The sequence below is a fragment of the Mytilus galloprovincialis genome, chromosome 1, assembly GCF_965363235.1.
Source record: "Mytilus galloprovincialis chromosome 1, xbMytGall1.hap1.1, whole genome shotgun sequence".
NCBI classification, from domain to species: Eukaryota; Metazoa; Mollusca; class Bivalvia; order Mytilida; family Mytilidae; genus Mytilus; species Mytilus galloprovincialis.
The window spans coordinates 22697682-22986039 of NC_134838.1; the positions used below are offsets into that span (position 1 = coordinate 22697682).

General features: G+C 32.2%; 12 protein-coding genes and 2 long non-coding RNA genes across 36 annotated transcripts; 5 read left to right on the forward strand and 9 right to left on the reverse strand.

The window, feature by feature from the left end:
* Nucleotides 1-687: 687 nt before the first annotated feature.
* On the forward strand, nucleotides 688-69224 carry LOC143069457 (dystroglycan 1-like). Of its 10 annotated transcripts, XM_076244118.1 has the most exons (5): nucleotides 688-736; nucleotides 7064-7122; nucleotides 29829-29879; nucleotides 58331-58767; nucleotides 63351-69224. In XM_076244118.1, exons 4-5 carry the CDS (start codon nucleotides 58438-58440, stop codon nucleotides 65622-65624), a joined length of 2604 nt encoding a protein of 867 aa, XP_076100233.1. In that variant the 5' UTR covers nucleotides 688-736; nucleotides 7064-7122; nucleotides 29829-29879; nucleotides 58331-58437; the 3' UTR covers nucleotides 65625-69224. The 10 variants fall into 10 exon arrangements, with proteins under 10 accessions (XP_076100233.1, XP_076100266.1, XP_076100217.1 ...); XM_076244151.1 differs by lacking the exons at nucleotides 688-736; nucleotides 7064-7122; nucleotides 29829-29879 and adding an exon at nucleotides 37860-37942; XM_076244102.1 differs by lacking the exons at nucleotides 688-736; nucleotides 7064-7122; nucleotides 29829-29879 and adding an exon at nucleotides 37931-38065.
* LOC143069511 (uncharacterized) lies at nucleotides 54615-55447 on the reverse strand. The gene is made up of 2 exons (XR_012976428.1): nucleotides 55363-55447; nucleotides 54615-54774 (listed from the first exon to the last, which is right to left on the reverse strand). It is a non-coding gene; the product is annotated as an uncharacterized LOC143069511 (long non-coding RNA).
* Nucleotides 69225-81986: 12762 nt separating the features above from the next.
* On the reverse strand, nucleotides 81987-123038 carry LOC143069519 (uncharacterized). Of its 5 annotated transcripts, none has more exons than XM_076244200.1 (11): nucleotides 122839-123038; nucleotides 121123-121299; nucleotides 97286-97864; nucleotides 96578-96656; nucleotides 95428-95569; nucleotides 94594-94706; nucleotides 91733-91835; nucleotides 88258-88365; nucleotides 86561-86706; nucleotides 86113-86253; nucleotides 81987-85537 (listed from the first exon to the last, which is right to left on the reverse strand). In XM_076244200.1, exons 1-11 carry the CDS (start codon nucleotides 123018-123020, stop codon nucleotides 85406-85408), a joined length of 1902 nt encoding a protein of 633 aa, XP_076100315.1. In that variant the 5' UTR covers nucleotides 123021-123038; the 3' UTR covers nucleotides 81987-85405. The 5 variants fall into 5 exon arrangements, with proteins under 5 accessions (XP_076100315.1, XP_076100338.1, XP_076100322.1 ...); XM_076244223.1 differs by lacking the exons at nucleotides 121123-121299; nucleotides 122839-123038 and adding exons at nucleotides 100149-100292; nucleotides 107881-108027; XM_076244207.1 differs by lacking the exon at nucleotides 122839-123038 and having other exon boundaries at nucleotides 121123-121537.
* An 11594-nt stretch (nucleotides 123039-134632) lies between these two features.
* LOC143069550 (tubulin alpha-1 chain-like) lies at nucleotides 134633-154806 on the reverse strand. Its single transcript, XM_076244242.1, has 3 exons — nucleotides 154714-154806; nucleotides 150352-150574; nucleotides 134633-136019 (listed from the first exon to the last, which is right to left on the reverse strand). The coding sequence occupies exons 1-3, from the start codon at nucleotides 154714-154716 to the stop codon at nucleotides 134890-134892; spliced, it is 1356 nt and encodes a 451-aa protein (XP_076100357.1). The 5' UTR covers nucleotides 154717-154806; the 3' UTR covers nucleotides 134633-134889.
* A 2211-nt stretch (nucleotides 154807-157017) lies between these two features.
* On the reverse strand, nucleotides 157018-160250 carry LOC143069559 (uncharacterized). The gene is made up of 3 exons (XM_076244255.1): nucleotides 160041-160250; nucleotides 159649-159832; nucleotides 157018-157648 (listed from the first exon to the last, which is right to left on the reverse strand). The coding sequence occupies exons 1-3, from the start codon at nucleotides 160160-160162 to the stop codon at nucleotides 157097-157099; spliced, it is 858 nt and encodes a 285-aa protein (XP_076100370.1). The 5' UTR covers nucleotides 160163-160250; the 3' UTR covers nucleotides 157018-157096.
* Nucleotides 160251-163780: 3530 nt separating this feature from the next.
* LOC143069564 (coadhesin-like) lies at nucleotides 163781-175244 on the forward strand. 2 transcript variants are annotated; one of them, XM_076244273.1, is made up of 14 exons: nucleotides 163781-163868; nucleotides 165450-165542; nucleotides 166337-166377; nucleotides 166938-167132; nucleotides 167666-167857; nucleotides 168107-168298; nucleotides 168729-168920; nucleotides 169731-169922; nucleotides 170038-170229; nucleotides 170514-170705; nucleotides 170894-171085; nucleotides 171936-172172; nucleotides 172947-173106; nucleotides 175080-175244. In XM_076244273.1, the coding sequence occupies exons 1-13, from the start codon at nucleotides 163813-163815 to the stop codon at nucleotides 173096-173098; spliced, it is 2118 nt and encodes a 705-aa protein (XP_076100388.1). In that variant the 5' UTR covers nucleotides 163781-163812; the 3' UTR covers nucleotides 173099-173106; nucleotides 175080-175244. The 2 variants fall into 2 exon arrangements, with proteins under 2 accessions (XP_076100388.1, XP_076100380.1); XM_076244265.1 differs by having other exon boundaries at nucleotides 172947-173101.
* Nucleotides 175245-178215: 2971 nt separating this feature from the next.
* Nucleotides 178216-184795, reverse strand: LOC143069579 (uncharacterized). Its single transcript, XR_012976442.1, has 3 exons — nucleotides 184575-184795; nucleotides 180993-181191; nucleotides 178216-178763 (listed from the first exon to the last, which is right to left on the reverse strand). It is a non-coding gene; the product is annotated as an uncharacterized LOC143069579 (long non-coding RNA).
* An 825-nt stretch (nucleotides 184796-185620) lies between these two features.
* On the forward strand, nucleotides 185621-193892 carry LOC143069585 (protein rolling stone-like). The gene is made up of 2 exons (XM_076244289.1): nucleotides 185621-185763; nucleotides 191364-193892. Exons 1-2 carry the CDS (start codon nucleotides 185680-185682, stop codon nucleotides 192132-192134), a joined length of 855 nt encoding a protein of 284 aa, XP_076100404.1. The 5' UTR covers nucleotides 185621-185679; the 3' UTR covers nucleotides 192135-193892.
* Nucleotides 193893-197201: 3309 nt separating this feature from the next.
* Nucleotides 197202-203484, reverse strand: LOC143069590 (kelch-like protein 26). The gene is made up of 7 exons (XM_076244304.1): nucleotides 202385-203484; nucleotides 201688-201832; nucleotides 200846-201299; nucleotides 200311-200497; nucleotides 199912-200106; nucleotides 198305-198522; nucleotides 197202-197698 (listed from the first exon to the last, which is right to left on the reverse strand). Exons 1-7 carry the CDS (start codon nucleotides 203446-203448, stop codon nucleotides 197532-197534), a joined length of 2430 nt encoding a protein of 809 aa, XP_076100419.1. The 5' UTR covers nucleotides 203449-203484; the 3' UTR covers nucleotides 197202-197531.
* An 11533-nt stretch (nucleotides 203485-215017) lies between these two features.
* Nucleotides 215018-219874, reverse strand: LOC143069606 (peptidyl-prolyl cis-trans isomerase-like 1). 2 transcript variants are annotated; one of them, XM_076244334.1, is made up of 4 exons: nucleotides 219739-219874; nucleotides 216536-216690; nucleotides 215763-215831; nucleotides 215018-215260 (listed from the first exon to the last, which is right to left on the reverse strand). In XM_076244334.1, exons 1-4 carry the CDS (start codon nucleotides 219762-219764, stop codon nucleotides 215037-215039), a joined length of 474 nt encoding a protein of 157 aa, XP_076100449.1. In that variant the 5' UTR covers nucleotides 219765-219874; the 3' UTR covers nucleotides 215018-215036. The 2 variants fall into 2 exon arrangements, with proteins under 2 accessions (XP_076100449.1, XP_076100441.1); XM_076244326.1 differs by lacking the exon at nucleotides 219739-219874 and adding an exon at nucleotides 218903-219030.
* LOC143069597 (phosducin-like protein) lies at nucleotides 219187-238145 on the forward strand. Its single transcript, XM_076244314.1, has 9 exons — nucleotides 219187-219359; nucleotides 224864-225046; nucleotides 227366-227491; nucleotides 230177-230316; nucleotides 230987-231089; nucleotides 233501-233614; nucleotides 234148-234272; nucleotides 234757-235907; nucleotides 236074-238145. Exons 2-8 carry the CDS (start codon nucleotides 224873-224875, stop codon nucleotides 234875-234877), a joined length of 903 nt encoding a protein of 300 aa, XP_076100429.1. The 5' UTR covers nucleotides 219187-219359; nucleotides 224864-224872; the 3' UTR covers nucleotides 234878-235907; nucleotides 236074-238145.
* A 3545-nt stretch (nucleotides 238146-241690) lies between these two features.
* Nucleotides 241691-273472, forward strand: LOC143069619 (nuclear protein MDM1-like). Of its 5 annotated transcripts, none has more exons than XM_076244347.1 (17): nucleotides 241691-241798; nucleotides 242473-242596; nucleotides 246166-246380; nucleotides 246837-247166; nucleotides 247513-247641; nucleotides 248153-248350; nucleotides 249066-249093; nucleotides 249554-249674; nucleotides 250048-250150; nucleotides 250379-250617; nucleotides 252721-252747; nucleotides 267821-268075; nucleotides 268315-268547; nucleotides 268992-269077; nucleotides 269495-269681; nucleotides 270333-270458; nucleotides 271929-273472. In XM_076244347.1, the coding sequence occupies exons 1-17, from the start codon at nucleotides 241781-241783 to the stop codon at nucleotides 272081-272083; spliced, it is 2574 nt and encodes an 857-aa protein (XP_076100462.1). In that variant the 5' UTR covers nucleotides 241691-241780; the 3' UTR covers nucleotides 272084-273472. The 5 variants fall into 5 exon arrangements, with proteins under 5 accessions (XP_076100462.1, XP_076100487.1, XP_076100479.1 ...); XM_076244372.1 differs by lacking the exon at nucleotides 242473-242596 and adding an exon at nucleotides 243096-243183; XM_076244381.1 differs by lacking the exons at nucleotides 241691-241798; nucleotides 242473-242596 and adding exons at nucleotides 242025-242171; nucleotides 243096-243183.
* LOC143069646 (uncharacterized) lies at nucleotides 256477-260152 on the reverse strand. 4 transcript variants are annotated; one of them, XM_076244417.1, is made up of 2 exons: nucleotides 260092-260152; nucleotides 256477-257588 (listed from the first exon to the last, which is right to left on the reverse strand). In XM_076244417.1, the coding sequence occupies exon 2, from the start codon at nucleotides 257416-257418 to the stop codon at nucleotides 256492-256494; it is 927 nt and encodes a 308-aa protein (XP_076100532.1). In that variant the 5' UTR covers nucleotides 257419-257588; nucleotides 260092-260152; the 3' UTR covers nucleotides 256477-256491. The 4 variants fall into 4 exon arrangements, with proteins under 4 accessions (XP_076100532.1, XP_076100507.1, XP_076100513.1 ...); XM_076244392.1 differs by having other exon boundaries at nucleotides 260034-260115; XM_076244398.1 differs by lacking the exon at nucleotides 260092-260152 and adding an exon at nucleotides 258764-259263.
* Nucleotides 273473-276800: 3328 nt separating the features above from the next.
* Nucleotides 276801-280312, reverse strand: LOC143069681 (uncharacterized). Its single transcript, XM_076244438.1, has 5 exons — nucleotides 280170-280312; nucleotides 278860-278889; nucleotides 278271-278449; nucleotides 277785-278034; nucleotides 276801-277082 (listed from the first exon to the last, which is right to left on the reverse strand). The coding sequence occupies exons 1-5, from the start codon at nucleotides 280234-280236 to the stop codon at nucleotides 276898-276900; spliced, it is 711 nt and encodes a 236-aa protein (XP_076100553.1). The 5' UTR covers nucleotides 280237-280312; the 3' UTR covers nucleotides 276801-276897.
* Between the last annotated feature and the right edge of the window lie 8046 nt (nucleotides 280313-288358).

The following is a 288358-nucleotide window of genomic DNA, read 5'->3' on the forward strand; positions in this document are numbered from 1 at the left end:
AGTATATGTGAACTATTTATGAGTTGGCTTTGTGAAGAATTGTAAAACCTTGTTTTGGTTAATTTGTAAAAGTTGTTCAGCAGTTGGAAATATTATACATGCATTATGTGAATGATATATTCTATATTCAGTTATACATAATTATGGTTATTATTAAATGTATTTTTACACACAAGAACATTACTATATAGTATAATGTTTAAGAAATCGTCTGGCTCATTGATTGTACTGTCATAGCTAGGAATATCCATTGCTTAAGCAGGTACAATAACTGTTACCGATATCAGATCTTTCCTTTTTAGAAAGAACAAAATGTGGATAAGGATTTATAAAACTCTTGCTGGAATGGCAGAGCTACTGGTTAAAAATAAAATTTCTATGTGCCTTTTAAAAATCTCCAATTCCTCTTTTTCTTCATCAAAAATTTGGATTGCGTCTCAAATGTTTAATAAATATATATTCATTTGCATACATTGGAAAATTGTTGAGCATTAATTTTCGACCTTGAAGTAATGAAAAATATAAGCTATGGTGAGAGGGTTCAAGTACAATACATATATATACTCTATTGTTGACAGTGTATAAATTATTTTCTGTTTATCACAGATTCTCAATCTATTTGATGGTCAGTAGAGCTTGAAACAATTATTATATTACAGGTTTCCTGTTTCTGATCTTGTGTGATTATAAACTTAAGATTACCTAAGTAAAGGTTCATATAGACAAAGATTTTCAGGTGAGTTTCACTTTTCCTGATTTAAAGATTAAAGGATGGGTAAAAAAAAACTTGCCAGTAGCTAAAACATTATATTTTTGTATAAAAATTGCAAAGAAGATTTATATTTATATGGTTTGTGGTCTGAAGTTATGGCAAATACAATTGCCTTAAGTGAAGGAAGGATGTGGGTTTGTAACCCATCCAGTCAAACCAGAGTCTTTGATATTGATATTTTTTACTTCTCCTTTGGACATACAGCATTGATGAGTCATTTCAAGGCCTTTTATAACTGACTGTGCGGTATGGGTTTTGCTCATTGTTAAAGACCATAAGGTGACCATATAATATGGTGACCTATAGTTAATTTATGTGTCATTTTGGTCTCTTTTAGAGAGTTGTCTCATTGGCAATCATACTGCATCTGCTTTTTTATAAGACCTAAGACTGGTGAACTCTAAAATTTAAGTCAGGATTTTGTAACCTGGATAGGGTGTCATGTCTTACTTCAGATTGTTTATCCTTGTGAATCATATTTAAATTACATAAACATGTTTTAGTCATTATATATGTGTAATCTTTGTCACTGGATATTAAACAACAATTTATCTATCTTCATCATTAGCATTTGTCAGTGGTAATAAAGATGGAACTATTTTCAATAAAAAAAAAAGATAAAAGTTTCAGTAGGTCAGCTTTTTATTAGTCAAGTGTGCATATCCATTCATCTGAATAAAGTTTGATGTGCTCCTATTTTCCCAACATATATACTTCATAAGTACTGACATAACATAAACCTTGGTACAGTTCATTAAACTAAATTTTATGGTAGAAACTTTATGCTGTCAATATGAATTATATATGGTAGCTAAGCCATAAATGATCATAAAACACCATACCTGATAGCTACAGATAGCATTACAACTGCACAACAATACACAAATGAGCAATAAATAGTTGACTCATAAGTTTTGTTATGTACTACAAATAGAAAATGAAAAGAATTTAATATACTTCTGGACATACCTTATTGGGACAGTTGATAAAATCTGTTGTGTGGAGAATCTATGCTGATCCATTATTTTTACAGGAGGAGTTATGTTCCTTGGAGATATAAATTCTATGTAAAATTGCTGTCAACCCTCACATATCATGTCCATTTTTTTATGAAATTTATGTGAAACTATTATTTTAGTGATGCCTTCTACAAAAAAAAAATTGTGAGGGTTCCGCAGAAACCAGTGTCTCGCCTTCTTTTCCTGTTAATTGCAGGCTCAACAAAAATGAGGAAAAAAATCAATATAAACATTCTTCTTGATACTATATTTTGATTCAAAGAAGCAAGAAACTTTTGTCCAAGTTTGGTAAAAATCCAGGATAGTTTATGAATCTTATAAATGTTTTTAAAACTTTAACTGCTGACTGTATATAATGTATACTGGAAGAAAAGCTAAGTCCATTTATAAGTTAAATACATTCTTTTTATTTTACAAAATTCATTTCTGGATACAATCTTATGATCATAAACAAGCTTCTGTCCAAGTTTGGTAGAATTCCAGCATTGCTTAAGAAAGTTATTAAAATTTCAAAAACTTTAACCACAGAGTGAATATTTGTGGACGCCAATGACACTGACACTGACAAAAGTTGAAGGCTTGACAAAAACCAGTCAAAATCTTGAACATTCATTTTATATCAAAAGTCCTTTGAAGACTCAACCATCTTGTTTTTGCATGTGTCTGAAAAGAGAAAAATGGATAGAATGCACAAACTTTGATGTTTTTTAGAGACTGCTAAAGATAAACCTGGTCTTCTTCAAACTTGAAAGGAAAAACACTGATTTGTAATTTCTTTCCCCTTACTCTGATGGTTCTGTACATAAGGATGTTGACATTGTTATTGGCTAAAACAGACTTCTTACCCTACTGATATATAAAATTTGCTGAGATTTGATTGATATTTGGATTAACTGTTTTCTTTCTAAGGTTTGCATGTTATTTTAACCTTTAGTATAATATCATGTAATGAAAAATCTGTAGATAGAAATAATTAATTTATCGTTTACAGCTTGGTCATTAATAGAACCTTTACTATATTAACTAAAACATTTATCTATAGTGCTAAAAATCTTTTTTTATAAAATATTAATTACATAGATAAGTGATCATGGTGATTGAAATATAGATAAAATCTTGGTTGAAGCGAAAAACAATTTCTAATGTGGCAAATTTGGTCTGCATTATTTACTTGGACTTAATTAGAAACATTAAAGTTGTATATGAACAAAGCTTCAAAAAATTATTAATGTATGATAAAGAAATTATTAGAAAATGATTTAATATACAATACAATAATCAAATATTTTTGTAGATTAAGTTCAATTTTAAATATCAGAGTGTTATTGTCCAATGTACTCATGCCCATGGAGAGGAGGGTTGGTAATAGTGTCCATATGACCCTGCACCCGACTATTCTGACAGAATTCAGCCTTGCAATTCTTGTTTCTGTTTAACTTGTAAAATTACCATTTAAAATTAAGATGATAGCACAGGCTACGTATGGAATGAAGCTAACTTCCAATGTTGCCTTTCGATACAATATTTTATGAATAGCTATATTTCTTTCAAATATAGTAGTACTGTTCTCCAGACTTGGGACAGACACATACAGAATGTGGCCATATAAAACTAGCTTGTTGTTGCCAAACCCTCCGCCTAACCTGTGACAGTAATGTTACTTCACAACATTAGAACAAACAAACAAAATCAATAAAAGAAAAACAAAAATTAGAAACAACAAAAATAACAACCACTCAATTACAAGCTCCTGACTTGTATCTATACTATTAAACGAGAAGACCTCATTTTGTGTGTCGCTTCTCTTCCTTCCACAATAAATTAATCATCACGCTTTTGTATCCTATAGGTACCATGTATTGTCTCATTTGTCATCCATTCTTATGATTATTCAGTTTGTGTTATTTTGGGAGAAAAACGAAAAAAACTGTGTCCCGATATTTTTCCGTCATTGGACAAAATTTTAAGTCAGACTAGACATCCGGTTTGCGTTTTTTATGTACATTGTATATACAAAAGACTGAATAACGTGCATTTGCTATCTGCTATCATTTTCAAGTTTACTATCCACGGCGGTCACTGAATTTCGTAAATAGAGAGGGTCTATAGGGAAAACGGTAGTATTACATTTTCCCAGCATTAGGTTGGCCTTTTGTGTACCCAAGACAGGTGAAGGAAGTCAAATTAGGAGCGCTGTGATTGGATATAAGGGTACAATATACTTTTTTAATTATCTATGAATAACTGCAGTGTGTAAATTTACAATATAAATTTTAAAACCTATTGAAATATTTTCTAGAGAATTATTCGAAAAGGCTTCCAAAATTTCAAAAATTTGTTGTAAAATGACGGTGGGCATGGATAACATAAACAAACTCCGTTGGAAATTGGTCATGATACTATTTGGCTTTAATTTTTAAAATAGATTAATAAAGTACTAACACCACACATAACTGTTTTATCCAGGTTTTTATTATAAAAAGTGGTAAATTTAGGAATTGTTAGTATTGTCGCCTATGGCAGAATAAATAGTACCGTTTTCCCTATATAATATATCAATGGCCGCCGTGGATTGATTAGTTAACTGAGAACTGATAGTAAAAAGCCAACACACTTTATTTATAGTAATGTATGTTCATAACATACTAAACGTATGTTCATTGGAAATTTTGGGAAAAAGGAGAAGGGGTTGAAAATAATTGTCCTATCCCCAAGTACCTATAACTTTTATTACATTTCCTGAAATTTTCCACTCAGTCATTATTTTTTTTACAAAAATTCATCCTACAACACTTTACATACTTTCAATCACGTACGCTCTGGATGCCCGCGATTTAGTGGGTGTGTTCTAGCATTTATCATCCTTGCTTAAAGTATTTCAATTTGGGTTATGTTGAGAGGAAAACGAAAATAAAGGCGTCCATATATTTTTTCCGTCATCGGAATGACTTTTTGAGAAAAATAAAAGACTTCCGCTGCCCTTTTGGCCTGTTTTGAAATTAAACATAATTTGCATAAGTACTTGGGACAGAACAATTATTTTTTTGCGTTTTTCTGTATACTATGATCATACGCATACTATAAATAAAGTGTATTTGCTATTTATATATATTATCAATTCCAATACTTTTCTATCCACGGCGGTCACTGAAATATTTCTGTATACATACATATATACATGTACTATAAATTTGCTATAATTTACTATAAATTCCAATAGTTTACTGGGGTGACTTTTAATATATCAGTGACAGTTTTATATAGTAATTATAGTATATATAAATAATATATGTATGTTCATAGTATACAGAAAAACAGAAAGAATAAAAATCGGTATTTGGAAAAAAGGGTGAGGGCAAAAAAAAAAATGTGCCCAGTCACCAAGTACCTTTGACTTTTGATACCTCTCTTGGAATTCTCCAGTTATATTTTTTTACAGTTAACATACGCTCTATTTCCCCGCGATTTCGCGGGTGTGTTCTAGTATCTAATAATAATTATGAAAATGAAACTCAAGATCAATGTGAGTGTTGGAAGGTAACTTCACTACTTCGTAATATAGCCACAAACGTCACAAGTGTCCCAAATGAATGTATAATGTGACTTTATAGTATACTGTACAAAGAATACAAATGTTTTGAACGTGGAGACAAGTTCACAAGTATCCCATTTGAATGCATTCTGTGACTTTATAGTAGAAAGACTACAATGTACAATGTAGTGACAAGTGTCCTGTCTAAATGCATTCTGTTATAATCCAAAGAATACAATGTATAAGATAATTTGTCATATAAGGTTATGAATAGGTCATCTGTTACCTACACCTTTATTGTTTGATATCAAGTAATCAAAATATGTTAATATTTCATTGGTCAACCCTTTTGTATACATGGCTTAAATTTCAGTATAATGAACCCTGGACAGTTTATAAAGAGTTTTCAGTGATATATGAGGTCTTTTATAGTAAAAATTTACATTAAATAGTAAACAGAACAAAACTGGAGTGTAAAATTGGATCTTTGAAGCTCCAGTATAGGATGATTGAACTTTTAGATTAAAGTTTCACATGTTTTTGAGGAGTCTTTGTCAGTCATGGTCTGAAATCTAACAACCCTATTCAGTTTGTTTATATCTCATTTAATGTTCTTTCAATTACTTTGTGGTGTTTTTATAGAGATAAAATTATAGTAGTTCATCAAAATAGATTTAGTGTTACTTAAACCTTTAATTTAATGTCAGTAATTCATGAACTCGCTGATTCAGTAAATAATATTAAGTGTCAGCTATCTGTACACAATTCACTTAAGTTTAAAAAATTTGTGATTTTCAATTAAAAAGTTTAATATTTTTATGCCTGACACTAATTTCGTCAATTTAACCTTATTCGGGTACAATTAGGACCACTAATTTGAGAAATTCAAGACGCATCTTCAAACATAATATCATTTATTGATATTGATAAGGTCATCCCACCCCCTAGTCATATTTAGTAGGACAATTTAAATGAAATCCTAGTTTTTTAATGACAAAGATTCACCTTTTCTTTGAAAGAAAAAAAAGATATCAAGGGCGAAAAAGGCTGTCACATGTGAGGCAGGATCAGCTGACTCATTCAGAGCAATTAAGATCACCCTGTTTTTTTTGTGGAGTTCATTTTCTAATGTTTTGTCTTTTTTTGTCCTATACTTTTAAGATGTGTTGTGGGAATGGATGCAGTTCTAGTTTCTTTAATGGTATCCATGATGTTACCGAATCTGATATAAAAAATTGAATAATGGTAGCTTAAAAACAAGGATTGTATGGGGTTTATATTTTTTTCTCTGATGCACACTTTTCTCTCTTTTGACACACTTCAAGAGTATGAATGTTGACTGCTGTGATTATTTCATTTGCCCTTAGATAATTTTACAGTCTGACTTTGGCACCTGCATGATATGACATCATTAATCTCATAATACAAGAACACATTAGACACTTTTTTTAATGCACATTTAATTGCTGTTGACTACAGGGCTATGAAAAGAGTTGACCTTTACTGTATTTTACGTACCATTGCATAAATAGCATCTGACAAGTTAAACACATAATGTTTTCTTTGGATTAAATTTAGGCCAGACAGACTATTAAAATATATTTTAATTTATTTAGAAGTCAGACTATATTATTACAGTCCATTTTTCTTGTGTAAATATTAATAACAACAAGTTTACGGTTAATTTATTATAAGTCATTATAATGAATGTACTCAATGCAATGTGTGATATATCTTCAGAATAGCAAGGCAAAGATTTTGATTGCATATTACCAGGACCATTGCTCTTTAGAACAAAGGTAAGAAAATAGGTTAATTAATTAAGCTTTTTCTGCATTTTGGAATTTTGCAATGATAAAAATCAAATTTTAAAAAATGTAGAAATTTTGAATGTAAATTGTTTAAGAAAAATATGTTCTTGATTCCAGATGTTATTACATTCTGGGTTTCTATTTTGAGATGTTTAAAATATTTGAAATGTTTATACCCATTTTATAACACATAATGAATACATGGCCACAGGGCTTTTGTCATCTTAAGTATCAGAAAAGTAGTAAAATTATGTTTACAATAAAAATAACCATTATCTATTATATTTAATATGACAGAAATGTTTTGCCTCACATCACATGTGTGAAATGGTTTTGAGTGTAGCCTTTTGATATTGTTATTTAAAAAAAAAAAGATTTATTAGAAAATTGACCTTTTGTAACTAAATTTTTTTATGTTGTTGACCAATATTTGGTAGTCTTATTTGAATCATTTACAATTTATTTAGACTACACTAGTGGATACTTAAGCATGGAATACAGAAATGGTCTATCATTTGAAGTATACATTGAACTCAAGTTGACCTCATGGTTTTATTATGTTTTTGGGTTGTTGCCTTTAATTTCTACCTCACTATTAGTACAAGATTGATGAACTGTATGATAATTTTGAAATGAGCTTTGATCTAAGCTCTGGGTAATTGTGAGTACTCTTAAATCGGTACCTCTTTGTCTTTCTGTTGGTCGTTTTTGTACTTAGGACCAATCTGATGAGTCCAACCTTTTCCAATTGGTTTTTGGAGCTTGTGCTGTTCCATCACTGTTCAAGGTCAGGGGGTTAGAGTGCTCAGAAACATGTTTCACCCAGACACATTATCTATGTGTTTAACCCAATTCATCCTCCCTGTATTTCATTGGTTACAGTTGTTTGCTGTCTTCTCAAGGCTGTCTGAAATTTCTTTTATCATTCATTTTCATAAGCATATTAAGTATGACTCAGTCTCTCCTTTCAACTGTTTCTCACATTTTGTCATCTTGGGACCATTTATAGCTTGTTCTATACTGTTTAGGTTTTGCTCATTGTTGAATGCACTACCGTGTCATATTGTTGACTTTTATTTTAGAATTTATAGAGAATAAGGCATGTTGTCCTGTAGAGACCATTACAAGTTTTAGTTTAAGGTGGTTTACCATAAATTTGTGTTCGTATCAGCTTGAAATTAAGTACATATGGTCATTAGGTGAAGTTTTCAAAATATATGCCAAATTAGACTTTCGTGACAAATTAGCTGATAATTTCATTTTTATGAGGTTTTAATACTGGTACTTAGAAAAATATCTTTTGAAGTTTCTGAGATTAATGACTTGAGAAACAATTGATGTACATTTTTCTGCTACAGGTACACGTTGATGAGACACTTTTTATATAGCAGGACAATGATATGGATTTAATATAATCACTGGAAAGTAGATAAAAACATACTATCTGAGGTCAAATCCAGTAAGTCATGACCTAAACCTAAAGACTTTTTGACAGTAATGATATATGAAAGTTTTTTTGTATTTTTGTCCAGGTGTACAAAATGTATATTTATCCTCAGTCAGTAAGCACAATTCCTATTAAATACTAAATTATAAGCAAACATATTTTGTTTGCATTGTTGATAGATAAATAAGAAATATATCTAGATGTAGGATGTAGATGATTATTTTACCCAGTGTAAGATACAGCTCACATACTGTACTGACCCTTTCAAAATATTGTTTTAAAAAAGATCCAAGCATCAAAATATAGCAGCTCACCTTTTAGCCTTATATAATCAGATAAATGATGTTGAAATATTTTATCCTCATTACAAGGTCACAGAAGCATGATCATTGTTTACATTTGTCATCTTTTTGCCCCAAGATGTTACACAGAGTAAAAATCTTGTACATTACTTTGAGTGAACATTATACAGGTTTAGAGTTATTTCTAATCGAAAAGCTCACTCATACATTCATATAGATTTAAAAATTTCAGAAAATCTTAAATTTATAGTTGGTAGGCTGTCAGCTGAAATTACATCATTTAATGTATCTTATTCTTTTTAATAGGAACTGTTTTTGATTTGTAATTAATTTGAAAGAAGCCATTAGCAAAACAAATCAAATTTGAATCTTGAGTCTTCTAAAAACAGTAATTTGAGAATGAGTTGTTTTTGGACAAGAATGGGGAAAATAATGAGGAATCTGAAGTATGATTGATTGATTGACTGATGGCTATTTAATGACCAATTATTACCTTCATATTCGGATAACAACTTGTTATTATATTAGATATGTGTATACCCTGCTTAGTTAGACTGACATGCTGCAGTCACATTTTTGACTTGCTTGTTCTCGAGATAATAGTCTACAAGATGACAAATGGTCTATGCTCTGGGTCCTTAATGCTGTAAGCTTGAAGTAGAAGCAGAAAGGAAGATAATTAATAAAATCTTAGGTCTGACCCAGAAGGGACAACTTGCCGATGAAAAGGCATCCTAACACAATACCACTTAGAGCTATTTTCCTAATGTGTGTAGTTTAAAGTTTTGGTTGCCTTGCTTGCTTTGTTTGCATAAGTCTGCTCAAGCATCCAGTAACATTGCACAAGCCGAAATCACGCCTATCTTTTGATTGCAGATGATAATCAGATGTCAATATTAATGACAATGCTTGAGCAAACTTTTATATAAACAAAGCAAGCAAGCCAAACAAACCTTTAAACTACATGCATTAGGAAATTAGCTCTAAATTGAGATAGAAAAAAATTCAATTGACTCTTCTTACTTATTAAACCTCCTACATAAGGAATTACCGGAGTAATCATATTTTATTTTTAGTAAGTTCATTGAAAAGGAAACCAGTCACAGCTATTAATAACCCATTAATATCCTATCAGCCTCATTCACCGGTATTTCTCACTTTACATTTGCTACTATATATGGGGAATATTATCTGGAAGTATAGATAACATTGATTAAAAGAAAATTCTGGTGTTGTCACTCAGTCTGGTATTACTGAAACTTATCGCAGGATTAAGCACAACAAATTATATATTTGTATATCGATAACAAAGAGGTCAAATTACTGTATGTCAAGAGCTTTGACTTAAAGGTACTACTATGGGACAACTTTTATTTTAATTTTGTGCGATATTAAAAGTAGTAAAGCAATTTTTTAATGGTTGAATATCTGTTTCACAAGAGTTTTACTTTTGAAAGACTGTCTTCACTTTACCCACCTTAATTTACCTTCAATCAGCAACTCAGCGTTAGCCTGTCTATGATGTTAAAAATCAAGATGACAAAATTAACATGATGCTTGTTTTTTCTCTCTCCATAGGCGGATCCGGAGGGGGGGTGGGGGGCCCAGGCCCCCCTTTTGTGGAAAAAATTTGGTTGATTATATAGGGAATCATTGAAGCATGACTAGAGCGGGCCCTCCTTAGGTCAGTCAGCAGGTCCCCCTTAGGAAAAGTTCTGGATCTGCCACTGCTATCGATATTTTCAGTGATATCTTATACATATCTACTTTTAAAAACAAGTAACCCAAAGCAAAAGTAGGACACTATGACCTACTTTTTACCATTCGTGTATGTAACTTTGTCTAACTATTTCAAACAAGGTAGACAAAATACTTTACAATATATAATGATCAGAGATAAACAATTCCAAGGGGATAGATAGTTTGGCATGAAATCTGATGCATTAGATGTAAAGAAGGTAAATTTCTTAATGATTTTTTAGTGAAATCATGAAGATAAGAGAAATATGTATCAACACCTCCCACCAAAGTCAATCTGTATTAAAGATTGTAATGTTAAAACTTAGAGATTACATCAGAATGAGTCTATAAAATAAACATAGATAATACTTCAACCATGACATCATTTCCAGTCAACGGAAAAAAAGACAAATTAACAGATCATTATCATATTTAGATGATTTTAGGCTTGAATACCATTCTAACTGTGATCTTGAATAAGTAGCAGGATCCAGGATTTCATATTTAAGGGCCTGGGGCACTTAGAAAAACTAAAAAAGTATTAGACGAAACTTTACCAGTACTAAATACCGGACTGGTGAAGGCATAGACCTGAAAACATAATACCCCTATGCAATCATAGTTTATGCAAGAACTGTACCTCCAACAGTCTGTTTGTCTGGTTAAAATTTTGGTTAATAGTTTGAGGTCACATCAACCTGAAACTTAAAACTCATAAGTGAGCCAAATTTTAGTTTTGACCAAGATTTCAAGGGAATGTTATAACTAGTGCAAGCAAGACACATTTTCTTGTCATTAGAACAAGTGCTTATGATGCTCTTCTCGTACCTGGTCTCTCTAACTTCCTGAAATTCTCACCTGGTACCAGCTGCTATCCTTGAATTTTGGAGGAATTCATGAAGTTTTAAAAACCATTATAATTAACAATAAAATAAAGTTCTAAGGATGCAGTAATGTGTTCATTTAAGTTTTATGATAAGACGGTAAATTTTATGAATAAGATATCAAATTTTATTGATTGAGCAAGTGTTTAATGTAATTTGTAAATATCATTGAAAAATTTATTTTCCAGTACCGAAAAGTATGTAGGAAAACATACTATTGACCTTATACATTTACAGTGACCGACAGAAATGTTAAGCAACTGCTCCAGAAGAACATCAATGAAGTCATCAAAGTACAAAGTGATAAAATAAAACATACTTACAATCCTAACTCCTCTTCATAGTTACTATGGTTAAAATTTCACACATATATTTTGTAATTTAGTCATTTGAAAAGTGGTAATTTCTGACCTCTTGAAGTTTTTTGTTTACAAATGGGTCTGACTTTTAATGAGCTGCAATAGGTCCAGAGAAAATTTAATTCAAGTCACTGATAAAACTCCTTGATGGAATTGTGGTACTGTCCTCAGCTTGAGATCTGTAGGTCATTAGAGGTCAAACCAAAGACAACAAAGTTGGTATTTACTGCTTCTCTACCAAGTATGGGACATGTAAAGGTTTAGACTTGCTACAATTCCTGTTACAATTCCCTTTTTTTATTTCTTTCTTACTAAGGTATATGTTTACTGAAAACAGTATACTGATTGCCCTTGGAGAAAGGGGCCTAAGCTCCTCTGCAAATGTCAGTATAATGGTAATCTTTTAGTTACAGGGGAAAAATTGAAAGAAAAAAATGACATTTAGAAAGTCTAGTTGGGGTATTATCACAAGCAATTTGTTTTTATTTTACAAAACATTTGTTTTACTTTACAAAACATATATGATGCATGTTACACTTGATGATGGATGTTAAGCAGCCATGAATCTATCAATCAAGTCTATCAAAAAAATTCTGTCCCTGTGGTAATAATTGAGGATATTTGAAACAGGAACTTTACATCTAACCAACTATTCCTTTCTATTCTTTATTAGCATATAAGATATTGTTTTGACTGTTTCAAGAGAGGATTGTGTTCCATATGACTGCTTTGTATTTTGAATTAAATCGAAATGAGAGGTTAGAAGTTTTATTTAACGAATGACTCAAACATTATTCAACAACATGCAATTTTTAGTCAATAATTGTCTCATGCCAAATTTTGACTTTTGCTTCATAAATACATTTCTTTCTACTTTCAATACACATTAAGGTAGATATTCAGCTGTCAAAGTTATCAAATTACCTCTTTTTATGTAAGATGAAACTTACAATCTTACAAGAACATGTAATTTTCACAGTATCCATGTTATTAGTGACAGAAACTGACACCTTTCTTAATCACCAGTAGGCATTTTATAAAGTGTTTTACTAAATTTACTGTCATGCCGTTTGTCAAAATGCTGATGTCATACAAAAGATATATACATTCTTTTTCTGAAAATTCAAATGGTCACGGTATTAAAATATGACATAAATATTCATTTACATGAAATGTTTTGTTCTTTCTTTTAGAAGAATATATAATGGCAGGTTGGGGGGTGATTTGGAGACCTGGAACATTTTTTGCGTCCTTGATGGGTGATGAAATTTGGAATGTGAGATATAATTCTCAATTGGTGTTATTTGAGTGGCAGAGTGTTGGTTTGTAAAAATGATGATTGCATGTTGATTTTGTTGATGCCATAGAAAAGAGAAAACTTGGGATGTGTCAAAGAGACAACATTTTGACCAGAGAGCAGAAAACAGCTCAAGGCCATCAATGGTCTTCAACACAGTAAGAAAATCCTACTCCCTGAGGTAGGCGTCAGCTGTTCAAATTAGTTCAGTAAAATGGGCACCACACTAAACTAAGAAAAATACCTTCATATTTGGAATGGACAAAGATGATCCATTTAAAAAAAAAAGTGAAAATACCTTGAGGTAACACGGACAATACCTTCCCTAAAAGTCAACATGGAATTAACAATAAATACGAAAAAGAGGGGATTCTTATTTCACAACTCAATACATGTACTGAAATAAGCTGTATTTGCCAAAATCTTTGGGAATTGTGGGTCTCAAATGCTCAACTTTTTTTTGCATTTTTTATTCAAGCGTCATTGATGAGTCTTTTGTTGACAAAATGTATTTCTGGTGTATCAAATTAAGTCCTGGTATCTGATGAGTTTATTAATTGTTATCTCATCATTGCAGACTGAGTATAGAAAACACATTCATCTTCTATTCACATAAAACACTTCTCAAGGCATCTTAAGACATCCTAAAAGTTATTACATAAATAGTTTTCAAATGATGCATGTTTCTCATCTGTTATATTGTTATAATACAAACATCTTTAGTTTTGTATAAAACTTTCTTCATAAATGTAAAGTTATACCACACCCACCTATAAAAACAGAGGAATTAGTTGATAATACCTCAGTTTATCCCCCTGTCTCCTTAAATCATCTAACACATACAGTCAGAACTTATCTAGTCATTGTAGGTGTAAAATGCATCATTATAAGTAAAATTAATTTGCAGAGAAGAACAGGTGCACTTTAATGATCATAGTTTTTTGTCTTTAAAATATATGACTAATAATAACTGCATAATTTAGGAATAAGGAAATTGAAACATTGATTGATTGATATTAGCTTTCATCTTGTGTATATTGCAGGATAATTAAACAATGAATTTGATAAGTTTGGTTTTGTAGAATTGTGCTCATCTTGAACATTCTTGAAATATTTGCCACTGGACATTAATAAAAAAACAGGAAATAGGTCTTCAAAGTTATTTTATCAGGATAGAGGACAGAAAATATTAGATTGCTATAGGTCTCCTCTAACAATGGTACTTTAATATGCAGAGAGTATGGCACTCTCAGCTTGAAGGCGAGACATCTCAGCTTGAAAGTCCTTATATGTCCTGCTAGTTGATTGATTGATTAATTGATGGTTGTTTATTGTCCAGTGGCAAATATATAATGCACCTCAGGATGAGAAGTAACAATTCGATGTCTAACTGAGTTGAAGTTTATCAGGTAACATATAATATTCAAAGAGGTGTCACCCTTCCTTGTCAATCAGTTTTTCACTTACTTTAAAGCAGCTTGCTTTGTGGAGAAACAGTGGTTACAAATTATGAAGTCTTCAGTTTCAGATGAATTTGATAAATTCATGAATTGGAAATTGTAATAAAAGTATTTACAAATTCCTGCTTTGATATTTTGACAATATCTTTTCAATTAATAAGATATTTTGAATTGGTTGAGGTCTCATTTGAGAAATTGTAGTAAATATTAAGGCGTTTTAAGAGGCGGATCTAGTTATTTTCAAAAAGGGGTTCCCAACCAGTGAAGCTTAATATTTAGAACTATCAACATAATATCAATGATTAGTAAAGAAGGCGAGACATTTCAGCGTTTGCACTCTTGCAGAAGTAAAAAAAGGGGAGGGGGTTCCAAGAATATATCCCTAGTCAAATGCATTTATCACCCTAAAAAAAGTTTGGGTCCAACCCTTGGACTCACCCCCACCCCTCCTGGATCGGCCACTGGTTTAGACAAACAGAGGCTTGTAAGGAAACCCTTATAATAAACTTAAAGAGGATTGTTTTTTGTTGTATTTGATTCATGATAAAAAGCCAGCTTGTCTTTGAAATTTTTATAATGGCAAGTTTCAAAGAATCATTAAATGCCATATTTATTTTAATAACAAATGAAGGAAACTTGCACGGTATTTTTCAACTGATTGTAAATATTTCAGTGTGATAAAATGCATAGGATTTCAATCACAGCTTTTTATCTATAAAATGTATATATATAATATGCAACATGATTACAGTTCATACACTGCAGCCAACACCCAGTAATAACTTGTAACAAATGCTCTACATCTGTTAGAAATAACCTCAAAAATCCCATTTCATTAAAAAATGTTCTTTGATTCCAAATTGCTACTTATTCTAATAGTAGTAATACAAAAAATCCATTTGTTCTGTGAAATTACAAGTATTTAGACCTCTTTAACATTTATTAGATTTTGATGGTTTTTGTGGGTGTAATATTTGATATTTGTAGTTTTATTCAGTGAAATACAAGTATCAATTAACACATAAGAGTACTTGTTATTTTTTAAATCAAAGTACGAAATGAAGTTACCAGTATATTTTTTGTTACAAAAACATGGTAGAATCTGAAATATGTTTGTAATAAAAATTATTTGTATTATAACTTCAGTTTCTCTTTAAGTCGTAACAAATAAATAGTTGTTGGATAATTTGAGTACTGACACTCATTACACTAAACTTTGTATGAAATAAATGCAACACATTAGAGAATGGTAAAGAAATGTAATAAATACCCCCAGAGAAGTGCCAGTCAATTTTACTGTAATAACTTTAGGAACAGTACCTTATGTCCCATTTGAAATGTCATGCATTTAGTTATATGAAGAACGCTTTTCTATTATGTCCTTATATGGTACAAATAATGAAAAAGAAGCAATGGGAATTTGTTATAAATATCAAGGTTCTCTGTATTCAATGGAAAAAACAAACTCAAACATAACATATACCAATGACACAAAACAGTACTCTTCCCACACAAAAAAAAATCTTCTGAAGGCAATATCTACACTGTGCAACAGGTTTATACAATGCCAAAATATCCAATTTTTATTAGTTGTTGAATATTACAAATAAAGTTACAAACATAGTTGAAAACATGAATATTGGTTTGTATAATACTAACCCAGTGTGACCCAATTTCATCTGAAAAATTAAAAACTCAGTGCAAAAATTATGGTCTAAGATTTTATATTATGGCCAAGATAAGATAGTACAAGTGCCTTAATGGTCAATATTTTAGTTAATTATTAGCCCATCTTTTTGACAGTAATGATCCCAGTATCTAATAAAATTATGTTGATGAATTCTACAATTCCTTTTGATACAGATTTTGTTTCTCTTGCTGTAGAAAAATGCATATATAAATCACCAGTAGACTTTTATTACTTTTTATTTTCAAATGAACAGATATTTGTGCCAAAAAATCTGAATTTTTCTGAAATGATAAAATATTTGTTTGCCTTGCCAATATTTGGTAATTTTGTTTACCAATAGAATTCATAACATTCCAGTTATGTTTGCTCAGATCAATACTATATTGACTATATTCTCAGCAGTAGTATGTGTAAGTTATTAACATAATGTGTTTGATCGGCTAATTTAATAACAGGCTGAATACATGTACCTGTAGGCCCTACTTGATACAGGTATGTCTCTGTCATGTTTGTTTTCATTGTTTGAAGATTTATTTTGTCTGGGTTTGTCTATTTTGTTTGATATATTTTGCCTACTAGATACATTTTTAATGATTTTTGTCAATTTGATTAAGTTTACTCAAATTAGAAATATATCAATTGACATTCACCTTTTTAAATGTGAGAAAATTGATTGAGCAGCATTTAGCAATAACTTGTCGAATTAATAATTACATTAGATGTATGTTTCATTATTATACTTTATTCTGATTGGCTAACTGCACATTACGTGTTATTCCGTAAGCAATTGCATTGCTCAATAAAACTTTTCATTCATAATAACATGTGGTCCCGCAATAAAGTGCACAGGTGAATTAAATAAAACAATAATAAAATTCGTGTTTTCATGATCATTGCTAAAAAATGTAATTATAAGTATTGAATGTTTCTTTTTGTAACTTCATAGGGTTGTAAAAGCGTTGACCGTGCGCACATTTTTAGTATGAAGCGCTTCCGTGCTTCATACAAAATGTACTTCGGTCAACGCTTTTACACCCCAATGAAGTTACAAAAAGAAGCATTCAATTCTTAAATAATAGTGTAGTCATTTATCATTGTACAAGACAGTTTTCTTTGAAATGTAACTTTATAGTTTGAAAAGACGAATGGGGCTTGATAATTTTCAGTAATTTGGAGAGAGAAAAATATATTTTTAAGGCATTGCCGCATAATTTTTACTTTTAATTTGCATTTAAAATTGTTTGCAGTATAATTTTGTAGGTCATGTTATATATTTTGAATATGATTTTTGACAAATTGTTTGCCTGAAGTTCTATTTGGGTCAAGTTGCAATGAAATTTTGTCCATATAAATAGTCTAAATGTATGCTAATATTTAACAAACAAAATCTTGGCCAATGTTTCTTTTCTCTATTTCCCATTTTGATACATAACATTTATCCTGTTGAGCTTTCAATGTCTGCTTGCTTGATTGATAACCGTTTATTTTCTGTGTAAACATAGATGATTATTGTTACTGAATGGTCCCCAAAATCTACAGGTCATGAAATAGTGTTTAAATACAATTTACAGTGCCAAAATAAATATTTGACTATATTCTAACTGAAGGGTGTGTAAGTACTGGTCAGTTTACTTTAGAGATTTATTAGTTCCAGTCCAAAGAATGACCATCACTTGACTTTAAATAAATGGGGGTGGGTTGGAAATTCTGGGAATCAATATTGTTTTAAGATTATATTTATGATACCTGTTAATGAGGTCAAGGAGCAGAAGAGATCCAGTCTTAGAAATTGTTACGATAGATTACATAAAAAATATTTATTTATTAGGTGAACATTTTATATTATTGAAGTAAAAATAAATGTTGGCAATATCCTCCTTTGGAAGCACCTTGTAACTCAGGCTTCAAAATTCGAGTTGCTGTAGTGTACTATTGGGTTCTTTGAAACATCTGTCTCAATGGTTAAAATTACTTCATTGGTGCCCAATGGTTAATGCAGACACCAATGAAGTAAACAAATGGATAAATGGTACATTGTCAGTGTTTTCCTTTGATCGACAAATTAATTTTGTTGTTGTTTTTTAAGGAAAACGTAAACAAAGAGTTACCTGCACAAATCTTTACAGGTGATACATCAAAGAGTAATTTGTACCTATATGATGCATCGTTCTTTTCTATACAGTTATTCATCACAATGTCCAAACTTTTTGTTATGACACATGTAAGGGATATTAAATTACACCATTTTAGACAGATTTATAATTATAAAGTCATTTGTTTGAGAGTTTTTTTTTTCTCCTTTATTTGTCAGTATTTCTATCTATAGTTGGGCATGTATACTAACACTGACAAAGTACATATATGATAGACCTACCACAATCTACCAGTTCTATTAATTCCAGAAACTCAAAAAGTGTTGAAGAATAAATTATATAGTGAAAAGTTGTAAGAAACACTTTATTTTGTTGACAGCTTTACTATTTTGTTTGTTTTGAAGAATGAGGGTAAGGGATCAAGAACACACTCATGTCTTCTTTTAGTAATTGACTTCTTGAGTTTTATCAAAGACATATCTGGTGTTATGGATCTTCATATGACAAGTTTCGTTAGAAGGACCCTTTTTAGTGTTCATGTTTCTGTAATAAACATCATTCTAAAAGAACAGACCAAAAGTTGGAAAGGTAACGAAAAGAAAAATTAAGACCGTGAAACTTTCACTTCAAACACTTGAACTTAAATTATTAAGTTTAAAGTAAAAAACATTAAAGAGATGGTTTTTGACAAAGTTCTTAAAAGTCCAAACTGCTACAGATCTGTTAACTGTTTCTAACTTAATTTTTTTTATACACCTTCTATACTACTGTACATGTACATGTACTTTCATTTTTCAGAAAAGTACCAGTAGTAATTTTTCAGCCCATTAGTACTCGTATAGCTATGACTTATTTCATTTGTTCATAGTTAAATATGAAAGTTTTGGCAGGCAAAAGTAAAAGTTACACATTTTAAAAATTGAATTTGAAGATTCTGGCTAGTCATGTTTTTTGGTCAGCTGTTAGGAATTTTAATACTAAATAAGATTGTTTGTTCAGTGAATCATTTTGTATCTATAGGTAGTTTATTTACCTATATAGAATAGGTTGTTGACGATTTCATAGTCCTGAGTAATGATACCGATAAGATTTCAAAAAAATGTACTTAAGACAAAGACTGTTACATGTACTTTTTTTTTACTGTACATTCAGAAATTATTGCAAAATTTATATTATCGCCAGATATGGAACAGGGCTATAATTGCAAAAATTTAAACTTACATTTTCAAATTTTCTATATGAATTAAACAGGATTTTTCAAATTTTCTATATGAATTAAACAGGATTTTTCAAAATATTGCAACAATTAAAATCGCATATTAATACAGAATGACAAAATCCCAATTACATATCCATGCAATAATTTCTGAATTTACAGTGGTATAATATATAAAAGTATAGCAATGTGAAGACAAAACAATACATTTTTTTTACTTTGAAGTATGTTTAACATCATTGCTTTTGAAATCTAGTCAAAATAAACAATTCCTCCTTCTTGAGTTGAAATAAAAAATAAGCTTTCAATCAATGATGTTTTTTTTCTGCAGATGTTACTGTTACACTAACACTTGCATCTTAAGATGCCTTTTCAATCAGTCAAACAATATTGAAAAGATTTATAAAGTTCATGTTGGTAAAGTTGACTATATATTTCCTTTGAAGTTAGTACTTTGAATCCTATTAATGTTATTGTTTTTTTGTCGAGCCTGTGACTTTTGTCGCAGAAAGCTCGACATAGGGATAGTGATCCGGCGGCAGCGGCATTAGCTAACTTCTTTAAATCTTTATTATTTAGAAGGTTGAAGACCTGAATGCTTCATGTTACAAAGTTTCTGTCAGATACATGTCCAATGTCCTTGACCTGAGTCCTCATTTTCATGGTTCAGTGACTATTTGAAAAATAAGTTAAGATTTTTTGAAATGTTAAATTCTTTTTTATTATATTTAATAGTATAAGTATATTTGTTATGTGCCTACCTTCAAGGTCCTCATACCTGTCAGACAGTTTTCACTCGACTTCGACCTCATTTCATGAGTTAGTGAGCAAGGTTAAGTTTTGGTGGTCAAGTCCATATCTCAGACACGATAAGCAGAAGGTCTAGTATATTCAAAGTATAGAAGGACTGTAAGGTGGAAATGTCCAACTGGAAGGTGTCATCTGACCTTGACCTCATTTTCATGGTTCTGTGGTCAAAGTTAAGTTTTTGAGTTTTGGTCTTTTTATTTAATACACTATATGCAATAAGTCAATTATATTTGGTGTATGGAATTATTTTATGATCTTTATGTCAGTCGCTGAGATTTAATTTGACCTTGACCTCATTTTCACGTTTCATTGCTCAGTGTTAAGTTTTTTGTTTTGGTCTGTTTTTCTTAGACTATAAGCAATAGGTCAACTTTATTTGTTGTATGGAAGAATTGTTAGCTGTACATGTCTGTCTGGCATAGTTCATCTAACCTTGACCTCATTTTCATGGTTCATATGGTCATTTTTAGCTCACCTGGCCCAAAGGGCCAAGTGAGCTTTTCTCATCACTTTGCGTCCGTCGTCGTCGTCCGTCGTTGTCGTCGTCGTCCGTCGTCGTTAACTTTTACAAAAATCTTCTCCTCTGAAACTACTGGGCCAAATTTAATCAAACTTGGCCACAATCATCATTGGGGTATCTAGTTTAAAAATTGTGTCCGGTGACCCGGTCAACCAACCAAGATGGCCGCCATGGCTAAAAATAGAACATAGGGGTAAAATGCAGTTTTTGGCTTATAACTCAAAAACCGAAGCATTTAGAGCAAATCTGACATGGGGTTAAATTGTTTATCAGGTCAAGATCTATCTGCCCTGAAAATTCCAGATGAATTGAACAACCCGTTGTTGGGTTGCTGCCCCTGAATTAGTAATATTAAGGAAATTTTGCTGTTTTTGGTTATTATCTTGAATAATATTATAGATAGAGATAAACTGTAAACAGCAATAATGTTCAGCAAAGTAAGATTTACAAATAAGTCAACACGACCGAAATGGTCAGTTGACCACTTTAGGAGTTATTGCCCTTTATAGTCAATTTTTAACCATTTTACGTAAATCTTAGTAATATTTTACAAAAATCTTCTCCTCTGAAACTACTGGGCCAAATTAAACCAAACTTGGCCACAATCATCATTGGGGTATCTTGTTTAAAAATTGTGTTTGTTGACCCGGTCAACTATTCAAGATGGCCACCATGGCTAAAAATAGAACATAGGGGTAAAATGCAGTTTTTGGCTTATAACTCAAAAACCAAAGCATTAAGAGCAAATCTGACAGGAATTAAATTGTTTATCAGGTCAAGATCTATCCGCCCTGAACATTTCAGATGAATCGAACAACTGTTGTTGGGTTGCTGCCCCTGAATTGGTAATATTAAGGAAATTTTGCTGTTTTTGGTTATTATCTTGAATAATATTATAGATACAAATAAACAGTAAACAGCAATAATGTTCAGCAAAGTAAGATTTACAAATAAGTAAACACGACCGATATGGTCAGTTGACCCCTTTAGGAGTTACTGCCCTTTATAGTCAATTTTTAATATTTTTCATAAATTTTTGTAGATTTTTCGAAAATATTTTCCACTGTAATTACTGGGCCAAGTTCATTATAGATAGAGATAATTGTAGCAACAAGAATTTTCAGTAAAGTAAGATGTACAAACACATCACCATCATCAAAACACAATTTTGTTATGAATTTATCTGTGTCCATTGTTTAATATGCACATAGACCAAGGTGAGCGACACAGGCTCTTGAGAGCCTCTAGTTTTAGTTTTCATGGTTAATGTTAAGTTTATGTGACAGTTGTAATAAAGCTTTATATTTAGCACTATCAACATATTATCAATGATCAGTAAAGAAGGCGAGACATTTTAGTGTGTGCACTCTTGTGTACTTTGAATAATTAACAAGCTTAGTTAGCAACTTTTTTGCTCTGCCTACACTAGTACTTCCATCAGTCCAGTATCCACCATTTTGAACATGCAAATGAGATTGTTTAAAGTTTAGTTTTTATTTAAAAACTTCCATTGAAACACATCAAAGAAGTTCTAGGCAGATTAGATTCCTATGGACTAAACTATTTTTTTGATATCAAAATAGTTATGTCAATATTGTATTTTTATATATTCATCCTTAACGTGCATTAAATATTTTCCACTGGACATTAAGCAAACAGCAATTATGATGATGCTTGTTCTGTCTACACTGGAATATTATTGCATTCTGCAGAATAAATGATCATTATTTTGATATTTGATGTATATTATTTACACATTTGTGAACAATTCCAGGTATGACAATATTTTCCTTCATCTGTTGGCTCATAATAACTTAGTGGGGAACCAGATGTTTTACAAATATGTTTACTAACAGAAAGTGTAAATTGAGGTACATTGTATATACTTTTTATGACCTGGCCTGTATCCAAATGTCTCTTTATTTGTTATGGCTAATAGAAACAAGGAACAAATAGACAAGATGAAAGTTTGCTACAAAGATGTATGTATGTTTGTCATAATGTTTCGGTTGAGAACTCCAGTAATGTTTACTGTGGCTATTAGCTGGATACATAATCCATTATATTCACATTCCACTCGGATTATGATTTATCTCTGTGCTTGCACAAAACATAATTCATAGGTAATAATGAGAATATTATTTATGGGGGCAATTGGACATAGTTCAATCAGGGCAACCTATAGATTATATAGTAATAAATTTTACTGCATTGTACTCTGTTTTTCAAATTACAATTTCTAGTGATGGAGGATTTCCTATTTTAGAAAACAAATGAATTTTGCTTTAATATTGGCCTCATCTAACAGATGTCTGCAGAAAGATAAAATCTGGTGAACACCCCTGAAATTGTCTTGAACTATATGGTGTTAAACCTGATCATTAAGGTGGTACCTAACACTACACGGAGATAACTCTGTGAAGTCAGCTAAACGTTTTAATTACATTGTGTTGTAAAAGTAATATTAAGCTTCTTAATGATCAAAATTAGTGTTTGTCAAACTGCTATATAACCAGTGTAATTTTTCTGACAAAACGGTTGGTTCAAAGTTTTTGAAATTTTTATATTTTTGTCAAAGGGTCAAAGTAAATACTTTGTCAAAATTTTAAGAAAATTAAACGAGCCAAATTAATTTTAGTTAAAGTGTTGGGTACCACCTTAAAATGTCCAGTTTATCAATAATCTGATTTAAGTACAGATCCTTTCCAAACACAGAAAAGGTGTGTATGTTTTCACATTTTTGCAAACGGAAGTAACAAACAAAGAAGAACAAACTGTATCCCTGCCATAATAAAGTAAGTGGAGTAAGCATGGTGAATTATGCAGGATCTGAATATTTTACCAATCTGAACAGAATCTCCAGTCCCAAATGGATAGCTTTGAACAGCTAGTTTTAGTGTACTAGTAATATTTTGAGAACAGTAAAGGGGAAAACAATCAATAAAAGCACTGGTTCCTTGATATATTGTTGTGGATTGACCATATAATTTAGGAATTTTTCTCATAAACTTTCACTATGTATCCCTTTATACTGGGCTATCATCAGATTAAGTTTTGATTTAAGGTAATTAACTATAAAGTTGCGGTCATAGGTCACATCAACTTGAAACTATATAAGTTGCATGTCATTTTGATGTGAACTTTTTAAAAAAATATGACCCATATTTCTCGGTTGACTGAACATGGAAATGTTAGCATCATAAATGAAGCATGATGTCATATAGAGACAATCTTGTTCTATTTGAAATTCCATACTTGCAGATTATTTTAAGGGATTTATGTAGGGTTGACATTTTTAAAGATAAATGGATATTTCAAGACTGAAGACTTTTTGAGAAAAGGATGTGGAATCTTTTAAGCTTACCTGTAAAACCACAAAGTACAAAGGTAAAAGTTTACCTTTTAAATACATTTATGATACTATTTCAAAGTACACTGTGATACTCCATACATGAAAAATAGCTTTTAAATTTAAATTTATCTAATTGAACAACTGAGTGTTGATTTATTTGCCAAGGTTTGAAGTGACAGGAACTTATAACCAAGAGGTTCTTGAAATGATGATTTCCGGAGCATACCTTTGAAGTGATCTGAGTCACAGTGACTTAGTTGTAATATCTATAAGACTTTTGTTTAACATTATCGATAACGGTTCCAATTCAGTATTTTGAGCGAACTATTCTCTTTATTACACATTTAACTGGTTTGTCGCTTGGTCATTTAGCCATTTAATTACACTAGTATTAATAATAAATTAATTTCAGATTGATAATCGATATGATTCACAAAGATATTAATTGCTTTTCAATATTTCTTTTGTTTACCCCTCTGTACCTAGCTCTGGTTTAACTTTACAATCAGCAATACATTATTAGTGGGTGTCCATTTAAAGGTCTAAATATTAAAATTGATTTTTTATAGCAATACTATTATTTCAATGCATAATATATATATTAAAGAGTCCATTTTCAGATACAAAGATATAAAAACCAATGATTTATTATTATCAATTTCAACATTCAATTAAACAAAGAATAAATATATATTTGATACAATGATTTATTTTTATGGCCATGAAGAATCGGATTGGTCCAAAAACACACATTTGTTAAATACATAGAGAATATGATTTATTCTGTTAATATTGGTTCAAACATATTGATTGAGTGATATCTACATGTTTGATTTGAATGAACCCTCATCAAAGGTAACTTTAATGGGACTTTTGTTTTAGAAGAAAACTATAATAACAAACAGCTTGTAAGGTTATTATAATAATGGATTGTACTTTTAGATAAAAGGTTACAGCAAGGAGTTATATCTTTTTGTCACACTTTTTCATTCTGAATTCAACGACATGAGTCAATGATTTGTAACAGATTTAAGGGGTTTGGGGATTTTGGGTTTTACCAACTTCAACAGCAAGAATATCAAGACAGCTAAATCCAACTTTGCAAAGATATCAAATACTTAAACTCTCAGCAGTTATTTTGTCCGAATAGATTTACACTTGTCTAACTGCTACATGTAATGCAATGACTTAGCAAGTAACATAGGAAAAGTTGTGAATGTTTTGAAAATTACACAAAAAAAGAATTCAAGTTTAACCTACGCATTGAGATATAAAATTTTTTAAATTAAAGAAAAAAGTACTCTGTACATTGTGCAATGTATTGAATATTATAGTCATGAGCTGGTCTCCATAAATTAAAACTTATTTAACCCTGATCTGCTAGCCAATATTCTGTTTATGTAAAAGGAATAAATTCAAAAACCAAATTATGTATTTCTTTGAAGCTGTCTTATTTGCTATGAATAGAAGCAGGTTTATAAATTCTCTTTGTTGGTGTCTTATTTGCTATGAATAGAAGCAGGTTTATGAATTCTCTTTGTTGGTGTCTTATTTGCTATGAATAGAAGCAGGTTTATAAATTCTCTTTGTTGGTGTCTTATTTGCTATGAATAGAAGCAGTTTTATGAATTTTCTTTGTTGGTGTCTTATTTGCTATGAATAGAAGCAGGTTACTGTCCCAAGTCAGGAGCCTCTGGCCTTTGTTAGTCTTGTATTATTTTAATTTTAGTTTCTTGTGTACAATTTGGAAATTAGTATGGCGTTCATTATCACTGGACTAGTATATAATTGTTTAGGGGCCAGCTGAGGGACGCCTCCGGGTGCGGGAATTTCTCGCTAAATTGAAGACCTGTTGGTGACCCTCTGCTGTTGTTTTTTATTTGGTCGGGTTGTTGTCTCTTTGACACATTCTCCATTTCCATTCTCAATTTTATTATAAATTCTCTTCGTTGGTGTCTTATTTGCTATGAATAGAAGCAGGTTTATGAATTCTCTTTGTTGGTGTCTTATTTGCTATGAATAGAAGCAGGTTGATGAATCCTCTTTGTTGGTGTCTTATTTGCTATGAGTAGAAGCAGGTTTATGAATTATCTTTGTTGGTGTCTTATTTGCTATGAATAGAAGCAGGTTTATGAATTCTCTTTGTTGGTGTCTTATTTGCTATGAATAGAAGCAGGTTTATGAATTCTCTTTGTTGGTGTCTTATTTGCTATGAATAGAAGCAGGTTTATAAATTCTCTTTGTTGGTGTCTTATTTGCTATGAATAGAAGCAGGTTTATAAATTCTCTTTGTTGGTGTCTTATTTGCTATGAATAGAAGCAGGTTTATGAATTCTCTTTGTTGGTGTCTTATTTGCTATGAGTAGAAGCAGGTTTATAAATTCTCTTTGTTGGTGTCTTATTTGCTATGAATAGAAGCAGTTTTATTGTCGAGCCTGCAACTTTTGTTGCAGAAAGCTCGACATAGGGATAGTGATCCGGCGGCGGCGGCGGTGTTAGCTAACTTCTTAAAAGCTTTAGATTTTAGAAGGTGGAAGACCTGGATGCTTCATACTTTGTATATATATGCCTCATGTTACGAAGTTTCCGTCAGTAACATGTCCAATGTCCTTGACCTCATTTTCATGGTTCAGTGACCACTTGAAAAAAAAGTTCAAATTTTTTGTAATGTTGAATTCTCTCTTATTATAAGTAATAGGATAACTATATTTGGTATATGCGTACCTTGCAATGTCCTCATGTCTGTCAGACAGTTTTCACTTGACCTCGACCTCATTTCATGGATCAATGAACAAGGTTAAGTTTTGGTGGTCAAGTCCATATCTCAGATACTATAAGCAATAGGGCTAGTATATTCAGTGTATGGAAGGACTGTAAGGTGTACATGTCCAACTGGCAGTTGTCATCTGACCTTGACCTCATTTTCATGGTTCAGTGGTTATAGTTAAATTTTTGTGTTTTGGTCTGTTTTTCTCATACTATATGCAATAGGTCTACTATATCTGTTGTATGGAATGATTGTAAGGTGTACATGTCTAGCGGGCAGATTTCATGTGACCTTGACCTCATTTTCATGGTTCAGTGGTCAAAGTTAAATTTTTGTGTTTTGGTCTGTTTTTCTCATACTATATGCAATAGGTCTACTATATTTGTTGTATGGAACGATTGTAAGGTGTACATGTCTTGCGGGTAGATGTCATGTGACCTTGACCTCATTTTCATGGTTCAGTGGTCAAAGTTAAGTTTTTGAGTTTTGGTCTTTTTATCTAATACTATATGCCATAGGTCAACTATATTTGGTGTATGGAAATATTTTATGATCCTTATGTCAGTCGCACAGGTTTTATTTGACCGTGACCTCATTTTCACGGTTCATTGCACAGTGTTAAGTTTTTGTGTTTTGGTCTATTTTTCTTAAACTATAAGTAAAAGGTCAACTATATATGTTGTATAAAAGCATTGTTAGCTGTACATGTCTGCCTGGCATGGTTCATCTGACCTTGACCTCATTTTCAAGGTTCATTGGTCTATGTTTAGTTATCTTGGTTAATGTTAAGTTTATGTGACAGTTGTTATAAAGCTTAGCTTTATACTAAGGACTATCAACATAATATCAATGATTAGTATAGAAGGCGAGACATTTCAGCGTGTGCAGTCTTGTGAATTCTCTTTGTTGGTGTCTTATTTGCTATGAATAGAAGCAGGTTTATAAATTCTCTTCGTTGGTGTCTTATTTGCTATGAATAGAAGCAGTTTTATGAATTCTCTTTGTTGGTGTCGTATTTGCTATGAATAGAAGCAGGTTTATAAATTCTCTTCGTTGGTGTCTTATTTGCTATGAATAGAAGCAGGTTTATGAATTCTCTTCGTTGGTGTCTTATTTGCTATGAGTAGAAGCAGGTTTATAAATTCTCTTTGTTGGTGTCTTATTTGCTATGAATAGAAGCAGTTTTATGAATTCTCTTTGTTGGTGTCTTATTTGCTATGAATAGAAGCAGGTTTATGAATTCTCTTTGTTCACTTTTCATGGTTTATGATTCATATTTTAATCTTGTGTGCAGTGATCTGCAACAGTGAATTTTCAGATAAAGATTTCTTTGTGTTCCCTGTTTCATCTCCAAGTCAGATTAATAATGCATATAATTTTTACTAAATTGTCGATATTTAAATGAACCATCAAGAGAAAAATGTTAAATGAATATTTAAATATTCACTGATTTTGAAATTTGAGACAATTTTGCATTGTCTATAATATTGTTGTAAACAAATAAGTTTCTTTTTCCCTGAATTTGAGTAAACATATGAGACAAATTGTTTATATCTATCAAGGAATTACTGCCTCCTTTAAGTGGATCAATAGGGTACTTATTATAGGGATTCCATAAGTAGACTTACTTTTTGTCATGTCCAGTGCCAAATATTACATTATTATTAGGAAGTCATTAAGCAGATTACATTTTTGTATCATTGTCTAGTGGCTAATATTACATGTACCTTTAGGATTTATGAACTTACATATTGAAATGATAACCCAGAAAAATTTAAACAATACAATTCATTAGAATAATAAGCAAGAAATTAAAGAAGCTTATACGGTATGTCATTCTATGATGAATTATGGTACTCAAAGTTAAAGGCTCTTCAGAAGTTCAGTAGAAAGTCCACATGACAAGACCAATGTAATTTTTCACTATTCTGACTATGTTGTTTTCTTTTCAAAATATCTAGCAAAAATGAGGTTTCCTGTATCCCATCATTTTACAGTTTATCAATTAAAGAGAGTTAATAACAGACAGTTTAACAGTATAACAGAGTTAACAGACAGTATAACATTATGCATCTTAAGATTCATCTTTCTAGTGTTGATTTTCTTCCCACTCAGTTTTACAGTCTGTTATGATTATTACTTCACATAAGTGTAAATTAAGCAATTGTTGTAAGCTTCCTCTTGGTATCCTTGGCGATAGTCTTCTGCCCTGGCTGTTCTCCAGTGTTCAGTACTCAAATTGTTATGTCATCTGCATTTTGTTTATTACAGCTGTGATGCAACAATGTGTAAATAAAATTTTGAATCATTGTCTGTTGGATGTTTGCCGCTTTCATTTTTTTTTCTCCGCTGCAGGCATTTTTAGTAATATCTCATATTTAAACCTGTTTGATTTTATTTTGCCTTCAGTTTCTTAGTCAGAGGCCTTTGTAATTCTGGATTTTGTAAATTAATCATGCTTGTAATTCTTCAGGTGAAATTTAGCAATATTTGCATGACAATTCACACAAACTTTGTCATATTATTACTGCTGGAGGTTGAAGAGGATTAGATAATATAAATGAGACGGAAGTAATGCTTAAAACTTTTAGTTTTCGTTAATATTTTGTTTATGTTTTCGTTACATTTGTAAGAGGAATCGGTATGTATTTTCTTCATGAAACCGACAGATATAAGATTGATTTGTTTTTTTTTAATTTTAATTTTTTCTGTGATGTTATTTCAAGTTTTATTACAATTATTTATTTATTTTAACAGGAAACTGATGAAGAAAAGTCCTTTTAGAAAGAAAACAGTAATAGAAATCAGGTAATTACAATAGTGCGATATAGCGTTGAATAAAGCATTAAACAAGTGGAACATTTATTTTGATGTGTGTGATGTGGACTATATTGAAGAGCAAGTGCTTTTTCTGATCAGATTTTTATAGGAATGCTGAGCGCCAATGAACATAAATAGGGTAAAGAAGGGGAAAGGGGGGGTCTCTACTGTGGATAGTCAACTTGAAATTGATAGTAAATAGCAAATGCAAGTTCTTTGTAGTATATTTCTGTTCTTATGATACAGAAAAATGCAAAAATAATAAAAACTAATAGAAAAGGAAAATATAACAGATTTTGGAAAAAAGGGTGAAGGCAAAAAAAACACCTTAAGTGCATAGGAACATGTAATGCAATGAAATATAAACTTTAAAATTGATAATAGAAATGTTGAATGTGTCAAAGAGACAATGACCCGATAAAAGAACTGTAACATGTAAATATATTTAGAGTATGTTAATGTGTCATTAAACCAGAAATGGTTGGTAAATTTTGAATTTTTTTGCTATCAATCTCTCTAAAACATATTCTTTGTCGCAATCTTATTTAAACACAAAAATTATGAACATTTCCTGTACTTTTGACACTTAAAATGTATGACAAATTAACATGTAGCTTAAAGATATTGTCAGAGGTTGAAATAGTTCTGGTGGGAGTTGACCCTTGGACAGTAAATCAACAACCATTATTATGTTAACTGTTAATTATTACCTGTCTACCTGTAATTAATATCAATTAATCTGGCAGCATTACACAATAAAATGTTATAGAGTGTGTTTTATGTCCATTATGTGAACAAATGACATAAAAATGACCAATTTGTAAGTCATAAAGAATGTCCTGATACTTTGGCCAAGAGCTATAACAGTATATTGTATTGTGTAATTAATTTTTATGGACTTCTGAAAATGAGACTACTTGAATTATTGTTTTTTTTCAATTCCAACACTGCTAATAATTTGTATACCTTAACAGCTACCAACTTATTCTTTTTAGCGTGCCAAAGGTTTAAGCAAGTACTGATGTTCAATCACTTTTACTTTTGAAAATAGAATTTGAATTCATTTGATGACATTTTAAAATCACTTGTACGACATAGAAATCCATGTATTGTAACCCTATTTATTTTTGCTTTTTTGCATTATTTCAGTACTTTTACTGTGGTTTTGATTTATATATTTATGAAATCAACAAGATTAAATAATCTTTGAAGTTTTTCGGTGTCACAAAGATGCCTTAGCCTGAACAATGGTTGAACATGCTATCTTAACACTATTGTACTTTCTAACCACAATCTAACAACTTAGGACACCTAGGTTTAAATGGCTACTGAGCAGGATGCATTGTCTTTTTAATGGGTCTTTTATTGGTGGAAAATAAGGCCATTAATCATGCTACAATAGATTCTGACACCAGCTATTGGTATTTCCTTTGAGGGAAAGTTAATCCATGTTTGATTTTTCACACAGTGGTGGCTATTTGATGTCCCTGTCTTGATATGAGGGGAATTGACAGATATTTCATGGGATAAAAGCAAAGTAATCTCAATTTCTGATGGGACATCAATATTTTTACACTTGGACATCACATTCATGTTTTTTTTAGTTTTATATTCCCTGTTTATTTAGTAATTTAACTACAAGGGTTTACTTGTGCTGCAGATTATTTTTGTTAACACTTATACAATGCCTATTTGTTGGATTAAAATGTATGTAGCCTATTATCTTGACCTACATATATATATAATAGTACATTGTTAGATATCATCTAACTACCTGGAGGAAGAACTTAAGTAAGATATTCAGAGAGGATCCGGGGATAAAATCAGTGGAGATGTAAAAGATACCTTGATAACATACATGTACTTACATTGTGATTTTTATTTTTATGCCCCGCTGTAGTGAGGGGCATTAAGTTTTACCCTTGTTTTGATTTTTCTTAGGTTGCCCTTGAAACGCCACTCTTTTTAGCTCACCTGGCCTAAAAGGCCATGTGAGCTTTTCTCATCACTTGGCGTCCGTCGTCGTCGTCGTCGTCGTCGTTAACAATTTTTCAAACATCTTCTCCTCTGAAACTACTGAATGGATTTGAATGAAACTTAACATGATTGTTCCTTAGTATATCCTGCACAAAATGTGCTCTTCGATTTTTGATCCGTCAAAAAACATGGCCGCCGTTACTTAAAATAGAACATAGGGGTCAAATGCAGTTTTTGGCTTATATCTCAAAAACGAAAGCATTTAGAGCAAATCTGACAAGGGGTAAACATGTTCATTAGGTCAAGATCTATCAGCCCTGAAATTTTCAGATGAATCAAACAAACCATTGTTGGGTTGCTGCCACTTAATTGGTAATTTTAAGGAAATTTTGCAGTTTTTGGTCATTATCTTGAATATTATTATAGATAAAGATAAACTGTAAACAGCAAAAAAGATCAGCAAAGTAAGATCTACAAATAAGTTAATATGACCAAAATTGTCAATTGACCCCTTAAGGGGTTATTGTCCTTTAATGACAATTTTTCACAATTTGTTCATCATATTTGCTAACTTTAAAAAATCTTCTCCTCTGAAACTACTGAATGGATTTGGTTAAAACTTAGCATGATTGTTCCTTAGATTATCCTGCACAATGTGTGTGCTTTGATTTTTGATCCGTCAAAAAACATGGCCGCCGTTACTTAAAATAGAACATAGGGGTCAAATGCAGTTTTTGGCTTATATCTCAAAAACGAAAGCATTAAGAGCAAATCTGACATGGAGTAAAAATGTTCATTAGGTCAATATCTATCAGCCCTGAAATTTTCAGATGAATCAAACATCCAATTGTTGGGTTGCTGCCACTTAATTGGTAATTTTTTAGGAAATTTTGCAGTTTTTGGTCATTATCTTGAATATTATTATAGATAAAGATAAACTATAAACAGCAAAAATGATCAGCAAAGTAAGATCTACAAATAAATCAATTTGACCAAAATTGTCAATTGACCTCTTTAGGAGTTATTGCCCTTTAAAGACTTTTTTCACAATTTGTTCATCATGTTGACTTACTTTAAAAAATCTTCTCTTTTGAAACTGCTGTATCAATTTCAGCCAAACTTAGGCTAAATGAGTTTCAGAGTTTCAGAGTATCTAGTATAAATTTTATATTTCATTTCCTTGTATGTCAAGAAACATAGCTCCTATGGCTAAAATAGAACATAGGAGAAAATTATTTTTTTTTGCTTTTGAAGAAAATAGGACAATTCAAAGAACATTTAAATAAATTGAAAAGCCAAAATAATCATTGATGAGAGATTAAACCAAAAAAATTCAGGTGAGCGATTCAGGCTCTTGAGAGCCTCTTGTTTTTCTTTAAATTAATTTTCTCATTTTTGGTTTAAAGAATTCAAGTCAGTTATAAAGTCTGAATTAAAAAGGGGAAGAATTAGATACAAAAGGGGCAAACAAAAAAACAATACTGTGGATTCATCGATATTCGTTGGATACCAATTTTCATGGATTTCGTGGGTACAGGAGAACCACGAAGTTAAATGTTTAGTATGAAATTCATTATTTATTTGGTGGTTAAATAGAATCCCAAAACTTCCAAAACAATACTGCTGGAAAAGTACATCTTTAACATGCTTGATAGTATAAATACTGTCAAATTTATTGAAGAAAAAATGAATTTGGACAAGAACTCAAATTATGATCATTTCTTTAATTCTTGTGTTGAATGACAGCTATTTTCCCTGAGTCCTCTTTGGTTGGGTTGTTGTCTCTTTGACACATTCTCCAATTCCATTCTATATTTTATCTGGTTTCTCTAACAGACACAAACATATCTCCTACAATCTATTGTTGCCAAGGTCTGGCTATGGATATTATAAATAAAACTAATGGACGTCAATGGAATATGTTAGGATAATCCAGCCACATGTTCAGTTCTATTAACTTGGATTTCCACTCTCTGTTAATGATTTATAGTAATGAAGCCTAATAGAGATGTTTTACATTATTGTCCCACAGTTGATATACTTCAGTGTCCTCGAAATTAAAAAACGGCCATTGTGAGAAGTTCTGCTGTATTAGTCATTGAAATCCATTTATGACCTTTAGAATTTTATATGTATGTGATTTTATTCTAATTGGGTGATTTATATCAATTTCACAGTGATTTGATTGAAGTTAAAATGTCGGAGAAGCTTTGAAAAAGCCTGAAATCTTTAATCTGTCACTGATTACTCCAGATAACTCCTGTTAGTAGATGTCCTAAAGAAAATACGCTTTAAACAACATTTTGCATGATTTATATAGATGAAAAATTTGCCATTATGTTAATTATTGTTATCAAACAACAATGAGAGATTTAATATTAGGAATGAAGAAACTTTTCATGAAATTTATCTCTCTATCATGATTTATCAGAAATAACATGTACTTTAGGTTTGTTGAATTTCAATTTTCTCTGACTTAAAGTGGAGTTATTCTTGCTTTTTTTAGCCAAATCAATATCTGACATATCTGTTTTTACAGTTTCGATGTCAATTCAAATTGACAAATTGTAAACATGACCATGATATTGATCCTGCATCCTTACAACATTAGCTTTAATTCATTTTCCGTAATGGATCTTTTCTATCCATAAAACTGGAGAGTACATGATTCTTGAGGGTTTGCATATTTTATGGAAGGTTTTAGCTTATCTGGTCTGTTACAAAGCCATGTTGATTATATTTATTGTTCTAGTTTATTGTGGTCAGATATTAGCTCCATATGGTTTGTCAATAACAACTTCTGTAGTTTTATATTGCCTTTGACAGATAATGTCTAGGTCATGGATTTTCTTTTCATGCATATTTATTCTCTGTAGAATTGTTATTTAAAAGGTTACTTGACTAATTATGCTTTAGATATGTGGTATTGTAGATTCCTTAGGAAATGTCATGTTTTGTATATATGTTCCAGATTTGCCGTTACTGTCAATATTTGCTGGGGATTTCCGCCATGGAGGCTCCCAATTGGAAATTTTGTCCACAATTTAAAACAAAACAATCAATTTCACCAATGGTATAGCATTGTAAAAGTATGGAGAAGCAAACAAACAACACAAAAATTAATTTGAAGGCCCCTTTAAAGGTTTTTTAGGACTATGACAGCCATCGTGCATGTAAAACCCCCATGGGCATTTTGAATTTGGCTGGTACAATGTACATGTATATAAATATTGAATGGTTTCTGAGGTGCTATATGTCAACCCATCTGTTCACTTACATTACTGTTGTAGACACAATAGAAATTTACACAACTTTCAGCAAAATTTTACATTCCTCATGTATATACAGTTAAGACTTCATAGACATATTTACTTTAGTAATTCCATGCATAACTTTTACCTAAAACCAAAAATAACAACGGCAACAAGGCATAGAGTTCTTGTATATTAATTACTGATAGTAAATCAGTTTTGGAAATAATTATATTTTGATGTATAAAAGTTTTAATGATTGAATGTCAGTTCATACAGCTTTTGTTCTACCAGGGTGTCTAAATGTCAAATCTTGCAGCTATTGTTTTACTGGGTGTCTTTTGCTGTCGTGAATTTAAGATTAAACCGTTAATCAATAACATGGTCATATGCAGATATGCAAATTAGATGCATTCATCATTAGAAAAGCGACAAAAAACTTTGATAAGAAATTTTATTAGCTATGAAGATATTGAGTTTAGTTCAGAAATAATCAGCTTTCCCTTGTACCATTGTCTTTAATAGCCAAAAGCTTTCAAGATTGTTTTTGAAACGCATTCTATTTAAAAGACTTTCCGTTCCATGACTTCCTTTAGAGTAAAAGCTTTTGACATCATTTTAAGTTCATCTTAGTTGACATTTGAATGTTTTTCATGTAAAATCGGTTGGAAAACTGTAATAATTGTATTTTTTCTATGTTTATACAAGTTAATCAATGTATGTAGTAAGATATATATCATACCAACAGTGTATTATTGATGTTGTCTAAGAAAAATGCTGACTATAGTATTGACTGTTTATTAAGACTATGCTATGTTTTGTCATATTTATAAAGTAATTGGTTGCATCTATAAAACTAAGGTAAGAACTCCTCTTTCTTGTCTTCAGAATTAAGTTAAAGATAGCTAAAACAGAATACTGTGGTTTCATTTATTTTCATTGGTACCAATGTTTTTATGGTTAAATAATTGTTGTCATGGTTTTTTCAAAGAATTCATTAGCAAGCCCTTAAAAGATTTGTTCTTTGTTAAATTTGTGGTTCACACAACCTATATAACACACCTGAAACCAATGAAATTGGTCTCCACTAATAATACTAAATCTATAGTATTTATACAAAATCAAGCTAAGTAACAGGAAATGGCTACCCAGTTTGAGAAAAAGTATAACACTCATGATACAGTGACATCAATCCATATGTGTAGCTTCTTAATGCTGTAAAAATTATGTTTCTATATTGAACTTTTGAAATAATAAGATGTCTGTGAAAGATCTCAGGTTGAGTAGAAACAAATGGATTGATATTTATTTAGCTTTACTATAAATCTAGACATTTACACATGAACTATGATTTTTAGGATTCTAATCTTTTTGATTGCAAGGCTTAAGTCCAAGTACCATGCAGTAATTGTTGGTGTAAAGTACAAGTATTTTGTTTTTAATTTTCTGTAAAGATATTTTTATTTAATTGAAAAGACACTCCTAGACTTTGGCTACATTTAAAATATATATGAAAACCTCAGCTTAACAAGATTATTTTGAAATGAGTAAGTAAATTTGTTGTTTCCATGTTATAATTTGAGAACTGTTTTTATTAATTTCGAAGTCAAGTTCATCCTGTATAGGTATACGGCTTCAATTCCTTGAACGGAAAAATATTTCAATGCTTTGAAATTGCAACATTTTTTTTAATTTCGCAGTCCAAGATTTGATTTTGACAATAACTATTCAGGAGTCATTATTACAGAACTTTAAAACTTTACTTTATTTTTTGTGTGGTATGGATCTTTTAAATTAAGCTTTGTACTTGGAATGAATAAAAAAGATTAGAATTGATTTCAAAGATTACTTGCAAATGCCTTATTATGTCTTAGTCTCTTGCATATTAAACCAATTGGAACAGCTTTAACAAATCTTTTGATACTACATAAAGTTGGGGAAATAGTAATTTAATTTGATTTTTGTCAATAACGTAGGAGATATGCCTATTATTTCAATGTGAAATCATTCTTTACAGTAGCGTCAGAGATTTTAAAGTTTGAAATTTTAACATTATACATGTATATACCAATTTGTTATGACAATTAAAGTTAAGTTCAGTTTGGGCTTTTGCAGCTTTCTCAGTTGCAATATATTCTTCAAGTCTGTGAAAAATGCTTTTATTAATTGCTGGTGAAATTAAATATTTCTTCAGTTATTTTTAAAATGTTTATAATGAAGGAAATAAATGTCAGTAATATTTTAAAAAAGTTTTCCCTTTTGAAGATTTCCATTTTTTCCACTCCTTTTGAGATTTAACATTCTGATTGCTTACAGTGTTTGATAGTTTTCTTCAAATATGAAATAATTTACTTGCAGTTGATAAATTGAAGACCGGTTTTCGCTCCAATAACCAACTTTATATGGCCTGAAGCTAAGATTGAAGCAGGTTCATCTTAAGCTCATTGGCAATTTATGCTTATAATTTATGAGGTTGCATAAATTTAGTTGTATGATATGCCGGACACATAAGGTTCATATCTGGTTAAAGTAAATTTTATCCCTTGTAGTGAATACTGTTGATACTATTAAAATAAAGCGGTGGCTTTATTCACGTAAATCTTAATCCCTCAGTAGGCGGGTTTTATTTACCATTTTATTATCATTTATCTTATAAGGAGAATTTATGATTATATCTTGGTCGGTCACCGTATGACTTAAGTATCGTCCCTATCTTTAACTGAACTGTGTCGAATGTTAAGGTCGTCATTTACCTGGGCCAATAGAGGGAGTTGTAGTCTCAAATGCATGTTCATATGTGATTCATCCGACAAATTCACAAAGGTAAGATCAAAGTTACATTACACCTGGATTTTACCTGTTGTTTTTGTCTTTGATGATCAATTCATTTGCACCATGCTATTATAATAAAGGGATTTTGTTGCTGTTTTGAATTTAATTCAACAGGTGAGACATAATTTCTTTTTTTACTTTATTATTAACAAAGACAGGCTATATATGTAATTTAATGGTCTATTTAGAGTAACAAAACATAGATGTTTAAAGATTCGCTCAATCAATAAGAAACTTTTCCCTTAAGACATATATATAACTTCTATTTGCACAAAACCTGTCTCGAGGGGAAGTTCTCTAATGGAAGCCTACCATTCTTGTTCGATAATACAAATAAGACTTGGATTCCAATTAAAGGATTTATATCATGAAATTCTTCATGCTGCGATTGTTAAATGAAATGTGCATGCCTTACAAAAGAACACATTGTCTGTGTTTGAAGGAAAACATTTCAACATTACTAAAGAATATCTCTTTGTTTAGTTGCCTGATTTTATTACATTAGCTAGATTAAACTTCTAAGGGGGTAACAGGTTTTATAACAATTCAGGAGACAAAAGTTGATATTTCTAATACCAAGTGTGTAATATCAAGTTACTCTCGACAAAAATTGAATAGAGCTTCAGAAGTAAGTTGAATGTGTTGCTTGATGCCATTGTAGTCGTTTCTTACCTGACTGAGTTAAAATTGAGATTGAAAATGGGGAATGTGTCAGGGACAACAACTGGACCAAAGGGCAGAAAAGAGCCAAAGGCCACCAATGGTTCTTCAACACTGCAACAAAATCCTGCACCAGAGGAAGGCTTCAGCTATATAACATATTCTGTATAACACATTCTGAACGTCATCAGATCAAAGCTTGTTGATAACTACCATCCAAATGTTACTTCTGCTGAGTATCTTGTCATCAGCTTTTGATGTAGAAAAAACTGCTGATATAACATAGAACATGCTTTTGTGATGTATATTTTATGGCTAAGTGTGATGTAACTCAACTTTTATGCAATAATCTTAACAGCCTGCTTGGTAATAAATAAAATTATGATAAAACTTGTCTTACAGAAAAAATCTTTGTATTCTGAAACTTGCTTACGTTGGTTTTTAATCATACAATCTGATGGTTTTCATGGACACACAGTTCTGAAGTATTTGCCTTCAACATTCCAACCTATGAAAAATAAACTTAATATACACTCAGTATTTACATTGTAAAATAATAGGTCTCTAAAATAGTCATGAAATACGGATTTTTTGTGTTATTTAAATTTGCTGTTACAAAGTATTAGAAATTATTATAAATTAAGGAATGTATCTCCCTCGTGCAAAGCTCTGATTCCTTTCACGGATTTGGCTATACTTTTTGGAACTTTTGGATTATAGCTCTTCATCTTTTATATAAGCTTTGGATTTCAAATATTTTGGCCACGAGCATCACTGAAGAGACATGTATTGTCGAAATGCGCATCTGGTGCAAGAAAATTGGTACCGTTAATTTTATTACTTCCACATATAAAGTAAAGATCATTGACCAACCAGATATTTAAATTTCACTTTTATTGACCTGTTCAGTATTTGAGAAACCAAAATGACACAGGTGAAATATTTCGGTTGAGGTGTAATAATTAGTTTCTCTCAGCAACATCTGGCACAGTAGGTAAATATACTTTAATTAGTCAAAATTGACCACAGGTAGATGCTTTGTCATAGGACAGGTAAAGATCAAAAGAATTTCACCTGTATGGTGTGGGTCAGATGGATAATGTCCCCAGCAGGGACTGTGTGATCTAGACTTTAGAGGTGACCCTGTGTTTTGTGGAGAGTCTTAATGACATGCCATATAATTGGGAAATTGTTTATTTTCATCCTATGATTTTATCAAGGTAAATGTATTTCATTCTATAAATGAGCCAGCAATATTTTTCATCATTGTGGATGTGTAACGTTTTTCAGTTTTAAAAGTGTGGGAACAGCACAATTGTGCTTAAATAATTTATGAAATATTGTCGTGCTTCGCTGCTAAAAAGAATTGACTTCACCTGAATGTCTTGAAAAAGTAGTTATAAAGCATTGTGCAAGTAGAAATACATATTTTTCGTTATTTGTTGATAAAAAAAGTACCAGTATGTGGTCATATACATGTAGTACTTGACCAAAAGGTGTGTGTGGGGGGGGGGGGGGGGAGGGGAGGGATGCACTCCTGAGTCATGCTTCAATGATTCCCTATATAATCAACCAAATGTTTCCCACAAAAGGGGGCCCAGGACCTGGATCCGCCTATGACTGTACATAAGTTAGTTAATTACTATGAAAACTTTGTACATTAAGTCATTTTTTTCAGAAGCTTTTTTAAAAATATTTAGCATTGTGGGAAGGTTAAAAATAGATATGAGCAATCTATCCTTGAGTTTCTTTGAGAGTCTGACATGATTGACATCAAGGTTATTGTACACTTCTTCAACAATGAACATTGACATTTCAAAGCAATCCTAATACTAAATATTTAATGTAGAGAAACAGGGCAACAGTTGCATAGCAATATCTTTATGAATAAACCATGTACTGTACATGTAAGATGTTGACAACATCTGTTGTTTGTCTATGTAAGCACGTGTTTTACATATATATTTGATAAAACCGAGTAGTAGGAGTGAGTAATGTTTAATTATAGGACTTTTAATTAATGTCTATTATTCTTTGGAATTTTTAGATGTATTTATAACTGATTGTAATATTATGTTCTTCTTTCACTTTGTTAACAAATTCATGTTTTAATTCAAATAGATAATGGGGCGCAGGTGTGTTGACATCACATGAAAACTGTACAGTCAGCTATATTTTGAACAACGGAAGTGATCACAATGCATATTTTTACTGATGTTGCATTCTTATATAGCGGAAGGAGTTCTATAATGTTTTGGCTTCATTAAATCAAAATGGTTGCCTTTTGATGGATCTTATATGTCTGCTTCCAAGTACAAATGTTCTCTAAACCATTGAGAATGGAAAAAATGATTATTTCATAAATGGTGATTGAAACTAAGGCTTTAAGTTTGACCTTGACTTTATGACCTTACAGAAAAGGGTCTACATATTTCAGTTAAGGCATTAGGTCCTATAATTGATCAAGAATTATAAATGTCATTGAATCAACAGGCACTGTATTTGATTTCAAAATTTACAACAAATAAATATTGTTGCTTTTTAAGATTTTTATCTCCCTTTGACAATTTGCTTGATAGAAGTCTTCCTATGGTCAGGTAGACAGGTTAATTACTTGGTGTTGTTAATGGACATGGTCATCTGTCGATCCTATCATCTTGTTACTTTTGTTTCTAACCAAGATTGTGTTGATACCTTGTTGTTAGGCATGTCCTTCCTGGCTAAATAAATAAATTATTCTCACTTTTTCTACCAAGAATCAAATGCAACAGTGATAGATAGATTGATGGACAGAGATATAACATGAAATATGTCCAGAAAAATTAGTCTTACCTGGCAGGTAACATTTCTTATGATGGGGGAGTTTCTCTGATAAGAGGAGATGATTAAGATGCAGAGTCAAGGCTGGATGAGGAGCTGAACGCATTCCTGTTAAAGACAATCTTGAAGCTGAACATATTTCTGCAGTATCACTGGCTTGGTGCCTAAAAACCTATAGCCAATACATTCTGTAAACATGTTATACTAATTAAAAATTACGTAACATTGTCTTTTTTTAAAACTTAAGCTTTAATAGACAGAAATTAAAATTTGTAAAGTTTCAACATCAATAAAAGTTTCGAGCAATTGCATAATCAAAGTTGATCAGTATTTAATTTCATTGCTCATTAATTTTATTTCGTTCTGTAAATGTTTGTTCTCTGAGTTGGCTTGATGCAACTATTTAAAAGGTGTTTATTTTGAATTAAAAAAATCTCGAAGCTTATTCATGATCTAAATAATTGCAAGAACAATTTGTTATCAAGTCTAATTAGTGTCTGAGCATCTCAAAACGCATACTTTGAATTTAAAAAGTTTTTTTTCTACAGAATTTCTACAGCAAGCAACAAATCTTGAAATACTTGACTTTGCTGTTGTTTAGTGTTGGCCAAGCCTTCTTGTCCAGTCTTGTCAAGTTTTATATTTTCACTTCAGAAATTGATTAGATATGATAGACCACCTAGTCTCTCATTAGAATACTTCATTGGCTTATTTATGTTTTATATTGGTCAATCTTGTTAGTCCAGTCTGGTCAAGTTTTTTTTTATAATTTTCTTGTTACAACTGTCATCTCAATCCTTGACTAGATATGATATACCACCTGGTCTGTCTCATTAGAATACTTCATTGACTTTTTGTATGTGATCTGTTTTGTCTTTCACTCTCTACTTGATTTACACAGGACTAAACATTAGATATAAGTTGATTGACCCTGTACTACAGAATTTACAAGATAGTTCAGTGACACTCACCCAGTCCTGTTTAAATATGTCACTATCTATGGTAAGGTATTTGTTCAAATCATTGAACTTATTGATAAATCTCATTCAGTTCATTTGATTATTTTGTACCAGAATTTTTTCATTTCATCAATCCGTCTTACAAGATATTTCTTGGCTAACTTGCACAATATACATAGTATGGGTCTTCTGCTTGTACCATGAGAACACCTGAGGATTTCATGTTATGTGAAACTTTATAACTTTAGTATTTGTGATATTATTTCCTTGTGTGAGTCAAATATTTTTTGCAGTGATTAGTGGAATTAAAGATTATCCTGTGACTTGTTACATGAAGTGTTCTTGGAATTAGGAGAGACATTTTGAATAAGAAAATAACACTTTATAGATTAGTTAGAAACCAACCAATAGCTGTGGCACCCTTAGATAGCTTATGCTTTCAAGACTTTGCTTTCCAAATTATGTGCAGTCTTATATGGAGGTTTGTGTGCAAGTAAACTTTATTAACCCCAAGTCGTCTTGTGTTGACCGTGTTCCTTGTTGTTTGCTGTTGTCTACAACTCTACTTCTGATTAGGGTTGGAGTATCAGGCGTTAGTGTCTGGTTACTTCTTTGATTGTTGTGTGGAATTGCAGATAACTACTAGTGTACCAGTCTACAATCTAGAATGTTCTGTTACAGAAATCACAGAAATTTAAGGAAAAATTGAAAAAAAAAGATCTTTTTGATGTTGCTAGAAAGTGTAGAAGTTTTACTTATGGTCTATCGGTTATTTAATATCTTTGAGGGATTTTTGTCGAGCCTGCACTCTTGTTTAATATACACTATACATTCTATTATATATCTGCACCCATGTCTTTTATTCTTGTTGTGCAGATAAGCTAAATATTTGAAACTTACAAATGACAAGTTTCATTTAGAACAAGCCTCTTATCACTTGAAAACATCTTCATGAAACATTCATTACAAATGTTCTGTTTATCATAATTAGCAATCAAGGTTCCTTATATTATGTCCTGATTCTAATTGCGTCTTGGCAGCATATTCAGTGAATGGTAGAATAAATTGTGCTTACTACATTGACTAACTTGACATAAGTTTTGGCGGAATGTTGTTCTTCGTACTAAACTGTACATCACCACAGTGTTAATTACAATAGACAACACAAATTGCTAGAGATTCCATGTACAGATGGTACAGATAATTAGACAATTAGGTGAACCCAGTGACCTTTGGCTTGGGACTTTCACAACTAATTCATTCTTTACTATGTCATTTTTAACTAACTACATATTCTTATCTTCAGGTATTATCTGTCACTTTGAAACAGGAAGATGTTTTTTGGAGAATCAGCTCTGAAATCAATTATCTTTTCAATTGTCTTAGACAAAGATAGCTTTAATTGATCTATTGCAAAAAAAATTGCAATGACTAATTTCACCATCATTAACATATTGCCTTTTTTGTCTTAATCTATGAAGATTTGTTGTGTCTTAAAACTTTTTACTTCATAAATTTACTTCAGATACAATTACATAAGATGATTAAGCAATATATTTCTTTATGCACCACAAAAAGGTAAACATTTGCATATCTTTTTATAAAAAAAATGAAAGTTTAAATCCGAAGTTATTTATGGTTCAAACGTATTGAAAACCTCATTTTCTTTTGTACTCAGTTCATTTTGTAATCCAAATTTTCACTTTCTCACCTTTCTCAAACAAGATTGGCTTTCGGACTAATCTAATTGGGACTTTAATAAAACTCCAAAAGGAGATATTTTATTACCTTTTGTAATATAAGGATGTAGTACTAGTTTTGGATTTAATTACAAAGGTATTTTTAGTAGCTTACAATGTATATAGGGGAACACTGCTGTGAAAACAAATTAAAAATTCATGCTTAAAACTTTTATTAAAGAAGATACTGTTTTTTAAACTGGGAGAATTTAAGTTGAAAGTTATCATTTGAAATGTATTTAGGCGATTGCAGTCAGATATGATGCAAAAATGTCTGATTGTGTCCATAAAATACTTGTACCGCTCGAAGAATGCATTTTTGATAGCTGCTGGTTAAAAAATCTTTTTGGGTGCCTTTATCCAACTTATTTAGATTTAAAGTTTGAATGACTCGTGGGTATCTTTCACCAATCTTTTTTAAATTTTTTTGCAAGTATTTAAGTGCTATTGCGTAATCAATGTACTATAGTACATTGTCCTTGGCCATCAGATACAGGTTGACTTTTAGTTGATTACACATACAAGAGTTATGCCCTTTCTTATCTGAAAAATGTGGATGTTCAGAATTTTATCAGTGAGCTTTTAAAAATTGCATAGTCAACTCTTACCAGTATTGACAAAAGGTATGGAACATCCCTAAAATTCAAGTTTTTGGTTACATTTTGTCTGTTAAGGACATTTCCATTTAAAATTTTCAATGCTAAAACTGTGAGTACTAGTGATGCTGTTTTTACATGGCTAGAGGTAAGGAGAAGGTTTGGCATCTCACAAGTCAGGAGCCTCTGGCCTGTATTAGTCTTTTTATGATATTTAATTTTAGTTCATATATATGTTTTGGAGTTTAGTATAGCCTCCATTATCACAACTAGTACACATTTTTGCTAAGGGGCCAGCTGATTAAAGTCAGCCTCCTGTTGAGGGACTTTCTCGATCTGTTGAGGACCCATTAGTGGCTTTTGGCTGTTTTCTGCTCTTTGACACATTCCCCATTTCCATTCTCAATTTTATCCATACTCTACAGAACCTGCAGAGTCTCAGGTGTTATTTTTTTTTATCTAGTTCACCGAATTCTAGTTGGATTTATGTAGGGCTATATATACATATATGGATGGCTTATCAATTTTAGGACTCTCTATCATGTGTCTGGAACAGTATGGAAAATTTGTCTTCTCTTTACAGCCATATCTCTTGGGTTTTTACCACTTGACAGAAGCTCAACATGTCCTTTTGAAACAATTATATTGGTGATAAATTATTGATTGATTGAAATGAGCATTTTAGGATTAATTGTAGGAAACTTATTGATTTCAGTGGTCATAAGAATTAATGTAAATTAATGTTTACTGGTGTATTCCTGATTACAGATTTTTCCTATTGACATCAGTCAAACATTTTAATGAATACATAAAAAACATCTCAAAATGATAGATGTTTTGTTTATGTAACTTTTTTTTAGACCATAACAGGCTCTGTTTTCTTTATAATTTAGTTTATTGGAAAAAAAAATAGATAAATGTCCATTTTTGAGAAACGATTAACATTCCATTTCAAATAATGTAACCTTTCACTTTGAATCCATCACCTTTAGAAATTTAACAAAAAAACTTTAGGAACAATCAGAATCTGAAAAATAGTGGAAATTTAATCAGATACAGGCTAGAAACTTCATGAAGTCATCCCTGGTTTTTGTAGGGTTTGTGTTACTCACAATTCTTTTCGTGTTACCTATACGAAAAGTTTTGGTGACAGTTATTAATTGTTTTCTTTTGGTTTTGGACATGACATTAACTTTGTCTTTCTTCAACATGTTGTTTGATTGGCTCCTTTCTGTCTTCTAACCTAGAGTTGAAACATAAATTAGTTCCACTCACTTTTACATCAGACACATTGGGACATAAGACATAAGACATCAATTCTTTAAATTTTAAAACATTTGGGTTTTTACATATATTTAAAGGTAAAAATTTAGCTCTTACATTGTTGAAAAAGGTACATTTGAATAAGTAATGAAACTCATCACCAAGTTCATTAGCATTACAAAGATTACAATGTCTTTCAGATCTATCAATATTAAAAAATCTGCCCGTTTCAATGGGCAATTTATTACTAAGGCAACGGAATTTACATAAATACATTCTTAGATCAGATGGTAACACCGATAAATATTTCTCAAAACAAAAATCAGACTTGTATATTCTGTAATTTTGAGAGTCATATGATGTTTGAATTTGTTCTCTACAGGAATAACTTTATTCTATGAAATATAAAACATATTTAGATGTGGTATGATTGCCAATGAGAGAACTTAAAAGACCAAAGGACAAAGATGTAAAAGATTACAATTCACTGTACATCCTTCAACAATGAATAAACCCCATACTCTGTAGTACCATTAGTAAGCTTGATGAGGATTATGTCCCATTAAAAATTAGTAATATTGGGAACAAATGTCCCATATAACACCAGAAGAATTTTTACATCACTCCAATGCACAATGAATATTCAAAATGGAATTATCAATCAATTTTCCAGGGATTATAATTAACAAAATTTAATCAGTCTGATAGAGTTTCAATTTCTGTGTTATGCCTGAAAAGCATAACGCGATGATAAAAAGTTTGAAATAATTCGCTGTTTTAAAAGATATGATCCTGATCAATATCGCCAGGGAATTTATGGTGTGGAAGTAATGTTTAAAATAATGTTATTACATGACAAACTACATGCCAAATGTGTGGGTTTTTATAATAAAAAGTATGAAATTATATAACTTTTATTGGCGCAGTCAGCTGGATTTCCACCATTCACTTTTTTTCAATAGTATTGAATATTTGTCAGTCATAATTCATGAATGAATCAGTGATAAAAACAGCTGTCTCTGGAGAAAAGGTAAATTTTCTTATGGAAAAAAAAAATTCCAGTTCATTTTTTTTCCACAATCAGATGTCAACTTTTGAGTGTTTGTATCATGTGACCTGGTATTGATTACCATAGAAACAATGGTGATTCTGAACAGTCCTCCATTGTCTCCCCTAATCTTATCATTGGTAGGATAACAAACTAGAACAGATGGTTCAAATGACATTTTTACACCAGCTTCATGATTCATTCATTATGAATTCAGGTAATAGAACTTTTACATGGAATTCTCCATTACTCAATGCTCAGCATGTGTTTCCAATTTTAGCTAAAGGACATCTAAGTTTTTTGTTGACATATTTTACAATATTGGCACTTCAGGACATTTTCTTTTTACATTGCAAGGACCTTGTGTGAATTTTTATCTGGAGGTATAAAATTGACAGTTCTTTTATCATTTTGCCTGATTATTCAGGTAGGATTAGTGAAAATATTGATATATTATCTAATATGTTTACAATTTATCATTATAAATACCTTAGATATTAGTCTACGTAACTTTTGGGAATGCTATATTGGGAGAAAATAATTTAATAGATTTGCCAAAGAAACTATATGTCAGAATAAAATATCAAAATAATATAACCAGGATCTCAAAATTGTATCTTGCAAAAATTTGAAGCTTTTTATGGGAAAACATCAAAACATTAAGGTTCGGTTTGATTTTTGACAATTTCAATTGAACCAGTTACCGTTCTTTGTTTTTTTTTATTGTTTTTTTTACAGAAACAATTGTTTCTAGCACAAAGTTGCTGCCAACAAAATGTTTACGATATCTACTAACTAGTTTATAATAATGATACTGATTTTTACCAAAGTAGACAAAAGTTGCTTTAAATACAAATAGGATGACAGGGTTATCATTATTCAAAGTTTCCTATTTGTTTTAAAATTGGCTAGAGGAAGAGATATAACTTGGATGCCTCTGATTTGACATTGGGTAAAATGGCTAAAGGATTTATAAAGTATAATAAATTATTCAAGATATCATACAAAATATGCAGATTTATCAGTGAGGTGAAAGTGAATGAATAAATTACAAGATATTTTATTGATAGATTAATTCTGCATGAAAGTTTATCTCTGTTATTGGTCCATAAACCGTTGATATGAATCCCAATAAATATTACACTATCTCCGGAACCTAGGGGGCACTAGTTTGTCATTTTTATACCTTTTAGTTAGCAAGTATGTGTTGCCTATTAGTTGGGTACTGAACTCAAACTAAAAAGGTATTAATATTAATGATTTGGGACATAATTTGAGAGTTGTGAACTTGAGACGGTTAACATTGATGAAATATAAAAGGTAGGCATTTATTTACAAATTTGGCTAGGGTATCTGAGGATTAGATTTTATTTGATTGCAAATGCGTCATTTGGTGGGTTTTTTTTATAGGAAACTCAATATAAGTAGAATAAGAGTCATTTTGATATCATTTGAGTATCATATCCAGTTGTAAGTTATCCTTGACAGATATAATGGATACCCTCTGACCCAGTTGTTTTATAATTAATACAAAATTTGCAGTTGTCTAGAATTCTGAGTGGTAGGCATTGTTTGCAGACTTTAAAGTCTTATTTGGTATTTGGTTGGCTGATATTTTTACTTGACATCCTTAAAAAGGAATTATAAGCTTTTACAAAATGAGTATTTTTTTAGTTTCTAATTACTAGTAATTGTTTTGATACATTTGCATGTCCAATTGCATTTTTTGTTTGAACTAAACAATCCGTCAACATTACATTTTTTTTCAGATCAGTCCTATCATGCTATGATATTAAATAAATCTTTGTAACATACAATATATAAGTGTGGACATCTGAACATGGATTATCTTGGGTTAATTTCCTACTAATATTATTTTATAACCACTATCAACACCAGTTACTCAATAGTTCAAACGGTCAGTTGACTGTTCTCCTTTTATTACCAAAGTCTCCATTGTATTTACCCAGACATATAATTGGACCTTATAATGACAAAATTGAAAGTCTTTGATCTGTGAAGATTTTGGCCTTTTATTACCAGGTTTGACCTAACATGTTCACCCAGTTATCATATTTATGTCCCCAATAGAAGTGGTGTAATCATGGTAATAGTATTGATCTGTTTTAGTAGTTTGAAAGTTTGATTTTCTGTTGAGAAAAGGAACATACACAACATATTCATAGAATAGCAGAATTATCTTTGAACTAATAACATATATTTATTTGTCAAACGAAATATATGGATTCATAAGTCATAAGTGTAGTTTAGATGTGTTATTAAATACCATTGTAATAATATTGGGTTTATTTCTACACATCTTCAGTTGTTCTTATGTTCAAGAAGGAAGGCCTTACAGAAATGAAATATTGAAACAATAACTAAATGGTTTTCTTGACCTTCTTCACAGATTCATTAAGTTTGGCCTCAGTTATTGGTAAGGTGTGTTTGACAATGATTGATAGTTTGTCTGCCAAAGGTCAGAGGTTCTAGCAGACTAGTACACTTTTCTCCAGCTTCACAGATTAATTAAGTTTGACCCCTGTTATTGGTAAGGTGTGTTTGACAATGATTGATAGTTTGTCTGCCAAAGGTCAGAGGTTCTAGCAGACTAGTACACTTTTCTCCAGCTTCACAGATTCATTAAGTTTGACCCCTGTTATTGGTAAGGTGTGTTTGACAATGATTGATAGTTTGTCTGCCAAAGGTCAGAGGTTCTAGCAGACTAGTACACTTTTCTCCAGCTTCACAGATTCATTAAGTTTGACCCCTGTTATTGGTAAGGTGTGTTTGACAATGATTGACAGTTTGTCTGCCAAAGGACAGAGGTTCTAGCAGACTAGTACACTTTTCTCCAGCTTCACAGATTCATTAAGTTTGGCCCCAGTTATTGGTAAGGTGTGTTTGACAAGGATTGATAGTTTGTCTGCCAAAGGTCAGAGGTTCTAGCAGTGTAGTACACTGTACTCCAGCTTCACATATTAATATAAGGAAAATAAAAGTGGCGTAAAACACCAATAGTCAATTCAAATATTTACATGTTCTGTTTGTTCTGCTTACTTCAAATATTGTTTTTGATAAAGCATCTAGCTGAATAAAGTTAAGAAAATGATAAAATAGATTTGAAAATGACAATGTTTAAAGAAAAATAGCTTCCTCTTGATTTAAGATGTCAACAAAGTTTGTGCTGACTCCAACTGTTACATTTGAAACCTGAGAACAGAAAACGGTTCTTAAAAAAACAATTGCAGTCAGTGTCGTGCTATTAATAAGTGGATAAATGTAGGAAAAGTTAATGGTACAGTACAATTCATACTACAGTACATTTAGAATAAAAAAAATCTGTTAATCAGAGATAATGAGACATGCAGTTAATGAAATGTTCAATGCCACATATTTATATATCTGTCAAGTACATTTTACATATATACTAACCATTATGAATGGGTAACATGCGTGATGTAAATGTAGACTCTGTTTAGAATGGGTATAGTATTTTGTCTGCACCATATGACTCTCAAATGATTTGTGGTTTTAATTCTTTCTTGAAGGATTAGTTAGGATTAAAATACGCTTTAAAATAATTGAATGAAATTATTCGTCTGAACAATACAGTGAATATATATTTTTATTCAAAATTTGTTTATGCTGGTTAGGCCACTCCAAATTGTTTGTCTCTTAGCTATTAGTTCAAGGAGTTCTTTGTTGAATACATTTTGTGAAATTTATCTTGTCTTTCTTCATTTGAGGCAGATGGTTGGAGTATCATTATTTTTCAGAAAATCAATAGTTGGAAGATTTTGTAGAGCCTTTCATGTAAGATTAAAGTATTTGCAAATAATGAATGACAATGCTTATCTCTCAAGTCTCTCATCCTTTTTTTGCGCATGATAAGAAAACTGACCTAATGTCTGTATTTCCACATTTTAAAAAAAATGAAAAATTAAGATACCCCATCACATTAAAAAAAGACCAACTTTAGTTCATGTCTAAAAAAGGGATCCTGAATTAAAAGTACTTAATAAACCAAAAGTTTGAGTAGATGGTGTTAAAAAAAACATTAAAAGACCTATGAACAATGACCTGATATTAAAGGGCAGGTAGAATGACTTCTATGTTTGTAAATTGATACTTGTATAACATGGTTAATTTGCTGTCATTGTTCCCAGCTTAACAACTTTCCCTTTATTACCTCCCCTGATGGTTATCACAAGGATCATCAGTCTTGTCAGTGACAACAAGGTGTGTGTTCCTTTAGGGCACCTGTTTCACAAAGGATAGCTCAGCTGTGCACCTCTTGTCCACACAGTTTTCTTGAAAAAATACACATATTTGTGGTTCTTTTGTGATTAGAAATAGGACTGAAGAAAAATATTGTGGTTTGGTATCTGTGTGAAGCATTTTAATTTGCAGGAAATATTTTGTGTGGGTTTTGGCAGTTGGAACTTTGTTTTTGTGCACTAAGATATACCTTGGATCATGTTAACAGGATCAACCACAAGGGTAAGGTTATTTACATGTGATACATGAAAGTGTTAACCATAAAATTTAACCAAATTTCAACACTTTTATGCTTGACGGACTTTCAAATATGGCTATGGTCCAGATAGTGATATATGTTTTTTGTACATGTAAATTTTTGTCATTATATGACCCATAATTTTCTTTCAAAATATAATGTGCATGTATCTTAAATTTGCATAAATTTGCACAAAAATTTCCTTAATGTGGTTTTAAATATAAAATGAATCAGTTTGAAATGATATTTAAAATGATTTACAAAATAATATGTGGTAGGAAAAATTCTTTTTTGAAAAATGATTTATTTCTATAGGAAGATTCATATGAGTGTTTTTAATTTGAAATCTTGTACATGAACATGATTGACTTGACATTCCTTTATATAGGTTTTATGTATGAATTAACTTCCTTCAGAAAATCTACTTCCCAAAAAAATCAAAGGGTCAACACACATTCATTTGGATGATCAAAATTGAAAGAGTAAAAAAATACATGCATGGCAAATAATTCTGATATCCTCAAGACTTTATAAACAAAGCACTGGTCAATATTTCTTGTTTATTCATGAATATTATACAATCTTTTGATTTCGTCATCTTGTCCCGTCAATGGCCATGCATAAATGATAAAGTTAAGGTATGCTAATCAAATAGTTAATAGAACAAACATGATCTGTTACGTAAGGTGGAGATAATGTTAAGTAAGGTAAACAATCGTCCCTAGATCACAGAGAGGCCTCGGTTACCTGTATACGTACCTGTATAGGTAACGTTTGAACAAGATTTAAGATACAGGGTAACGTCATTGTGGTCAGGTAGGTTTTTTACTTCCCAAGTTTCATATTCAGTTTTTACAATACATACTATTATATTGCTTAGTCAGAAGTAAATTTGTAAGCTTAGTCAGAGGTTCAATTGTAATGGTTGGTTAATATTGAGCTTTAACAATACATACTGTTTTATTTCCTTAAAAGCAGCTTTGACAGTAACTTACTGCTATATGCCATAGTCAGTAGTACTTGTTTGTATATATAGTAAGATTGAAGCTTCAAATACATGCAAAGAGCAATCAAAATGTATGTAACTTTATACTAACTTGTAATGACCGGAGTTCATTCTTTTTCTCTATTTTGTGAGTTCAGCAAAATGTGTTTTTTACTATCTGACTATTGTATTTAACTTTACATGTAATTCAGCACAATTTGAGGTGTCTGTAGGTGGCCTGTTTCAGGTTAAAACTTTTACCTTCTATTCAACTGGCACTTTATTTAAAGAGAAAGTCAATATTCTTTGCCTCTTGTGCGTAAGCTTTTGGATTAATTTTCAATATTTATTCTATTTCTGAATATGTGGAATTGTTGCAACTGGTCATTGAAAGCAAACAAAATTTAATTCCGTTTAAACCCAAGTTTGTGGTGACTCACCGACTTAAGTGTCAAGGAGTTTGTTGTTTTAAATGCATGTTTTTTTAGTTTTTTTTTGCAAGTGATTCTGAATGAAGGTGGTGTTTCAATATAAAAACAAGAGAATGGGTGTTTCAGCACAACACATCAGTCATAAGATAATAACCTCAATTCTACAGGATCAGTTACTATTTTGGCAAAGGTCTCTTGGTTTAAGGGTGAGGCATGAGAATGTCTGCCAGTATGGCTAAGGTTGAATATCTGTCATTTATCACAAAAAAATGATATAACAGAAAATGGTTTCATAGATATCAAGGAGTCAAAGGTCAAAAATGTTCAGTAAATTACAGGATATTATTTTTGTCTCAAATGTGTGATGAGATTTTGGAGATAAAACTTAAGAGATGAAAGGCAAATCCCAAACAATGATGGACAATAGTTTATTGTTCTGCTGTTATCATAAATCCTTGGGAGGTGAGAGTAAAGTGTTGAAATATGATATCATTGTTGACCATATAGTGTTGATGTATGGTCTGCTGCTTTGCCCCTATCTGTCAGTCATCCAGACAGCTGAGATAATAGAATACTTTTTCAAGGAAAAAATTATAGGGGTTGATGCTTTTGAATGCTAAGAAATAAAAGAGAAAGGAAGAAATGTTTTACCATTGTACCTGTATCTTTTTTGACATAGAGGTATTATCATTTGTCACCATTGTACCTGTATCTTTTTTGACATAGAGGTATTATCATTTGTCACCATTGTACCTGTATCTTTTTTGACATAGAGGTATTATCATTTGTCACCATTGTACCTGTATCTTTTTTGACATAGAGGTATTATCATTTGTCACCATTGTACCTGTATCTTTTTTGACATAGAGGTATTATCCTGTATCAATCAACCATTTAACCATTCATAAGGTATCATTTAAAAATAAGAAGGTTCTTCTATAGTACAGCTAACAATGATACTATATTGATATTGTATTAACAGTAGAGTACAAATTGTGAACGTTTCTTTTCTAACTGTTTTTAAAAGATTGAAACTATCTCTGGTTTGTATCTGTTTGTAACATTGTATGTTTAGAAGTTTATTTACCAAATTATTGCCTAATGAATGTTGTGCACATTCTTTTGTAATAAAACTAATGTTAATGTTGACTCAAACGCACCAGGAAGTATGTCAGTTGTAACTAGTTATCTGCAGTCGCAGACAGGCACCAAGAGTCAGTGCTTCAAAATTTCTACTGGTAAATAATGCAGATTACTGTCAAACACATATTTAATAATGAGGAATGTATGTCTGGTAACAGCAAGAAAAGGGGTATTACTTTCTGAGTAAATTTAATTAATTGGTCCTTTAATAGACTAGGTAGATCTTGGTCACATGAAATAGATGAGGGACCAATTCTGTTCATTCTTCTGTACTGACCAAGCACCTGTTGATGAGGGATAGATAACTCTTGTTTACCACCAGTTACAGACAGACTTGTCATGCTTCTGATCTGATAGCCATAACATATAAAACAAATGTTTTGACAAATTAGTTTGGATGTATCAGTTATTGATACATTTATAAACTAAAACATACATCTGGATTCTATTTTAGAATTGATTCAATGGAACATGTATTAATAATAGTACTTACTACAGACTGAAATTTTGGTTGTTATATTTTCTCAGAATAGAAAAACAAAGGATATGGGGTATACATCCATTACACAATGCAGTTCATGCACAGCAAAATACAATCAAAAAGCAAAGAAGCATCACTTGTGTTGCTGTTCTTCATTTCAAAGTCACAATGAGGCCTTCCTGTTAATATAGAATTTATAAGTTCAATTTTTTTTTAAAGAAAAACTGTGTTTCAATCTGGGACTATTATACTCATAGTCTCAAGTTTCAATTTAAGGTGGTACCTAACACTACAGGGAGATAACTCTGTAAAATCAGCTAAACGTTTTAATTACGTTGTGTTGTTACGGGAATATTAAGCTTTTCAATGATCAAAATAAGTGTTTGTCAAACTGCTATATAACCAGTGTAATTTTTCTGATAAAACGCTTGGTTCAAATTTTTTGAATTTTTTATATTTTTGTTAAAGGGTCAAAGTAAATACTTTGTCAAAATTTTATGAAAATTAAACGAGCCAAATTAATTTTAGTGAAAGTGATGGGTACCACCTTAAGCTTGAACTCTTACACATTTTCCCCTCAAAAGTGGACTAAGTATCAGAATTTAGGTCTGATCAGTATTTGACTTCTGTATTCTTGATACACAATTCCATTTAGTTTTCCAAATTGCATAATGTTTATTGAAATAAAGTAAAACAATAAATATGATTTTAATGAATATTTAAACTAGAAATTATAGATAAACCTTTAGTCATGTAATTTTAATTACCTTGGGGTTAGATTTCAGCAGTTCAATGTTGAATTTGCCTGGGCAGTGGTGACACTAGAATTGTCAATATTGTTATTATGTAGTCATCATGAATTATGTCATATTTTAATCTAATTAAATAATTTGGACTTAGTCATGTGAACTCAGGTGAGAAAACCAATCAGTCATGAAAACCTGTGATAATTACACCACTGTCAAGTAATAATTAGCATAATTAGTATTAGCTGTTCTAGTTTTACTTTCCTGAGTGAAATGATTGGTGAATATAGAGTAGTTGTCAACTATTAACTGTATATGTATAGACTGTTGTACTGATCTGCATACACCTATTTCAAACCCCAAGAAGAAATTGTAATCAAAACTTGACAAGGTAGGAAATGTAGGAAGTGCACCATTTTATAAACAGAGGTCACATGCACTTTTATATTGATTTCAACAGAACCAAAAGGATAGGTGGTGACAGGCAAATATTAAAATTTGTGGTTTGAATCTCATAATTTGGAATAAATAATTGAAAACATTATGTATGAGTAATTTACCACTTATTTTGTTGAAATAATTGGTTGTTATTTTATTTATATGTTATTTATCATGACTCAAGGACTTGGTAATTTTGAAGTACAAATTAAATGAATAAAAAAATGCAGATCAATAATTATCAAAAAAAATCACATTACAAATGACTGTTATAAATGATAATTAAAAGTATAGGAAAATTGATATTATATTTCAACATTAATTTTCAAGTGATTAAAAATCAATGTATATTCTTTCAAAAATTTACTAGAAAATCAGAACAAATGGGCTTTTTATGTTAAATATAATTGAAATTGGGCAACATGTGCACATCTGCATCTAAGTATTCTTAACATTGAATAAAGAGTGTAGCAGCTGTATTAAACTGGCAATAAAAAATAATGTCTTCACTCTTGAATATTTGGCAGATTACAATTTTCATTTATAATTTTGCACTGATTTAACTATACTGTTGAACTATAAATAAATTGACAAATCATATTCAACAAGTCCAATTAAAGTGAAATTAGACCAGGCTCAAAACAGACTTATGAAAAAAGACATTGTCACATAAACTTCAGCCTAGGCAAAATTTTATTATACTTGGTTACAGTAGATTCTAAGATAATATATCCCCAATGATGTAAGAAAATAATAATTTTCAAATAAAATGAGTTATTGAAGAAGAAAAAATAGCAACCACACCCTCACTGCTTAGTTTAACAGTGTGAAACTATTTGATACATAGCATTCAAGAACAGTGATAAAATCCTATTTCTTACTCTCGATTAGTTTTCTCTTTTGACATGATATAAATTTCGGTTATCAGTATCATGTTTGCTATATATTTTTTAAGTTTTCGAATAAAGCTTATGAAAATGTTTGTTCAGTGATATAATAAAATGCGTAAAATTAATCAGATCTTTACAACTGCACGTTTTTTCTCTCTGTTGAATGTCTGCAGATTCCTGATGATGCAGAATTTTATGTAATTTGTTATTTTTCTCTCAAGATATTGATTGCCACGGTAACATATTACACATTACCATTTTTGTAGCAGTTTTTGTGACACCTTGTTATTCTGAGAAAATCATCCTGACCACAAATATTTGAAGTAGGATTAGCTTGATCAAGTTTGTTGTTTCATTTTAAAATACTGTTTCAAATGGACAAAACTAACATTTAATGAAGTATTAGTATATATAACGACAGACCTTAGCTAATATTTAAGCAGGACAATACAATGTATAGGAAATTGTGTTGTAAAGTAACAGGTCCATTATGATTAATAATAAATAATCAAGAAACATACAACTGAAAATTGTTTTTGACAAATTGTCATCCATGTGATGAAAATTACATTGACATTTACCCTGAAATGGATCACACCTCTCTTAATGGCAGAAAATAGATTGTAAATCACTCCATGTTTGTCACCAATGTAATGAAATGTCAGGTTTATAGAGAAGTAGGGCCTTTATTTAAAACAAGGAGATGGTAGAGTTAGAGTCTAGGACTTTTGTTAAAACAAGGAGATGGTAGAGTTAGAGGCTTGATGCATTTCAATTTTTTTCATCAGTTTTATCCTAAGTCTTGAATTTATATTACATTGTAAGCATGTCTAAAAGTCAGTGTCATAAATGATAGATGAGGATTTTCTATGGGAAAGTAGTTACATTTTCCATTGACCAGAAATGTAAAATGACCCTAATGGACATGAGTGGACATCAAATGAAAACTTCTGTTCACTGGAATGTAGAACTGTCATAAGCATCAGTGTAGGTGGCACAGAAATGATTCTCAACAAAGTGATAATTACAAAACAAGACCTTTAGCATTGATGTGTCCTGACCCGAAATGATTAGCCAACTGATTAGCCAGGGGTGTGAAGATCTATTACAATTGCTTTTAATTGCTTTTATCACTTATATCTTTTTTCTCATTGATAAAAAACATATACTTTTACACTGGCTCCTATGTCATTGAGAGATTTAGGAAAGTTGAGTAATCCAAACAATGTGTAATGGGATTATGAGATTAGGATTAGATTAGTAGTATTTTGGAAAGTGTTATCTGCTTTAACTCCCTTTGTCTTGGGACATTTGGCGAACAAGTAAATAAAATACCACAGCACTGTGGGATTGGAAATTACACATGTCATGTGAATTCAAAAATTGATTTATTTAACGAGAGATGAATTACTCAGATATGTAAATTGTGTACTTCCATTCTAAGGTATAGCATGTTTTATAACCTTGGGCAGAAAAAATTATTTGAGTATTTTACATTAGACATATTAGCATGTATATTATTCCATTACAGCCTTCTCACTTATTATACAGTGACTGAAGAAGTAGGTTGTAAAAACGGTGAAATCATATTATTTTTCGTCTAGGCCATCATAATGATGATATAGATTGTGTTATAATGCAGTTATCGTTTTCTATTGCAGGTGATCTGAGACTCAGTTTATCAGTATTGTGACTGTGGATAATTATTTGTTTGGAAAGCAAACATTCCTCTCGAGACGTTTTATGCAGCAACGCTGAATAGTGAGTTATGAAGGATTTGGATAGATGCGACAACTGCAGTTCTAATTTGGATTGTACTAAAACACAGAAATTTGTCAAGAGGAAGCAGACATATTCTATAAAAATGAATTCTTTAACATTTTTATCCCTAGGATTTTTACTGGTTTCACAATGTGTAGCACAGGATTTTAAGTTAGATGTAGAAAGTTTAGTTAATTCTTTGGATTTTAAAAAGCCAGGAAAGACAGAACCAGTAGCTTTACATTGGGGAATAGCCGATACTTCAGCTGTAGTTGGAAAAATGTTTAATTATGTCATACCTAGTGATGCCTTTAAAGGAGATATAATCAGTTATAAGGTTAGTATATATAATTATTTAGCATGAAATTTATAGGAAAATGTGCAAGGAACAAAAAGTCAATTATTTAAAAAAAATAAAAATACAACACAACACAACACAAACACAACAATGAGAGCACTAGAAAAAAGATTCACTGAGATGTGATTCAGCTGTCAATGAGATAGTTACATGTGAAAATAGAAAGCAAATGGGCATTCCCAACAAACCAAAAAAAGCAAGGACTGATAGATTATATACCGGTAAATGTTTTTTAAAAAAGAAATGCAATTGATTACACTCTAAATTTATGTACCAATCAAAAAAAAAAGAAGAGAAATCATAATATGAGAACTAAAATAGTACTGTTATCTTCCTACATCTAGTTTCAAAAGAACGAAAATTACTGTTAAGTTCTTCACCTGCAACAGGCATTATTCCATAAAACATTCTTTAACTCCCAATTAGAAAGTTTAGAAAAATAAGGACCCATTCAGACCCAAATATACATATCTTAATTTGAATTTGAAAAGTTACATATTGTATTTGATATTTGGAAAGTCATTAACATTTAATGTGTTGGATGAAAGATGTGACAAATGTGTTTCATTGTATGATGTCAGCTGGAAAAATTGAATATTTGATAGTTACACACAATTTCATCATATTATGATTTAAAAAAGGTGTTGAGTGCTAGCCATGGGCCAAATTGGACACTATCTGATCTGTAAGCATGATGAATGACCAATAAATTTGTTACCATGCTGGCCTCAAGTGAAAATATCACACATAATTTACAACATTACAAAACTTCCTGTTAATTAAAGCCAAGGTCAGGTCCCTAAAGAGTGACAACATGGACAATGACAGGCTAATCAGCCCTTCACCCCAGTTAGGTAAGAGGATCAATCTTGGGTGAAATAAAGGGAAGTCAATCCATGTCATGCTAGGTTGCAATTGTTAATAAATGAGCATAGGGGTTAATTGTGATGTTGCATGACAAGCAATGTATCATCTCTCTAATCAAGCACACTTCCTTCTCAAACCTTTGATCTTCATATAAGGAACCCACAAGAGATTAAGCTTAACTTCTGGGTCAATCAGTTACATTTAATGGATCTGCTCAAGTAAAAAAAAATGCAAGCAAGTTTATAAAATTTAAAACTGATGATGGCCAATAAATAAATAAATGGTACAAACTACCAATGGAATAATTATTAATATAGTTGATATATTTGTAGAAGTTGATTGATTTTAATCCCATTTTTATTCAATCAATAAGAAAGAGTTTTGCTCTGAGTTCAACCTTTTCTCTAAGGACCATTTTAGCTAATTACACTCATATAGAATTACTTAATAACAAACAAAATTGGATATTCAACAACTGATGCTTCATAATCATCTCATAAAGTAGATAATAAAGATCTATTTCTGAATCAACTCAATTGGTATTTTTATATCAATTTCATGATCATAACATTTATCATTTTTAAGAGGTTAAAAAAATGTAACATTCTGTCCATAAAACGCAATTTGTTGTCCTTCAACCCACACATGGTAACACATTTCTCTAATAAAACGCCTTTCCATGATAACACTACAATAATCATAATGAAAGAAATAAAAATATGTGTAAAGAAAAATCAAAATAATATGGTCCAATATAAACCATCAAAGAGAAAAGATGAGCAGTTATTATCAAGTTATTGAGCAATATAATAGTCTTCCAACATCTGGTTTACATATTGTATTTCTGGCAGATATAATAGATTTTCTAAATTTATTACCTCCCCTTAGCTCTGACAAATAATTGTATGGGTCATTGGTAACAGTATGCAGATATAGGGATGATTAGGATTGTTTATTGCAAGTGTCAGGGACTTTCAGAAATAAAACAGAAAGCTGTAGTCACATATTTAACATTGTTAATTTCTAATGATTTACATGTATGTCTGCTTCAACAATGGAGTGCATGTGTCCCAAACTGAAACATGTCCAAATGTTATTAGAAAGTCCAATACGTTTAAATCATTGGGAGAACGAAAAAAGATAATATTAACAAAGCAGTAAATATCATCTTTTATTCAAATCCTTGTTTTAAGTCGTGACAAGAAACTCTATCAGATAAACAATAATCTGACTTGTTCAGCCTAATGCAGTAACCAATATTGATCACGTTCATTAAAAAACAAGAATGTCTGTTTTATTTTTATTTTCCAACATTTCTTAAATGTCAATTGTATCAGTTGGTGATAAAAATAATCTGGTTAACCAATATGACAGTTTGTCCCTCTTGTGTTGGATTTTAGATTATCTTCCAGACACAATTTTGATGTTTTTGTCATCTGTGAAAATTACTCCAATGCATAGGAGCTCCTCCAGGGACCTATTAACCAAGTTTTCTTGTCTACAACTAAACTTACAGGAATTTGCTTTATCTTAAAGCTGTCAATTCCCAAGCATTTCTTGACGTTGATGGTTATTTTATAGATCTAATACAATTTTGCTATTATTGTTTTTGGTTTACCAGGTGCAGTATATGTTAAAAAATGTCAGTTTCTGTTTTTGCTCAATAATTTCTACATTTAGCATTTCCAGTCAGGAGTTATAATTATAGGGTTAAATATTTCTTTCAAATTGTTACTTAGGAATGAGAAAAGTGCACTGAAGGGTAAAATCTTCAATCTGTTTTTTGTCTAAGTACTGGTAAATTTAATACTAGATTATATATTTGGAAATAAATATCTTATCTTTAAATATATAATAAAGACTTCAAAATGAGGATAGCAATGGACTATTTAAATCATCATACTGAGTATAAAGCTGATATATACTTTTTTTGTCATAATTACACGTAGTTGATAACATTTCCAGTACCCCTGTAAATGTGATGTTAGGAAGACTGACAAATTTAAAGCAGATTTAACTATTAAATTATAGCTTATATCACATAAATATTAATCTGATCTTCTCTGTAATACTAAGTGGGACTATGCAGATGTCACCGTTCTCAGTCTATCACATTCTCCTATCTAGTTTCTTATTAAGGTGTGCACATGTACCATGTGTACTAAAAAACATCGCAGAAACTTTTAACATTACATAATAACGCTATTAAATTAAAGTTTCAAACCAGTCTGTAAATTCATTGACCAAATTATTCCTAGAGTTATATTTTATGTCTATGACTGCAAGTGCTCTCAAACTCTGTGACAACATTAGAAAAGTGTATAAAAAAATCAAACATTAGGCTTGATTTAACTGATAATGTTGTTTGTAGAATAAAAATGGAAAACAATGTGTCCCATTATTTTACCATTGAAAAAGCTTTGAACATGCACACATAAATGCTTATACACCCAGAAAAAGTTGCCAAAAGATTCTTTCTGAAACATTTTTAGAAATAAAAAAATGAATCAATTTCCAAACAAAGAGAGATAACTCTAAGGGACCTGAGGACAGTCCTGTTACCTGTGATAATATAGCCTTTTAGACAATCATTTTAAAATGAGTAAATCTTTTTATTTAATCATTTGTTTGCTATAACCACATGTTTAAAAGTACTGTTATATAATTTCGGATATCAGCTCAAACATGAACTTCTAAATTGTACAACTGTTTTATGACAAATTTATCCAAATCAGAATTATTTACCATTTTGCACTATTATGGCCCTTTTCCTAGAACTCAGAATCTGATCCCAATTAGGATTAAAAGAAGTGGAAAAGACTAATGTTCTGAATGTTATGAAAGTCTAATACAGTTCTTCATTGTTGTCAGACATGTAAGATAAAGAATCAACACAATAATATCATGTTTTTTAGTTATTAATGTTAAAATTAGTATTTGTTGGTTTGACCTATTAAGGGGATGTTATCTTGTCTAGCCTACAACATATGCTCTGACTGAACTTGATGTTGATGAAGTGATTTGAGCTCCACTTGCTGCTGAGAAACAGCATTTCACCGAATTTTTAGCATTGCATCACACTTTTCAAATTAGCAATCATAGATATAGCATAGGATTTCTTTCATCCTAGTCTGGAGAATAAGTCATTATTGCATTCTCATCTCTGCAGGCATTTTTTCATTCAAGTGCAAATAGTAAAGTAAAGAATTTCCTTTAGTTTGTGGCTTTTTTTTTCACTACTCCAGTCTATTTTTCTTTTTAAAATGACATTACTGAAGGAAAGCAGACAATGTACAAATAAATAATGATGCAGCAGTGCTAATTTTTGACCAGGGCCAGGGTGTTGTTGTCTGAATAAATATTATAAAACATATGTTTTGTATAAACTTCAATGCTGCATAAGTAGAAAAAAAAACTGTCAAGAGTTCTATTAACCACCAACCATAACAAAATTATATAACTTTAAGCATGTCACAAGTTATACAAGGCTGATGACTTATTTAGTTATAAAAACCATTTAGTATCAGACATGTAAGAGAAACTTGTTTACAATGTCACCCTAAGTACAAGTTCATATGTACTTATAAAAGTTAGGAAAAAGAATTCAAAACACATTAGTCATGTTAGTATTAATGTTAGTATCAGGAGTGAGAATCGAGTTGTACTGACCTAATTTTTTTTCTTCTATTTCACAGATTATGGAAGTTGGCAAAGATGGATTACCAGTATGGTTACATTTTGATAGTAAAAATCACCAATTGAAAGGCATTCCAAGTCCAGGAGATCTTGGACAACATTACCTCGAAGTTGTAGTCAAAGGATTTCAGAATTCTGTAGCCAAAGATGTTTTCTCTGTAACTGTAACAGGAGAATCCCCAGTCCTTAGATATACACCATCAAACTCACAGAACGGGAAACCACAGGTCGTCAGATGTAGACGAGAAGTTCCAGAAACAGCCGTCACAATTGTTGTTGATGCTGATTTAGAATCTTTACCAGCTTTAAATAGATTAGACTTGGTCAATTCTGCCGCATCCTACCTCGGTCTAGCCAATGATATGATGAAACTGCTTCCAAAGGGAGATAAACCAATGATTGACAGCTCAACTTTAGTGGCTGGATCTGGTAATATTAAAGAACCTAAACATACTGGTGTACAAGTATCATGGTTGGTTGGTTGTGGACAGGTAGAGAAAGATCACATGCCAGTTCTTCATCATGTTGAAAAGACGGCTCTCAATGGTAGCTTGGCTCATGCAGTTGGTTACCAGATAAGTGGTTGGCAAGTAACTAATACTCTGTTTCAGGAAGCTCCTCATAGGAGGAGGAGAGCAATAAGAGCAACTGCTACCCCAGCCGTGACTAGAGGTCCACCAACGGTTTCAGAAGTAGTAACTGTCACTGATCCAATCAAACCAACGGATGTAGAGGAACCAATGACTAGAAGTATTCCTATTATGGTCTCACCATCATTAGATATCCAAGCTACAAAGTCTGTTGTAGTGCCACCAGCAACTCCAGAACCAACAGAAATGATGACCAAAGTTGTCACCAAATCTACTCCAATCATGCCTCCAACAACACCAAAAGGTACACCAAAACCAGTCCCAACCAAAACAGAGATCTTACCAACTAAAACACATGTGATGACAGCAGCCCCACCTACTAAAACTACTACCGAATCTTCCATGATTGATAACACACCCAAATGTGATGATGGTAGTCTAGCAGCTCCTATTAGAAAGGGCAAAATAAGCGATCTTGTATTTACCGCAGGAGAATCTAGAGTGATTGCAGTTCCCGATGATTTATTTTACGATTGTCTGGAAGGGTCAACCGGTCAATTACGATTGGATTTATTCATTGATGGAATGCAAGTCCTTAGTCCAAATTCATGGATTGGTTTACAAAGAAAAAATAACAAGTGGTATATTACTGGAGCACCCCTTGCAAATGACATGGGAATGAAAAGTTATAGAATTACTGCACAAAATAGAAAAGGACTCTTCTCTCCTGCTTTTGCCAATTTCATGGTGACAGTTATAAAGTCAAACATTAAAAATCTTGAAAATCCTTCACATGAGTTGGGATTAGTCTTAGATGAAGATTTTGATAAATTTACTGTGGCCAAAAGGATGATTCTGGTTAATCAAATTAAGAGAATATATCGGGATGATAGCACAGATAACATTAGCATACTCAAATTTGAACGTGGATCTGTAAAGTTCGGCTGGACAAATAATACTCTCCCAACAGACCATTGTCCTATTGATGGCATTAAAACTGTAGTTGGCAGACTTGTCAAGGAAGATGGTCAATTAACAGATAGGGCCAGGCGTATGTTGAAAGACTTTTCTGTTAACAAGGCTACTGCACAGCCAAAAGGAGAATGTTTGAATAATCCAGATTTCCCTGTCCACGGTGAAATTGATCTACCAATTGATCCCATTCCAGATGGTAAAACTCCCAAGCCTACGCCAAAACCTACAACATTAACTCCAAGGAAAGAGGAACAAGAAAGTGATGATGATATGTTGATTACCACTGTTGTTCCTGCCGTTGTCATTATCATCATCCTACTGATCGCTTTGTTTATTGCCTGCTGTTTGTACCGTAAGAGAAGGAAGGGAAAGATGTCATTGGAAGATAAAAATACATTCGTAAACAAAGGAGCACCGATTATATTCCCTGATGAATACGATGAGAAACCAAATGATGCTAACAAACCTCTTATAATGGATGACGAAAAACCACCTATGCCACCACCGGAATATACTCGTGCATCAAGTGAAAGTTCCAGATCGTCCGATCATAAAAATGAGGAATATGAAGAACATGATATGACTGACATGAGTTCTCCTATGATTCAACCTCCACCTCCAATACATAGTTCTGGAGGAAACAAACAACCCAGACCTCACATGCAAGCTGCTTACAATAACAAGCCTGCTCCATACGTGCCACCGTAATGTAAAAGTCTTTTTTAGAACTATAGCTTAAATAAATTTGATGAGGACTTACGTGCTAACATACTGCAATATTTCCAAAAACATATATAAATATACATGTATACATGTAGAAAAAACTGTGACGTTCTCCAAGGATCTCACTGAGTTGGAGACGGACACTGTCTTGGGCTTGTCACATTTCACCTGTTATCTGTACACTATATAGATGCATAGATGTGAAAGTAAATGATTGATGGAAGACTTTCTGAACTGTTAATTGGTAAAATTGTATGAAGTGACAGGAATGTTTACACATGGTTGTCTTAAAGATGTTGATTCTGACCAAAGAAAGCAATGCAAGACAAGAAGATTAAACAAGATTTGTTATTTTTTATGCAAAATGTTGTGATTTAATTTTGAACATGTTGAATGAATTGATGGCATTAGAAGGTAAACCAAATTGTCTGTCAGTTCATTGATTTACTTTACAAAAAATGTCAATTAATCTATTCTTTTATATATTCAAATTAGGATCTTAGTGCCTAGTTTTCTGTGTGACAGTGTTCAGGATTTTTATGTAATTTTTGTGTTAAATATTGCTTTAAGATTCTGTTTATACATGTATATCCATTTTGGATTTTTTTCTCACTATCTCTCCCTCTCTTAAGTGGTATATTTACTGTAAAGTGAATGCTCCAGGTATTTGATGATGTCACAGCTATGAAACCAGGGCCGTAGCGTAATGGAGGCAAATGAGGCAAATGCCTCACTTTTGAAACGACGACAAAACTTTATAAGTGTCATTTTCATTTGTTACTTACTAGGCTAGCTAATAAAAAAAATTTGACTCACTTTAACTGGAGATGCGCTACGGCCTTGGAAACAAAATGTAAATTTTCTAAATGTCTGTGCATATCAATATCTGTATAGCACTAGCAGGCCATTCAAACAGTATATGTAATGTGACCTAAATGAATGAAAATATGTTGGCTAAATAATAGCTGTTAAATGTTGGGTCCAACTGAAGTGGACATATTATTCCAATTCAAAAATCCAGCAAAATTAGCATCATAGGGTAAATTGTTTCATTTTGTTTTCTATTTCATGTTTTTAACTGAAAACACTGCCCATAATCTATGTTTTAAGTTTCACATAGCATTTTTAGCCACAAAATTATCTCATCTCATAAATTCAAACAAAATCCAAAGATGCTATATTTCATAACTGACGGATAATTCCCCCCCCCATCAAAAGTGTATACTGGTATTTGAATAATATAGCTTTGTATTCACATGTATATATTTAAAAATGAAATCCTCTATTTTTCCAAATTAATGATATTTCAAACATTTTATATCTATGGTTATTTTCATTTTAAGAAAAAAATATAAATAAAAGAGTTACATTTGTTGCTTTTTTCCATCTTCATATTATTTATTAGTAAAGCATTTATGTATTCAGATTAGTGCTGTTATGGTTGTTTTATGTATTGTACTATTACACCACTATAGGTATCATCTAATGTTTTGTGGTACAACAAACTTTACCTGTATAAAGAGGACACTGTCAAAAGAAACCACATTTTTCTCCTCATAGTGTTATTTCAATTCATATCTCATGCTGAATGTATACAAGTGTTCTTATATATGTGTTATAAAAGATTTTTTCCATTGTATGGTCTTCCTAGATGGAGAAAAGTGGTTTCTCTAGACAGGTTTTATGTTTCTTCATGATTTGTATGTATAGAATATTTCACGTCTTCAGAATAAAAAAAATCATGACAATTTTTCTATATCCGATACAATAACAATACTCAAGACTTTTTTTTTTTATCAGGGATCGTATGATATTCAATATCGGAAAAGAAAAAAGATTTCTGTCCATGTTAGATACAATGCACAAAATTAGGACTTTCTTTTATGAGCACTTCATTTTGAACTAAATATAAACCTATATAATTTACCTTAAAAAATTCCATAATAATAGTTCTTGAATTTTATGACATTTTACTTGATAAGATGTAATTACGGAAGAAATAGATGAAATCTTCCTTAAAAATGCTGAATTTTGTTCTGTTATTTTTGTCATTTATGTTGACATATATTTGTAAATATTGCATTCAATTGATGTGATGGACGAATGAATTTGATGTTATTTTAGTGCCTATGAGTATATGACTGAGTAAAGAAATAAAATTTTGCCTTTTGCTAGGTGTTTCGTAGATGTATTTTTAGTTTTTCATTTCTTCTGCAGCAGTTACATTTTACAAATAATACTTTGCATTTATTTACCCATTTACTTGCACCATGCAAATTCAAGTAGTTGGTCCATTGTATATTTTTAAGAAAAAAATAAACTTTCAAATTACATCATGCTTTTTTCTCAAATGAAAGAATTGATGATTTTTTTATTTGATTTTAAAAAAAATTAGGTTTATATCTATTTATACATATAATGTATACGAAATATTTCTCTGTATAAAATATCATATTGATTGCAGGGAGGAAATGTTATTTCTGACACATACATATTTTAAATGAAAGTGAAACTTGCCAATGTCATTATACATATGTTTAAGTCATTTTTCTTATTCTTTTATCTATTTATTGGAATAATTATAGAAGATGTTTAGATACATTCATCTCTCTCTGTCTGTGTAATTAGTTCATCCTACAAGCATTTTTTTTCTTGTTTGATAAAAGCCTCAGACTTTCTGGAGAACCAAACTAATGGTAAATGTAACATCATTAAAAAAATCAATGTTAAGAAGATTTATTTTTCATTAACAGACATGTTTCACAAATTCACCAGATAATTGCAATACCATTATAGAAGCATAAGAGATCTACAACAATTTCAAATTGAATCTCCCAAGAGACTTTTAGATGCCTTTCATTATAATGATATAATTCAATGATTAATGTCATATATTAACTTGGCAAATGCTTACAACCACGAGGAAAAGCTTTTTATGCAGACGACACGACACGACACTTGCCATTGCTGAAATGGAGGGAAGTTAATGGGGGTGAATATTTATTTTAATTTTTTCACCAAATCACCTTTCTTTCCTTTATGTATTTTTTCCGAAGACTTTAATCTGTTGCATATGCATTTTATTTAAAAACGTCTATATTATATACATGTATCTTACATATTTTATCTGTATTCAATCTTTCTTGTATGTGCCATACATATAATATCATTATTCTTCATAAACAAATGTATGGAAGAAGATAACACTGGACCTAAATAAAGGGACATAATTTGTATTTATGGAATTTTCAAAGTGAGATAACTTTTTTTTTTAAATATCAAAGGGTCATAACTGTCCTAGTTCCTTCAAGACATTTAGACACGGGAGGGAAAACAGGGGAATGCTGCTGTCAACTAATGGAAGTACAATGTCCATAATATTTGAGTTAAAATGAAATACCACTGATCACAAATTTATCCACTGTTTTATTAGCGATTATTTTATTTTGTGTACAGTGTTTTCGCTGGAAGTATTATTTATCTATTATTAGTGAGGTACGCTACAAATTTTATTGTATTGTATGCTGTTGTATATTGATTTATTTTCATCCAAGCATGATAAAATAATAAATATCCATAATACAAGTTTTTATATTTATTTTATTGTGGCAGTGGACTGCATGAAGTACAAGGTTGGAAAACAAAAATTATAACCTAAAATTGTTGCATGACTTTTGATGAGATACCATTTATATTTAATTTGGGTGTGGTTCTGCATTATTTTTAAACAGCATACATATGTTAGTCATCAAATTTGCACACAAGAATCATGAAAGTGACATTTAAAGCAAATGAAAACCTATATGAATATGATATATATGCATAGCAGACATATAGCCACCCTTGTCTCTTTAAAGACAAACAAAACAATGACCACCTTTTAGATAAATATATAATATTAAAATGCACCCTTCTCATAGGAAAATAATAAATAATAATAAAATCATCCCCTTTGTCAGGTCAATCAGCATATCATTAAGGTCAGTCAGGGATAAGGATCAAATTGTGACATGGTGTTTTTCTGGATTTTTAACAAACTTAAAGGTCCTTGGGTTTGATTCTTTTTTTTATAGTGTGGTGTGTGCTTTGTCATTTCACAAATTTGTTTGAATACCAAATCGTGTACTTAAAGGCAAAAGTTCAAGGCCATTACCTGAACCTAAGAGGTTAGTGTTGCCAGTTACAGCACATGCATATCCTCCTCCAAGAGTGAAGGTGACTGCATTCCTTATTGTGTATAGCTTATCATTTCAGAAGTCATAGTTTGTGTAAAGCTGATAAAAGATCAGACAATTTAGTCTGGCTTATATCGATTGACCTTAGTCTCAATTTAATGGTTGAATCAACATAATATTCATCCTAAATAATATATTTAACATGATGCTTCACTTTCGTTAGTAGGGAAAACAGAATATACCTGTCCATCTGTCTTTAACCTTCCTGTTTTTTCTGTTTATTTATCAAGGTGTAGTTCGTTGATATGTCAGTTTCTTATTAACCTATCTAATATTTTAAAATTAATTTGATTCAAAGAAAGAATGAATAAAAAGGGCATTTCAGTGCATTCACTCTTGGTTATTTGAGGGAAAAGGAGTATTTATTGAATAACGATTTAAGCAACTATGATGGGTCCAAACAGGACAGCTTTTGTGTACACAGCAGAATGTTAATAGATTGGTGAAACCTTTAAAACAACTAAAAAAGTAATACACAAAATACATAATGTTATTTCAACAAATATATCCATTACACCTTTTGGATCTCTGTAGTTTCATACTAGCATTTAATTTTTACTGGACCTGAATTACATAATTCAAGCTCGCCAGTCAATACCGGAGATTGTATCTCTGATCTTAAATTCATCAAACTTTGACCATTACTTTGTCCTTATGAATTTGTACAAGGAGACTTGATTGGTTTTAGTATCTATAAAGGAGACTTGATTGGTTTAAGTACCTTATAGGAGACCTGATTAGTTTTAGTATCTGTATAGTAGTTGATTGCTTTAAGTATCTGTATAGGAGACCTGATTGGTTTAAGTATCTGTATAGAAGACCTGATTGGTTTAAGTATCTGTATAGGAGTTGATTGGTTTAAGTATCTGTATAGGAGACCTGATATGTTTAAGTATCTGTATAGGAGACCTGATTGGTTTAAGTATCTATATAGAAGACCTGAACGGTGTGAGTGTCTGTATAGGAGTTGATTGGTTTAAGTATCTGTATAGGAGACTTGATTGGTTTAATTATCTGTTTAGGAGACTTGATTGGTTTAAGTATTTATATAGGAGACCTGAACGGTGTGAGTATCTATATAGGAGACCTGATTGGTTTTATTATCTATATAGGAGACCTGATTGGTTTTAGTATATATATAGAAGACTTGATTGGTTTAAGTTTCTGTATAGGAGACCTGATTAGTTTTAAGTATCTGTATATGAAACTTGATTTGTTTAAGTATCTGTATAGGAGACCTAATTGGTTTAAGTATTTGTTTGAGACCTGATTGGTTTAAGTATCTGTATAGGAGACTTGATTGGTGTAAGTATCTGTATAGGAGTTGATTTGTTTAAGTATCTGTATAGGAGACTTGATTGGTTTAAGTATCTGTATAGGAGACCTGAACAGTGTGAGTATCTGTATAGGAGACCTGATTGGTTTTAGTATCTATATAGGAGACCTGAACGGTGTGAGTATCTGTATAGGAGACTTGATTGGTTTAAGAATCTGTATAGGAGACTTGATTGGTTTAAGTATCTGTACAGGCGACCTGATTGGTTTAAATATCTGTATAGGAGACTTGATTGGTTTAAGTTTTTGTATATGAGCTGATGGGGTTTAGAATCTGTATAGGAGACTTGATAGGTTTAAGTATCTGTAAAGGAGTTGATTGGTTTAAGTATCTGTATAGGAGATTTGATTGGTTTAAGTATCTGTATAGGACACCTGAACGGTGTGAGTATGTGTATAGGAGACTTGATTGGTTTAAGAATCTGTATAGGAGACTTGATTTGTTTAGGTATCTATATAGAAGACCTGAACGGTGTAAGTATCTGTATAGGAGTTGATTGGTTTAAGTATCTGTTTAGGAGACTTGATTGGTTTAAGTATCTGGAAAGGAGATTTGATTGGTTTAAATATCTATATAGGAGACTTGATAGGTTTAAGTATCTGTATAGGAGACCTGAACGGTGTAAGTATCTGTATAGGATACATGATTGGTTTAAGTATCTGTTTAGAAGACTTGATTGGTTTAAGTATATGTATAGAACTTGATTTGTTTAAGTAGCTGTATAGGAGACCTGAACGGTGTGAGTATATGTATAGGAGACTTGATTTGTTCAAGTATCTGTATAGGAGACCTGATTGGTTTAAGTATTTGTTTAGGAAACTTGATTGGTAGAGTAGCAGAGTAGCAGCCAATTGTTTTTAAGCAAAGCACAGAGTTGGGTTTTGTAAGAGTATAAACTGTCTTTACTATAAGCACCAGACATTAAGATCGAAAAATTGAGATAGAATCTCTACTGAATCAATTCTTATCTTGTTCACATACATCTATTGCATTTTGTTATTTGTGATGATCCGGACTATGATTGAGGACACAACATATCATATCATTGAACATGAGCTTAATAAATGTGAGTACAAAAGGGAAGCTTATACTTTTAGTTGCTTTTAGAAAACTTAAAACTTTCCAAAAGAATTGAACAATAAAAATTTAGAACAAGCACTCATTTTCTCAGCCTAAATAATTATGCTGTGTTTAAAGTAGCTTTTAATTTTTATGTAATGATAAGCACGTCCAGTGGCAAATATTTCGTGTACTTTCATGATAATACCAGACTTTGAATACGAGTGGATGTGTTCATTTGCAATACGAATAAACGCTGTTTGGCTCTGGGTATTTTTTTGTCCTAATTTACATTCAACAGTTATAACAATTTCAGGGGACCAGTAGTACAACCATATTTTGGTCAAAATACTATAGATCTCTGAATGGAATTCCTAAGTTACTGACTTTTCATCAATTTGCCAATGTTATGATGAGTAAGCATAATCTTTGTGTCATACCACAACGCAAAACATTTATAGATAATTGTAATTTGGCATGTTAAGTTCAGTGAATGACAATTTAAAGAGTTAACTCTATAAGCTAGCTTAATATACCTCTATGCCATTTGTAGTGCATCGGTTACTGACTGTCTGGAATATTATCCTGATATCTAATGTTTACATTGGAAAACACTTATATTTACGTAATCTACAAGAAAAACAATGAGAAACAGAATAGACACTTAAAACATCTGATATATTACAAATATCTGTCAGAAGAATGAATATATTGTTTAACAATATTATCAATAGGATGATGCGATTTTAAGTGATTTGCCCTTCTATAATGTTCATTTCTGATTGAACAGTTTAGGGGCGTTTCTTTCATGAGTATCTACGCATTCATAATAGAACATGTTCTGTACTGGGACGAATGCAAAAAAGGAGACTGGGGTTCAAAGTAGGGGTGAGTGCTGAGATAGTGTTTTTTTTTTTACACAAATTACAAATACAGGAAATGGAGGTATTTCAAACTGCTTTAGACCCCAAGGTTTGACTGGGAGTATAGACATTTGGTCATCCATTTGTCTTATTCCAGTGGCAGTAAATTTCTTTTCAATGTGGGGCATATGTTTGGTTGGGCGGGATGTATCAATTCGCACATCTGCTCGGAATTAGGACTTTGTTCAGTTTAATAACCTACGCTAGACGAGATATTGCATCACTCTCGGAACGACAATTGCCCTAGCAACAACTGTTTGAGGGATCAATAGGAGGGATCAATAGATTGTCTGTTGCAAGGTTAAATTTCTGTCCCTGTCCAATATACCAGTATTAGTTCCCAGTAGCATTCCTAATTTCCCGTCCATCATCCCGTTTGGCCCCCTATTGCAGGACTTTAATCTTGAAATTAAATCATTGCCTGTCTGCTTGAAATATTTGTCACAGGACGTAAAGCAAATAGAAAATCATTGCCTGCCTGCATGAAATATTTTTCACTGGACGTAAAGCAAACAGCGATCATTCAATTAATAAACGTATTCTATAGAATCTTAATTGACTGCTGTCTTTACCTCCACGTCGAATATCTGCCTAATTAAATTACCACACTAATATTTAGAAGTGAAAGGGGTGTTTACAATGCATGGTTATAGTCTCAATGATTATCCCTGTTTAGAAAATTAGTCCAAAATGCAAAACCAAATGATAACATTCATTTTCGTGTACATTTATTAGGCTATGACAAAACGCAAAACGTTTAACAATAATCAAGTTAGTCATCTCTAAAAACGAGTAGTTCTCGGTCAATGCTTGTATAAATTGCATATAATTGTTGACTTTTCCATATTTAGGAAGAATATTCTCAGCTAGTTGAAGTAACATCCTCAGGCAATATCTGCCAATTTTGTGTTGGTTTTGGCAGTTATCAAGGTCTTGTTTAGATTCTGGAAAAGTGATTTTTATTAAGGAGATCTATTTTCGGAATATATTGAGGTGTGCCTATTGCTTGTGATAAGATTTTAATTAAATGACTTGTTTGCGTACAGTATTGAGAATGTTAACGTAATTATTACATGCTTTTACTAAAATGATTACATAACCAATGAACAAACTGTAATTATATTTATATTCAAGTAAATCATATATTTTCCTCCAATTTCGGCAGATTTTTAAATTAGAAAATGATGAAAAAGAGTGGCGAAAGATACTACAGGAACATTCAAACTCATAATAATTGTGTGATAACAAATCAATGTACTGATTATGCCTATAATGGGTCCACTATTGGAAATAAAAAAAGTCTTATCTATCTTATCATAAGTCGAAAATAAACTGACACCATGGATAAAAAAAGAAAAGACAAACAAACAACAGTACACAAACCACAACACAGAAAACTAAGGAATGAGCAACACGAACCCTTCAAAAACCAAGAGTGATCTCAGTTGTTCCAAAAGGGTAAGCGGATCCTGCTTCACATGTGGTACCCGATGTGTTGCTCGTGTTAATTAGTACAAACCAGGAAATAAGTCTAGTTTGATAGGTCGCATTCAAGAAAAGGGGACGGAATGATAGTTATGCCATTAGGAACATACCCGCTATCACATTTGAAACAGATATTACATGGTAATAAACCAACTCGTGATGGCATCCGTAAATTTACGAAGGGATTCAAGTTCACTTGAAAAGCTTCCTTGTAAGCAACAACCCTTTATTAAGGAAATCATAATAGGAAATACAAGCCCTTGGAAATCGTGTAAACTGCTGGTGCTGCTGGAATGTTGTTATATAGAAATGGAAAGTTCACAATTGGGAGGTTGACATCATCTCTTTTGTCTTAAAGTTTTGTTTTGTTTTGGTTATCATAAAACTTACAATTTTCATAAGAAAAATATCACAACAAAGATATTAAATTGATACCTACATGATTACTGGTTTATGTTGAATCACTGCATACACGCTTATCTAAAGAATGTTGCTATTACACTTGATTAATGTTCAAAAAATCTTAATAGTTTGATTCACCGTTAACTAATACGTAATTTAAAAAAATTGAAACTTCGACTTATGATGAAAACAATATTTTACACCGCCCACGATAGAAGAGGTGCATAATGTTTTCTGCTCTGTCCGTCATTCCGTTCGTTTCGCCTTACTTATTCTCAATCTTTAAATTATACCTAGAGTGCACATGCTGAAATGTCTCGCCTATTTTACTGAACGAGGTTGAATTTATATTGAAAGTCTTTAAGCAACTTTAACCACAACTTATACTTCATATGCTCATAGTAACTAAGAAACAGACCCGACAGCTAAACTTAACACTAACCAATGAAAAATGAAAATAATATATCAAGGTCAAATAAATCCTCAGAATGAATCCTGGCACTCAACCATTTCGGACACCAAATATTGTTGAGCTACTGCCTGCTTATAGACTTGACCAGGAAATCAAACTTATCCTTGATGTCTGATCCATACAAATGTGGTCAAGGTCAGTTGAACGTATCTGTCAGACGGACACGAAGACCTTTCAAATATTCCATATACCTGAGACTACTATAACACATTATACCAACTATAGTTATCCAAACTGTATGATGAATGAGAAATTAAAACGATAAAAATAAAATTTTTAAACAGGTCAAGGAAAATGGACATATGACAGGCGGACATTTAAGAACATACAGTACCTGTACATACAAGATGTAGAGTAAATGTTTTCTATCTTTTAAAAATATAGCTTTATTCAAATAGTTTACGCCGTCGCCACCATATGAATAGCATCTATTCTACTACTTTTGTCGCAGCGAGAGAAAAAAACAACATGTGTATGCCCTCCTACGATAGTACTAGTGTTTTCTCGAATGTGTGACGGCCATCCTGTCTCCGCCATTTCAGATATTACAGGCAAGGCTTAGCAAGTCTTGGTTTCAGTTAACTCTCACCAATAAAGCATAGAAACTATGCGACTGTTTAATTTAAAGGGACCTTATTTGAATTATTTTACGTTCGTCACTTCGGGGTATTGTTTAGTTGACTATGCGGTATGATCTTTGCTCATTGTTGAAGGCTGTACGGTGACCTGTAAGTGTTAATTTCTGTGTCATGTAGTCTCTTGTGAACAGCTGCTGAAGAATTGTCTCATTGGCAATCATACTTCATCTTTTTTATATTATCAGTATCAATTGATCATTTCATTAGTATATATATATATATGTATAGTAATGTCCAACCTACACTTCTGTACACATGCATACATGTTCAACGTATCCTCGAAAACCGATGTTGGGAGAATAAGTAATCGTCAGTTGTTCCTTGTGTGTAGGTTTATCTAAACCATCGTGTTTTTTTGGAAGCAGCATGACTGTATGAATGGGTGTCGTAGAAAGAACGATAACTCTATCAATATAATAAACTAAATAAAATTGAGAATGAAAATGGGGAATGTGTGAAAGAGACACTCAGTGTACGGCCCGAGGATTAACCGGGATGTATTAGCGTCTAGTCCCGTGGTAGCATGCTCGCTCGTAGTGCTGATGATGGGGAATAATGAGATGCTAAATTATTAGCATAATGGTCAAAAGTTTAAAGAATAGACAAAAATGGCTCTCTTAATTGGAGAATACAGACTGATAAACGAACCCCATCCAAACCCTTATGCTTTTGATCGATTGGTGCTTATTGCCACCTTCAGCAATTATATGCTATCTAGAATTAGTCAGTTTTTATTGGTAGAGGAAGACTGAATGCCCGGAGAGAATAACCGACCTTCGGTTGGAAAACTGTCAATCTTAGTCAATACAGATTGGACTCGAGTGCACCGGCCACGTGCGGGATTGAAACACACAACCTTAGTGTTGACAGGCTTGTGCATCTGATGCAGTATTTTGTCTACCAAGACCATCCGGTCATCAAGGACCGGACAGCAAAATTTGATTCTCGGTGACAAGAACAAACGAAACACTTACCTACAATTTCTGAAAGCCGCTGGTGGCTACATTGGTAGAATTTTTGTACCAAGTCACGATCAGATTACCAAAAATTTGAAGTAACTAAGGATTTCTATAGTAAGACTTATAAATCTTAGATACAACATAAAATTACTTGGTCTCTTTCCCCCATAATTTTATTTTCATACCAGAAAGATGTTCTTTAGATATTCTTCCTATTCCCATTGGTAAATGAATAAAATAAAGTGATTTAAAGTACAAATACATTGATGGCAAATGGATTTGAACACAATTTTGTTTTTTATATACTTACATTCGGTAACTGTATTAACGGATGAAAACAACGAAGGATAGGAAAGTGTACCAAGTTCCAAAAACGTATAACTACTAATGAAACAGGAGCTGCAATTGAATGTGGGTAAAATTCTGCAAGTTCAAATACTTATTAGATAAGAAGAGTGCACACACTGAAATGTCTCGCCTTCTTTTCTAATCATTGATTTTATGTTGATAGTCCTAAATGTAAAGCTTTATTACAACTGTCACATAAACTTAACGTTAACCAAGATAAGAGTGCACACGCTGAAATGTCTCGCCTTCTATACTAATTATTGATATTATGTTGATAGTCCTAAGTATAAAGCTAAGCTTTATTACAACTGTCACATAACCTTAACATTAACCAAGATAACTAAACAAAGACCAATGAACCTTGAAAATGAGGTCAAGGTCAGATGAACCATGCCAGGCAGACATGTACAGCTAACAATGCTTCTATACAACATATATATAGTTGACCTATTACTTATAGTTTAAGAAAAATAGACCAAACCACAAAAACTTAACACTGTGCAATGAACCGTGAAAATGAGGTCACGGTCAAATAAAACCTGCACGACTGACATAAAGATCATAAAATATTTCCATACACCAAATATAGTTGACCTATGGCATATAGTATTAGATAAAAAGACCAAAACTCAAAAACTTAACTTTGACCACTGAACCATGAAAATGAGGTCAAGGTCACATGTCATCTGCCCGCTAGACATGTACACCTGACAATCATTCCATACAACAAATATAGTAGACCTATTGCATATAGTATGAGAAAAACAGACCAAAACACAAAAATTTAACTATAACCACTGAACCATGAAAATGAGGTCAAGGTCAGATGACACCTGCCAGTTGGACATGTACACCTTACAGTCCTTCCATACACTGAATATAATAGCCCTTTTGCTTATAGTATCTGAGATATGGACTTGACCACCAAAACTTAACCTTGTTCACTGATCCATGAAATGAGGTCGAGGTCAAGTGAAAACTGTCTGACGGGTATGAGAACCTTGCAAGGTACGCACATACCAAATATAGTTATCCTACTACTTATAATAAGAGAGAATTTAACATTACAAAAAATTTAAACTTTTTTTTCAAGTAGTCACTGAACCATGAAAATGAGGTCAAGGACATTAGAAATGTGACTGACGGAAACTTCGTAACATGAGGCCTCCATATACAAAGTATGAAGCATCCAGGTCTTCTACCTTCTAAAATATAAAGCTTTTAAGAAGTGACCTAACACCGCCGCCGCCGCCACCGTCGGATCACTATCCCTATGTCGAGCTTTCTGCAACTAAAGTCGCAGGCTCAACAAAAACTGTTAGACTCTCCCCTTACACCTCTGCAAATTAGAAAATAACTTAGTGCCAAAATCTGAATGTATGAGGAGTAAGTGATGAGATTTTTACCAACATAAAAACCCACTTTAGAATCTATCATTGTGCCAAGTTTAATAAAATTCAACAGATCATTTAGAAGTTGCAAGGTGAAGGCTGTGTCACATCCTCATGCATATTCAAAGGGTATTATATGAAGATTACAAAGCACTCAAATCATGTCTTCTTTAATATTGAATGCCTTGTCTGTATAACAATAATCATGAACAAGAAAGCTAGAAATATTTAAACGTAGCGTCTAAAAGTCCTTTCTCAAACCGAAAAGCACTTAGTTTTCTTACTTATCTTTGATATAAGAAAAACGTTCTGTTGATTTTCATTTGAGAATTGTTTCATATTTTTATCAACCCATAAAAGATATGTTTTGTACATTACAGAAGGTCATATTTTACTGCTGACCTCCATTTGTTTAGGAAAACATGGATGCTTCATACCTTGCATACAGATACCTTATGATACAAAATGTCCATCTGTACACTGTACCAAGACTTGTTTCAGTGACTACATGAACTATATTTGGTATATGGACCTATAGTTGTTAATATCTGTGTCATTTGGTCTCTTGTGGAGAGTTGTCTCATTGTCAATCATACCACATCTTTTTTTATATTTAAACATGAATTCAATAATATTACAGGCAATTAATTGAGTGGGTGTTGTCTTGTTTAATGTCCAATAAATATAGAAGGTATTAATTAGAAACCAAGCAAATAACTATAAATGAAAATTAACATAACAATACAGCAACAAAGTCTGATATTAAAGGGTTGCAGTAAGTGCCCATAGGAATGTCTATAACATGTCCATAACTTTTATTGCCTAAAAGTACAAAGATGTTACCAAGTAGAAAATTTTAAGCTTTAACAATAGCATCACAGCTACAGCTATAGAAAGTCCCTGGATCCAGCAAGTATATCTAAAATTGAGAATGGAAATGGGGAATGTGTCACAACCTGACCATAGACTGCAGCAGGTCACCAATAGGTATTCAATGCAGCAAGAAACTCCCGCACCAGGAGGCGTCCTTCAGCTGGCCTGTAAACAAATATATATACTAGTTCAGTGATAATGGACGTCATACTTAACTCCAAATTATACACGAGAAATTAAAATTAACAAGAGGCTGTCACAACGACAGCAAACCGGATTTATTAATATTTATTTGTGTCCTGGCAATATCACAAGAACCATTACTGATGAATGGTGAAAGTGAAAATTGTCAATATCAAATTTGACCTCCATTTTGTCATCAGTATCAACATATTAAAATTTGAAAAGCTTAGATTGAATGGTTCATGAGTAAATGCAACAACGTGAATGGAAACGCCATTTTACAATCTTTCAAGAACCATAACTCCTGAACGGTAAAAGTCAAAATCATCATTATTGAACCTGACCTCTATTTTGCCATCAGTAACAACATATAAAAATTTCAAAAGCTTTGGTTGAATGGTTCATGAGAAAATGCACGGACACGACTGGAAACACCATTTTTCAATCTTTCAAGAACCATAACTCCTGAACGGTAAAAGTCAAAATCGTCTTTATTGAACTTGACCTCTATTTTGTCATCAGTAACAACATATTAAAATTTGGGAAGCTTTGGTAGAACAGTTCATGCGTAAATGCACGGACACGACTGGAAACTCCATTTTTCAATCTTTCAAGAACCACAACTCCTGAACGGTAAAAGTCAAAATCGTCATTATTGAATTTGACCTCCATTTTGTCATCAGAAACAACATATAAAAATTTCAAAAGCTTTGGTTGAATGGTTCATGAGAAAATGCATGGACACGACTGGAAACACCATTTTTCAATCTTTCAAGAACCATAACTCCTGAACGGTAAAAGTCAAAATTGTCTTTATTGAACTTGACCTCTATTTTGATATCAGTAACAACATATTAAAATTTGGGAAGCTTTGGTAGAACAGTTCATGCGTAAATGCACGGACACGACTGGAAACTCCATTTTTCAATCTTTCAAGAACCATAACTCCTGAACGGTAAAAGTCAAAATCGTCATTATTAAACATGACCTCCATTTTGTCATCAGTAACAACATATTAAAATTTGGGAAGCTTTAGTAGAACAGTTCATGCGTAAATGCACGGACACGACTGGAAACTTCATTTTTCAATCTTTCAAGAACCATAACTCCTGAACGGTAAAAGTCAAAATCGCCATTATTGAACTTGACCTTCATTTAGTTGTCAGTAACAACATATTAAAATTTAAAAAGCTTTGATTGAACGGTTCATGAGTTAATGCACGGACAACATTTGATTGCCGCCCGCCCGCCCGCCCGCCCGACTGCCCGACCGCCTGCCCGACCGCCTGCCCGCCCGGCCGCCCGCCGTACATCCCCAAATCAATAACCGACATTTTTGTCACAAAAATCCGGTTAAAAATCATATAAAACTAACAAAGGCCAGAGGCTCCTGACTTTGGACAGGCGCAAAAAATGGGGCGGGTTTAAACATGCTTTTTGAGATCTCAACCCTCCTCCTATACCTCTAGCCTGAAGCATGTTCAACTAAAAAAATCAAAATGTTCCTTTTTATCCCATTTGACCAAACATACTACACTAGTCCTAGGAACATATCTACAATGTCCCTTCAGGTAAATACTAAAACAAGAATGTGTCCAAAGTACACGGATGCCCCACTCGCACTATCCTTTTCCATGTTCCATGGACCGTGAAATTGGGTAATTATCTAATTTGGCATTAAAATTAGAAAGATCATATCATAAGCAACAAGTGTACTAAGTTTCAAGTTGATTGGACTTCAGCTTCATCAAAAACTACCATGACCAAAAACTTTAACCTGGACGGACGGACAGACGGACGAACGGAGCCACAGACCAGAAAACATAATGCCCCTCTACTATCGTAGGTGGGGCATAAAAATATTCTCTTATTTATATTATAAAACAATTTACCGGTATGGATAGTAGCACATGCAAGCTTTAACTGTTGTTACAGTAAAACCTTGAACACTGGTCAAGCAAACTAGAAAACATTCTCAGGAGACAAACATTTTTGAGTATTGATATTACAGATTAGAAAAAAAGAAAAAAGAAGCACTACACAAAAATTAAAAATGTTTAATACCTCACAACCAAAAATCAAAGCTTTCAGCTAAGATAACATAAATCATAATAATAAAAACCAACAAAACAAGACTTTTCACATAAATTAGCACTATCAACATATAAAACAATGGTTCTTAATGGCTTTCGAAAGTTATCATACCAAAAAGGTTTGAAAGATGTACATGTAAATAAAATAAGATAGAAAAAATCCGCTAACAAAACAAATGTGGCAAATTACATATTATTTTGAGTATACAGAACAAAACTTACATTTCTTTCTTATAAGCTACACATACAAGATATTTGGTACTTCCACGTGCTCCCTTTTGTAGTAGAGTATTTGATATTATAACTTATTTGTACTAAATTTTTATGAAGACAAAAAGATAAACATATCAAAGATAACAATTATCCTAACTGACTAGTTTCACAAGAGACATATTTATGTTGTATTTTATTTTCCAGTCACCCTGCAGACTACAGTACACAATATATCAAAGCAAGGGAAAACTAGAAATTGTAATGAAATTGAATTATAATCCCCCTTAACCTAACAAAAAATACCTTTGCTACAAGCATAACTGAAAATGAAAAATACACATCATGTCAATAAACTAGTATGACTAAAAAATGTTCAGTATGAAAAGGAGACATTCAATTCTTTGTTTGTTTGTTTAGGTAAACCAGAATGGACATGTTGGCCACACTTTCAAGTTACTGACCAAAGATGGAGTAATTTTGTTATAATTTTGCATCTGTCATCAATTGAAACAAGTAAAACATGATGCATTGAGTAAAGATCTAGTTATAAACATTAGCTTTTTTTCAAATTTCATTACATGTATATTATAAAAAGTAATGTTAATCTTCAGAAAAAACAATTGATCAATTTATTTTAATGAATATTTGGCACAAGTGCTGGCTACAGCATAACAATTGTGATACATGTATCATTATTTGAATTTTGAGAAATAATTAGAACAATTTTATAACTATTTCTTAATCCTGAATTAAATATCTTTTAATAAGTACAGTTCAAATTTAGCAACCAATTTTATTCAATGCAATTACATAAATGAAAGAATAATGATAAATTATAAATCTAATTTTATATTGATGTAAAAAACATTAAATCATAAATGACAAAATTGAAATAACACAAAACCCTGAATAGTTGAGGAAAGTTTACAGGTAGGAATGATACAAAATGGAATGTCATGGTAACTCATTTTCAGTAACGCTCAATAATGAAAGACTTGCTTAAGTTAAATTTTACTCGAATTCTTGTACACTCTAACTTGTAATTGTAACTTGAGTTAAATTGGCACAAATTTATCAATCAGAAGCCTTAGACATTGGTTTTCCAGATAACCAACTTATCTCAAATAAATTAAGAGATGTCATGTCTATGTATAAACAACAAGAGGCTGTCACAACGACAGCAAACCCGATTTATTAACATTTATTTGTGTCCTGGCAATATCACAAGAACAATTACTGATGAATGGTGAAAGTGAAAATCGTCAATATCAAATTTGACCTCCATTTTGTCATCAGTATCAACATATTAAAATTTGAAAAGCTTAGATTGAATGGTTCATGAGTAAATGCAACAACGTGAATGGAAACGCCATTTTACGATCTTTCAAGAACCATAACTTCTGAACGGTAAATGTCAAAATCATCATTATTGAACTTGACCTCTATTTTGTCATCAGTAACAACATATTAAAATTTCAAAAGCTTTGGTTGAATGGTTCATGAGAAAATGCACGGACACGACAGGAAACACCATTTTTCAATCTTTCAAGAACCATAACTCCTGAACGGTAAAAGTCAAAATCGTAATTATTGAATTTGACCTCCATTTTGTCATCAGTAACAGCATATTAAAATTTCGGAAGCTTTGGTAGAACAGTTCATGCATAAATGCACGGACACGACTGGAAACTCCATTTTTCAATCTTTCAAGAACCATAACTCCTGAACGGTAAAAGACAAAATCGTCATTATTAAACTTGATCTCCATTCTGTCATCAGTAACAACATATTAAAATTTGGGAAGCTTTGGTAGAACAGTTCATGCGTAAATGCACGGACACGACTGGAAACTCCATTTTTCAATCTTTCAAGAACCATAACTCCTGAACGGTAAAAGTCAAAATCGCCATTATTGAACTTGACCTTCGTATAGTTGTCAGTAATAACATATTAAAATTTTAAAAGCTTTGGTTGAACGGTTCATGAGTTAATGCACGGACAACATTTGATTGCCGCCCGCCCACCCGCCGTACATCCCCAAATCAATAACCGACATTTTTATCACAAAAATCCGGTTAATAAAACTAAATCCTATACATTTTATGTGTTATTTTCAAACATTGACCATACTAAAAAGCTGTAAAAGTTGAGGTCAAAAGGCAATCCTCAATGGTTTGCAGCATACCCTTTAAGGTAATGAATGTATGAGCCTAATATCAAAATCCTAATGCCAAAAGTAAAATGAATGATGGTCTGGGCAAGATGCTGGCAGGTAATTCATTAACCCACATGAATCTGTTTATGTAACATTCTGGACATGCATAGCATTTTCAAATGAACCAAACTACTGGACTTGGAGTGTAATTCAGACTTTTTAAGATAGAGACAATGTTTTTTTTTAAATGTATTCAAAAACAACTAGTGTTCGCCCAGGTTACTTCTAGTTTTTCTTAAAATTATGGCACTAGTGATCATTTGGATTAGATGAATAAAAATATAACTGAGAATAAATAATGGAAAAAGTCAGTAAAAAATATGGAGTTTATATTTCCATTCATGAGAGTCACAAATGCCTTCCAAAAAAACTTCCCAAAAAATGTTGTGACACTTTCGGCATTATCATTGCAAATAAAACAGGTCTGAGAAATTTATAGTTACAAATTTGACAAGGTTGCTGATTGAATCATAAATACTTAACCTAATTTGAAGCCAATTTTCCAAGCATGTCCTTACAATCACAGTGTAAATGCATGAGATATTTGTCAAATCTATGGATCTTTCCATGGAATATCATAAATATGAAAGCAACCACTTGTCTTTTCAATGCAAAAGTTTTCATAAATAAATGATTATATATTAAGGATACTTATCAGACAGACGGTAACTATTTATTAAGTAATATCACAAAAATACCGATCTCCGAGGAAGATTCAAAAAGGAAAGTCCCTAATCAAATGGAAACTATACATGGCTATGTTACCGGGTTTCTATTTACAATTCATTCACCTTGTAAGGTTAAAATTCCTCACAGGAATTTTTTAAATGCAGAACACATAGGACTTAAATGCATCATTTCAAATTTTGTATAAAATATCAAAAAGGTTGTTGCTGTACAATACAGGGAATGATACATCATTAATTCTTTTTTTAAAGTTGTCAATTCCTCCTGTTAAAGAGTTGTTTCATCAACCTCTCTGTTTTCCCTGCCTCTTCATCATCCCCCATCATCTTCTGAGCATGTCTTAACATGTTATAAAATCCTTGCTGCTTAGGACTCAGTTCTATTCCCTGAAATGATTTCAGTATTCTTATAAAACCTAAAGAGTTAACTTGGATTAGAAATATGGTAATTTCTGGAATTTAATTCTTACCATCTGATTGTTAGATTTAGTACAAATAAACACATTTTTGTATGCAGTGCCGCATGGCTATTGATATCATGTATTACCCTTGACTGTCCAATCTTCCCCCCCATTATTACAGATGTCCAGTATTTCATTTTTATTTTCAAAGCTGGAGCAAGGGCATTCATGTCCTCAGACAAAGCCTCCTTTATTTTTTTATAGTATGCAAATTTTGACAAAAGAAGATCATATTTGGTAAATGCTGCTCTCTCAGAACGTTATAGACTAAATTATATTTAAAATGAATAGTCACATTTTGGGTGTTACTAAATAACAAATTCTCCAAACTCTTTCCAATTTTCCTGTTACAGAATAATCCTTGACTGTTTGCATCTTGTTCTCTTCCATGTTTTATTCTAATATAAAATATTTGCCACTGAACAGCATTATGTGACTTGATATCTTGTTTATTTAATAATTGTAAACCCTGTTTCAGTAGTAATTGCAATTTATACAAACCCTCTTGAAATGTTTGATAGCATCCTCAGGCCGTTTATGATTGACCAGGAAGGAGCCATATTGAGCATGAACATCCCAGAGGTTAGGATTTAATTCAATGGCTTTTTTATAGGAATCTTCTGCTTCTTCCATCTTGTCTAGCTGAAAATATATCAAATGCCATGGTTATAATGTTCACTTAACAATCCTGACTAAGCTCAGGAATAATGTCCCATAAAATACATTTACAAAGATTAACCAGAACAAAAGGTATGTAAAATTATTTCAGGAAATTTTAGTCTGTCACTTATTTTTTTCATTTCAGTTAAGTTTGTAATGCTTCACATGCAGTCCATATAAAATCAGTGATTTGCCTGCATTCATTTTTCCATATTCTTAGTGAACTTAAAAAACAATTACTTAAAGTACAAAAAAAAAACAAAAACACAAAGAACATACATAATATTACCTTGTTCAATAAATCTGCTTTATTTAAATAAGCCAGCACAAAATATGGATCTTTATCTATTGCTTTCAGCGTTAATTCTAAACCTTTTTCCACATGGCCATGTTCTCCGTAGGTTTGACCTAGTTTCATCATCACCTCTGTACTTTCTGACCAAAAAATGATTATTTTAAAGTATAAGCAGTAAAACATAAACACGGTGTCTATCCATATCGGATCCTTTACGCGCAATTCAGCGGTACGCGGCTCCTTTGTGAACAGATAACGGATCCTTGCCGTAAACATAAGGTGAGTTAATCTAAACGTTCCTTTAAAATTGTGTTTTATTCTGTCTAAACACTCTGGTCAACAAAAAACAAATATCAGGCGGAATAAGCCAACTATCAAGGTAAGTATATAGATGTATTTTATTTCGTTAGCTATTATGATTACAAAATAATCACTGAAACAAGGGAGTGCAATTGTATGAAATTGCGAAGTGATGTTGACATTTTCCAGACTTTCAAGCATTTCTTCCCTGTTTTTGCTGATAAAAGTACTGAATTGTATTAGAAATTGACGTTCTTTTATTGGGTAAAACAATCTACTGAAATTCTAATGTTCAGTCTTCTGAAATTAGTTCAAAATGTTATAAAATTTGTGGCAACGGATCTTTATGATCCGTTTCCAACACGGTCTTTTAATTCTATCTGGAGCTTATTGTATACTCTTTTATACTCAATAAAATGAAATGAGCAATTAAAAAATGATGAACTGTTTATTCAAATCGATATTGACAGAAATAACATGCATAAAGCGCTGTTTTTTGGAAAAAACAAAGATTATGTGAGACACTTGCCCACTTTTTCTTGTAAAAATAACCTGTTATTCTTAAAACTATCTATAGTCATAAGAAGAGTGGATCAGTTTGACATTCTAAAGTTCCGTGAACTAAAAATTTAACACAAAATACATCTCTGATTTGTTGTCATCCATAACTTTCTAACAACACCACGTTGTTTTTACGGCAAGGATCCGTTATCTGTTCACAAAGGAGCTGCGTACCGCTGAATTGCGCGTAAAGGATCCGATATGGATAGACACCGTGATAAAAGGGTTTTTACTTATATGTGACCTTCTAATTTGGGTTTAAATTGGTTAATATGAGAGCTAATGCTCATTTAAGATGAAGAATCGATGATTGGCAATAACTTACCATGATTTTCAGCAAAAAATAAATAAAAGAACAGCTTTCCAATGTTTCCCACTGATATACATTTTATATCTGTCAAAGGGCAATAACTCAATGGTTGTTTTTCTTTTCTTAAATTTCAAATTAAATATGCTAAAAAAAAACAGGAATTATTGTTTAGAAATGTATGATGAAAACTAACCTAGCTTGAGTTTGATTTCATATTTCATAATTCAAATCAGTAAATGTCAAAACAATAAAAAAAATAATCCAACTTGTATTTTTTGGTCATTTTTGTTGTGTTTCACAAATCTAAAAGATTGGTCAGTTAATGATGTCATTCATGCAGACAGACATGTGCAACCCTATAACACCTCTTTCTTTAAGGCAAGAGTATAAATACCGGTATGTATATTCTTTGTGAACTTTGGATATTCTTTCACAAAGGTGTTTGAGCTATCCTATTTTTTAAATTTAATTCTACTATAAGTAAGCATAAATACATGAAAAGTTATCAAAATATAAATACCTGGTAGTAATTTATGAAGTTCCTCATATAGATGAAGTATTTCTGTATGGGTATCAGCCTTTTCTTTTTCAGACAATTTACCATTCAAGCTGTTCCTTCTGTTGAGTTCTGTGAAATTTAATTTGCATAATGTAATTCTTGATAAAAAAATATTAAACAGAATGAGACCATCTAGATTACATGTCTATAAGATGAAGAAATTTCTCATAAAAAAAATATAAACTATTAAGACAGTACCATTTGGATTTAAACATAGTTTTTCTTCAGTCCATTTGCATTAGTCCATATTTAACAGCATCCACATACTCTCCATTGCATGATTGTGTCTAATATTTATTTCACTTGTGACTCATGATATATAAGTATACACCAAACTTGGGATTTATATATATCAGAGGCAGATTTGATGCTAAGCCCCCTCTTTATGAAATGCACCCTCCCTATGAAAATCCTGAATCTTCAATCCTCTGAAACTGAATATGCCCCCTCCCCTCCACCTACACAACTTAATGGGATGTGAACTCCCTTTAAAACCCTGGGTCTGCTTTTGCAGCTTTGCATTGGTGGAAGCCAATTTTTGTATGTATTGATTTGAATAATTCACTAGAACTGAAAAGCAATACAATGAAAAGCTTAAAAAGTTCAGTTGTAACTTAAATTCTAAAATACATAAAATTGAGAAAGGTATAATTATAATGATATGTCCCATTCTACATCAAAATTGAACATTCCTTCCTTAGTATCAGTTGGGCAATTTTTATACATTTGATCTTGTATTTCTCTATCCAACAAGAGTGCACACGCTGAAATGTCTCGCCTTCTTTACTAATCATTGATATTATGCTGATAGTCCTAAATATAAAGCTTTAATACAACTGTCACATAAACTTAACACTAACCAAGAAAACTAAACATTGGCCAATGAACCATGAAAATGAGGTCAAGGTCAGATGAACCATGCCAGGCAGACATGTACAGCTTACAATTCTTCCATACATGTACAACAAATATAGTTGACCTATTGCTTTTAGTTTTAAAAAATAGATGAAAACACAAAAACTTAACACTGAGCAATGAACTGTGAAAATGAGGTCAAGGTCAAATAAAACCTATGCGACTGACATATAGATCATAAAATATTCCATACACCAAATATAGTTGACCTCTTGCATATATATTAGAAAAAAAGACCAAAACTAAAAAAATGAACCATGAAAATGAGGTCAAGGTCAGATGAAACCTGCCAGCTAGACATGTACACCTTACAATCGTTCCATACACCAAATGCGTCAATATCTTTAATTGTTTTTACATAGGCTGTAATGGTAACCTTTTTTAACACATTAAGTTCTTCGAAAATTTAAAACTTTGAACACATTCTATGTTCCTCTACTTTCCTAATCACCACAAATGGTTAGGCTCAGTCATTTGTAAAAAAATAGAAACATGTCCAATATCACTACACAGAAATTTGTTTTTTACACGATCCTCATTTCAAGGCGCATTAAAGATCTTGACCCAAATATTGTAGACCTTTTGCATATAGTATAAGAAAAGGCAGACCAAAACACAAGAACTTAACTATAACCACTGAACCATAAAGATGAGGTCAAGGTCAGATGACACCTGCCAGTTGGACATGTTCACCTTTCAGTCCTTCCATACACCGAATATACAAGACCTATTGCTTATAGTGTCTGAGATATGAACTTGACCACCAAAACTTAACCTTGTTCATTGATCCATGAAATGAGGTCAAGGTCAAGTGAAAACTGTCTGACAGACATGAGGACCTTGGAAAGTACAAACATACCAAATATAGTTATAAGATTTCTTATAATAAGAGAGAAAATAAAATAAAAACTTTTTTCAAGTAGTCACTGAACCATGAAAATGAGGTCAAGGACATTGGACATGTGACTGATGGAAATCTTGTAACATAAGGCATCTATATATAAAGTATAAAGCATCCAGGTCTTCTACCTTCTAAAATGTAAAGCTTTTAAGAAGTTTGCTAAAGCTGCTGCCGTTGGATCACTAACCCTACGTTGAGCTTTCTGCGACAAAAGTTGCAGGCTCGACAAAAATAAGATCTTAGCTAACTGAAGTAGTAATGAGGGAATAATATTAAGTCTATGCATGAACTAAAATACACACCATATAACATGAAAGGAAAGCATCATAGGAGGATTGATTAAAATGCTATGTGTCTGCTACTAAATATACAATTATGAAAAGAGAGGGGAAGGTTATTATTAAAAGGAGGACAAAAAAATCAAAGATTTTAGTTCATATCAATTGTAAAGATTTTGATATATACATGGATGACCAACAAAATAAGATTTCTACTACATGTGTATGAAAAGTTACCACAGTGACTTGGGGCAATTGCTTAACTTAAATATTAAGCTAATAAAGTATAACATGATGTTTTGAATTCTCAAGAAATATTTAATGATAAAATTAGACCATGTTTTTTTTTTACTTACTTTATCAAGAAACTGAAATGTTAAAGCCAAGATGTATATAATAAGCAAACTGGCTAAACAATTAGGGAAACCTTGGAGTTACATTATTATCTAGAAGGATGAGGAGGTAATAATAATATCATCTATCATGTCTAACTCTGGGAAATACAAATTATTCCTATCCCATGCAAACAAATTAAAATTCAAACCTACTGTTCACTGAAATAAAAAGGAATTTTAAAACAGTGGGCTATTTATTCTAACTTGGTTTTATGACCTGCAGTTTAAGACAAAACTTTTGTGATATTCTGACCTTTCTACTACACAAATACATGTGTACAAATAAGATGATAAGCATTGCTTTTCTTTTTCCCTAAAGCTCAGTGAATAAATTGTTTTAATATATTTTCTTCCTCTGAAAAATATTTTGTACATGTATCCAAATTCATATTTTTATCTTCAATTTTTTTTTCCTATCTCAATTTTTCAGTACATAAAACTCTCTAGAGTTATCTCCCATTCATCACTGATTTCCTATACAAAAGTGTTGCATAATTTTCAATTTACCAATTAAATCTTTTGGACTATACTTGTGCAAATTTTCTACCTCCACTTTTTCACTGTATTTCTAGTTAGATTTTAGCTGAGTTAAAACTGGGGGACTATTCTAACTGTGTTTTATCCTGCAATTTTAGACAAAACTTCTCCAACACCTATGTACAAAGGTGATCCTCACTTTTCTCTGTTCCTAAAGCTTGATGAATAAATTTGTTCAAATATATTTCCCTACTCTACAGATATTGTCTGTGTATTACACCCTTTTTTTCAGTACATAAACTTTCCAGAGTTGTCTCCCATTCCTTACTGAATTCTTATACAAAAGACCTTAAACTGTCACATAATTGTCAATTAACCAATTAAATCAGTAGACATTACTTGTGCAAAATTTCTACCTTTTATTTTTCATAGTATTTCTAATTAGATTTAAACTAAAATAAAAGACCAACCTTCATAAACTAATTTTTCTTGTTTAGTAGAAGCTTTCTTTCTCTGTATACCTATTGCCACTGTGTCCCCCATATTTATTGTACCATGGTATGTCCCTTCTGGCTGTCAAAAATCAAAATGCAGAATATCAATATATATGTTATAATATTTAAATAAACTTTATTTCTGAAAATTATTAAGTAACAAGACTTGACTTAACTATTGAATAGCCATTAATCTAACACTTTTAATGATAACATTCAATCTGGTGTAAAACTTTCCTTTGGCATCATAAAATGAACTGGTAGGCTCTTTTATTTGATTGGTGAAATCTTAAAGGAGTCCAGAAAAGCATTATATTTAAATTTCAGTCATAATGAAATACTGCAAATCACCTTATTTCAGCATACATTTTTTTTCACATTTAGCCATCTTATTTATTTCCCCTATCATTTCCTTGAAAATATAATTTTGTTGGAATTTTCATATCGATTTAAAATTCACTACATATTGAAAATTCACCCAGTTTGTTTACCGAAAATCAACAGGGTAATGATAATCACTGAAAACTTATTGAAATAACTACTAATGAATTTTAGCTACTGCATTTTAATTTAGTACTTGAACAGGTTCAAAGATTTCCAAGAATAAAATTAGGACAACAAATTTAAAGCCAAATAAATATTTAAAATATGTTATATAAATGGACTATTAGAAAAGCAATTCTATAATGAATTTGACCTGACAACTTTTTAAATGAATACTTTATTGGCAGTTGCTATTTGTCCAGCTAGCCGGACGAAGAGTAACAGGACTATTTGTCCCGCCAATACAATGTGCATGTCACTATTTGCGTGTGCGTGTAATATTATCTTCAGAAGCACCAGGGGGTAGCAAATGCTTGTTATCTTTATTCAATCTTGTTACTGGTGATTGAAATTGTTGTTTTCTTCATACTATATAGTCCAATGTGGATAACGAATAATTAGAAAAAAAATCAAATAGTCTATATCTTTTTTTGCACCTGTCCTAAGTCAGGAATCTGATGTACAGTAGTTGTCGTTTGTTTATGTAATTTATACGTGTTTCTCGTTTTTTATATAGATTACACCGTTGGTTTTCCCGTTTGAATAGTAATTTTGGGGCCCTTCATAGCTTTTTGTTTGGTGTGAGCCAAGGCTCCGTGTTGAAGGCCGTACATTAACCTATAATGGTTTACTTTTATAAATTGTTATTTGGAGGGAGAGTTGTCTCATTGGCACTCACACCACATCTTCCTATATCTATATATCCCATATTTTTTTATATAAGAACTGAAGAGAGAAGAAATAACTTGTAAAACAAACTTGCTTGGGTAGTGTTTAACTCCTCGTGCATTTAAAGTTAACGTAAAGGTTTTTATAATTGTATAAATAAACCAATTGTTCAAGACGTTTCGGCCATTGGCCTTCTTCAGTTGTTTATTATTCCTCTAAACTATATGGCTGCCAAAGGTTTTTGTCTAGCTGAAAAAGGTAAAAAATATTATGTTTGTAGCTGTCAAAGAGAGTTATAGACCCCTTGACATAAAGTTATCCATATTTTGAGTCAGAGGTGGGAGATTTTTCTATAATGAGGGCTACTTGCAAGATTCATTTTCGGAATATAACTAAGCTAAATTTTATTCATTTAGAAACGCAATTGTAAAGGCCTTTCTCAACTACTCATATGATGCTTTGAACATCTTTTCCACCCATTACACAACTGTAGCGAGTTGAATAATTTTGTAAAACTGTAGTTCTCCGATCAAGTATCTTTTATTTCCCATTTTCCTTGTGATTTCCTTTTTATAAGATTATATCATTCTTTGGAGTTCATACTACTGTGAAAGTACTTTAATTCGTGGGTCTCAATTTTCGTGGTTTGAGCAATATTTACATGTTCGTGGGGTTTTAAATTCGTGGATTTTAGTTTTCTAAAAAAAAATAATTGAAAATTAAAGCCTTTAGAAACGAAGATTACAAATAGTCTAGATTGAAGGAAATTGCAAAGTAAACATTGACCCGTGTAAATCGTAGTGATAACACTAATTAACCCATGATAAAGTGATCAACAGATTAAAAACTATCAAAGGTGTTAATTAGACCATTAACATGTCACCTAAAGAATACAGTAACATAAACAAATGCTATATACGTATCTTTAATTGTCAAATAATTCTGATCAAAATCAATCCCAGCATGAAATTATTATTTCCCATATGTTCGAAAACTATGAGGCTATAAAATGAACACTTTATCATACTAGCATATCAATACCGGAAATCTGACTTGCATCGATCAAAAATATTTTTTATGAGAATTTAAAGATAAAAAATTGTACAGTTTAGGTTATTAAAGATTAAATGGGTATAATCCTGCATGCGGTTTTAGTTCTGTGACTGCTATTAAAGTGTTCTCAGATTTGGTGTTATTCAATATATATTCTCTAAATCATATCAGTAGTCTAACCTACCGATGGGGATCTTTCCATGTCTTGATTTGGACAATGGTTGTTTTATTTCGTTGGACACTTAAATTCGTGGATAAAGTCATCCACGAAAACCACGAAAATTGGTACCCCACGAATAAAAGTACTTTCACAGTATCGTGTTCCATTGTCAAATTCTGAAAACTGCAAAATTTATCACAAATATTGATATCACCGTTTTCAGTCATGTTTTTAAAATTGAAAATCAGTGATCGGATTACATGTGCCCCCGTGGTGCTACTGAAGATAATATTACAAGCGCTTCCGAATGCACATTATATGACATGCGCATTGCAATGACCGGACAAATAGCCCTGGTACTATTGGTCCGGCTAGCCGGACAAATAGCCACTCCGTTCCATATTACATATACCAGGTAAAGGATTTCTCCTGCCTTCTGAACACATTCTATTGGCTTTTCTGACTCTGGTAACAAAGGATACACCTTCTCAAACCATTCAATCTGTGTAAAACCTGGGTAAACTCCTGTAATAAAAGGAAATGAAAGTTGAACGTATATTTATCAATATTCTGTCTATTTAATCAATTAAAATCACTTCCTTATGATAAAAGTGCTTTCTTATTCAATTTTAACATTTTACTAAGCAAGGTGAATTAAGTAATAAAATGTGACCATGCATCACACTGCATAGCATTCTCACATACAATTTCCTACAATATTTCAGGAAGCTTTGCTTTGCATTTTTTGAGAAAAAATGTGATAAAAATTTCATGGGACAGTTGGATGGACGGACTGATGGACATAAACCAATCAATGGGCTACTATAAAAAGTTCTATGAAATTTATAGAAAAAAAAATAATTATGAAGATATATACTAGTTATATATTTCCATAAAAAAATGCAACCAAAAAAGTGTGAAGAAATATGCATGAAATATTGATATATTGCAGTGTTACATGTTGAATGTGTGTTGAGGAATCTCATATTCAGTAGTTGCCGTTTGTTGATGTTCATAAATGTATCTCTTTTATATAGATTAGACTGTTGGTTTTCCCTCTTGAATGGTTTTACACTAGTCATTTTTTTGGGTCCTTTATAGCTTGCTGTTTCCAGTGTGAGCCAAGGTTCTGTGTTGAAGTCCGTACTTTGACTATAATGGCTTACTTTTACAAAATGTGACTTGGATGGAGAGTTTTCCCATTGGCACTCACACCACATCTTCTTACATCTATAATGAGACATACCTCCTGGAGGTGTATGGTTTACAGGATAAAGAAACCATCTTTTTTCTCCGTATATCACACCATTCCAGGCATCAGCATGTTTATGGAAGCTGACACCACTACTAGAGGCTCCAAGGAAAAATATACTATCATCTCGTCCATCCTTAAAAATACATACATTTGTCATCACCTAGATTCTTTTTTCTAAACCTTTCAATACATTTTTTAACTCCTAATTTCTAGAAAAATCTTGTTCAGTTCTAAGGTATTATTCTATATGTTTTATACATTTGTATATCCAATTATTTAAGATGGAATATGTTGAGACACTGAAAACCATTAGGATCAACTCAAGTACTAATCGTACCTGCATTGTTATATTGTTGAAATTTGTAATGTCAAAATTTTAAGTTCTCAAAACATGCAGTTTAAAATGTTGGGTTATTTCCCCTTAAACCTGAGACTCGCTGCTTAATTTTGAATTGTCTGCTAGTTTTGGTTCTTAGCTGTGTGTAAGAGTTTCATGAAATGTGGATGTGGAAAACTGAAATTTGAGGACAGAAAAGCAAATGGGACGGACGGACAGAGACAATTGTTGCATATGGAGAGGGCATACAAATTTATTTTTTTCTTTCATTTGTAACCTATCTTTTCCTGTTAAGACTAACATTCATAAAAGGCAAGAAAGCAGTTTCGTTTTATTAAGACACAGACACAGTCTCCGTTACAACAATATTCCTAGTTATCATGGAATTTATTGTAGTAATTGCATTAAGCCTAATCATGCAACCTTTTATTGTATTGTCACATTCAGTCTATTTATTTAGAAAATTGAAATATGCACCAAAAAATTCACTTTTATGACAACAAATATAAATGAACAAATACATTTGTAAAAAGCTGCCATAAATTAACTCTGGCTTACGGTAGATATATAATCCACTTATACATATAGGGCATATAATGAAGACGAATCAATGCTTTTTATTTTCTCCTCCTTGTGAATCAAACAAAGTATGTTTACTTTAATTCTATAAATGGCCATTCGTCTCTGTTTACTCAGACAGTTTTATTTACATTTAATTCAAAATATTTTATTTCTTTTGTGTTGTTAGTAGATTGGAGTGGTTGTAAAATATTTTGAAGTTGCATAGCGGTAATTATACTGTACCTTTATTTCAAAATATTTCGGTGGTTTTAACGTTGTTGGTAGACTTGAATCGTTGTAAAACATTCGGTCAAAAATGTACCTGTAATTATATTTAACAATTACTTCCAGCGCTTGGGAGTTTTATATTAGAGTATTTGTAAAAGTATAATGAGATTTACCAACAAAGAATATAGCATTGTCTTATTTTTCTTTCGATTAGAAAACCAATAAACAAATAGTTATAATGAGTACTTCTTGATAAAAACAAACAATACAACACTTCAATATAAATCACTTTTCCATTTGATAAATTCTAATCAGGATCAAACAATTTTACATTTTAATAATGTATTACTTGGTACATGTAGTTATTGATGCATAAGAATAATCAAATGTTAATTACCTATCAAAACTAAAACTTAAAAATAAAAACTATTTAGAACAAGACAATGTGTCAATAACACACTATGACTAGTGACACTATAACATTTTCAGGGACTGTGAACTGTGAAATCTGGTTCAAAGACCTAATATGGCATATTTCAAATCAATTCAAATTAAAATTAGCTTAAGTGCTTAAGTTTCAAGTTAAAATGACCTCAACGTCATGAATAAAATACCAGAACTAAAAAATTCAAGGTTTCAGTTGATTTTAACACTTAGATATAAGGCATTTCATAGAATTAATATTTGTTTATGAAGTTCACAGAGTCATCTACCAATACTCACAATGGTTCTCCCTTGTCATCTTTAGATCTTATTAACTGGTCTACAAACTTAGTAAAAGAACTCTCCACATTCCCGTTCCCACCTCTCCTGACAATTTCTAGTGAGCTTCCTGAGTAGACTAGCCAGTCACCATATTCTTTTTTCAAGCTTTCCACTGACCATGATTCCGGTGTTGTCCAACCTGATGCACCATTGTCAAATGAAACTATGAGAGGTTTTTTAAACCTGAAGTCTTTTTCAAATTCTGCATTGGTGAAGTATTTGGCATCTTTACGAGTAACTGTACACTTAGATGAACCAAACTTTTGAAGCACATGGTCTGAGGCTAATCGCCATCCCCCTTTTGTGGATATTGGAGGCAAGTCAGATTTTCGCAATGTTTTAGGCAATAAGTCACTAGTATAGACTACAAAAATGGATAAAAAGATGATGGATACAGCTCCTATAGACAATGCTGTGGAAGACAATCCACTTAATGATGGAGAATCGGAAGTAGACTCTACGTTGTTATTTTGTGATGAACCATTCTTTACATGTTTGGTCTTTCTGTTTTTCATACTACTGAAATACCAATATGAACTGAAAAATAAAAAATTATTGTTATTTCGGATAAATTTTTAAATAGAGCTAAAATTGGATTGAATAAGAATGTGTTAAATCAAATTATAAAAATATTTAAATATATTTGTCCCTCATATCAAATTGCTTTTAGTATCTTATGCTGCAACTTTCATTATTGGGATATAGCAATATATTGATCTGCAGTGGCCACTATAGAAGGGTGTGGAATGTTTATTGGAAAGGTAACATTATCATGAAATTTGAAAAAGTCAGGACAGGTGTTTTGATTAAAAAACAAAAGGCAGGATGAGCAACTTTTCAAAAAAAAAAAAAGGCTGAATGAAAATTTTTGTTAAAAAAGTCGGGATAAACTAATAAAAGATAAGGTAGGATGAAAGAATGAGAACTTTAAAAGGCAGGATTGATAGAGATTACAACTAAAACAAAGAGTGCACACGCTGAAATGTCTCGCCTTCTATACTAATCATTGATATTATGTTGATAGTCCTCAGTATAAAGCTAAGCTTTATTACAACTGTCACATAAACTTAACATTAACCAAGATAACTAAACAAAGACCAATGAACCTTGAAAATGAGGTCAAGGTCAGATGAACCATGCCAGGCAGACATGTACAGCTAACAATGCTTCTATACAACATATATAGTTGACCCATTACTTATAGTTTAAGAAAAATAGACCAAACACTAAAACTTAACACTGTGCAATGAACCGTGAAAATGAGGTCACTGTCAAATAAAACCTGAGCGACTGACATAAAGATCATAAAATATTTCCATACACCAAATATAGTTGACCTATGGCATATAGTATTAGATAAAAAGACCAAAACTCAAAAACTTAACTTTGACCACTGAACCTAAAAATGAGGTCAAGGTCAGATGACATCTACCCGCTAGACATGTACACCTTACAATCATTCCATACAACAAATATAGTAGACCTATTGCATATAGTATGAGAAAAACAGACCAAAACACAAAAATTTAACTATAACCACTGAACCATGAAAATGAGGTCAAGGTCAGATGACACCTGCCAGTTGGACATGTACACCTTACAGTCCTTCCATACACCGAATATACTAGCCCTATTGCTTATAGTATCTGAGATATGGACTTGACCACCAAAACTTAACCTTGTTCAATGATCCATGAGGTCGAGGTCAAGTGAAAACTGTCTGACAGACATGAGGACCTTGCAGGTACGCACATATCAAATATAGTTATCCTATTACTTATAATAAGAGAGAATTCTGGAGCTGGCATGTCAGTTAACTGCTAGTAGTCTGTTGTTATTTATGTATTATTGTCATTTTATTTATTTTCTTTTGTTACATCTTTTGACATCAGACTCGGACTTCTCTTGAACTGAATTTTAATGTGCGTATTGTTATTCTTTTACTTTTCTACATTGGCTAGAGGTATAGGGGGAGGGTTGAGATCTCATAAACATGTTTAACCCCGCCGCAATTTTGCGCCTGTCCCAAGTCAGGAGCCTCTGGCCTTTGTTAGTCTTGTATGATTTTAAATTTTGGTTTCTTGTGTATAATTCGGAGTTTAGTATGACGTCCATTATCACTGTACTATTATGCATATTTTAGGGGCCAGCTGAAGGACACCTACGGGTGCGGGAATTCTCGCTACATTGAAGACCCATTGGTTGCCTTCGGCTGTTGTTTGCTCTATGGTCGGGTGGTTGTCGCTTTGACATATTCACCATTTCCTTTCTCAATTTTAACATTACAAAAAATTTGAACTTTTTTTTTCAAGTGGTCACTGAACCATGAAATTGAGGTGAAGGACATTTGACATGTGACTGATGGAAACTACGTAACACGAAGCATCTATATACAAAGTATGAAGCATCCAGGTCTTCCACCTTCTAAAATATAAAGCTTTTAAGAAGTGAGCTAACGCCGACGCCGGATCACTATCCCTATGTCGAGCTTTCTGCAACAAAAGTTGCAGGCTCGACAAAAAACCATGCAGGTTACAATTTTTCATCCTAGATTGACCAATATACAAAACAGAAAGTTAAAAGAATGGGGTGTTATAAATTTAGTTTCCACAGTAAATTCTACATTTTTCCATGTAAATTTTACAGAAATTAAATACTTAATTACAAATAAAGTGTGGTTTTTCATACATGTGTGGTGGTACATTATAAGCCAATCATGTGGTTTACAGAAATAGAGTAATTGTTTTTACACTAGAATATACAATAAAAAATAACTTTTATAATACCCCATTATATCAAAATATTTAAGAAGCAGATTTACCTGAACAATGACTTGTTAACCTCTGTTTTAGATGTAAATTCTTGTAAATATATATTTCACTTGTCAAAATTATTCCAGGTAACCCATACTTGATGTATATCACATTGCCGATAGCTATGATTATTTTTTTCTCCTGATATCAACCTGATTAATAGAGACAATTAGCTTTCTTATAATTCATGTACAGGATTGAAAAATTTAAGGTAAAAGATTCAAATCGATAAATCTCAACGTAAATATTAGAATTTTAAGACTAATTTTCCTTTAACCAATATTATTTTTGAATGAAGTATATAGGCAGAATTTGTAACAAGTTAATATTAATCAGAAGTAAAATAAAATTGAAAGTATGAAGAGAAATATTTTCAAGGGGCAGGCAAGGCCGTAACTAGTCATCTTATTTTAGTGAGGCAAAATAATTGAGCCGAGCGAAGCGAGGCGAATTTTTTTTTTGGAGGGTATGAAATGAATGGTGCAAAATCCTGCATTCTAGGCATTTTTAGAGAGTTTGATAATGTTTTGAATTTGGACACTTTTTATATAAATTTTTCATATTTTAAGACTTTTACTAACACCAAATTTTTAACAACTTTATTTAAATTTATATGTAAGACAATCATTCAAATATCACTGATTTGAGTCTGTTGCCAGAACATAGAACAAACATCGATTCAGAAGAGTTTGCCAAATTTTTCTATGGCCGGTTCAATCAAATCGTTTCAGAATCATAATTTGGTCTGCTGATATCCTTATCTCGATGAACATGGAGCATGGCAAGACCACACAATCTCTCGCCACTCATGTATGCTCTTTTCCAAGTTTTCAGTCGTTTCAGGGCAGTCTGTGTTTTTAAAGGTAGCACATTATCATCAACACAATGATCAATGTCTTCTTCCATTCCTTCTCCATCAGCAATTCGGTAGCAGCTTTTGTTTGCAAAAGGGAATTAAGCTTTCCTGTAAGCACCATCATACAGTCGCAGTTACAAAATATTAAACTCGCTTTTATGCTGACAAAGAGTAGACAAGCTAGGGATAGAATGAGATAACATACATGTGATATGATTCTATCTATAGAGTAAGTATATATGATATGGGTACAGGAAAATTGGAATGGAGTTTTGGACGTTTACATGTAGTACCGTAATTTCAAATTATTTCTGGAAATAGTTGGTGGTATTTTAGTTTCAGAATCTATAAATTTAGGGGTTAGGGGTTTGGGGTGTCCGATTCCAAAACCCCGAATATAAAGAAACGAAATTCAGTAGTCCCGAATAAGTAAAGACAAAATACTGTGTTAAAGGTTTTACCATTTCGCAATAATATCAAATTGGAATCTGGGATATTCTTTCAACTTTTAAGGTTAAAGAAACATGGATAAAAACTAATCCATGCATTCATGTTTCATATTATTTATATTTTATTTATCGGTAAAGAGAAAGATTAAAGTTCGTGAAATGAATACGCAGATAGGACTGCCCCTTGTGATGCCCAGTACTTGATTTGTCAAAAGTTGGTGAAACGGAGAAATGAATACGCAGACAGGACTGTCCCTTCCGAAGACCAGTACTTGATTTGTCAGTCTACTTATCGTTTTTGGATTGTTCTAATGAAGCTATATGCAATACTCAGACTCTGTTTAAAAAAAAACTAGTTTACTAGAACTATTCCTTCTTTACCTTCAGTGTCGCTTTTCCTTTTTCTGCAAGAGCCTGTTTTTAACTAAAGATCCATGATGATTATCGTTATTAGGTTAATGTAATCGAGAAACATCACCCGCTGAGATGCTGAGTTATATCCAGGAAGAATAGTTTAAAAGGAATGATGACAAGTTATAGCAATCAAGGTTGAGACAGAACAACAAATGACTATTAAATTTATATATATGTATAAAAAAAAATAATCAGTGTCGAAATTTTAGTGAGGCAATTGCCTCACTTGCCTCAAGGGTAGTTACGGCCTTGGCAGGTAAAAATTGACTGCTATTGATAGTCACAAAATTCTGGGTTTTTTTTCAAATAACATATTTACATACATATAATCCTACCTTGCAATTCTCAATAAAGAAGAAAAAACAACTTAGTTTCTGTATTATCTAAAACATTATGTTAAGCAATAAACTTTAAGTGTTCTTTTTTTACAAGAGCTTCCTAAGTCTGTAGGGTATATTTGCCATCTATACAGAGGTAAAGTAATCATAACAACAATGTCTTTTAATGTAATATTTACATACATAATCATGATCAGGTAATACCATGCATTACATCTGGACATTGTTTGTATACTATAGGAGGAAGATTACTGTGAAGCTTTGGTAACAATAAAGATTTTTTATTTGTTTTTAAAGGGGAATAATTCTTTGCAGAAGTCAGAAACCTGTTACATATAGCAAACAAATTTTATAGTAAACTGTTGACACAGAGATATGTCTCGCCCTGATGTTATTTTGATAGTAAAATGCAACTGCACATGAATCTTAAAATTTCAGGAAGCTCTGGTTTGTAGTTCAAGATAATTGATACAAGTCTGTAATGATAGACCATCCAACAGAGACATATACTAGCAATATATAATACCCTTCATGGCAGGGGTATAAACAGTCAATTCAAAGATCTGGGAGGATAAATCATATTCCCTAATTTGCAGCCAATTGTCTAGGTCTACAACGTAGGTATAAGTCTCAGTATAGAAATCTCACAATTTAGTTGATATTGGCAGAAAAGGTTTTGAGGATTTTAAAATCATTTGAAGACAGAGGCAGTTGATGTCAATAACTTGATGTATTGTTACCAGTTTCTTTTACTTGCCTTTTTTACAAGGTGAGCAAAAACAAGGATGTTCATTCCTTTCAAGATTAAACTCAATAAAAGATCTGTTTGCACTTTAATTTACTCTCATAAAAAAATCTTTTTCCATCTGTGGCTTTTGTTAATATCTTCATAATCCTTTTTTTATTTTAATCACATTGATTGTCTTACATTTTGATCTTTAATACGCCCATTATGATGTAATACAATTCAGTAACTGTTTCCGTGTAATTGTTTATAGAGCACAAAAAATAGTTTTTTAGTGTTAATATCAGCCATTTTACAATGAAAAGGTGTTATACAGACTTTTCATAATTATATTTTATAATTTCCAACTTTTTATGTAATTGAAATTTCCCCCCAAAAGAAATATATATATAAATATTCAGCTTAATTGATTGTGGTCATACCAGCATAGCTATTTCCAGTGCAGACAGACTTTTTGACCCCCCTCCCCCCTTACAAAAAAAAACCCAACCAACAAATATATTAAGACAATTTTAAGTCATTTCTCTTATTTTTATATGTTTATTTCATATATATTTGATACATTTTGTCTTCTCGGATAATGAATTTGTTAGATATCAAGGTATTATAAAAGTAACAATTATTTTTTTTCAACTCTCATTTGCTGTAAAAACATGCTCTATGAGTTACACATTTAGATTGCTCATTACCTGTTACTTTTAGGGCAATGAATCATACAAGAGTCATTTGATTGCTTAAGTCATTTGAACATTTTTGTAGAAGATTTATTACTGTTTTTTTTATGGCAAAGTAAAGCAAAAAAGCTTAAAACTGTAAAAAAAAACTTCATTTGTTGGAAGTTATACCAGTATATAGAGATGTTCAATCATTTTGTAGAAATGTAAGAATTATTATATAGTTTCTCTATATTTTGGGAAATTTTGAATTTCAAGATTTTCGATTATCTCTAATTTTTAAGATAATTGGCTTATTATTTGCTTTTAAACCATTATGTTCTATTTTAAGCCATTTCCACTAGTTTGTTTGGAAGGCATTAAGACTCAAGATATGATTCTGAACAGGATACCCCAAGAAACATTCTATAAAAGTTTGGGGTGCCCAAAAATCTTTTTTTATTCATAGAAATTATAATTATCAAAAGATTAGTCATAACTAAAACTATGATGCTGCACATAACTAAAAGTCTGGACTTTGCATCACTGAAAATGAATCTTGATGGATTAAGGTTTATTAGATACTTAACACAAGATTAAGTCTGGAAGAACATTTTAAAGCGGTCATTAAGAAAACTGTATTGACTGCTAACTGATTTAAATTTCCTGCTATGGATTTAAGAGAAAAGTTAAATGACAGATAGTAGTATTACGTGATATGAAACAGTAAGCAAATAGATAACTTTTCCATCAAATAGCTTGGATTATAGACATGTTGTATAAACTGATAGATTGAATCTAAAAACAATCCACTTTGAAAAATCCTTGATTGAATGATTGGTGTTTAAGTCAATATTCAGCACTTTAAGCTATTCCATGGTGGCCATATTTTTTATTAGCTCACCTGGCCCATTTAGAACATTTAGAACTTCTTCTAGAGAACCACTGAAAAGAATGGAACCAAACATGGCATGAATGTTCCTTATGAGGTGCTGACCAAGTGTTGTTACTTTGTAGCCGATCCATCATCCGAGATGGCCGCCAGCAGGGGGATTTAATATAACATCGGACCCTATGGGAGATGCATACAAATGACTTCTTTTAGAGAACCACTGAAAGGAATGAAACCAAACATAGCATGAATGTTCATTATGAGGTGCTGACCAAGTGTTGTTACTTTGTAAACAATCCATCATCCAAAATGGCCACCAGGAAGGGACTAGTTTAACACAGGACCCTATGGGAAATACAAACAAATGTCTTCTTTTAGAGAACCACTGAATGGAAGGAAACCAAACACAGCATGAATGTTCCTTATGAGGTGCTGACCAAGTGTTGTTACTTTATCGCGGATCCAACATCCAAGATGGCCACTAGTGGGGGGACTTAATTTAACATAGGACCCTATGGGAAATGCATACAAATGACTTCTTTTAGAGAACCACTGAAAGGAATGAAACCAAACATAGCATGAATGTTCCTTATGAGGTGCTGACCAAGTGTTGTTACTTTATCGCTGATCCAACATCCAAGATGGCTGCTAGTGGTAGGGACTTGGTTTAACATAGGACCCTATGGGAAATACATACAAATGTCTTCTTTTAGAGAACCACTGAATGGAATGAAACGAAACATAGCATGAATGTTCCTTATGAGGTGCAGACCAAGTGTTGTTACTTTGTTGACGATTCAACATCCAAAATGGCCACCAGTGGGGGGACTTAGTTTAACATAGGACCTTATGGGAAATGCATACAAATGACTTCTTTTAGAGAACCACTGAATGGAATGAAACCAAACAGAGCATGAATGTTCATTATGAGGTGCTGACCAAGTGTTGCTACTTTATCACCGATCCAACATCCAAGATGGCCACTAGTGGGGGGACTTAATTTAACATAGGACCCTATGGGAAATACATACAAATGACTTCTTTTAGAGAACCACTGAATGGAAGGAAACCAAACATAGCATGAATGTTCCTTATGAGGTGCTGACGAAGTGTTGTTACTTTGTTGCCAATTCAACATCCAAGATGGCTGCCAGTGGGGGGACTTAGTTTAACATAGGACCCTAAGGGAAATACATACAAATGACTTCTTTTAGAGAACCACTAAATGGAATGAAACCAAACATAGCATGAATGTTCCTTATGAGGTGCTGACGAAGTGTTGTTACTTTGTTGCCGATTCAACATCCAAGATGGATGCCAGTGGGGGGACTTAGTTTAACATAGGACCCTAAGGGAAATACATACAAATGACTTCTTTTAGAGAACCACTGAATGGAATGAAACTAAATATAGCATGAATGTTCCTTATGAGGTGCTGACCAAGTGTTGTTACTTTATAGCAGATCCATCATCCAAGATGGCTGCCAGCAGGGGATGGAATGGAATGCAATATTAAACCAAATTCTTTTTTGATATGATTTCAAAAACCCAGTAGAGTCAGGTGAGCGACACAGGCTCTAGTTGTTGAAGGAAGCAGTTTTGACTAAAGAGAACATGTTGAAACTGATAGATTGGATCTAATTAGACAATCCTCTGAAAAAAATTATTGATTGAATGATTGGGAGGTGTTTAACTCAACATTAAGCACTAGAAACTATCATAATGTGGCCAATTTTTCATTATTGAAGGAAGCAGGTTTGCATTAAGGGAACCACCAGAGGATTTAGGGGGGGGGGGCTGATGCCTGCCCCCTTCTTTTTGTGGAAAAAAGTTGGTTGATTATATAGGTAATCACTGAAACATAACTGGAGTGGGCCCCTCTTATACAGTCAGTGAGTACCACTTATGAAAATTTCTGAATCCATGAGGTCCTTGACTGTAATTCAACATTTGCTATGAACCTATGAAATATTATTGTTGTAAATTGTGAATTCACTTAACTGTTCAAAATGTAGCTTATTTAGATACAATATTAAGCACAAAATTAATTCAGAAATATTGACTTAATTTCTCAAATATCAGTCAAGACAAAAATTGTTTGCACAGCTTTCAGTTTTTAAACCTGAGTCCCTTTTTCTCAACATGTTCTATTTCTATTAAACTGCAAGTCAAGAAGTAGGCTATTAAATAAGACTAAGTCATGAAAACAATATATAAATATAAGAGGATTTCTTTTCTGTTTTATCATCGTTGATATTAACACTAAATCCTATTGTTATTTTACAAAACTATTCAAAGCTGTCGGATCAAACACAAGTATTTCACTTAATGATTCACAATTAATATTATTATGATCAAATGAGCGAACTTAAGTAATCTATCACCTAGTTTAAAAAGAGATGAAGACAAAAATAGGATAACAATAGTCATTGAATATATAAATTTCATAGAATAGAAACTTAAACAATTTGGGTTCTCTTTCAATACATAGTTAATTTGGCACAAATCCTACTCTTGAATCCATAAATGAGTATTTCAAATGAATTTTTTGAGTGTTTAAAATTTCTTGTATTATAAGCTAAAAATATTTAACTGCAGCTGGCTTATCAAACCCAGATGAACCAAAGCTTTCTCATTAGTTTCCATAAACTTTATAAAGAAACTAAGATTCATATCATATCAATAAATCTTTTATTTTCCTGGGGTGTTGAACCACTTAATATTTCTGCCATCAGCCACTTCAAAAATACAATAATTTGAAAATTGAAGGCTTAACATTTAAATAATAATAATCTACGGAAATATACCAATCTTGCTTATGATGATGATCTCGTAAGTTTGTTGACATAATTATTCCCAAGAAGTGTTAATTTTTTTAAGAACAAACAGTATTGTATGGAATCCATTAATAATTTCAATATCAATAGTAATTTTGTTTATTATTTACCATTACTAGTTTTATTGGCAATAACATTGTCTAGGAAAATAGCCATTTGAGGTAATTTGCATTTTATGATATGTATTATAACTCCATGTAAATTCTTGAAAAGATTTTTTTTTTAAAACCATATATGCACTTCTAGATGTATTTAGTAATATACTTTTGGGTTGTTGGGCTATTGACTCAATAATAAAATCTCCACATCGTCTAATTTATTTTTATTTCTTACCAAGTTAATTTTTAAATGAAATTCATCTCTCACCATCATTTATTTTAAAGCCATAATTATTGTTATTCAGTAAAATCAAGAAAATGTCTAAACATTTAAAATATAAGTCCAAACTTAAAATTTAAGTCTAAACATATGCAATTAATTACAATACTTTTTTTCTAATTAAATATTTATGTATTAATAAAAACTTACAACTGACAATAAAATAAAATTAACCTACCTTAATAAAGAGAGTTTAAGTTTCTCCGTTTACTCTCTTACTTGAGAGAAATAAAAATGTCTTAATTCAAAAGACGAAAAAAATCAATGCTGAACTGAGTGTTAATATACAATGGATGATGGTTTAAGTCTGTTTGGCAAATTTAGTTTTCAAATTGTTTAAATATTCACGAAAATAATTTAAAAGATATTTCATATACAGTTTAAAAACTTTTTATCCAAAATCTATCTGCGTAACATTGTTCAGTATTATAGGCATTAAAGAAAATAAAACCAAACTTAGATCTGAAGTCAAATAACCTTATCAATAAGTTTAACTAGGTAAGGAAAGTATTAAGCCATCACAAAATACATATTAAGTTTACAGATTTGACGATTTAAATTCATTTCTTTTATGAGTAAGTGCATCTTTTATTAGTTGTAAACCAGGTAATCGTCAAAGGATGAGAGTTGAAAGACATTTAATGAATTGAAATATTGTTTGTCAGACACATTTAAATTGAATATTTAACAAAACAGAACTTCATAATGTTTTGAGGTAAGACTGTAAGATTGTAAGAACAGGTTTACTGTCAGCAGAGCTCTTGACTTGGAATTTACAAATTAATGTATTGTTTTTTTATCATTTGAAGCCCCCAAATTGTTTTGGATCAAATAAAGTGTACAGTGCTCAGAGATCTCACTTTCCTTCAAGTATTGTTTTACCATTGAAAACTACAAATATTCTTTTTCAAATCCAGCTTTGATAGCTTTCAAGTTAAAAGCCAACCACTTGTTAATATTTGAGAAAAAAAATGACATTCAGGGGCAATAACTCTAAAACAAGAGCTTAAGATTTTTTTCAACTTTTCAGGAGGTGTGCATCATGTTATGCTGATCAGTTTTATCCACTCAATATTTCACTTACTGCTTACCGGTAAGTTTAAGAGATATAAACCAAAACTGTCGTGTAATTCCAAGGACAACATACAAAGAAATATAGAAAGTTTATACCACAAAGCATCTTCATAAAAGATTTAAATTATTCATAATTTCTACTACACTGCTGCTGCCAAATAAGACCTCCAATGTTCTACATTCAAAAGCATTTGATGCAGCCAAGAAAAAAATCAAACAGGACTCAACACAGATAATGAAAGGATGAACAAAAGAACCATAATATACTATTGTATGACCCATTGATGATGGGCGTATAAAAGATTAATTGGTGTAGATTTATGATGACACCTACTGTTTTGGCACCTTGTGCACCATGCACACCTGGAATTACATGCACAAAATATAATAAATTTTGCAATATAAATTATATGAGCTTGAACAATATAATTTTCTGAACAATATATTTTAAAAGATTTATGTGGTCTTTCTACATATAGAGGATGTTGTAGAAATTACAAGGTATGATTTATTATATTTTCCAAAAATCTTTCCCTTTGTTTTCAAATATCTCCCAGGGTTTTATGAAAGATTTCCCTTACAGGTGTAAAATTTAGCTATGCAGTTTAAATAAGAGGAGTTATGATATTAAGACAGAAATCCAACAACTCAATAAAAGGTCAACATATGAACCATATGCACTGAATTAATAAAGGATATTCATTTTATGGATGGATGAAGTTCTGTATAAAATTAAGTTTCGTTGTTTTAAACTGCCATTTCCCTCTTTTTGAAATTTAAGAAACAGGAATTCTATGAACAAGAGTGCACACACTGAAATGTCTTGCCTTCTTTACTAATCATTGATATTATGTTGATAGTCATAAATATAAAGCTTTATTACGACTGTCACATAAACTTAACATTAACCAAGAAAACTAAACATTGATCAATGAACCATGAAAATAAGGTCAAGGTCAGATGAACCATATACCAGGCAGACATGTACAGCTAACAATGCTTCCATACAACAAATATAGTTGACCTATTGCTTATAGTTTAAGAAAATAGACCAAAACAAAAAACTTAACACTGAGCAATGAACCGTGAAAACCAGGTCAAGGTCAAATAAAACCTGCACGACTGACATATAGATCATAAAATATTTCCATGCACCAAATATAGTTGACCTATGACATATAGTATTAGATAAAAAGACCAAAACTCAAAAACTTAACATTGACCACTGAACCATGAAAATGAGGTCAAGGTCAGATGACATCTGCCCGCTAGACATGTACACCTTACAATCATTCCATACAACAAATATAGTAAACCTATTGCATAAAGTAAGAGAAAAACAGACCAAAACACAAAAACTTAACTATAACCACTGAACCACTGAACCATGAAAATGAGGTCAAGGACAATGGACATGTGACTGATGGAAACTTCGTAACATGAGGCATCTATATACAAAATATGAAGCATCCAGGTCTTCCACCTTCTAAAATATATAGCTTTTAAGAAGTGAGCTAACACCACCTCCGCCGCCGGATCACTATCCCTATGTCGAGCTTTCTGTAACAAAAGTTGCAGGCTCGACAAAAATCATTTAAGGAAAAAAACTGTAAACAACATCTACCAAAAATTAAATAAGCACTCAAAACAAAATGAAATGAAATCACTTACAAGATATCATATAAAGTAAAGAAATCACTTACAAGATATCATATGAAGTAAATGAAATCACTTACAAGATATCATATGAAGTAATGAAATCACTTACATATCATATGAAGTAAATGACTATATACTACAGACAGCAACATGGTGATATATGAAAAGGTTTATCAAAAGTAACAGTGGCCCAAGTAATATATTTCTAGATTTATAGTCAATATTTTTGGCCCTTTTGTAATTACTGCTTGCATACTGTAGGTGTCTTGAAGTTAAAATACTCTAGGGAAATCTTATCAAGGAGAATATAGAGAGAACAAAAGTTGCTTCACTGCTCACACTAAAATGTCTCTCTAGCTTTACTGCTTTACTTTGCATTTATGATTGATGCAATGTTGAAAGTCTTAAAAACCAAAGTTTTACTACAAGTATTACAGAAACTTAACAATTTCAATTAAGAATTGAATGCTTCTTTTTATAAATTTATTGGGGTGTAAAAGCGTTGACCCAAGTACATTTTGTATGAAGCACGGAAGCGCTTCATTCTAAAAATGTGCGCACGGTCAACGCTTTTACAACCCTATAAAGTTACAAAAAGAAGCATTCAATACTTATAGTTACATTTTTTAGCTATGATTATGAAAACACGAATTTTATATATTTTTTTATTTAAAAAGTTCACCTGTGCACTTTATTGTTGGACCACGTGTTACCATGAATGAAAAGTTGTATTGAGCAATGCAACTGCTTATGGAATAACACGTGATGTGCAGTTAGCCAATCAGAATAAAGTATTATAATGAAACATACATCTAATGTAATTATTGATCCATGACAATAAGGTAAGGTCATATTAACCCAGACAAACAGACATTTCTACATGTATACATCAAAATCATTCCATACACCAAATAAAGTTGACCGTTTGCTTATAGTATGATAGAAACAAACCAAACCATGAAAATTACTATTCACCAATAAACCATGAAAATAAGGTCAAGGACATATGACAATGTGAGCCAATGCTCCTATTGAAGGCTGTACTTTGACCATTAATGTTTTGTTTTTTTCAAACTGTGACTGGGATGGAGAGTTTGGTTGTCTCATTGGCACTCATACCACATCTTCTTATATCTATGACAACAGATCACTGCGATCCTATTAGTTAGTTGAATTATAAATGGTCAAACAGATAAGATGCACCAGTAATATGAAGCTTCAAAAATAACAAATCTTAGAACTTTTTGTATATATGGTCAGCTTCAAATCAAACATCCTAAATTCATCAAAATGCACACTCACAGTTACAAGACACACTCATATAAACAAATACAAAAAGATTACAAAGAGAAATATAAACATTTTATTTTCAAATCAGGGGAAATCAAAATGAAATTAACATTTTCCAATTTTGGTTTGTAACACCCATTTTTCTTAATGAGGCCATGAAAACCAAATCAGGTTCATATATAAATCTAATTGTAAAAACAAATTAGGATTTTATATATAAAAACAGCTGGTTTATGTAAATTCTGTATTAAATCTATATAAAGGTGCATTTGAATTGCCATTTTAAACATTTGAAATGTTACAATAGAAAAAAAAATTAATAAAAAAGAAATATTAAAAGTACAAACGACTTTTTCCTCTCATCTCATCAGTGATTACTAAATTTTATATTGATCTGATGATTTGAACCCTTTTCAACAGATTTATTTAGTTTTTCTGATTTCGTACTGTTACACCACTGTCAGAGATTTGCCTGCAATTGAGTAGTTGTTGTTTGGTGCAGTATATTATATTTGCTTTTAGTTTTTTGTTTTGTTCATAAATCAAGATATTAGTTTTCTTGTTTGAATTGTTTTACATTTGTTACTTTTATAGGGGTCTTTTGCTAATTGTCAAAGGACATACAGTGACTCATAGTTGTTAACTTCTACGCCATTTTGTCTCTGGTGGAGAGTTGACTCATTGGTAATCATACCACATCTTCTTATATTTATATATGTGCAAGGTTTGACCACCAACAGGAACTACATTAAACCAAAGCTTTAACCCATATAAAAATAAGGAGATGTTGAATGATTGCCAATGAGACAACTATCCATTAGAGTTCAAATGAAGTAAATGATAATAGGCAACCATACAGCCTTTACAATGAGAATCACCTATATTTTTACTATAAATTTGGCACCATAAAATCTGGGTCAAATTATGATTTGGCATATATATTAAACGGTTAGCTTCAAAAGGAATTTGTGAACCAAGTTTTAAGTTGACATGACCACAAACTACCTAAACTTTACCAGAAACATGACCAGACCCAAAAACACAAGAGTGCACACGCTGAAATGTCACACCTTCTTTACTAATTTTTGTAATTATGTTGATAGTCCCTAAATATAAAGCTTTAATACAACTGTCACATAACATTAACTAAGACAAGAGTGCACACGCTGAAATGTCTCGCCTTCTATACTAATCATTGATATTATGTTGATAGTCCTAAGTATAAAGCTAAGCTTTATTACAACTGTCACATAAACTTAACATTAACCAAGATAACTAAACAAAGACCAATGAACCTTGAAAATGAGGTCAAGGTCAGATGAACCATGCCAGGCAGACATGTACAGCTAACAATGCTTCTATACAACATATATAAACAAAAACAAAAAAATGAGGTCACGGTCAAATAAAAGACATAAAGATCATAAAATATTTCCAAACACCAAATATAGTTGACATATGGCATATAGTATGAAAAAAATAGACCAAAACACAAAAATTTAACTATAACCAATGAACCATGAAAATGAGGTCATGGTCACATGACATTTGCCCGCTAGACATGTACACCTTACAATCATTCCATGAAACAAATATAGTAGACCTATTGCATATAGTATGAAAAAAACAGACCAAAACACAAAAATTTAACTATAACCACTGAACCATGAAAATGAGGTCAAGGTCACATGACATCTGCCCGCTAGACATGTACACCTTACAATCATTCCATACAACAAATATAGTAGACCTATTGCATATAGTATGAAAAAAATAGACCAAAACACAAAAATTTAACTAAAACCAATGAACCATGAAAATGAGGTCAAGGTCACATGACATTTGCCCGTTAGACATGTACAACTTACAATCATTCCATACAACAAATATAGTAGACCTATTGCATATAGTATGAAAAAAACAGACCAAAACACAAAAATTTAACTATAACCACTGAAACATGAAAATGAGGTCAAGGTCAGATGACACCTGCCAGTTGGACATGTACACCTTACAGTCCTTCCATACACTGAATATACTAGCCCTATTGCTTATAGTATCTGAGATATGGACTTGACCACCAAAACTTAACTTTGTTCACTGATCCATGAAATGAGGTCGAGGTCAAGTTAAAACTGTCTGACAGACATGAGGACCTTGCAAGGTACGCACATATCAAATATAGTTATCCTATTACTTAAAATAAGAGAGAATTCAACATTACAAAAAATCTGAACTTTTTTTTCAAGTGGTCACTGAACCATGAAAATGAGGTCAAGGACATTGGACATGTGACTGACGGAAACTTCGTAACATGAGGCATCTATATACAAAGTATGAAGCATCCAGGTCTTCCACCTTCTAAAATATAAAGCTTTTAAGAAGTTAGCTAACGCCGCCGCCGCCGGATCACTATCCCTATGTCGAGCTTTCTGCAACAAAAGTTGCAGGCTCGACAAAAACAGTGTCTCTCTTTTACTGCTGGCATAAAAACTTAACATATCAATAACTGACAGAAAGGCAGACACAAAATGGAGAAATAAACTAATACTGGCCAGTTTGACCTCATGACCAACCATTTCCAGTTCTTATCGATAGAAAAGTCTTTAAGAAGATGTGGTATGAGTGCCATGAGACAACTCTCCATCCAAGTTTAAATTTGTAAAAGTAAACCATTATAGGTCAAAGAATGGTCTTCAACACAGAGCCTTGTCTCACACTGAACAGTAAGCTATAAAAAGGCCCCAAAAAATTACTAGTGTAAAAATGGGAAAGTCATTTTACATAAACTTTTGTTTAATACCTTAGTAATACAATGGGACAATATTTCATTCATTACTTAGTATTTATTACTTTTTTATACTATATTAGAGTTTTTTTCTAATGAATTCTGTCCATAGAACAGATGTTTATTTAATTAATTCATCTACATGAATTGGAGATGTAAATTCAGGGTACCTTATAATTGAATTTCTACACAAGAATATTTAACAGTAATATGCATGTATATTGGGTATCAAGACTTCTTTTTGTCAATTGTTGTTTGTGATATATGGGTCCCTCGTAAATTTATACTTAGTGAATATATAAACTGTTTACCGAGACACCTGATCTTCAAAAGTTTCAATTGAATACTAAAGAGACTTGAATAGGTGTTAATTTACTTTGTAAGATTAAGCAGCTCATAAAATTCTAGATGGTTTCATTGTAGAAAGATTGACTTTAGACCCAACAGTTTTTATATCTATAGGGAAGAAATAATTAACTTATTCTAAAGTTTGAAAATAGTCATGTATTTTGTGAAAATGTTTATCCAATAATCAAGAAGTATTTCAACAACCCGACTCTTTGGTCCCATTTCCATTCTCAATTTTAATATCATCTTCAATTGATCCATTTTGTCCAAACTTGCATGCAAATTATTATGAAACTATGTATTGCTGTCAGTAGAAATGACTTCAGACATGATCGATTGAACCTAAAGTATTGGTCAAATTCTTATTCTTAAAAACAAACAACTAATATTGACTTTGAAATTTTATAATTAGCCTAAAATCTATGAAGACTGGAGAATCATTTGATAATTGTTCAAAAGTAAAATAAGTTTTATTATAATAAAAACATTTTTGGCAGTAAATTTTTATACACTTAATTTTAGCATTATGGGCTACTGTTTCAACTTGTGTAGGTTTTATTTCTTATCAATGGTGTAATAAGAAACCGAAAATTTCCATGGTCTTTGTCTAGGCATCTTCGCTAGCCAAGGGTTACGATCCACTCCCGTTCTCTTCACCCTTGGCGGATTGAGATAAAATTTAGGAAACACAAGGTCAGGATTTGTATTGGTTGCAGTAGAAACTCGCTGCATCTAATCAAAAAGCGCCTATAACATGATCACGTGTAAATGTAGAAAGTGTTTGTAAACAATTGCCACGTGTTTATTGTGCAACAAGTCTTTACATCACTAAACATACGACTATATTTAGTGATAACTCGAATGTTTTTAATCAACTAAAGAAGTTCCTGAGCATGTTTCATGGACAAATGCATGAATGTTGACGTATATTTTCTCTTCCGGCTTTACCAAGTGTGTAGAATCTAGACGCTACCGTGTTTTTACCTCCAAATTGAAGAGTTCAAGTGCTACCATTGGTCAAGAATAATGTATTCGGAATGGGCTTGACTTTAATCTTCCGATAGATGGCGCAACATTGATATTACAAATGTTAGCTCAATCCGCCAAGGGTGAAGAGAACGGGAGTAGATCGTAACCCTTGGCTAGCGAAGATGTTGTCTAGGAATTATGCAAGTTTTCGATTACAGGCAGTCAAGGTCAGCATGGTCATGGCATGATCAGGGTCAATACTAATTATCATTGGCCACAAATATTTTAATTGACCAATGAGGTTAAAGTGCATGCTAACTTTCAACAAGCGTCAAGTTGCGCCCGCATTATCGCAATTGCACTGAATGCTACTAGACGCTGTTTTTGTTTTGCCAGAAAAGTAAAGATTTTCAATTTCCCACCCACCTACACCCTCTTTTTTAAGTTTTAGTATTATTATTCTATCATATATATGTTGATTGTATATAATTGTTTGTTTATGTTTTGTAATTTGTTTATTGATGAGTGGCGGTATTTATTCCCCACCTTTGCAATTGTTGTCATTTATTCAGTTTTGTTTGAGACATAATTGTCCATCACTGTCAGTTATATAATGCTTTATGATATTCTGAATAAATGACCTTTTTCACAATCTTGAGTTAGATATTCTGCAAATGAACTCGCATCCTTGGTTTCCATTTTCATGTCTTTATTTGGACAGGAAGAAAAGTTTAGCTGACAAAAATAGTAGTTTCAATAATTGAAACATATTCCATTGTTAAATATTTCTTTGTAAAACAATACTCTCAACCTGACCAGTCAAGATAGCCATTGCTACAGCAAATAAAATATAAAAATCAAGAACTTTATAAATACTTATAAAACAATTATTTGGTCTATTTAGACTATTTGCCCAAATATAGTAATTCTATAAAAGGAAAATGATGACTTGGACACAATGCAATTCTGAAACAGAATCACTATTAAAAGGCATAGATCCAGTTTTGATCCATCTGTGAATTTTTAATAGTCATTTCAAATATTTAATAACACAAGAATGTGTCCAAAGTACACAGATGCCCCACTCGCACTATCCTTTTCCATGTTCCATGGATGGTGAAATTGGGTAATAATCTAATTTTGCATTAAAATTAGAGAGATTATACTATAGAGAACATATGTACTAAGTTTCAAGTTGATTGGACTTCAATTTCATCAAAAACTACCTTAACCAAAAACTTTAACATGAAACTCCCACTTTCATTTTCTATGTTCAGTGGACCGTGAAATTGGGGTCAAAAGTCTAATTTGGCTTTAAAATTAGAAAGATCATATCATAAGCAATAAGTGTACTAAGTTTCAAGTTGATTGGACTTCAGCTTCATCAAAAACTACCTTGACCAAAAACTTTAACCTAAAACTCCCACTTTCATTTTCTATGTTCAGTGGACCGTGAAATTGGGGTCAAAACTCTAATTTGGCCTTAAAATTAGACAGATCATATCATAAGCAATAAGTGTACTAAGTTTCAAGTTGATTGGACTTCAGCTTCATCAAATAAAATTGAGAATGGAAATGGGGAATGTGTCAAAGAGACAACAACTACCTTGACCAAAAACTTTAACCTGAAACTCCCACTTTCATTTTCTATGTTCAGTGGACAGTGAAATTGGGGTCAAAAGCCTAATTTGGCTTTAAAATTAGAAAGATCATATCATAAGCAACAAGTGTACTAAGTTTCAAGTTGATTGCACTTCAGCTTCATCAAAAACTACCGTGACCAAAAACTTTAACCTCAATGGACGCACGGACGAACGAACAGAGCCACAGACCAGAAAACATAATGCCCCTCTACTATCATATGGGGGGTACAATAAATATGTGCTACTCTCAGAAAGAAATGGGGTTGAAATTTTAGACATTTCTATCCTCTTTTTTTTGTTTCAAAAGATAACCACAAGCTAATTTTCGTAAACAAACTTGGATCTAAACAAATATAAAAGATCTTTTTGCTTTATACCTATGAGATTTAAAGGAGCTTTTTCATGACAAAAACTGCAAAGCATTCAATTATTTTGAAAACAAACACAAATACTTAGTTTATTTTTTAACAAACTGAAATCCTTTGTCACTTCCATAATCATTGATCACATTGTCCCATTTTTTTACATCTCTAGAGTTTTGAAAATCTTTTCAGATGACAGAGTTGTCTACCCCTACTAGGCTGAGTAGGTATTCTTCATGTTTCAGCAGTAAAATTAAACTATCAATTGACTACTTAGATGGTTAACTCAATATCCAGTGGCCAATATTTCAAGCATTTCTAGGACAAACATCAAGAATTTTAAATGTTTCAATTTTTTTGCCAACAGTGCGAAGGCTGTATAGCCAGTCAAGGTCATTAAACACATCCATCATTTGCAGATTTTCACTTTCAGCTTTTATTGAAATATCAAGCAAAGTACACCCATCCACACTATCATTTTCTATGATCAATGGACTGTGAAAATGTGGGAAAATCTTTAATTTGGCATTAAAATAAGAAAGATCATATCATAGGGAACATGTGTACTAAGTTTCAAGTAGATTGGACTTAAACTTCATCAAAAACTACCTCAACCAAAAACTTTAACCTGAAACGGGACAGACGGACGGAATAACAAACGGACAAACAAACAGATGAAGACAGATGCACAGACCAGAAAACATAATGCCTATAAATGGGGCATAAAAATACAATCATTTTCTTCCTTTGCACCATGATACATTCCCCCCTACATATTTGTACATATAATCTTACCAGTAACTTAAATCTGATAGATATGAATTGCATTACTGTAGATTATATTGTCTATCAACACAACAAAGGAATCAAACAATACTATCTGTTTTGGTGCATACAGAATTAATTTATTTTATAAACTTGTGTAGCAACCAAGTCATTTATATAGCTTATGGACCACTTCAGAGAACCTATAAAAAACAATCTTAACTGTTACATATGCAGTATTTGTATATCATACAAGGCCATTTCTTTCATCAAACAAAATATTTTGTCTATAGCGAACTTATCTATTATGTTTTCATTAAAGACTTTCCTTTTTCTCCTTCATATGAACCACCGTATGAAAATCAAGGAGAATGACATTTAAACAGATATCCATAAAACTGAACAAAAGATGGTGTTTAATTAAAAAAAAAAGAGAAGTTTAGGAATGAAAACATATATGTAATTCACTTGTTATTCAAAGTATCTACCTCTCAGGTCTACATATTATCATCATATTATATTTTTTCTGCAGTAGTTATAACGTAAATCTATCAAAGATTAACTGAAATTCCCTTTCACTCAGAGAATTAAAAAAAAAATATATAATACGTGTACTACTTTGTACAATAAAAATTAATTATGAATAAAACTTACATGCTGAACTTAAAACAGACAAGCAATTTTTCTTTTAATTACAGGTATAATATACTGACTTACCTGTCATTTTAAAATTCACCCTATAAGTTAATGGTCTTATAATCTTGGTAACATCAACATGTAAAAGCTATACTCCATTGTTATTCTAATAAGTGTCTTATTTTTCTTAAGTTAAATGAGGCATAGACTCAGCTGTGAATGTCAACAAATTCCAGATAAAGATGTCCCCATAAAATTTTACTTTACATAATTTATATTTCATACACATAAATGATGTATTCAAAAAATAGAAAAGTGTATTTATCATTTATGTAAAACCATTTGAAGACATTTATGTCACATTTCAATTTCATGTCTGAAATTTATGATTCAATAAATAATTTGCCACAGAAAATTGTTGTACATTAATGTTCACATTTAGCTAGTTTAATTTCAACATTTTCTTGCAACATTTAGAAATGTTACATTAAATATTATCTATCAATTATATGAGTTTATTAAAGATCAAAAACTTTTTATTTTATTTAAGGGGAGACAACTATAACAAATAACCTAGAGATCCTAAAAACAGATGAAGTATATTTGCATGAAACCATCAATTCTACACAGTTGTAATTAATTTGGCTGGGGAATATTCAAGAATTAGTTGTATGGAGGCACTGGGAGGCACTTTTAAAAAACACTAGTCATGACATTATAAACAAGTTATAACACAAATTGCGACAATAATGATAAATTATCTAATCAAAATAGTAAGGGTGGTGATCTTAGAAAAAACTCGCCTTCCAAGCCATACTCCCCATTAAATTTAAATTTTAATTAATTGATAAAAATTCAGTAACAAACTCACTGATTTAATTACTTAACATTTCTATAGTCCAAATCCTATGGATATTTTTTCATATGTGTTTAAACTGGGACTATTACACTAACATATATTTACAAAGTTTAAAATGCACAAATTAAACTGATTAACAACTTAGTCTTTGCTTTCAAATTAAACCTGAATTTGATCAGTGATAGAGAAGATTATTAACTAAAATTTTAAATAATAAAGGGGAATAACTCTTGAATTTTTATTATCAAATCCATCAAAACTTTACATATATTTCATTTTGTACTAATTTCAAAAAAATTGTTGAACCACTTTATTTTTCGCAGGTCAAATAGTTACAGAGGAATAGAGAATACAATAAAAGCCTACCTGGTTTGTGAATTGTCAAAATCCATGTTTTTTTGAGATATTTTTTCTATTAAAAACTAACTAAAGATATACACTCGACCATTAGTGTTCAAATATTTTGTCAGCATTAATTCAATTATTATCCACAATTCTAAAGTAAATGATTTTTCAGATAAGTTTGGGAAATATAACCTTCAAATCTGTCAAATTCAAACTTACCTTTATGGTCCAAATGACACTAAACTGTATTATATGGATAAATATTGCAACAGATTGACACAGTTAAAAAAACCACTAGCATCTATGCTTGCTCATGTGAAGTGCAAGTATAATAAACAGTTGAGAAATAAAATTGAGCATGAAAATGGGGAATGTGTCAGAAACAAAAACTGACCGAAGAGCAGAAAACCCAAGGCCACCAATGGGTTTTCAATACAGCGAGAATATCAAGCACCCAGATTTTTTAGGAAGACAGAACCCAACATACAATACAAGAACTATTTCTTCTTCATGCAACCTTTTCAGATAGCAATAAATGTCAATTAATGAAGTCCTATTCAACTTTTTCTTCTATAATGCTAAAAGTAAAGGATTCAGTTTCAAATATAATACTAATTCAAACTATTATAGACGATTCCACACAGAATTTCTAAAACAAAAACCTATGTAACCTTTAACTTACTTTGCTACAGGTGATTCATCTGTCCCGCCATTATCCCTTGCTCCAAAATTTCTGATGCTACTGGATTTTGATTTCAACAGTGTTACATTTCCCTTCTTGTTAGAAGTTGTGTCCCCACTTGAGATTGATGATGTAGAATGTTGGGTTCCAAGTCTGTGCTTACGATGTCCAGTTGTTCTGCATTTAAGTAAAGGTGCAGATGGCATAATATTAATTACGAACTAAAAAATGTCCTGTTTGTACTGTTAGTATTCAAAACAACAATCATTTTTAAAGAATTTTAAAATCCAATGTAAAAAGAAATATGCTTTTTACAATTTCTTTTGAAATCATACTAATGAAATTTAGAATTTTATTTGTACATTTAAAAATTTCAGAGATTTGATAGATAACAACCACTAACTTTCTTTTATTGATTGAATGTTTTTAGATTTATCAACTTGACAGATATCCTTGTTTGTATGGTATTTTATCATGTACATAGTATTGACAGAAAAGTTTACAAAATATCATTGATAATACAATAATAGTATCAAATATCAGATACTTAAATAGTCATCCCGTTTTAAACTACTATGTATCAATGTTAAATAACATTCAAAGGTTAAAGTTTTTTGATAGTGTCATGTTTTAATTGTATGTCGGTACAGTCTGACATTAACATTTCAATTTAAATGATTTTCAAATAGTTAAAATTAATGGTGACAAAAAAGTGCATGCACTCTAAAATGAGTTGCATTTTATTTTGTCTACTTTTTTTGACTGTTTTATCTATGAATCACTTGAAGCAGACATTTTTGTTTAAGTTATAATTTCATTTACTATATGGATAAATTTGTATCAATAAAATTAGAACCCAAACAAAAACCTTTAAAGATCCTTAATCTTTTAGGAACCCTTTTGATCATAAGTTTTGAAGTATGTACACTCCTTGATTTTCTTCATTCACAAAACTTATGAATTTATATTTTTATTTTAAAGTTATTAAACAGAAAAAACATTAAATTAAATTTTATGAAATAAATTTGAAACTTTTTAATTTCACTTTTGAATGACAAAAGCAAAGGGTTTGTTAGTTCAGTTCATATCCAGGTATGGTGACATTTCTTCTATGGACTGTTCCAAGTGAAGCAACCTGAAATTCCGCTAAGCTTTTCATCTAGTACAAAACCGTATACATATCACATCAAGGTTTCCTTCCTAATACAAATGATATATTTGCCACTGGACATTAAACATAAAATCTATTATCATCATATTTCATGTAAATTTATTTCATTATCTTAATTGAAGCCTCAGAGTGGAGACAATGTTAAATTAAAAAGTGAGAAAAACCTGTCTATTCATTCAAGTACATTTATCTTACTGAAGAATACCATTACAAGTCATAATATGAATGTAAATAACAAGTAATCTTTAAGTCTTAAATTCCTGGAAAAAAACTGAATTTTATAATGTGTGTGTTTCCCTGTCATTCAATAAAACTTTTTACAATATCAAGAAGGGTAAAATATTTTTCAAAATAATGATTGATTTACAAACAAGTAATGATAGTTAAAGACAATTATACTTAACTATTTGCAACTCAATTGAAATTTTATTAAGAGAATATCAAAAATTGACAAAATATAAAATATGATAATTAAAAAGAAAAAAAACGAAATATAAGATTCTAAAATAAGATATTCCTAAATCCATCCCATGACTAGCTCTTACCTCTGATTGCTGTATTTTCCAATATTTCTGATGATCATACAATAAATACAATGTGTTCTACAGAGGAAGAAAGAATACAAATATTCTGACAGATGCACAATAATTATAGAGGATGTCATCTTAACAATAAAGTTGTTCTCTTTATTGGCGATGTTGATGATGAATAGTGGTGTTACTGACATATTCTTTATGATAGAATCTGGAGTGGTTCTCTCAGCAAATCTATCTGCAAATGACAAATGGATGCCAACATTGACAAGATGTTAATATCCTTGATAAAAATCAATTAATGTTATTGTTTCCATAATTTTGTTACTTCTTTATGATTAGCATTTTCAACCTTCATTGGAAATTTTCCCATTTTAATTATAAAGAATGCAATTAAAGTTAGTGAAATAAAAACAAAAGTGTCAATATGTCAAAATGTCCATTCCTTAAAGCTTCTCGTAAAATTCTACTCTTGAATAAATAAATGTAAAAAAATTGTCAAAATCAAAATAGTGACAAAGTGATTTTTATGATAATTTTACTGTTTTCAAATGTTATGTACAAATAAAACCAAGTTTAATTATCTGCTTTTGACCATTTTCAAATGTGTCTGTACAATAGTAGGGTGTTACACTTAGAACAAACAAAAATTCTTTTTTTTTAAATCAAACAATATACAATACCTTATAGACCATTGATTAGATGATAAAAATAATCTATCTATATGTTTCCCTAGAAAATGTTTCTGTGTATTTACACGAGAATACTTACAGATATGAAATATGAATGCGTTTTCTTTGATATTTACAAATTATTCATGCAAGGCTTAAAAGATCTTAAAAGCGGGTCATAATATATGAGGTTGATTGTTGAGCATTTCAATCCTGTATGGTGCCAAGTACAACTCGACGGCCCCAACTGAAATCCATATTATGAATCAGGTTGATTTTCTTTAAAATATAAGACTGATGATGTTCAGGAATGAAATGCTAGGAAAAAGTCGTCAATGTTACAAGAAAATGCTTTACAAGGTCATTGCCTATATACAGAAAATACATGATATACATAGAAACAGAAATAAACTGCACAAACAGCATATTAGAAGTACAATGTAATTCATCAATTGTATTGGAATGGAAAATCAATGACTAAAGCACATTTGTATTTTTGTTCTGCATACTCATACAAAAAGTCATGCATTCTGACATGCGAATATAATGCAGTCAAAAAATAGACTACTAAACAGAATATAAACTCTGATGCCTCAGATACATATCTATGAGAAAATGTAGGTAACTCTGATGCCTCAGATACATATCTATGAGAAAATGTAGGTAACTCTGATGCCTCAGATACATATCTATGAGAAAATGTAGGTCACTGTGATAAACATTTAGAAATACAGTGAGAAACTGTAGTGGTTCTATATCATTATCAAATTACAAAAGTTTAAGCAAAGAAACAGTAAAAGTAAGAAGTTTTAATTAAATATGAAAGACCAACTTATATTCTGACCAAAATTATTTTCTTAATGTAAAATCGATTTTTATATAGAATTTACTTACTAGTACATAAGTTCTTTTTTCACTAATGTTCACTTCTCATTCTCGACTGACTTGCTGTACTAAACTTTAATCAATATAGTTTTTCTTTTTTTGTTGTGTAAACAATTCTTTCTTAAGCATTCAGATCAGCATGTTTTGTACATATGCTCCTCAAAATCTATTGGTGCTGAAAGATAAAGAAATATATTACAGAATGCAATGTGCTTGCCTTTATTGGTTTTGCCAAGTTGTAGATATTTGTAGTTTATTCAGCCAGAAGATGCATATTTTAGCATACATGTACCAACATCATGTTTTGACCTACAAAATTTGAAACAGATATGGACTCATCTTGTGTCTTTGGTGTAACACCACTAATTTGGGCCCCGCCAGAAAGCACATACCAGAAAGTAGTACATATTTAACACAAAATAGTTCCTACGCATGAGTGTAACTTTCAAAATATGTAGGATATTTAGGTATTTTTGGCATCAAATGAAAGCTGAAGGACTGGTGATCATTGTAGAACATTTTTGGACTTTTAATTTTAATTATTAAAAAAACTGCACCAAATTTTAAAAAGAGGGTACATTTTGTCTGTTTGTCAGATCTGAAGTACCTGTTTTGGTACATTCGAAGTTCCGGGAACCAGTTTTTTCTTATATGCCATTAAAGGTATGTTAATTTTTTCAGTACAAGACACCATAAAGTGTTGCTTTGACATGTAATGATTGCCACTTAATTTGAACTTAAAATAAAAGAGGTGTGCCTACTTGAAATGGAGGAATTTAACATAGAAAGCAATAGGACCATGCATTAGTGGTGTACTTCCTAAAAGTTGTAAATTAATAAAGTCCAATAAATAACCATTTAATGTTTCCTGTTATACATTTTACCAGAAAAAAACCATCAAACTACATTTAATTGTAGTGTACTAGGCCAAAGCACATTTTTCTCTTCTTTTGGGAATCTTTTTGCTGACAAGTACAATCAAACTATCTATCCATGATTTGTTTTTACCTTTTACTTCCTCTCAACAATTTTATCAATAAGATATACATCATCTAACCTTACCTTAGTTGTGTAATTTTCTAGCTGGTTTTGCAAGTTTTTTTTTCATAGGGTGGAGATGGGAGCAGAGAATGTGAATTTGAGAGAATCATCTAGGATTTCCATAATTCTTCGAGGTCACCATTACGAATAAAAAAACATTGGTAATGGTAACATGTTCTTTTTTTGTGGCCAATAATGAGCTATACTTACCAACGTTTTCATGAACTATTCTCTTCTTTTCAATATTTGTTGTTGAAATAAGACTGCTGGACATACTGTGACATTCACTCCTGGTACACCAACCATTGGAAAACATCATGGATTACTAATAGCCTTCACTTCTTTGACTAATATAAATAATCTTGATATTGCCTCATCACTTGTTTGACATCTGGAGCACTGGAGATCACTCCCAGTTTTTTGATGGGATTCTTGTTGCTCATTCTTTAGTTTTCAGTGTTGTGTTTTGTGTACTTTTGTTTGTCTGTCTTCTTCCTGTTTAGTCATGGCATTTTCATGGGGTTTTTTTCGACTTATGAGTTTGAATGTCCCTAATTGGTATCTTTCGCTCTCTTTTTCAGGTGAACAAGTTATAAAACAAGAGGCTCTCAAGGTGTCATACCACCAATTACTCCCTCAAATTTAGAACGCATGTGAAAGTAGGCCTACTCGGACAAAAAATAGTGCATTTGATGTCATTGTTCACCTAAACTAACCAACAAATTTGCAGAAATGAAAGTTTTGTTGAAAGAGAAATATATTAAGACCATTTTGAGCCAAAATTTACCTGTCTATGAGTTTGCATTAAAAATTGAGGATTAATGCGCTCCATAGTATACTAATTTAAGATTTCCAGAAAACCAGGGGTTATTTTTAGTGGTACCTCCTTTCGGAAGCTCTCTGCTTTCTTATATGATTTTGAATGTATGTTGAAAATTGGCATGCAGAAAGGTGACACCTGTACAATTCAGGATATACCTAGTTTCTATGAAGTTAAACTTAAGGTAAAATATTTAGAAAGCTGTGAAAATTGCAAAATTTGGTTGAACAGATAGGGACTTTTAATTGGTGGTATGACACCTCAAGAGCCTGAATCGCTCACCTGGTAAACAATGCCTTCGGCCATGTTTTTTGACGAAATAGAAAATAAAACACAAACTTTATTTTATACACCCTACTGATCATTCAAATGAAGTTTGGTTGAATTTCGTTGAGTAGTTTTAGAGAAGATTTTTTAAAGTTAGCAAATATGATGAACAAATTGTGAAAAATTGTCATTAAAGGACAATAACCCCTTAAGGGGTCAATTGACAATTTTGGTCATATTAACTTATTTGTAGATCTTACTTTGCTGATCATTTTTGCTGTTTACAGTTTATCTTTATCTATAATAATATTCAAGATAATGACCAAAAACTGCAAAATTTCCTTAAAATTACCAATTAAGTGGCAGCAACCCAACAATGGGTTGTTTGATTCATCTGAAAATTTCAGGGCTGATAGATCTTGACCTAATGAACATTTTTACCCCTGTCAGATTTGCTTTAAATGCTTTAGTTTTTGAGATATAAGCCAAAAACTGCATTTGACCCCCATGTTCTATTTTAAGTAACGGCGGCCATGTTTTTTGACGGATCAAAAATCGAAGCACAAACTTTGTGCAGGATAATCTAAGGAACAATCATGCTAAGTTTCATCCAAATCCATTCAGTAGTTTCAGAGGAGAAGATGTTTGTAAAATTGTTAACAACGACAGACGACGACGGAGGACGCCAAGTGATGAGAAAAGCTCACATTTCCTTTTAGGAAAGGTGAGCTAAAAACTGCAAAATTTCCTTAAAATTACCAATTCAGGGGCAGCAACCTAGCAACGTGTCGTCCGATCCATCTGAATATTTCAGGGCAGATAGATTTTGACCTGATAAACAATTCAACCACAGTCAGATTTGATCTTAATGCTTTGGTTTTTGACATTTTACCCCTATGTTCTACTTTTAGCCGTGGCATCTTGTTTAGATGGCCGGGTCACCCAACACATTTTTTAAACTAGATACCCAAAAGATGATTGTGGCCAAGTTTGGATTAATTTGGCCCAGTAGTTTCAGAGGAGAAGATTTTTGTAAAAGATTACTAAGATTTACGAAAAATGGTTAAAAATTGACTATAAAGGGCAATAACTCCTAAAGGGGTCAACTGACCATTTCGGTCATGTTGACTTATTTGTAAATCTAACTTTGCTGAACATTATTGCTGTTTACAGTTTATCTCTATCTATAATAATATTCAAGATAATAACCAAAACAGTAAAATTTCCTTAAAATTACCAATTCAGGGGCAGCAACCCAACAATGGGTTGTCCAATTCATCTGAAAATTTCAGGGCAGATAGATCTTGACCTGATAAACAATTTAACCTTGTCAGATTTGCTCTAAATGCTTTGGTTTTTGAGTTATAAGCCAAAAACTGCATTTTACCCCTATGTTCTATTTTTAGCCATGGCGGCCATTTTGGTTGGTTGGCCAGGTCACCGGACACAATTTTTAAACTAGATACCCCAATGATGGTTGTGGCCAAGTTAAGTTTAATTTGGCCCAGTAGTTTCAGAGGAGAAGATTTTTGTAAAAGATAACTAAGATTTATGAAAAATGGTTAAAAATTGACTATAAAGGGCAATAACTCCTAAAGGGGTCAACTGACCATTTCGGTCATGTAGACTTATTTTTAGGTCTTACTTTGCTGAACATTTTTGCTGTTTACAGTTTATCTCTACCTATAATAATATTCATGATAATAACCAAAAACAGCAAAATTTCCTTAAAATTTCCAATTCAGGGGCAGCAACCCAACAACGGGTTGTCCGATTCATCTGAAAATTTCAGGGCAGATAGATCTTGACCTTATAATCAATTTTACTCCATGTCAGATTTGCTCTAAATGCTTCGGTTTTTGAGTTATAAGCCAAAAACTGCATTTGACCCCTATGTTCTATTTTTAGCAATGGCGACCATGTTTGTTGATAGATCAAAACTTCGGATACAATTTATAAACTAGATACCCTAAGGAACATTCAGTTAAAGTTTGAAAGTATTTGGCCTAGTAGTTTCAGAGGAGAAGATTCCTTGAAATAGTTTACGACGACAGACGACGACGGACGCCAAGTGATGGCATAAGCTCACTTTGGCCCTTCGGGCCACGTAAGCTAAAAAGCCAACAATAAAGAGCTGCATCATCAAGTTGTCATACCTAGCGTAGCCCAAACTTGACTATCCATGGGGGTCTTGTACCGTCATTTAAAGTATAGGAAACAGGAAGTGTCTGACTGATCCAAAAAGTGCTTACACATTACAACTCATCAATATCAAGCTGCTGACCAAATATGAAGTTTGATAAGAATGAAAATCTTAGGTTGAATTAAGGGGGCTTGCGGGTACAAATCAATTTTTTTTTTAAATATAGGATTTCACTTTTTTTTCTATAAATAAACTATCCTTTACTTAATCGAAAAAATAAAATAAAAATATGGGGTCATCATTCATTTAAGCTCACAATCTACCTTTGAAAGAAGCATTAATTTTTGTTAAGGTACTTTTTTTTAAGAAAACTAGAGGCTCTAAAGAGCCTGTGTCGCTCACCTTGGTCTATGTGAATATTAAACACAGGACGCAGATGGATTCATGACAAAATTATGTGATGGTGATGTGTTTGTACATCTTACTTTACTAACATTCTTGCTGCTTACAATTATTTCTATCTACAATTAACTTGGCCACGTAGTTTCAGAGGAGAAGATTTTTGTAAAGGATTACTAAGACTTACGAAAAATGGTTAAAAATTGACTATAAAGGGCAATAACTTCTAAAGGGGTCAACTAACCATTTCGGTCATGTTGACTTATTCGTAGATCTTACTTTGCTGAACATTATTGCTGTTTAAAGTTTATCTTTATCTATAATAATATTCAAGATAATACCGCAAAACAGCAAAATTTCCTTAAAATTATCAATTCAGGGGCAGCAACCCAACAACAGGTTGTCCGATTCATCTGAAAATTTCAGGATAGATAGATCTTGACCTGATAAACAATTTTTCCCCCTGTCAGATTTGCTCTAAATGTTTTGGTTTTTGAGTTATAAGCAAAAAACTGCATTTTACCCCTATGTTCTATTTTTAGCTGTGGCGGCCATCTTGGTTGGTTGGCCATGTCACGCCACACATTTTTTAAACTAGATACCCAAATAATGATTGTGGCCAAGTTTGGATTAATTTGGCCCAGTAGTTTCAGAGGAGAAGATTTTTGTAAAAGATTACTAAGATTTACGAAAAATGGTTAAAAATTGACTATAAAGGGCAATAACTCCTAAAGGGGTCAACTGACCATTTCGGTCATGTTGACTTATTTGTAAATCTTACTTTGCTGAACATTATTGCTGTTTACAGTTTATCTCTATCTATAATAATATTCAAGATAATAACCAAAAACAGCAAAATTGCCTTAAAATTACCAATTCAGGGGCAGTAACCCAACAACGGGTTGTCCGATTCATCTGAAAATTTCAGGGCAGATAGATCTTGACCTGATGAACAATTTTACCCCTGTCAGTTTTGCTCTTAATGCTTTGGTTTTTGAGTTATAAGCCAAAAACTGCATTTTACCCCTATGTTCTATTTTTAGCTGTGGCGGCCATCTTGGTTGATTGACCGGGTCATCGGACACATTTTTTAAACTAAATACCCCAATGATGATTGTGGCCAAGTTTGGTTAAATTTGGCCCAGTAGTTTCAGAGGAGAAGATTTTTGTAAAAGTTAACGACGCCGGACGACGACAGACGACGGACGACAGACGACGGACGCCAAGTGATGAGAAAAGCTCACTTGGCCCTTCGGGCCAGGTGAGCTAAAAAAGGTAATATCTAAATACCAGAAATCGCTTAAATTTTTCAATAGTTTAGTTAAAGTACAGCTTATTTGAAAAAAATAATAGAAAGGTCACCGATGAGGAAGATATTTTAATTCTAATGCTAAAAATGTTACAATTTTTCACCAAAGGTAGATAATTTGAAGCTTTTTCAACGATATATATACATTTTAAAAATCATCTGGGACCAAAATGAATTGGTTTATTTTGGTTGATTTTTGTACCATATCATAAGTACCAACTAATATTGTAATAAATAAAGTTTGTAATGAAAAAAAATATGTTTAAGTTTTTGCTGATTTTTTTTTGTACCCTCCTTAAGTACCAGAGAAAGTGTAATGAAAGTTTTCTTAGACTAACACTAGGACAAGATAAATACAAAATAGCCCCAACTTCTACAGAGGGGATATAAATAAATATCCCATGGCCAATCGCCAATCTTCTTTTAAGAATATAGCAGCAATATAGAAGGGATCATTCAAGAATCTTTCAAACTTGTGCAAATCATTAAAGCATCAAAACAAATGAATTTTGCATATTTTAAACACTAATTGGTCTCAGTTAGAAACTAATTGTGGATGAGAAGTTGGTATAATCATAGTATTCACTTTTAATTTCTACTTAATTTCTCTTGTTAAATGCATTTGGAATGTTGATATAATGGTTTGAATTATATGATGTAGTGCTTAGAAGAAATAGTCCTTTATCTGCATTGATAAAGTTATTTCCTGGTCATTTTCTTTTTTAATTCACATTTTCAATTGAAAAATTCTGACATATGTGCAGAGAAAAATTAATTTCAAATACCAATTTTGAATTTAATTCAATATAAAATAGTCAGATTTAAATCATTGAGTACATAATTGGGGAAAAATGCAGTTTAAATGTCATCTCTAAATATTGGATACCAAATTAATTCTGTGTAATTACAGTACAAAAGGATATCCTATTTGAGATGTAAAATGTTTATTCCAAAAGAGAACAAACAATCTTAATTACCAGAAATTATAGCTTGGAATTTTGATAAAGTGAGGACACAAAGATGTGACTCATTTGATTATTGGTGGCTAAGTCTACATGTTATAGAGCTTGTATGTCCAACTCTTAAGCTGTCCAATCTTTGCTCTTACTGTTCTTGACAACGAAAAAGGAAAAAAGCAGTATTAAAGATTGAAACTTAAGACCTACCTAACAAGCATATGCTTCCATTTGGGTCAATGTTTATGACTCCCTATAATTCATGAATTGACAATAGGGTAACTTCATATTGCTAATTTAGAAAATTATCCTAGCATGTCAAATTTCAATTTTCAAACCCTCTTAGACTTTATTTTCTAATACATGTATACTTTTCCTGTCAAATATAATCTCCATGTTTTATGTTTTAGAAATGGTCTCTAATTTAGCAAGACTATAGAAAGTACCTTGGATGTTTACCAGATTCAATGCTGTTACCGTGTTACCGATAATTAAAAAATACTAGAGAATATTCATTAACCATTGCATTTGAACATTTAATGTGTATGAATCCAATATGGACACAAATATCAATTATACATTTCCCTTCAAAATCACATGATCAAACACATACTTCATGTTTATACACAACTTCCCAACAAAAAGTAAGTATTTATAGTACATTTGCTAAACGATGAACTCATAAAAAGGTAAAAAATAAGAGGTTATAAATTAGTAGTGAGAAAATTAATTATCAAAAATCAATAGGAAAGTCTCTCCAAAATGCTTGTTTGATGTGAAAAAAATGGGTCTTTATTTGAAACTTTTCCTAACTTCAATAATTCAGTCTATCCTACACTTTTGCACTGTGTTCATGTTAAAACAGTTTGCCACTAACTGTGTTCATGTTAAAACAGTTTATGTACAATTGAATTGTTAATCATTTTGACATTTATTTTCTTCAGTTCATATTTTGAGGTGTCCTTAAATTACATAAACTGTTGTTTAAATTAAATTACTTTAACCCTTGCTGAAAAATTTTCTTGACACCAGACAGATAAAGATTGAATACTTTCCCTAGGCCACGGTTTTTTAATTTGTTGGTTTACGGATTTTCCCCATGAAAAAGTCGGGTCGGTCGGTCGGGAAAAAAAATAAAAAAAAATCTTTCAAGACAGAAAAAAAAATGCAAAATAAATATTCATTTCACCTTTCTAACAAAATGTTTGTATGCTATTTTGTCATCATTTCAAATTTTAGTTCGATGAATATTCTTGCTCAGCTGTCATAAATATCGCATGACATTGTCTAATGATTTGCCGTAAAAAAGGGGGGTGTTCACAGACAAAGACGAAATTAAATCATCATTTCACAAACAAGAAAAACAAATTCGCGTAGCTCTTAATCAATTCCAGAAAATTTGGCGAGTAATGATCTTCAAAAACGAAAACTGATAAAGAAAAACATGCAAAAAACGTCGTACGAAAATAAGTTTCAACACACATGTCAAAAACGTAATAGACTCGTCCACGGAAACAAGAGTGCACACGCTGAAATGTCTCGCCTTCTTTACTAATCATTGCTATTATGCTGATAGTCGTAAGTATAAAGCTTTATCAAAACTGTCACATAAACTTATTAACCAAGATAACTAAACAAGGACCAATGAACCATGAAAATGAGGTCAAGGTCAGATGAACCATGCCAGACAGACATGTACAGCTAACAATGCTTCCATACAACAAATATAGTTGACCTATTACTTATAGTTTAAGAAATATAGACCAAAACACAAAAACTTAACACTGAGCAATGAACCGTGAAAATGAGGTCGAGGTCAAATAAAACCTGCGTGACTGACATAAAGATCATAAAATATTTCCATACACCAAATATAGTTGACCTATGACATATAGTATTAGATAGAAAGACCAAAACTCAAAAACTTAACTTTGACTACTCAACCAAGAAAATGAGGTCAAGGTCACATGACATCTGCCCGCTAGACATGTACACCTTACAATCATTCCATACAACAAATATAGTTGATCTATTGCATAAAGTATGAGAAAAACAGGCCAAAACACAAAAACTTAACTATAACCACTGAACCATGAAAATGAGGTCAAGGTTGGATGACACCTGCCAGTTGGACATGTACACCTTACAGTCCTTCCATACACCGAATATACTAGTCCTATTGCTTATAGTATCTGAGATATGGACTTGACCACCAAAACTTAACCTTGTTCACTGATCCATGATATGAGGTCGAGGTCAAGTGAAAACTGTCTGACAGGCATGAGGACCTTGCAAGGTACGCACATACCAAATATAATTACCCTATTACTTATAATAAGAGAGAATTCAACATTACAAAAAATCTGAACTTTTTTTTTCAAGTGGTCACTGAACCATGAAAATGAGGTCAAGGACATTTGACATGTGACTGACGGAAACTTCGTAACATGAGGCATCTATATACAACGTATGAAGCATCCAGGTCTTCCACCTTCTAAAATATAAAGCTTTTAAAAAGTTAGCTAACGCCGCCGCCGCCGGATCACTATCCCTATGTCGAGCTTTCTGCAACAAAAGTTGCAGGCTCGACAAAAACGAGAATATCGGGTTAAGCTGGTGTCATGCATTCCCGTTTTTTATCCAAATGGACAATATTTTTTTTTTATTATCCATGAACCCAGAAAATTCTAAATGACTTGTTGATATTCAGAACTTTTACTTCCAAGGTGCTTTCCACCTGTCCACATTTGGACAAGTCTATTTCTATGAGATTATGCATCTTACAGACTGATGACAAATAAGGGAAACGAACTTATTGTGTAATTGGTTTTAAACGCAGATTTCGTTCCGCAAAATTATTTGCGTAAACGACATTCCAAGGTCAGTTATAATTGATTTGTCTATTTTTAGAAACGTAAACTGGAAGTTTTATTTTTTCACAACAGAGAGTGTTATCAATTTTGTTAGTGATTCATGCATTGCATTTAATAAAAAAAAAAGAAGAATTTAATTATTTTTCAGGGATAATGTATTTGTTTGGGTCGGCGGGAATAAAAAAGCATGAAAAGTCAATTTTATTTTTATTCTAGGAATCGGCAAAATCGGGTCGGCGGATCCGTAAACCAACAAATTAAAAAATTCTGGCCCTATGAAATAAAGTCATTACAAAATGTTAATGTCAAGAAAGTTGCTAATCATTTTTTTAAAACCAACAAAACTGTAAAAAAATTTTTAAAAAACTGTATGATTTAAATGTCATAATGAACACTACAGTATGTTCTTAATTTTCTTCACCTTGTGAGACAAGTGTACAAATATATATATATATATCATTTATGTCAAAACTCTGATTAATGAAATTTAATGTAATTAAAACCAATTTTGCCTATTGAGTAATGATCTGACTTTAATTTCATGTATGCATGCACTAATATACTGAAAGCACAAATTCTGTTCACAACATTGCAGCATAATATACTGAAAGCACCAATTCTGTTCACAACATTGCAGCATAATATACTGAAAGCACAAATTCTGTTCCTTGTATGCAACATAAAACCCAAAGTTAAGAATTAATATTCTTCCCCCTCCTCTTCTCCTTCTTGATCAGCAGAATCAACACCAACTTCTTCATAATCTTTCTCTAGAGCTGCCAAGTCTTCCCTGGCCTCAGAAAATTCTCCCTCCTCCATACCCTCACCAACATACCAGTGTACAAAAGCTCGTTTGGCATACATCAAGTCGAATTTGTGATCAAGCCGAGCCCAAGCTTCAGCAATTGCAGTCGTGTTGCTCAACATACAGACAGCTCTCTGTACTTTAGCCAAGTCACCTCCTGGTACAACAGTTGGTGGTTGGTAGTTGATGCCGACTTTGAAACCAGTAGGACACCAGTCCACAAACTGGATGGTTCTCTTGGTCTTGATGGTTGCAATGGCAGCATTGACATCTTTTGGGACTACATCTCCTCTGTATAACATACAACATGCCATGTACTTACCATGGCGTGGGTCACACTTTACCATTTGATTGGCTGGTTCAAAACAAGCATTGGTGATCTCGCCAACAGACAGCTGTTCATGGTAAGCTTTTTCTGCAGAAATGACTGGTGCATATGTAGCTAGTGGGAAATGAATGCGTGGATATGGCACCAAGTTGGTCTGGAATTCAGTAAGGTCAACATTTAATGCACCATCAAATCTTAAAGAAGCAGTAATGGAACTGACAATCTGACCAATTAGTCTGTTTAAATTTGTGTAAGAGGGTCTCTCTATATCTAAATTACGTCTGCATATGTCATAGATAGCCTCATTATCAACCATAAAGGCACAGTCAGAGTGTTCAAGAGTTGTGTGAGTGGTCAAGATTGAGTTGTACGGCTCAACAACAGCAGTCGAAATTTGAGGAGCTGGATAGACCGCAAATTCTAATTTAGATTTCTTTCCATAATCAACACTGAGACGTTCCATAAGCAGGGAAGTAAATCCTGATCCAGTGCCACCACCAAAACTGTGAAAGATGAGGAAACCTTGTAAACCAGTACACTGATCTGCCAGTTTACGAATTTTGTCAAGAACCATGTCTACAATCTCTTTACCAATTGTGTAGTGACCTCTGGCATAATTGTTGGCAGCATCCTCTTTACCAGATACCAATTGTTCAGGATGAAAGAGTTGTCTGTATGTACCTGTTCTTATCTCATCTGAAACACAATTTATAAAATATAAAGGAGACAGGTAAAAGAACAGGCAATGTTTTTACACACATATACATGCAAGGCCTAAATTAAAATATTGTTTGTTTGACCTTTAAAGACCGACCCTTCGAATTGGTTCCGACAAAATCTTTTATTTGTATTTCCCCCTCAAAACTTTTTAAAACTTAATCCTCTGATTTTATCTTCCCTTTAAAAGGTTTAGTCAGTTTGGTATCACGAGTGTTTTTGACATGATCACTTGCATTTAGAGATTCAAAGCATTGGGTCCTACTAAAATGCGCCCGGGAGCGCCCGGGGAAAAGAAAAAGCGCCCGGAGAAGAAAAAGCGCCCGGAGAAGAAAATATAGCGCCCGGGGAACAGAAAAAGCGCCCGGGGAAAATATATAGATATTTTATTGGCATGAGACAAATTTGTTAAGATATGAAAATTGATTTTTTTTTTATTTTAGACAATTAATTTGCAAATTCAGATAATAGACATTTGTAATAAAGCACAAAAACAAGTATGAATATTTCAATTTTAACAATAATACAAGAGTGCACACGCTGAAATGTCTCGCCTTCTATACTAATCATTGATATTATGTTGATAGTCCTAAGTAAAAAGCTAAGCTTTATAACAACTGTACCATAAACTTAACATTAACCAAGATAACTAAACAAAGACCAATGAACCTTGAAAATGAGGTCAAGGTCAGATGAACCATGCCAGGCAGACATGTACAGCTAACAATGCTTCTATACAACATATATAGTTGACCTATTACTTATAGTTTAAGAAAAATAGACCAAAACACAAAAACTTAACACTGTGCAATGAACCGTGAAAATGAGAACCTGCGCGACTGACATAAAGATCATTAAATATTTCCATACACCAAATATAGTTGACCTATGGCATATAGTATTAGATAAAAAGACCAAAACTCAAAAACTTAACTTTGACCACTGAATCATGAAAATGAGGTCAAGGTCACATGACATCTGCCCGCTAGACATGTACACCTTACAATCATTCCATACAACAAATATAGTAGACCTATTGCATATAGTATGAGAACAACAGACCAAAACACAAAAACTTAACTATAACCACTGAACCATGAAAATGAGGTCAAGGTCAGATGACACCTGCCAGTTGGACATGTACACCTTACAGTCATTCCATACACCGAATATACTAGCCCTATTGCTTATAGTATCTGAGATATGGACTTGACCACCAAAACTTAACCTTGTTCACTGATCCATGAAATGAGGTCGAGGTCAAGTGAAAACTGTCTGACAGACATTAGGACCTTGCAAGGTACGCACATATCAAATATAGTTATCCTATTACTTATAATAAGAGAGAATTCAACATTACAAAAAATTTGAACTTTTTTTTCAAGTGGTCACTGAACCATGAAAATGAGGTCAAGGACATTGGACATGTGACTGACGGAAACTTCGTAACATGAGGCATCTATATACAAAGTATGAAGCATCCAGGTCTTCCACCTTCTAAAATATAAAGCTTTTAAGAAGTTAGCTAACGCCGCCGCCGCCGGATCACTATCCCTATGTCGAGCTTTCTGCAACAAAAGTTGCAGGCTCGACAATATGAATACTTTTCGAAAGATTGATAACAATGGATCACAGTTTATGCGGAAGATTTATAAAATGTAAGACATCAAAAGACATGTTTTTCAAAAACGATATCAAAATGAAAAATGTATAAGACAACCCAAATTTCACAGATAAATATTAATTTAATCAAAAATTAAAAGAGGTACACACAATAAATCAGCACATGAAAAAAAGCAGTACTATACATGTACCGTAGTTAAAACAAGGGGGTAAAAAACAGGTGTTTGGTTTAAATTTAAGTCTAAGCATTAAAACCCTGATAAGCATAGCCATTGAACATATTGAAGCAGTTTTAGTTTTATAAAATGATATAATAAATCTATCTCAGTATCTGTATAAAAAAATGTGTTCACCATGCAGTTGCGAAAATATTAGACCTTAGGCACCGATTATTTTTAAATAACAAAATATACATTTTGATCGAGGACAATGTCTTTCATGATTCTTCTATATACTCTTATTTATATTTATTTACTTACTTATATACAATTTTGAAATCTAAAATGTAAAAGTGCAACAACACTTTAGATGTAGCATCGTACATATCCCCATTTATATTAAGGACAAAACAAGCAATGATTAGTTATTTTTTAAGGAAAAAAAAATTGTTATAAAATATTATTATTTTTTTCTCCCGGGCGCTAATTTTCTTCTCCGAGCGCTAATTTTCCTTCTCCGGGCGCTTTTTCTTTTCCCCGGGCGCTTTTTCTTTTCCCAGGCGCTCCCGGGCGCTTTTTAGTAGGACCGAAAGCATTGATTTGAAATCAATGTGGACAGTTTTAAAATCATGATGAATGTTGCCCTGTGTGTATTTATTCTTCAAGAGCAGGGTTCATTCAAAAAAGTTAGTACAAAACAAAATTATCAACGTGTGTATAAAATATTAAGTAAACGGACGTTGTATCCTATGTAGGGATGGCCTTTGGTGATCCGTAGATAAGGATGGTTATGTTAACGATGCCTTCGACCAACTTTGACATATCATTTATATCTGACATGAACCAAAGGCCTGTAAAATGGAGAATAATTGGCAGTAAAATCGCCAAGTTTTTCCATAAAGACCATTTATAAATGCGATGTAGTGACAACTGAGTTCCAAGTCTTCTAGCATTTTTATAGGAAACACTGGCACATAGGGAAATTCAAACACTCTAGGGTTGAATATAAAATAAGATAAATGCTTAGTTTTAGCTCTTCCAACTGGTTGCAAGAAGATGATGGTGGGAAATGCAAATGGGCAGTGGCTTTATATTCTAGTCAAATATTCTTTTTATTTCTAAGGTAAAGGTACGTAGTACAGAATTTTAGTGTAAGTTAAAACTCTTCACAGTTCCAGGCATATAAACGTCGGAATTACGCTGCACAGCCCTATATTTTGATATTTGAAAAAAAAATAGTAGTGTATATGAATTAACTTCACATTCTACATAATTTTTTTGAAAAACTTCCTTGGACTATTATACTAATAGTCTCAGAAACTTCATAGTAAAAGCATACTTAAACAATATTAATACAGACAGGGGTGTAGCTGCCGTTAGGCACTTTAGGCACGTGCCTACACATAATTTTTCCACAAATATTTTTTTGTTGTTAACAACGTTATCTGTAGATGAAAGCTGGTGAAGTTGTCAAAACTCTTTAATTATCGAATGTCATGTGTACACTAGTCTCTCGTCCTTAGTGAATGGAATATTGGATAGAATTGAATGTTTTTACAATTTTACCTTATATAGAAACTATAAACTAGAACTTTGGTTCAGAGCGTTTCACTTCTATCAATATCAACAAAAACTTGAATGAAACTCAACTTAGACACATGAGTTTTTTATTAGTTGTTGTTATTTTTCAACTAGCATTCCACTTTGTCTTCACCCGACTTGCCAATGTTGGTCGTCAGTTTGGCTGTGCAGGATGTATAAATACGCAGTCACGTCTGGTCAGAATGGGGATATTAAATCCGATGCCTAGTTGTAGAGAGAATGCAACTTGTTGTAAAGTCTGCTTACTAGATGTATAGTAAAGCGTGCCGCTCAATTGTAACGTCACTATAGTTGACGTACTTCCTTTAGCTTTCATTACATTATCAAACTAGCAAGACGTCTGTTATTTTACTTCATGCCATTGTACGAAATCTTACCCACTATACACAATTATTGGTGCCGAAACCAGATGAAATAATGGAAGCTTAGGTGAAAGCTGTCCAAGTGGGACACAAAGGTGCAGTTACGAAACTCCTGAGGAAATTCGAAGAAATTCAACAAAGTTCCGAAGCTGATTATGAAGAAATTTCAACGCTATTAGAAGCAGTCACACAGAAGAAAAGAATTTTAGAAAATATCAACGAAAAGATCTTGGAGCAAACTTCGGAGGAAGATGTAGCAGGGGAAATACAGGACTCAGATGAGTACATGTACAATTTAGAATATAAATTACGGCAAATCACAAAATTAGCAGTCAGTTCAAAATCAGAGTTTACCCACAAATGTATCAATTTCATTGAATTTGAACCCTCATGCCGATAATTTTATACCGAATACACAATCAGTTCCATCTACATTTATTAGTCAACCTTCAACATCAGCAAACCAACAAAATACACATAGCTCAAATTCACGCTCATCGTCTAGCACAAACAGCGAGTATCACAAGCTTCCGAAGTTAAACTTGCCTATATTTACCGGAGATATACTAGACTGGCAATCATTTTGGGACTCCTATGAAACTGTGATCCACACAAATCCTACACTGAGTGATGCACAAAAATTCAACTACTTAAAGTCCCTTCTACAAAGCGAAGCGTTACAAACTATAGCAGGTTTTTCCATGACGAACACAATTTACGACAAAGCAATTGCATTACTCCAGGAAAGATACGTGCAAACTCATAAAATAGTCCAAACCAACATGCAGGCCTTACTTGATTTACAGGCTCCAATTCATACAATTACTAGCCTCAGTAGTTACTATGAGAAGACAGAAACTTATGTAAGAGGTCTCGAGTCACTCCGACAGACAGACGATACGTATGGATCACTACTAGTTCCTGTTATTCTAAATAAACTACCCGCAGAGATACGTCAACATTTAGCACGAGAACACAGATCCACAAACTGGACACTACATGATTTACGCAAAGCGCTTCTCGATGAACTAAATATTATGGAAGCCGGAAAATTACCGGATAAAGTAGAAAGACCACTTGCTACAGCTACCTTTTTAACTAGTATGAAGACACGTTCAAACTCAACATTCGGAAAACCCGAAAAGTCAGTTTCGGATAAAAAGCCTTTCATTAAATCTTGCATTTTTTGCCATGAAAATGGGCATATAGCCGTTAATTGCACAAAAATCACAACCGTTGATGCACGCACAGCTGTAATTAAGAGAGCGAGGCTATGTTTTAACTGTCTCGGTCGTCACAAATTAGCTGATTGCAAATCTACAAGCACGTGTAAAAAATGCAACAAACGTCATCATACAAGTATATGTACTAAGAATAACAGTATGAACGAATCACATGAACAAGTAAACGAAGATAATGGTAAAACCGTATTACACTCCTCCCTCGCACCACATAAAACATCAAATGTTATATTGAAAACCGCTGTTGCTTGCGTGAGCTCAGGAACACAGTCAACAGATGCTAATATTTTACTAGACAAAGGAGCACAGAGATCATTTGTCACAGAATCACTCGCCAGAAAACTAGATTTAGGTATAAACGGGACCGAAATAGTTCATCTTTCTGGATTCGAAGATCAAAACAGACAAGTTAGGCATATGCAATCGGCAACAATTTACTTACAAACTGACGATGTAGAAAACATACCGCTCGAGGTACTTGTCATTCCTGAAATAGCATTACCGATACAAACGCACATGAAATCAGTAGTTAATATGAGACATTTGCATGGCTTGAAATTAGCACACCCAATAACCGAAGATGACATGTTTGATATTAATTTACTTATTGGGGCAGATTATTATTGGAGTATAGTAGGAGATAAAATCATAAGAGGTAATGGACCGACTGCCATCGAGTCTAAATTAGGATATTTACTTTCTGGACCAACGACAAGTATTAGAGAATCAAACAGAAGTTCAATATTGAACGTTATCGTGTCTCATAAAGCAGAGGAATGTAATTAAACCAAGTTTTGGGAAATCGAGTCCCCTTGGTATAGAAGACAGTAACACAAATACAGAGCTAGACGAATTTCAAACGATTTATGAAAACTCATCAGTGTCATTTCTTGACAACAAGTATGTCGCCAAGCTACCTTGGAAATCCAACCACCCGCCATTATCGTCAAACAAAGCAGTTGCCTTTCGTAGGACTGAAAATGTAATAAGACGTCTTAGTAAAGAACCGCAATTGTTACAAAAGTATGGAGAAATCATCGAAGAACAGGAAAAGCCAGGGTTTATAGAGAAAGTCGAGGAAGATTTAGTTAAACCAAATACCAAGTTACATTATATCCCGCATCACGCAGTGATGAAAGATTCTGCAACTACACCTATCCGGATCGTGTATGACTGTAGTTGTAGACAAACACCGGACACCGCCAGCTTAAATGATTGCTTACTTAACGTACCTCCGAAGTTGAATGATGTAACCGCAATACTTTTAAGATTCCGCATGAATAAATACGCCATATGTACAGATATTGAAAAGGCATTTCTCAACGTTGGACTAGATATTGCAGACCGGGACGTCACCAGATTTTTCTGGTTAAGCAATCTAACAGACCCAAGCAGTTGTATCAGGACTTATAGGTTTAAATCTGTATTATTTGGAGCCACCTGTTCACCATTTATATTAAATGCTGTTTTATCAAAACACATCAACAACCACCAGACAGAATTTACTGACAATTTAATGAGAGATTTATACGTAGATAATATTGTTTCTAGTTTTAATTCCGAAGATGAATTGTCACAATATTTCAAAGTTGTTCGCAAATTATTTACAGATGGTGGATTCAATTTATGCGCATGGGCATCAAATAACAAACTATTACAACAACTTGCAGAGTCTGAAAAAGTTATCGACAATGCACAGGTAGTCAAAGTATTAGGCTTGCGTAGGAATACAGATCACGATACACTAAAGTATGCTGAAAATATTCTAGACACGAAAATAGACCTCATCACGAAACGCCAAGTACTTAGAGAATCGTCCAAGATTTATGATCCACTCGGGATCATCAGTCCAGTTACCGTACGAGGTAAAATGTTTATGCAAACACTTTGGGGTGAAAATATGAAATGGGACGAGCCATTGCCTGATCATATGAGAACAGAATGGATTGACATCAGAAAAGATATTAATGAAGCAACAAAGACCGTTATACATCGTCACTACTTTACAAATTGTTCGGATTCTAACAGCGACAATGTGATACAAGTATTTATGGAAGCTTACGGAGCTTGTGCATACCTAGTTTCAGAAGGAAAAAGTTCACTCTTAATGTCAAGAAATCGAGTAGCACCGTTAAAACAGCTAACAATTCTAAGACTAGAACTAATGGCAGCAGTAATTGGAAGTCAACTTCTATCTCATATTTTGTCTCATATCAATGTTAATCGTGTAATATTATGGAGCGATAGCCAAATTGTCTTGAGCTGGCTGAGTTCGAACAAGACGTTAAAACAATTTGTCGCTAATAGAGTGAAAGAAATCAAAGAACTGACTGAAAAGTTTACATGGAAATACTGTCAAAGTGAATCCAATCCAGCCGATTTACTATCAAGAGGAATAACAACTCAAAAGTTTGGAGACAACATGTTATGGATGAAATGCCCTGATTGGTTAACAAACGAGAGTATATGGCCTGAATGGAAAATAGATGAAACGCAAATTATGCCAGCAAGTGCTCAACAAGAAGTTACAGTTGATACGACACAAATACTGAGTACACACAGTGTAACGCAGGAAATCAATACCATAATTGACATTGACAGATTTAATTCTTTCAAGAACGTTTTGAGAGTCATAGCCTACGTTGAAAGATTTATAGTTAACTGTAGATCGAGAGAAAAACGTACTGGAAATCTTAATATGCAAGAATTACAGAATGTAACGTATACTTTGATACAAGAAGTACAACGAAGACACTTTTTGAACGTAAAGCTTTGCTTACAAAATGGAGAAACAAAGACACACAACTTAGTTAAACAACTGAAACTTTATTTGGATAAGGACAACTTGATTCGTTGTGAAGGACGTATTCATAACGCGCTATTGGATAAATCTACTAAATTTCCTATACTGCTACCTGCAAAAGATAGATTAACTAGACTCATTATAATGGATGCTCACATTTCACATTTACACTCAGGACTGTCAAGTACCGTCACACTACTCCGTCAGACATATTGGATACCGACTATACGACAAGTTGCGAACAGTATCTTACGCAAATGTGTGACCTGTAAAAAAGTTAAAGGCCGACCGTATACAGCTCCAGATCCGCCGCCTTTACCGAAGGACAGACTACGAGAAGCACCGCCGTTCACAGTAAAGGGAGTTGATTTTACGGGAGCTCTGACAGTGAAAAACAACGATGGAACTACAAGCAAGGCTTACATATGTTTATTTACATGTGCCAGCACTCGCGCTGTGCATTTAGAAGTGGTGGACAATTTAACAGAAGAAACATTTATCTAGCATTTAGAAGATTCGTAAGTAGAAAATCGTTACCGAAAATGATGATATCCGACAATGCTACTACCTACATTGCAGCCGCTAAGCATATAGAGAAACTCACACGATCAGCGTCACTTACAGAAAAGTTGAACAACTATGGTACAACATGGACATTTATACCAAAACGCGCACCGTGGTACGGTGGCTTTTGGGAAAGATTGGTAGGGATTACAAAAGACTGTTAAAAAGGTTTTGGGACATTCCCTTATCAATATAGAACTTCTTAAGACAATTGTGACTGAAGTTGAAACTATTATGAATGACCGTCCGCTAACTTACGTATCGTCAGATCCTTTAGATGAACCGCTAACGCAGCACATTTACTTTACGGACGTCGGATCACAACACTTCCATACCCTGATAATAGAGACTTTGAGCATTCGACGCTTGAGATGACTCATGAATCTGTGAATAAACTGTCTTGATTGAAATCTCAAATTATTCAACAGTTTTGGATCAAATGGAAACACGAATATCTTACCTCTCTTCGAGAATATCATCAAAACATCGGAAAGGACAATCAAACAATCAAAGTTGGAGATGTAGTACAAGTGTACGAAGAATCACCGAGGACAAAGTGGAATCTAGCCGTTATTGATCAACTGAACATTGGAGGTGACGGGAAAACGAGATCTGCTGTTATACGGACTAAAAATGGACTCACTTCACGTCCAATAACAAAACTTTATCCTCTCGAAGTGTCAGAAAATAGAGACTTTACTATAGACAATAATTGTGATCTCAACAATCCTTCTACTTCTAGAAACTTAAGCTGTAAAGCAAAAAGTGTTGCCATAGAGAAACTTAAGAAATGGACAAACGGAAATAATTCATAATCAAAGACTGTAAATTCAATTTAAGTTTAGTTTTTCATATATAGACATTAATTCATTTCAGAGACTTCAGAGTTTTCAGTAATTTTTCAAGTGTCAATTTATATTGTAGTTTTTTATTACTTTTAATTTCATTTTTTGCGCGGCCCGAGTTTGTTGTAAAGTCTGCTTACTAGATGTATAGTAAAGCGCGCCGCTCAATTGTAACGTCACTATAGTTGACGTACTTCCTTTAGCTTTCATTACATTATCAAACTAGCAAGACGTCTGTTATTTTACTTCATGCCATTGTACGAAATCTTACCCACTATACGCAATACAACTCTTTGAGGAGTTTGTAGTTGGTCTACTGAAAGGTAAACTTTCTGCTCCTTTCCAATAATCCCTCATTTTCCAATGCATGGCATTTTTAAATTTCCAGACCTTCATCCTGGACGACACCTATTACAGGACCTATCTTCAAGCTGTATTTATTGTAAAAATAAATGTTCAACGGTCCTTAACTTGCATAAATATTTGACACTGGATGTAAAAAAAATCAATCAATCAACTGGCTTCCAGTAATTTTGAGTACTCTCAAATCTGCGTGTAATGGCCACAATTATTCAAATTTCTAAGCATGTAGGGATTTTACAGTAGAGGATATAAAGAAATATGAATTTCTTGAATTTTGTTAGACATCGACTATGTCTGTATGTGTTTGTGTGACTTGGATGAAGGTTTAAGATTCTAAAGATTGATGGTTGATGTCTAGCCAAAAGGATAGTTCTATTATATAGTAGTATCAGTGTTTACCTGCCTGTTTTTGATCGTCAATATGTACATTTAATTAAGTTAAACCTATATATCAATCAGAACAGAATAGATATAATAATACCAAAGAGAAGTGCTGCTTAATTAAAGGGATACGCTGATCTACGCTGGCAATGCATATTGTAAATTGTACTGCGTTATTTAATTCACCAGTCTGATGTTATGGTACATTATTCATAATTCTTTGAACTTTTCATCATGTATATTACAATTATCATGAGTAATTATATAAAAAATTTGTAAGGGTTCCGTGGAACCCAGTGTCTCGCCTACTTTTGCTGTTTATCGCAGACTCAACAAAAATGAGGAAAAACATCCATAAAAATTTCCCTCTCGATACTGTCTTTTGATTGAAAGAAGCTTCCAAGTTTGGTTTTAAAATCCAGGATAGTTTATGAATCTAATAAATGTTTTATAAACTTTAACTGCAGACTGTATGTAATGTTAACTGGAAGAAAAACTAAGTCCATTGATAAGTAAAATACGGAAAAAGTGAATTTTTTTTTACAAAATTTACTTCTGAATAATATCTTATGATCAGAAACAAGCTTTTGTCTAAGTTTGGTAGAAATCCAGGATAGTTTAAGAACATTATAAAAATTTTAAAAACTTAAACCACAGAGTGAATGTTTTGTTTCTGGCAAAAAAACTAAGTCCATTTATAAGTAAAATACGGAAAAGTGGAAATTTATTTTTACAAAATTTTCTTCTTGATACTATCTTATGATCATAAACAAGCTTCTGTACAAGTTTGGTAAAAATCAAGGATAGTTTATGAAAGTTATTAAAATTTTAAAAACTTAAACCACAGAGTGAATGTAATGTTTCCTCGCAGAAAAACTAAGTCATTTATAAGTAAAATACGGAAAAGTAGAAATTTATTTTTACAAAATTTTCTTCTTGATACTATCTTATGATCATAAACAAGCTTCTGTCCAAGTTTGGTACAAATCAAGGATAGTTTATGAAAGTTATTAAAATTTTAAAAACTTTAACCACAAAGTGAATGTAATGTTTCCTCGCAGAAAAACTAAGTCCATTTATAAGTAAAATACGGAAAAAATGGAATTTTATTTTCACAAAATTTACTTCTGGATACTTTCTTATGATCATAAACAAGCTTCTGTCCAAGTTTGGTAGAAATTCAGTTTAGTTTAAGAAAGTTATTAAAATTTCAAAAACTTTAACCACATAGTGAATATTTGTGGACGCTGCCGACGACGACGGAATGTAGGATCGCTTAGTCTCGCTTTTTCGACTAAGGTCAAAGGCTCGACAATAACCAGTAAATTTAATATTTTTGTACATAATATTTTGCAGCATTAAACGCTGAAAACCGTTTTACGACCCCCTGCCGATTGGTGCCTACAGTTGACTGAATACCTAGGTATACGGCCCTGACAGACAACAAGAGTGGACACGCTGAAATGTCTCGCCTTCTATACTAGTCATTGATATTATGTTGATAGTCCTAAGTATAAAGCTTAGTTTTTTATTACAACTGTCTCATAAACTTAACATTAACCAAGATAACTAAACAAAGACCAATGAACCTTGAAAATGAGGTCAAGGTCAGATGAACCATGCCAGGCAGACATGTACAGCTAACAATGCTTCTATACAACATATATAAGTGACCCATTACTTATAATTTAAGAAAAATAGACCAAAACACAAAAACTTAACACTGTGCAATGAACCGTGAAAATGAGGTCACCGTCAAATAAAACCTGCGCGACTGACATAAAGATCATAAAATATTTCCATACACTAAATATAGTTGACCTATGGCATACAGTATTAGATAAAAAGACCAAAACTCAAAAACTTAACTTTGACCACTGAACCATGAAAATGAGGTCAAGGTCAGATGACATCTGCCCGATAGACATGAACACCTTACCATCATTCCATACAACAAATATAGTAGACCTATTGCATATAGTATGAGAAAAACAGACCAAAACACAAAAATTTAACTATAACCACTGAACCATGAAAATGAGGTCAAGGTCAGATGACACCTGCCAGTTGGACATGTACACCTTACAGTCATTCCATACACAATATACTAGCCCTATTGCTTATAGTATCTGAGATATGGACTTGACCACCAAAACTTAACCTTGATCACTGATCATGAAATGAGGTCGAGGTCAAGTGAAAACTGTCTGACCGACATGAGGACCTTGCAAGGTACGCACATACCAAATATAGTTATCCTATGACTTAAAATAAGAGAGAATTCAACATTACAAAAAATTTGAACTTTTTTTTCAAGTGGTCACTGAACCATGAAAATGAGGTCAAGGACATTGGACATGTGACTGACGGAAACTTCATAGCATGAAGCATCTATATACAAAGTATGAAGCATCCAGGTCTTCCACCTTCTGAAATATAAAGCTATTAAGAAGTGAGCTAACACCGCCACCGCCGCCACCGGATCACTATCCCTATGTCGAGCTTTCTGCAACAAAAGTTGCAGGCTCGACAAAAATGATATCATGCAGATTTTGTATCTATAGAATAAAATATTATACCTACCTGCCTTCCCATCACAAAAAATGTATGGAACCAAGTTATTTTTTTTCCTACCGTTTCAAAAAATATGGTTGGAAAAGTGTAAACAAACAATATTTTAATTTAAGCCTAAATGTACTTATTTTTTATCATACCTCTATCTTCACATCTGTAATTCCTGTTTCTTACTTATTTGACAGATATCATTTTTACAAATTAATAATTTTAAATCTGTATCAACAAGAATGTGTCCATAGTACACAGATACCCTACTTGCACTATCATTTTACATGTTCAGTGGACCGTGAAATTGGGGTCAATACTTTAATTTGGCATTAAAATTAGAAATATCATATCATAGGAAACATGTGTACTAAGTTTCAGGTAGCACTCCACAGTTAGGTGTGTAGTTTCGCATTTTGGCCCCTGTGGATTTTTCAAAGATGAGAGCTAGTGTGGAATAAAATTCATTTTTGGATAGCTGATGATTAAAATAGCCTTCCTATTGGGTTTATATGACCATTAAGATTATGTTATGTATGTAATATAGGCTGTTTTCTGTATGACAGTCTGTATGACAGTCTGTATTTGCATGTCCATACTATACATTGGTCATTGGTGATTAAATTTTACGAAAAAATGAGGCGAAAGACACCCATTTTTTATTTGATTATTAGGAAGGTTAATGTCAACAGTTTCTTAAAAGGTATCACTCATGGGCATTGAAATTCTAGTTTGATTCAAATTTTGTGGGGGATATGTGACAGTTTCACCCCCCTTTTTGCAATATTTTATGGTAAATAAATGCAGATTGTTGCCATGGATACACATTAAAGGAATTATATTTCCCCCTTTTAACTTTTGAAAATCAAATCTATGGAAGATACAGATTACATACATATGCACATGTACAACACAAACAGTTAGGTTAATGTATTAGAAATCCAGGAATAGGAGATGATTAAACATTTTGTGGTTCATTTTTAATTTTATTTTCTAACTGTGGAGTGCTACCTCAAGTTGATTGGACTTAAACTTTATCAAAAACTACCTTGACCAAAAACTTAAACCTGAAGTAGGGGGGCATAAAAATAATAATTCATCTGAGGTCAACTTTGCATGAGGGAGTTAGAACTTAACATTTGTAGTTTCTTAATAATTTATCAACACTGAATTTTTGAAATATAAAGTATGCAACTAACTATGTCAGTACCGCGAATTGACCACTGAGTTGATGATACACCATCTCTTTTTTTAACTGTTAGTCTATGAGCATTACTGAGCAGCAAATATTTCATGCATATTCAGAACAAAATTTTGTTTGAACAACCATATAGTAGTAAATGAATCTTCAGTTACAAGGGACATAACTCAATCTTTGTAGGAACATTGATCAGTTAGGATAACTTTCTGAATAATTTTTAATCTTTCGACAAAGTCATATAAAAATGTTTTTTTTTTTTTAGTAACCTCACTTAAAAAGGGGTGGTTGAAGGTTTTGACCACAAAATTTTCAAAGGACCATTGGGCAAATTTTATTTTTAAGAATTCTACACCCAAACCATTTGCTTCAACTGAATTTAATTTAATAATTTCTGAATTTACAGTACTCTTTACATAAGATTATTGTCCATTTTATTTATCAAAGATATGTTGAAGGATGTCAGTATCACTTTTTTTGTTGTTGATAAGTATAAACAATACATATAAATCCTGTGTTCAAACTATGAAAACGTTCATTGTGAGAAAATGTCAAGAAATAAAAATCCTATCAAACTGACTTAAGCAGAAAACTTAAAGTACAACATACCAACAACTGTACATTCTAGGTCAACAAACACTGCTCTAGGCACATGCTTTCCAGCTCCAGTTTCACAGAAAAAAGTGTTGAAAGAGTCGTCTCCCCCTCCCACAGTTTTATCAGAGGGCATCTGACCATCAGGTTGAATACCATGCTCCAAACAATACAATTCCCAGCATGCATTTCCCATCTGAACTCCAGCCTGTCCTACATGCACACTGATGCATTCCCTCTGAAAATATACAATTCTCCAATTACACAAAAAGTGAACAAATAACTATGAACAATGATCTTTCTGAGTCTAGAATGTATAAATGTTGAAAAAGTGGATTATCTAGACTCAAAAAGATCATTGTTTATAGTCATACATGCCAAGTGACATGATATTCGCGTGTAATACACGCTTTTTCAATGGTTTACATGCGAGGATTTTGTCACATGGTGTGTTCACGCTTTTTCAATGGTTTACATGCGAGGATTTTGTCACATGGTGTGTACACGCTTTTTCAATGGTTTACATGCGAGGATTTTGTCACATGGTGTGTACACGCTTTTCACCACTTTACACGCTTTTTCGTTCTTGTCGTTTTTTGGTCGTTAGTGATATAATTATTCTCAGGTTTTTTCCTTATTCCGCGATAAATACCGAAAAATTTGAAGTAATTGTTTAGCTGCCCTATTGTTTATTTTTCTATATGGACAAACAGTAAAAGGTAAGTAGTTTGTGATTAGTTTTAACGATTTTGTGACTTTCTTTCAAATTCACTTTATAAGGATAATGTGCACAGAAATAGGTCGTTTTCAGGGCCTATACCGTCGTCTAAAGCGCCGATAATTGTTAAGCCAAAACGATGTGTACGTACCAAGATTCAAGATTTATAAATTATATTTTGGAGTTTGAGTTTAAATGCTCGAGTGACAAGTAACGCATTGTGCATTCTATGTTGCAATGATAAAAACAATACATGTGAGAGGAGAAATACAATGTAGCTATTTAAATAACCATCTAACACGTTTATTAAATGGAAATTTCAGATTCAAATCTAGCCAACAGATTTGTACAGAACTGTTCAAGTGTTGGATCAGCTCTCATAGTACCAGCTATCATCTGATGAACTACCCAGTTTTGACCAGGCAATTGCAATGGAAGCAATGGCAGAGATAATAGATGACATTTTACATTGCAAAATAAACTATACATTATGACATTCTTTTAAATCTTGATGAAGCTTATTCAGTCAAATATCAATTCCTATACTGTGGGAGAGCATTTTCAATTATAAAGAAATTGACACTGAATTCTATCAGAACTTGACTATGTTACATTTATATTGTGTGCTGTTATATGAAATTATCATATAAATGTAGCTTAACTTGAAACTGGCAGTTGTTTTACATATGTGCCTAGTGGTGGTGCTTTAAAAGCCAGATAACAAACCACTTAATACAATAAAAGTTTACAGTAGAATATATATTGCTTTTTTATATAAACAAATTTGTATGTTAAATTTTGAACATAACCACATTCATATTAAAAAGTCTGCATCCACGTCATACGGTTTCACACACTTTTTGACATGTCATGTCATGTCATGACATGATTTTCCATAGTCAGAGGTTGGCAAGTATGTTCATAGTTAGGCACATGCAAATATAGATAAACTGTTTATCTATTAATGTATGTATAGGTACGGATGGCTGAAACATGTATAAAATCAGCTAAAATCGTGCATAAACAAATTGTATGTGAATCTCCTGTATGGACACAGCTTTCGATCTCTATATTATACAAAAAAAAAATAAAAATAAATAGCAAAATCAATAAAATCAAACGATAATTAAGAAATATATGCATTATAGGGACAGAAGAATTTGGTCTACCTCTTCATCTACTTCCAATAGTTGTGAAATATAGTTTTTAATGTGCTTCCTCTAATTAAGTTTTTATTGTATTTCTCAGGAGCTTAAATTCTTCAGCGTTTCATTGTTAGTACATTTTTAAGATGGGTTGCAGGGGTTTGAAGATCAATGCATTTGAATGGGGACCCCTTTTTTTGAAGATCAATGCATTTGAATGGGGACATATAGTTGGACCCCCTTTTTATCCAGGGTTGGGGAACCCCCTTTTGAAAAATGACTTGATTCCCCCCTGGGTTACTTGCCATTCAAAAATGACTGGATTTCCCCTGGGTTACTTGCCATTCAGGGACAGACAGGACAATTTTCCCCCTCCCCCCTATTTCCTCAAATCCACTATTTTCTTTTTTCAATTAATATAATTTTTTTATCATTAAAATAATGTCCTGTCCCCATGGATTTATGCATTATTCTGCCCAGAACAAATATTGAAATTCCCAAACTTGAGAGCTACATGCATAAACAGGTCAGGAATAACCACCAATTTGTGATATAATCCACCAATTGACATATAAGGGTATAGACTAATTGATGTATATTTCTTTATTTTTCAAAGCAAATTATTCAACCAAAATGGAGCATTATTTCCTTAAAAACCATATTTTGGTATGAAAACAATTGTCAAACATTCCTAGTAAAGTATAGTGACATAACATATTGCATTTAATCAATAAGGGGACTACCATTTGATATTCTAGGGGGGGGAGGGGAGGATGATTTTGAAAATAAATAGCTCAGCCTTGATAATCACAAAAATAAATGGTTTGTTCTGTGGTAGTTTGAAAATAAATTACCTGACTTGAAATGTATTGAAAATAAATAACTCGGCAGGTCTAATCGAAAGTATGAGATGGCATCAGATTCTTCATAAATTCATCTTTTTCCCCACAAAAAATGGGAAACACTTCCCAATTTTTTTAATAATTAAAGTACAGTATAGATATTAATATACTTGAAATGTCTGAAAATTGGTTTCATTTAACTGGAGGTATATTGTCTCAGGAAACCTTACCTCACATTTATATTTAACAGGGACAAATGCCTCATGTAGGAAAAGACCAAACACTTGCCTCCATATCAAATTGAGTACACGGCGAGGGCCTTGCAAGAAGCAAGTTCTGTTATCCCTCAGACGTAGGCCTGAATTTTTGGGATCAATGTTTCTCTCATTATTTGTCTTTTGTTCATTGATTGCCCTTCTGTATTCTGTTAGTGTTGCATTCCTTTTGTAATCTAGTAATTTTGTTTTGAACTTGATCATGAGTTAAAAAAAAAAAACAGCAGACACAGACTTAACTATGTGAAATCCATTTTTGCTTTATCATGCACATTGGTCTTTTGATGTTGTCCCTAGAAACTTTAGTTAAAATTATTAAAACAAAACTTGCATTTTCAGATTAAGAAAGGGTCTGGGAAACACCTATTAAAAGAGCATGATTTTGCATCATTTGTTCTATAGATTCTTGGGCCTTCAGTGGCTCCAAAACCCTTCAAAAATTTTTTTGCCTCGCTCCGCTCAGCGAAATATATGTTTACTAATACTTTTAAAGAAGCTAGTTACAACCAAACTTTATTACTAAATAGGTATGCAATACATGTACATGCAGTTGGGAATATAAAAGATTAATTTCTGCAGAGGATAATGATTAATTCTGATTAAATGGTACACAATGACTTGACTATATTATATATTTATTTAAAATAAACAAATCCTTTAAAAAATTTATGTTTTCGAATATCATAAATATAGTTTGAAAATGAATAATCAGTCCCTTGGTTTAATGAAAATGAAAAATCTTGCTTCAATAGTGCAGACAATGAATAATCTGTCCTTTTAGTTTACAAAAACAAATCCTCCTATGAGTACAACTCCACAGGTGAATGGAGCTCTTTGTTAATACAAATGTACTTGACTTTCATTATTAAAAGTCAATCATGGTCAATAGTACAGATGTTTCAACAAAAGAATTGTTGTACACATCCATTCTCAAGAGATGCAGCAGGCTTTGACAAAACTGAAACTACCGGAGGACTCAAAGATGGTCATAAAATAGGTTACAAGTTGCACAATGATGCTCTTTTATTACAAAAAAACTTGCATTATACATCAATTGGTCTATACCAATATATGCCAATTGGTGGATTATACGTCAATTGAGGTATAATCTACCAATTGGTGGTTATTCCTGACCTGATAAGTGTCCAGATTTTTGGAAATAATTGTGATTTTTTTATACAATCATAAATCTATAAAGGGATTACACTTCATTTACTGTAAACATAAACCACAAAATAAACAATGGATCCTTCACAAATCGACTCATCGAGCACACCCAAAATAATCATTTTCGAAAATGCATCTTATTTTTACTATTTATCTGGAGAACTTGTCTTCTGTGCTATTTAAAAATTATGATACATTTCCTTGTTTTTTTAAATACTGCAAATACTTACCATTTTCTCTTTTTAAATTAACACCTCTACCTGCTGTCAATGAGCCGTTGAGAGAACGTGTCTGTAATAAGGGCGGGAAAGTGTTGTGCTAAATACCGGAAATGGGAGGAGTCAATGGCGTTGTGGGTGTAGGCCCTCTTTTATTATTATTTGTGTATTGCCGCGTTGAAGCAAAAGTTAGTCAAATTATAATATTTAAAAGCTCCTAAACTTTAACTTGAATTTAGTGTAACTTGTAAGCTTGATACTGTCTGAATTTGGATTGTGATAAAAAAATTTGACATAATATAGGGTTCTGACACAATGAAAATAAATTTATTGTTGCGTGTTTGTTTTTTCTACATTGGCTAGAGGTATATCGGAGGGTTGAGATCTCAAAAACATGTTTAACACGCTGCAATTCTGCGCCTGTCCCAAGTCAGGAGCCTCTAGCCTTTTTTAGTCTTGTATGATTTTTGATTTTAGTTTCTTGTTTATAATTCGGAGTTTAGTATGACGTCTATTATCACTGAACTAGTATACATATTTGTTTATGGGCCAGCCGTGAATGACATCTCCGGGTGCGGGAGTTTCTCGCTGCATTCAAGACACATTACTGAGTGGCATTCGGCTGTTGTATGCTCCATATGGTCGAGTTTTTCCCCATTTCCATTCTCAGTTTCATCATAGGAATAATGACTATCGAAGCAAAATAAAACCTTCAGTAGGATTTGGGTTTTCAATATGTTGGTCCTCTGCGTTTGAAATTTTATAATTACATTTTTTTTTTTATTTAAGCAAAGTTGTGAGTGTTTCTATAGTTGCCTTTCGGTATTTTACAATGTACTTTGAAATACATATTTCAGAAATTTTCAACTAACGCAGGTAATTATCCAGATAACCAGTGCAGGTGTGACAGTGCTAGTTTTGACGTCCTTTTTGTGTTTATATTACAAATAATTAGCTTCGAGCATCATTGACGACAATTCAATCTCAAAAAGGCGCATATGTTCAACGGTTGCATCAAATAAGCAGTGGTATCTTTTAATGTGGTATCATTCAACAGAAGATGTAAAGGATATGATTGGAAGGTAAATAGCTTGAAAGTATGTATTCATCGCAAACTAATGTGCAGTAATGCTGTAAACCACAGGTCTATGTTTACAAACATAACATCCTGATCAGATATTCTCTGAGGATATTCGTTTTTTTTTTGAAAATGAAACTGATTTTACAATTATCATGCGAGATATTTTCTGCGAAAGTTGGCTTTATCAGTTTAAAGTTTTGGATAACCTATAATGAGTTTAGTAAGTCATATTAGAATACATTTTTTGTAGTTTACACAAAAATAATCTAAAAGTACTTAGTCTACGAAATAGAAAAGCACTTGCAGAACCAATTAATTGGTGACCATCACCTTTGACCTATGACCTTGTACCACCTGAGCTCCTTATACGTAAGAAAGCATTTGTAAACTGTAAGAATAACGAACGGAATTAAGTTGTAATACCTATTTGTTAGAAACCCTATCACGTAAAATGTATTGCTCTTCAATAATATTTCGTGTTTTTATAAACGAATTCATAATACCTCAATACAGGAATTACCAAAAGAATTGGACAGTAAAACAACCTTTACCAACTAGAACCATCCGACTCCTCCAGACACATTAACACGTTTGATACAGGTGCCGTATACGGTACAGGAAATGTTTACCCTTCCGGAGCACCTGATTTCACTCCCGGTTTTTAGTGGAGTTCGTGTTGTTTCTTATTTATTATTTATAACTGTTGATGTAAATGTCCATTGTTTTTTTTTTTTAGTTTATGTTTACTCCTTGGTTTTGATTGTTATTGTCTATAACCCGCTGCATTTGTTTGCACCCTCTTAAGTCAGTACCCTGTTGTCAGTGGTTGTCCTTTGTTGATGTGGTTCATAAGTATTCACCGTTTTTTGTATAAATTAAACCTTTGGTTTTCCTGTTTAAATGGTTTTACACTAGTAATTTTTCGGGCTCTCTATATAGCTTGCTATTCAGTGTGAATCCAAATACTCGGTGTTGAAGGCGTACTTTGACCTATAATGGTTTAATTTTTACAAATTGTGACTTTGATGGAGAGTTGTCTCATTGGCATTCATATCATATTTTCTCTTATCTACAGAAACAAATTTAAAAAAAACCAAAAAAGTATCACATGGCCCAGATAGACTGACTTAGTACAGACACACTATGTGATACACTGATGACACTACGATGTACAAAGGATTAAATACTGTACCATGTTTACTCTATCTTTGAATGTTATATAACATAAAGCAGCTTTTTTTTTTTTTTTTTCTATACATGTTAAATAAGTATTGACCGACTTTTTTTCTATTTTCATACTCGTTTCAACTACATTTATCTCATCCTGTTTCTTCGTTGTTGTGCGCTTTCTGCATATAGTATAATAAAGAACAGGAAGCTATATAAAACCATATATGGAAAAAATCCGTTTGCTATTATCATTATGGAAAAGGTATATCCGCACCAGATTAATGCCATTACAGACCGACTTCGGCATTCAAATATCCCCAACAATGTTTCTTGGATTTCATTGATCCAATTTCGGAAAATTTCTACAAATCCAACAAACATCGGTCTGCGCTGCTGTCGATTCCAGACAACCAAACGATCCAAGTTGTCCATCAGATCACTGTTTGAAGAAGTGTCCGAAAATGAGTCTGATTGCTCTGAAAAATCATCAGCATTATTTCTTCCATTGAGAGATTCTTCACTTCCATCGAACTTAGGAAATGAAATGGCGTCGATCCGACATGGCAGCCGACTATCTTCCTCGACAGATACATCCAGATCTACATCCGGCACTTCACTATCGCTTACTTGTTCTGATATCGAGTCATCGCTTTGTGTAGCAATAGACCGAACAGCTACGTAAGCTTCATCCTGAAACTAAACAAAATAAGACTTTTAGTAATTTTCATTAAAATTCTTTCCTGACCCAATAATTTGGTAAATATTGATTTATCAAGTTGTGGTATTTTTATAAATTCATCTTTGGTAAGAATTTCATACACGATTTCATAAAAAAAATATTATTCTTTGAGAAAGCAACAAACTCTCAAATCCAATTTACTCTTATTTTGAAAAACATCTTTACAAAGAAGCAGAAGCAATGGCGGATCCAGGAAAGAAAGGGGTTCCGGGTGTTAAACTGACCTATGTATTTAACGATTAATGCATTTGATTTGGGTCATGTGGTTAGAACCCAACTTTAAATTGTTCATTTTTGTACATAAATTAGGCCGTTAGTCTTCTCGTTTGAATTGTTTTACATTTGTCATTTCGGGGCCTTATATAGGTCATCTTCTTTTTCGTATTTATCCTGGGTCGGGAACCCATTGGAGGATATTTGTCCTGGGTTGGGACCCCCCTTTTCAAAATGTCTGGATTCGCCCCTGAGCAGAGGATTAAAGTCGGATGGGGAGGCAGGGGGACAGGCGTTCTTATGGAGATACATAAATGGTTAATGAATATAACTTCCACATGTACCACTTAAAACGGTGAATAGTTCCCCCTGTAGACAATGCATTTTGACGATATCTTTATACTACTATATATCTAGTTCACAAAGTTTTAAGTTATTGTATCTTCAGGATTATACATGTTACGTACATCTTAATGACATTATTTGATATTCAGAGGTAATTTATCGAGATCTAAATGCATATGACATTTCATAAGCAAAGGACTGAAGTACTGACCATCGGATGACTGCAAGTTTTTGTGAGTGGTCACAAGCACTTGTCTCAGAAAAAAATAACATCTCTATACCTGAAAGTAAGGTAAATGTACAGCAATATTTTTTTCAACCTCATCGTAATAACTATTGTATTGTAGTGATACAAATCAGTATACTCTGGTTTGTTGTTATATATTATATTGATATTTGTATATTACAGTTTAACATGTATATATAATTTTCATCCATTTGTATATCATTCTATTCTACTATATTAAAAGTAGTGCAGTGCAAGTGCATGGTGCACACTCTTCTGTAATAATTCGATAAAATTTCTTATAGATTGGATTTGAGTATGCATTCACATTTCTCCGCCAAACGTGTCATCTCCCATGGAGAGTTATCAGTCATTGGGAGAGAGCAAGAACCGATAACTCTGCATGGGAGATTGCAAACGTTCTTGAGATATTCTTCCGCATGCATTAAGGTGGCTCGTGGGTACAAAAATTTTAGCAAAAAATTAAACCTTTATTTTTTCATTACAAAATTTATTTATTACACTATTAGTTAATTCTTAATGATATGGTACAAATTCAACCCCCCCCCCCCTAACCTATTCTTAGTTCTTTGACTACAGTTATTCTGTGTAAGAAACCAATCACGTTTCAAATATCCTATTACAATCAAAATTCAGACCTGTATCAAGCGCGATTATTGTGTCCATTTTTGCACCAACTATTCAGGGTTGGACCTCTCCAGTTGCGCTCAGCGAAGCAATTTATTTTACTTATATATATATTTCTGACGACAAAACATATTCATATTATTACTTTATGTTCTAAATGTTCATTTTTAGGAGTGTCCATTGAAAAGGTAAATTTATAACAAGCGATAAGGAATGTTATTTTGCACTCGATAATGTTCGCGTATTTATCATGTTTATAGATCGGTTACAATCCCAACACGAAACTTACGTAATGGAAATCTAGGCGACAGCAATACACTAGAATGCCCTCACGGTCATCAGATGTAAAAATCCGATAAATGATTGAATAAATTGAATATTAAAACAAAATTCTTTTTTTTTTTTAAACATATATCAATTTATTTCTGACCGTTCCACGAATATGACCATTTCTGATTTCCAATAGAATTTTTGTTTTTATTCTTTGTGACGCCTTTTACTTTATTTGCTGTAAACGTGTCTTACCTTTTTATCTTGTTCACGCCAGTTGTCAACAAAATCTTGAATAGAATAATTGACGTGCAATCGCCTGTTCAAAACTGATGAAACTAGTGTCCTTTTTCGACATGTCGGACAAGAAAACTTCAATCTTGAGACTGGACATTGAGGAAGTTGTTCTTTTGTCAGTCTTGCTAGATTTTTTAGGCAGCTGAAATTGATAAATTTGTTTTTGTACATATTGAAGGGAAATAAATATTTCTTTTTTACATAGACAATCCGAACTTGACAAGCAAGTTTATTGGTGACTACTTGTGCTTGTGCGATTACTAATTCTATTTATATTTTCTTTTCATATATTTGTTATAATGAGCATTAATCAGATTGAAAATTTTTGTAATATTTTGTGCTATTCTTACCTTGTGCAAAAACTGTGTCCACATTGCAGTGTATGGGGTCGTCGATACACACCAAGACAGATACTGCATCGGAGAAGCTTACTCCAAGACGTAAAGGAACTATTTGCTTCTACGATTTCCATAATGCAAGAGTGCAAATCCAGCTTTATAGAATGCCTTTGACAAGTTTAGTGAAGTCTTGACCGGCGCCATGGCAAAAGCACAACTATTAGTGACGTCTTTGTGCTTTTTGGAATTGTGACGCTGTATATAGTTGATGTTTTCTCATTTTCCCGCAACAACAGAAAAATTACCAGTTGCTGGTGGATGTAGAAAAGAATAGAATAAACGATGGGAAGCAGGAGCCCAAGTCCAAAGAAAGTGACATTCGCTGATGAACATCCAAGACACAGTCATTCTGCTATTCCTGTAATACGCGACAACATGTCGTTCCTTCATAGGAGATTGGTCGAAATGATGGAGGAAGCTAGACAGCTCCGTGATGAAACTTCGTCGTTGGTGGGTGATTATTTAGATTTGGAGAAAAAATTCAGGGATCTTAGAGTTGTGACTAAAGAGACTATGAAAGAGGTAGAACAGCACAACCAGAACCTTGACGAAGTGATTTATCTCAACAAAGTCATACGTCATTTAAAAGATGCTGACAATAACATGCAATATGTGCCTTGTGTAGTGTATAAGAATGAAACATCTCGATAGAGCATAACATGGAGCCATATACAATCAACAAAGAGTACCTCTATGGGACATTATTTCATGTACAGTAACCATGCGGGTTAAAAGTGTTGGCAAAACAATCAGTGCAATTTAGATGAAGAGTTTGGAACTGGTGAGAAATATGAAAGTGATCTCATTTTGCTTTTTCTTTTAATTATCTTATTTCAAAATTAATAGTTTATTTTATATTTTGTATTTTCAATGTATTTTCAATGTATTTCAATGTATTTCAATGTATTAAATCGATGTCAAGTGTTGAGTTAGTCTCTTGTTTTTTTTAATTAATTAGTTCCTTAATCATATTTTCAAATTAGTAAGTTTTATGATGTTAGTCATTATACAAAAGCAGGCGACATACTGTTTTTTTTTTAGTTATTAAAAATGAAGGTAAACAGATTCCTATAGCCTTTTATAGCTGACTATGCGTAATGGGTTTTGTTCAGTGTTGAAGGCCGTACGGTTATTTCTGTGTCATTAGGTCTCTTGTGGAGTTATTTCATTAGCAATCATACCACATCTTCTTTTTTTTATCATTTGAAATTTTACTCGGCAAACATTCAATGGCCAATTTTCGCTTTATCATTTCAAAAGTAGGAGTCTACGAATTATCGTTCAAATGCCAAATTTTCAGACTATTGTCTCGCTTACAGTCTTTTTTTTTTTTTTTTAAATTAAACAGTTAGTCAAACACAAAAAGGGAACATTTTCTAGTCAAGTAAAAAGACGGGAGGACATTCGATTCCAAACCTCTTCTATTGGAAAACTAAATTTGTACACATCTTGCAACAAAATACTAAAATAATTACAAAAGTTATTTATTAGAAAATCGATATAATGGAGTTCAATATCTGTGATATAATTCAAAACAGAAATTAGATTGCAATATAATTTTATGAAAGAAGGTTGTTTTTTACAAATTTGAAATTTGCTGTTAATCAAACAACAAAAAGGGTTTGACAGAAGAGGCTTATAGGTTTTTGTCAAGGAAAACATGGTTTACTTTTTCGTACAAATTAGGCTTTTAATTAAATTAAAGGCGGATACTTCTAGATTGGTAATTTACAGTTTTTTTTTGTCCTTTTGTTAGTTATATTTTTTTGGAGGAATTTAATAGCGATCTAATAGGTCAAGCTTTCTGTGTTTGAGGTAGGTTCTTATACTGTACTGCTACACCCCTGTGCCAAGAAATGGGAGGATTGAGCATTAATGCACAAGTTGTAATAACGTTTATTTCATATGAATCTATGGAACAAAAGTGCTAAATGTATGAGTTTTTTTACAGTGATACAACAATATATGTGGTTTGGTTCTAATAGATTTTTGCTGTTTGGTGGAAGAAAAAAAGCTTGATGAAGAACAACTATTTTTGACGGCCGTTTATTTAATAAAGTAATATAAAATTGAGAATGAAAATGGGGAATGTGTCAAGGAGACAATCCGACCAAAGAGCAGAAAACAACCGAAGTCAAGTTACCTGTGCTGATTTTTCTTTTTTACCGATGTTCCATTATCCACCCTTTGTTTGTCCAATGGAGAAACTTTTTAAGACTCAAAAACTAGTCTTGTTCCGCATTGATTCATATGTCTATTCCAATTAAGTAAGGATTACATCAGTTTTGGTCTTAAGTCACCTGAATATTTCAATGTTTATTTTTTTTTTTGAGAATATAGTGTCGATGGTAATTTCAGTTACGTATTATTAATTCATCCCTCAAATATAAATTTTACATATACTTCTATCCTTGACCTAGATCTTGTTAAGGATTTATGTGCTTATATTGGATATAATTTGGCTAATAGGACTAGTAGCACAATCGTTCAGAGAAACACCAATTAGTAAATTTAGCGAAATGTTAAATAGAATTGCACTTGTATGCAAACAAGATGAAATCAGAGGAACGTCACATCATGTACTTGAACGGTCCAACATTTGTTAGTTTAGGATCTTAAATAAATATTTTACGAAAAGATTTTCTCAGTTTTAATTTCAAAATGATTGAAACACAAACGTTTTTAATAAGGTGTAAAATGTCAATTTATATTTATCTTACTTCTACAGAAGAGATGGCTAATGTCCCATTAGTTTTTAACTTGGATATCAAAAAAGTACTCTTACAAGACGGATAACTGTTTTCTTTACATCAGTCATATAAAAATGTTATTCAGCGTTAATTGCATATATAGCTACTAAAGAAAATATGCATACAATATACAAACAAAAAGAAAAAAAGACAATATACAGCTTTACTTTCAATTATAGAATGTTTGGTTTTTGTTAAGAATGTCTCCTTAACATATTGTAAATTTTATTCTTCGTATATTTATAAATCCTCACAATTTGCCAAAATCTATCAAATTTGCTATTAAAGACTATGTTTTGTGTATGTACACATTTAATAATTAGTCATACTATTGGAAATATAATGTTGTTAGAACCTCATATTGCATATATGTAACTTCAGAATTTTTATGTTTCTTACAGTTGAAAAGGGAAGGGTTTACTAAAGCGCATCATTGCAGTTAGTCTAAAAAAAATATAGTTGTTCCATCATATTCTGTTGAATTTTGTCATGTAAAGAAAATTTGATCATTTGTAAATGTTATCAATGTAGAAAAACTTTAGCCTGACATCTAAAATATATTTCTCAGCACAAGCACATATTTTCCGTTGGTCTGTTGGCATTAAAAAAAAAGCTTCGCGCTATTGCACATTTGACCAATGATTTTTTAAGATTGAAATGTGAATATTTTTATATTTTTCAATTATCCCTTTATTTCTTTCCCTCGATTAGATGCTGTCTTTTCCTGTAGTGTTTTCAGTAATCTCTGTAAGTCAAAAAAAATCTCGAGTCAAAAGTCCCCGATTTAAGCAGCACCGTCTTCGGCATAACAGGCCATAGTTACTATACTGTGTATTTAAAACTTGTGACAAGATATGTAAACATTTACTATATGAAAGTTTGTCCAATCAACAGTAGCCCTTAGTTGAAGATTTAGTATAAATAAAGTAATTCAAATATATTCTACAAAGTGTGCGGTCCTATAGAAGACAACTATGAAAGTTTTACTTAGTTTGTGTCTGTTGGTGGTACTAATACAATATGTTCATGGGTAAGTCACAACATATTACTAGTGTATTGGAGGCCATATACTTTAACGGTGTCAGAATCTACAGCAAGTGACATGTGTGTGTACATATGTATTGGCGGTGTTTTACGCTATACTATTTTGAAAATACCAATCTTTTTGTCTTGAAAAATAGGATTGTGCCAAACATTACAATAATACAACTGTTTTATCTATGACAATATGGAGTAAAGAACCTGGAAATAATCGTAATACATTCTTGTTTACCGCCAATCTTGGTAGCGAAGTAGTTATTTCAAAGAAAGTTCAAGTTCTGGCGATTTTCTTTTACATAGTCAAATCATATCTAATACAAGTTATAACATTGATGAACGATTCCATATTCCGTATCTATATTGATTGCCACAACGCAATTATTAAGCATAATAATATTCATTTTGATGGACAATATATTTAATTTCCGTTGTAGTTTGTATTGTGTCGTTATAAATTAGAGCACTTCATTTGGAATATATCATTACTTCGCAACTTTGTTTTTATCACGACTAGTAAGGCGTGATAAAAAGTTTGCTATGTCGAAAATAACACTACACTTTGACATTAACCGGCTTTTATATGAATAAAATAAATAAATAAATAAATAATCTTTATTTCAAGAGGATGATCCCATTAGTTAAAACTGATCTTCCTGAGAGTCCTCAAAATAATAATAACATATTTATAAGTACATAGAGTATTATAAAGTTATATTATACACAATATACAATTGTATTTGAATAATAATGAAAAAGCATATTAATTTGCACAATTGATGAAAAATTTGAAACATTTTGTTTTAAAAGATACAAGTGTATTACTCATTTTTATTTCATTTGGTAAACTGTTCCATATTTGAGAACCTGAATATGTAAATGTTTTCTTTAAAAAATTTGTTTTTGGTTTTGGAAGATTTAATAGTTTTTCATCAGCTGAACGTAAGTTATAATTTTGATTATCAGTAAAATGAAAATTTTCTTGTAAATAGTTAGGAACCATACCATTTAATGATTTAAATAAAAGTATTGCCTTTTGGTATTGAATGCGTTTTTCCACATTTAACCAGCGTAAACTATTAAACAATAAACATCACGCATCGTTGTCAATATAATTGAATTTGATGCGACTGTCATACAAGTGAGAGGTTTAGCTAGATATAAAACCAGGTTCAATCCACCAATATGCTAATCATGGGTATCTTTAATTTCTAGTTAAGATTGTTTAAATGCTATTCTTTGTTGTATCTATGCTATCAATGATTTATGTTCATAATTGAGCTTTCTTTAATAAAATATTTCCTAATATAACTATAAAAATGTAGTAATACGGTTATAGAACTATGACAATGTATTAAGTTATATAGTTATAAAACTATGACAATGTAGTAATGTAGTAATATAAGTTAAACTATGACAATGTATTAATGCAGTAATTTAACTACTACAATGTAGTAATGTAATTAAATAACTATTACAATGTAGTAATGCAGTAATATAACTGTAACAATGTAGTAATGCAGAACATTTTGCCTATATGCAATACATAATTGTAATATTGGTGATTTTCCAGAGGATGTCAGACCTGTTACACAACAGAAGAATACTTGTCAAAATATTACTCAAGCTGTGGTATGTTTGGATGGAGTAGATGTTCCAAAACAAGGTAGATTCCTGATTAAGATCAAAACTAAATGTTGACTGCTGTATTTTTTTTTTTACATTTTTACCTGTTATGTCTGTTTGTTTTGATCACGCATCGTTGTCAATATAATTGAATTTGATGCGACTGTCATACAAGTGAGAGGTTTAGCTAGATATAAAACCAGGTTCAATCCACCATTTTCTACAGAAGAAAATCCCTGCCGTGACCAAGCCAGGAATATGACATTTGTTATCAAATTGTTTGATGTGTTCGGGCTTTTGATTTTGCCATTTGATTAGAGACTTTCCGTTTTGAATCTCCCTCGGAGTTCATTACTTTTGTGATTTTACTTTTTCCTGGCTGCTTGTATTGAGTAGATGTGCTCGTAATAGGTAAATTCCTTTATGTTTGAATGGAGAAGATGTGCTTATAGAAGGTAGATTCCTTCTTGTTTGACTGGAGAAGATGCAGGTACAAGGTAAGTTCCTTGTCTTCTATCATGGCATGCAAAATTAACAAATAGAATCACAGCGTGGGCAACCGCAGTACTTAGGTTGGTAATAATACGGAATCATTTACACTCAGTCTATATGAGGCCTTCCATCGGGTATTTAAATAGAATAAAAGAGTAAGGTGCATGCAGGTGCCCGAGAAGAAATAACATGTACGATATGACAACTGGGCAAACGTTCACCTAATCTGACCCAGTCAATTGATAATCTGAGCGCGCCAAAAATGGTCATGTCCACGCTGTTATGAAAATGATTCTATTAAAAAGGCAAATAGGAATCATACAAAAAACTTCTTTTTTTCAGAACTTCAACCAGACAAAAATCGTATTCATGCAAGTGTTCAGGTAAGTACTATGTAGTATTGAAAATCTTTCCTTATTGAAGTTCAAGCCAAATAAATACTAGTATAATCACTATGTAAATATATATATATATATATAAAACAGATGAAGAAATTGAAAATGAACGATTGTGATAACTCCAGAAATCACAACCAAGACATGCGAATCTAACAAGCTGTTATTAGTTGGAATTGGTTTATGCATAGATCAATGAAAGTAGGTTCTTTATATTAAAGACTTGATCATTTTGTAAGCCAGTTGTTTAAATGTCAAGCTCTCACCGCATATGGTCTTTAGTGACCCCATATATATCGTAATAGAAGACAAGCACACGGTGTAACTTATATTATTAGTATTGTATATCAGGATCCTATTAATGAATTGTGTATATACCATTATTGAGTAGTGGATACCATCATTGAGTAATGTTTTACTATAATTTATTGAAAAGTGTACGGCATACCCTTATTGAGTAGTACATATACATTATTAGTGTATGTCTTCCATGAATAATGTGTATACCATTATTCAGTAGTGTATTTAACTGACCTATTGAATTGCAGTAAATGGAGGATGGAGTGGCTGGTCAACGAAAATCACATGGCGTAATGATTGTTCAACAGCATGTGGACCAGGAATAGAAACAGGATACAAAACCAGAACTTGTACAAATCCATCTCCTCAATACGGCGGCAGCAGTTGCTCTGGTTCTAGTACACAAACACAGCATCGATCATGTAAAGTCAAAGAATGTCCAAGTAAGCTATAACGTTTACATTTAAAATAAATTCTGGAGGGAATAAAGTCCCTTCAATTGTTGCTTTTGTGTTGGTTCGATTTATGTTTCTTTATCATTTACTCGTTGTTTTAAATTTATTTGATAATTTATTCTGATTCTAACATATATATTCCGTCTGCTATATATTACTCAGTTCAAAAGCGTCTTTTTTTTCCCTTCAGATTGCGTAATAACTGAACCTGACTTCAGGAGCTCACGGTGTATGTTTGTTTACTGTGTGCTAGTTTTAGAAGCTTATCCTAAAACTGGGTTCATACAGTTCCTAAAACCTAGTCGGCATAACATACAGTCTGTTTTTATACTTAAACCTGGTTTATGAAGTACAATATTTGTTTCATTCAAAAACATTGCCGATAAGCATGCTTTTCACTTAATCCACCACATTTGCTTCAAAAACATTGTTTATGAACTATAAATCGTTCCGTTTATTTTTTTAAAACATCAAATACGATAGCAATTTCTCTGAGAAAAAAAAATAAATGTATGTTTTAGTTGATGGTGGATGGACGTCATTCTCTAAATTCACATGGAACAACGATTGTTCAGCAGCATGTGGTGTAGGTGTCGAATCGGGATATAGAACAAGATCATGTTCAAATCCTACACCAGCATATGGAGGAAAAACCTGTTCTGGCGCAGCAACAGAAAAAGCAACCCGTAGTTGTCAGATAAAGGAATGCCCTAGTAAGTTTTCCTTCGTTTTTAGTTGCGAATTTCCTCTTAACAAAATATGATAAATGTTTTCTGTTCGAATGCAAACTAAACTTCGTGGAAAAAACAAAAGAATTCATAATTATTCATGGAAGAGTTCTTTAAATAGAACTAGCCTAATATTTTTATTCTTTAATTAAAATGAAGATAGCTTCCTTGGCCGGTGCTTTTTCTTTCTGTTTACTTTCCTGCTATTTATTATCCACACACTATTTATAACAGTTGATGGACAATGGAGCGCTTATTCTACAGTATCTTGGAACAATGATTGTTCAACAACTTGTGGTGTTGGAGTAGAAACAGGAATTAAAACAAGAACCTGTACTAATCCAACACCAGCTTATGGCGGCAACCCATGTAAAGGAGATTCTTTATCAACGGAGAAACGGCAGTGTCAACTTAAAGAATGTCCAAGTAAGGATTCAAGATGGTTCTCTTATTTAACTTCGAATAACGACCATTATCTTAACAAAAGTTCTGTAATTTCCCCTTTTACCAGTTAAAGCATGCCAGAATTTCTTTGTTTGCCTTTCACTAAGAAAGTTACTGTTATTTTATGTTTTAGAATTTTCATTTTATTTATAATTTTCGTAGTAATATTTCCAACCTCTTTTCAAGGAATCTAAAATCTCCGATTTTCACCCATGAAGTAAACTTTTCAAAATCAATATATACTTTTTTAATGAAAATAAAATAAAAAATAGAATTGAGAATGGAATAACATTGTAAATCCAAACCAATATTGTCTTCCTTGAGAATTATCTAAGCCATTACAGAGAACAATACACACATTTTTGCGAAACCCCTTGAGAATATTCTGTATGACGAGGTATCTTACTTTTAGTTGACGGAGGTTGGACTGATTACTCAGTAGTCACATGGAGTGGTAAATGTTCTACAACTTGTGACTTCGGAACAGAATCAGGAGTAAAAACCAGAACATGCACAAACCCAGCACCAGCATTTGGCGGTGGAGATTGTGTCGGAGAGTCTACGGCTACAGAGAATCGACAGTGTAAAGTCAAGGAATGTCCAAGTGAGTTATTCCTTCGACACTAAAAATTAAAATTGAAACTCGGGAAAAATGGAACGAGACCCCAGAACGCGTCTCATTTATGTGTGCATCGACGAATAGTTTATAGAAAATAATCAATTTTTTTTTAATTCATGTAGATAGAAATTAAGCAATTTCCAAGACAGAAAAAAAACCATCGCATTCATATTTAGGACATGTTTTTCCTTCAAATAGTAAAATGACACACCAAGAGGCTTGATGCACACCTAAAATGAAACGTGTGCTGGTTACAATAATTAATCATTCATCTTAGGAAACTTAAGAATTTGTATAGATTACTATATAAATTAATAGCAAACTTGTGCAATCGGATTTCTCGAGGACTGTTTGGATCGAATGATATACCTTTGTTTCACTGTCAATGTTGACATTGTTTTCCTTTAAATAACTGAACACGCATAATTAATGCGTAATCCATCCCTAGCTAAGGGGTAAGATTGAAGATCACACGAATACGGATTCAATGATGTCGAATTATTCACTTGCAAGTGAATAATTCTGACGTCATCGATGTTTCTTAGCTTATTTTGACAAAATTGAGCCAAACTGGCTGCTAACGGAGAAATGTTATTTCACTATTTCACTTTCATCAATGATAGAACAAAAAAAAAAGGTCATTTATTTTACATTGAACATATATCGTTATATGGTATATCTTATTCATGAGCTGTTTATTGTTTCATGGCAATTCATATTTAATTGAGCAGCTAAAATCTGCTGCTTTAGAATATTTAATTATTTGGTTTTTTTTTTTTTTTTTTTATGTTGAAGTTGATGGCGGCTGGAGTGAATACTCTCCTGTCACATGGAACGGTGAATGTTCAACTACTTGCGACTTTGGAACAGAATCAGGAGTTAAAACAAGAACATGCACCAACCCATCACCAGCATACGGTGGTAAAGATTGTGCCGGAGATTTGTCTTCTACAGAAATTCGACAATGTAAATTGAGGGAATGTCCAGGTAAGCTGTTTTTTTTAACAACTAACAAAAAACAACATGAATTTTAAAAGTATCCCCTGCATCATTAAACATTGCTATTTATGGAGTATTTTTGCATTTTGATTTTCTGTTGAAGTTGATGGCGGCTTGAGTGAATACTCTCTTATCACATGGGGCGGTGAATGTTCCACTACTTGCGACTTTGGAACAGAATCAGGAGTAAAAACAAGAACATGCACCAACCCTGCTCCAGCATATGGTGGTAAAGATTGTGCCGGAGAGTTATCTACTACAGAAAGTCGGCAGTGTAAACTGAGAGAATGCCCAAGTTAGGTTATATCTTAATATATTTCAAAATTTGTTTTAGCAAACATCACCACACCCCTTCCCATAAAAAAAAATTGAATAAGATGAACCGCAACTCTGTCAATTAAATACAATATAATGATTACGATGAAAGTACTTTAATTCGTGGGGAACCAATTTTCGTGGCTTTCGTGGATGACTTTATCCACGAATTTAAGTGTCCAACGAAATAAAACACTGAAAAAAAAGTATGTGAAATGTCAATCATATAATACTATTGCACATTCCAACTCTTATTTTCTTTAGTTGACGGTGGATGGTCCGACTATGGACCTTTCACAGAATGGAGTTCATGTTCTGTAACATGTGGCATGGGAATACAGACAAAGTCACATGACCGAACATGTACCAATCCGGAACCTCAGTATGGCGGGAAATTATGCGAAGGAGGAAACACCGAGACTGTAAGCAAAGACTGTGACATGGACAAATGTCCAGGTAAACACTAAATGCTATTATTAATATTTTGATTTTATGAGAGTTTGAAAATCACTTTTAATATACATTTTTCAAGGCAGGAAATGAAACATTATTTCGAAAGATATTGATGAAATTTGATAGAAAAAAATAATATGGTAACCAATGATAACATTATCACACATTTCAATCTTTTGTCTATTTTTCAGAAACTATTTGTTCTGAACTTGGACAAGGACACACTTTCACTGCTCATTTACAGCAGTGCACTAAGTATTTGAACTGCTTAAATGGAGTAGTAACTGTGGCGAGTTGTAGTGATGGTACAGAATGGAACAATGACCAGAAGACATGCGCATTTCCTACAGCAGGGAGCAAGTGTCTGGCAACAGAACCAAATGGTACTATATTGATACTTTATAAAACATGTGTTGGTTATATGTCATTAGACAGCATCCAATCCATGCACACAAACACGAATCACGTACTTCCGTATAAAAAACTTTAGTGTACAGTACCGAAACGTTGATTAACTACTGAAGTTGAACGAAGAAGGTTTAACCAAGACCAACCAAGGGTTTAAAGTTGTGATCCAGAAGTCATCTCTTCGATTTGTTGAAATCTGTGGAAAACATGTCAAATATATGTTCCAAAAACATTATTTTAATACGCCACTTGCACATTGCAACAATTAATGTCTTCAGTGAATCGATGCTCGAGGCCAAAACATTAGAAAATCCAAAACATAATACAAACGTTGCAAAGCCTTTAAAACAAAACAAACAAACCGAAGCATAGCCAAATCAAGACAAAAAATCATTCCTTAATTTAGAATAATTTACAAAAATTTTAATAAGCCTATGCCAATCAAACGATAACCAATTTTTCATGCTAGTACCGAAATACTGACTTCATAGCTGGTGATGTCCTCGGAACATATTTTTTTTTACATAATCCATGTTTATTTCCGTTGAAATGAGAAAATGAGAAATTGTCATCATGAAGTTTGATGATGTATCATTATTTATATACATTACTTACATGATCTGCTTACCGTCCGGTGCACCTGACATCACCCATAGTTTTGGGTGGGGTTCGTGTTGCGTAGTCTTTTGTTTTCTATGTTGATTTAGTGTACTATTGTTTGTCAGTCTTTTCTAGTTTAGCCACGTCGTTGTCAGTTTATTTTCGATTTATGTCCCTCTGGTATCTTTCGCCCCTCTTTTAAGTAATATTGATGTTTCATTTAAGATGAAGGAGTATCCTGTCAATTTCACGGACAACATATTTCACATCCAACTGATTGTCACAAGTTTTATCAGTGTGTTGGAACAACACCAAACGAAATGTCTTGCAGTAACGGTTTAGCTTGGAATGAAGCCATTGGAAACTGTGATCATGCTGTAAATGTTGAACTTTGTAAAGTAAATAATCCTGATGATGGCGCTGCTGATGCTGAAGATGATACAAATGAGTCAGCTGTAAAAGGTAATACATATGTATGCATATGTTTTCTGTATGTACATGTATTAGATTTTGGAACATTCAAATGTTCAGATATAGAAAATGAATATTCGTCTTTTTTGTAGGGTTCTTATAACAACTTAATTTTCAAACAGTTACATACTTTGCATAATTTTCAAACAGTTGCCGACTTCGCATCTTTAAACCCAAAATACGAGAACAGATGTATTGATATTCATTTGATATTCACCCATGTTATACAGTAACTAATTTACAAGGATACCCGACTGAATGCTGTGAGTCGAGTAAGTTATAAAACCAGCCGAGAAATGTGCATTAGGTCGATTTCTATCAGGCGCAGCTCATATTATGTTTGTGCTCGATTTTTCTGGATGTAATGTACGACAGATGACCTATATAGGAAAGGATCAAACTACATTCTATCAAGAATCTACCAGAAAATTCGAATGTTGTAAACTGACAAACAATTTAAAAACATCAACTAAGGGCTTTTTTTACATTTCAAACATGGATTTCATTTACAGTTAAAATGAATAATGTTCTTTGTTACAATTGCTTTTATATTGTTTTTTTTAAATCCTGCACATATGAAGTTTATAACAGTCAATCTAAAGTATATAGTTCTGTACTATATTAGACTGAATCATTTGTCAGTAATAAATCATTTCACAAATAGAAACTTCAACGAAACCAAACACCAGAATTTCAGATATGTATTGACAGCATCAGCAACCAGTAAAATCAACTGAATTTTGATATATATTTTCCCATTCACAGAGGAGTTCACATGTGGAGGAAAGACCGGTTACTTTGCTGATCCTAAAGGGTGCACCAAATACTACTGGTGTATAGCTGGACAGAAATATCACATGCCTTGTGCTGCAGGAACTCATTTCGAAAATGGAGGGTGTGTCGCAGGAGCATGTTAATGAGTTTAGTATAGTTACATTTATTATTTATGTGTATTGAATATTGTTAATTTTTGGTATGTTTTTATTGAAGAAATCGTTTTTACATATGACGGCGTGCACAAAGCCGAGTTCACAAACGTAACGTCTCCAAATTACTAAAATCATTTACAACGTCGGCATTTTCACACATAAAACAAACGCGTAACAAAAACACTGGACATTTAATTCATCAAATAACTTCAAACATAAACGTTCATCATATTTTTTTTTCGAACAGCAAAGGCTTTAAGCGCAGCAAATGCACATTCTGGATGTCTAAAAAAAAGTTATGCTGAGAGCAGTGTAATGGAAATAGTAAGAGACTATGTCCTGGACCCTATTAAGAAAATAACGTTAAAACGTCATTTCTTTATACTGTAACATAATAGCTCCAGCATTTAAAAAAAATCGGGTGTTTAGCCGGAGGCTAGTATCAAATCATTCATATTTTGTAGATTTTTTTAAACCTCTTGTTATGCACATTTGGAATATCAAGTCATTACGAAATAAGAAAATACCTAGTACATCATATATTTTTTACCGATTCTTCCATTTAAGAGATAACTGTATTGTATTTGAAGCTTTAAGGGCATACGATACAGTTACAGGGGAGGTAATGACGTTGCTAACGTAAAATGTTTTTTTCGCGACGTCAAACTGTGACATACCGTAAAAAGATGCATTTTTCGACTGATTTTTATCGTTCAAACTGATTTTATTTGAAAACGAGTGCATGGACCCCTATTTTCTAAAACTACATTTTGTTTCATTTTGCAGGGAGATTATGTGAACCAAATTTTATGAAACTGTAAATAGTGCAATTTTTTTAATGTTGATAAATATACAGCAAAAAATTACGTTTTTTTTTCTCAATTCATGACCATTTGATAAATATGAGTTATTTCTGAATAAGAAATGCATAAGTTTGTAGGATGCTTATAAAATACAGAAATTACAAATTATTTAACAAAAAACAATTTGTGTTTATTTTAGTTTTAAAACAAAAAAGTTATGGTTTTCTTTCGAAAGGGAAAATACGGCCACAAATCCGAATTTTGAGCAAATATACATAATTTCGACCTCATTTAACTCAAAAAGTAGCACATTAAGGTATATTTTTTATTACATATTTGATTTAATCAGGCAAAAAATAACCTATATGGAAATGTTCATCAAACTGTAAATACGGGATCAAAACTGTATCGTATGCCCTTAAGGACGTCCATCGGTAGTTTTACTGTCGCAAATTTAGTTTACCTGGCGACGCGTAGCGGAGATTATCTCTATTCTAATGGAAAACAAGTTCATAATTAAATTTCAATCATTATTTCAGTGTAAAATCTCCATTAAAGAAAATTCCGCGATGTTATCTTCTTTGGTCCCTACACTAGGTGACGTCATAGGTATGCTTCCGGCGTCAAACATAAACACCGGGCGTTTTTTTGGCTTCTGTGCCGCTTCAAAATGAATTAAATTTGATAAAAAGGAGATTTTTATGTGCAACATGTGAGTTTTTTGGCTTATTATTGTAGAAATTACATGTCAATACATTCAGCAATTTTACGCTAACTGTCATCCAATCAGAACCATTGATACAACATAATTGCATTAGAATTAATGTTACAAGTTTCACATATTTTTGCCGTTTTCTCCATGTTCATTTCATACTTTAAAGATTTAATTTTGATAACCTTACTAGTAATATGGATTTTAATTGCTAGCTTTCATTATGTTATCATAAAAAAACTTCCTATTTAAAATATGTTTAACACGGTTGTATAAAGTTACTTTTAAAAGCGCATTTTACAGTTGCCGTTAACTTTGTGCACGCCGTCATATGTATACATGTTTCAAATATGCACAGTAAAAGAATATAACAAATAAAAACAAAAGCATTTAGTATTAAAATAAATTAGCATCAGTTGGGGGACATTAAAATATGATAATTTTTACTTTTCAGGTCAGTGAAAACAAGGACAAGAAATTGAGAAGGAAGATATATTTAAAACAGGAAAATGTATGCGTTATTATGACTTTTGTTAATTATTTCTTATTTTATACTTTTACATTATAATAATCTACTTTAAAATTATTATCATTAAATACGTATTGGCAATTTGTTGATCACTTGAACTTGTCGTTGATAACCCATTTTCGATCCGCTTACATGGAGTTCATGAGAGATAATCATAAGAAGGCTACTGTCGCCTCTGATTTTCAAGAAACTGCAGTAGCTTAATTTGACAAGGGAATAATGAGTTGATTTTAAAATATTTATTTTGTATTTTAAACATAAAAAACACAAAGAAGTAACTATAGTTCAAGGGTAAACAATTGAGTTCTTCTACCTGATCAGAAAGAGGTTCACGTCATGCACTGTGCCACATTCGGTTTTCGTCATGCATTTGTCGGTCTCTAACAGCACTTGTCGGTCTCTAACCAGCTTATAAGAACTACTTGAGCTCCTCATGTTTTTTGGTAGGTTTTTTGTTGCTCAGTAAAGAAATACAGTCTAGTTTTATGTAGTGTTTTGTATAGGCCAAAAAGCAAATAAACCTATTGGGCTCTTAAAAGGAAGGTTAAGCAACTGAAAGAAAAAGCATCAGTAAGACCAATAATAGAATATGCAAGCACATTTTGGGACCCTCATTAAAAAACAACAAGAAAAAATCGAGATGTTACAACGCAGAGGGCCTAGATATGTTACCAACATATATCGAAACACATCATCAGTAGATAGACACCATGATAAAACAACTGGAGTGGCATCAATGAGAAGAGAAGATCAACAACAAGGATGTGTATGATGTACAAAAATCACTAAATTGAACTAGTCAATATAGATGCAACATCTAGGCAAATTACATAAAGCCGAGCATCAAGCGCAACTCGTACTGGATGTTACCATTTTCCCCTTTGTATAACAGACATAAGGAAATTTCATTTTACCCAAAATCCATCCGGGAATGGAATGCCTTACCACTTTCCACTATCACCGCCCCGATTTTTGAATGCAGTTTTTAAAGAGCACCTGTATATAGGATTTTAACTTTCACAAAACTGTATATATTTCATTTTCTTTGGACTTCATGCGCAACACAGTGGCAGAATGATTAGACAATTCATTATGGTCGCTTAATTGGAAGAAAGAAGGCTGTTGTTTGTCTTTTTAAGAAATAATTCTTTCATGCCATGCTCTATGCTCATTTTCACATGGGTAGGCATTATATTTGTTAATATCTTTATACCGAGCGTTAGCGAGGTATTAAATGTTTACAAATATAATCAAGGCGGCCTACCCATGTTAAAATGAGCATAGAGCATGGCATGATAAAATTATTTCGATTCTAATAGGAATATTTTGAACTTTTGTACTTCGAAGCGGACCTATAGCAGACGCTAGAAATGTCGCCATTTTCATTTGATGAACAAAAACGTCTTACAAAAATCAGCAGTTTCTCAATAAAAAAGAACAGAAACATTTAAACTTACTTTTAGCATGTTTTTAATTAATTTTCTAGCGAGCAACACCAACAAAAATGTTCATTTTGATCTCTAGCGTTGTTCAAAATTCATCTGACGTTACAATTTCAATTGTGATGTCAATCACGTGCAGCCTATGTTCTATTCGAATTAGAACATGGCTTTGTACCCAAAGCTAAAGAAGAATGTCATATTAGAATCTTTGTTTTACATAGTTTGGCATTGTTTGTTGGTCTCAAATCATGAGCTTTGATTCTCCATTTAGTACCTTCTGCCTCTTTTACTTTAAAAGGAAAATATAAGAAATTCAAGTATTTTGTTAGGTTTCTACAAGTATCTTTAGGAACGATAAAATTATATCTTTTGAAAATATAAAATACAATTTATGACCAAAATTATTCCATTGTGTTTGCTAAAAATTATAAAGGCTAATAGTAAATTCGTCATTAAAAGACAATAACTTCTATAAGAAGTTGGTTGACTGGACATTTTGTCTATGTTGACCTATTTGTAGATCTAATCTTGTCTTGTTGATAATTTTGCTGTTATCAAATGATTTCTTTTATCTAGTACAGTTTTTGCCAAAATGCAAAAAAAAAAAAAAAAAACAACAAGCAAAACCTGTAGTTGTTCATATTCCTTTCGTTCAACTTTTGGTATATAGTTGTTTCATTGAAAATCATTATATAATATATATATATATATATATATATATATATATATATATATATATATATATATATATATATATATATATATATTACGGATTACAAATGTGTCGAGGTTTGTGATTGGATAACAACACAGAGATGTCAGTATATATTCAGGAAACTGCCGGGGTATATACGACGTTTTTATACCCAATTGGAACCTCAAAAACGTCATCATAACACCGGTTACTATGTGACGTAGTCAAAAGCTATCAGACTGTCAGAGGCTCACAGAGGGAAAATAATGACGTGCTTCAGTCAATAATACATTTTTGATACAAAATCACGCATTTTACACTTTTAATACTTAAATTTAATGTTAAAAGTGTTATTATAAATTATTACATACACGGTAAAATTATGTTCACAGGAAATTAGAAAATCCTTCACGTATGCCGAACATATCAGTTTGGGGTTTTTAATATATATGTGTTGTCAACAAATACCTGCACTAAAAAATAACATTAAGTCAGGGGTAATCCGTAATATATGTGTAATTCAGGTCTCAGAAAGGGTATATACTGTGACATTCCCGGCTTAGAGCTTATATCCCCTTCGCCTTCGGCTCAGGGGATATAAACTCTAAGCCGGGAATGTCACAGTATATACCCTGTCTGAGGCCTGAATAACATATAATATATATATATATATATATATATACAGACATCGTTATTATTTGTTTCATTGACAATCATACCATATCTATATTGTTGTATCCATGTTAGACCTTGTTTACCACGAGTTGAATTTAGAAGACATTTTCGATCTCAACACGGTTGATTTTATTTATTGTGTGCCATATTAAATTGTAAATGTAAAGTAAAACTAAACCATTCTTTAAAGATCATCGATCAAATTGTGTTGCAAAATTTTAGTCAACTTTGAGACTTAAAAAAGGTCAACTTTATAGCAATAAAATATTTAATAAAACTTCGTCGGTATAATAAATGTAGATAAACAAAAAAGTCTTTTCTAAATATCGTCGGTAAATCTTTATAAAATCGTAAATCTCTCTACAGCATCGATAACGGGTAAAAGTGGCCATTCATCGAATGATCGGTCCTCGTCGTTCTCACTGATAAAATCGCTGGGTCTATATCGGTTAAATCGCTCGCGTAATTTGGTGGGTAATTGTTAACGTTGTCTTGCGTCGGATACCCCACTGGAAGGAAAAGACGCGAAGCCCACGTTGTCTGTATACTATTATCGGAAACTGTATTCCTGTTCGGATCTACATTTTTCTGGTTACCAGCATTTTGTATCTTTGTTGCTGCGGCCGTTGCTGCTCTGCTTATCGCTTTACATCGTAGTTCATCGATTTGTGTTCGTGCATCATTCACGACCGACTTCCGTTTGTCTACTGCTGTGAAAATTCCGTCCAAATTTTTCTGTATTTCGTTTATTCTGTTTTCAAAACATGCTTCGGAATCTGTATTAGTTGCTGCATCAACCTGGTATGATAATGAGTAAAAATAATATTTACAGTTGAATCCGTGTTGGTAACGTGGCATCAGCACCAAGGTACAAAAGACGTTATCGAGACAATCATAATAGTTTAATTTTGTGTATTTTTGTGTGTGTGCGTTCTTCTGAAAAAAAGGTATCCTGGATCCCGTCAATTTGCTTCATTTTAACGTATGTATAAGGCCATTATAACACTGTAGTGAGATCTTTGAATATAGTTTTATCGGTATCAACATTGATATTGTTTTGATAAATTAAAACATAAATAAATATTGATGGTCCTACATCCTATGGATATGACGTACTTACCATGAGTTCGGCATATCATGACTGTTTATGACGTCCTAGCATTAAATCCGTTAGATGTGTACCCATTGATTCTTTAGTCTAGGAGAAGGATGTTTGTGTTTATTGGGATTGGTTTTGGACTTGTTTTCAGTAACTGCGCGTACTCTTATGTCGATACTTTGTGTTTTGTCTTTTTGTTAGTTGTTTCTTTGTCTTGTTTTGTTTTGATGTTTCGTGCCAATCTGATGGTTTAAGCGATTTCCTACTGAATTTTACAGTTTGATCTTACATTGTGCTGTTACACAAATATCCAAGTTTTTTGGGGGGCAGGATCAAGTGCTCACAGACATCTTTAACCCCATCACATCTTTATGTGCCTGGCTCCATTTATAGGAGCTTGCAATGCAATAGTTGTCGTTGTTTGTTGTTTTTTATATGTTTTTCGTTTATTGTTTTGTTGTAAATCAGGCCGTTATTTTGCTTTTCAAATGTTTCAAATGCTTTTAATACTGTGATTCGTCAAAATATCCCTATTGTAATTCGTCATAAGTCTCAAATAATTATCGTATTAGCGTTATTTTCGGAAAAATAAAATCAGTCGATTTTTTTATCGCCATAAAAACAGGGTACATTTTATCGTCATACACCAAAATTTAACGTTTAAAGTCATTTGGCAATTTTTGTATTTTTATTTGTCATGAAGATACCCCCATTGCGACCCTCATTCGTGGAGTACTGAGTGTAATTTCTTGTGTTTAATGGGTTAAAGCCTCGGTCACACCTTACCGGATAGCTCGAACGGACGCCTAACGGATAACTTTTTTTCAATCCGATCATGTCCGTTAGACGTCCGTTCTTATCCGTTAGACGTCCGTCCATGTCCGTTAAGCATACGTTTTATCCGTCGACGTCCGTTCTGTCCGGTGGACAATTTTGAGCATGTTCAAAACTTTGAACGGACGTCCAACGGATAAAATGTCCGTTGAACGTCCGTTAGGCGTCCGTTTTGTACGGTACTCGTCCGTTTCGTTTCCGTTTTGTATCCGTTACTTGTCCGTTATACATCCGTTGGAGGTCTGGAAGATAAATTCACCAACGGACTTCTACCGGACGTTTAACGGATAAAACAGATGTTGAACGGATGAGAAACGGACTTCTCCCGGACGTATAACGAATAAAACGGATGATGAACGGATCTGAAACGGATAAATGTCAATTGAAAATTTAGAAATGCCAATTATTGGTATGTCAGATTTCTTAACGTTCATGAATTCTTATTATTCATAATAGATCTTAGAGTATAGGCACGCCTTCACAATCAAGCAGTTCTTATTCAGGCCAGACACTGCCCTTTGGCGGAATTTTTGAAGAACAAACCAAAACCAGTTACATAGAAACATTTTGAATATTTATTCGATTTACATGTATTATTATTGTCGCCTTTGATTTTCCCGTATATCTTGTTCATCCGTTTTATCCGGTACGCTTCCATTAGGTGTCCGTTTTATGCGGTACTCGTCCGTTGGATGTACGTTCGACATCCGTTCTGTCCGGTACGTGTCCGTTTCTTGTACGTTGCATATCCGGCGTATGTCCGTTATGCATCCGTTAAACGTCCAATTTATTCCGTCAGTACATCAACGGACTCCCGACGGATAACAATTTTGTCAACGGACAACTTTTATTTTCACTATCCGTTAGGCGCCCGTTCGTGCTATCCGGTAAGGTGTGACCGAGGCTTAAGGTGCACAACGAAATTAGTCCGAGATTACTCTGACGTCCAACGGCTGTTTTGCCAGACAAGCTGGGCCGTGGTCGTCAGAGTAATCTCAGATTAAACGAAATAAACGCGTGATTTCATGTATTACAAAGCCGGATTTATGGTATTCGATTGGTTTAGGGAACGGAAAGGACTAATGATCACTTACCTTAAACGATGTCTTTAACTGCAATATGGTCTCAACAATGGACGACAAGACATAATTCACGTGTACTCCATTCTTCATACGCTGGATGTCTGAAATCGGCACTTTCAGACGACAATTTGGACAATCTATAGATAGGTCTACTCCACCCTTTGTTGTGTTTACATTATTCACTTTGTGTTTTCCTATTTCCTGGATACATCTGTCAAATTTAGAGAGATATGTGTAAGACATGCAATCGTATAGTTCCGTACAAAAAACCAACGTTGGCATTGTAGATGACCGTTATCTAGTAAACTTCCGAAAGTGAAAAATGATAATAGGGAGCGTTTTTATTAACTTTCAATTTTTTAAAATAAATTTGGGAAAGGGGGTTTGGGGGTTAATCTCTTAATTTTACAAACATAAAATATATAGGCCAATGATGTAAAAGTACGTGCACTTGAATACAGAAGCTATATGACAAAAACGGGACACATACAAAAATAATAGCTTATTCCATCTATATAAGATAAAAATTTGCATGAGAGATTTAGAAGCTTAGTTTCAATTCATAGTATACGAATATTGATAGTAAACTGCACATTGCTAGAAAACAAAGATATGCTGATGCCATCGTTAACATTTTTTAACATATAACACAAATAGACAGGAATTACGAAAAAAAATATTAAAAAACATTGATTAACAATATTTTAATCTGGTAACCAAGTCATTGCGACTAAAACTAGTAACAACCGGAAATGTGTCAAAAAGACAACAACCCAATCAAAGAGAAAAAAAAAAGAGCTTAAGGCTTAAGGCCAAAAATGGGTCTACAACATCGCGAGAAACTCCCGCACTTAGAGACGGGCCCCAGTTGTCCACTCAAAAAAGAGTACCAATTCAGAGATTTTTTTAACGTTCCGTCCATTTTTGTTTTTCGATTAAAGCTCAAGTAATAAACTTAAAACATTATCTACCAAATTTGGTGCCATTTCAACGTTATTTGATTAATATGCTTGTATACCTTAAGATGTTCATAAATCATTCCGCTCTGTCTTAAATATGATCTTGACAATTTTATTACTCTGTTCAACAACCATTGATAATATGTCATTTTTATATAGAAATATTGATTCACAATTCGGTTTGTGTTTCTTTATTTTTCTTACTTTTTTGCAGATGTTAATTTAACGGAAAAAAATCAAAAGTAACTCATAACAACATTTGTAAAACGTGATACTGTAGATTAGGGAAAGGGGAGAGTAAAACAAATACATGTTTGGCAAGTGAGGTTTGAGAGGGACAATTTGATTCCGATTTTAAATATTTGTCTTTATAATTGAAAGGGTGATATGCAGAAAAAATATATGTCTTTGATTGTACATACGATTCTTTCAACCAAATGTTATTTTGTCACGGATAATTAAAGTATTATTCTTATTTGTCATGTATGCGGTAGATAAAATTGAGAATGGAAATGGGTTATGTGTCAAAGAGACAACAAACCGACCATTGAACAGACAACAGCAGAAGGTCACCAACAGGTCTCCAATGCAGCTATTTAGTTGATATCTCGTATGCAAGAATATGAAGAATAGAATAGCTTTGTTTATAAATTCATTAGTGTTTCTAGTTTCTCGTTTTATATATATATAGAGAGAGAGACCGTTGATTTTCCCGTTTGAACGGTTTTACCAGTGGCGTAGCTGGGTCATTTTTACGTGTACGCCCGAACCTTGGCGAGGGATATGAGGGGTGCCAACCGCTCAATGTTAAAGCACCTGCTGGTAGTGGGTTCGAAAGGGACGAAGCCCCCGAAAGCTATCGAAAATGAGATACCGTAAAGATTCCTGTCAGTAAAAAATCATTGATAGCAACATACTTTTGAATCTAAATGGTGTGTTTGTTTTGGTTAAATCTTGTAATATGTTAACTTATGCATCGTGTTAAACTGGAAGCTAGCATAATGGTCATTGGGTTTAGAGAAAACGTCCAAACCAATATTACTTTTAAAAAAGTTTAAATGGTGCCGTGAGTGAGCATACAATCCACAAAAGCACCTTTTAATGAACATGAAAAAAAAATATTTCTAAGAATTGCAATCTAAAAAAATTCTGGAACACCTAGAGGGATTTAAAAAAAATCTAAAATTTTCTTTTGATATTTTTTTCTTGATCTGGAATATTTCACGACAATCTATGAAGGTTTATAAATTGAGAGCATGTAAAACAATTAATTAAAGAAGAGTCCGGCTATCCGGCTGTCTACCAGAAAAGAACAGAAAAATGAACGAAAAAAATGCTTTCAAAATTTTAGCTTTAGACATAAGTAATAGAAAAAGCTTCTTCGGCATTTTCATAAAATTCGATGAGGTCCGACAAGTAGTTAATGTAATTGAGAAATAACAAAATATAAGCCCAAACTACGACCACTTATTAATTGCAGAAAGAAATACATTTTGTCATTAAAATGTGGGAAAATTAAAGATAATGCATTTTTATATTGCTCTGAATACTCATTTGATCATAAACAGTTTCTGTCCAACTTTCGTAAAATTTCACGGAGAGTCATTCAAAAGACTTTATCCACATTCGGAACCTAAATGTTGACCCCGCTTTGTCTCGCTTTTGACACATAATCACTGGCTCGACAAAAATACAAACAGCATATCGAATCTGAGCAGATAGTGAATTGCTTTGAATATAAGAAAAGTACGTAGAATTCATAGTAGATTCAGTCTTTTACAAAAAGATTCGAACAAATATATTAAATGATCTATTTAAGTAAATTTAGTCCCTTTTTATTCAAAATTACAATCCATTGAAAAAAAGAAGCACAAGCCGATGTGCTTTTGACCAGTTTTTCTTATTCTATGTCGAATATTTGTTTTAGTTTCAAAATTCAAGTGTACGCCCGGGCGTTTTGACGTAAACGTAGCTACGCGCATGCACACCGAACAGTTAGCTTGAAGGGGCCACCAAAATGACTAGTGTAACTGTGAGCAAAGACTCTGTGGTGAAGGACCGTACTTTGACCTATAATGGTTTACTTTTACAAAATGTGACTTGGATGGAGAGGTGTCTATTTGGCACTCATACCACATTTTCAATTTTGACAACTAACTACAACCAGAGAGGTTTGGAGTGAGTATAGTTTTCTGTTCACATTCTAAATAAAAAATGATCCTGTACATATGTACTTTTAAATAACCTATATGTTCTCAGTGTGTTTACTTGCTATGATTTACGAGATATCATCAAGCATATTGGTTTTGCATATTTTATTGTACTTCAACTGAAGGTTATTTAAAAGAAAAGGTATAGATTTATTCTTTATGGTTAAAATGTGATGTTAAAATCTAAATATTTTGCCACACTATCAATGCATCCAAACCAACACTTTTCATTCTTAGTAAAAGGGGAATAATATGCAGTTTTGTAATAGTAAGGAAATGACAGAGGTACTTTTTTGTCAAACGTTTAAAGACTGAAAATAAAAATTGAAATAGGTATTTACAAATATTACACTTAAAGAAAAAGACTTATTCAAATTAATTTTCGAGTATACAATACAATACAATACAATACAATAGGAACTTACTTGAGACAGAATGTATGACCGCAAGGCAAAACTGTCGGTAGGTTGTAATATTCCCAACATATTCCACATTTCAGCAAGTTTACTATATCTTGATTCAGAGTTACCGGGGCTACGTTCGGACGGAGTGAGGGATCCATTACCGCAATCGAAACAACGCGACTGAAAAAATGTCGTCCGAACAAAAAGTCCTTTGTTATGAGTTGGCAACTATCAGCGTCATAGGAGCTCTAAGCGACGCAACACACCCGGATGTTAGGCAAGATACACAAGCAAGGTTACGTTTCTAAAAAAATGATGGCGAAAACCATTCAAATACTGTAACTGTACAATGCATATATCAAATCAAAATTGAGAATGGAGATGGAGAATGTGTCAAAGAGACAAAAATCCGACTAAAGAGCAGACAAAACCCTATGTTACTGTTATTTGTGCCACATGTGGAGCAGGATCTGCTTTCCCTTCCGGAGCCCCTGAGATCACCCCCATTTTTTGGTGGGATTCTTGTATCTAAGTCTTTAGTTATCTATGTTGTGTCTTGTGTACTAATATTTGATAAGTACAAAGAATTGAAAAAAAAGATACGGGTCTGCAATTAATGATTTAAGGATACTATACAAAGAAGAAATAAAAAAAGGAGTTTTCTATTAACTTCAAGTCTTGCTTCTCATCGCGATATAAATAGTCGTGATTTAAAGCATTCATCAATCAATCAATCAATCAATCAATCAATCAATCTATCAATCGATTCTGTATAGAACCCTTTATAAGGATTAAATTTACCTCAGAATTATCGAAAATATCAGTATAATGCAATATCTTAAAGAATATAAATTGAATTTCATGTTGATTTGTATTTATGTTTGAAATGGATCTAAGACAACTTTACCTTAATGAAAGATTAATAATTTTGTTTTATTAAAACAGTGACTACGTATGCCAGAAAGGTTAAAAATTCGGATCAAAAGTTCTGAAGACATGAATGGTTTCGCAATCAGGTTAATTTAGCATAATGTGTGTCATGCGTCAGTGTTACGATAAGGTGCAGATAAAGTATACCTGACTTTCTTTCTCGCGTTACTACAGAAATTTAACTTCGGCTAACACGATGTGTGATATTTTTAAAGCGGAATTTAAGCTTAAAAATTTCGGCTTTCCATGCTCAAAGCCCGAGGCTTTATATACATGCCAGGTATGTGCTGATTTTTCTCTTAAACTTTTTTTTACCTATTTTGTATGATGAAACATAAACCTTCATGCATGGTAGATATATATAATTGTCGTACGAATTTCATCATTTTGTCATTACAACATTATTGTGCGGTTTGATAAGAGGGAATGGGTTTTTCGTTTTTTCCCCCTTTCGCCCTTTTTATACTCTTTTTTTAATCAGTAGTTCTGTGATCTCTTATTTTAAATTGCTTCAAAAAAATATGACAATGAATGTTAATTTAGTGTGTTTGTTAGTTTTTGTGTTCTTTTATTGTTTTGTTTTGTATTGCTGTTTTATAACGGAGTACGGATCAAGTGATGATGTCGGTATTCTTTTTCTAAATCGTATAACTATTTTTTGTGTTAAATTTTATTTTGTATAATTCCAAACTGAATTTAATCGATTCTGATAAAAAAAAAAAAAGAAAAAAAAAACCATCTTCTAAACATATCTAGCTTACTATATGGGTTATTTTTGTCCATCTGATGAGTTAAGCCTTTTTCAACTGATTTTTATAGTTCGTTCTTATGTTGTACTGTTATACCACTGTCCCAGGTTAGGGGGAGGGTTGGGATCCCGCTAACATGTTTAACCCCGCCACATTATTTATGTGCCTGCCCCAAGTCAGGAGCCTGTAATTAAGTGGTTGTCGTTTGTTTATGTGTTACATATTTGTTTTTCGTTCATTTATTTTATTTAAAAAAAAAAAAAAGGCCGTTAGTTTTCTCGTTTAATTGTTTTACATTATCTTATCGGGGCCTTTTATAGCTCACTATGCGGTATGGGCTTTGCTCATTGTTGAAAGCCGTACGGTGACCTATAGTTGTTAATGTCTGTGTCATTTTGGTCTTTTGTGGATAGTTGTCTCATTGGCAATCATACCACATCTTCTTTTTTATATTTGCTCATATTATTATATGCTGACCTATATTCAATTGTTCATGTCTTTTTCTTTTGGCCTTGGGTAATATTTGTTTGACTGGCATTCTTACTACATATCCTTATTTTCACATTCCTTCAGGGGGTGTTGTATTAGCTGTTCACTACCATATCTATATCATTTTGTTCCACTACTGAATCTCACTCTAAAGATTTTGTGGAAACCACCGTACTTGTGAGACACTTTCTATTTCGGAAAAGATACTGATGTGTGTGTGTACAAATATTATAGTGGGAATTTTTATTTTCAAAGCGAAAATAGTGGTGAAAGTGGTGTAAAACATCAATCAATCAATCAAATCGGAAAGCAAATCGAAAACATTTTCTCTAACTGGCTTTCTCTTTTTGTTTTGTATTTGTTTAACAACCGAAAGGAGAAGGTTCAAGTGAAGAAGAGTTAAAATTGGCCCTGATTTTTTTATGTTTTTTTAATCGGGCCAAAAAATTACAAATTTCACATAGAAATACTTGTGATAATACTATTAAGACAAAAATAGTTTTTCTGGCACTTTCCTTTACTATTTATGGAGCAATGACCCCTTAGATAAGCATAATTTGTATTAAAAGGTCAATTTTGGTACTTTTTGTCCATAATTTCAATTGTTTTTGGCATAATTAACCTTGGCCTCCATCTACGATCCAAAAAGTTTTTATATTGATGAAATCTATATTAAAATTGGAATCTTTTGGTTACAACACATTTTGGATCGTAAGTGGCGGCCAATGTGTTTCAAAAGCTTTTAGGTCTGAAAAATGCACAAAATCATCATATTTTGACAAAATGTCCAAAATTGACTTACTTTTGGCGAATATCTTGTACTCTTATGAAAAGAACTGATATAGTTAGCATTTATACTTTTGAAATAGACCCATTTACGAAACCAAATTGAGACCTTTTTAGTGTTCTATGATAAAGTTGATATTTTAGGCCATTTTGTGCCATTAGTGAACCTTGTCCAAATTTTCCATGGTATTCCTTAAACGAACGCGCAGTTTAAAGCTTTGTATCTTATTTGTAAAGATATTCCGTTCAAGAATGTCATTCATTAATCATATAAACCAAACCCTTTCTTTCTCATACCTTTCTCATTAAGAAGGTAGTTGAAAAGCAAACCTGATTTCACTGTAAAAAATATTTTGCTTAATCTAAAGTTAGTCCTGAAAACTCTTTTGCAAGTTTTTTTTACTGAGCAAATCGTCGTATGCAAGCTAAATAAGTAAAAGTACGAAAGAAAAAAACCAAGGGGAAAAGTGACAAGAAAATATGGGAAATGGGCACCGAACGTGCTTGTTTTTGTTTTAGTTGTTATTGTTGTTTCGTGGTCTTCCTAAACGGGAAACTTAATTCAAATAGTTTGTGAATTCTTTTAACGAGTTGTTGAAAGGAAAGTTAACTTTGTTGGCACATAATTAATATTCACTGTTTAAAATCTTTCGGAGTATCCGAGTTCAACCTCGATGTTCGATGCGGCCTGCATTACTCTTATAATTACAATGCGGTACTGTTTTGTGCTGGGTTATAAAAAGAAGATGTGGTAGATTGCAATTGAGACAACTCTCCACAAGAGACAAAAATGACACACAAATTAACAACTATAGGTCATCGGACGGCCTTCAACAATGAGCAAAGCCCATACCGCATAGTTAGCTATAAAAGGCCCCGAAATAACAATGTAAAACAACTCAAAAGAGAACACTAACTGCCTTATTTAGGTAAAAAAAAAAAAAAAGAACGAAAAACAAAAAGGTAACACATAAACACTTTTTAACGGCTATTTTTTTTTTCACATGACCACGGTCTTGCAATATCTTATCTTTTGTAGTCATTTTACAGTTTTTTTAACGCTCCTTTTTATGTTAGAATTACCAACTATATTTTGGTATCGACAGACTAATCGAGTTGCTATTTGGTTTTAATAGATCGCATTATTCAGGACAATTTACAATCATTGAATGTATATTTAAAGGCTTATGGGAAATTTTGTGATTGAGGTATAGGTACTTGTGTCAATAAACGCATACACTTTTGTTTTAGTATCTCTTTAATAATAAAGAAATTTGTCTGGCATTGAAAACGGCGCTCATATTGCGTTTTGTATATACTCAACAGTACAATGCATTCTTTGAAAAAATGAATTCGACTTGTTACATAATCATGTCGAATGTTTTGGTTAGAATACGAGACAGACAATGCTTGAAATATGTCAGTCATACATATTACACTAAGAGGTAAACGGGTTTTTAAAGTATTTACAATTGTAACTATAAAAAATGTTTTATGATAGAAAAAATAGCTATATTCATACATATGGTATTATTAATTTTGGTAGTTTGTTAAACAATACAAAAGCTTGAAATTTATTGCATGATTGTTTAGGATGTACTTATCATTACGCCAATATATCATTATTTTATAGATGTAACCTGCCTCTTATTTAGCATTGTCTCACCTCGAATGAACTGAACTGATTCTTTTAAGAGATATCCACCAGTGTGCTAATGTTCTTTGCATGTTGTAATTAACTTACAAATTGTTTGAAGAGGTTTAATTGCCTTTAACATTTAAAAGGAATGCAATATGCAAATAAAAACTTTCTTTATGTTAAAAAAAAACATGTATATCGTATCTCCTTAGCCAAACACCATTATTTAAAACTACGTAATATATATTCTCTTATTAAAGTCTTTGAAGACTGTTTGACAAAGTATGATGAATTTGCGCTTATTGTGTTGATTTAGTAAACTGTTAAGTATGAGTGTTTGCATAAGAATATATGTTTTATCGGTTTTATATTTGCACATCCGTAAAACATTACATCGGTTGAGAATAACACTGTTTGAAGTTAGCGTGTTCCATTTTCAACCGAAGAAAACACATACTCAGAAAGGTTTTTCAGATTTTCGGTATAACGACATATTAGGAAACTATATAAAAATATTAGGTCCGTTTCATCTAAAAATGCTCTCTGCTATTAAAACTTTGACATATCTAAATCAGACTTCCCGTCAGAAGCATCTTTTCTGCTTAGTAATGGATTCATTCCTCAATTTCTTCTAGGACTTAAATTAAATCTGTTAACCCCAGCTGCTCCCAAAGTGTTACTAGTGTCTTTTGAGATTGGCCTTTTTGGAAACATATAGAGCAAATATCATACCTTTTTTTTTCCAAAGCACTACTGTATCCAAACAAGAAATTAACAATCGTTCATTCAATGCTATTGAAAATATCAAGCTCCCAAATACTTACTTACTTACTGACTTACTTACTACCCGGTATGCCATCGGCATGTAGCGCAGCAACAAAGGTTCTCCATTTCTGTCTGTCTTTGGCTATCTTTTCTACTGTTCCCCATGTTTTGTTCATGGTCTTCAGTTCTCCTTCTACAGTACGTCTCCATGTGTTTTTTGGTCTTCCTCGCTTATGCCTTCCTTCTGGAGTCCAATGTAATGCTGTTCTAGTGATGGAATTACTATCTCTTCTAATCACATGCCCAATCCATTTCCAACGCCTTCTCACTAATATTGTACCCATGCTATCTTGCTGACACTGGTTTAAAAGATCTTCATTAGATATTTTGTTTGGCCAGAAAATGCGCAGGATTCTCCTTAATCTTTTGGTATGGAAAACTGACAGTTTGTTAAGATCGACTTCTGTCATCCTCCAGCATTCTGATCCGTATAACAGAGTAGATAGTACACAACTCTGGTACAGTTTTAGTTTGGTCTTCTTACTGTACTGTGATGATTTCCATACTTTGTAAAGTGATCTAAATATATTCCAGGCTTTGTTCAATCTATTCATGATGTCATTTCCTGCACCTCCATCGTTTCTTATTGTACTTCCCAGGTATGTAAATGTTTCTGTGGTGGGGAGATCTTTTCCATGTACTAGGATAGGAGTTGGGCTATTGATGTTTAGGGTCATGACTTCGGTTTTGGTTTGGCTGATTTTAATCCAACTTGACTAGCAAAAGTATTTAGACGGTTTGTCTTCTCTTGTAAATGGTGGTGGGTATGCCATAAAAGAGCAAGATCATCAGTAAAATCAAGATCCTCCAATGTTGATGAAATGTTCCATCTTATTCCTCTTGGAGCATCTTCCGTTGTTTTTCTCATTACCCAGTCTATGACGACATTGAAAAGAAGAGCAGACATCACACAGCCTTGTCTAACTCTTGTTTTACCTCAAACCAGATGTTGCTTTGCCCTACACTGCAAGTGAAATTGTAGAAACTTTTTATGAGCTCAATTATTTCTTTTGGAATTCCATATGATCTGAGTATTCGCCACAAAGTCTTTCTGTTGATACTGTCAAAAGCCTTCTGAAAATCCACAAAGTTGATGTAGAGCTATCTTTGCCATTCTGTACATTGTTCGATGATGTTACGTAAAGCAAAGATTTGATCGATGCACCATCTACCTTTACGGAATCCTGCTTGCTTCTCTCTTAGTTGTTTATCAACTGCATCTATTATTCTTTGGATAATAATTTTGGCCATAGCTCCCAAAACGCATGAGACCAAATGCAAATGTTTATCACGATTCCATCATCTTAAAACATTATGCATTGCTTAAAAAGAACAATAAATGTACAGATTACTTTGTTCTTTAGTACTAATTATAAATGTTTTATATTGTAGTGGAAATGGCATCGAGCTATATACTGGACGATTCGTCTTATAATGGCAGCATATGCTCTCGGGGCTGTAATGACAGTCTATGTGATGTCCGTCGGAGAAAAACATGTAGTTCTTGTGTATTTAACCATTTGGACATTCACTTTGCTCACAATACATCTATGGATAGCAATTGTCATAGCAATATTCTACCGACCAACTATGAATAAATCTGGTGACAAAATGCAGGGTGTTACAAATCCAGATTTTCTACCTTCAAGTGTCGAAAGTGCCCTTTCACAAACAGCAGACTTGAACAGAAGCAACATAGGAGAAGATGAAAAATATATTCATTGGTTCCTAAAATTGTCATGGTTGCTTGGAGACGTCGTGTTATCGTTTGAAATTGTGGTTTCGATAATTTACTTTGTATTTTTATTTCCGGATGAGGAAAACAGGGGCGCGTTAATCAACGACATGAATATGCATGCCATAAATACAGTGTTTGTTTTGATTGATTTTTGTATTAGTGCAAGACCTGTTTATTTGCTGCATGTAATTTACCCAATTATATATGGAACTATCTATGCTGTATTTAGCGTCATTTACTGGACACAAGACCACGAGAATAACGTGCTATATTCTGTTCTAGACTGGAATAGCCCAGGTAATGCTGTTGGTCTGATAGTGATTTTAGCTGTTGTCATTCTACCTTTGTTTCAACTTATATTTTTTGGATTGCATCGATTAAAGTTAATGATCTACTGTCATTTATATAAGACAACATATGTTTAAACATTTATAACACTTAAAATGTCTGCAAAAATATCTTACTACAGTACGAGTTTGCTACATCCTTAATTGGTCTGCCGATTCTGTTCGAGGCGTGCCCAGTCCTTGTCGATCCGATGCCTAGTCCCTATCGGTTTTCTACGAAGATGTACTCAGCCCTGTCATTTCTTTTCGAATATGTACCCAGTGCCTGTCGTTTAATTTCGAAGATGTGCCCTGTCCCTGTCGGTTTTTTTTTTATAACATGTGCGTAGTCCGTGTAGGTTCGTTCCGAAGATATGCTGTCATTTAGTTTCGAACATGTGCCTTGTTCCCGTCTTCTGTGGCTTAATTTTATACTTTGATATCTTATTAGAAAACTGCATATTCCATAATTTGTTAGTCCATTACATTGTCATGATTCAATGACACGAAGCTTACTTTAATATAGTTTAATATTATTATACAACTTTGTCATACCGGTGTCATGTATAGCTTACAGACTACTGTATGGTATTAGTTTTGCTCGTTGTTGTCATTCAGAGCTTGTCATGTTGTCCTTGGAGGAATGTTGATTGCTAATAAGACAACTTGGCTACCCCCCTCACAGGACACTAGGACAAGGATACAATTACAATTCTGTTTTTCATATGCATAATATGCAAAAAAAAATCCACACAGATGAAGCTATTTAAGTTTTATCTGATATCCCGAACTACTTTAAGGTATAAACCATTAAAATATGTAGGTGCATTGTGTCTATTGTTTTAGTATAAGTTGATTTTGCTATTGAATTTAGCTATTTGCAACTGTTTTAACAGTTTGTTCTTGTGTTGTTTTGTTGTGCCATTGACCTATGTTTCGGGAGGACTAAGCGCTCACAGACATATTTAACTCCGTCGTGTAATTTGTGTGCCTGTTCCAAGTGAGGAGCTTTTAGTTCAGTAGTTGTTGTGTTCATGCTGGGCATTTTTGTGTTTCGTAAATTGTATTGTTATAATTTGTGTTGTTAGTTATCTCGTTTGGATTGTTCATACTTTTCATTTCGGAACCTTGTACTGTTGTGTTTTTCTCATTGGTTTTAGTTCATTGTAGTGCACATGTCTGTAACATAGAGTATAACGCTGTTCAGAAAGCTCTGTGATATGGTGACTTGTGGGTCATAGACTTATTGGTAACGTACGTTCAAAATAGAACTATTAGTACTAAGACAACAGAAAATACGTTGTCTCGTTTTGCTCAGCAGAGACGATTTTTTCCCCATTTTGTCATATTTTGACAGTTTAATTAGTTATCAAAGGTACCAGGATTATAATTTAGTACGCCAGACGCGCGTTTCGTCTACATAAGACTCATCAGTGAAGCTCATATCAAAATACTTGTAAATCCAAAAAAGTACAAAGTTGAAGAGCATTGAGGATCCAAAATTCCAAAAAGTTTTGCCACATACGGCTAAAGTAATCTATACCTGGGATAAGAAAATCAGAGATACAGTGTTAAACACTGTTTGATTTATTGTGACATCACAAAAAAGTGTGAGTAACAATTTTTGTTATATTTATTGTAATTCTCCACGCTCAATTTGGTTGTATTAATTAAGTTCTTGTTTTGTTGTGATATATTACTGAAAATCAGCATATGTCATATTTAGTGTCTCACAAGTCCAATTTTGACTAGGTATTTGTCTTATTATGTTACTGTACAGTATATAATGTATCTTACATAATTGTATAAAACTTTGTAGACAGATATTTGACACTTTAATAAAAGAATTCATTATTATTATTTTTTTTACTATGATCTTATTGTATGGCCATCGAGTGTTAAAATATTATAATGAGCGCGGTTTATAGTTTTGGAATTATTTGTCCGTACGTCTGTCCTTCCATTTCTACGTTTAAATGATACCTTATCGTATCTGCACATTGCAATATAGTTTTGTATCCCCTTCCTCTCCAAACCCTAACCAAAATGAGTTACACTTTCTTAGAATCTTTAACAATATCAGTGAACTTCTTATCTTGGTCTTTTTTCGAGTTGCGTATGGGTTCTCATGGATTTCTCACGGGGCGGAACAGTGTTTTTTGTTGTTGTTGGTATATCTAAAAAGATAAGTAAAAAATGACTCCAAGGACCCCCATTCAACATTTTAATTTATTATACTTCACGTTAAAATGCCATATTTTGATTGGCTGATAAGAGGGTGTTAATTTACTCTATCACATAGCTGAGAGGGTGACATTTTTTTGAATGTTACCCTCTCGTTTAGACCAATCAAAACCGATAGTTTAAAGGACAATGCATTGACTATACATCAAGTCATTAAATACAATGCTATAATTCTACGTTTTGGCTCAGATTTTATTATTGGACTGTTAAAATAAAAAAATAAAACATCTTGAATAACTTTTGTTATTTTTTTCTAACACCCGTAACGTTGTTATTTACGTGACGTCATAGTAAATACTTTTAAAATAAAATTAATCTGTAAAAGACTATAATGATAGGACATTCATTATAATAAATTAAATAACACATAGCTGAGATGGTGATAGAGCAGATTGGTACCCCTCGAAAAAGCATTGTCAACCTTGGCTTCGCCGCGGTTGACAATGTTTTCTCGGGGTCACAATCTGCTCTATCACCCTATCATCTATGTGTTATTTATATAATGAAGCACAGAAAAGTACAATGAAACATGATGCAAGCAAAGCAAAGGGGTATCATCTTTTGTAAATATTGACACTAGCAAGTAACTAATGTGTTCTTTATAAATGTAAGAGTCTTTATAAATACAATACATTTCTTCGTATAGCTATCGTAAAATATTAGCCGCTCAACACATTGTACGCTTCGTTCACTACCCAAAAAAAAATCACATTGTGGCTCACGGCTGATATTTTACGATATCAATGTGTAGAAAATCCGATAATCTATACATGTTGGCAGCAGTTTCGAAAATGGCGGGCAACCAATAATTTTTGCCACTGGTAATCATGTTTCCTGAAATCAAGGCGAAATGACGATGCAGTCCAGTTTACAGAGGACCTGTCACTGTCCCAGGTTAGGGGGTGGAGTGTTTGGGAGCCCTATGACAAGTTAAAAATGTCACATTATGTATGTGCCATTCCCAAGTCAGGAACCTGCATGTCAGTTGTTGTCGTTTATTGTTATATATCAAATTTGTACTCCGTTCATTGGTTTTTTTGTTAAATAAATCATAGTGCAGTAATAATTTCTTCGAAGCATTTCGGTCATTTTTTTTTCACTTGCAGGGCCAAAATTCATCATTATTTATATTATTCCCCCCCCCCCCCCCCCATTTCTTCTGGTAACTTTGAAATAATTAGTTTTTTTTTTTTATATTAAATTAAATTGTATGTACTATTTGTACGGAAACTCGTTTGTTTAAAAGTTGTTTAAGTTGTCGGACTGCCAAAGCATAAGCAATAGTTAGAGAATCTGCTTGATTGATGTGGATTAAATTAGACATAAAGCCTGAGAAAATAAGTAACAGAGTATCTGCATTGTGTTGTTTATTTATTTGACTGCATTCATTATCTTTTTAAATCGAGATACAACTTGTAGTCTGTTGCAAACGGGTTGCAGGTGACGAATTCGAAACTGCAAAAAATAATTACAAAGTAGTGAGACTGAGGACATGATGATTGAAAGCCATCAATCAGTGAAAAAGAAAGAGAAAATCAAACGAAAAATGACTAAATAGAACAAATAATCCAAAGTACTGAGACTGAGGACATGATGATTGAAAGCCATCAATCAGTGAAAAAGAAAGAGAAAGTTAAACGAAAAATGACTAAATAGAACAAATAATCCAAAGTACTGAGACTGAGGACATGATGATTGAAAGCCATCAATCAGTGAAAAAGAAAGAGAAAGTCAAACGAAAAATGACTAAATAGAACAAATAATCCAAAGTAGTGAGACTGAGGACATGATGATTGAAAGCCATCAATCAGTGAAAAAGAAAGAGAAAGTCAAACGAAAAATGACTAAATAGAACAAATAATCCAATAATTCAAATGTGTTTACATCCTGAACATGCATGAACTATTTGCCATTGGACGTTAATCAACCACCATACAATCAATCAAATATCTAAAAAGACCGAAAAACAGTGACAATTCAGTCATGGTGTCACACTCTATGGTCTGATTTTCGGTTAAAACAATTCACAAAAACAACCACAGAGTTTGGCTTACAGCCGATTGCATTGAGTGTGTAGCTAAGGTAATATCTTTGGTTAGCTTGCTTGCTATAGCTGAACCGTGAAGTCACTATTAGGTCAGGTACTACCCCCTTTCGAAGTAGCCTAGTCCTACAGACAGATAGATTGCAAGCAAGCTAACCAAATATATTAGCCTTACTTACACATTCAATGAAATCGGCTGTAACATTTTATAATTAAGCATCCTATGATGAATTGCTGAGCACACTTCTCTTTATATTTCAAACTCCATAAACTGCTATTGAAAACAAAACACGAGAAAACAATGCATCATTTTGTATAAAGTAAGAGACTTACACGAAAGTTTAGCCTGAAGTAATACATCAGGATTTTTACTGCCGAACTTGAAAGGACTATTCCCGAGCAAGATCCTGTGATTCGTGGCAGGAAATGTGTAAAAACATATATCTAATCACGACAGGGTTCAGATTATACCGTTATTAATACGAATTGGATATGTCGCATGGGGAAGAAACTCGACCAAATATGTCCCGACAGCATCCCGCCTCCCCACTCTCGATACAACAGAATCAGATAGCGATCCGACTAGGGTTTTGTTACGGCTTTGGTCTGATACATCATCAATCTGCCACTACATAATCACTATTGTAATCTGACTAGACAAAATCGGCGTTTTCTTAATGTTACAAAATGATAGGACATTCCAGGTCATCGAGGATAGCAATCCGACCTTATTCACTTTTCGTGTTGTAGCGCTGTTTGTTCTCCAACGAAAGCCGAAATTGGACGATATATACATGCTTGCAATACTTCATGATGCCTTTTATGATTGAGTTAGAAAAATTGATAGCAACAGCACAGCTGTCAACAAAACAATACAATTTTTAGAAAAATGTAACTTTTTTAATAATCAATTTATCAACAACAGATTTAAAAAAAAATGAATGATACATAATTATTTCTTTGATGGCTTCATGTGCATATATGCATGGAGAGGACTAAGTAAATTTGTTGTCTTCAGTGATACTGATGCTAAATAGCTGATACTGTCCATTTTTACCAAGAGAGTTCTTTAGTTGAATTTGAAATTGACAGAGCAGCTAACGGTTTTAAAAGTTAAAATACATTATTCTGTAATCTTAAAAATATGAACAACAAAAAGAACGTAACAACTAAAAAAAATCAAAGTAGAATAAATAAATCATGAATAATTAGTTCTTGTTTTCTCCAGGGAGAATGCAACATGAAATTCCTAAAGCCGGATATGCCATCGGTTCGCATTCTGTCAAGGTTAGACTTTCTACATCCAAACACTCCACATCCGCCAAAACGCTTCCTTCCTGTGAACTTACGCCGCCGAGAATGTAGATTTTCGAGCCTTTAAAATATAAAATTGCAAATTATAATTCCATACGCAAAATCCTCAAAATGATGTAATATTTAAAAAAAAAAAAAGAAAAGGGCATAAAATAATAATATGTATGATAACAATAAATGTTTTCCTGAATAATAAAAAAATAAATCATTGCTTGTTTTGTCCTTAATAAATGGGAATATGTGCGATGCTACGATCTGGAATTGGCAGAATTTGAGATGTTCCTCACAGACAAAAATGTGAATTATTCATGCAAAGTGGGTTTTTTCCAATGCCCATTCAGATCAGCCATCAGCTATCGATAACAGTGATTTTACGCTCACTCATCAGTCTGTTACAGGCCTTCCAGTGGAGATTTAAATAGAATAAAAGAGTACAGTACATGAAGGTGCACGATAAAAAAAGAGAAAGTATTAACGCTTTAATATCATTAAACTGCACTAGCTGCTGCTTTCTGGAAATAATTTCTCTTCAGTGATGATCAAGAATAAAAACGTTGTCATTCCAAAACCTAACACAAATGACATAAACCAGTGCCGGTCACCAATAGCAGTTATTACATTCCTCAATGCTAACTTAATATAGTTGGAATGCCAATGTTTAACTTACCTATTGCAGCTGTGCCGCAATCATGTCTTGGAATCATTATATCTGTGACCTTATCCCAAATATCGTCTTCCTCGTTGTAATAATAGACACTGGACAGACTCGTAACAGCTGACGACGTATCTGACATGTTGGATCCTCCAATCAAATAAAGCTTGTCTTCCACAACGACTAAATTTGCGTGGCAGCATGGAGTAGGCAATGGTTCTTTTACTGTCCAACTGTAACACAGTAAAGCTTCTTCATTATTTAATGTATAAATACACACAGAAATCTAGAGATGCTAAATGAATTTTAAAACAAACTATAGAAGATTCTGTTAACTTTCATTTGCTTTCAACACGTTTTGAAAGCAAATGAAAGTTAACAGAATCTTCTAGTTTGTTTTGAGAATGCTACATTCTAAGGATCCCATACATGTTTCGATTGTTGCATTCAAAAATAACACACAAAATATAACATTGGGGAATTACAATTGTGTCTGATCTATATTAATTTGAATGTGTCGTTCCAATTTATTTGGGGCAAATGGTCAATGAATAACTTACCCAACAGCAACAAAACAAAACATCGTCATTATATTTTCCCCCACGACCATTCATGATTGAGTATACATATGAAACATAGGGGAGAAATGGCCATGACTCTTTTATACGTAAATAAAATCACACATAATAGTACATGGCCCCAATTCATTAATCAATTGAAGAAAACTCGGTTGTTTGGATTCCTTCCATTCACGAATACACATTATCGCTGTTAAAAAAGATACCATTAATGCCATGTCTTTTTAAAATTAATTTACTTGATATAGAAGTCAATTCATGTCGAATTCAAACATTATCTTATGTATTTTGTAAAAATTATTATAAAGTGTTAACTATTATATCGAATATGACAGATATAATCTTGACAACTTGAATACAATCTGCTTGGTTTTAATTCAGTCTTTTTTCAGGACTTGTTAGTGGTCAAATTATGAGTCGATTGTAACATGGAAGTATTATATTGACAATATAATACTTCCATGATTGTAACTATGATGATCTTTATGTCTAAAGATAACGCATATTAACACGTTTGATCTTATGAAAGATTTTAACATGGTTTATTTTGTTGAAGACTAAATGTAGATAACGATTTCGTCAACGTATAGTATAATAATGCTTTGGACGAATTACATTTAAGATCGTTTCGTACGCCTTACATTTAAAATGATTTTTTTGGGGGTCTGGCTCATATCTAATTTTGTCACTAACGGTGTGCAAAAGGATAATTTTAGGTAACATTTTTAACTTCAAGACATTATTTATAGAAAATAGTGTGCATCAATTTATAATCATCCTGCAATTATCGTTTTAAAAAAAAATATATGGTTATTGTCACTTAGTTGCACGCTTAAATTATGAACGAAAGATTCAAAATACTGAGTACGCCAGGGTATATTTTTGATGTACTCGTTTTCGCCTGCGTCCAAGCAGTTTATTCTATATAAAAAGAAAACAGAAGATTAAATATCTATTTGCTTTGAGAACAAGAGAAAAGCACAGCGAGCCTCGTTCGTTTTTCTATCTGTTTTTCTATATTTGGACAAACTATTATATACTTACTTATTTGTCCTTGGATTATAACACTCGACAGTATCAAGAACGATTTTATCGTTCATTGTCTCATAGAAGCCGCCAACTACATACAGTAATCCATGGTAGCCAGCTGTAGCCATGCCAATCTTTGCTTCTGTCATACTTTCTGTAAAGCCCCAAGTATCGGTATCAGGATTGTAATATTCAACTGTATTCATAGGCCTGTTAAGAATAGATACACGTACAGTTTTTAGTTACATCTGGTACGGATCAACAAGTATTTACACGCAAAATGTTTATAAACATTTCTAAAAAGCTTCACCAAGAATTGGTTATGAATTATATAAATAAAAATTCTTAACTTTTTACAAAAAAGTATTTTCAGTCCAGAACCAATGTACTGAAAATTCTCGGGACGCTTCTAACCTTCCGTCCGCATTATGTCCTCCCACTGCATAAAGAACACCCTCCAGTACTGCCAGTCCATGGTACATTCTTGCTGTTCTCAAAGAAGCTGTACGTGTCCAGTAATTTCCCTCTGGGCAAAACCGGAAGCATGTGTCTGTCGGATTGGCAAGGTTTTCTTGTTCATCAGGTAGGATGATAGAGCCAGCTGAACACCACCGAAAAAAAGATAGCATGTATTCTTTTAAATTCTCATTAAATGACGTTTTTCTTTGGATGAAAATCAGCTCTTTCAACTTCACAGTTTCAAAGTGTTATTCAAATATAGTATTGACCTCACCAAAAGGCTGCCATTGTAGTTTGTGTAAAGTACATTTGCATTTATTTGCAGAAAAAAAACCACATTATGAACGGTGAAATAAGTTGTGTTTGCGAATTTAGTATGGCATAAGTAATTGGTCTTCTCTCTTATGATACATGATCATCTTTCCATCTAAAAAAGCATAATTGCATAATAAATTTAGTTTTCTCTACGAATAATACTTTAACATCTTACCAACAACATATATATAGCCGTCTAGTATAGCAGTGCCTAGATGGTGCCTTGGTTCAGGGAGTGTAGATACTACTTTCCAAGTATTGGTTTGGGGATTGTACTGCTCAACTAGCTTACTGGAATATGTGCTCTCTGGACTATATGGATTGATACCACCTACTACTAAAATGGTTGGAGGTTTTATAGGAGCAGAGTTTGGGCCATAGAATGCCTGTACAGGCTGTTGATGCAGAGATCCTCCTAGATAAAGCTTTCGCTTAGTCTGTTGAGGTTGGTTCACGTGCATTGGCATCTGTGGTATCTTATTTATTGGATCTCTGTTGTCCGTTATCGAACCTCGACGAGACACATATGGAGAATTAACTTTGTCCTTTGATGGTGTCACTCTAGTTCCATTCTGTGCAGATTCTCTACCTGGCTGGGAAAACCCTGGGCCGCTACCAGTTGAATGTCTCTGTGCAAAAATATATCATTATAGTCACAATACAAAAAAGGTCTTACAGAATATTAAATTTTTCAGAATACTTTATCGAAATTACCAAACTTTTCAACTTTGAATCGCATATTTCTTGCAGTACTTTATTTCAGTTACCTGGTAATATTAGTATTGGTCTCGACGTAAAAGTTCCTACCCTCTTTTACTTTAGGGTCACTGTACTTTATGGTTTGGGTTTGTTAAGGATACAGTTATAGGATAGTTTCGTATGTACGGCTCAATATATGTTTGAACCCCTTAATTAACGAAAGGCCTCCTAAATCAAATTTCTGATATACGTAAACGAGTGTAGAATTGGTATAAAAGATGGTCAGGGATAGCTCATTTTTCTTTAAAAAAAACTTACACGAGGTGCTGGTACGGATCTACAAGAGTAACTCTGGTTTTGTTCTGCGTTACTGTAACCAGTTATGCTGAATGGAACTTGATGAGCTTGTCTTTTGTTCTCTTGGTTTGAGTGCATTGGTGACCTTTTCTCGAGTGCCTGTGTCCTGAAATGAAAAGAAAATACAAAGTTGCCACTTATATTGTGTACAAAGTAAATGCACAAACGGATTTTATTTAAATTCAAAATGTGTTGATACAAACACACAACTGTTGATAAAAGTTCTTTTTGGAACATACATTTTATACCACTTATTCCGCTTATTCCACCAGGAATAAATACCGTAATACTTATTCCTTGAAATTTCTTACTTTTGGGACTTATATTATAAATGAATTTCTATTCCAAGACATAAAAAATGATTGAAAATGCGTTTCGATAATTTTGATAATTGACCAATTTAAATTACTGATTTACAGGAGTACAACACATAACTTTATCCATAATATTAGTTCCTAGAAAAAGAAACATGATGTAATAAAATTTACTATTAGGAATTATCGTATGAAATACGTAACATGGTCCATTGTGTCGGTATTTCTGTTATGCTGAATGAACTATTGCATAAAACAATTTCATTGATGAAATTTTATTACAAAGCATTTACGCTACAAACATGGAACAAATGAAACAACAAAACATTGCAATGCATACTTACTTGAATGCAATGTATAACATTTCTTTGCACTGTGGTAATTTGAATATTTCTGTCTGTGGTTCGACGTGTTTAACAAGGTCCTCAGCAGAAATGATAGAAAAACGAACACATTGTAGAAGTTGAGGAGCGTAACTAAGACGCTCTTGTCTATTGAAATCAATCCAAGAAACAATGGCGAAGAATATTTCGAGCTCGTTTCCAACCTTAACCCTTAAAGCGTCTCTTTGTAATATTTTGATAACCATATCGTATCGACTGTGCAAAAAACTCTCTTTTCTGCTAATGTCAGAAAAGTTATCGTACACCGAAGCTTCCATTTTCTCCAAAATATCACTAAAGCCATGTTTTTCTGCAATCTGCATCAAAAACAATACATTTGTGGAATCGAAGTTCACTAAATGTTGCCTACAAAGGAATATTGCTGCTGACACACCAAGTTGCTTGGCACAACTAAGAAGTGTATCTACATTTGCATCTGTAATTTTTAATTGATTTGTGTAAATATAATTAAGTATGTCTTCAGTAGCTTCAATTGAAGCGTTCAAGAGGTTGACTTCTGACAAAGTTGAAGGGAGTCTTTGTCTTTCACAATATCTAGATGTGAACTTTTCACTGTGGGCAGCTAATGCCAGCTTATGAGCTAGAAATTCCTTCCCGTTTACACGAATAACGATATCACAGAGTTGTTGTTGTGTCCACAGATCATACAAAAATTCGGAAAGTTCTTTGCCACCTTCATTGCCGTTTGCAGAATTGCAGGTATTTTTGCCTCGCTCAATAGCGTTTCCAGATATGTTTTCGAATCTACTTAAACTTTTTGCCCTTGTTTCATATTCTTTGTAAATTGATTTCAAATTTTCCATTTCGACTGCATTCTTGTCCGTTTGTTCCTTTGTTTTCAAACTTCCAATAGAAAAATCCAAGACATTACGATCTTTGGTTGGTTCATCTTCTTTGGGAGTCAAAAAGTCTCCCAAACTCTGTCTTTCTCGTTTCACCCTTGCTTTATTTGGGGTTCGGCGCATTACTTTACTGGAGTTGGCTTCTCCGCCACCGTCCATCATTTTGTATGCTTCTCCATTTCCATGGTTCAGTTCTTGACGTCATAATACCTATAGACGTTGCGAAATCAATGCACCAAACAATGAATAGTATAGAATTACCTTTTATACTTCCAAATATACAGTCAATTACGAAGTGGTGAAATATATAAATAAATTTATAGAATGTACGTGTAAAAAGCGGCGAGAATATGCCTTTGTTCACTTCTATTGCGATTACTCGAAATCCGTTCATATAATTTTGTAAAAAGGATATCTAGTACAAATGTCCTAAATATCACCCAATAACTAATATTTGGACTACTTAAAATCTGTAATTTGAGACAGATAACTCAAATGAATTTGATCAAGACGAAATAATAGTGTCCGTAAAATGCAGTGAAATTACTTGCCGATCTTGCCGACTAAGCATTGATTTTTATTTTACACCATTTACAATTATCGACTTTGAATTGCCTGTTCAATAAGAATAAGAATAAGAATTTTATTAGTCTAAAATCCAAACAATAGGATTGTTACTAAAATACAAAACAAAAACAAAAAACAAAAAACAAACAAACAGACAGACAGACATATTAATTACAAAACGATAGACATGAAACACTACAAACATGTTCAAAACAAACTAATTTAAATAGGTTGATGTGTCACTAGTTGCAGTAAATAATGTGTTAAATTTGCCGTAGTTACAATGTTGGACCGTTCCCGAATCAATTTAGGAGTGCAAATAGGGTTTCAAATTTGAAGTGTTCCATTATACAGACCTCGAATGGTTTGGCATGTAGTCGTTCTACATGTAGGCAGTTTTTAATCCTTTCTTTTGCTGCTTTTAACTTTTTTAAATGGTAAATGTAAACTACAAGTGCAAAGTTTTTTTGGTGCATTACATTTACAGATCTAGATTATACTTATTTATTTTTAACTAGTATTTTCGAGCAGGATAAGTCCGTTTTACTATGCAAAGGCACTTAGTTATGCAAATATATACAGATACATATGTAAAACATAGCAAGTCTAACGATTTTAATTTCTCATTGCAGTAGGAAACCAGGTTGAAATAGAACAAAAGAATCGAAGCTCTTTGTTAGAGAAGGCGATAAATGTTTACTGTATTGTTTACTATAGTGACAAAATTTTTAAAAGTTAATAAAAACAAACAAAACTGCGATTTTCTTCTCAATAACGAGGTGTTTTATTTTAAAAACATCATTTGCATAAGTTTTCAATTTTTCTAGTACATAATTAAGCAGAACAATTAGATATCAAGTCGACGACATGGGTATCTTTCAAGTTGGATGACGAAAATGCATAATCTCCGATTTTTTTGGAAAAAATTACCACGGACGGAAAACATATCAATCTATTAGTTCAGTAAATTTCGTGTCTGCCCTTCCATTATGTGACTGAAGAAAAAATTCCAAAAAATAGGTAACAATTGTATCGAAAAGAGAAAATCGAGTGCACCTTTTTATGTTAGGGCGTGTTTGAGTTGAGTATTTTGTCTTGGTATCGTACAAAGTAAGAATATTTCATACATCGTCTCGCTTCAGATTCTATCATTTTTATATATTAAAGCTACAGGTTGACTTTATAACACAAAAAAAATAACAGTACTAAAAGATGAAATATATGGGTCAAGTGAAATACCTATCTAATGAGTCACAAAAACAGAGAAGGTGTGTTCGAATAGCTATTTTTTTACTGAAAGTACTTGACGACAGTCTTACAAGTTGGATGATGAAAATGCATATCTTCGAAAAATTCTAATTTTTTGTGTGTGATAACTATGGTTTATAGTCTTCAACCACTAAAAAAATCTAGTCTGCCCTTCCACGAAATATTTAATTAGAATTTTTTTAAATGTTTATGATTTTTCGAAAATTCCACCTGACAACCGATCAGACAATAGTTTTAAGTTGAATCAATGCAGACAAGATCATTAACTAATGCTCATTAGCTAGCTGATACATTTGTCTTTTAAAATATAACTGACATATAAGGATCGTATTGGTGCAATGTGGATAAATTTATCGGTTTCCAAGAGCAAAATTGGTCACGCGTCATCCCTACAATGGGTTCCATTTCTACGATTGTGAAAATGAACTGGCGTAATGGGGAGATAATTTTGACGAAGTAGGATCCTTACTGATTGATTTTTCAAGTCGATTGGTCTGATCATTTCAAGTACACCACAAAACATAAAACTACTATTAGTACTTGAATGTGCTGCGTTAGATTGCTCATTGTAGTGAGTATGGAATGATTGTTTGTAGTACGTATGGATTCTGCTGATGCTAGTGATGCCCAAAGACTTTGAGGGAATGGAGAATTTGCTAGCTGAAATACCTAAATGCAATTATCTACGATGCATCGCCATGAAATATCCTCTGATTTAAGTGTTCTATCGATACGTAAAGTAAAATTTTAATCCATCTTACACTTATGATTTTTTTACTCGGACTTGCTTCTAACAAACGTTATGTTTGTGCCTTGATGCAATTTTGTAAATTAACTTCAGTAAATAATAATAAAATATCACTTTTCGGTAAAATTAGGAAACAGAATGCAATTTATTCTGTAAATATTGCAATAAAGCTACATGTGTGGGTTACGCTTTTACGGAATGATCTTATGGTCACCTTGTAACTTTTAAGAATTCAAATGTTAAATGTATAATAAATTTACAAGTATGTTCAAAATTCATAATAACTAAAAAAAAAGTCATACTTATCATTATGAATTACTTTTATTTTTTTTTACCTGATTCACATGTAAAATGAATGCACGTAAATGTAATCAAAACCTGCGCGCAAACGTGATAAATTTTAATTCCCAATTGCGTGTAAATGTAAAGCGCCCAGTTTTTTGTATTGTATTTTTTATGCCAAATTACAAATGCCTAATTTCTAACTTATCTGCTTTATACTAAGATATTAGACATTTCTTTTGGTGTATAGTTTGTATGCGCTAATGTTTCGTTGTTAGTTAACGGTATTGTTTTATTTTTTTATTTGGACAAATGACCAATACAGTTTTTGTCAGTTTAGTGTTGTAGACGGACTCCAAATCAAAACAAAGTTTTCATATTGAAAAAAAAGATTGTTTTTTTTTTATATCTGAGATTAATAGTATGTTGGAAGGAGGTTATGCGTTCAGTAACAAATATTACATGCATATTCAGAAGGGACTGAAATATGCCGTTAATGTGCTATGAGCATGAGTTCATGCAAATTTATGTTAGACCAACGTATTAAGTAGTAGTTTCACGTGGCAGTTCCCAAGGTAATTCAAATATAGGAAAAATTCTAACGCCAAGCCCATCACATCTTTGCTATTCCTCCTCAATACCATGTGCTAATTGTACAGAAGACGCAAACATCAATTCAAAAGTACATGGTTTGATCCAAACCCTTTATACCACCATGGTAATTTTCCCTGTCGCTTATGTCAGTAAGTTAAGATTTAAGGTAATCGGGAAACAATCAGAAACTAAAAAGCCGTGCAATTTGAAGTCATGATTTTCATAGCTTTTTTTTATCTGAAATTAAATAAATATATCTGTTCCAATAACATTTTAACTTAAACATATAAAGATGCATGTTTTAGATATAGGAAGATGTGGTATAAGTACCAATGAGACAACTCTCAATCCAAGTAACAAAATATAAAAGAAAACCATTATAGGTCAAGGTGCGGCCTTCAACACGGAGCTTTTGCTCTCACCGAACAGCGAGCTATATAGGGCCCCAAAAATTACTAGTGTAAAACCATTCAACAGTCTAACCTATATAAAACAAACTAGAGGCTCACAAGAGCTTGTGTCGCTCACCTTGGTCTATGAGAATATCAAACAAAGCACACTCTCCAACATTGTAGATGTGAATAGACCATGACAAAAATCTCTATTTTGTTGATCTTGTATTACTGATCTTTTAGTCTGTTTAGTTTCTTTGACTTATTAATAGATCTTACCTTGCTGATCATTTTTGTGGTTTGGATTGTTTATTCGTCCAGGGGCGTAGCTGCCGTTAAGCACTTTAGGCACGTGCCTACACATATTTTTTCACAAACATTTTTTTTTTATTTAAAAAATGATAAACAACGTTATATGTAGAAGAACTCCAGTGAAGTTGTCACAACTCTAATTATCGAATGTCATGTGTACACTAGTCTTTCGTCCTTAGTGAATGTCGGAATATTGGATAGAATTGAATGTATTTTTTATGTGTGTACCTTATTTAGAAACTATAAACTAGAACTTTGGTTCAGATCATTTCAATTCTATCGACAAAAACTTAAATGAACCTCAACTTAGACACATGAATCTTTAATTAGTTGTTGTTTTCAACTAGCTTTCCACTTTGTCTTCACCCGACTTGCCAATGTTGGTCGTCCGTTTGTCTGTGCAGGATGTATAAATACGTAGTCACGTCTGGTCAGAATGGGGACATTTAATCTTATGCCTAGTTCTAGAGAGAATACCACCCTTTGAGGAGTTCGTAGTTGATCTACTGAAAGGCAAAGTTTCTGCTCCTATCCAATAATCCCTTTTTTCCAATGCATGGCATTTTCAAATTTCCAGACCATCGTCCTGTACAACACCTATTACAGGACTAAGCTCCCTGTTGTGTTTTATGTAAATAATCAATTTTTTTTTTGTTTTTTGTTCTAAACCTGCATAAATATTTTACACTGGATGTTTAAAAATCAATCTATCAACTAGCTTCCAGTAGTTTTGAGTACTCTCAGATCTACGTGTAATGACCACAATTATTCAAATTCCTAAGCAGGTAGGGATTTTACAGTAGAGCGGGATATAAAGAAATACAAATTTCTTGAATTTTGTTACGTTAGTATGAACAGAACAGAACTTTTGCATTAGCATCAACTATGTGTTTGTGTGGCTAGGGTGAAGGTTTAAGAATCAAAAGATTGATGGTTGATGTCTTTCTGGCCAAAAGGATAATGTTATTATATAGTAATATCAGTGTTAACGTGCACGTGCCTATTTTTTTTAATGAAGGATCGTCAATATATAATATGTACTATCAATTAAGTTAAACGTATATCATGTATATATCGATCATAACGGAATAGATTTGAAAATACCAAACAGGGTGTACTGCTTAATTAAAGGGATACGCGGATCTATGCTGGGCAGTACATATTGTAAATATTTTTTTTAATATTTGATTTTCTAATTGTACTGCGTTATTTAATTCACCATTCAGATGTTATGGTAAATTATTCATAATTCTTTTAAATTTTCATCATGTATATTATTATAATTATCATGATTAAATAACCAGAAAATTTAATATTTTTGTGCATAAAATTTTGCAGCCAAAACGCTGAAATCAGTTTTCCGTCGGGGGGGGGGGGCTACGCCCCCCTGAACCCCCTACTAGGCTCTGTCCTGGACCTGCTGGGGGCCTTATGCGGCCCCCAGACCCATGCCGATTTGTGCCTACAGTTGAATTAACACCTAGCTACGCCCCTGTCGTCTATCATAATGAGGGATAACAGGAAAAAAATGATTCTTTTTAAATATCATAGTTTTCTGGGTTGATTTTTGTACCATATCATAAAGTAATAACTAATAGTGTAAGGAATAAATCAACCCAGAAAATCGATTCGGTTTGGCCCCAGATGACTTTTAAAATGTTTATATCATTAAAAAAGCTCCAAATTATCTCCCTTTGGTGCAAAAATGCCATTTTTTGGCATTATAAATTTGAAATATTTTTTTAACTCATCGGTGACCTATATTTTTTATTATTGTTTTCAAATAAGCTGTACATAAACAAAATAATTGTAAAATTTAAGCGATTTCTGTAATTAGGTAATTTTTTTATTTCGATATTACCTGTATTTCTCCTATTAGTTCAACAGAAAATAAGGACATTAACAAAAAAAGTATGCTTCTTCGGGAGGCAGATTGTGAGCTTAAATGAACGGTGACCCCATTTTTTTATTTCATTTTTCTTTAAAGTATATGATAAAGTTCATTTATAACAAATTATAGCGAAATCCTATATTAGAAAAAAAAAAAGATTTATACCCAGGAGCCACCTTAAAGGGTAATTACTTCTAAAAGATTTGTTCTTACAGTTTTGCGTATAAATGAACAATTGGTAGAGCTCATTATATTCTAAACACATGTTTTCCTTTCAGAATTTCTCTATTTATAAAGGTTCTAAAATAATAGACAAAACTTGCTTTTTACCCCTATGTTCTACTTTTAGCGATGTCAGCGTTGTTGGTTGGTAGGCATTGTTATCTGACAATTGTTTTAACAAGATAACTTTATAGTGATTGTGGCCAAGTTTGGTTTAATTTGTCTCAGTAGTTTCAGAGGGGATTTTTGTAAAAGATTACAAAACTTTACAAAAAATCGACAATGAAGAACAATATCTCCTAAAGGGGTCAATTGACCGTTGGTCATGTCTAACTTTTTTGTAGATCTTACTTTACTGAACAATTTTGCTGTTTAGAGATTATCTCTATCTTTTAAAATATTCAAGATAATAACCAACCAGATGCTCCGCAGGGCGCAGCTTTATACAACCGCAGAGGTAGAACCTTGAACAATTGGGGCAAGTATGGACACAACATTCAAGCTGGATACAGCTCTGAATTTGGATTGTGATTTAATAGTTGACACAGAATGAATGGGGTCTAATGAAGTTAAATTTTTTTTTACTTTTGGGTAATTCACTTTGCTGTTGAATATTAATCTCCTCCAAAAAAATATTTGAAGAAATTTTCTTTTTACTTACTTACTGAAATCAAAAGTGAGAAAACAATTACCCCCACCCCCCACAATTTTTTTTACCCCTCCCTCTCACCAATTTTTTTCACCTGCCGCTTTCCCGTATTCCAAAAATAATCTCAATTAAAATTTCTAATGAAGTTTGCAACAATAACTACTCACTGAAATACATCATAAAATATAAAATGTCATACAGTCATGGTTAAAATTAATATTAATATATAGTAACTTCTAAAAATAATTACAGCTAATCATCTCAAACGATCATCATTTCTTAATACATAATTTTCAAGCAGTGTAAGGGAGGTTATCAAACATATATATAACAGTATTCTTTAAATGGAATTGGATTACCTCCCGTGAACTGCTTTTTACTTGTCTAAATTGTCCTTTAACTAGAAAAACCCTCGTTTTTTCCCATTTTTTGCCCCTATTTGCTTATTGATTTGAGCCATAACCCCCATAACCCCCCTTTGTAGTATGGAAACTTGTGGTGCAATTTCAGAGAGATTTATACACTTAAACACAAGTTATTGACCAGAAACTACAAAAATGCTTTTTTGAACCCCTTTTTTTGGCCCCCAAATTATTAAAACCCCTTAGAGCAAGAACCCCAAAACTCAATTCCAGCCTTTCCTTTGTAGTAAGAAACCTTGTAGTATAATTTCAGATAATAGTAGATCAATACACTTGAACACAAGTTATTGTCTGTAAACTAGAAAAGTGCTTCTTTTTGGCCCCTTATTCCTCGTGTTTTTGGGGAAATTAACCCCAAACTCAATCCCAGCCTTCCCTTTGTTATATGGAACCTTGTGGTACAATGTCAGAGATCTATACAGTTACACACAAGTTATTGTCCTGAAACTAGAAAAATGCTTGTTTTTGACCCCTTTTTATACTGATGGTATCAAACATTGTGGTACAATTTCAGAGCAATTGAAATACTTATACACAACTTATTGTCCTGAAACTAGATAAATGTTTGTTTTTGGCCCCTTTGGGCCCTTATTCCTAAACCTTTGGAACCATAACCCCCAAAATCAATCCCAACCTTTCTTTTGTGGTTATAAACATTGTGTTAAAATTTTATCGATTTCTATTTACTTATACTAAAGTTATTATATAGAAACCATCTGTCTTCGGAGGATGTGACGACCCCAATGACGACGACACTGACGATGACACTGACGACGACGTGATACCAATATACGACCAAATTTTTAAAAAAATTTGCGATCGTATGAGAACTGCAAAATTACTTTAAAATTACCAACGGGTTGTCTGCTCCATCTCATCTGAAAATTTCAGGGCAGATAGATCTTATTCTGATGAACATTTTTAGACCATGTCAGATTGCTATAAATGCTTTAGTTTCAGAGCTTTAAGCCGAAAACTGCATTTTACCCCCATGTTCTATTTTTAGCCATGGCAGCCATCTTGGATGATAAACAGGGGCATCAGATACATTTGTTTTACTAGATAACCTAAGGATGATTTCAGCCAAGTTTGGTTCCATTTGGTAGTTTCGGGGAGAAGATTTTTCTAAAAGTTAACGAACGACTACAACGATGAATGATGGACTCAAAGTGATGAGAAAAGCTGTGGGCCAGGTGAGCTAAAAACAAGAAATACTAGTGAACCATACAAACAGACAACAACCACTGAACATTAGATTCCTGACTTAGGACAGGTGCAAACAATTGCAGCGGGATTAAACGATTTAATGGTACCAAACGATCTCCTTTTTCTGAAACAATAGTATAACATCACAACATAGAAAGACACACTATAAAATATCAATTGGAATGATAAAACTCAATAAAAAAACGTAATAACATAAATTTAAACAATGAATGCATAAATTTAATATGTGATACAATGTAGTCTTTTTTGTAAACCATTCAAAATCAGTAATTCATAAAATGAATCCATGTGATCTATTGATACATGCATCTTCAACAAGAAGGTAGACCTATTTCTCGCTATCACTACAGTAGATGCAATAAGATTAAAATCTAGTGCACAAGATTTCAAAATCGGAACGAAAGACAAAAATCTGGTGTTCTAGTTAGCTGGGAACAGTATATTGATTTTAGCAAAAACTAATTGTTTGTAAAGCAATCTGGAATGCGTATCTTATTGCATCTATGGCCTAATAAATGATAACCAGGAACTGGATGTGTTGATACATTTTTGAAACATTCAATCAATGAAAAAACGTTATTATAAATTTTCCACATGTCTTCTGAATTTCAAATTGAGTTTGCAACCATAATTACCCATTTAGATACATCATAAAAGTCTTAAATAGAAAATTACATACATCATCATGGCTAAAATTAATAAACGTTAATCAGCATTTTTTAAAAACAGTAAGTTCTAAAATAAATTGACAGCTAATCACCTCAAGACAATACAACATTTCTTTATGCATAATTTAAAAACAGTGTAAGGGAGGTAATTCAAACACTACATTGTATATTTAAAGTAATTGTCCATTAACCATGAAGCCCTTGTTTTCCCCCTAATTCCTAGACCGTTTGAGTCATAACCACCATAAGCCAATCCTAACCATCCCTTTGTGGTATGGAAACTTGTGGTATAATTCAGTTAGATCCATACAACTTTCCGCAAGTTATTGTCTGGAAACTAGAACTAGAGGCTCTAAAGAGCCTGTGTCACTCACCTTGGTCTATGTGAATATTAAACAAAGGAAGCAGATGGATTCATGACAAAATTGTGTTTTGGTGATGGTGATGTGTTTTTGTACATCTTGCTTGACTAAACAGTCTTGCTGCTTACAAATATTTCTATCTATAATGAACTTGGCCTAGTAGTTTCAGTGGAAAATGTTAATAAAAATTTACAAATTTTATGAATTGTTAAAAATTGACTATAAAGGACAATAACTCCTTAGGGGGTCAATTGACCATTTCGGTCATGTTGACTTATTTGTAAATCTTACTTTGCTGAACATTATTGCTGTTTACAGTTTATCTCTATCTATAATAATATTCAAGATAATAACCAAAACAGCAAAATTCCTTCAAATTACCGATTCAGGGGCAGCAACCCAACAACGAGTTGTCCGATTCATCTGAAAATTTCAGGGTAGATAGATCTTGACCTGATATACAATTTTACTCGGTCAGATTTGCTCTAAATGCTTTGGTTTTTGAGTTATAAGCCAAAAACTGCATTTTATCCCTATGTTCTATTTTTAGCCATAGTGGCCATCTTGGTTGGTTGGCCGGGTCACTGGACACATTTTTCAAACTAGATACCCCAATGATGATTGTGGCCAAGTTTGGTTTAATTTGGCCCAGTAGTTTCAGAGAAGAAGATTTTTGTAAAAGTTAATGGCGACGGACGCAAAGTGATGGGAAAAGCTCACTTGGCCCTTCAGGCCAGGTGAGCTAAAAATGCTTGTTTGGGCCCCTTTTTGGCCCCCAATTCCTAAACTGTTGGAACCATAAAACCCAAACTAGAGGCTCTAAAGAGCCTGTGTCGCTCACCTTGGTCTATGTGAATATTAAACAAAGGAAGCAGATGGATTCATGACAAAATTGTGTTTTGGTGATTGTGATGTGTTTGTCCATCTTACTTTACTAAACAGTCTTGCTGCTTACAATTATCTCTATCTATAATGAACTTGGCCCAGTAGTTTCAGTGGAAAATGTTAATAAAAATTTACAAATTTTATGAAAATTGTTAAAAATTGACTATAAAGGACAATAACTCCTTAGGGGTCAATTGACCATTTCGGTCATGTTGACTTCTTTGTAAATTTTACTTTGCTGAACATTATTGCTGTTTGCAGTTTATCTCTATCTATAATAATATTCAAGATAATAACCAAAAACAGCAAAATTTCCTTAAAATTACCGATTCAGGGGCAGCAACCCAACAACGGGTTGTCCGATTCATCTGAAAATTTCAGGGCAGATAGATCTTGACCTGATAAACATTTGTACCTCTGTCAGATTTGCTCTAAATGCATTGGTTTTTGAGTTATAAACCAAAAAAATCAATCCCAACCTTCCTTTTGTGGTTATAAACCTTTTGTTTAAATTTCTTCATAGAGATCCATTCACTTAAAGTAAAGTTATTGTCCAGAAACCAAATGTGTCTTCTAATTACGAAGACATCATAGCATTATACAAACCCCAAAAAATGTTTTCCGTCATAAAAAAAGATTATAAATCCAATCTTCTTAGTCTAATTACACTTGTATATGAAGAATGTTTCATCCAAATGCTCTTTCTTATAAGAGAGTTGCAGCTTACAAACAATTGCACCAAGGGTTAGTAGTGAAGTATTTCTTTGAAAGTCTTACTTTGGTTGACAAAATGACCACAGACATGTTTCATAAAGCAAAGCCTCAATCATGTTCTCCTTTTCTTGTTTATGACATCACAAAATGTGACTAACCACCAGTTTTTTGTTGTTATATAAGCAACAAATCAGGTAACAATAAGGAAGCAGGAACTTTTTACCTTTCTGTGCCTATCATAAAACTTGGGTCAGTAATCTGAGTACAAAATATGTGCTTTAAACACCATATCCAGTATTTTAATTGGTTGATTTCTGAGTCTTTTATGACCACAAGGCTAGAGCACTTGAGTTCTCTTTGTTTTTTTGGAAGGTTTGTGTTGCTCAATATTAAGTGTTCAGTGTAGTGTTTTGTGGAAGTTTGTTTGTTGCTTTCCCTCTGGCAATGTTATCTGTTTTCTATAATTAATGGTTATTATTCTCCCCTAGATACATTTTTTACATAATGCTAGTAAACCAAATCAACAGTTTTACTGGAAAATTTTATTCACGTTGGTATAATGCTTGCTTTCACTATTTTTATATCTTCTGCAGGCATATCATTTTCTCTTGTTTCTACAAGTCCTATTCTCTGTACAACCTGCATGCCACTAGAAACACGTCCAAATATTGTATGTTTACCATCTAACCACTGAGTGGGAGCTATTGTAATGAAAAACTGACTACCATTTGTATTTGGTCCACTGTTTGCCATTGATAAAATTCCTGCACCTAAAAAAATTCGTAAGATGAAATAATTCAAAGTAGACTTTAAAATCTTTTTTTTACATATAAATGTAACACAATCTTAATATTCTTGACAAAATAATTTGGATTAATCTTATTATTACCTTGTAAAAACCATTAGAATAGTAATGTAGAACTTCTGAATTTTTTTTTACCAGAAAGACAAAAACACCTTCTAGAATTTATTCACATTTAGAATTCAATTCATTTGTGGAAATATTGCTATTCAAACAAAACAAAAAACAAAACATTTAATACTAAGAATTTGAAAAAAAATAATTTAATCCTTAAATAGATATTGGAATTACTTATCTACTAGGGGAGATAATTTGTGCATATATGTTCAAATCAGGGGGAGTTATAAATTTAAAGGTTTTTTTTTTAAATTTCAATGGAACAGCAACAATTATCCATCTTTCCATTTTTATCTGAGTATCTGAAAATTTGATCTAAATACATGTATTATACATTTGTTTCAGCTTATTACCTGTATGTTTTAACTCATTTGTGATTTCATCACCAAATTCCTTTCCATAAATAGAAGCTCCTCCTCTACCTGTAAATAAAGATTTTAAATTTACATTCAAAGATATAAAGAAAAATATTTCCCATTAATTTGCTGTCTTTTACATTGAAAAAAAATCTGAAAGGTAAAATAGTTAGTTCCCTGCTCTTTTCACTTCCCTTTATCTTTGAGATGGAGCTGAATTCAGTTATGCCTGACAATCTATTTAAATATTCTTGTATAGACTCACAAGTTCATTTTTTTTCTAAAAGCATGTCTTACAGTATATACTAAACATTATTAAGGGGACATTACTGTTAATGTGATGCTGGACATTCAATATTCCCTTGCTATGTGTTTTATTTATGATCATGTTACAATATTGTATTCTTGTTATTGGAATGTAAATTTAAATAATACAAGAAATGAAACTGTAGACAAATATTTAAATTTGTTTGAGTAATTGCCTTCATTTGCACTGCAGGTGTAATAAATTGTGTGAGACATTGTTTACTTCCTAAAGCTAAACATTATTTTTTTTTTGCAACATACAGCAGAACCTGGTTGTGTCGAAAACTATGAAACATTATTCAGAACTGATAAAATTGCAGTTTATTCAATGCATTTCTAACATGAGTTTAAATCAGTTGATTTAAGGTTATCTAATATTTCATATTTCTCAAATCTCAACATCACTTTTTATTTTCTACTCATAAAAAATTAGTGTGAAACATAATACAGATAATAAAACAAACCTGTTCCTGTAGGATCTCCTCCTTGAATCATAAAATCTCTGATGATTCGATGAAACTTTACACCATTGTAATATCCTCTTCTGGCTAACTCTGCAAAGTTTCTACATGTGTTTGGTGCATGTTTCCAATAAAGTTCAAATGTAATTGACCCTGCACTGAAAATATAAAAAAAAAATCATATAATTTTATGTTTCTATTTGCATTATACAATGTATATGAGAATGAATAATTTATTTATATATTTGACTTGCATTTAATAATATGAAGATGTGAAATAAGTCAAATATATAAATTAAGATTTAAAACAAAAAATTCAGATGTGTTAAATAGTACTTTAATGTGATCCATGGTATTTGAGGTGTTTGGTGGAGAAAACACTTATTGGTAAGTGAACTATGAATTAAACCTGTGTTTGTAGCTCCATTACCATATATACCCCTCCCCCAAAATCTGCCAATGGGCTACTTGTAAGAACTTCAACCAGTTTCACAGGTATATCAATTTTTGAAAACCAGGTTATATTATGTAAGGTTGTTTGTAACAAGCTGAGCCTTTTTCTTCTTTTTATTTTACAGTTTATACAGCTTAATTCAATATTGAAGATAACGAACTGTTGCATGAGAGGAGTATGTGATTAAAAATATTAAAATATAGTTAAACAAACTTCATCTATTTTTTGGAATTTGTAGATTACTTGAATGGTGATATTTACATGTAAGAAGATTAAAAATATGCATTGATATTTATAGAGTTAATTTATGTTTTGAGAACACTTGGTGTCAACTGTTCTCTAAAGGTTTCAATTTTTTGACATGCTACCAAGTTATCATGCTTGTGGAAAAAAATACAATTTTGAACTGTCTTTTGAGGTGGATATTTACCAAAATGATTTTCTTGTTCTAGTGACTGTTGGTATAAATGTACATGTAGGACTAGCTAATGATGGAATTGCAATGAGTCCATGGATGACTTTGTAGAACATAATTATCAGTCTGGTTTTGAGGCACCACTCAGCAAGTGAGGGCCATTGGAGATTTTTTAACATGGATGTAACACTACTGGTGTAGTGGTAATTGTAAATACATAATGTTACACTCCCGTCTGAATGGTTTTACACTAGTCATTTTTGGGGCACTATATTCTTTATAGCTTGCTATTTAGTGTGAGTCAGCTTGGTAGAGCAAAGGAAATGCACACTCTATTAAAATTGAAACAAAAACAAAAAAGGTCAACTTTCCTTTGAAGGATTTATTGAAACAAAAACATGAAATATAATTTCCTTTCTAACAGTATAATTCATTGTTCTTGATAGAAACATCATTAGATGTGGCTTCACCCTAAGGTAATAACAGTACACACAATGTGGAACATCAAATGAGATTAACAAGGCGCGTGTCCCCTGTTTTATTGCTACAATAACATCCAATTAACACCTTCAACTTTGTACACGCGTCAGACTATACAATTACACGTGCCAGAATATACAATCATTGTAAATAGTGAACACCTGTTGAAAACTCAAGATTGTCATTAATTTCCTTTCATCTTCAATCAATATGCATAAACATGATAAATATCATTTAATGAGGCAATAAACAAATAAAAAGATGAAAACATTCACATTTGAATTTTCTTTTCCTCTTGTTTGATTTCAGTTCTTTGTATTTCACAATTTGTGTCAATATTTTCAGGCTCAAGATTTTCAGGACAATGATGCACAAATAATTCATTTTGCGAGCTTAATATATATTGCACGAAAAGAGTTTTAAAAAACAAATTATAAGATAAATAATATGTTCTAAAACACAAGGAAAAGTAATCTCATAATACAATAATTAAACGTAATACTGGCTGTTATACATAATAGCTGATAAAATATTATGTAGATAATGTTTCATTTTTTTCTATCAATTTTAACTTTCTTGTCGCTAAAATTATTTTCTTTTGCATATTCATTTAATATTTATTGCAATAATTAATTTTAATTAAAAAAAAATGTTTTCTTGTCACTAAATAGTTTCTTGTCGCTTCTTGTCGCTAAAATAATTCTTGTTGTTGCTTCTTGACGCTTCTTGTCGCTAAAATTCTTGTTGTCGCTAATTAGTGAGACCGCCTCTTAACAAGCTACTAGCCTCGGTACAATTTATAGTTTATTTTTGTTTCTGTTCGGATCCAATAAACTACAGGTGAACTCAAGTTTTGGTCTCTGTATCGATTAGTATGTACGAGATTTGATATTGGTGTGTGGATACTTTTACTTTTAAAGAGGTTTCCCTTTATAGGAAGTCACTTCACTCTTCAGATTGCTTTTGTTGGTAATTTACACTATTAAATAAAAAAATTGTTGTAAAAACATTGATTGCATACGTTGTGTCGAATGTTACGTTTGGTGGTTGCCAAGTTTTTGGTGGAATTCCAGAACTTGATGAAAGCGTCATATTTTTAATTTTCGTTTTTGTTTGGCTCGTTTTGAATATGAGTAACCTCCCTTTACCGGCGCAATTATTTTCGTAATAACTGGAACGCGATTTTCATTGTTTTGTAAATAATTGGTATCTTGGATATTTGAATACTAAATATAATCATATAAAATTAATATTAAGAAACATTCTAATATAATTTGTTCTCATTTAAATTCTCCGAAACTATAAGAAATTTCAAAACAAAGATGACAGGCTTCTGATGCAGATTTACCCTATGCAGACTAATCGTTTATTTAACTTTAACTCTGAATTTTCTATCCATTCAGTTAACAAATCTTAATTTCAACCGATTTATGACCATATTTGTGTCAAAAGAGAATTGTAGCAGTACAAATTTATAGGTAATTTTCAAAGAAGTAAAGGCCTTTTGAAGGCGTTTTTTTCACAAAAAAGTCAAAATACTTCACCATCTTCAGCAGTGATATGATTGTTTTTCAGTTTACATTCATGCACAATTACTACTGAGACTGCACTGTTTGGGAAAAAAGTTCTCTCTTTGGGAATAATTTTAAGCATTTTTTTTTCAAATTGGGATTCTTCTCCAGGGGAAAAAGCCTTTATTCTCCACTAATTTAAGGCAAATGATATCACTGTTCAGAGGCCCCAACCCATTCATAGCTAAACATAACTAACAAATAAATTGAGCCTGACTTTAAACTAACTCTTACACTAGCCCATACCCCAAACCTAGCAAGTTTAATCTATATCGCTATAACTAACCGTTTAACCTGACCCCTAAGTTCCATTGATCCAGCTCCAGTCCAAGTCAATCCATCCCAAGTCGTTCAAACCCCTGACCCAAGTTGATCCATCCCAAGTCTTGCTGTCGCTAGAAGATCTGTTTCAAGTCAATCTGGTCCCAATATAAGAAATAATGATGATAATAATAATAATAAATTCTTTATTTAACTAAGGTAACTCATTTAACATACAATTGTTAATCTCACACAAGGCCTTCACACATTTAAATGAATAATTCATATAAAAATCAATGCATATAGAACAATAATCAATAGATATGTACACAATTACAAATATATATGTATATACACAAGCATGAAAACAGACTGTAGAACTAGCATGGCAATTGCGCAAGAATGTCCTAAAAAAAGTTTGTCTACTCATTTTGTTTTATGATAAAATCATAAATAATAATTATCAGTCAGGGGTGCTACTTAAACTTGTGATTTCATTATCACCTATTGCAGTGTTTTTAGCTAACCTGGCCCAAAGGGCCAAGTGAGCTTTTCTCATCACTTGGCATCCGTCATCTGTCATCCGTCGTCATTAACTTTTACAAAAATCTTCTCCTCTGAAACTACTGGGCCAAATTTAACCAAACTTGGCCACAATTATCATTGGGGTATGTAGTTTTAAAAATGTGTCCGATGACCCGCCCAACCAACCAAGATGGCCGCCATGGCTAAAAATAGAACATATGGGTAAAATGCAGTTTTTGGCTTATAACTCAAAAACCAAAGCATTTAGAGCAAATCTGACAGGGTTAAAATTGTTTGTCAGGTCAACATCTATCTGTCCTGAAATTTTCAGATGAATCGGACAACCCGTTCAGCGTATTCATTAAGAACCGATTGCCGATTGAAATGGTCGTTTATAATCAAATTCCCATCGGTTGTTTTTCTGATGTCAAAAAAATATAAATCGTACTTTTAGTTTTAGATCGTCGGTCACTATCTAGGACAATCTAGAGAGATATATAACGGCATTTCTGATTGGTTAATAAAATTGAATTTCCGGTAAAATAGATCCTGGTTGTTGATTTCACTGCAAAGTACTATAAGATTTTGTACTGAAACCAGGAAAAGTATGCATTCATAGTAATAACAAGATTTTGAACCAGTCAATAGCATAGTCAGAGAAATGAAAAGAATTTCAGATTTTTTTCAATCAACAACAAAGTGAAAAAAAGGTTTCTTCTATGACATTTGCATTCAAATAATTGAGACACCCTCCTTGGTCATGTTCATGAAAGTGCATGATCGTGGTCCTACCATGAAATGAAAAAAGAGCAATGTCTTGTCTCGTAAAAGCAGACATCACATTATTTTCATTAAGTGATTTTCACTTTCTTGTTTTCAAGTGATAGAGCCTCTTTACAGCAGACTCTTTATTTTTACCATAAATCATGAATCATATGTTTACCTGTCCCATGGCTTTTCTTTTGAAATGAAAGAAAAAAATGTAGAGATAGCTCGTCTGCATGTCATTGTGTAGCTTCAAATAGAGTCATAAATACTAGGACTAGGAGAATGCCACCACCTGACACCAAGAGATATATTGTGTAAAGGAGGATATACTATTATCACACATGACAGGTCTTGCTTAACATTCCCCAAACAAACATGACACAATGCTATTAAAAAAAGAAATCTCACACAATCATGCCCTGACTAACCTGATCCAAGTAATAATAATAAAAAGTGAGGATGAGGATGAGGATGATGTCTCCCTATGATTATAAAGAGGTGTGAGTCTTGCATTATGCATTCAAGGATGTACTTTGGCCAGGTTCTGGAATTTCTGTCAGATGTTTAATCTCTGGGTTTTTTCCTATGATACAGGGTAAAATATTTTGACCCATGACCATGATGATCCCATTTTTCCTTTCTTAAATAAAAGACTTCAATTATTAACTCACAAAAAGTCATTTTAATACCAAAATTTAAGCAGATCTTAGATTTCTTTCTTTCCTTTTGTTTGCTTCTTAACTAATGCTCTTCTGAATTATGGTATCAATTTTAAATTCTAGATTATTGTAATTTCACCAAAGTGCATCCTTTTTGCCTTTAAACAACAGTCCATTGAATTCATCATTTGATTTATTGTGTTTATTTATTAAGTAATTGAAATTATTAGTTCTGAAAAATGTTTTCTATGGGTTAGAACTATTTGAATAATTGCATGTCTACAGTTAAATTAAAAATATTTTCAACTAATAAAATCAAATTTAAATCTTTTCCTGAATGATCACCATGTCTTACAGAGTCATGCCTTCATTATTTTCCTCAAAAATCCACAAACAACTTCAATAACTTGTTAGCTGAAAGTCTTGATGATATGTGATCAACTTTATAGAAAATATGACCATCTTGCTGCTCATTTACCTTATCATCATTAAAAAAATGGTGTTTGCGAAGGACAAAATTAGAGTTCAGGAGCCCCCGAGGGTGCAGGATTTTGCACCATTTTTAAAAATAAATTCTGGGGGCCTTAAGCGGCCCCCTGACCCCTCGCCGTGAAGGGCAACGAGCAAGCGCCGAACGGCTACGCCGTCCGCCGGTGTTGCCTGCTACTTTTATTATTTAACCTCCTACTTTAAATCTTATTGACAACCCTGCCGTTGTTAGGTTGCTATAGGTAATTTTAAGGAAATTTTGCAGTTTTTGGTTATTATCTTGAATATTATAATAGATAGAGATAAACTGTAAACAGCAATAATGTTCAGCAAAGTAAGATTTACAAATAAGTTAACATGACCAAAATGGTCAGTTGATCCCTTTAGGAGTTATTGCTCTTTATAGTCAATTTTTAACCGTTTTTCGTAAATCTTAGTAATCTTTTAGAAAAATCTTCTCTGAAACTACTGGGCCAAATCAAACCGATCTTGGCCACAACCATTATTGGGGTATCTAGTTAAAAAAGTGTGTGGTTACTCGGCCAACCAACCAAGATGGCTGCCATAGCTAAAAATAGAACATACATGTAGGGGTAAAATGCAGTTTTTGGCTTATAACTCAAAAACCAAAGCATTTAGAGCAAATCTGACTGAAGTAAAATTGTTAATCAGTGCCCTGGAATTTTCAGATGAATCCGATAACCAGTTGTTAGGTTGCTGCCCCTGAATTGGTAATTTTAAGGAAATTTTGCTATTTTTTGTTATTATCTTGAATATTATAATAGATAGAGATAAACTGTAACAGCAATAATGTACAGCAAAGTAAGACCTAAAAATAATTCAACATGACCAAAATGGTCAATTGACCCCCTAAGGAGTTATTGCTCTTCATAGTCAATTTTTAACAATTTTCATAAAATTTGTAGATTTTCTCTAACATTTTCCACTGAAACTACTGGGCCAAGTTCATTATAGATAAGGATAATTATAAGCAGCAAGAATTTTTAGTAAAATAAGATCTTCAAACACATCACCATCACCAAAACACAATTTCGTCATGAATCTATCTGTGTCTTTTGTTTAATATTCACATAGACCAAGGTGAGCGACACAGGCTCTTTAGAGCCTCTAGTTTTATATTCAGTTATCACCTATTTAAGTGATTTTGGTGTTTTCTTTAAATGCTAATTTCATTGATTTTCCATATTTTCACAAACTTCTATAATTTTCCTACTTGGATTGGTTTTCTTTAGAATTAGAATGATTTATTTTAAGGTTATGTCCTGAACTACAAATTATTCCAGTTTGTGCATATTCAAATAAACTATATAAACTGGCAGACTTATCAAGCAAATGACAATTTCTGCATGAACATAATTGTTTTTTTAATGGATTTCTGGTCTTTTTACCAATAAAAAAATCAAGCTTGTGGGAAAAATATCCAAAAAATGTTATAAACACTCATATTGAAGTGATTAAATTTTAAATTATCAAATTACTTGTTTCAGTGATTTTGAAAAGTCTGTTCCAAAATTTTAAATATTTCACAGCCAAAACCACTCAAAGAAGTGATTTTGAAATCCCTTGTTTAAGTACATGTACCACCCCTGACTGATATTAAGTACTAGAAATAAAGATATTTATACAAATTATAATTCATAAATTGAAGGTTTACAAATTTTATAATAAAAGGCGGACCATAGGTGTTTGAGGATGGGACCCTATAAATGTTGAGCCCAATAATCCCTACGTCTTTATGATTATAAATTCCTAATTTCTAATTTATATCAATTATTTGTACCCTATGTATACCAATTTACCATATTTTGACTGTACATATACATGTTTACTATCAATGTATCACTGGACTATAGCTTTGCTCTATAAATCAAAACCAGGATAATAATATGCCTTCCCTCCTGTACCCCCTGATATTTATATTTCAAATGAACATCCTTTATTTGCTAGTGCCTATTTTATTTGTTTAATTTATACAATAACCTCTGCATTGATTTTTTTCTTTTAATTCTTTTAGTACTTTTTTTACAAAAATTAAACACAGCAGGTTCTGCAAATTATGTCTGTTGCCATGGATAACAAAATATTAACAGAATGACTGTAATATTTTTTCTGTCTATGAAAAAATAACATGAAAAACTTGGTGCATGCTGAATAACCTGTGTAGTCATTTCTTATAATTCAATTCTTAATTCCATTTTAAACCATCATTTAAAAATCATTAAAAAAACGTTGATGACATCACCGTCACATGACAAAATTATGTTTATGAGCTGATAAACGAAACTGAAAGTAGATAATTTGCAATTCGTAGTCAGTTGTAAACAGGTAATATTCATTATCGTTCATTTATGGGAATTCTTTAACAACTTCAGCCAATCAGAAGAAGCGTTACATCTAAAATTAATTATCAAAGTATACAAACTGTTTATTGATTTACTTCATTTTTACCATTTAATTATCTGACTGAATGTCTACATAACATAGTACCACAGTAAGAGACATAAAATCTGAAGAACTAGAAATATAGCTAACCCACGCAACGTGACACTACACAACTGATTTCTCCAAACTGCTCACATGCATTACCCTGGTGCTATTCAAAAATCCGTGGTAGAACACTGTTGTTACTGAAAAGTTTTGTGAAAATTTGGTAAATGTTAATATTTTATACAATTGTATTTTATACAGATTATAAAAATGTCCTTAGGCTTAGACGATAAGTTACTTGGTGAAAAGGTAGACAACTATTGCAGTAGTGATGAAGGGGAGAGAGATGATGACAGTGATGATGAACCAAGATCAACCGAAGCCGTACAACCAACTTTTGTTCCAGAACCAGAGATCAAAGAATACAATGGATACTCTACAAATGTAAATTATGAATAATCTAGGATAAAAAACACTGATAATGTTGAAATTTATAAGTGATTCATAAATTAATTATTCTCATACATCAAACTTTCAACCGCTGACATTTGATTTTTAATTCTATTGCAGCCAACTTTATTAATGGGAACAATAACAAATTTGTAAAGTTTTGGAAAATATACATGTAGGTTATTCCATGTAGAAAAATATGATGCATTTCATACAAAAATAAGAAGATGTAGTTTGATTGCCAACGAGAGTGATTTGACATATATTTTGTGGTTTACTGAAATAGAGCAGGGAATGGTATTTTATGGACATATTTTCTTGTTTCATATATGTATATTGAAAGACAAACAAGTTTATTTGAATGTATAAGTGAATTAGATATTTTCTTTAGATGTAGTAAATTTATCCAATCTGTTTAAATCCTCTAAACTATATTACTTCTATTAACATAGTTTATAATGCTGTAAATAAAATTGAGAATGGAAATGGGGAATGTGTCAAAGAGACAACAACCCGACCATAGAAAAAACAACAGCAGAAGGTCACTAACAGGTCTTCAATGTAGCGAGACATTCCCGCACCCGGAGGTGTCCTTCAGCTGGCCCTAAACAAATATATACTAGTTCAGTGATAATGAACGCCATACAAATTTCCGAATTGAACACAAGAAACTAAAATTAAAAAAAAAAAAAAAAATACAAGACTAACAAAGGCCAGAGGCTCCTGACTTGCGACAGGCGCAAAAATGCGGCGGGGTTAAACATATTTATGAGATCTCAACCCTCCCCCTATACCTCTAGCCAATGTAGAAAAGTAAATGCATAACAATACGCACATTTAAAATTCAATTCAAGAGAAGTCCGAGTCTGATGTCAGAAGATGTAACCAAAGAAAATAAACAAAATGACAATAATACATAAATAACAACAGACTACTAGCAGTTAACTGACATGCCAGCTCCAGACTTCAATTAAACTGATTGAAAGATTATGATTTCATCATATGAATATCAGGCACAATCCTTCCCGTTAGGGGTTTAGTATCATACCATCATAACATATATGAGAAGAACATAACCCTTGTCATGCCAACAACTGGTTTTTTAATAAATGTGTTTAGTTCCGATGCAAAGACCCTATAAGTGAATCAATATTAACGCCAAAATAAGCAATCTTTAGTGACCTGACAACAGTATCGTAACTATATCCCTTCTTGATAAGTCTATTTAAAGGTTTTGTTAGTTTCTGAGGTGAATACTGACATTTTTGTGCTTTATAAAGAATATTTCCATAAAAAATTGGATGTGAAATACCTGAACGTATAAGAAGTCTGCATGTTGAGCTATATTTACGAATGATGTCCTTATACCGATGATAAAATTTAGTAAATGTTTTGACTAGTTTGTGATATCGAAAACCCTGGTGTAATAATTTTTCAGTAATACATAAATTTCTCTCGTTAAAATCTAAAACATTGTTACATACACGAGCGAATCGTACAAGTTGAGATATATAAACACCGTAAGATGGTGACAATGGAACGTCACCATCTAAAAATGGATAATTAACTATAGGAAATGAAAAATCATCTCTTTTATCATAAATTTTAGTATTAAGCTTTCCGTTAGTGATATAGATATCAAGATCGAGGAAAGGGCAGTGGTCATTGTTAGTATTAGCTTTATTTAAAGTAAGTTCAACAGGATAAATTTCTTTAGTATACATACTGAAGTCTTCATTATTGAGAGCCAAAATGTCATCCAAATATCTAAAAGTATTATTAAATTTGTTTATGAGATGTTGTTTCGATGGGTCTTTGCTGATTTTTGTCATAAATTGTAACTCATAGCAATACAAAAACAGGTCCGCAATAAGTGGTGCACAGTTAGTCCCCATTGGAATTCCAATAACCTGACGATATAAGGAATCTCCAAAGCGAACAAAAATGTTATCTAGTAAAAATTCAAGGGCATATATAGTATCAAAGCATGTCCAATTGACATAGTTTTTTTGTTTATTGCTACTAAAAAATGACCTAAAAGAGTTTTAACATATATATTCACATTCTGACTTTTATCTTTTCAAAACAAACTTTGTTTATTGGTCAGCTGAAGCCTGCCTCAGTGTTATGGATTTTCTCTCTGTGTTGAAGACTCATTGGTGGTCTTCAGCTCTTTGGTTAGGTTGTTGTCTCTTTGACACATTCCCCATGTCCATTCTCAATTTTATTGATCCTGATATATATTTGTGTGTCACTTGAAGAAGGCCATTTGTTGAGCCGAATATAAATATTATTTGTTTTGTTTTTTTTCAGACTGGTCCTAAAGGAGTAATCAATGACTGGAGGGAATTCAAAAGGTTGGAAACAGAGAAGAAGGGGGAACAAGAAAGAGAAAGACAAGCATTATTGAAGAAACTCTCTATGTCTTGTAGATCACATGTAATAACATTTTTCTTTTTAAAAAGTTAAATTATTTGAAACTAAGGAAGAATGGGAAGGTCAAAGTTTAGAAAAGCGCTCTCTAGATCTTATGAAAGAACCTTTGTCTCTCTAAAAATAATTAAAAAAAATTGAATCTTAATTTTGTAGTTATCTAAGTATTTGTTTTTGAGGAGCTCTTTTATTTTCATTTCTGGTACAGATAACATTTTACATCTTTAAAGGGGCATCAGCTGTCAAATTCATGTTCACCGTTTTTAATCAAAATCTCTAATTGATTTATAACAATGTAAAACATTTATCCAAACTATTAAAAGTCTAAAATGAACTATAAACTGGGCACTGGCATTAAAATACCTAGCTTCGTTTCATGTGTATTTTAGTCTAAACGCCATCTAATTAACCATCCAGTTGACCACTAAAGTCATCCAATGACCATATAAGCGATGTAAACATAAATATAAATATAAATAGATTAAGCAAATGTTATTTTTTCAAGGTCTATTTAATTTTATATTATATTATAGATGAAAAATAAATGTTTTTCATCGTTTTTACCTTATAAAAAGATTTTTTGTGGATCGAATCAGTCAATCAAATGATTTACCTTTGTCAGTGATTTTGCTAGCGCTCATCACTTTCGTATTTTACGAAAGGGTTTTCTCATTGACGAAAGTATTTCAAATCAGTTTCGTCACTTTAATTTTGAAAGTGTAAAAAATATTTCGCAATAAAAACTATAAATCTACCTGTCTTCATGATTTTGACAAGTTTATGACCTCCAGGTAATTAACATTTTCAACAGGTGTTACAAGTTGTGATTACAACTAATCAGCTTATCGCCATCAGATGGGTCACTTATCCGTAATTTATTAATTAACCCCATAATTGAATGACCATCATAATTATTTTCCCAGGAAAATCAGTCAGTCGGCATTTCAACAACCAGGAGTATAATTTCTTCATTTAATCAAAAATGTAACAACCCGGACAGTACTCATTTGATTTTCAATATTTCCCAAACGATCACAATCTGAAGTTAGTTTGTCGTAGATTCGTCATTCGAAGGCATTTTCGTCATATTTAATTGAAATTTTCATCAAAAACTTTCGACAATTTCCATTTAAAATAAAGAACTTTAATGTGTTGATTAAAAAAGTTCACGAGAAATGTTTTAAACAGGTGCTTCCTGTATTGTGTTCTACGCATGTGTGAAAGTATTCCTTTGACTATTTATAGACATTAAAAACGTAAAATACGAAATCATTTAGAATCAATTAAACGAGAGAGACAAATATATATCTTTTACTAAAGGAATTTAAATCGAAAAATGATAATTTCCTGATGAATCTGGACTCGTTTTGAATTTATTATCCACGTGTAAACTTCCTGTTTTCGTTTCATTTTAAAACCGAAAGTAGTAAATATGATCTATTGTTGATTTGTTAACAACCTCCTTTCAGTCATTACAATTGTTCCAAAAAGGATTTTATACATTTCCAGCTTGATAGAAATGATTTCCAAATATCGACTTAGATGTTTTATGAGGATAATGATTATGCAGTGAAATAATCATTGCAAATTAATTTCTGCTGTGATTCCTTGTTTAAAAAAAATAGAATCCACCTTTTGTTGATCAGGAATGACCCCTGGAACAAACTGAAGAGAAATTGTGAACTAAATTTCTGGATTCCTGTCAGAATCTTTCATAATAATGGCCAATACAGTCAAATCATACAATAACTGCCAATCATGCTGGTGCCTCAATCCCTTAAAATCTGACTAAGTTAAAAGATGAAGCTAGTAGTAGTAATATACATCATTGGTCCATTGCTTTTACACAAAACAAGGTTGATTTTAATAGCGCGCGAAAGTGACTAAAGCCCTCAAAATCCTAGCTTAAACCCTGCCTTTGTTTCACTTTCAATGTTGACATTCTTTTCCTTTAAATAACTTTACATATTGTTCACATACTTTTATCTGGGATTGGATTACAGACTATTTAGATTACATATGTTTTACATTTTACATGTGCAGTTGAATTAGTTTTGAAAATAATATTATCCAGCTACATGTTTACATGTGTCAATGAAAACAAAGGCAATCGTATCCCTCAGAGCAATCTGCTCTTTGATTTAGCTTATTTTGACAAAATTGAACCATATTGGCTGCTAAAAGCGAATTATTATTTCTCTATTTGCATTTCATAAATGTTTGAGACGAAAAAAAATAATTTTAGATTTTTTTATATATCTTGTAGCTAGAGGCCCTTTAATAAGATTTTGTTATATATTTTGACATTATTTGTCTTGTAGCTAGAGGCCCTTTAATAAGATTTTGTTATATATTTTGACATTATTTGTCTTGTAGCTAGAGGCCCTTTAATAAGATTTTGTTATATATTTTGACATTATTTGTCTTGTAGCTAGAGGCCCTTTAATAAGATTTTGTTATATATTTTGACATTATTTGTCTTGTAGCTAGAGGCCCTTTAATAAGATTTTGTTATATATTTTGACATTATTTGTCTTGTAGCTAGAGGCCCTTTAATAAGATTTTGTTATATATTTTGACATTATTTGTCTTGTAGCTAGAGGCCCTTTAATAAGATTTTGTTATATATTTTGACATTATTTGTGAAATATTGAACTAGATCACTGATAAACTGATTTTGTTTCAAATTAGCTTGATGATGAGAGAGAAAAACAGAAGGATGAACAGTTTATGGAACAAATGGAAAGAGAAATGGATGAAATTGAAGAAGAATTCATGAAACAGTATAGAGAAAAAAGAATAGAAGAAATGAGAAAAGCTTTACAAAACGTGTAAGTTTAATGCAAAAATGTGTTAAACTCTATCAAACTCCTAAAACATCTATTTTATTTTAATAATAATCATCTTATTCTTATGAATGAAAACCTAAACAGTAAATGTTCAAATAGACATGCAATGGAAATCAACTGTTTATTATTAACTAAGATATATTGACTTTATTATTTGTTTTTTAACTCTCTCTTTATTATAAGGTTCAGTTAATGGGCTCTAAAATATGAACAGACCTTAGTCTAATGCACATATTTTTCGTAAAAAGATGTTTTAATTCTAAACTAAGTCTTACCCTACACAAAAGTATTTTCCCATATCCATTTAAGTGATCTTCAATATATTACCAATTAATATTTTTACAGAATTTATGAATTATTTTAAACTTTTTTTTGGTGAACTATTGATGTTGTACTACCCATTGCATGTTTTTCATGACATTTAGCGAGTGGACAGTTATATTCAATACACAATACTGTGTCCTACACATAACATATGCTTACTTCTAGGAATTGTTAAATCTCATTAGTGCCCTTACTGGGAAATCACAAATATTTTTCCTTTTGAAGGTACATAGAGATTTTAAATATGTATGTGTCATTTTTAGGTACTTCTTTTGTTTGTTCCTGACTCAGAGGTTGTCATATGCAATGTGTATTGTTTTTCTTTTAGGCCAAAGTTTGGTGGAGTTGTGCCATTAAGTTCCAATGATTTTGTTGATCAAATAGACAAAGAGAATCCACAAGTTTATATTATTGTTCATGTATATGAAGATGTAAGTACTGATGTCATTGTTAATTTGTCATGTTATAACTAGATGACAAGGTTATTATTCATTTGCAGTTATGTAAATTGGTAGTAACCCAAGAATACATGCGATTAATTTTCTTTGCAAAAGATAATGGCTTGCTTTAATTTGTTTTCAGTTCCATCTGTTTTGTTGTAATAAATGATTCAAGTCAATGGGATATTGGAATTCAATGATTATTATGTTTTTAAATTCTACATGTGTTAAAAAATCCGTTAGAAGAACATATGTAATGGCTAACTATACACAGCAAGAGAGACATATTGCATTGAAAACAATTTTTATAATAAATATATAGCTATAAGCCATCCTTTTTAGCTCACCGTTCCAATGGAACTGTGAGCTTTAGCCATCACTTGGCGTCCGTCGTCGTCCTTCGTCGTCGTCATCCTTCTGGTGTAAACTAATTCAAACATCTTCTTCTCTGAAACTACTGAACCAATTCCAACCAAACTTAAGCTGAATGACCCTTATGGTATCTAGAATAAAGTTTGTGTTTTATTTTCTGTTTCTACAAAAAAAATGGCTGCCATGGCTAAAAAAAGAACATAGGGGTAAAATTTAATTCTTATTGTTCTTTGATATGATGAATCTAATAAAAAAAAAAAATTGGACACTTCTATACTATTAAACGAGAAGACCTCATTTTGTGTGTCGCTTCTCTTCCTTCCACAATAAATCAATCATCATGCCTCTGTGTCTTATAGGTAACATGCATAGTCGCATTTGTCATCCATTCTCATGATTATTCAGATTGAGTTATTTTGGGAGAGAAACGACAAAAAAGGAGTCCGGATATGATTCCGTCATCAGACTGAATTTTAGTCATAGATAAGACTTCCGGTTTGAAACATGCACAAATACAACCAATCATATGATAGATAACAAAAATGAAAAATAAATAAGCCAATCAGAGCGTTCTCAATATCATGGTGTTTAGATCACAAGAATCACAACTATTATACCTCCTTAGAGAGGACAATTATTTTTCGCGTTTCATATCATGGTGTTTAGATCGCAAGAACCACAATTATTATACCTCCTTAGAGAGAATTAATTTCGACGTTTATCTACATGTAAACTACGATTATACTACTTTAATATATAGAGGCTCTCTGTATTCTGTCAGGGACTTTCTATGTTAGTATAGAAAGTCACTGAATCTGTCTACTGTTTTCTTTGAAATGTTTTCTATTTAAGGGGTCATAGCACTTGCATATATATTAATAAGTAAAACATGCTCAACTTCATCCAAAACTACCTTGACCAAAAACTTTAACCTGAAGCGGGACAGACGGACGGACGGACGACCGAACGAACGCATGGATGCACAGACTGGAAAACATAATGCCAATAAATGGGGCATAAAAATTTATGGTAGAAAGGGATAATAGTGATTTGGCAAAAATGAAATCAAGGTAGAGATTAGAGGGAGGACCTTTTTCAGGGCGTCGGGATCAGGTGTTTTTAAGCTTGGGATTTGGGGATTGCTCCTTACGGATCCTGGAATATATTTTTCGATTTCGGGATTCCGGGATATGAATTTCTTTAAATTCTGCATCTCGAGAATTCATGATTTTAAGCCCGGGATTTCGGGATCAGGACCCCTCCGACCACCCCTCAAATTAGCCTTAGTCGGTCTTAGTCATTTATACATGATTCATATCCTACTATTGGTATGTTAATAAGGCTCTCAAAAGAAAAGGCACTGATGGATTGTCCTAGAAGCATATTTTATTAGACTAATAATGGTCTATATATAAGCAGTTACATGTATTTCATGTTTGAAACGGTGCAAATTTTTAATTTGATTTGACTTTTACCAAAAGAAGCATTGTAGCAAAGGAGAAGAATAATTGTGGTCTGAGGCCAGAAACATGAAAATAATTGAATTTAACAGAAAGGAAAAAAATATCATACTTTGGAAAAAGGGAAAGGGCTTTTGATACCTTTTATGAAATTCTCCATACATAATATCTTTTACAAAAAATCATCCTACAACAGTTCACAAGCTGTATTATATATGCCCGCGATTTCGCGGGTGTGTTCTAGTAAACTCTTAAACGAAAGATAAATGCCAAAAAATCAAGGTGACCGATTCGGGCTCTTTAGAGCCTCTTGTTTATACACCCATTTACAGGACGTATTATTTTTTGACAGCCTCTTCTTTATCCATTATCTACAACCTTCCAGTCCTCATGCAGGAATGGTTGCTTTTGATGTAAAAGACATATTAAAAATACTAAATTGGTCTTTTGTGAATATAATTAACCCATCAAGGTCATCTACTAATTGTCTTATGGTGGTTTCCTATTACAGTATGTTGAAGAAGTTATGTAATGTTATGCTAACCACTAAAATGTAACACTTAATTTCAGAGAAGCAAAGCTTGCAAAACCATGAATGGATGTTTAGAAAGTTTAGCCCAGGAATATCCAACTGTGAAATTTTGTAAAATTAGAGCCACAGAAACTAAACTGAGTATGAAATTTGTAAGTATAAAATTATGATCAGTAAATACTGGTTTCTTTTGTATAATATATCGTTGTCTTCAACCATGCTTAAGACTGTTTCCTCATAACTCAACTATTATGCAATACATAATCAGTTTTTGTCTCCCCTTGACTAAAAGTGAGACACAGGGGTGTTGTTTTTCAGGTGGGTATGGGTAGCATTATTTGAACAGGCCCCCTCCTTCATGGTCTATATACTTTTAAACTTTTAAACTTTTGCTCAGTTACATTTATAAGTTTACGATTAGGACAGTTTGTTGGGAACTACTAGTGGTAGAAAAATGATATTTGGTATGCAGTTATATAAGCATTTGCACTTCTCATTTCCATGGAGATTGTTTGGCCTGGTACCTTCAATCATTGTTCATTGACTTAATATATTTTGCATAAGTTAAATGTTCAAGTATTGCTATTTTAATTCAACATTTGTATTTTACTATCAAAATTATATACAAGCAAGACATTGTGTCAACAGTTTGTGTTTGGATACATTATTTTATACTATTTTTAAGGCCAAGGATGGTGTTCCAGCATTGTTGATATATAAAGGAGGTGATATGATAGGAAACTTTATAAGAATCTCTGATGAACTAGGGGACGATTTTTTTTCCTCTGATGTTGAGAGTATATTAGAAGAGTAAGTATACATGTTTATAATAAGGACTATTGGTAGGAAGAAAACCATTTATAAGCTCTAATCACAAGCATGTTAAAGAAAATAGAAAGGTTGACTGAAAAAACTAATAAAATTATGTAAAAAAGAGGTGTTACATAGATGCCAAAAGACATTCAAACTAAAAATGTTGAAAGCAATTGACAATGCCATGGCAAACAATAATTTATAATACACAACATAGAAAACTAAAGTCTGAGCAGAACCCCAAACAAAAACCCAAGTTAAGTGCAAGTTACAACCAACTGTTGGAAATGATATATTCATAATCCCTGTTGATAGCCTACACAAGTATTTATTATCTCATTAGGAACATTTTAAAATACAATATGGACAAAAAGTGCAAAAGTTTGACTTACAAAATGTAAAAGACTTCTTTGTGTTTTTTTTATATTTAAAAAAAAAACATTATTTCGCTGATTTGTTTATTTTATATTTATCATTTCAGACACAGTTTCCTACCAAATAACGATGTTATAAATAAATGTATTAAAGACAAAACAACGGGAGAGAAAAGATCTGTACTGGCTGAGGACGATGATACTGATAGTGATTTTGATATCGATTGATATCAAAGGAAAGATAACTCAAGATGTAACGAACTCGGGGGATACGATGTCTCAGATTGAAATATCAGTGTCTACAGCATTCTGTAAACTAACTTATTTTCATGGATACTTTATTTCACATTTTACCATTTTAAGTCCATTTAGCTGCTATTAAATTTTGTGATTTTCTAATTTACTTGTAGTTTAATAAGGAATGATCCTAGTTTTAAATATTTGCCACAATTTATATTCAAGAAAGTCGTAAAAATAAATCACTCACGAAAATCAATCACTCACAAAAATAAGTTGGTTTACAATAATTATGTGGTGATCCTCTTACAAAAAACACATTGTTAAAATTTTGTAAACTGCTAGAAGTTAAAGATTGAATTTGATGTATAATTTTATTAGTTGATTATATAACATGTTATAGTGTTATGTTTACTATCAGTTACATGTGAACAGTGGGTAAAGAATTCACTTAGGCAATTTACAATCTGTTAAATGAAAAACAGATATGTTCCAAATTATTTATGTGCAATTTATTTAAATAACTTTGAAGGTGCTCCTTTTATTATTTGAACTAGGTTCTTATTTAGTCCTCCATAGTAAATACTACAAATTAAGGGACAAATGGATTTTTTTTTTAATTATTAAAATTTGTATCAATTTTGGCTACCAGTAGTTATATTCTATTGCAAGGTTTAAAAGAACTGTATCAATCAACAAGTTGATCAACACGGCCAGTTTTTAATTATTTGTGATGTTAAATGCATCAATTTATAGTCACTATATATAAACAATATATTTTTCATCCTTAAATTCCAGTGTGTAAAAAAATATTTTTTTGAAATTAAAGTTCAAAATTTAAAAAGTTAGTTATAATTGCCTACAATCAGTTGCATGGGTATTGTAATTGATGATGTGCTACACAGTTAGATATTATTTCTGTTTATATTTATACTGACTAGTTCAAGTCATATGAAAACTGAAATGGTTAAGAAAAGTTGCTTATTTACATTGACAAAACCAAGATCTCATGCTTTAATCAGTGGCGGATCCAGGGGGGGGTTCCGAGGGTGCGCACCCCCCTTTATTTTTGCCGATCAATGCATTTGTATCGGGACATATGTTTTGCACCCCCCCTGCACCCCCCCTTTGCCCTGGGTTAGCACCCCCCCTTTCGAAAATTCCTGCATCTGCCCCTGCTTTAATAGTTTTATTTTCAGATTAATTATTATCTTGATTTTTTTTAAATTAAAGTAAAATAAGATACCCGGTAGACAAAAATAATCTTATTTACTGTTGTTAATTGTAATTTTATTATTTTGCTGCCTGACGAGATTGCATATGGTATATTTTCTTTGCATATTCAAAGAGTACATATCAAAATTTTAAGGAAAACAAATTTACAATCTCTTTTGGGCTACCTACTTCAAATGTGGGTTGTTTGAAATACATACATACTCCATATGTTTTAAGTTTGAAACAAATTCAATTTTTTTAATAAAATACTGTTCAAACTAAACTAAAAGAACATGGTCTTCAGTATGAATGAACTTATTATCTTTCTATAATTGTAGCTTTAAATTCACTGTTATAGATGTTCAATGTAAGAGCTTTACTTATTGTATTCATTTCACAAGTCAAACTGTTTATGTGGAGTGCATATATATATGTACAGAGAATACTTATCAGAACAGATCCTTCACCTAGGTCTTTTCATTTTGTTTCACAGAATAATAAGATGTCCTTATTATTTACTCTATAGGTATTTATACACATAATGTGCAATATTTTGTAGAATTATTTAACATTTTTAACTTTTTTCATGTGTTATCTTTATATCTATTGTATAAAAGTTTTAGATGACATTTTTTAGGGGAAAGAGTAACCGGGGACACCTTGTTTGCTAAAAACATTCAAAATAAAAACCAGTATAAATAACAGTGTTCCAGCTAGGCCTTTTTCAGAGGGTGTGGCGCCAACCCTTTCCTGAGTGCCGCCCTGTGCCCTTTTTTACAGTTTCCAGGTCATCCTCCTGCCTTTTTTGAAGAACGATTGTATATTATTTTGTTCGTATTAATATGATCCGCTAATTACTAAATTTTACCTGGCGAAAAGTTTATGACTTTGTTTACGACCCCAAGCTAATAAACAGTTACAGCAGGTGTCATAATCTGTGTTATAGGTAATTCGTTTATCGGATGGGTCATTAATGATCATCAACATTAATTCATTCAAATAGAATAGAATAGAATAAATTCAGACATATTTGTCATTGACTGCCCTCATTTTTTATATGAAAATAACAAAATCAGCCGCCATATTGTTGATCATATTTATATCTTCTACGTACTGTTTATAATCCTCCAAAGAAGGAACACACCCGAATAAAGAAAGATAACTCAATCTGATTTTTTCCTGCCATTGAGTAACTTATCTATTCTAAATATGTCTACATACTTCTTGCTTAAGAATATATATGTTTAAGTATTTTGAGTTATGGGAAAAGTTTAAGAGGGTCTTAGTAGCAGTGTTGGTAGGGTGCCTTGGTCATCTTTTTCTGTTTTCTTTTTTAATACATATTTCCACTGTTGCTATATCCAAACATTGTGCATTTACTAGCACAGCTGTTCCGTGCTATATTGCCATTAAGCACAGCAGAGGTAGAAAGGTGAAACTGGTAAAGTGTATCAGACCATAGAAACAGAATGAAGCAGGACACCTTTCAAAACATGCTGCATATAAAGCTTTACTATGCCAAGCAATGATTTAAAAACTTGAGTGACAAGCTGCTTGACAAGTTTTTCCAGGCTAAAAAGTAGAAAGATAGAGTTCTATAGGGGCTTATGATGTAGTTCTTGTATATCAAACCAGTGATTTCAACGAATAAACCCAATGTGTGATTAATATCTTTATTAAAACATTCCCTTTTTTATATTATCATATCATGTGTTAAATGCCCTTTTTTCAGGATTGGCACCCTGCCCTTTTCATATCCTAGCTGGAACACTGCATAATAATGTTTTGCAAATAGATATGATTTTTTACCTCAAAATTACATGAACTTATTTGTTGTTGCACATATTGCTTTGTACCTATGCTGTTTACAGATTTATTCATATAAAACAACTTGTTAAGTATTTTATAGTCAATGATGATATGCTTGGTTTATTGCAAGAATTATCGAAGTCGACATGTAAGAGAACCCATAAAGGGGGACAATTTACTAAATTTAAAAGGGAAATGAGTTACAAAATTAAAAAGGGAGATAATTAACACAATTTGAATGGGAGATAATTTACACGATTGGAATGGGAGATTATTTACAAACAGGATATTTGAGTCATTCTCACTAGTTCATGTTACATATTTTAATATTAATTTCAAAATCATAAAAGGAAAACAGTGTATGTGACAGAGAAGCAAAATTAGTTTGAAAGTTTGGACCCTATATATTGAGAATTTACATATATTATCAATTATTGTCTTTTACATTTCATAGATTTATTTTGATATTGACTATTTTTTCAAAGAGTTCTTCTGAATATCAGATGTTTATATGCATCTAGACTGTATGCCCAAGTGTTAAACTGTTCTGATCAGAAGAAAAAGTTTTCACTGACACTAATTTTTGTAGTATATAATCGCCTCGCTTCTTCAAATAAAGATGTTTTTTACAATAAACGTTGACAATCTTTTTGTTTACCGAATTTGAAACCACACTAAAAAGAGAATAAAATAGATTTTCTCTTTTTCAAATAGAACGCGTTATATGTTTTTAAGGCTAAATCTGTAAAACTGATGTATATAATTTATGTGCTAATGTATGAAATCAAACTCATGTTGTTAGTGAACAATTTTTTAAATAAATTTGTAAAAACAAAAATTATTTGTTTCATGTCATATTAAGTTTTATATAACCTTTCATACACCTTTTTAAAACAACTTACTTAGATATAATTTAGGTGTTTCTTTAATTTTAAGTGCTATTGCCATTAGTCACCTCTACTGCCTTTGAATAGAATGTCCTATTTCATGACATCTGATTGATTGATTGTTGTTTGCTTAACAATAATTCACTAGTTAATATCATGATACTAGAGGAAGCAAATCAGCATATCTTTAAATATCTTTCAAACCTTAAAAAAAATTTGTAATGATCACATATTTTTGATGTAAAAGAAATGTTCATTTCATAAAAAAACCTACAAGTAAAATTTGTATGGCCATTCCTCAAAGGGGTTTGTGTCATGTTGTTTAACCCTTTTCAGTCATTTTGTCATTCCGTCATTCCGTGTTGAATAGTTAAACGCCTTCACATATTGAGCTTATTTTAAGTAAATGAGTCTTCAATGATGAGTTACAATAGACAATAGACAATACTTTATTATAAAACCTCCGACACAGATGTAGTTTACTTCTGATTGCCCTCAGCTGATTTTTGCAGAAATTACAGCCTTTATACATAATAACTTCATACTTTTATTTTGTCTAAAATCCTTCACATATTGATCCAAAATTTAGTATATGAGTCTCCTATGATGAGTTACAGATGGAGTTTATGTTTGGCTCTGGGACTCTGATTTTTGCTGAAATTATTGGCTTTGGACTTTAAAATTCAAGAAAATAACAGTTATACTGACTTTCATTGTCAAATTTTCAGTCTTTGAAATGACTTAAAGCTTTTTTTGCAAGCAAGGCCATTCATGTTGATCCAACACCTTGTTACTTGTTTTACTAGATCATCACTAATAAAGGACTAAATTTACCTGCACAGTTCATACTGATGTCAAATCTGGTTGATATTTCAGCACACAGACACTAATCTATGAAAAATAATACCTTAATATGACACACAGGACTAAACTAAAAATTTAGAAAAATGTCACATGGTAAGGTAATTCTGTTGTATTTCAATTTCTCTGTTATCAGCCTGACTAAAACTTTTGCTGTAAATCAAAATTGATTTATCTACACAATTGTGTATAACACGCCTTATTTATTGTCAGAATCATTCTTAGCAGGCCTCTCCAAGTATGCAAACTGTAATTATTTCATCTATTAACACCCAATTGGGTATATAAGACTCACAGTAAATTATAATTATACAAAGTATTTCGCTAAAAACAAGTGTTATTTGAGGTATATCTAATGAGTAACAAATTTCTATTTTAAGATTTAAATTTTCCCATTCGATCAATGTCTTTCAGATCAATCAGAAACCAAGATACAATGAGAGAGGGGAAAGATGCCTTTATTGCAAGTCTTATATTTTCAATTGGCTGTTTGTAAAAATAGAAATCACAATCCAACTCCTAAAGAGGGGATAAATTGCAATTAGTTTGTCTGTCCATTCATCTTAGTTTATTCATTTGTCAGTCCGTCTGTCCGTCCATTTGTCTGACAAATACTCTTCACACTTTTTTCAGGAACCGCTGAAAAGAACAACTTCATTTAATTATGATCATATAATGTGTCAGTAGCATGATAGTGAGGAGTTTCAAAGTTTAAGCTCTTTTTGGGATATGCATGACTCCTACTTCCTATTTGGCAATACTTTGAATATCATAATAACGGTACGTTGAATGAACTTCCTTTTACATCCCTTCAGTACACACTATGTACTATATATAAGGAAAAGACTTCATAATTGGTCATCAGCATGGCAAGAGTTTTTAGATTAGGCAGACACCTACTTTCTGTTTTTCTATATGTTGAATTAGAATGACAACATGTGTATCCTTGTCAAGACAACAAGTGGTACCAAAATATATCAGGATAACTGCTTAACCTTCAGATGTGCTTGTTAACCACTGGTTATGCAATTTGTTTACGGTAGCTTTATATTTTTGGGGTAATATTTTTGATGGTATTTATTTCAATGTACCTTTTGGCCTGGTATAGTCTCTCTTTGATATCCAGTTTCTTATGGGATTTATTTCCCTCTACTACTTGTAATTTGAACTTTATATTTTCTCCATAGTGAGTTCTAGAGCACCGTCCCTTGATGAATATTGTCCAGTAGCAATGTTAACCCTTGCTATTGTGCATTAGTCATGAGGAGAATCACTATTGGAGTAATCTCATGTATCTGTAGCTAGTTCTGAAGGATCCCCCCTTGATGACCTTTGCATTGTTGTGATGAAGTCCCTCACTACTGTGCACTGGTCATGAGGAGAACTACTGCAGATTGAGATACTATATTCCCGGTTCTATTTTTGCTATTTTTTAGTTTCCGTATTTTAAAATAAACTTAATATCATATCCTTTTAATATTAAATCGGCCTCATTGCACTCAATGTCTCTTACTATAATTATATCCTACATTACTCATATTATCAATTTATTATTTGTGTATTACTTATTGTGTATTTCACTAATGTTTATATAATCATTGTATTATGATGTTTTTGTATCTTGCCTGACAAGGGCCCATGATTGGAAAAAATAAAATAATGTCTAATGTCTAATGTCTAATGTCTATTGTCGTTTTTGTATCTTAAAACCTTTGCATGCTCAAGGTTATTTTTTTTTATGGTTTTACTGAAGACTGCATATAAGACTATAGAAGAAAACATATTTGTAAAATGATTCACCTGTATTGATGAAATCCACAAAATTGGTATCCAAGGAATAAAAATTAATCAGAATGATTGTCATATTTGTCTCTTCTTAGACTGCGATATTAATAGGATAATTTATTATGTCACAAGGTATCTGACAATTATGATGAAGCAAATGAGGAAAAAGAGAAAGGATTTATTTCCGGATTTTAATCGTATTCATTCCGACAACATCTTTTTTCATTAAAAAAAATGTCATTGCGCATGCGCGTTGGCAGACGATGCTATCATGGCGAATAAGTTTTGAATCGCTTATTGTTTGAGTTAAAACGAGCCTGAAATTAGCATATGCAAAATGCCAGTGCAATTTAAGGTACAAGGAAGAATTGTTTACAATATTTTGAATTGGATTCAATTTGTATTTTACAATAATGAAGCTGAAATTGAAAGATTATTCTGAAATGTCACGGTAGTTGAAAATTAAGAAAACAATAACAATCACTGTTTGGAAACTATCTAAACGTAAACTAAGTAAATGAACATAACTTTTATCGATAAATCTAGAGTTATCACAGTTTCTCAATTTATTAATGCCTCTACAAAGCTCATAGGTTACCGGTTAAATCTGAAAAGTATGAAAAATAAATAAAAAAACATGTCCAGACAAATTCATTTCTAGCGGTAACTTGACTTGATTTTTAGTTCAGTAATAAGATTAAATTTCAAGGATGCGGATGAAAAAGTTTGTGAGTATATTTTTTAAATCAATTTCTAAATTATCAAACATTGTTTTTCTTTATGCAACTTTGTGTGATATTCAAAAGATTACTCCAGCTTCCCTAATTTATCATGTCACATGTGTGAAATGAACATTTACAAAATATTAATATCCAGAATAAACACAATGAGAAATGACATAAACATTAAAGCTGTTTATGTACATTTTATTGTTGGTATACAAAAAAAACATACACAACACTCAACAGAAAAGTTAAAAATAAAAGGGAATTTGATTAAAAATTATGAATGATCTAGATCTTTTTCCAGGGAACATCAGAATATGTCAAGGAGTATAAGTGGCTTGACTCTTTCAAAAGTAATAGATTTGTACCAACACCAGAACAGGATGCTCCAGTGGCTGGTTTATCATCAGCAGAGCTAGGTTTTGAAAGTGTGTAAAATCATAAAGCATTTGAAAGCATGCCATTTCAATATGTACTCAGCGTGCTATTTGCAGATGTGCATGTGTACATGGACAACAGTTGAACAAGTGTTCTCTCCACAAATTTCACAATACCACCTGTAAGAAAAGTTATCTTGTTAGCATCACATTCAAGTAATTTAGCATCATATTATCATGACACAGAGGAGAACACTAGTTTAACAAAATGAATGCTTATACATGGGTCATGGATTTTTTTTGTGTGTATTTTTGTCACTATAATGCATCTGTATATTAAACTCATTATATTTTGAAATTAAAAAATATATTCCTAAATATCCTTGTGCATTTATTTATATATGTATAAAAGCTTAAATACAAAATTATAGAATTGTTTAATCTATTGATGCATTGTTTGTTTGTAAATTTCAAGTGGTTGTTTGTTACAGCTAGACATATACGTTTGTATATATTTTAAGCATGCTTCATTATATAAATTCATTTACAGAAAGAGAGCGAGTATCTTTCTTCATTTAAAGAATTATCACCTCCAGAGCAAGATAATTTTCCTGCTGGCCAGAAATCTACAAACTTAGGTATTTTGTTTAAGAAAAGAGTTGGTATTTATTGTTTATTTTGATTTTTGACTTGTAATATGTCAAATTCAACAAATTGTCTCAAAACATTATTCTTTTGTTAATTGGTGTTTCTATTAAATATTTTGGAAACTTGAGGTGACATGGTTACTATTTAGAGCTGTTAAACACAAACGAAAAGGGTAAACATTTGTAATATTAATTGTATGGTTAATTTCTAGTGAGGGTTACTATCTTATATGCAATGAAATGTTATATGAAACTTTTATTGCAGTACTAGACAGGATAAAACTTTACTGAAACAAAGATAAATTCAGCACATTTTTTTTTTAAGTTCCAATTTAACAGACCAATAGAGGGAGAAGAACTGGTGTTAATCCTTTAAGTTATAGGGATAATAAAGGGCTTGTGTTTATAGAAAAAAAAATCTGGTATTTAAACACTTTTGAAGGAGTCCTCTATAAAAAGAAATTAATATGGCATGTGGAAAACCAAGTGTATTCAAAGCTAGAAAAAGTTTAGAGTATATATGCATTATAAAACATTAATATCTTAGCATTGTTAATGGTTGAGATCCAGCTAACATGTTTAACCCCACCACATTCTGTATGTATGTGCCTGTCCCAAGTTAGGAGCCTGTAATTCAGTGATTGTCTTTTGTTGCTGTGAAACATATTTATTTTCGGTTTATTTATGTACATTAATTAGGCTGTAGTTTTCTCATTTAGATTGTTTTACATTTGGGATTTTGCTACGTTTTACAGCTGACTATGTGGTATGGTCTTTGCTCATTGTTAAAGGCCATACCAGGACCCATTATGCCATAGCTGTTAATCTCTGTTTCTTTTGATCTCGTCAATGTGAAGAGTTGTCCAATTTGCATTCATACCACATCTTTTTTATCTTAACACTTTTAAACTGGGCATGATCAAACTACAATGAACTAGGGAAATCATTGTTTATCATTTTCATAATGAAAAATAAAAGGTGAAGGACTGGACTTTAAAATGATGCTAAGATACTAAGAGTGTGAATTCTGTATAACTAAAAATATGTTTGGGTGTCCTACATGTTTCTAAGAATTCACCATAGTTTGATAACACATATGTATATCCTATGTTTGATTATAAGCTAGTGCATGGCATGATCTTTTGTGAATGTTTACTATAGAAATTATTATAAATGTTGATGAGAAATTAATATTGTTCATACTGTATAATTCCATTTACATTTGAGATCTGAAGGGAGTAATGAACATGACTCGAAAGATAATTTAAGGAAAAATAAAAAAATAATATGGTTATGGTTGACAAGGAACAGTAAATGTGCATTGACAGAATATTTCGTTCTTGTTGGATTGTTAAAACAACTAAACATTTTTGAATTTTAAATATGAATCATAATAATTGAATCACCTATTTTAATTGCATAAATATTTACAACTGATTTTCTAAATACATTTATTTGCACATTTTTATAGCATGCATGACAAATCTGTGAAAACATTTTCAAAATAATTTCTTTTTAATCATGAATCCTTTACTAGTCCATAAATTTTCCTATCAAGATTTAAATTTAATGTAAACAGAGGATGGCTTGGATAAGGAATAGTATTTAATGATAAAAAAAGACACAGGTGTAAACAGGAAGTTATGTCAGCCATTAAGGGAGATAATTTGGGAGGGAAAGACCTAAAAGAAGTATTGTTTTTTGACAAACTTATCTGGTGGCATGTATTCAAATGTTTATAAAATTATCAAACAAAACCTTTAAAGGTGGTAGTTGTTTCAATTGGCATACATAATGTATTTGATTGGTAATTCACCTTTGAAATAAAAAAATCTCTTTAAAATATTTTTAAAGGATTTCTTTCATATTCATAATTGGAATATTTTAGCCTTTTTTTTAAGCAGGTCTTTGATACGATTTGAATATTATTAAAAGGGCAATTTCATTTCTTCCTTTGAAATACTATACTCATTTTTATTGAAAAGTTGTACTTTGCTAGAAATGTTAATAAAAGTAAATGTAAAAAATACCAATCTTGTCATTGAAAACTTTCTCACAGAAGCTGACAATGACTTTATTGTTGGTCCTACATGTTCTGCAACATCACCTGTTAGTGATAAGAAATCTTCACATCTAGGCAGTCTGGTATAGACCCACCATGGAAAAGACTTCTCCTTGGGTTTTATAGACAGATGATATGAGGATTATATGTATTTACAATGGAGACAAAAAGACTTTTCTTGTATCATGTCTATATCCAGACAATAACATTAGCAAACAAAGGGGTAACTTCCATGAGCATGATGAGGACATCATTACAAGAGAAAACATCAATAGCATTATATAAGAAAAACACATAACAAATCAATTACAAACCAACCGCGCGCCGCGACAAAGTTACTGAGAATTGTCGAAAATCACGCGCTTACCACAGCGCTATCCAAAAATCCTGGGGAGAACACTGACTGATTGATATGTTGCTGAAAAAATCTGAGATGGACTTCTGTTTTGATTATTTTAGATTATAAATGGGACATCCATTTACTTTGTTTTTTGTGTTTTCATAATTCAAAGTGGAATAAAGGGTGCCAAAATGACACAAAACATCAATCTTAACATGCTATTTTACAGCTGCAACAAAGACATTTAAGATATAGTAGAAGAATGGTTGATACTATGCAAATATATATAATGTGACCTTTTGACTATTTTACATTAATTGAATTGTAATATATGTGTTGAATCTCATCACACACATATATATATAGACTAATATAACAAACACCTTTGTTTATTTATGACAATATAACTTAACTTCTTTAGTGAGTATACCATTTTAAAATAAATATTTATTTATTGATAAAATTGCTGAGGTATAAACATGTGCATAAACAAAACCATGCATTGAACATTTATTAATAACATACCTTCATTGTAAGCTTATTTATATTATATACTTATGTATGTTTTTAGGTGTTCCATTTGAACCACCAATACAAAGGAAGAAAAGGACAACTGGACCAAGTACATCACTGAGTAATAACTTTTATGAGAGTCCTGGTAGATTTAGTGATGACTATCAGCTGCTAGGAGCTAATGACAAATTTGTTACAAATGTGAAGTATAGAAGTAAAAGCCATGGTAGAGCACCATCACCACCCAAACAACAAAAACTTAGCAAGAAAACAGTAGGCTCTAGTCATATTTTTATGAACTTGTATGAATATTGTATTTATAGAATTGCTGTAATCACTATGCGTAAATAGAAACTTGATGTTATAGATTGAAATAAAAGATTAAAATAACATTGAAATCACAAACATTTATCAATTTTCCTGTTATTTTCTTGCCCATTAAGTTAAGTGAAAATGAACTTTGTGCCAGAAATTATATTTTATAGATTACATTTATATAGCTATTTTCCTCTATTTGTTTGACTCATTTTACCAGGATAGCTGATATTTTCCCTCAGAAAATAAATTGTAAAGCACAACTTTGTCAAAACATTTCTATATAAATAAACATCAGCTAATAGTATAAACTCTTTATATGGACAGAACTGTTTCACTGCATTTAACTAACAATGTATAAGGCAGTCATATATTTGGTTTTTAAACATATCTGAATTGTAAATTTTTATATAGAAGGAAGAGAATAAAGAAAATTTAAGAAAGACAGCACCAGCTCCATATGTGAATATAGACAGATTTAGAGAACCTCCAAATGCTCCACGACGAGAAAAATATACAGAACCTGTGAAAAGGCAGGAGAGAGAGTACGATGAACCTCTGACACCAAGAAAGCCAAAAGATTATCATGGGATTAGGAAAGAAGATTTTAAATCTAAAACTGTTGATGTCAACAGAGAAGTGGCATTCTCTAAACAGCTGAAAGACAAAAACGTCAACAATATGAATGAGTTTGCTCAAACAGATTTACAGAGAGGAATAATGGATTCAGCACCAGAGGCTCCAGTGAGTTTGAGACATAAGTTCAAAACAGCATGTTTGATCAGAGCCTTTATTTGGCTCTAATACTTACAAAAATAGTTAGGAATATTCTTCAGTTTTTTCATACTAGTAGAAAGTTGTTTAAATATGATTACATACATATTAAAGTCAGATTACTTTAATTAAGCTATGTCATTTGAGATTATGCTGTATTCACCTCATCAGAAAAGAAATGGTGGACCAAAATTAGTCAATTAATTTATAGATTTTTTTTTACTGTGGAATTAAATATTAACAACAGCCTTACACAACTGTTGATATTAAATATTGGTTCTGATAAACATATGTGTAGAATATGATTACATTGTAGGCTGAGTATGCATTGAAGTATAAAGCTGGTATTGCACCATACAGACCAAGGAAAAAGACTTCTGAATATGCAAAAGCTTTTGACTGGAAGGAGAGAGTACCTTCATCTCCAATGTTAGCTGCTGAACAGGTACATGTCAAATATTGTCATCATTTTAATGGCTCTGATACTTGGTGGTTGGGGCCATAGAGTTTCACCTGTGTCTGTCATTCTAATTCCATCATTCTGCAACAAACAATTATACAGACTTTTTTCCTAAACTATATGAGTCTACTATAATAAGTTACAGATTGAGTTTTTGGCTTTGAAAATTCATGAAACTGGTAGTTATACAAAACTTTTATTCTAAATGCCTTCACATAAAGTGCTGATTTTTCAAATGAGAGTCTACTGTGTTGAGTTACAGATTGAGTTTGCATTTTGTTCCACTCATTAATTTTTACATGAAACAATTTTAAATTAAATTCCACTGCTTAAAATTGCTTCAAGCTTTTTTTGCGGTCCATTTGTGTAGTTTCATCATGTATTTCAATGTCTTAAAATTTAACTTTGTTTTGAGTTAAGAATGTATTGCTGTGTGTTTAAACCAAATGATTAGCTGATACAGTTTATTGACTTATTGTAAAACTTTGCATTTCAGGTGATTTACAATAATAACCCAGCTATGTCACCTTCTAAGAGAGACGTGGTAGCCAAGTCTTCTGAGTATAATGCACAGTATAAAGGATGGAAAACAGTGCCATCATTTAATGAACTGAAAAAGGAGGAGGAGCTTAAGGAAGTTGACACCAATCAGAATCAGAGACAGAGTAGGAGTAAAAGGAGACCAAAGAAAAAGGTTGATACTTTTTTATACAGTAAAAATATGTTTTGTATGGCTTTTTGCATTTTTGTGTACAATTTTAATTTTGAAATATTTTTTTTTTGTCACATAAACAACTTTCAGCAACTAATTGTTTAGCATTGGCTTCATCTCATCTTTGGCATTAATTTGAAATTTGATTTTACATCACATCTGTTAGGGCTACTGTAAATGTATGAAACTTCATTCTGTTTTATAATGTTTTGGAACTATTGTTGGAAAGCTCCTAATAACTTGATTATTTAGTCTTTTAATTACAGATTTTTATGACCCATTTATCATTGTTTATGGGCATTATGTTTTCTGCTCTGTGCATCCGTTTTGTCCATTCATCTGTCCCGCTTCAGGTTAAAGTTTTTGGTTGAGGTAGTTTTTGATGAAGTTGAAGTCCAATCATCATGAAAACTTACTACACATGTTCCCTATGACATCATCTTTCTAATTTTAATGCCAAATTAGAGATGTTTCCCTTATTTTGTGTCGATCCACTGAACATAGAAAATGATAGTACGGATGGGGCATCCGTGTACTATATGGACACATTCTTGTTCTATACATTTTTATGAATGTTTACATTATGCTTTCCTCTGTTTCAATTAAAATAAGGGTGCAAATCATATGAATTGGTTGTTTTTTAAAAAGGCGTTTAGCTATTTTAACAAACTTTATAACTATATGTTTTTATTTTCAGATACTAGTACCAAGAAGTAAAAGTGCTTGTAAGTACACAATTTTCTAATTGTACTATTGTTAATTTCTAACAAATACATTTTTGTGAACTTGAGGGATATTTGATTGACACATTGTATATATATACAGTTGTCTATTATTAAATCCATAATATTGACCACTTTTGTTTGTATTATTTAGTTGTTTTGTAGTGTTGTATGTATATTTATGAATTTACTAAGTAAAGGCATAAGTGTTTTCATATCAGGGGAGACAACACTTTTCTTGTTAATCATATTTTTGTAAAAAATGATTAATACATTGTTTTAAAAATATAACCACTGTAAAAGAACAGTTGATAAAATTTAATTAAAACTTTGTTACAGAACTAAATATATTCAAATTAATAACTCAGGAAAGTTAATAGAAATGAACATAATGCATTCACCTTTTTTCCAATTTAGTATGACTTTTGTTTTGAAACTTTAAGTTTTACCCTTCCAATTGTAGCTCCAGATAGACTACCACCAGCTGGTACTGAGAAACTGGTCACTAGTGATGATAAGAGAATGTTACGAGGATCTGGAGAAGTAAAGAAAGAGGTGCCAAAGGTTCCTAAAGGACCAGTAAGGTAAACAGCTATAGTATGATCATCAAAATTCTTCTCTTTAAAATGTGTTATTTACCATTTTATTTAAATATGAGTTTATGAATTATTTAAAATGTTAAGTCTATAATTTTGAAGCAATGGAGACCTTTTAGCATGTGCACTCTTCATTTATGAATGTAAAGTTCAAGACAATGCTATTGTATCATAATATTGGTGGTCAATGGAGATTTGCCTTCCATAGTAAGAAGGGCAAAACAGCATTAAAAACAAAACAAAAATATTAAAACTGCAAAGGCAATCAATTTTTTAATCATTTTCTTTCTTGTCAGATACATCAATTTAAATATGGGTTTGGTTTAATTGTTTGACCAAAATGCTTTTAATATATTTTCAGACAGGTGAGAAGTGAATATGCAACAAACTACCGATCTCCTAAGAAATTTAAAGTTGTTCATGGTGCATGGAAGGGAGCTGATCCTCCTCATCTCCAGCCTCAGGTAAGATACTGATAAGTTTTACATTAAATTTATTTCTTTCTCATCACATCGATGTTAAATTTCTCTTCTATAACTAATTTGAATATTTTATAAATTTTACTAAACCAATAAGGGAAGGAGGTAAACTTTCTAATTGTAGATTACCTTTATGTTTTATCAGAATTTCAATAGAAACTTGATGATCTAAATATTGCATTGGATTAAGTTGATAATTATATTGTATTTCAGAACATAGATGAAGATCAGACCCCTGTTGTTTCCAGCTGGTTTGCTGAGGTTGTAGAGCTTAGGAAGAAGGCTCAAGAGTATAAAAAAAGGGCCCAAGGAACCCATTTCTCTCGAGAACATCTGGTACAACTGATGGCCAAACAAGCTGATATGTGGGACTTAGAAACTGAGAGGTCTAGTACATTGTCAGCATTGTCATTAGAACTTGGTAGTGCTAGAGAACAGAGGAGGATCAATAAGTAAGTTTAACTGAAGGATTTATTTCACTTTTGTTACTGTTGTGGATGATGTAACTAATGAATTTAGAAAAGGAAAATTTGAGATTTTTTTTTGCACTGGGTTGGAAAAATTAAGTGGTACTTTCTGTTATCCAAAGATAATCTTACATCTTGTTTTTATACGCCCGTCAAAATTTTGACGGGACGTATTATGGTATACAAATGTCCGGTGTCTGTCTATCCGTCTGTCTGTCTGTCCGGCGTAAACATGTCGCACCGTAACTTGAGAACGACTTATCCAAATTTCATGAAACTTAATATAGTTGTTTCTTATGATGGTCAAATGATCTGTATACTTTTTGGTGAAAATAAGATTAAAACTTTTCGAGTTACGGCACTTTGTAACTAAAACAGGGGTGTGTTTTTTTCACATGTTGCACCGTATCTCAAAAACGATTCTTGTTTATGGCTTAAAACTTTAAACACTTCTTATTTATATTAATCTTAATATCTGTATACATTTTGGTGATGATTCAAAATTTCATTTTTGAGTTATTGAGTATTTTGTAAAAAAGGGGGAGGGTTTTTTTTTACATGTTGTGCCGTATCTCAAAAACAATTTATGATTATTGCTTAAAACTTTACACACTTCTTTGTTATATTAATCTAAAGATCTGTATACTTTTTGGTGATGATTCAAAACTTTATTTTGGAGTTATTGAGTATTTTGTTAAACAGGGGAGGGTTTTTTTTACATGTCGCGCCGTATCTCAAAAATAATTTATGATTATTGCTTAAAACTTTACACACTTCTTTGTTATATTAATCTAAAGATCTGTATACTTTTTGGTTTTGATTCAAAATTTTATTTTAATGATATTTAGTTTTTTGTAAAAAAAAAAAACAGGGTTGGGGGTTTCACATGTCCCGCCGTGTCTCAAAAACAATATATGGTTATTGCTTAAAACTTTCTCAGAAACTATTTATGATTATTGCATAAAACTTCCACACAAGACGTTGGGCGTATCATGCGCTCATGGCGCAGCTGTTTATTAAGAAATCCATTCAAGAAGTGGAATCCTGATAAAAATAAATATATGACACTCATTCAGAATCTAAATTTGTTTCCATCACCTCATGATATGTCAAACTTGGATGACCATTCCTTATTTTGATTTGTGCAAACCAAAATTCATTATTTTTCTACTGACAATTAAAAAGTACAACTCAGAAATTTATTTAAAAAGTATAAAAACTGTCCAAGAAAGTTTTAATTTACATTCAAACTTTTTATTTGCATGCAATTATGCATTATTGTGCATATTAAAATCACTGTGCTCATCTGTGTATCTTGAATGAGTTAGGACCATTTGTAACTAAATATAATGCCAATGTACAAACAAATTTGCAATGCTTTTATTATTGTGAAAAGTGACAAGGGATTCATGAAAAAGTTGATTTTAATACGTATTTGTATGTAGCAATTCCTGAAATGGCAATACTTTACTTTATATCTCATTTTTGTCAGTTGTTCAAGATTTGCAATAATCAATGCACACTCACAAGTTTCTGAATTAACAGTGTTGCAAATTTATTCACTTTTGAATAGACTTGTCAGTTTTATGTTATGATCATCAAATATCTGTGCTGTTTTCATATAGTCTGTTAAACTAGAATGAATGGGTGAAAAACGATTGATTGATGGGTGTTTAAGGTAGCATATTTTACATTTATAATAATTGCAATACAGTTTTATCTTTATACTTGTAAGGCTTTCTAACTTTTTTAATTTGAGCGTCACTGATATGTTTCGTGTAACAAATTATAAGATTGGTACCTTTAATAACTATTATAGTCTTCTGGATATATTTTGTATGTAACTAGGCTGTCATGGTGAATCAAATTTTATAACATGGTTGAGTACAAGGCTAACTGTCCACCAATTTTTTTCCCAGAGCTCAGAGTATGTCTTGTGTATTTTTGTCAGGTTACTCTTTTGCAATATGCGAAGAAGTCTTTGTAAAGGGGTGTTCAACTGTTGCCAAATTGATGACTACCAGCAGCAAGATATAACTTTAAGTGCTCATTTGTTATGTAATAATAACCCCTTTTGTTCTGTATTAGTGGAAGTATTGCATCATCTAGATCATCGTAAGTATTGACATTTACATTCTGATTTGTGGTTCCTGAGTGTTGCCAGAATGGCTTACCTTTTAATTTGCATGTGTTCTTATCTAACTTTTCCCATCAAAATTGTTTTCAATTTATTTGTTGATATTGGTATTTAATTCCTTAAAGAATTGGCCTTTGTGTGTGATTTGCAGTATGATGTTTTAGAATTAGGTTCTTGTTATAAAGTTTTTGGTTTGTTAACAGTTATAGCATAATTATTATTTGCAGCAGCTTTAGAAGCTTATCTAAAAACAAAACTTTATGATTAACTTGTCCATTTTTAATCATGGTCAAAGTTGCTGCACTAACTTTGTTGATGCTGAAAAATTTAATTATAACTAAAGTAAAGTAGTAAAAGGAATAGGAACTTAATTTGAGCGACTGTCTCATAGTGATCAATAAAGTGCACAGTAAAATGTAGAAATCTAGAAATGAGTTTCAACTCATAACTTCAAACAGACAAGTACAGGATATCAATGAAGTTCTTGGTCATGTTGGTAGGAACAATTGACAAATAAAGTATGTTTCTGCTGGTGTCAAGCAGTTCATTGTGCTTCTGACTATTTAATATATATGAGAACTATTGCAATTTCTTCTTCCTCCATACCTGCATGTGGGTATTGTAGTTTTAAGAAAATATACTTAAGTGTGCAGATGCATCATTTTTGTCGAGCCTGCAACTTTTGTCGCAGAAAGCTTGACAAGGATAGTAATCAGGCGGCGTCAAAGGGAAATCGTTAAAGGGAGATAATTTAAAAGTTAGCAATTGCAAGGGGTTACCAAGGAGTAATTGCAAATGTTTTTCAGACAGGTAAGTACAGATTTATCATAAACAAGGTTTTTACTTTAGATAAAAACATAGTTTTGGTGGTCAAGTCCATATCTCAGATAATATAAGCAATAGGTCTTGTATATTCCTTGTATGGAAGGACTGTGAGGTGTACATGTCCAACTGGCAGGTTTCATCTGACCTTGACCTCATTTTCATGGTTCATTGGTTATAGTTAAGTTTTTGTGTTTTGGTCTGTTTTTCTACTACTGTATGCAATAAGTCTACTATATTTGGTGTATGGAATGATTGTAAGGTGTACATGTTTAGCTGGGTATACATTTACAATTAATTCTCCATAGGCGGTAATGGTAACGTTTTCCTCCGTTGCTCAGTCCATATCGTTTACTTGAACATGTATGATGGCTCATATCGAAGCTGATACATTTATACATGTCTGGTTAAATTTTCGGGGTGGCAAGTGAGATTACTTTTTTCGCAAATTGCTGGACCCCGGAAGATGGTGAAAAATGTCACTCTCCTCATGAAATAATCCCAAAATTCTGATCATAAAATTCAATAAAAAAATTGTCCTTCCTAATAATTTATTTCAGGTCAAATCTACGTATTTCTTTTTTCATCACATCAGCTCTATAAAACAGTTCTTATTGTTCATTTATGTCCATTTTTAAAATCACAGCATCCACAATTGTATGGCGAACTAATATTTTTTTTTAATTACGTCATCTGAGTTCCTCATCTCAAGGTCTATCAGGGATCCTGACCCAGCTGGCAGGTTTCATCTGACCACATTTTCATGGTTCAGTGCTCAAAGTTAAGTTTTTGTGTTTTGGTCTTTTTTTCTAATACTAGATGCAATAGATCAACTATATTTGGTATATGGAAATATTTTATGATCTATATGTCAGTTGCAGGTTTTATTTAACCTTGACCTCATTTTCATGGTTCATTGCTCAGTGTTAATAACATTAACGGTACCAATTTTTCTGCACCAGATGCGCATTTCGACAAATAATGTCTCTTCAGTGATGCTCGTGGCAAAAATATGTAAAATCCAAAGCTTATATAAAAGATGTTAAGTTTTTGTGATTTGGTCAGTTTTTCTTAAACTATAAGCAATAGGTCAACTATATTTGTTGTATGTTAGCTTGTTAGCTTTACATGTCTGCCTGGCATGGTTCATCTGACCTTAACCTCATTTTCCTGGTTCATTGGTTAACGTTTAGATTTCTTGGTTAATGTTAAGTTTATGTGATAGTTGTAATAAAGCTTTATATTTGGGACTATCAACTTAATAACAATGATTAATAAAGAAGGTGAGACATTTCAGTGTGTGCACTCTTGTTAAAAACAAATATGTACTACAAGATCATGGTCACATTTAATACACATTTCTTAGTTAAGTAGCTTGGATAACTATCATAAAACTTGGTATTATTATGATTATAATACTGATGACTCAAAAATCAACTGGTCATAATACATTATAATGGAGTTGGTGTTTTCAGCAAAACTGGAACTCCCTAGTACTGGGTATTTTTTATTGACTGAGAGCCCAGATGAGGTATAAAACACTCCCTTTAAAAGGAAGACACAGAGACCTAAATTCAAACCTCATTTACTTATTTAAAGTTATCCATCCTGAGCTCAGATGTTAAATACTAATTTACAAGCAATCATATAACTTAATGCAACTTCAAAAGTGTGCATTTTTAAGGAGAATATCAACCTACAACATAAAGGACGGTAAACTTATCTGTATTTTAGATCAGATTCAAATGTAATTAACAAAGTAATTAACCTACAATCATAGAGTATCACAGACACCTGTGAAAAGTGGTTCACTCTTATCTACAATTTGTGTTAATTCATTCATAGTTTGTTAAAATGTAATTTCATAACTTTATTATATAGTTGTCTTTCTACAATGAGGTTTTATTCAACTAAGGCACTCAAAAAAATGTATTAAGGTCAAACCTGTCTTGGCAGGTCACCTTATGCTTTTCTCACTGTAGTACCGGTAATATTTATGCATTTTGAACCCTAAATCAAGGATCAACTCTCTTGTATGATCAGCTTTCTCTGGTGTCAAGGGTGACCTTTATATACAGATTTGAATGTACATGTACACAGAACAGATATAAAGTGATGTTTGAAAATCCTTTTACTTTTCGTTTGCTAACAACTCTTGACATGCAGTAATCTTGTGTGAATTTGCTAGCTTTAAATTTAAACATTTAACAACTCAGAATTTATCGTGACATATTTATCTAAATGTAGAAGTAAATATTTGACAGTTCTACAGGATACCAAAGTGTTTACACATAAATATTTGTGTTGAACGCATCTTTGACACAGTGGCCACTATGCTGGGTTGTTTGTGTATGAGTGACATTTTAGCAGTAAATGATAGCAACAGTATCTGCATTCTTTTTCAGCTAAACCTATGATATGATACCAGTTTTACAATTACACGAAAGCATTCAAACAAATTAAATAATTATTGTATGTCATTCAGAATTAACTGCATGCTGAATAAATTATTCTGCATTTCTTATACCATTTATTTTTTGGAAGAGGACAAGATTTTTTTAGATTACAGTGCAAATATATACATTTGGACAACTGGTAAATAACAATAACTGTCATATCTTTAGTTTTTCTGCTATATTAAATCAAAGTTGTTTTATGCATAGTCTGCATTATTTATATCAATCTACTTTTATTATACTGTAAACAAAGTAAAAGACACGTATAGCATTATTGACCTTTTTAAGGTATGTTTGCTAGATTTCCTTTCTCAAAGAATATTTAATGTATTTTCACAACACTGTACTGAGATAGTGAAAAGCCATGTTAAAAGTTTATTCATCTGTGAAAGAAGGATTCATTTTAATGAGGAAAATGAACTATGCTTGATATATTTGAAATATTTAATTGCTATCTTCTGTAATATCTAATGATGATTTTATGTGCCCATTACAATGGAGATGATCTTTACCCCAGGGAATTATTTTGATCGTTTTATCATGATTGTCTATACACACTAGATTTCCATCATGGTTTAAAGCTATCCCACAGAGATCTGTAACATTATTCATTTCAACATTTTCATTTGAATCATTTCTGAAAACTTTCACCCTATTTTTATGATAATCAGTCATGAATATATTGTTTTCAGAATCCATTGCTAAACACCCAACTCCTAATCTACTGATTATGTCTGTAGAAACAGTTTTAAAATTCCCACTTAATCTGTCGTACATTTTTATGCAAACATAATCTTTGACAATATCATTTAACACAATGTCTCCTGTCTTATTGAGTACAATGTAATGTGGATTGTGTAAACTAAATCCATTCGATGCTAATCCACCAAAAGTTTTAATTAACTTTCCTTCACTGCTATAACAGAGTATCCTCCCTTTATCTTTGTCAGTAACATAGATTTGGTCCAAGTTATCAACACAAACACCAAATGGTTGATACAATGGCTTCCCTTCCAAACAAATAGTCTTACTACCATTCCAATTAGAAATTGTTACTTTAGAACCCCAGGGTTGTGTATAGACAACTCTTTTAGATGACAGCCAGGCTACATCATGAGGTCTATGCTTTTCCAGGTTCAATAAAAGATAAAAGATAGATTTTGGTATTGTGCTAAAATGACAAAGGTATTCTCCAAAACTACTGTAAATGACTATAAAACAACTTTCACTGTCAGATACCACATATTCTCCTGTTAATGACACAGATACACAAGTAGGGGCAAATAGTTTCTCTCCAACAGGTCCCAAAAGTTCAAAACTTGATAAAAATGCATCTTCATCCATTCTTGAAGTACTGCTGGCCATCTTCATACAATATGTGCAGCAAATCTCTGTTTGAAATGAATTGCCTGTCCCCTTTGGCTTTTTCAATGTTGAAAACGATCAAATTAATAGTAGTTATTGACACATTTCCTGTATATGATGATTTCCTGATGAAGGTTAACCACTAGACTTGACGCAGGTACAGCTTTTCTTTACAGCTGTAAAACACAAAATATTTGCACTTTACATTAAAATCTTATTTGAAGTACAATGTACCTGTAAAATACATGTTTAAGTGCACATTCAGTTACATAACTATCAAATGCATGTAAACGGAAAGTCGGTATTGCCAATTATATAATAAAAGGTGTTAGAAATACCGTACACCTGAGGCTTCTAAAACATCTTTAATTTAAACTTTAATACAGCTTATAAATAAACAATTAAAATACTCATAAATGTATTTGCATCATGTTTTTATATGAGATGAATTTTCAAATAAAATTTATTCTTGATAAATAAGTTTACTGGTAGATCAAACGATTATACTGATATATAATATATATATAAGTAAAAAAAATGTTGGGCATACAAGTTATATGTTTGATTTATCATATTACCATCACAATACAAGCCATTTAAGTATCACAATAGGTTGTAACATATTTATTTACATGGAGAAAAATGGATTTTGTGTTTCTCACAACAAGTTTGGGGTGAAATCCTCTGAAGACTTACCTGTATGAATCAGAAGTTATCGACCACCTGAGCCTCTCAGATTATCCATCCATTTAAAGTTATTTCTTGGTGGATAATGATTTTGATTCAATTTTGTTATTGGTATATAATACATGTTTTGTATGGCTATGCATTATTTCAGTTGTTTTAGATATATGACATTTTGACAGTTAAATTATTAAAAGTAATTGTGGTTACATTGACATTTTAAATAATATATTAACTAATTGATCAATTACTTCATAACAAGTTGGTTTGTGGTTGAAATTTGCTTCTGTTTTAGATTTTTTATAGGTTAATGTTTAAAAAAGAAATTATCTGAAAAGCACACTGATCATAACAAGAAGGAGGAAAACAGTTATGATTAAGTAAACCTCTTGAATCCATTTTTTGGAATGTATTTGACATAATTCGTCCTAAACATTCAACTCAGATGTCCTGTAAAAAAAATGCATTAAGAGCTAGGTGAATGTTTACTTTATGTTTTGACATTTCATATTAAAAAGATTCTGTTTTGTATGCATTTCAGAAGACCCTTTATGCATGATAAATAAAAGACCACAAATTAAAATTCCTCCTAGTTAGTAGATACTGCAATCTTTATACTGTTGTTTAGTTTAGATATTATGTTTAGAAAGAAATGAAAATATCTTACCAGAAATATTGTTTTTAGACTGCACTAAATAACTGACATATTAATAATTATATAGTTTAACATGATGGTAGTGTACATCTGATGTAATCATTACTCCAGACATTATATCACCTATATCCTTAATCAAATCAAGATGTATTTTTATGATATGATATCATTTAAAAAACCCAGCTGATATTTTTACTGTTTTTTCTGGATGACAAGTTTTGTATTGGACTTGTTATGTTGTGTGAGATAAAGCTAATCGGAGCAGATCAGGGTTAGATAAGAAAATCATTTTAGCTAATTACTTGGACAGTTTCTGTGTCTTTAAGAACAATGATCTTTTGAACTCACAAAGATTTATTTTTACAAACTGTTTTCTTTAAGTGATTCGTGTTGAAAGGGTCGTGGATTGTGAATTACTTGACAGGCTACATAGAAATTGTTGTTGTTAAGATCTTGCTCCTAATTTTAGATGGAAACACTAGTCATCAAATTTTTCTTATAAATTATAAATGCATATGCATCATCATTTATGTGTTTATTATTTGCTCAACCATTCATTCAACTTACTTTAAACTTTTGGCTTCATGCTTAATACATTGACTTTGTACTGTTGTAGATATATTTATATTTTAAGGTACATGGAAAAAAAAGAGAAGAAAGAGGGGGGGGGGGGGTATTTTAAATTGAACATGTTGAAAGAAATTTATAAAAAAAAATGCAAAAATGTAGTTTACATCATTCTATTTTAAAAACCATAATTTAAAGTATATATCACTGGGCTCTTTTGCAAAATTTATATTTTTCAGGGATGGACTTAATATTTTGCAGGTAGTAAGAATAGCTCCAAAAATGATGGAGGAAAAGAGGGGGGGACATTAAATTTAATTAAAAAATGATATACTGGTATATGCTAGAAATTATTTTGCATTGCTTCACTAAAGTATACATTGGATGAATTCATAATTTATCTTCAATTTTCTAATCATATCGTGCAGCCATACAAATGATGCTTTGGTCTGTAAAAAAAGCCAAACAATTAATGTTAAGGTAGTGCAAAAAGACGGATCATACCTGTTTTAACATGAACATGGATTTTATGCTTTTCACAATGATTGAATAAAAAGTATTTAATAATATTGATATATTTTGTCAGCAACAATGAAAAATATTTATATTGACTGAGGTGTTGCTGATTATAAAAGTTAATCCTCTGCATACAACAAGAATAAAATGCACTTTTATAGTAAATATAACTGATGCATGCATTCCAAAGTCAACCTACTGTCTACCTGGAAAAAAATGGCTTCTTTTTGTCTTTTCTAAGTGGATGTTATTCTCACCTGCTGACGCTTACAGTATACATTACCTACATTCTCTTTCAACAGTTACTATCTGTTTAATTGCTAACAGAAATCAATGGTTGATGCTGTCAGTTACCATGGTAAGACGGCATATTGATCAAAGGTTTACCTGTTGTATACCTGTGTTCAGTCTTTAATCAGTTTAATAGGGAAAAGATCATGTTGTATTTAGATTTAATATTTATATAATCATAATTTATTGGTCAATTTTCTGAGTTATTAGATTTGAACAAGGAGGTTATATTAGAAGGAGAGTGAACACTCTGCTTGATACAAAATTAACATCCCCAGGATAGCAGTTCGATCAGAGAAAAATGATAAAAATATAAAGAAACCGACATGTTTATCACCCACTTGACATGGCCCTCTGATGTACCGGGCTGTTACCGCGAGCAGTTCGGGCTAATAGATAAATCGCATATGTCACGTGGTTGTTATCAGTGAGTGGGTCATTAGAGTTCAGGTGTATTTTTGGCAACAATGCAGTGTATAGGTGTTTACGATATGGAAAAAGATTGGACGCGCAATTTCAAAATCAATCGTCTGTCTACCGTGAAAAAAGATAAAGAAATGACAAAGTTATGAGGGTTTAAAGGAAAGTTAGTGTGCGATTTTTATTCAACACTACATTGCTTTAAACAAAGATTTTCGCTTCACCTGTCAATTCCTGTTGATGAGAATTGGCAGGTAATAATTATAGAAAATATACGAATATGCAAAGTACTTTAGTTACGGTGACCGGTAACGACCGGAAAGAATATTTGCAATTAAAAAATAGAGAAATTTATCGGGAACAACGTAAAAGTGCTTTCTGTTGGTATTAACATTGACCGCAATGATTCATTTCTATTGGTTAGAAGTTAACTTTTAACATACAATTTTAATTTTTAATTACTTAATAAAAAATATCACAAAAAATCGTATTAATATGTCAATAATTATATTTCCGGTCAGTTTATGACACCTCGGGTGGTTCCGTTCTTACTCGGGTATGTAATTAGGACAAAATCTCCCTCTATGACAGAGTCGATCTCAAGTAATTAACACCCACTTACAGAAAAGTCGGTAACATTTTATGTGTAATTATCGTCTTTCGTCCTCTCTCCTTCTAATATAACCTCCTTGATTTGAATAAATAAAGCTGTAATTCCATTTACACAAATAGATTAGGAGTACTAATATATAAATTTTGGTATGGAAAAACTTTGATTATAGTCGCATCAAATTTTGAATATGTATAAGAAAAATAGAAGATGTAGCTATTTTTTTAGAGAAAAATAATTTTGGGTGCATATTATATTGCTTCATCTAGCTTTTTTGTCGAGCCTGCAACTTTAGTGGCAGAAAGCTTGACATAGGAATAGTTATCCGGCGGCGGCTACAGCGGCGGCGTTAGCTAACTTCTTAAAAGCTTTATATTTTAGAAGGTGGAAGACCTGGATGCTTCATACTTTGTATATAGATGCCTCATGTTACGAAGTTCCTGTCAGTCACATGTCCAATGTCCTTGACCTCATTTTCATGGTTCAGGAAAAAAAAGTTCAGATTTTTTGTAATGTTAAATTCTCTCTGATTATAAGTAATAGGATAACTATATTTGGTATGTGCTTAGAACGAAATTCATAACAGTGTGGTCGACAGTAAAACGTTTATTAGTAATTGTACTGAAAAGTTTACCTTTAACTTGTTTGTCGTGGGCGATGATTTTATGCTCACTCAGTCTATCGGAGGCCTTCAAGTGGGGATTTAAATAATCATTTGTTACACATTTTGATACATAAAATGAAACTTTCTTTTCACATATCATTTAAGGAATTTATTTTAAATAATTGTTATACCATCACTTACAACAGTTTCACTTTTAAGAATGTCCAGAGCTGATATCAATAAATAATAATAAAAAAAAAAAAGTTTATTCATGGTAAAAAAAAACAAAAAAACTTTTAAGTTAATAGGGACCCGCGTTATTTCAGAAAATATCTTATTGATTAAGAGAACAAAAACTTCTACGTTGTGATCATTTAAGAGTGGCCTTCTATTTATTCAATGCTAACCATGTGGGCTTTGTTTTTTTTTATATACCATAAATCGATTCGTTCATTCAGATATTTGTCAGTTTGCCTTGGCTCTTCAAGTCCAACACACAACTTCTCACAAAATTGGTATTTTTCTAAATTACATCCATGTGATGTATTCTTTTCATGGAGAATGAATGTTGCACCTTATTTTATTTGTTATCGCTTTTTTTTGTGTGTATCATTGACGTATAAGACAACCTGAATCTTCTTAATTCAAATTTAAAACATACGAGATGGCAATTATGACACAAAATAACTAAATTAAACTTACAGCAGAAGAAAGATAATGAACATCGCTTTTATAGTCTTCTAAATATCGAAGACGCGTGGTCTTTTTAAAAATGATGTAAATTTATAAAGGAAACAACAAACAAAATAGTTCGAATATTTATATTGGAAAAAGTAACGGTGTGTAAATCATAACAATTATTTTATTTCAATGAAAATCAAACTGTTGAATTTTTTCCGCTGCGAGCAAATTTTTAATTTTGGTCGCATTTTGAAAATCAATAAATCTTGTATTCTTGTTGGAAGCTGCACTGTGTAGTTTATACCCCTTTTTTTCAATGCCACACAAATCCAACACAGACAAAAAAAATGGTAGGTTCAAGAAATAATTGATGCAAACTATACTTTATTGTAGTTTTAACATGGGTAGGCATTATATTCGTGATTATTTTTGCCCGAGCGATATCAAAAAACTATTATAAAAAGTGTCCTATTTCAGTGAAAATGTACGTCATACTTATTTCCTAAACAAATAAATAAACAAACATTAATTAACATACAACACTACCAAAGGCCAGAGACTCCTTACTTGTATGATTTTGTAAAAAAATGCATCTTTTTAAAACAGTCGAAAACAAAATTGTCTGTCCAATGGAAAAGTCGAAGCCCAAAAAAGATGAAAAGTGCATTATAGAAACATAGAAGCTGGTTGCAAAAGTTGACGACAAGATCTATTTTATAACTTGAGTATGGCCTAATACTATTAACCTGAAATAAATATATTTATAGCAATTCCCTTGATACGAAAGATCTACATGTTGCCTTGGGCTTTTTTTTTCTTTTTTTTTTTTTGCTCTTTGGTTGGGTTTTTGTCTCAATGACAATTCAATTTTCATTCTTATCATAGATATAACTGCATGTTAAAATAAGAATATGAAGTGTGATAGGCAATCAGACACATTCTTTCCAGGGACCAACAGGCGTTATCAAGCTATAGGTCCCCGTATGGCCTTCGACCATTAGCAAAATACACATTTTATGGAATGAAAGCTGCAAGAGGTCTTGGGATGAAAAAAACAAACATAAAAGATGAGCGAGAAAAAAAATAGGGATACCGCATGGAAATTGGAAAATGGTCCGCAACATTAATTTAGTCAACTCACTAAGTTGAAATTAAAGACCTGGCGAATTTTAGCCTTTTGCAATGGATGTGATGTATGTTTAAAAAAAATCATGGTTTGTTTGGACATTTTTATAAATCAAGTCTTGTTTTTAAATTATTTGCAAGTAAGTTTTAAGTCATGAACTAATAATCACTCACAGAAAGACGTCAAATCCATCAACAAAAGAAAAAAATTAATAGACGACCGACAACGCACAAAATATCATGTATGTGTTCCGGACCATATGAGTATTTGGACCATACGCATATATCATGACCATAAGGGTATACTAATATGGTCCAACCATACACGTATGGTCCAAATACTCATAAGGTCCGGAACATATTTTATTTGCGATCACAAATGCACGAAGACGTCCATTTCTATGTAAATTGGGTCGATTTTTTTATATAGATAAGATGAATGCGTTTCTGTTGCCAAGTGTTTTTCACAAGTATAGTAGCAGTATAGCAGAACGGTTTAAGTTTCCTATATACACCAAATGATACATTTTGCCAATACAATAACGTAAATGCATGCAAATTTCACAAGGTTTAATCCAAATAGCTTTCTTACTATCCAATAACTTTCAAGTACGAAAAAGACAGGGCAGAAGTATATTTTGTCTTTATGTTTCGTATTTGCACAACTTTTGAAAGTGGATTATGCATTCGTTCTAAAATAAAATTAGACCAGATAAAAGTTAAAAGATTACATAACTCGACAATCGCAATTGTTAAATCCGAAAAAGATAATCAATCAATACATGCATTCAGTAAGTCATTCTTTTTTCTGAAAGAACATGGCTTTGCGATATCTTATTATGAAAATTGATTGTCGAAACATAACAAAAACACAAGTAAAGGACGTTTAATTAATCAATATAAATCAAAACACAAATTCCTGATTAGTATTTCGAATTATTTTATATAGGCGTTGAGAACCTTTGGTGACCCCACGGTTTAAATGTTTATATTAAGGACGTCGTGAGCAATGGGCGTTATAGACGAACATTCACCTAATCTGTCCCAGTCAATGGGATATTAAAGTGCGCCAATCAATGTCCATAGCCACACTGTTATGAATTCGATACTACTTTGCAAGGTCCTCATGCCCATCAGACAGTTTTCACTTGACCTCGACCTCATTTCATGGATCAGTGAACAAGGCTAAGTTTTGGTGGTCAAGTCCATATCTCAGATACTATAAGCAATAGGTCTAGTATATTCGTTGTATGAAAGGACTGTAAGGTGTACATGTCCAACTGGCAGGTGTCATCTGACCTTGACCTCATTTTCATGGTTCAGTGGTTATAGTTAAGTTTTTGTGTTTTGGTCTGTTTTTCTCATACTTTATGCAATAGGTCTACTATATTTGTTGTATGGGATGATTGTAAGGTGTACATGACTAGCGGGCAGATGTCATCTGACCTTGACCTCATTTTCATGGTTCAGTGGTTATAGTTAAGTTTTTGTGTTTTGGTCTGTTTTTCTCATACTTTATGCAATAGGTCTACTATATGTGTTGTATGGGATGATTGTAAGGTGTACATGTCTAGCGGGCAGATGTCATCTGACCTTGACCTCATTTTCATGGTTCATTGATCAAAAGTTAAGTTTTTGAGTTTTCTTCTATTTATCAAATACTATATGCCATAGGTCCAGACTTGGGGTAATTGTAATTGTAATCGTTAATCAGCTGTAATTGATTACAATTTTACAAGTAATCATTGTAATCATTAATCAGCCAAAAATCTGATTACATGTAATTTAATTTAATCAATTACTTTTCAAAATACCCTGTAATCCTGATTACTTTTTGATTACATTCTGATTACAATGAAAAAAATCTTAAACTGTGTTTATGGTTAATAAATGAACAATTTTGTTATTCTTATTTAATAAATATTTACATGTTAAGATAGTGTGGTTTACTTTATAAAGAATGTTAATTGATTTGTATACTTCAGTAAAAAAAAACGGTTACAGTATTGAAAAGTCATCATTTATAGCCTAAGAAGAGACATATAATACAGTTAGTAAAATATATTGTACAGATGTTGTACACATATTCACAATTTAAAGATGTACATATATATATTTGATAATAACTGTTATATTCAAGTAATATTATACTTTTCTTCAATCCTTAATTATGATCTTTTGTTAATATTATGATTTTTGTCAACTTTGAATTGACAGGTAGGAAACCAATTAATTTAAGGTTTGTTTTTATTGCAATTTCCAATTGAGTATAGCTGTAGGACAATGTATATGATAAAAGATTTAATCAGACATGTGAAAATTTATCTAATTAGCACAAACTAAATTAAAAGTTGGACAAATATCTTGTTCAAGATAAGCAAATTTTTGTATTTTCTTAAACTGGACATGTAAAATGCAATGATTTATAGGACTTGTATTTTGTTTACAATTTGATGAAACAATTCTATTAAAATTTTACATAGTTTTTAACTGGTAACTTTATTTCATCCATATTTTAACTTCCATAAACTGCACCTTGAAATACATACATTTTTGTATAAAGTCTCAAAGAGGTCAGAAGACAAACAGCAAACTCTTTATAATGCCATATTCAATTGAAGTCAAAATAATTCAGAGATCAATGATGATAAAGTGTAATGGGTCATAACCAGTGACACAATGTTCATGTATGTATGTTGTGAACTTTTGTGGTTTATTAAATAGATGAAGTTTGAAATTATCATTTTCTAATATATAAAACAAAATCCTTTCTAAAAAGTGCTTTTAGTTGTATCAAATGTTAATTCATTCATATCATTCAAAATGTGTTTTTTTTTTATAAATTCATTGTAATCAGATGTAATCATGATTACTTTGCTAATGTAATCATTAATTTAATCAGACACTTTCAGAAATGATGTAATCATTAATTTAATTTAATCGTACAAATGACAAAGTAATTGTAATTTAATCAATTACATTGAAAGTAATCGGACCCATCTCTGCATAGGTCAACTATATTTGGTGTATGGAAATGTTTTATGATGTATATGTCAGTTGTGTAGATTTTATTTGACCTTGACCCAGTGATATTGTTGGCTTTTTTCAAAACTACCTCTACCCTTTTTTATTGGGAAAATATGCATCATTTTTATCAGATTGGGAAATTTATAATAAACTATGAATTTGACTGGAACTTAAATTTGCAGACCCCCTTTCAAGAGGTAAACCCTCATTTGAAATAAGACCCCTTATTGTCAGTGAAGATACATAAATAAACCCTCAAATCTGCACATATAGTCATTTTAGGCATGAAAATGTTGAAGTGAGTGTTTTTCATTTTGTTTTCATGCACAATAACTACTGAGACTGCACTGTTTGGAAAAAAAGCTGGGAATAATTGTAAGCCATTTTTTTTTTCAAATTGGGATTTTTTTCCAGGGGAAAAAGCCTTTATTCTCCAGTAATTTAAGGCAAACAATATCACTGACCTCATTTTCACAGTTCATTGCTCAGTGTTAAGTTTTTGTGTTTTGGCCTGTTTTTCTTAAACTATAAGAAATAGGTCAACTATATTTGTTGTATGGAAAAATTGTTAAAATGTCTGTCTGGCATGGTTCAATTGACCGTGACCTCATGTTCATGGTCCATTGGTCAATGTTTAGTTATCTTGGTTAATGTTAAGTTTATGAGACAGTTGTAATAAAGCTTTTTATTTAGGACTATCAACATAATATCAATGATTAGTAAAGAAGGCGAGACATTTCAGCGTGTGTACCCTTGTATAACTTTATTTTCATAATACTAATTATTAATACAGGTACAATTCATTCAAAGAAAAGGGAAACAAGATATTTGATATTAGATTTGTTATCAAGAATCCTCAATTAATTAAACCAGAGCTTCTATCAGATACATTTTTGTACAATGCACTAAAAACAAAAATATAAAAGGATAAAGCTGAAAGATTTTGGGACAAAAAATTGGCAGGAAATTTGAAAAAAAAAACCACAAAAAAACGTGTTTCTCTCCCCTAATGTCTAGAAAAATTTGAAGAAAGAAAAATAGTTTCCAGCAATAACCAACACATGATATGCAAATAATCTTTAAACAATCATAATCTCACTATTACAATGACACCTTTTGGAACAATTCCCTCAATTAAGGTTCCCATTTGACTTTATTATGACTTTATTTACTGTATGCTTGAAAGACCTATAGACCAGTGATAATCAAACATGTTTTCTATTTTCAGAAAGAAAGCATTACAATCAAGAGTATTGCCAGATACCAATAATTCAGCAGCAGCAACTATTGCCTCTGAGGATGAGGATTACAAACACATGGAGGATGTGGAAGAGGAGGACAGGGAACCAGAACAGATTAGAGGAAGATTTCAGGAACAAAGAGAGGCCAGGAATAGAAGATTTTCAGATGAATATGTAAGGAAGCCAAGGTCACAACCAAAGAAATCTGCCTGGACAGAACAGAGAGGTCAAGAAAGAATGAGGTATGGGCAGTTTTTGTAAGAAATGGGAACACAATTTGTTGTATACCCAAACTTATAAAGTTATAAAAGTATTAACTAATTTTTCTTGCAACTGGTTATATTTTCATTAATTTTACATAAGTTTTTTTTACATATATAAGTTGTTGTTACTACCTATATTGGAAGAACAATTTTAATCAAAGTTGATACATTTTTAATTAAATAAAGATGATATTAAAACAAACTTCTTTTTTCTACAGTGAAGGTAGTCGATCTTCAAGAAGCACAGAAACTTTTGATGATGATGATGGAAGAATCCCTACTCCTGTCTTAGCATCCAAAACTTCTAAACCTCAACGACACCATTTTGACCTTACAACTCCTGCAGTTGGAGGAGCTTTGTTGACATCACCTCCTCAAGTAAGACGACCAATGAGAAAGCCCCGTCCACAAACAGCACCAGTCAGCAAGTCATGGGCTCAGCCTTTAAGAGGTAAACATATTTAGTATTGACTGATCGAATCAATAACTTCATTAGCTGCTTTCTAACAATAAAGATGTGCTAGATGTTTTTTTGTACTTGGAATGATTTATAGGACATTTATATTATCAGATCTGTTTGTTGTAATCTTATATCAATATCAGATTCTTGAGCATATAAAACTTTAGGCTAATCAATAGATGTCTGTCTATTACATACAGTTTTCAGTAAATTTGTTGAATTCACAAAAAATTGTAAAGGCAGAATCAGTCTTCAATATGGTAAGAAAATTGGTAAGACTCGACTTGAAAATCATTATTTTTTCAAAGAATGGTCCTAGCAATATATTAATTATAATAAGTGATTTAAACATATTTCATGATGATGATGTAGAATGGAGACTTTTTCAGTGTGTATGTTTGCCATATAAACATTTGTATGTGCCTTAATTCATAGGTGTGGATGAAGATTATGAAAGTGATGATACTTTGACAGAAGAACCTGTTTATACAAAATCTACAGCAAAACAGAAATTATTTAAGGTACTTTATATAAATTGCCGGGTTCATATATGTAGAAAAAGACTGCTTTCAAACTTTTAATAACTGGGATGTTTACATGCAATGAAAATTACTAAGAACCTTATTATACCCCTCCCACAAAGAGGGGGGTATGTAGTTGTGTGCAAATCAGTTCTTTCATTCTTTACACTTTTACTGTTCTTTCTTCCATCAATCAGTCTGGTTTCTGATGTCTTGACATATGTTGACTTACATAGACTTGAAAGATTCCTAAATGGAACACTTGACTACAGCAATCTTGTAAAGTTTGAAATATTCAATTTGAAGTCTGGATTCATTCAACACACTTCTCCTCTGCCTCAAAACAAATATGGAAAACAATCAAGCTCTTGACATAAGTAGATACCATATAACTGTCTATTTGTTTTTATGTTTCAGACCTATGATGTCAGTAAAACCAAATTTGTATGTGATCCCACCTTTGGTAAACCCTCCCCAGACACACATCCTTTGAGAGATGATGAAGCCTCTACAGATAGACCTATGTTGACAACATTTGTTGACACTCCGGCCAAACATTTACCAGTAGAAAATGGTGAGGTCAAGGCTCAAAAGACAGGGGAAGGTGAGTTAGTCTGGAATTTAAGTCGGATGTATTTGTTTAGTATTACTAATTGTCATAAGGTTCTCTTCATGTCCAAGAACAGGAAAGACAAAATTTTGTTTTTACATTTCTTAAAAAATACCTGCCATTTTATTGGTTTAAAAATTCCATTTACTTTTTAACAAACAAAAAAAATGGCCAAACTGTTTTCTGCAAAGTCTATAAAATGTTAAATATATAATATAACCCAAGGGAAAATGCTATGATATGTGTTTCTGTTAGTATTTTATTTCTTAAGAAAAAACATACCAGTACTACAATTACTAATTTGTTAGGGAAAAAGTAGGTACCCTCAGACTATATGTAGGTACCCTCAGACTTTATGACATATATTAGGGAAAAAGTAGGTACCCTCAGACTATATGACTGTAGGTACCCTCAGATTATATGTAGGTACCCTCAGACTATATGTAGTTACCCTCAGACTATATGACATATATTATGTTTATTGAGTTTGCTACATGTTGATAGCTGTAATAAAAACACAAGTCTGTACATAGTCAAGGGGAGACAACTCCATTTATTCCAGTATCTTATTGATTTCAAATAAAATACTACAGGAACAGATATTAAGGAAATAGTATGAATATAAATGTATTCTTATGCTTTTAGTTCAAGTGAAAAGACCAAGAAAACCAAAACAAGAAGGTATTCCCCCTACCATTAAAGAAGGGTTTGGTTACACATATGGTAAAGGTGATCAAGGACAAAGCAAATTGATGTGGACCATTGATGGTGGTAGGTTTTATAGATTATTCATTACTTCATGTTTTTTTAAATTATGAATCAATTAAACAGTTGATAGACAATTTAGCCAGCAGTAATTTAAACTTCATTGACATTTCCCACGAGGCCTTTTTTACTGTATTAAGATACAAAGATTTCCTCCTAGAAGGTAGTCACAGTATATTTATACTTGAAAGAACTACACACAAGACTGGTCTAGATACTGTTTCCATATTATAGATTCCAAATGTTAAGATATTGACATAATCCATCAAGACTACATGTACATTATACAATTTTAACTGTTTTTAGTGAAATATGTCGCAATTCATTTCTCGTATTCTATTCTTTAGTAAGGATACACTGGTATAAACTTCTAAACATCACTTCGAATTCCTTAATTCATAACACATCAGTATCTCAGTATCAAAATGCATGCACAGTAGTAATGGCATCAGTCAAAATCTTCTCTTTGATTTATATGCTTGTATTATCCAGGGAGCTGATTCAGATGTCAAAATATGTATTATTAAAATGACTAAAAAAAAAATAATATAGAATTAAAAAATGGCAGTTTCAACTTGTATGGATTCTGATTGGTTAAAAATCAGCGTTCTTTCGAGTGTCTCTTGACTTTAAATCAGATATAAGCGATAAAACCGAAAGTGAAATTTTTTTATGAAAAAAGTGACAAAATGGCGGATATTATTTAGAGTAATGACCAACACGTTCAGAAGTATTTCAATGATAACGATTTAACAGCAGCGGCCGATTTAAAGGATTTGGAAGAGAACAGAAGATATAATAGATGGAAATAGAAACATTCTAGCAAATCTGCAAACAGAAGACTTTTAACGCGAGAACCATGGGGATTCCCCAGACCTTGTTCGAAATGGATGACATGAAACAGGATTTGCCATGTTTATCATTGTGCCTTTCAAATGTGAATCAATACTGATCACAGACATCGATAGATCCAAACTTTAAGATTATTTATTGACGAAAGCTATAACAATTAACTTGTCGTGTAAATATATTTGTACATGGAAGTAAAAGTCGGCGCAGTGAAAGTCGGAAGAAAATACCGGAAAATAGTTGCATAAAAAAGGCCGTTGGTCCGAGAAGAAATTTTTTTCTTTAGATAATCACAATGGAACTAAGAGATTTTTAACAACATTTGGTTCAATTCTGAAGTCTGAAAACATGAAAAAAAAGTTAACCTCTATTTACCTCTATTTGCACCTGTACAGGTAAAAAATGACCAGAGACTCACACAAAATTAAAAAAATAAACAATACAGAATCTAACAATACTTTTTAATATAACTTTTATTGATGAATATTCAATATTTACAAAGATACAGCAATTGTAAGTAAACAGGTTTATTTCGTCAGTGATTTAAATTTTATTCAGCAATACACAAAAGTACAATACAAATGAATGCAGCAGTCTAAGGGTAAATTTATATTTACTTGTTTGCAGGTATGCCTATTCCCAGAAGAGACCCAGATGATGATGTTTTGTCATTCTCAACTCGATCTGTCGCTTCTAGTTGTTCTCTAGCATCTGAAACATACGAACGGGCAAAGAAAAGGACAGAGGAATTCTGGGGGAAAACTGGTGTAGCCTCACGTTGAAATTATGGAAAGATTAAAGTATAACTGTGTATTTATTCGTTAAAGATATTATAGATCTGTTATGTAGAGTCTGTTTCTAGAGAATTTTAGAATGTTGTACGTAGAAATTACAATGACATAGAAATATTTTGTGCAGAGTTTGGATGGGTGTTTAAATACTGAGGATAAACTATGTGAGCTATGGGAACGAAGAAATGTTTATTAGGCCAAGACTGATCATGGCATTTTGAAGACATTTAGATCATGTTTCTGCAATTTTCATCAGTAGAAATTTTTTAAATCATTGACAAAGGGTTTAATTTGCCCTGAAACAATTCCATTAATTTAAACATTGAAGATCTTATGTTAATCCATCTTATTTTACATTTCCTAGTTTTTGTTGCATATGGACAACTGAGATGTTATGACTGGTATTATACAATGTTAAATAAGTGGTTGAATTGATTCTTAATTATTACAAAGAAAATGCCCATCTGAACTCTGGCAGTTTTTGTTTGCTCAACATTTTTGTAATTTTATAATTATGTGTTTTCATGAATTTAAGCGAGTTGTCATACAGATGATTAATTGTGTGCTGTGCATGATTATTTAGTGAAAGCAAAGGCAGCATCTTATTGAGTAAATTTGTTACAACTAAGCAAAATAATTTCAGAATTAACATTCATATCATGTGTATAAAACATTTTGGAAGAGCTTTGGACTTTTTAGGTTGTTTTTGCCAGAATTGTAGTATCAGTTCATATTACTGTTACTTTATACAGGGTTTTGATTTATAAGAACTTATCAATGTGTTTTCTTTGTTTTATGGAATCAAGTTATTAAAATACACATTAACTATGAAGGAAAAGAATAAAATGATTACAAGAACAAAACAAGGTAATAGAATTGAAATCTTTTTTTTTTTAAATTCTCGAGGTTATTACTTTCAATAAAACTGTAAACAACATACTCAATACACATTAAAGTTATTTAAAGAAGCATTTCTGTGATAATTTTCAGTTTTAACTTGTTTTATGATATTGATATATCTTTTAAAGAATACTTTTTATTACTTATAACAAGGTATAGCCCTTTTAGTTATCTGTAACATTAACATTGCAGTCTTTATATATTCTATTCAAATAGTTTTATTTCCAATTTATAATTTTTGGTTAGTTTCTTTTATTATATATTGTGTATCAAGTTTTACCTTTCAGGTTAAAAAATGATGAATATACTTTATTTGGTTCTTTAGCAAAAAAAATGATCGAAATGTCTATGCCTTGCATGTATTCTTTATGGTAATATCAAAATGTCTATGCCTTGCATGTATCTTTTATGGTAATCTAATTACACAAAACAAGTAAAATGGCTGTATTATATATTAGATACATTAAAGATTTTCTTATATATTTTTGTTGTTGAATTTCAAAATTTTTTGTCCCCTACCAATGAAGTCAAAGGGGACTTTAGGTTTGCACTTTGTCCATCTGTCTGTCTGTCCGTCAGTCCAGCAAATCAGTTTTCCACACTTTTTTTCTTCGTTCTTGAAGATAATGATTTGACATTTGATATATTACTTTATAATGACAAGTTATAGATCAAGTTCGAGTTTTGTTCCGGTCTGATGATTTAGTCCAGTTATCATGGTCCATGTCTAATGTAAGTATGTTAACCATTTTAATACCCTGCTTTGACCGTCATCTGACAGGCGTAACCAAACCACTGTTATTTGGCTCCAATGGCGTTCCACACTTTTAGAAGTCAGCTTTACGATACTCATTTCGAAAGTTATGCATGTTCCGTCAACTTGAGGCTATTTATTGTCATGTTTCTCATGTATAAATTGTATTTTGAGCACAAATACGCACTTGGGAAATTGAAATCGGAAGAAACTCTGTTTTCTTGAGGTGTGGGCTTCCCTTTTGTGTCTTACACAGGAAGTTCAGAGGCCTAATATAAAAAATAAGATGTGGTATGATTGCCAATGAGACAACTATCCACAAAAGACCAAAATGACACAGACATTAACAACTATAAAACTTGCAAAAATAGTGCAAACCCGCAGGCATATAACTACTGATCAATATTATAATTGAAATACACAAAGGAATCGACTACTTCTGGTTTCCGGTCCATTTGAAACAAAAAATCGTGAAATTCCGTATTTTTGGTCCAAATGACCTTCTTTAGACTCTAAACCAAGATCAGATTCACTCCCAGCTAACAACTGTTTGGGTCAATTTGTTAACTGGGGTCCACTCTACATGCAAACTACAGCTGGATACCTATACAAATATGACATGACCAATTTTGAAATTCGGAAGACTGAAATAGTGTTTGTGATTTTGTTTCAGATTAAAAAAATAGTAAATTCTGTCCAAGGTTTTTAGTTACCTATTTTGAAATAAATTTTGTTTGCAATGCTTTATGTCAATAAAACTGTCACATACTATTTTATGATAATCCAAAGTATCCTGCAATAAATGCTTTAATGCTGTTATCATCAATTTGTTCAGCTTTTAAAGTCCCATTAAAAGTTACTGTGTAACTACCTACTGTAGGGGGGATTCAGATGTGGATACTAAAAAAACAAAATATCTGTAAAAGTACATACAATCTACACAGCTACTTTTGCATAGGTACTATTGCTGTACTAAAAAAATGCAGTACTAGAAATTTACTTCTAATATTAAGTACTATTTCTTTACTTTAAAACTATTGTAATATTTAGGTACTTGTATTTTACAGTACTTGATTTGTACTTAATATTTTGGTACAGAAATAATACAATATTCCTTGTTTGAAAATCATAACTTTAAGAGATTTGGAATAGAAAAACTTTCAAAATGCTGAAAATGTAACGGTAGCAACCAAATATCTGTAGTACCTAAATTTCAAGTACAAATAAAGTACTGTAAAATACAGGTACCTAAATATTACAATAAATTTAGAGTAACAAAATAGTTCTGAATATTAAAAGTAGATTTCCAGTACTACACCTTCCTTATCAAAAGATTGAAAAAACTAGTCGAACATTGTTTTATATAAAAGAAGTATGTCCAAAATAGATATTTTTTTCTCTTTGGTTGGAATGTGTCTGTTTGACACATTCCCCGATTATTTTCTCATTTTTTTTCAAATATTTTGTTTTAGTATTAACTTACATTGTTAAAAAACGCTCTGACTCGAACCAAAACGTTTTCTGACATCATCCATATACTTGATTTTTTGTTTGACAAACATATTTGACATGTCTTCAACAAGCAATCAGCATTCCCATGAGATCTAATTGTGCTCCTTAGTTGCTTACTCGTTCCTTTATTCATATGAGACGGACTCAATACAGGAGCCTTTGGAAGAGTAAAAAGAAGCTACAATTATTATTTTGCCAAGTGCCCCACAACATTGATGATGACCTCTCACTAAATAATCCAAAGTAATGTTAAATGCATGGCTTGCATTGCTTGCATTTTGAAATTCATCTTCAAATTGACAATGAGGGTCGGTTTAAAACAAAACTTGATTAAAAAGAGATGATATATGTAGCAACATTCCAGGAATACCTTCATATGGAGTTTACATCTCCCAGTTGATACCATATTTCAGAGCTTGCTTTTCCTATCATGATTTCCTTTTTCCAAGTGGTAAAATTGAAGTAATCCATTCAAAAGTTTTATGGAAGCCATCATAAGTTGGTTGACGTTATGGAATATCTCTGTCACAAGTTAAGACAGATATGTTCCAATTGTCGTCAGCACAGTCCCATCTTCTTTTCCTTGATTTTACATCAATGTGGTAAACTTTTCATCAAATTTGTACTTCTATGATATTCCTGGTTCCAAAGAAAAGACCTGAAACACACATCTGTCCGAGTTCCTCTGATGAGCATGCTTCCATAATAGAGGACGAGATAAATATCTTGGATTTCCTTAAATGAGTTAACTGTAAGCGAACCACAGAAGAGCATGTATGCCTTCTAGTTGTAGTTCTTGTAAGAGCACTTTTTAGTAGAACATCAAACAAGAAAGAAAAAAAACACCTGCAGACATAGCTTTGCTAGCTAGTACAAAATTGAATTAAATAAACTTTTACTGTTTTTTTCAAGATGAGGGCACTACGATTGATTAATATATGTATGAATCAACAGCACATATTACAACTGTTTTAGAATTTCCCTCAGCAAAGTTGACCTTGAATGAATCGACCTATTTTAGTACCTTTGTTATATTGCTCTTCACGTTTTAATTTTTTAAGCGTTTCTGGTGAAGGTAAATCTATATAAAAACCGTCTTCGGATGCACGAAATTGAAATGCGATTTTCCTGTTCTAACTGATTTATGGGTTGTCGAATCTAGCACCTTTGATGCAGCTGTTTCATGACTATCCTTTGTAAAGAATACAAAAGAAAAAAACAAAGGGTATGAGGTGTTCATGACACAAAATGCGGTATGACTGCCAATGAGATAACTCTTCACCAGAGACCAAATGACAAAGAAGTAAACAACTATAGGTCACCGTATGCCCTTCAACAATGAAGAATTCATTGGAATACAAGATCAATGCATTTAGGCTGGGAACCTTACAAATATTTCTATTTACAACGTAACAAATTTGTCTTCACCGAAAGAGTTAGTAGATTCCTTATGTGTTGGGTAAGAACTGTTTCTTATCTAACCCTGTCTATAAAGTATTGATATAAGAAGATATCTTCAAATATAAACTAATCACAACAAAGTTTAACAAGAACCAGAGTTTTTATTCAATCAAATATATTATGACAAGGTGCTCTTCAATTTCAGTTAATCCTCATTGTGTAATTTACATTAAATAGTCTATCTACCGGCGACCATATTGTAGGGTGAGACACATGTGGTAGCGAACTGGTTCCAGACCAATCCTGAAGGACAGGATAAAACAAATGCATCACCAGCAATGTCACATTGGATGAATTTGGTAGCATCTGGATGGGAGAAAAACTGATGGCTTGTTGCAGATCCTCTACAAGGATTGGCTATACCTAAAACAGAAGATGGAATTGTATATATTGACACAATATTTACTCCATACAGAGCTGGCACGGTTTTCTTCCATACATGAGATAACTTTTACATGATTTTTCATATACGATTTGAGATTTTCCTTTAGGTTGGAACTTCCATTATCAACTTTTTAGTTGACATAACATCATGCAATAACCAATACTGAAGAGAACATATCAAAACAGAAATAATTCTACTGACTTAAAAAAAGTAACTTTATGTCGTTTTTTCAAGAAAATATGAAATAGTTAGTATATAAAAAAGAAGATGTGGTATGATTGCCAATGAGACAACTGTCCACAAAAGACCAAAATGACACAGACATTAACAACTATAGGTCACCGTACGGCTATTTTCCTAATGCATGTAGTTATATGGTTTGGTTGGCTTGTTTGCTTTGTTTGTAAAAATGTTTGCTCAATCATTGTAATTAAGATAGACACCTTCATCAATAGATAGGCAGGGCTTCGGATTGTCTATAACGTCTTGGATGCTTGAGTAAATATTTAAACAAACAAAGCAAGCAAGTCAACAAAACCTTTAAACTACATGCATTAGGAAAGAAGCTCTAATTTTTCAAATGATTACATGATTATGGAATATAATGAGATGGTTTGACACTCAAACGAGCAAATATCGATAAAAAGCAGGCCATTTTGCCATCTTATAATCAAATTTACCTCCTAAGCCACCATTTGGATTGGGTGTTGTAACCATAACCCCAGTCTGGAATTGATAAACACATGACAATCGGTTCTCGTCCCAGAGTAACTGTGATGGACATGTTAGGACGTTTGCGTTTCCATTGAGATCACATTCAATGAATTGATGACTATCTGTAGCTACAGAGAAGTAAATTTTGCCGCTGTTGACGTTAGCAGTCGTACAAGGATTTTGTACTCCGGTGTTTGTTGTCTGTGAGGTTGTGGTCTGTAATAGAAAGACAGTACTTGCTCATGCGAAACTATTGGTATTATATCCATTTACATTTGTACTCAGAAAACCCACCAATATGTTACTGACGAAGAGTTTTTAACAATTAATTTCGATTTAATCAAAATCTGTTTCTGAGATATAGGATAGGTAAAGTAAGTTGCAAAAGTGTTTTTCTAAATGTCCTATGACTCATTGTCTTAAGTTTTAGAGAGGTTCTCCTAATATATTACCTGTTGTTTGATACATGTAGTAGTAGCTTGGTTATAGATCTCACCAGCTGGGCACTGAATTACAAACATTCGTCCGAATACATCACATTGGAGGAATTTTGTTTGGTCACGTGGATGAGGATAGTATACTCTATTGTTAGCATTACTCCTGCAAGGGTTGACTACATTCTGGTATGAATCTGAAATAGTACATGAATGGTCAGAACTTTTTTAAAAGCAGCATAGCGAATCATATTGAAAACTTACAATTTATAATAGATATTTATCTACCTTGATGGTACATATATATGTTTTATTGACATTTATAGATCCACATTGTTTCTTCACGGTAAGATATTATTTCAAAATTGCTAGGTTCACAAGAGTGTTTCAAATATCAAAGTATAAACTTATTTTTCCAAGTTGCAAAATACAATAACTGTTTACTTATTGGGTTATAACAGTAACATTGAATACAACCCATCATAAAAATATGACCAAACGTATCCATCGTTTGATTAACTAGAGGAATGTACTGTATTTGAATCAGAACATGTTTGCTTAACATGGACAAACATTTAAAGAATTATAAAATATTGTATTTACTCACCGACACAGTTTGGTAGCACTTGTCTTTTCTCTAAAGTGAAAAAGAAAACCATTTTGTCAGGAGTGCTTAGATATTATGTTTGTCTGTTACATTTTTTTTTTTATTTATAACTTGTCATATGCATAATAATAACTTAACCTTTATTCAAACTTTGTAAAAAAATAATTAGGCAACCCAGAGTAAAATTTTACCGATGGTCCTGTGTTTGGTATGAACTGTTTGGTTTTAACCTATGTTTTTGGCAAAAAGAGTCATCTTTCATGTTAAATTATCTAGTTATCTAATAAAAAATTGAAACGAAAAATAAAGAGTGAATTCTTTAATGATATTTGATCTTCGAAAAGGAAAAAGTTAAAACGTTTTGATAAAGTATGTTGGCATTTTTTGTATGTAAATTTACACATTTTACTACTGAACAGCATACTATTCTTTTTTTTCCCATCTTTTCAAACAAGTAAGTTGGAAATCTTTAATTTGTACCGTAAATTGTTGATTAAGCTTTGCTAGTAACTAAGCCAAATAACAGGAATTTGGTCAATGGGAGAACGCTGTTCAAAAAGAATCAGTCAGACCCCCTTTATAATAGAGATTTGAAATGACGCATATATAACAGTAAATTTTTTTTACAAAAAAACATTCACTGCGTTTAGTTTAAAGATATTTATTTATAGTGGATTAGGAAACAAATTATTACAACTTATATATTAATCCCTTTCCACTGTGCGATTGCTGCCTTGTAGTGAGCGGCATTATCCTGCTCTTTTTTTTAATTCTACAAGGGTACTACGTTTGAAACACGCAATAGACAAAAACAATATAATGAGGTCGTATGATGAAAAATTAAACAGGTTCAGATGACTCTAAAGAAAATTTCAGTCCTCAAAATGAAATGATGTCCGTATAATGTTACAATAAAATGGCTGTGTAGAATAAAGGAATCATGTTAAAGAGCATGATTAAAATCGTCTGTTTAAAACCCTATGTTGATCTCTGGGTGTCTTTTGGTTTTTATTTTTATCTTGTGTTGCTGTCTCACCACTACTGCACACCTTCGTTTCATTTTATTCACACTGTTTTATTCACAAGTTATCAATCTAAGGATTTAATTAGCTGATGAGCTAACGTATGAGCGATCATCAGGTGCAAGTCACGCCATATTCAGGCAACCCAACCAAAAGGCGCCAATTACACATTAAATAATTTAATAGTTGTGTCTGCACAAAAATGAAAGATTCATTTTACATAAGGTGTTTTGATCTGAATTAAGAATTCATGAGAAATGTTCACAAAACAATAGGTTAAAGACTTACCCCTTTTATTTTCAGATGGTGCTGCAAGAGCTACTCCGACAAAGAGAACTATAACCAAGTACTTCATGTTTGTGCCTGTATTAGTCCTACAGATGTGCTGATTGTAGATTCATTCTTTACTTATATAGGACATACATAGCAGGGTGTACAGACATGGTATACATCAGTCAATATTGCGTCACAAGGTTTATCCCGGTTTGTTGTCAAACGCATTAAGGTACATAGCAGCGTTCCCCTGTATCTTCATAGGACAGTTTGCCCATATCTATTTACCTTAAATCATAAACATCGATTTGAAAGACTAAATCCCATTTGTTTGGGTTTATTTAAGATCTATCGGCTTATAACCTTCTAACAAATAACATGATCAAGCATCACGTACAGAGTTTCATTAACAGACTTAATGCACATACTAACATGAATATAGCGGATTTGCTTGCATGATACTATTTGGCCTTAAAGAGACTCATCAAGAGTTTTTGTTTTAGTATTAAAATTTTACGTTGTATCACGAAAAGTATATTTTTATAGCAACAGACTAATGTAGGACGAGAGTTTGACCTCTAAGGACAGCTTCGTTAGTGTAGGGCGATATAACAACCTACCCTGGTATTCAGTTAGGTCATAGATCTTAATTTTAAGTATATCTTTATTGTGTGATAAGAATCGGTTAGGATGCATTAACGAAAAGGATACCCCCATGTGTGAGAGATATAGCTGGACTTAAAGACAGTAGCTGATGACAGCTTTACAAGCTAATTATATGAATAGATTCCTAGTTACAACTTTCGATCTTTTTGGTGTGTCAATTATCAAAGTTTCTTTTAATTATGGTGTTCTAGTGCATTCGACAATAATTACATTAGTACATAGTTGTTTCGCAAGATTTCATTATTTTCATTGACGGACACAAATTCAGACTTTCATTAATTCTGTTTTATTTCCAACAAAAACACTAATTTTTATAATTGCACGTTCATGCATCGTAATCTATTTTTTCTTGATTGTTATATAAGATAGGTTAACATAAGAATAGAAAGCTTCTTTATAGGGTTGTGAAAACGTTGATCGTGTGCAAAATTTAACTATGAAGCGCGAAACCACTTCATACAAAATGTGCTTCTGTCAGGCAACGTCGTTAGATCCAAATAAAATTACAAAAAGCAATATTCATTTCTTAAAAAAGTATTAGGACTTGGAAAAAACTAAGATATGTATTTGATTTTGATGTATCTTGGATCATTAACTGCGTTTGTTTTAACTTATTTCTTATTTACGTTTTGATAAAATAATATAACATATTTTTTTGGGATTCACATATAGTAATAAAAAATAATAAAGTCGTATAATTTTACAAATTGTGACTTGGATGGAGTGTTGTGTTATTGGCACTCATATCACATTTCCTTATATTTATATACTATTCACTTGATCTGTCAATTAACTCTGACGTTTCCTTGAAAATGGTAATAACAGTCATGTACCCTCACAATTAACAAAACAAATTCGTCGTACTAATAATGGTATTAAAATACAACTAATTGAATACAAGGCTGAACAATAGGTTGATGCAGAAATCATGCCTCATTAAGTTCTACGTAATTTGTATGAAAGTAGAGTTCGGATATTTATACTGAATGAAACAGTAATTAAAAGACAAACATTTTCAAAAGACAACTAGATAGCAACATACAGTCTTCAACAATAGATAGGCGTCTACACTATATGTCAAGCTCTAAAAAATTCTTATAATAAATTGAATGAATTTTAAGAGTATATATACGTCACTGTTTGTGATGTGCTGTGCTGTTAAAGGAAGATGTCCGTTGTTCTTCTGCGGTTTACATGTTGAAATATACTACTAGTATTATATTATATATTATTAATGTATGAGTTTCTCTTTGCTGAGTGTTCTTGCCTTTGTTTGTACTGCATTCATGTCAGGTCGTGTTGTCCTTTTAGCGATAATTTAATATTGTCATGTAAGCCGGAGGTATGGCTAACCATAAAACCAAGTTCAACCCACCATATATTGCAGTTGTCTATGTTTCTATATGTGTTGGCGTTTGTTTTCCTCTTATAATTAATGTGTTTCCCTCTGTTTTTATTTGTAACCAGTATTTATTTTCTCTCAATCGATTTATGACTTATGAACAGCGGTATACTATTGTAGGCTTTATCTAAATAATCCTAAATCCATAAAATTTGAAAGTTTTCACATAAGAATCAAATATATCGGTCAATGTACCCATAGACAGCACAATAAAACAGCATTTAGTACAAGCTTTGGAACATCCATGTTCTGTAATCACGATTTCATGTTTTACGTCATATGCCTAATTTCATTAACCGAATTCGCAGTTTTACAAACAAGTGGTTAACCAATAGAACAAAGACAAACACGAAGTCGAAGCATAAACAAACATGACTATCACGATCACATGTATGGCCGTACGATGACCAGTACTTGTTCACAACATAACCTACGATCTTAGGTGTTTAGTTGTATCATCGACCGTGCAATGAACTTGAGTGTTCTCACGTACTGAAATTGCTCCCCAGTCTTTGGTATATAGTTTCATTGCCCAACTGCCACATCGTCTTATTTTATCAGACAAAAGTTGTTACCCTTTTCCTTTTTCCTATCGATATTCAAATTTGAAATTGTTTTCTTAAAAAAAAATGTTTTCCTCATTTTTTTTAGTGTTCTTATTTTGATATTACATTGAGATATACTTGGTTATTTAGTTTTCTGGTATATTGAATGTTCCTGAAGTCAATAATACATCATCTTCAACGATTAATAGTTATACACAGCATGCAATAGTTTCAAAGCAAATTAGCAGGAGAAATGACATATGAAAACTTAGATGTCAGAATTTTTAGACACAGTTTCATTGCTGAATTTGGCTAATGTTCTTAGTTTTATTGTTGTCATATAGCTCATAATGATTCTATATATTCGATATACTACCTTGTTTCCAATGCTTGTGTTTGAGGTTTCTGTATGAAAGGGAAATGACCGACGGTGCGAGGGCTGTATAGCCAGTCAAGTTCGTTAAAACTCCCATCATCAGGATGCAAGAAATTAACAAAGTGTTTTCAATTTCTGAATATTAACGTTTAAAATGGTGGATATACACCTAGTTTAATACTAGCTAAACCTGTCTGCCACTTAAATTATATTTCTTCTCTAACTGTTTTTCGTTCAAGTTTTTTTTTCGTTCCGTGACTTGGTGGTAAAACTTGCAGTCTTGTTTTTTTTTTTTGTCATAGAGAAATCATTTCACTATATTTCCTTTTTTAGCATATAATCAAACTGACTGACTATGCAATTGGTATAAATAAATAACCCAAATCAGATGCGGATCCCGGATTTCCCAAAAATGCAGCGACTATGCAACAAAAAGATTTTTATGTGTTAAAAGTCGAGCGTCACTGATGAGTCTTTTGTAGACGAAACGCGCGTCTGGCGTATGTACAAAATTTAGTCCTGGTATCTATGATGAGTTTATTTACCATAGATGTAGCTCCATAAGGGAGCGCCCCTGCCCCCTTAATCTGCAACTGTTAATGACATACTGAAGTGTTAGACTAAGTATGGCGTAAACAAACCGCAGCTGTTGGCTCTTTTTAATCAGTAGTAATTAACTGAATATTACATTACCAGTATTAATCTGATAAGGTGTCACTGTGTTATACTAGTATCGGTTTTTGTGTCGTTTTCTCTTTTACATATACCCGCATGCAGAACTACGTGATAAATATCATAGTAATTTATATGATCTCGACCTTCATTTGACTGTAATTAGTGAACTAGCACTTCTGTGTTGACATGATTTATCATTGATAGAGTCATAATAGTAATTTGACTGCTTACTAAAGATTCTATGAAACCGACATTATAAAGATGACTGAATTCTTAATTGACAACATATTTGTTACGTTGGGATGACGTGTTTTTCAACTTGCAATCGGCATTCCAATGGGAACCAAGTGTTCTGTTCTTCATGCCGACCTTTTACCTTTATCGATATGAGGCTGACTTCATATAGCAGTTTCTCGTGAAGAATACAAAGAAGGTAGCCTTCAACTTCACTTTCCGCTAAGCAGATTAAATAATCTAAAGTTTGGTGACTGTTGAACGCATCTATCATATTGAACTTGGGATAGAGGATACAGCATATACAGTTAAGTTTGACACATCTTAACTTAACATCTAGATAAGGAAAGTTGATTGAGAGAAGCAAATCTGGGTTACAAACCAAAACCGAAGGAAACACATCAACTATAAGAGGAAATCAGAGTCCGACAAAAACAAACGCCAACATACTTCGAAACGGACTTCTAGATAACGAAAATTACAATCAGGGTCGGTTAAAAACAAAATTTTACGACAAAATAAGATGATTTCAGCTTCCCAACTGTGAACTTTCTGTTGTAATGTAGCAACATTCCAGCAGCGCCTGCATATGGAGTATACATCTTCCAGTTGGAGCTTATATTTTTTATCATGATTTCCCTAAGCTTGACAGATGTGGCAGATGTAAATTCGTAAATTTTAATGGCATTATCATGAGTCGTTTGACATTTATGGAATATCTGTTCCAATTGTCATAACCAAAATCTCATCCCTTTTCCTTCGAATCTGACCTAACGAATGAGACGTCTTACCGTGATTGTACTTACATGGGCAAAACGACATGCTACATGTGGACTAGGATCTGCTTTATCTCCCGGAGCACCTGATAACACCCCTGCTTTTGTTTGGGTTCGTGTTACTCAGATTTTGCGTTTCTATGTTGTTTTTTGTATACTATTGTTTGTTTTGATACTTTTCGTTTTTTGTCATGGCGATGTCGGCTTATTTTGGACTTATTGAGTTTGTTCTGATTGTTGGTGATTTAATGATGAATCAAACTGAATTAGTCAGTCATTTCTTACAGTTATAAGTGAAATAATGATAAGTGAAGCCCGTTCGAACTGAATTTGACAGTCCGTTCTGACTGTTATTACAGAAATAGTGATGAATCAAAATTTTTTCATCGGAATTGGAAAGTCTGGTGTGAATGTATTCGTGACGAATTAAGTCCTTTACAACTGAATTTGAAGCCTTTCCAGACTATAATTAATTTAAGCATATTTTATTTACTCAAAGTAAAATAAATTGGATGTTGGATGTAAATCATACTTCTGAAGTCCGCTCTAAGATTATAATTAATGAACTAGGAATCAATCGAGCCCTTTTCAACCAATGTTTAAGTTAATTCTTATGTTGTGCTTTTACCCCGCTATCCTTTATTTGGGGGGGGGGGGGGGGAGGGGGAGCTCAATTATTTAAAACCCTGTTGCATTTTATATGCCTGTCGCATATTAGGAGTAAGTGGTTGTTGTTAAATTATGTCTTTTGTATTTGTTTTCCTTTAAAAAAAATTGTAAATAAATTAATAAAAAAAACAAGGACTTCAAACTTATAGTGAAAGTTTTACAGACAACAAAACGAGATGGTTGACCGTTAATGGAGTATTAGTTCCAATTGTTGTAACCACAACCCGTCCTCTTTTCCTCGAATGTGACATCACCGAATTAGACATAACAGATGGTTTGTGCTTACATGAGTATTACCACGGTAACACATGTGGAGCAAGCTCTGATAATCCTTATGTAAGCTAGGTCATTTCCCTTTTTTGCTTGTGTTGCTAAGTCTTAGTTTGCTATGTTGTGTTTGTATGATGATGTTTGTTTCTGGGTTGTACTTTGTTTTATGCTATGGCATTTTCAGTTTGATTTCTACTTATGAGTTTGAATTTCTTCAGTCATGGTGTCTTTCTCCTCTCTCAAGCCAATCAAACTAAATGTACAGGGAAACAGGCAGAAAGCACGCTTTACAGATTTTGGAGGATGTCAGCATTGGCTGTAATGTGCTGATATCGATTCTACATGTTGATCGTGAAAATATAATGACCATAGTTCATGAAAGAATTGAAAAGACTATAATTGATATGCTACAACACATGCCTTTTGCTCGGATTTTGCAGTCAATTTAAAGTGACTGATTAACTAATTTTTAAATAAACACGTAAAAAGTAAAATCACAAAAACACTGAACTCCGAGGAAAATTCAAAACGGAAAGTCCCTAATCAAATAGCAAAATCAAATACATTTTCTTCGTGTGTCAAAATCAATAATAAGTGTCTTCCAAATTTACCTTGTAGTGACAATAATTGATTTTTATTAGAATATTGTGCTAAAAATGTTAATTTTTCTGTTTCTAGATATGTTTGAAAATGAATTTATAAAATAAATTATATAACGTTTATTCATTGTAAATACAGTTTTATGTATAATCTCTGACATCTTGTCTAGTGATAATGCATAATTCATGAAAATGTTGTTAGTGATTATATATAATCACCAAAGTAACAAGTACGTTAATCTTTTTGAATTTGAAGAATTATTCATAATCCCGAATTATAGTACAAATTTACAGTAACATATACATACGTTTATTGTAAATTCCAACAATGTCATGTCATCTGTATGAACAAAAAAGCATTTCGTTAAACATAATATTTAATAGATGTGAAGCATATATTTTTTTTATGAAACAAAACTCTTTATGTTTATCGATGTCCATATTGCAAATTTTATAAATAGCATTTTAGAATTGCAATATTGTATCAAAATTGTCATCGGCATCAAAGAAAAATGCTGAAGTTGGTTTCCCTAAAACATACGACTAAGATTGATAATTGGTCATGACGTTAATCAGAGTTAATAGGGTTAGACGTAATATTTGTTTTTGTTCAAGTTACTCCAGAATGTCATTTTGATTTTCTGCCTATGAATACAATTGATGAAAAATCTTTAAAGTAACTTACATATACTTTTTGATATTGAATTTCACTACGTTTAATCAATATACATATATATTGATCATGTAGTTGAAACAAATTTAAGAGGAATTGTCCATACCCCTTTGAATAATTTCATGCCAACTTGTTAACTGGATTAATATTTAAAACACTCAAATTTAAGGGTACTTTCTGATTCGCAAAATCACGAACACTTTCCTTAAATTTGTTAAGACTGAAAATGTAAATAAAGGGGTCACATACTGGATTTAATAACAAAAGACAATTAACTACAAAAGCAATCGTAGGTGTTTCTTCGTTTAAGACTGCAAAGTTTTGTACATACAGTCCATAAACTGTTCTGGGAATTATTGAGCAAACAGAAACAACAATGATACAACTAAATGTTATCACATTGCTGCGCATTTTTTTAACTGCTTTTTTCTTTTTCTTTTCTTGTGTTTCAGTAAAACCATCAATAGTGAATACCTTGCTTTTACGTTTTACAATTCTAATTATTATTGTCACGTATCATCCAGCAATTAGAACTACTAACAAAACTTTCGGTATTGCATTAAAATAAAGAAATCCTTTCTGAAACGTGTATGATATGTCGCATTCTTTTGATGGGACGACATTCATCTCTGCAAAAACGTCTAGTACATATCGAATCAAAACATATAAATATACGATAAGAAATCCAACTCCTACAGCAACGTTACTGGTAAGTCGTCTAAAAATTAGACTTGAAACTGCGAATGTTGCGTTAAGTCGTTCAAAGCATAAAAATAGAGTTTGCAAAAGTGAAAATGTGACTGTTCCTGATGTTAAGTTATATAGAATGATACACTGTGTATGATAGCTATCGCGGGTACTTTCAGTTAATTGTATTAGTTTCAAGAGTATATATACGCCACTGTTGGTGTTGTGCTGTGCTGTGCTGTTAAAGGAAGATGTACGTTGTTATTCTGCGGTTTACATGTTGAAAAATACTACTAGTATTATATATTATATTATTAATGTCTGCGTTTCTCTTTGTTGAGTGTTCTTGCGTTTGTTTGTACTGTATTCCCGTCACGTAGTTTATAATTTAACATTGTCATATAAGTTGGAGGTATGGCTAACCATAAAACCAAGTTCAACTCACCATATATTGCAGCTGTCTATGTTTTTATATATGTTGGCGTTCGTTTTCCTCTTATAGTTAATGTGTTTCCCTCTGTTTTTATTTGTAACCAGTATTTGTTTTCTCTCAATCGATTTATGACTAATGAACAGCGATATAATATCGTTGTTTTTATCTAAATAATCATAAATCCATAAAATTTGAGAGT

Bases quoted from the DNA above. Each gene is read 5' to 3' on its own strand.
- LOC143069681 (XM_076244438.1), bottom strand. From the start codon at position 280,236: ATGAAGTACTTGGTTATAGTTCTCTTTGTCGGAGTAGCTCTTGCAGCA. The intron at 278,450-278,859 runs GTGAGTAAATAC...GTACTATTTCAG, and splicing joins AGTGCTACCAAACTGTGTCG to ATTCATACCAGAATGTAGTC. The intron at 277,083-277,784 runs GTAAATTTGATT...CTTCTGTTTTAG, and splicing joins TCCAAATGGTGGCTTAGGAG to GTATAGCCAATCCTTGTAGA.
- LOC143069585 (XM_076244289.1), top strand. From the start codon at position 185,680: ATGTGTGATATTTTTAAAGCGGAATTTAAGCTTAAAAATTTCGGCTTT. The intron at 185,764-191,363 runs GTATGTGCTGAT...TTTATATTGTAG, and splicing joins AGGCTTTATATACATGCCAG to TGGAAATGGCATCGAGCTAT.
- LOC143069590 (XM_076244304.1), bottom strand. From the start codon at position 203,448: ATGATGGACGGTGGCGGAGAAGCCAACTCCAGTAAAGTAATGCGCCGA. The intron at 201,300-201,687 runs GTAAGTTTTTTT...ATTTTTGCACAG, and splicing joins GATCCGTACCAGCACCTCGT to AGACATTCAACTGGTAGCGG. The intron at 197,699-198,304 runs GTAAGTTAAACA...TATATTTTAAAG, and splicing joins TTGCGGCACAGCTGCAATAG to GCTCGAAAATCTACATTCTC.
- LOC143069597 (XM_076244314.1), top strand. From the start codon at position 224,873: ATGTCCTTAGGCTTAGACGATAAGTTACTTGGTGAAAAGGTAGACAAC. The intron at 230,317-230,986 runs GTAAGTTTAATG...TTTTTCTTTTAG, and splicing joins AGAAAAGCTTTACAAAACGT to GCCAAAGTTTGGTGGAGTTG. The intron at 231,090-233,500 runs GTAAGTACTGAT...ACTTAATTTCAG, and splicing joins TTGTTCATGTATATGAAGAT to AGAAGCAAAGCTTGCAAAAC.
- LOC143069646 (XM_076244417.1), bottom strand. From the start codon at position 257,418: ATGAAGATGGCCAGCAGTACTTCAAGAATGGATGAAGATGCATTTTTA.
- LOC143069457 (XM_076244118.1), top strand. From the start codon at position 58,438: ATGAAGGATTTGGATAGATGCGACAACTGCAGTTCTAATTTGGATTGT. The intron at 58,768-63,350 runs GTTAGTATATAT...TCTATTTCACAG, and splicing joins GAGATATAATCAGTTATAAG to ATTATGGAAGTTGGCAAAGA.
- LOC143069519 (XM_076244200.1), bottom strand. From the start codon at position 123,020: ATGTCAGTAACACCACTATTCATCATCAACATCGCCAATAAAGAGAAC. The intron at 88,366-91,732 runs GTTGGTCTTTTA...TAAATTTCACAG, and splicing joins AGAAAAATTAGTTTATGAAG to AACTCAACAGAAGGAACAGC. The intron at 86,254-86,560 runs GTAATATTATGT...ATATATTTTCAG, and splicing joins AAGCAGATTTATTGAACAAG to CTAGACAAGATGGAAGAAGC.
- LOC143069564 (XM_076244273.1), top strand. From the start codon at position 163,813: ATGAAAGTTTTACTTAGTTTGTGTCTGTTGGTGGTACTAATACAATAT. The intron at 167,858-168,106 runs GTAAGTTTTCCT...TATTTATAACAG, and splicing joins TCAGATAAAGGAATGCCCTA to TTGATGGACAATGGAGCGCT. The intron at 172,173-172,946 runs GTAATACATATG...TCCCATTCACAG, and splicing joins AAATGAGTCAGCTGTAAAAG to AGGAGTTCACATGTGGAGGA.
- LOC143069606 (XM_076244326.1), bottom strand. From the start codon at position 218,973: ATGACGCTTTCATCAAGTTCTGGAATTCCACCAAAAACTTGGCAACCA. The intron at 216,691-218,902 runs GTATGCAATCAA...TTATATTTTCAG, and splicing joins AACGTAACATTCGACACAAC to TGCAGGGTCAATTACATTTG. The intron at 215,832-216,535 runs GTTTGTTTTATT...CTTTATTTACAG, and splicing joins AGGAGATCCTACAGGAACAG to GTAGAGGAGGAGCTTCTATT.
- LOC143069619 (XM_076244347.1), top strand. The intron at 247,167-247,512 runs GTGAGTTTGAGA...ATTACATTGTAG, and splicing joins ATTCAGCACCAGAGGCTCCA to GCTGAGTATGCATTGAAGTA. The intron at 252,748-267,820 runs GTAAGTATTGAC...TTCTATTTTCAG, and splicing joins ATTGCATCATCTAGATCATC to AAAGAAAGCATTACAATCAA.
- LOC143069550 (XM_076244242.1), bottom strand. The intron at 136,020-150,351 runs GTATGTTGTACT...ATTGTGTTTCAG, and splicing joins CCTAGAATGTACAGTTGTTG to ATGAGATAAGAACAGGTACA.
- LOC143069559 (XM_076244255.1), bottom strand. From the start codon at position 160,162: ATGGAAATCGTAGAAGCAAATAGTTCCTTTACGTCTTGGAGTAAGCTT. The intron at 159,833-160,040 runs GTAAGAATAGCA...TATCAATTTCAG, and splicing joins GGACACAGTTTTTGCACAAG to CTGCCTAAAAAATCTAGCAA. The intron at 157,649-159,648 runs GTAAGACACGTT...TATTTTGTTTAG, and splicing joins GGCGTGAACAAGATAAAAAG to TTTCAGGATGAAGCTTACGT.